At 42.2% G+C, this 288,358-nt stretch overlaps 9 protein-coding genes across 37 annotated transcripts in view; 4 read left to right on the top strand and 5 right to left on the bottom strand.

Moving 5' to 3' along the window:
* Positions 1-23,107, bottom strand: part of acbd4 (acyl-CoA binding domain containing 4) — a 26,134-nt gene extending 3,027 nt beyond the window's left edge. The window contains exons 1-10 of one of the 3 annotated variants that reach the window (XM_031894179.1): positions 22,977-23,107; positions 16,515-16,744; positions 13,760-13,880; positions 11,769-11,853; positions 9,348-9,468; positions 6,881-7,045; positions 4,706-4,839; positions 4,440-4,572; positions 3,326-3,504; positions 1,827-1,868 (exon numbers count right to left, since the gene is read on the bottom strand). In XM_031894179.1, the coding sequence (XP_031750039.1) occupies positions 1,827-1,868; positions 3,326-3,504; positions 4,440-4,572; positions 4,706-4,839; positions 6,881-7,045; positions 9,348-9,468; positions 11,769-11,853; positions 13,760-13,880; positions 16,515-16,596 (1,062 nt within the window). In that variant the 5' untranslated portion in view covers positions 16,597-16,744; positions 22,977-23,107. 3 annotated transcript variants of the gene reach the window in all.
* A 4,097-nt stretch (positions 23,108-27,204) lies between these two features.
* Positions 27,205-75,590, top strand: plcd3 (phospholipase C delta 3). 2 transcript variants are annotated; one of them, XM_031894636.1, is made up of 16 exons: positions 27,205-27,280; positions 32,274-32,338; positions 62,506-62,664; positions 63,057-63,285; positions 64,520-64,649; positions 66,497-66,722; positions 68,392-68,593; positions 69,666-69,810; positions 70,831-70,983; positions 71,619-71,702; positions 72,059-72,188; positions 72,485-72,601; positions 72,794-72,960; positions 73,186-73,318; positions 73,472-73,621; positions 74,900-75,590. In XM_031894636.1, exons 1-16 carry the CDS (start codon positions 27,225-27,227, stop codon positions 74,986-74,988), a joined length of 2,235 nt encoding a protein of 744 aa, XP_031750496.1. In that variant the 5' UTR covers positions 27,205-27,224; the 3' UTR covers positions 74,989-75,590. The 2 variants fall into 2 exon arrangements, with proteins under 2 accessions (XP_031750496.1, XP_002935564.3); XM_002935518.5 differs by lacking the exons at positions 27,205-27,280; positions 32,274-32,338 and adding an exon at positions 42,832-43,051.
* Positions 75,591-82,401: 6,811 nt separating this feature from the next.
* On the bottom strand, positions 82,402-93,653 carry nmt1 (N-myristoyltransferase 1). The gene is made up of 12 exons (XM_002935521.5): positions 93,489-93,653; positions 90,464-90,557; positions 87,093-87,237; positions 85,679-85,797; positions 85,417-85,508; positions 85,195-85,311; positions 84,750-84,920; positions 84,394-84,502; positions 84,048-84,218; positions 83,694-83,861; positions 83,430-83,567; positions 82,402-83,108 (listed from the first exon to the last, which is right to left on the bottom strand). The coding sequence occupies exons 1-12, from the start codon at positions 93,596-93,598 to the stop codon at positions 83,088-83,090; spliced, it is 1,455 nt and encodes a 484-aa protein (XP_002935567.1). The 5' UTR covers positions 93,599-93,653; the 3' UTR covers positions 82,402-83,087.
* Positions 93,654-106,897: 13,244 nt separating this feature from the next.
* On the top strand, positions 106,898-127,068 carry cdc27 (cell division cycle 27). 2 transcript variants are annotated; one of them, XM_012952573.3, is made up of 19 exons: positions 106,898-107,149; positions 111,265-111,340; positions 111,696-111,843; positions 112,817-112,942; positions 115,678-115,775; positions 115,972-116,129; positions 117,204-117,415; positions 118,788-118,896; positions 119,103-119,218; positions 119,660-119,759; positions 120,348-120,555; positions 120,717-120,886; positions 120,993-121,145; positions 121,755-121,963; positions 123,200-123,317; positions 123,530-123,658; positions 123,815-123,889; positions 124,848-125,028; positions 125,317-127,068. In XM_012952573.3, the coding sequence occupies exons 1-19, from the start codon at positions 107,123-107,125 to the stop codon at positions 125,397-125,399; spliced, it is 2,496 nt and encodes an 831-aa protein (XP_012808027.1). In that variant the 5' UTR covers positions 106,898-107,122; the 3' UTR covers positions 125,400-127,068. The 2 variants fall into 2 exon arrangements, with proteins under 2 accessions (XP_012808027.1, NP_001072470.1); NM_001079002.1 differs by having other exon boundaries at positions 106,995-107,149; positions 120,714-120,886; positions 125,317-125,618.
* A 13,647-nt stretch (positions 127,069-140,715) lies between these two features.
* On the top strand, positions 140,716-178,374 carry kansl1 (KAT8 regulatory NSL complex subunit 1). 5 transcript variants are annotated; one of them, XM_031894227.1, is made up of 16 exons: positions 140,716-140,747; positions 141,193-141,330; positions 154,634-155,627; positions 170,175-170,316; positions 170,414-170,527; positions 170,947-171,008; positions 171,721-171,895; positions 172,697-172,856; positions 173,249-173,407; positions 173,532-173,696; positions 173,800-173,933; positions 174,165-174,283; positions 174,982-175,039; positions 175,187-175,293; positions 176,058-176,283; positions 176,666-178,374. In XM_031894227.1, exons 3-16 carry the CDS (start codon positions 154,732-154,734, stop codon positions 176,867-176,869), a joined length of 2,721 nt encoding a protein of 906 aa, XP_031750087.1. In that variant the 5' UTR covers positions 140,716-140,747; positions 141,193-141,330; positions 154,634-154,731; the 3' UTR covers positions 176,870-178,374. The 5 variants fall into 5 exon arrangements, with proteins under 5 accessions (XP_031750087.1, XP_031750085.1, XP_031750089.1 ...); XM_031894228.1 differs by lacking the exons at positions 140,716-140,747; positions 141,193-141,330 and adding exons at positions 148,603-149,028; positions 153,803-154,089; XM_031894225.1 differs by lacking the exons at positions 140,716-140,747; positions 141,193-141,330 and adding an exon at positions 145,552-145,894.
* A 901-nt stretch (positions 178,375-179,275) lies between these two features.
* On the bottom strand, positions 179,276-225,965 carry mapt (microtubule associated protein tau). Of its 14 annotated transcripts, XM_012952565.3 has the most exons (15): positions 225,843-225,965; positions 203,917-204,084; positions 200,836-200,919; positions 198,920-198,970; positions 197,512-198,189; positions 192,232-192,281; positions 190,300-190,485; positions 189,100-189,211; positions 187,679-187,732; positions 186,888-187,150; positions 186,645-186,737; positions 185,904-185,985; positions 183,774-183,883; positions 182,173-182,296; positions 179,276-180,708 (listed from the first exon to the last, which is right to left on the bottom strand). In XM_012952565.3, exons 2-15 carry the CDS (start codon positions 204,065-204,067, stop codon positions 180,704-180,706), a joined length of 2,043 nt encoding a protein of 680 aa, XP_012808019.2. In that variant the 5' UTR covers positions 204,068-204,084; positions 225,843-225,965; the 3' UTR covers positions 179,276-180,703.
* Positions 225,966-234,564: 8,599 nt separating this feature from the next.
* On the top strand, positions 234,565-274,739 carry crhr1.1 (corticotropin releasing hormone receptor 1, gene 1). 5 transcript variants are annotated; one of them, XM_012971696.3, is made up of 13 exons: positions 234,565-234,709; positions 266,360-266,547; positions 266,803-266,913; positions 267,034-267,158; positions 268,051-268,145; positions 268,691-268,862; positions 269,469-269,622; positions 270,662-270,722; positions 271,768-271,834; positions 272,429-272,523; positions 273,020-273,161; positions 273,934-273,975; positions 274,090-274,739. In XM_012971696.3, exons 2-13 carry the CDS (start codon positions 266,505-266,507, stop codon positions 274,345-274,347), a joined length of 1,365 nt encoding a protein of 454 aa, XP_012827150.1. In that variant the 5' UTR covers positions 234,565-234,709; positions 266,360-266,504; the 3' UTR covers positions 274,348-274,739.
* myl4 (myosin light chain 4) lies at positions 248,881-256,762 on the bottom strand. The gene is made up of 7 exons (NM_001102762.1): positions 256,594-256,762; positions 255,487-255,514; positions 252,877-253,026; positions 250,915-251,088; positions 250,694-250,771; positions 249,863-249,899; positions 248,881-249,081 (listed from the first exon to the last, which is right to left on the bottom strand). The coding sequence occupies exons 1-6, from the start codon at positions 256,705-256,707 to the stop codon at positions 249,871-249,873; spliced, it is 573 nt and encodes a 190-aa protein (NP_001096232.1). The 5' UTR covers positions 256,708-256,762; the 3' UTR covers positions 248,881-249,081; positions 249,863-249,870.
* A 1,080-nt stretch (positions 274,740-275,819) lies between the features above and the next one.
* ddx42 (DEAD-box helicase 42) lies at positions 275,820-288,008 on the bottom strand. Of its 4 annotated transcripts, none has more exons than XM_004918599.4 (18): positions 287,900-288,008; positions 285,597-285,818; positions 284,974-285,121; positions 284,297-284,358; positions 283,182-283,218; positions 282,405-282,557; positions 282,198-282,302; positions 281,999-282,118; positions 281,736-281,912; positions 280,989-281,117; positions 280,381-280,480; positions 279,361-279,408; positions 279,131-279,228; positions 278,613-278,889; positions 277,881-278,107; positions 277,604-277,714; positions 277,100-277,201; positions 275,820-277,013 (listed from the first exon to the last, which is right to left on the bottom strand). In XM_004918599.4, exons 2-18 carry the CDS (start codon positions 285,809-285,811, stop codon positions 276,291-276,293), a joined length of 2,832 nt encoding a protein of 943 aa, XP_004918656.1. In that variant the 5' UTR covers positions 285,812-285,818; positions 287,900-288,008; the 3' UTR covers positions 275,820-276,290. The 4 variants fall into 4 exon arrangements, with proteins under 4 accessions (XP_004918656.1, XP_004918658.1, XP_002935570.1 ...); XM_004918601.4 differs by having other exon boundaries at positions 275,822-277,013; positions 287,930-288,003; XM_002935524.5 differs by having other exon boundaries at positions 275,822-277,013; positions 287,840-287,941.
* Positions 288,009-288,358: the final 350 nt, after the last annotated feature.

Below are 288,358 nucleotides of genomic sequence, written 5' to 3'. Positions count from 1 at the left end.
ATTTAGTGAGGTTGTTTCCTGCATACCCTGGGCCGCACTATCTACCGGAAAGGATAAGTAAGGGCTCTGGCACACGGCGACAAAACTCCCTGTTCGCGGGCGACTTATCTCCCCGGATTGCCATCCCACCGGCGAAAATGTAAATCGCCGGTGGGATGGCATACGCAGCAGCGCGATTTCAGTGAAATCGCGCCACCGCGTATGCCATCCCACCGGCGATTTACATTTTCACCGGTGGGATGGCATTTCGGGGAGATTAGTTGCCCGAGACACGGGAGATTTGTCGCAGGCGACTAATTTCCCCGTGTGCCAGAGCCCTAAGTCTTTTATTTAAAATCCCCATAAAATTACTCTAAACAGCCCCAAGAATAACATACCTTTCTCCCTGCATACAAATTTATTTTGTTTCTCTATTACAAACAGCTGAAGTGCAGCTCTTTTAGGGACTTTATTGTCTAGCGTGAAGCTCTGCCCCCTTTTGCTTTCTGAGCCCTTCTCTCTCTGACTATAAAGACCTCACTGCTCCAAATAAAATCAACTAGGCGTGCCCAGTAGGCACCTTTTTGAGGTCTTCATAGTTGGAAAGAGAAGGAGGGCTCAGAAAGCAGCTATTCCTTTGCTTGTAATAGAGAAACAAAATAAATCTGCATGCAGGGAGAAAGGTATGTTACTCTGGGGGCTGTACAGATTAATTTAAGAGATTTAAAAAAAACAAAAAAACGCTACATACTATGCAGGCTATATCATATAGGGCCAACGAGCCACTTAGTAGCCCATGTGACCACCCCAGCGTAAGGGAAAAAATAAACCAGGTTAATATTGACTATGTATATAAACAGATTGGTACAGGAGTATTACAGGCAAGGAACATAGGGCCTCAGTGACAACCTTGTGGCATTGTGTAACACAAGAATATTTTTATATTGTACAAGGGCTTTGTTTCTAATTATGTGTGCAACAAACAATGCAGCAGACACAAGAACACTTTCTTTAGTCAGTGCATTGAGACAATACATCACCAGATGTTAGATACACATGTACCTTAGAGTAGCTTACACAGTTGACTATTAAGCTGGCAATACACAGGATATGCCTTACTGGCAAAGTCACACAACATGCAGAGCTTTGTCCAATGTAGCCACCCAAGTAGCCAAAGTGGGCTAAACAAATAATTTGGTCCCTGTGCCAAGATCAGGTAACATTTAGGCCAGAACCCCAATTTAGTACAATGGGATTTTTCAGCTCTACCCACTGAGTTCTGATCAAGCCCCAATAAAATTTCAGATGGACAGGCCACTGTTTTGCTCTGTACACTTGTCAATAGACTGCCAGTGTGAGGTAGTCAGTAGCCAGTTGGAGCCCTTATATAGCCAGCTTTACACTGGCGTGGGCTGATAGGTAGTTACAGCACAGTACACAGAGGGGGAGATTTATCAATCCACGAACGCTCAGAATGTGTTTTTTTCATAATGATCGGTATTTTTGTGACTTTTTTGTCACCGTCGCAACTTTTTCAGCGCGGTCGTGAAAAAAACGTATTGTTGCACCGAGTACAAAAGTTTCGGATTCATTCAAGCTTTGGTATCGTGACTTTCCTTGGGCCAGGTTGGAGCTGCAGAGTGCCATTTATTTCTATGGGAGGCTTCCAAAATCATGGAAAGTCGGAAAGGTTTTCCCGCTGTTTACGATCGCTCAATACGAAAAAGTCGCGACGGCGACAAAAAAGTTGCGATCTTCAGAAATTTCCGTTTCCAATCTGAATTTTTCCAATTTGGGATTCAAATTCGTGGTTTGGTCAATCTGCCCCAGAGGATTGGATAACTCACCTGTGGTTTGTATCGACGTGAACATTCAACCATCTGTTGTTCCTACAAAGCAAATGAAACAGATTTGTTTCATATGAATTAACAAAAATATTTGATTATTCACTTACATACATGTAATTAGATTAATTGATGTAACCCACCTAACCATCAAACACCTGAATCAGAAACGTCTAATTAGATTTAGAAGAAGCTGTTCAGGCACCCCCATTATGGTCTAATGTAAAACACAGCCCAGTCAGAAAAAGAAAACTCAGCCAACACCCTCTGAAGGAAAGAGTTAAATCTTCAGTTTACATTCCAGCTATTTACACCTCATGATACCCCTTTAGATCTAGAGACCCTTATGTGCTCAGACCCCCAGCAGTATAGATTCTAGGGATATCCTTACATGAACTCCAGTTTGTTAAACAGCAGGGAATTCATTAGAATGAAGAGGATCCCATAGGCTACTAAGTCACATGAGGATCGCAGGTTAACACGCACAGATACAGACAGGTGATTAAAATATCTACTCTGTTCTGTGTTATATAACTGAGGAAAAGTAGTGTATCTAGCAGTTAAATAGGACCACCCAGCCAAGTTGAAGATAATCTGTTTCAAACACTTGTAGTGAAAATATACACCATTCAACATCTCATATAAGCCTCTAAAATCTGAGCAGCTTCTGCCTTTGCATTACCTATTGTTAAAGGAAAACTATACCCCCAGAATAAATACTTAACTAAGGGCTGTGACAGATGGGGAGAATAGTCGCCCGCGACAAATCTCCCTTGTCACAGGCATATTATATCCCCGAAATGCCATCCCACCGGCGAGAATGTAAATCGTCGGTGGGATCACATACGCAGCTTCGAAATCGGGAAATCGCGGCGCCACATATGCCATCCCACCGGCGATTTAGATTCAAGCTGGTGTGATGGCATATTGGGGAGATTAGTCGCTAGCGACAAGGGAGATTTATTGCGACTAATCTCTCCATCTGCCACGGCCCTATGTTAAGTGACCTATAAAAGAATCTCGGCTAACTGTAACAGGAAGAAGTGAGGAAGCAAAAGGCAGATCTCTGTCCATTCATTGGCTGATGTGGCCTAGCATGTATGTGTACCTTGTCTTGTTTGTGTGCACTCTGAATCCTATGATCCCAGGAAGTGGCCCTTAATTCTTAAAATGGCAATTTTCTATTTAGGATTACCCAAAAGCACATACAACTAAAAAAAGTATATTTTTATGAAAATGGTTTATTTAGATGAAGCAGGGTTTTACATATGAGCTTGTTTATGCAATATATTTTTTATAGAGACCTGTATTGTTTGGGGGTATAGTTTTCCTTTAAACCTCCTGGCTATTGTAGTACAAAAATTTCAATCGATTGGCGAATGTGCATACTCTATTGGACATGCACTGATCATATAGCGGAGGACTACCTTCCCCACCCCCACCCCCACACACCTTCAATGCTGGATCTCACAGCAAGCCACTGGCACAGTTATTTCTGTTACCTTCAGTGCTTTCTCCATGCTTTCCAAACGATCAGATAAAACCTGGATGGAATTCTGCAGGGACTGCACCGTAGCCATAATCTGGGGGTTCAGCTGGTGTTGGGACTTCCGCCACCTGCTCTGTGATCGTTTAGCACTGTCTAAGTTGTGCTCCCTACTGGGGTTCATCTGCCAGGCATCTGTACCCAAATGGGATTATGAAACAAAAAGTGAAAAACAAAATTATTATTTGTAATTATTATTATATTATATATTGTGTATCTATTACATGAAAAAAAAAACAATACAAGAGGTAAAAGACCCTACAATCTATAGCACTCTGCTTTGTTTGTTTTTACATGTTTATACTCTTACTAATTTTTTGGACTATGGTACATGGGACATTTTGACCATAGCTGCCATCAGGAAGAAAACAGCTGCAGTCAAAATACCCTCTTCCATCTGCTCCCCACAGAGCTTTGGGAAATGGCTTGTAAAAGTATATAAAAAGGTGATTCTTGCTTTACAAATACTCGCCAAGCCCGAGCCCGAGCCTGAGCCCAATTCTACTCGCCGAGCCCAATGATTCTAGGAAGAATCAGGACAGCTTGATCCCCAACTGTGCATGTCTCTTCCTAAATCATTTGTATAGCTTTAATCATAATGGCTGGCAATATCCTTAATACTATGCAACTGAGCAAGAAAGAGGAGGCAGTATAACTTTCAGTGTTGCCCTAGCTCAGTGATCCCCAACCAGTGGTTCGTGAGAAACATGTTGCTCCCGGGTAAAAAAGGTTGGGGATCCCTGCCCTAGCTCTTCTTGAATGAAGAAGGTAGTGTGGCAGGGGCTCAACGATCTTGGGACAGGCCAGCTCCATCAGACCTGATAAAGTCTATAGAAGTGCAATGCAGATAAGAGAGACTTCACATTGTTAACAGACTACTAAGTATCAGTTTTTCTTTATATATGTAAATACTTTTTATGTTAAACAATATATAACATTCACAGCTGTTAACTATTAAATTATGGTGTCCCCTTTCCGGTTACACAGACAAATCCACTTTAACAATGCCACTGAATGTTTTACACCATAGCTATTAAATGTCCCTCACTGCACCACTCTATATAATGTACCTCTCTCACAGCCATGGTCCGAGACGTTCAGTGTGTCTTCCTTCTGCCTTCGCAAATTTGAATCTGCGGGTATTACATCACTGGATGGCCGAAATAGGTGAGGGTATATCCATGTAACTGTATCATTAAAGTCCTGCAAACAGAACTATTCTAGTGACTTGGAACCATCTCTTAGCACTAAGGCTACTCATAAAGGTTTAATGTTTAAACACCTACATTGACAATTAAGCCATTAATGGAGAAAATAAGCAGAGAATTATGGTAACCTGACTGGAGGGACTCCACATGAACCCAACCTTATCAAGATCTAACTGTTCCAGGCTGTCACTGGAGTCTTCTGTCTCTGCTCCCAAGATCTGCCCTCTTCTTTCTTCACCTTGGGCTTGGTGAGAATCCTCTCCTAGAATGGTGAATTTTGAAAAAGTAATTCTTCTTCCACAATCAACAGACTAGGGCAATAGACGTGTATAGTCAATAAACTTCTATCTATAAAACACTTTATTTTTACACATTTTTAGCCTGGAGGAGACTTAATAGTCTAGCTGGCCATACATTGAAAGAGCAGCTCACTTGGTGAAGTTATGTCCACCTTGAGATGGGCAATATTGGATTGATCCAAAACAACTAGATCACAGTGACAGGATACGGGCCGTCCAGGTGAGGACCCCATTAATGAACAGATGCGCTTCTTGCCTCATACACCAGCCAATAAGCTCATGATGCAGACCGCATGATTAAATGCTAAAGGGCCCCAGGTATATGGCTACTGAATGCTTGCCTAGGAGTAGAAAGGTCCAGGGGGCCCTTGTTTCAATGTACGGCCCATAGTCATAGCCCCTCATGGAGCTGGGGCCCAGAACTTGCTGCATTAAAAAAATAAAAAAAGATCAGATAGTAAATAAGCTACACGTATTAGATAAACATACATGTATTTTGAAATACAAATGCAGATTTTTCTGTTCTAGGTTATGGGAGTGCCTTGGTTATAGATCAGGCGAATCAAGCAGCTCCAAACAGTAATTAGCAGACTGTGAGTGTTTTTTTTAGCAGTGTAAGCTTAGTAAGTGCTAATAAAATACACGTACAGTCTGCTAATTACTGCTTGGAGCGGTTTGATTCATCGAATTGGTTACATTTCAGGGTGGCACACAGGCACCTGGAATCTACAGCTATACAAACACTGATTATTTGTATTTGAACCATGACCTTTGTTATTCTTGGTTACTGATCAGGAACAGGGCTGAACTAAGAATAGGCAACTGAGGTACCTGGCAAGCATTTAAAAAAAATGGGGGACACAATTGCAAAAAACACAAAAAACTCCTCAGCATGGCTTCAATCAAGCGGGTTCATCCTAGGCTGTTGGTTGTCTGAGGCTGCAGGTAGTTTTAGTTCCCAATCAGCTTTGTTGACAGATTTCTAAAACCTCAGTTGTAGGTATTTAAGCTTGGCATAACAAAATGTGTTAAAGGAGAAGGAAAGTCAAATTCTATGAAGCACACTATTAAATAGTACTACTATTGCTGAGTAAAAACGCTATATTTCTAGCTTGCCTAATGAAAGATTTACAGAGATACACTTACTAGAACTACATGCTTGTTTAACAGAACGGTGCCGCCATCTTTAAAATGGCCGCCGCCGGCTTCTAAGTTCACTGTGCCTCACTGTCTGGAGCTGCATCCCCCGTGCCTCTCCCCCCTGTCAGCACCACCGGCACCGCTCGTTTCCCTCCCCCTGTCAGCACCACCGGCACCGCTCGTTTCCCTCCCCGTCAGCACCACCGGCACCGCTCGTTTCCCTCCCCGTCAGCACCACCGCGCTGCTCGTTTCCCCCCCCCGTGCCTCTCCCCCCTACCAGCACCGCCGCTTGTGTCCCCTTTTGCCGGTGTGTCTCAGACGCTAGGGGGAGCTACCTGTTTCTGCGCATGCGCCGCCTCAGTTCTAAGTCCTCAAGTCTGGGGAAGAGCGTTGCATTATGGGAATCTTCTCTACCCTGCTCAGCGTTTTTGATTCCTGTTTGGCTTCAGATCTTCTGAACAGCTGAAATATGGGGAGACTTAAGGGCACTATTGAGACAACTGAAGGTATGCCTGCATTTTGAGATTAACTCTTCACTAGCCTTTCCTTCTCCTTTAAGGCTAGGGATGCACCGAATCCAGGGTTGGGTTCGGAATTTAGCCAACATTCAGGCTTTTTCAGCAGGATTCGGCTGAATACATGGTCCTGGCTGAACCGAATCCGAATCCTTAAAATCATGTGACTTTTTGTCACAAACACGGAAGTTGTTCTCTTTAACCCTTCCTTGTCCTAATTTGATTATGTAAATTAGGATTTGGTTTGGTATTCAGCCGAATCTTTCACGAAGGCCAAATCCGAAAACAGTAGATTTGGTGCATCCCTAGTACTTTAATTCAATGCTATGAATAGATTAAACTACAGACCTACAGGATCTCCTCGTCTCTCTCTGGCAGTGGAAATGCTCTGACTTTCTCCTGCTTGAGAAACATTTGTTCCGCCGCTGAATGAGTTCTGTGTCAGTGAATATGACAGCTCTTCATTCCCCTCCTCCTGCTGTTTCTCCTCTGCTTCCCTGAAAGTTGTTTCTTCTGCAACAGAAACATGCAGATGTTAAATAAGCGATCCGCCTCTTTCTGCCTCTATAGGTAGGTACACTGTGCAAGCTGCAGTTTTGGCCCCTGTGGAGATTGTATGTGATATCAGCATGGCAATTCCCACATAACTAGGCAAAGAAACACAACAACATATTGTGAACAGTGTTTACTTTGAATGGCTAATAAAACAGGGTACGATTCAACAGATAGTTCACCACAATGGCAGACAATTTAAGACAAATTGATCTTCATTTTTTAGGGCTTATTTTTTTTTTTTTTTTTCCTTTGCAGTTGTCAGGATTAATCAGAATAAGAGAGAGAGAGAGAGAGAGAGAAAGAAAGAGAGAGAGGGTCTGAATAGAAAGATAAGCAAGAAACAAGAATAACAATAAATTTGAAGCCTAACAGTCAATCTGAGTTTTTTTTTGCTGGGGTCAGTGACCCCTGAGTATTTTCAGCCGCAGGCCAGAAAGAGCCAGAATAGAAAAGCTAATGCTTTGAAATCATAAACATAAAACAATCAAGACCAACTGCAGATATGCTTAAAATAGGTCCAAATATAACATACTGAAAGTTTAATTAAAGATAGAACTAAAGTCAGGCAGCAGGCCTGCAACCATTTTGGGAAAAGGGGTGGTAGGTGCAGAAAATGTTAATTCAATAAACTACAACAACAACAACAACAAACATTTGTAAAGCGCTTTTCTCCCGTAATATAGCCTATACTACAAGTATAGGCTATATTATCCACAATGCCTGGGAGTTTCCAGATAAGGGATCGTTCCATAATTTGGATCATAATACCTTAAGTCTGCTAAACATTTAAACATTAAATATACCAGGATATAACAGGATTGTTTTGCCACCAATATGGATTCCTGCAGCATAGTTGAGATCAAGTACAAGCTACTGTTTATTATTACTGAGAAAAAGGAAATCATTAAAAAAAATAGAATTATTTGGAAAGTCAATAGGGGTAGTCATTCCCTAATTCAGAGCTTTTCATTAGTGTCATGGGGCACACTAATTACCACCCATCCTTGTCAAGGCACCTTGGCCTGGCGCTAAACAGAAGAATAACAACCCTGAAAATGGTAATATACATAAGGAGTATGTCTTGGCTCTGAAGAGCTAACATTTTCAGGTAGTATGTATAGTGGCATTTTTGCCGTGAGTCAAGTTTAGAACCTTTAAAAGTGGCAACACTCTTAAAAAAGCAAATTAGCATCCCCGTAACTTGAAGTCGCAAAACTTGACTCTCTTAAAGCAGGGACAGGGGTGGGGATTGGGGTGTTGTATCAGGAGGCAGATTTACCCAGGGGAAATTCTTCTAGCATGTAAAGAGAGCTTTTTTTGTGCCTTGGGCCCTTATTCAGAAAGCCAGTAGTGCTTCCAGACACAGGGTATTAAACCATCTCCAAGGAGAAGAATGTACATTGCATACAGCCTATTGCTGACTGTTTAGAGACCACCCCCAGCTAGAAAAAATGCTGTTACTAATTCTCCACCCTCGATATTTACATGTAAAAGGCGACAGCTAAATGTCTATTGACACAACTAAAGCAATTGTTCCTAACTCTACTAAGGGGTCAAATATCTTAGGGGCAGGCCTCCAACAAACCAACCCAGCTATTGAAAGGTCATGGCTGTTACCAGGACTCTAGTCATCCTAATAGTTCAGAGCAAAGCTAAACAAACACTGTTTCTGTCCTGGTATGCTTATATGAAATGAGGCTACGACAACATTTAATTACACCTATATGTAGCCATGTTAAAGGAGATTTTTTTTAATGATTTAGCTTTTTGTTTGGCAGCTCTTAAGTATGATGAAATGTCCTCAACTTTCTGGATGCTATGGTCCTTCTCAGACTGGCAGTCTTTTTGTATTCTGACAAATGCCGGAGGTGCTGCTGTAAAATGCCATAGACAATTACTATTTAATCCCAGCCTGGGCTTGGCCCAACTGACACTATCAACCGTGCAGTGGTTTGAAATACAGTGTTAAAAATGAAAAGAAAAGAAACTGAATATAAAGATAAGTAATACAAATTAACAGGAATTGGCTGCCAGGGTCAGTAAACCCAATTTTTCTGCCCCCCTCCAATTTTCTCCCCAATAGATCTCTCGGTGAAAATACACCTATCTAGTCGAGGACTGTATCAGCACATTGATGCGGTTCTCTCCTGAAGGCCTGCATTGGCACCAATTATGATCCAATCAGATCAGTCGAATATGTCCTAGTACATACATCACCAAACAGGCAGATCTTTAAGTGTGTGTGGCCACCATTACTTACCAAAAGACATGCTGAAAAAGGAATCCGGGGGACGTGGCATGTCAGGGATCACTTCATATAGGGGGCGGAAATGTTCAAACATCTCAGGAGAGGTATCTTCTAGTGGCACAGTGTCTATAACCTTAAAGCAAAAGAAAACATATATATATTTATATATGTATATATATATATATATATATATATATATATATATATATACACAGTGGAGGAAATAATTATTTGACCCCTCACTGATTTTGTAAGTTTGTCCAATGACAAAGAAATGAAAAGTCTCAGAACAGTATCATTTCAATGGTAGGTTTATTTTAACAGTGGCAGATAGCACATCAAAAGGAAAATCGAAAAAATAACTTTAAATAAAAGATAGCAACTGATTTGCATTTCATTGAGTGAAATAAGTTTTTGAACCCCTACCAACCATTAAGAGTTCTGGCTCCCACAGAGTGGTTAGACACTTCTACTGAATTAGTCAACCTCATTAAGGACACCTGTCTTAACTAGTCACCTGTATAAAAGACACCTGTCCACAGAATCAATCAATCAAGCAGACTCCAAACTCTCCAACATGGGAAAGACCAAAGAGCTGTCCAAGGATGTCAGAGACAAAATTGTAGACCTGCACAAGGCTGGAATGGGCTACAAAACCATTAGCAAGAAGCTGGGAGAGAAGGTGACAACTGTTGGTGCGATTGTTCGAAAATGGAAGGAGCACAAAATGACCATCAATCGACCTCGCTCTGGGGCTCCACGCAAGATCTCACCTCGTGGGGTGTCAATGATTCTGAGAAAGGTGAAAAAGCATCCTAGAACTACACGGGAGGAGTTAGTTAATGACCTCAAATTAGCAGGGACCACAGTCACCAAGAAAACCATTGGAAACACATTACACTGCAATGGATTAAAATCCTGCAGGGCTCGCAAGGTCCCCCTGCTCAAGAAGGCACATGTGCAGGCCCGTCTGAAGTTTGCCAATGAACACCTGAATGATTCTGTGAGTGACTGGGAGAAGGTGCTGTGGTCTGATGAGACCAAAATAGAGCTCTTTGGCATTAACTCAACTCGCTGTGTTTGGAGGAAGAAAAATGCTGCCTATGACCCCCAAAACACCGTCCCCACCGTCAAGCATGGGGGTGGAAACATTTTGCTTTGGGGGTGTTTTTCTGCTAAGGGCACAGGACAACTTATTCGCATTAACGGGAAAATGGACGGAGCCATGTATCGTGAAATCCTGAAGGACAACCTCCTTCCCTCTGCCAGGAAACTGAAAATGGGTCGTGGATGGGTGTTCCAGCACGACAATGACCCAAAACATACAGCAAAGGCAACAAAGGAGTGGCTCAAGAAGAAGCACATTAAGGTCATGGAGTGGCCTAGTCAGTCTCCGGACCTTAATCCAATAGAAAACCTATGGAGGGAGCTCAAGCTCAGAGTTGCACAGAGACAGCCTCGAAACCTTAGGGATTTAGAGATGATCTGCAAAGAGGAGTGGACCAACATTCCTCCTAAAATGTGCGCAAACTTGGTCATCAATTACAAGAAACGTTTGACCTCTGTGCTTGCAAACAAGGGTTTTTCCACTAAGTATTAAGTCTTTTCTTGTTAGAGGGTTCAAAAACTTATTTCACTCAATGAAATGCAAATCAGTAGCTATCTTTTATTTAAAGTTGTTTTTTCGATTTTCCTTTTGATGTGCTATCTGCCACTGTTAAAATAAACCTACCATTGAAATGATACTGTTCTGAGACTTTTCATTTCTTTGTCATTGGACAAACTTACAAAATCAGTGAGGGGTCAAATAATTATTTCCTCCACTGTATATATATATATATATATATATATATATATATATATATATATATATTGGGATGAGTGTTTTGTCCCTGTCAGAGAAGAGGCAAATGTAAAACGCTACTGTACTTGTCTGACCATGAAAAGAGAAAATCCAGCACAAAGCAGGCTCTGTGCACTATGAGCAGCCAGTGCTGAGGAAGGCAGAACTTGCCTGGACATGTCAAGCTGGGCACTTGGTGCCAGGTATAAGGGGTGTGAATTATTCAGTCCAGGCAACTTAGCCTGGAGGAGCAGGGGCAAAAGAACAAACCATCATGTTCATGTTAGTGACTCAATGTTACTGTCTGTGGGGGACAGTTTTTATATTGGACATAATGTACCCCCTATTGTAAAATATAAGGATAAAAGTTTCCATGAGTCATGTGACACAAATTACATAACTAAACACCTATTATAAGGATATAACTGAGGATATTCATGGCTCTTGTGTATTATAAACTCTTTCTGCCATTACATAACAAGGACTGTTAGGATGTTCCTATGGTCACCTCCAATCTTCCCATACATTGATCACTGGCAATTGATATGGCTTGTTCCTTAGTACATTCCCATATAAGATGACAGGTGTACCTTTTGTGCTACCAGCTTCATCTCTTGGATGTATGAGCACATGGCATCCTCTTGACTCATTCTGCCCAGTCTGTTCCAAGCATCCCTGAAATAAGCACATTTGTACTAATGTATAATTTGCTTTCAGCTGTTCTTTCAGTGTGTGGCATGGTGCTAAAATGAATGATAAGCTCTCTACTGGCCACAAAAAAGAAATGTGGCTGCAAAGCAACCTTTTCATATGACCTCCATTCCACCGGTTAGTTGATGAAGCCCTGGTCAATAAAGGAAGAATGGGATCCAACCTAAGGGATAATCTGTGTAAATCAGGGATGATCTGTTCATCATCTTCCATTGCCAATGCAGAGTCTTTCTCAGAGACATGTAGTATCTTGCCTGCACATCTAGTACTTAAAGGGAACTAAGGTTTCTGAACCAACATTTGTTAAAGAGCCCCACACAACACAGAGACCCCTATCATTCATATGGTCCTTTAAAAAGTATGAATATATATCATTTTTATATGCTGAAATCCAGCTGCAAAACAGTTCTTTTGTTGCATCATTTGAAATCCTAGCAGGGGAGGAGGGACTAAAACACTCATGTTACAAATTGTAACAACTTCTCACAGCTTACATACAGCATGCAAGAACAACATAACCCACAATGCATTGCATTCTGATATTCCTTTCCTTATTGACATCATGTGTGCTGTGAATTGTGGGATTTGGAGGATGCAGGCTGAAGGCAGGCTGAGGACAGGCGACTACTGTTACATGTTTTGAGTCTCAAAGTAATCAGCCAGATCAGCAGGAGAACAATGGGCTAGGCTTGGGTAACTGTTCTAAACCATATTATTGCATATGCATATTTTTTATTTATGTATATTGCAAAATTGCTTATAATTATGTTACGTTTCATAAAAACTTTAGATGTGTTGAGGTGGAGTTCTTCTTAAAGCAAAGATAACTTTATGTGCTACATAGCTTCTAAGGGCTCTGGCACAGGGGGAGATTAGTCGCCCGCGACAAATCTCCCTGTTCGCGGGCGACTAATCACCCCGAGTTGCCATCAGTTGCCATCCCACCGGCGAAAATGTAAGTCACAAGGCAACTTCGGCGATTTGCCGAAATCGCCTGCGCAGTGTGTACCATCCCACCGGCGACTTACATGTTCGCTGGTGGGATGGTAGTTCGGGGAGATTAGTCGCCTGTGACAAGGGAGATTTGTCGCGGGCGACTAATCTCCCCGTGTGCCAGAGCCCTGAGGTACTAGTAGCAGCTACTTTTTTTACAGCTAATAACCTCCAGAAAATACCCTGCCATAGACAATACTGAGAATTGCCTCTGCTAAAACACACATAGAGACAATTATCAGTAAATGATCAGCATTGTCTATTTTAGTAGCCATGACAAGTAGCTGCTACTAGTAGCTCTGTGTGTCTTCTCCCTTATTCTGTTTTAGCTGGATCACCCAGTAGTGGCAGGGCCCTAGCACTAATAAGGCCGTAGAAAGGAAACAAAATACCTTGGTGCATAATCCAGCTCTCCATTAACCTAACCTAAAGCAATCTGTATATAACAATACCATTTACTACATGCACATAAAGATTTGTCTCATGTTACATGGGAGAATGACTGTTACAATAAATCTCCTCTTCTGTGGGCCATGAAGAGCCTGATAATACCTGCCCCTTCTCATTCCCTTATATAGCCACATGTAAAACATATTGCCGTGATCCCTAGTAATAGCCGGAAAATGCAGAAGGATGACCATGTGACATTGCACTAGCACAAAGTCACATGGGGTGCTAAGTTGGCGCAACTTTTTAAAAACCTTGGTCGTGGCGATTTAGCTGCCATAGGTTAATTTACGAGTCGCTGCCGTGACTAATAGGCCATTGTGTCTTTACCCCTAAAAAAGCATAATCCCAAGGGGCATAATGAAAATGTACCAAGCAAAATGGAGCCCAATTTCCTGCTAAAATAACAAAAGGTTTAAGTAAAAAGTACCATTTGTATTTGCCAATAGGATCCCAGAAACCAGGACGTGCGATATTACAGGGTCCCACCGTGGCCTGTTTGTAATAGCTGTAGAACCGCAGCATCTCTTCGTAAGATGGACGATATGAGCCTGGAACCAATCAGTTGATAGAAGACAAATGGTGACATTACATGCAAAATAATTATGGCTCCAAACCTTGTTTTGCAGAGATATGATGAAACCGCTCATCTATTAAGTGCCCACTTTGCTCTCTACCCTCCCCAAAGTGTATGTTTCCCTATCTGTTACACCCCTTGGGTATTGCTTATTTAGTGACCAGAATAGTGTCCTTCTCCCCTCTATAAAGACTTCACCAAAACAATAAAACCATAAGCCATTATTTTCTGTAAAGTCTATATGGCGGTTTTGATCAACAGCCCCTTTGCGCTTAATTGTGCCCATTTTTGATTGCTGCCTACACAGATGTTATGGAGTACTCAGAAATGTTTATAGATATAGAAATATAAGCCTATACAGGGGCAGAATAATTTAAAATCATAATCCACCTAGTTTTAGTTTTTCAAGTGCCACAATATCTTGCAGTTTTCCGCATCTCTGCTGTGAGGAATTCAATATGGCAGCTTCCACTCATGTAAAGAAAATGCTTGAAATCACTCCATGTGCTGTTGCCTTAAAATATTGGCTAGCAGTTTATGTCACAGGGGGACTGACCTTTAGAAACCAGGCAGCAGCGGCTGATACTGATGGTAGATATTAGCTGTTATCTTATCAGTCGGGGGTATCAAAGGTAACAAGTGTATATTTTTACAGTTCCACTGCTATTTATCACATATGTTCCTCTGTATAGAACAATTTAGTGAGCACAACCTTTATGCATGCACACACATAGCCAATATCAACATTTGTGAACTCTTTCAGCACCAACTTGTATTTTATTCCATACACGGCATTGTAGTAGCAGCGGGATTGCTTCCCAAAACTTAGTGCTGCTACAATATGAATTTATAGCCATTTCTTTTTGTATTCTTTTTTGATTAAAGGGCATATGGACTAGACAAGTATTTTGTCACTGTATGAAATAAAATAAGCCCATTGCACCCTATGGAAAAAGCCACAAACAAAAGCTGAGATACTTGTTCAACACTGCAGTGAGTTTCCATGCTACACTGTCTAACACTGACATGAGCCATGCCATTGTTTACAAGCAACCTAATTACACAGACTCTAGAGCAGTGGTTCTCAACCTTCCTAATGCCGCGCCTCTTTAATGCAGTTCCTCATGTTGTGGTGACCCCCAACCATAAAATTATTCCTAAGACCATGGGAAATATGCCAAAACATGCCATATTGTGTCCAAAATTGCATTGTGGTTGTAAATGAGCCCTAAAAGTCGCAGGTGCCAACACCCCCCCGAAATCTCCTTGTATGTCATTGCTGTAATATTGTGCTTTCTATAATTCAGAAGTAACATCTTGGATGGGCTTACCAGCCAACATACACACAAACACTGCCTGTGTCAGTCTAGGAATAGGCCAGCTTGGGGTAGGATGGGGCTGCACGTTAGGGATGCATCAAATCCAGTTTTTTGGATTTGGCCTAACCCCTGAATCTACCGTCAGATATTCAGCCAAATACCGAACCTAACCCTAATTAGCATATGCTAATAAGGATTTGGAAGGATTAAATGTAAAGCGTGCAGCGAAAATTTTTCCACTTCCGTGTTAAAGGAACAGTAACACCAAAAAATTAACGTGTTTTAAAGTAATTGAAATATAATGTATTGTGGCCCCGCACTGGTAAAACTGGGGTGTTTGCTTCAGGAACACTACTATAGTTTATATAAATAAGCTGCTGTGTAGCCATGGGGGCAGCCATTCAAGCTGGAAAAAACTCTAGTAATGTTTCTGAAGCAAACACAAAACTTTTACCAGTGCAGGGCAGCAGTACATCATAGTTTAATTTCTTTGTTCTCTGTTTCTCTGTTCCTTTAATGTGACAAAAAGTCACATGATTTTTATGATTCGGTTCGACCAGGCCTGTGGATTCGGGTGAATTCGAACCCTGCCAAAAAGGTGGAATCCTGCCCGAATACCAAACTGAATCCTGGATTTGGTGCATCCATACTGCTCGTGTACAGTAATCAACAATTTATACATCCATGTGTGGTCCAGTTGCAACAGATGATCATTCATTTACCCAGCCAGAATTTGGCTATTTATGGATAGCTTAATATCCCTACAAATCTCAGCAGGGGGAACAATATTTTAGTGTATGTGTACACTTGTGATGTTATTATTTATAATCCCCACAATACACTATGTATTACTAGGGATGTATAAAATCCACTATTTACGGATTCGGCCGAACCCTGAACCCTTCATAAAAGATTCAGGTGAATACTGAACCGAATCTGAATTTGCATTTGTAAATTGTGATAAGGAAGGATCAAAGAACGTTGCTTGCTAAAATGTTCAGCTTCTGTGATTTGGATTCTGTTCGGCCAGGAGAGTAGATTCGGCCAAATCCGAATCCTGATGAAAAAGGCCAAATCTTGGCCGAATCGAATCCTAGATTCGGTGCATCCCAATATATTACTTGTAACAATTAATTATACCATATTACTCACTAGTCAGCCGTTACAGTACTAGATCTTGTTTATGGTTGCAGAAAGACCTGTAGGAGTTATTCCCTGGCTAAATGTTTCCATTGAAACAACAGATTATTACTGACATGTCTGAATGTGAAGCAGACATACATACATACCATTTTTAGGCAGATTCTGTATGACTGACACTGCTGCATTAAACTGTTTCTGGTACCCTGTTTCCTCCTGGTCTGTGCCCATCTCTCTGGTGTATGGTCTGGGACACCTGCACACAGTAAACTGTATGAAATTCTGGCTGAACAGCTCTGGTGCACCGGCTGTCACCGCTGTATCTGAGTTATCTTGATAAAACTTGAACTCTGCTCTATCCTTGAATTGGAGAATATTCCTGCGAAGATAAAAAGGCAAAGGGGAAATTCCACTTTAAAGGACAATATGTAGAACAGTTTCATATTTCTGTTATTTCTGTATCATTGCAGCCATATTGGGCCATTTATGTACCTCCAACTCCTAAGTCTCCTAATGTATGTATGTATATCTTTATTTATAAAGTGCTACTTATGTACGCAGCGCTGTTGTAAAAAATATGCATGTGACCACCCTGAAGGTATATGTTCCATATGTACCGGTATATGTTATATATATATATATATATATATATATATATATATATATAAAGGTTCTAGAGCCAGGATACTTGTGAGATATGTGCAGTGTCGAAAGCTTGGCAAGTGAATATGACTCATTGTAACTGGAGTACAATAGAGTAAAGGTGGCCATGCACATTACAATAATGACCACTGGTCGCAGGAAAGATCATTCATCCACTCCACTAATGATAAGAGCTGAATTGTCAGATATGCAGGCAGAAACAATAGAATTCTATCCCTATCTGACAATTCAGCATTAGGGCTCTGGCACACGGGGGAGATTAGTCGCCCGCGACAAAACTCCCTGTTCGCAGGCGACTAATCTCCCCGAGTTGCCATGACCCGCCATCCCGCCGGCTAACATGTAAGTCGCCGGCGGGATGGCACACGCGGCGGGGCGATTTCAGGAAGTCGCGAGTCTTTTTCGGCGATTTGCGGGAAATCGCACCGCCGCGTCTGCCATCCCGCCGGCGACTTACATGTTCGCCGGTGGGATGGCAGGGGTAGGCAACTCGGGGAGATTAGTCGCCCGCGAACAGGGAGTTTTGTCGCGGGCGACTAATCTCCCCCGTGTGCCAGAGCCCTTAACCTACAGCCGATGTTCCTGCCCGATTAATGAGACAACCGATATCCAAGGCTTTTGGTGATATCAGTCGCCTTTTCAACCCACTATATATGCACCGAATATCGTACAAAACATAATATCGGTGCGTGTATACTTTAACAGACTTTTTTTCCTGCCTTATTAAAACTACACAAACTGCACTCAATCACATACCTATGTATATTTTCTATGAATAAATATTTATTCTGTAGTACCCAAGCCTTCTAGGACAGCCTAGATAAAACATGGAGGTTGGGAATGGGTTAAGGTGCAGATGCTAAAGTTGTCACTAGAGTTGACCATGACATTTCATTAGAAAAGGACTGGCAGGTCGTAGGTCAGTCTGATCCGAAAACAGGCCAGGTTTGTACCAATCCAAAGTCCACTTAAAACTCAACAAGCAGTCAGTTGTTTGCTCAGACTGCAGCAGATTGGTAAATGCTAACTGCTTGCTGGTTGCTATTGGTTACTGAATTTCAAAAACTAGGGCAGAGTTTGTTCTATTACCACTTTTTATGCAGTAACTCCTATCATCCACTAAGCAAACAGCCCTAACCAAACAAGTGACGTTTACAAGTAGCAACTCTATTACCAGGCCTGAACTGGCAGTCGCCAGAGGGGCTGCTGTAAGATGTCAAAGACCAGTGCTGTCCAACTTCTGAGGTACAGAGGGCCGATAATGGAAGCCAGTTTTGACCACTCCCCTTTTTAAACCTTGTCCACTTCAAACCACACCCATGTTATCACATAAGCTGTTAAGACCATACCCACCATTAATAGTGGTAGCACAGCAAAAACCAAAATGGTTGGTACTCACTGTAGGGATATCACCCTTCATTCATATGTGAAAGAATTATATTGTGTTATATTAAGCCACACCCTTAAATCCATATGCCACCTCCCCCTTCCCTGTGGGTAGCACAGCAATCCCCCCCCCCCCCCGCATATAATTACATACCTTAGGGACCTTGTAATGACTATCTCCAAATGATAACAAACTTCCAGAACAAACCCCTGCCAGGTTCAGCTTCTACAGGCAGCATAGGGCAGGCAGAGTATGACACACACAGGCAGGGTAGGACAGGCAGAGTATGGCCCACACAGGCAGCATAGGGCAGGCAAAATATGACACAAACATGCAGGGTAGGACAGGCAGAGTATGACACACACACAGGCAGGGTAGGACAGACAGAGTATGGCCCACACAGTCAGCATAGGGCAGGCAGAGTATGGCACACACAGGCAGGGTAGGACAGGCAGAGTATGACACAAACATGCAGGGTAGGACAGGCAGAGTATGACACACACAGGCAGAGTAGGACAGGCAGAGTATGGCCCACACAGGCAGCATAGGGCAGGCAGAGTATGGCACACACAGGCAGGGTAGGGCAGGCAGAGTATGGCACATACAGACAGGCTAGGGCAATCGGAGTATGGCACACATAGGCAGTATAGGACAGGCAGAGCATGGCACAGAAAGGCAGGGTAGGGCAGGCAGAGTATGGCACACACAGGCAGCATAGGGCAGGCAGAGTATGCCACACACAGACAGGGTAGGGCAGGCAGAGTATGGCACACACAGGCAGCATAGTGCAGGCAGAGTATGCCACACCCAGACAGGGTAGGGCAGACAGAGTATGGCACACACAGGCAGCATAGGCAGGCAGAGTATGCCACACCCAGACAGGGTAGGGCAGGCAGAGTATGGCACACACAGGCAGCATAGGGCAGGCAGAGTATGCCACACACAGACAGGGTAGGGCAGGCAGAGTATGGCACACACAGGCAGCATAGTGCAGGCAGAGTATGCCACACCCAGACAGGGTAGGGCAGACAGAGTATGGCACACACAGGCAGCATAGCGCAGGCAGAGTATGCCAAACACAGACAGGGTAGGGCAGGCAGAGTATGGCACACACAGGCAGCATAGGCAGGCAGAGTATGCCACACACAGGCAGCATAGGGCAGGCAGAGTATGGCACACACAGACAGGGAATTGCATGCAGAGTATGGCACACAAAGGCAGCATAGGGCAGGCAGAGTATGCCACACACAGACAGGGAAGTGCAGGCAGAGTATGGCACACACAGGCAGCATAGGCAGGCAGAGTATGGAACATACAGGCAGCATACAGTGACACAATGCTGGCACTACTCCTGCAGTCTGAGGTATGAACAGGTGTAAAATTTGGGGGCTTTCAGTCTGAGCCTGAGGGTTGAACAATGCAGGGACTAAAAAGTGTGAACAGTACATGGGTTTGCAGCCTGAATCTAAGATGTAAACAATGCAAGGAGCCAGTTAAATAGGTTGTCCACCTTTTCTCCCTGCTACCCAAAACAATGATAGATTATGCTCCTCTGATTATGATAATATGTGTCATGCCTGTGTATATCTATGTGTCTGAATAAGCTGTTCAAAACTTACTATAATAGCTGCAGTTCACACAGATCCAGCTGAGTAAGTTTTCAGGGGGAGGAGCGTTTCTTCCATCTACCGTGTGAGTCACAAGGGAGCGTTCTGACATCATCAGCTAGACTTTTCCTTTCCTATTCACTTATTGGCTGGCAGGAGAAACCTTTTCATTGGATGTGTACCTTTTGCTTCAGATTTTTTTTTTCAGTAAACTTTATTGCAACTGCAACTTGTTAATCTTAGCATTTCCGTGCTGGATTTGATGAGCATTTCTAATCTTTTTGGTGATTTAGGTAATCTGCTTTGGTTTTTCTAAAATAGCCTACTAAAAAAAACTATAAAGAAAATATGATAGAAAATGACTGTTTACATTAATTTTTTACATAGATACACTTTTTTTTCTTTTTCTTTGTATATATACTTTATGTGTCTCATGTAATTTAAAGGTATTTTTATATTACAAAAAATATATTTATAAATCTTATTTCAGTATAACAGCACTGTACTCTTATTATCCCAATGTTAACTTGAGTGCACCGATGACTTGAGATATCCACTGAGGTTTTCCGGATAAGAGATCTTGCTGTAATTTGGATCTCCATACCATAAGTCTGGTACAAGGTACTGTTTTATTACTACGAGAAAAAGGAAATAATTTTAAATAATTAGAATGATTTGCTTACAATGGAGTCTATGGGAGATGGCCTTTCCGTAATTCGGAACGTTCTGGATAATGGTTTTCCGGATAACGGATCCCATACCTGTATATATGTTTAATTTGCAATTGGTCTTTTTTCTGTTGTTAGAGAAATATTTTGCTTTTGTCTGTCCACTCTCCAGTAATCTGGTTGTTTGGTCTCATTTTACCTACCAACCAGCCAGTTTTTTAAAACAATCATTTTTATTTATAATAATATTATTACTATTACTATGATGGCACCAATGACCACTATTTTATATTAGAAAGAAGGAGAAGAAGTAAATAATTTAAAAACTGTAAAATAAAGACAAACTAAAAATTTTTAATAGGTCATCCTATATGATACAAATATTTAAATTAAAGGTGAAATGCCCTCTTAAAAAGTCAATACATTTTTGTTTACTCAAACATCTATATACAAACACAGCCTGCAGCCTCATGCTGTTATATGGTCACAGAACCCCTTAGTGACTTCTAATATCCTTATCATTTACAGTAGGGGGTACATTATCCATTATAATACATGAGTGATATTTAGAGTTCCCTGTATAACTCAGCCTGCAGCCTCATGCTGTTATATGGTCACAGAACCCCTTAGTGACTTCTAATATCCTTATCATTTACAGTAGGGGGTACATTATCCCTTATAATACATGAGTGATAGTCAGAGTTCCCTGTATAACTCAGCCTGCAGCCTTGTGCCTTTATATGGTCACAGAACCCCTCAGTGATTTCTGTTATCCTTATAATGTACAGTAGGGGGTACATTATCCATTATAATACATGAGTGATATTTAGAGTTCCCTGTATAACTCAGCCTGCAGCCTCATGCTGTTATATGGTCACAGAACCCCTTAGTGACTTCTAATATCCTTATCATTTACAGTAGGGGGTACATTATCCCTTATAATACATGAGTGATAGTCAGAGTTCCCTGTATAACTCAGCCTGCAGCCTTGTGCCTTTATATGGTCACAGAACCCCTCAGTGATTTCTGTTATCCTTATAATGTACAGTAGGGGGTACATTATCCATTATAATACATGCGTGATACTCAGAGTTCCCTGTATAACTCAGCCTGCAGCCTTGTGCCTTTATATGGTCACAGAACCCCTCAGTGACTTCTAATATTGTTATCATTTACAGGAGGGGGTACATTATCCCTAATACAATTTACATTGTATTAGGGATAATGTACCCCCTAATGTAAATGATAAGAATATTAGAAGATAATGTACATAGAGTAGGAGAAAGGACAATGGATCTTTACAGGAATTTATTTTCAGAGTATGTTTTAGGTATCAATTATTGTTTATCAAATTGCTAGAAAATGTGCAAAGCACCGGTGAATAATTAAATATTTTATTGTGTCTATCATTACCTTGCTTCTTAAACAGGAATATAATAAGGAATAGGCATTTTTAAAGGACAGCAACATCATAAACTTCACTCCGTGTGTACATTATTGATCATAATATAGAAACTTTAAAAAATAAAAAAAATATGATTTTAACCCATTCACAAACTTCATCTTTTTAAAATAAACTAAACTGTTTCTGAATTACACTAATCCTCTTAGTCTGTCTTGCAAACTGCTGTGTAGTGGCTAGGGTAAATTGCACCCTAGCAACCAGCAAACCCAGCTGCTGAAAATAAAGCAATAATTCAAAAATGAAAACCAAATTTGGGCACTTTCACTTTCAGAATCATACTAAACATTAAACGTGAACTACACTTTAAATGTAAACTAAAACTAAAATGTTGGTTATGATAACAGGTACTGCTTTTTATAACTGAAGATATGCAACAAAAGCTGGCTCTATATTAAAAAACCCGCAAAGATTTACTTTTGGTGAGATAATTCTACACATTGATCATTCATTCTGGGTTTCTATAGATAATGATTATGAACTACACAAACATCAAAATATACTGCAGCTTTGATATTGCTCCCAAACATGCAAAGCAATGGTTATCTAGTGTTTATAGCTTTTGCTGGTCTGAGAAGCCCACCCCATCGAGTATGACACAATACATTACTCTGCCTAGTGCAGAGATGGTTGTTTAAGAGTTAATTGCCTGTTTGTATGATCTGCCCACCCCCACTCCCCTGTCCCATATAACGTAAGACATTGCTATGCCTAGTGCAGGAAAGCTGCTGTATTTGTAGCAGGAGACATAGTAGCAGCCTCTTGCTCCCCCCTGCTCCCGCCTCCCTTACTGAACATTCATGGCAGGAGACAATTTCACTTACGGAAGCTGAAATGATTTTCACGAGCACAGCAGCAGCACCAGTTCATGCTCCATAGCCAGGCTGGGATCTCTGAAGGGGGAAAAGCCTGGTAACTTTAGCAACCATTCAGAGGAGAGGCAGGAGAAAGGAAGCAGACATGTGCAGTAGCTTTAGAGGCTACTACTGCCAGTAGTTGGCGTTATGCTGAGATTCAACGTGCTGACGCAGGCTTGTGCAGAAAGGGGTCGGCGACCCCCTCCTCTGGTGCCTCCACTGACTCCTTCTCTATAGAGAAATGCTGTCTTCAGAGGTCATTTTCTCTAAAACAGTAGACATTTTTTTAAAGAGATACGTATTTTATTAAAATGACGTAATCTGCTAAAATAACTGTACTTCTGTGAAGGTGAGCCACCCTTTAAGGTGGCCATACACAGGCAGATTTAAGCTGGGTCCTTCAGACCCAGGGCCGCCATCAGAAATCATGGGGCCCCTCACAACAAAATTTTCTGGGCCCTTTCCCAAAGGCCCCTCCCATCAGTACAAAGGACACACAGACATAAAAAGTATCGCTATGCTGGCCATGGCCCTCCATACACAGTGCCCCCAATTGCCCCCCAAAGACAGTGCCCCCATACACAGTGCCCCCATAACGATATGCTGGCCATGGCCCCCCAAAGACAGTGCCCCTATACACAGTGCTCCCAATTGCCCCCAAAATGTTAGGCACCCCAAGTGACTTGAATCGCATACCTTTTACCCCGGGCTGGTGCCCCTGTACGGAGAGAACAGCACCAGCCCGGGGTACCTGCAGCGCTTCCTCCTTCCTGCTTTGCGAGCGCGCGCATGGGCAGTAGAGTGAGAAAGCTGAACTTTAACAGAGAAGTCGGCTTTTCACTCTACTGCGCATGCGCCTATTGTGTTAGTCTTAGCGAAACGCAGGCGGAAGGAGGAAGCGCATCGCTCCAGGAACCCCGAGCTGTCTTCTAACAGGGGCACCAGCCCGGGGTACAAGGTAAGCGATTAAAGTCACTTGGGGGTGCTTAACATTTTAGCACCCCCAAGTGACTTAGCCTTTCCTTCTCCTTTAAGCAGACTATTTCCCTTTACAGTGTAAGGAGGTGGGTAGGTAATGTTACCATTAAATCTATACCTTATCCAAGAGTTCCACACTATCTGAAACATTTTGAGTCTATCTGTAGCAATGCTGGTTAACTTCTCATTGATAAAGATCCAATCAATCTTATTTTTAAACATGATGTAATTTATTATCGGGAACTTTGCTATCGTCTGTCTGGCTGCTAGAAAAATATGGTTCAGGAGTTTTTGTTTATTTATAATCCCATATCCTCTCACCCAGAATCTAATTACTTTTGGGAAGTGCCACCAGATATGGCCCATAGTATCTGGAGTTGTGCAACCTCTAAAGCAACTGTTGCATGGGCCTCGATATATTTTTGCTAGCGGGGTTAAGTACCAACGAAAGAGGGCCTTGTAACCGGCTTCATATAGAATCATATTAGCCGAGCTGTGTTTTAAGTTCTCCCACAATTGGGACCATTCATCCTCTGTCAGGTTTGTGCCTTGGTCTTTGTTCCACATTGTTTAATGTAAGAAATTTCTATAGGTGATATCATGTTACGATAAATGAGAGATATTGCTTTGGGTGGTGTTGCCTTGTTTGAACACCATCTCTCAAAGTAAGTGGATGAGGTAATTTCTGGGTTTCTCTGTCCCCAACATTTCTTAGCCCAGTGGAGTACTTGGAGGTTATACTTTTCTGCCAAATAGGCCAATGTGTATGGCCCCCTAACTGAAAGTTATTTATCCTTATTGATTTATTAGCAGTCCACCATTTAAAAGCATAAGCGTGTAGCCCAGGGAGAAACAAGGGGTTACCTGTTATGGGGGCTATCGTTATATGAGGGAAAATCAAGGTAAATCAAGGCTAATTTTAGGGTTCCCACAGCAGGTTCTGTCAATAGGTGCTGTAGATTTAAACCCAGTAAATCAGATTCTAATGCAGCTTTTTCTGCATTCTGATGATGAAAGTGCTAGTCACAACCAGGCCTGGAAGTAGGGGTAGGCAGAAGAGACACCTGCCTTGGGCGAAACAGTGAAGAGGTGCAAGGCAGGTACCACTGTTGCCATCCCTAGTCCTAGGGATCTCTTCATTTTCCGGCTCTCCCGCCTTGCACAGCACTCCCTCAACTACATTGGGGGGAGCGGTGGGGGCGACGTGGCCGGTCGGGTCGCCTAGGGCGCCCGGCCGACTTGGCCGCCACTGGTCACAACTTGACTGGTTCACAAAAACGCACTTTTTTAGCTCTCGTTTTGACACATTGCATACATGGGGTGGCTGCAATTCTCCTTGTGGCCATATTGAAGCTGAAAATGCTGCATTGTTGAAAAAATCCATGGCAAAGGTAAGTAAATGTGCTTTTTGGTTTTAGTTGCTTGAGTTGCATTTTTTCTGCTTGCTGCAGATCTCTATTTGAACACTAGATGGTGCAACTAATACTTCTTATCTGTCAGTTCTCCTTGTAAACAAGTATGGGGAAGCAAGATTATATAAAATCAGTGACTGATTTGGGCCACTAAAGGTAGCCATACATGGGCAGATTTATCTTCCCGTGTTTGGGGACCCCCAACAGATATCTGACCAAAAATTGGCTGGGAGTCGATCAGATGGGTTTGATTTTTCTGTCAGATTGGGGACAGCATCGGCTCATTAACAGCTTCTGTACCCCTCACTGTAATTCCATCCTTTAGCCCAAGTGCCAAATGATCGAAGTATACCAATATCACCTACCATAGATGGGAATATCAGAAGAAAGATCCACTCATTTTGCACCAAATTAGTGGATCTTAATGTGTATGGCCTACAGGAATATTGTCATGAGAAATCATGTTTTTTTTTAAAGCGCATCCGTTAAAAGAGCTTCTCCAGCAGAATCCTGCATTGCAAAAGTTGGAGTGATATCCTCCCCCTCCCAGCAGCCGATCAGCAGAACAATGGGAAGGGAGCAAGATAGCAGCTCCTAGTAGATATCAGAATAGCACTCAATAGTAAGAAATCCAAGTCCGACTTGGGACTCCTCCATGGGAGTAGTAGAAATAATAGGTTACATGAAAGCAGTACTAATGTGTAGCACAGGCTCTTTCTGAAAGCTCAGACACAATGCACTGAGATGGCACCTATGCACCAATATTGCTAAAATAATTAATTTGTTGGTTTAAGAATAAAATTTTAAATGGTAGAGTGAATTATTTTCTGTATAATGACATAAATGATATAATGTCATTTAGAAATAAAAAGTACACCATAAAAATCGTGGCAGTATCCCTTTAAGGTTATAAGTGGGGCCACATTTTGCACTAGTTGTGGTAGTAAATCATTAGTTAGTCTGTATTGGAGTGATGTTAAAGGATAAGGAAAGGTAAAAATCACTGGGGGTGCCAAATGTTAGGCACCTCCCGTAATTGTAACAGCTTACTGGGCTGGTGCTCCTGTTAGGAGATAACTGCACCAGCCTGGGGTAGCTGCAAAAGTGATCCTCTTCTTTTTTCTGTCTTCATTCTTCAGAATCCTGAAGTGCAAGTGGTGCGAAGACAGAAAAAGGAAGAGGATCACTCCATCGCAGCTAGCATGGGCTAGGGCGGTTTTCTTCTAACAGGAGCACCAACCCAGGGTAAAAGGTAAGCAATTACAACCATACCTTTCCTTCTTCTTTAAAAAGCAAACATTTGATTGGTTGCTGTGGGTTTTTAGACCATGTGTAGAAGAAGCCTTTTTTTACTATATTGCCTAATCCTAGGAATGAATTCAGTGTCACTGACCCTTTATAATCCTTACATTGTGTCTGTGGCAGCTAATCCATTTGTCCCCAACAACCACCACCCCAAATGCTGAATTCCAAGAGCTCACATTACACTATGGAGATACGTTTATGACTTTCACTCCATAGTTAATAGCTAAGTTGGATTTTAAAAAAACCAAAGTCCATCAAGTTTACTTCCTTCACTCCAAACAGAAGTCAGTGGTATAGCTTTTATTTATTATGAACTTTATAGGTGTTCCCTTTGCTTTTGTCCAATCTCGCTGACCCCTGTGTAAACGCTGCCCAGCATGTCTCAGTCACTGCTGTTGGACAATGGCGTACCCTACAGATCTGCCTTGTCAGCACATTCCTTGTAACCGAGACATTGGCACTTAGTTCACTTTAGCGTCCCTGTCCCAACACAAGTCAGGACTTTTCCGTCAGTGAATAAATGGACAAGCAGAAAAGAACTAAGCCCTCGTGGATGAGAGGGGGCAAATCTACCAGGTAAGTAGATGAAAACTGGGGGTTTAATGTATATGATTGCTGTATTGCTCCAACTGTGGCACTGCCCACCCAAAGAATTGAGAGCTGGGCAGTTCCTTGTGCTGTTACCTTCATTCCCTCAAAATCTGTCAGCCATTCCTAAATGTGTAATATGTAAATGTGTATATATGTAATGCCCCCATACTGCAACACTGTCGATCATCTAGGAGTTGTAGTTTGTCAGCAGCACAAGCATCACTGATGGGACGGTCATGTTTGAATGTGCACTTACCTGATAGAATGCCGCTTAGTTCTGTTAATCTTTCTAGGTGCTGGTTTTATTGTATGTCGCTTGCCCATGGCTTGCTTATTCAGATATCGGCAAGCTATTGCTTTTCAGATACTGTTAAGCTATGACACCCTACATCCCCTCTAACAATTATCCCCCTAAAGTACTGTGAATGTTAATATTTTCTTTGCTTGCATTTTTGTGCCACTTCCGCCTGTGACCTATGGTGCCTAATGCCACTGAATTCGAAGGCATCCACCTGTCAGAACAGAGAGGGAATGCTCTGTGTTTCAGCTGGCATTTTTACAATGAAAGAGAAAATGACACTTTTAGGGCTACAGGAGTAAATGTCTGCAGTGGGATTCAAGGGCTTATTTACAACAGGGAAGGAGTTACATCTGGAGCAGAGACCTTAGATCAGTGATCCCCAACCAGTAGCTCGTGAGCAACGTGTTGCTCACCAACCCTTTGGATGTTGCTCCCAGTGGCCTCAAAGCAGGTGCTTATTTTTAAACTTCTGGTTAGGAGGCAAGTTTTGGTTGCATAAAAACCCAGGGTAAAGCCAAACAGAACCTTTTGTGGGCTGCCACTCCATATAGGGGCTATTCAATAGCCAATTATGGCTGTCATTGGCTGATGCTTGTGTTGCTCCCCAACACTTTTTCCATTTAAATGTGGCTCACGGGTATAAAAGGTTGGGGATCCCTGCCTTAGATGGTAAGTAGGTACATGCTTTTGCTGTTCCTTGGGGGCTAGCATTCAAGAGGATTCCCTCATTTTTGCATTCAGAATGAAGTGCATCTCTGCGCCCCATTCTAGGAGTGCAAAGAGCTGCTCCCAAGAGCAATGACAGACAGGATGAGAATAATAACATTTATATATTCTGACTGGCTCTGAGCTTCTGAGCAAGGCCCATCTTGTATCCACAGATGCTGCTGTTTCTGCTTTGTGAATGAAATGCAAGTAAGGGGCATTCAAGGAGACCCAGTTGTTTTTGTTTTTTTCAAAACATGTTTTTTTAGCTATTCATATCAGTTCCTGTCACAGTAATGTTTACTCTCAGTGTCATAAGTATCGGGAGTGTGACTGCACAAGGGCACAGTGGCAGGATTGAGATTTGAGGACAGATTAGGGCCAAGCAGATGTGACAAAGCTGGCTATGATGGGAGTGGGAACAGGGGTGTAACAGGGGCCTGACTGGGCAGTATTGAGTGGGCCAGAGGTGAAACAATGGGGGAGTCTGGCAAGTGTATTGTTCGGTAAATTTGTAACTTAGGCCCTGGCCTTAAGGTGGCCATACATGTTGTGATCTGCACATTTGGCAAAGTCACCAAACGAGCGGGTCTTCTGATATGCTCACCAGAACTTGCCTCCAAGCAAGAAATGTAAACATGGGCACCTGCTTTGAGGCCACTGGGAGCAACATCAAAGGGGGTGGTGAGCAACATGTTGCTTGTGAGCCACTGATTGGGGCTCACTGTAGTAAACTGATCAAAACTAACTGCTAATAGGTTTCTCGTGGGTAACTGCACTCCTGCAATGCAATGTCTAGCAACCACCCTAGTTATTTTGAGACAATGCATACAATGGTAAAGACTGGGGTTTCTCAATGGGGTTATTTTGTGCTAGAACAATTGAAATGACACAGAAAAGAAGGTAACGGAAGGAGGAAGTTATGGCAGGAAGACTAGAGGTCCACATCTGTGGAGGATCACCCACACCACCCAAAGTAACAACCACTGTAAATCTATATTACTCTACAGGTATAAGCAAGAGGAAACACTTCGTTAAAACATAACCTTTATTGCCACCACTAAAATCATACTGTCATTCTAAAATATAATGTCTATAAATTAGAAGTCAATAACACAGGAACTGATACCTCCACATACATGACAATTTGTCAACTAAGTGCAAACACCCTACCACCCCCTGCCTTTGCCTGGATTTGCACCTCCAGACTAAGCCTTGCTCATATATTCAATGCTATATACTTGCTCAACTGTTGATGGATGTATACGACTATGATCGGGGTAATTTTGCCAAGAGTAGCAGGTTAATTTTAATGACCTGTAAAACTGAGCCTGAGTATGTGGGCAAGGCCAAAAGCAGTCTTAAAAATTACATTTTTAAATATATTGACAGTAGAGATGGATTATTGGAATAGCTAACCCTGAACAGGAGTCAGAGAAACTAAAAAAAGAAACACACTGATTCAAAAACATTTTTGTGTGACCCCAAGATAGCACCCTGGCCATTAAATGTAGGGCATAGAAATGACGTTATTATCTAAAGAAGGTGGATGGACTTAAAACCCGCGGTGAAAACCTTAATTGTAGATGTATTAGAGTTATTTTTAAAACTCATTTTCGTAATTTAAAATTGCAATTCTGTTGTTTTCTCAACCTCGAAAATTAAAAAATTGCCCTTCCCTAATCCATAACGTCTTAGTGATGGTTTTTTAGTGCAGAATAACTAAGGCATGAAGTAAACCTATGGCCTTATATTATGTTATGATCAAGGTAGAAAGATATGGTCTTTGCTTATGATTTTGGTTATGTTTTATTTTTGATATTGAGTATATACAGGTATATACAGGTATTCATCTATGTTAATTATTGTGTTAACATTGACATTTTTCACATCTGGTATTATGTTATGACTGCTATGGTTGTTTTGCTAGTGTTAATGGCTTATATGGGTATTATAGCCGTTAGTTTAGTTACCTGATCTGGACTGGGGTTGGGAATGTCCATATATTGATGGGTGATGACATAATTAATGCTTATTACATATTTATAAGTTTGGGTTGAAAAAAGACCAAGGTTTATTAATTTCAACCCTGGGCCCACTGGGTATCCAAGTTAAGGGCCCACAAAACATCATCTGCCGCATTACCCCCCCCCCCTTCCACCTGCACACTATCAGTCTCCTTTTCATCCCACCACTCCAACATGCTGCTACTTACTTCCCAACATGAATTAGGCTTCACCTCTGGGAAAGAATTAAAGATGGTCATGCATTCCACTGTGGAACTTATGTCCATCCTTAATGTTGTTTAAACTTGCCAAAATTGGCTGGTTTGACAGGATTGGGACCCACCAGGATTTTTCCCAATATCATGGTTGTCCAGTTCGACTCTGAGTCCAAAGCTCAACCCTTCTAAATGGCCCCCAATGCACATACTGTATATATATATACACACATACCTATATACGTTCACATATATAAATTGTGTATATTGATATCTGTAGTAAACTTGAGCCATTAAAAGCTGCTGTTTAGCTTTTGTTTTGGACATTTATACACCAGTAACTGAGATATTGACTGTTTCAGAAGATGGGGATGCCCTGCACATACTATCAACCCATGACCCTATGCCACTGACATATAGTTTACGGATATAATATTTTATAGTAGAAGTATGGTTTTAATGGTGGCAATAAAGGTTACATTTTAATGGAGTTTTTCACCTATACCTGCAGAATAATATGAATTTTTACTGGTTATTACTCTGGGCGGTGTAGCTCTATAAGCAATTTTCTTTCTCTGCACAATTTTATTGAGGTTAGTTTGTATTTGGCATAGTAATGGCTGTAATCCTGCGATGAACCCTTAGGGAAGTGGCAGACGGGGAGATTAGTCGCCCTCTCAAGGCAACTTCCCGCGGCTTCAGGAAATCGTAGCAACACTTATGCCATCCCACCAGTGATTTACATTCTTGTCGGTTTGATGGCATTTCGGGGAGATTAGTCACCCACGGTAGCTAAGATTTATCGCAGCGACTAATCTCCACGTGTGCCACTGCCTTTAGGGCTAAGACACATGCAGCTACTAGTAGCAGCTACTTGTTGTGGCTACTAAAGTAGACAATAGTGATCATTTACTGATAATTGTCTCTACGTGTGTTTTAGCAGAGGCAATTTTCAGTATTGTCTATGGCAGGGTATTTTCTGGTGTTAAGTAGCAGTGAAAAAAGTAGCTGCTACTAGTAGCTCCATGTATCTTTTTTAGGGCAGGGGTACAAGGGGAGATTAGTCGCCCCACAACAAATCTTCGTTGTCGCGGGTGACTAATCTCCCCGCAATGCCATCCCACTTGCTATAATGTAAATCGCTGGTGGGATGGCACACATGTCACTGCGATGTCCCGCAGTCGCCCAAAGTTGTCTTTAGAGGAAACTTCAGGTGACTGCGGGACATCGCAGCGACGCGTATGCCATCCCACCAGCGATTTATATTCTAGACGGTCGGATGGCATTGCAGGGAGATTAGTCGCCCGCGATAGCGAAGATTTGTTGTGGGGCCACTGTGCCACTGCCCTTACCCTCAAAGGCTGAGTTGCTCAAGGTTATTGCTGAGCACTCACTAACAACATCATATTGGCACGTGAAACACAGTTACGGATAGTTTTATTAGGAGAGTGGCAAATGGGGCAAACTTGATGTTTGGTCCCCACAATGATTTTTAGCTCCATGGACAGGGGACAAAATGCTCAAAATTGGCTCCAATTCAGTTACATGCCAACTAAGCAAAGCAAAACTTAAACTCAGTTGCTAAAAAAGTGAATAAGGGGTGTTTTGAGCATTTTGTTCCCTGCCCTTTGAGCTACTAATGTTTGGGCAGTTAAATGGAGGAATATCTGAATGGGACAGTTATATTTGTGGTAATGATTCCTACTACAAGTTTGGAGAAAATGAACCTTTTTTTTTCTTTTCTTCTGCAGTCTCCAGTATGAATTAGTGCCCTCTTTCACACTTTGTCCTGTTTGGATGCATCTTCCTGATGAAGGTACAGTAGATACTTGCCATTTATATATTGTACCTATATAATATACAGTTCCTCCCAATTGCCCATATTAGGTAGGCATCTTCAGCACCCAAAAAGTGATGCTATTACCTAAATAAAGTGAATAAATGTATAAATTGAGGTGAAAACCCTTGATTGTGGAGTTATTACATGGGGTCATCAGCCCTGTTCTAGGTAATGCAGTAATGGGGGAAAGTACTCACCTATGTAGAATTTCCTATCTGGCCGTGCTAAAGTTTCACCTCAGCTCCTCCTAGGAGCCAAGTTCTCAGAGTCATATTTAGTTTTTTTCTGTCCTAGATACTCCCGAACACCCATCTTGAAGGTCAGTTATAGCATCATTTTGTCCCAACACTTATTTGGTGTATATAGTCTAAAACTATGCGTAAGGGATGATACAACAATGTCTTCTAATATTTGTAACCTTGGTCTGGCCCTCGTCAAATGAGGACTTTAACCACAAAGTCACATGGATTTTTCTGTGCTGGCAAAAAATGCAGGTGGAGAAAATGCACATATAATGGCAGACAAAACATTATCTGTGCAATTAGCCTTGTTTACTAATACCATCTTTAGTGAGCTACTAAAATGCCCTCCCCTTTAAACAAAACAGGGATTGTTTATCTATATATTGCAATATATTAATACTAGCCAACTATTGCAAAGTCTAACCAGTCCTACACTCACTTTTTTCTGATTCATTAAGAATTCTACTGCAGATATGGAACCTTTATCCAGAATGCCCAGGACCTGGGGTTTTCCAGATAAGGAATATTTTCATAATTTGGATCTTCATACCTTAAGTCAACTAAAAAATACTTTTAACATTAATTTACCTCCAGTAAGAATTCATTCAGTCTAAGTCAGGTTAAAGTACAAGGTAATGTTTTATTATTACAGAGAAAAAGGAAATCATTAAAAAAAATTGAATTATTTGCTTAAAATTGAGTCTATGGGAGTGGCCTTCCTGTACCCCGTACCTGTACTTTGTTATATATTTTTCACAGGTACCTACAACTTGCTTTCCAAGGTTAAAACTCCAAATAATGGCCTTTTATTGGCCACCACTAGGATCGCCTGACTGTAGCTGGGAAGGGCAGGAGCTACAACATGGAGCTGGCCACTGCTTCTGTATAAACTATAGCAAAAAAAGGAAAGTTGTGCTCACCACTACATTTTAAACCTTTAGGTGGGGATGCAATGAGGCTGTGACCACAAAACTCATATAGACAGCAACAAGAGGTCCTCTGGACCAGTATATATAGGACAGTAAGACATTCTGTGCACTAAGCTACTAGAATTGTCCTTCCCTATAAGCAAAACAGGGATTGTTTGTCCATCTATTGCAATGTATTGAAGCTGGCCAACATATTAATTTTACATTTTTCACAGGGACTATCTTTCATCTGCAATTTGTTTGCTTTCCAAAGCTAACACTCCCAAATTATTCTATACAGAAAAAGTCAAGAAAATCTGGAAAAAAAACTAAAAGATAAAAGACCCATTGGAAAATAACACTGTATCTAGGCCAAGGTGTAATGTCCCAATATAAAATACAGAACAACATCAGTGTACTTTCCACATTACAAATTGCTCTGTTAGTTTCCTATTTGCTTTTTTATTAGCAGTATACTGTTCACACCCAGTCCCATATGAACTGTATAACCCTTGCCTTTGATAACAGTCCATTTGGAAGACTCTAATTTCTATGAATTTCTCTGTATTTTAAACTCAGTGTGATCATCATATCAAAAGCTTTTCAAAAGAATCAGAAGCAAGTTCATTCGTGAATCCACCTATTCCAATGCTGGTTTTGTGCAAATAATTCCCAACCCATCCCAATAATTTACCATAAGGCCTTCTTTTGTGCATCTCCTTCCAAATACAAATGTGAAAAAGAAAGAATTTATATATTTGCGATTAATTAAACAAATTTATTTAAAGAATCCAAGCCATTTCTATTAAAACTTGTTGTTATTAAAAACTCTCCTGACATTATCATGTGCACAAGAAGAGCAAATAATCAGGTTTACATTGACAGCAGGGAACTGACTAGGTTCCGTGAGATAAAACAATTGTGATTGCTTTTGGCTATCATATGAGTGCGTTCCTATACAGCCTCCAGCCACTTTACAAAACACATGCTCTTCATAATATCCAGCGCATGTACCCGGCTGATGCACTGTTGTGCTTCTATGTGTCTGTCCATGTAGGTATGGATTAAGATTCATAATAAGACTTAGTATTATAAGTACAGAAGAACAGGAACAGCACATCTTGTCTTTGTAGATTAAAATGCCTTTATTGCAAAGTTTTTTGGGGCAAACAACAACAGCAGCAACGTTTCAGGTCACATAAGACCTTTTATCATCTTGATAAAAGGTCTTATGTGACCTGAAACGTTGCTGCTGCTGTTGTTGTTTGCCCCAAAAAACTTTGCAATAAAGACATTTTAATCTACAAAGACAAGAGGTGCTGTTCCTGTTCTTCTGTACCAGGATATGCCGATGGAAAGTGGCCATTGGGGAACCTGCACTACTTTTAACTAATCACAAGGCTTGGTGCTGACTACTACTACTATTTGGTGCTGACTACTCCAAATTAGTATTTTAAGTAGACAGAGGCCCAAACAGCCCTCACAGGCCCAATAAACATTGACTGTCTATGGCATCTTACAGGAGCCCCTTTGGCATTTGCCATTAATCTACAGATTGCCAGTCCACTTCATAATCATAATCTCCAACGCATGTACCCAAATGATACTCTTTTGTGCTTCTATGTGTCTGTCCATGTAGGTCCGGATTGAGACTCATAATAAGCCCCACCACAGGCCTAATAAATAGTGACTGTCTATGGCATCTTACAGCAGCCCCACAGATCTGGGCCTCTATCCATGTTACCACTGCTTTTCTCTTTTTCTGTGTTATGGATCAGTGTTATGCCCCTGTTTGCAGGGATAAATTAGGCTTTAGGGCTGTGACACATGGGGAGATTAGTCGTGCCGCAACAAATCTCGCTTGTCGCGGGTGACTAATCTCCCTGCAATGCCATCCCAATGGCTAGAATGTAAATCGCTGTGGGATCGCATACGCGCAACATGATTTGCCCGCGCGTATGCCATCCCACCGCCGATTTACACTCAAGCTGGTGGGATAAGGGCCGGATTTGTAAGCCGGGCACCCCAAGGCCACCCCCTGTCCATCGCCCCGCGCCCCCCCTCCACCTGCGCATATGCACATGCGCAAACTTGCAATTGGGTGGGATGGCATTGCAGGGAGATTAGTCACCCACGACAAGGGAGTTTTGTTGCGGCGCGAATAATCTCCCCGTGTGTTACAGCCCTTTTGTTTCTAAACCCACCAAGTTATCTGTTTTCTGTCCGGCTTGTCAGCCACCTGCCAAAAGACAGCTTATCATATCAAACATTGAGCAGAATTGGCCAGGATGATGACAGGACATTTGCTTGTGGGTTCCAGTATAAACACTTTTCACTAGTTCCCACATTCAGGGCCTAGAGAACAAATGAGATAAACAAGATTCTTAACAGTGGTTCAAGAGTTTAGAAGATAGGCCACATGCTGTGTGATCTTGGCGCTCCCCTTGGAATCTCCATCATGCAAGGTAATAATAAACTGAAAATAAAAAGCCACATGCCTTTCTGTTATTCCCTGCCTCCGCCAATTTTGTTCCTAAGCTAGAATCCAGATGTTTTATAAAATGATACCCGCCATCTAACCACTAGGAAACATAAAAGTTAACGAGTATACACTGTATAAACCACAGTTTTATTAACAGAAATTAATCTCATTAAAGAAGAAGGAAAGGGTTTTACTCATCTTCTAGTATGTAATAGAGGGCCCCTGCATGTACCTGGACACTGAAATAATTTCTTAAAAAATGCTCCTTTGTCCAGTATGGTCCTCCCGACGTAAACAGTATTTCTCTGTGTCTGCGCCGCCATGTTTTTAACACTGACATCTGCAAGATGGTGCCTGCAAACTAAAAGCGCATGCGCTTAATTCAGATCTTTATGGGTGAGCGCTCCTTGGATGTGGGAGCATGCTCACGAATAGTTGTGCTGCCTTCTGGACTCAAGAACTGTCTTAGGGGCAGATTTACTAGTCCACAAATCCGAATCCCGAATGGGAAAAAATCGGATTGGAAACGAACATTTTGCGACTTTTTTGTATTTTTTTTCGTTGCCGTCGTGACTTTTTCGTGAATTGGCGTGACTTTTTCATAGCCGTTACGACTTGCGCAAATTGTCGCGACTTCTTCGTAGCCGTTATGACTTGTGCAAATTGTTGTGACTTTTTCGTAGCTGTTACGACATGCGCAAATTGTCGCAACTTTTTTGTACTGAGCGCTAGTAAACGGCGGGTAAACCTTTCCGATTTTTTCGCAACGGCTACGAAAAAGTTGCGACAATTCGCGCAAGTCGTAACGGCTACGAAAAAGTCGCAACAATTTACGAAAAAGTCGCGACAATTTCCAAAAAGTCGTGAAGGCGACGAAAAAAAATTGCAAAATACCGATCATTACAAAAAAAACGCATTTGGGCGCTTTCGATCCGTTCGTGGATTAGTAGATAGGCCTCTTAGTCTTGGTGTGGGAGCATGGAATTGTAGCAATTTTTTTTTTACTACAAGGCGACTGATCACAGAAACTGTTTTAAAATTAGGGGACTTGTAGGGGACAAATGCATTATAACCGCAGAGGTATGTCTCTCGGGAGACAAATTCTTTAAAGCACTTTCCTTTTTCTTTAAAGGATAAACTTTTAAAATAAGGGATTATAAAATTATTGAGAGTGCTATTCTTAGAACTTTTGTAATTTACAATGACATTTATTATTTTTTTAAGGTTCCAAGACAATAAGGGAAATACATACTGTCAATATAAATGAATTTTGTTACAATAACGCCACCTCCTGGTCTGTTTCTGACTGTGATCCAGTGGAGGAATTTGTCAGAAGAAAGAATAAGGGCTGGTCTGATGTTCTTTTGTTAAGGAAAGACACAAGAAAAGTTATCTGAGGTTTCTGATGTTTTTACTAAACAGAAAAACTTCAGACCAGCCCACTTTCTTTCTACTGACAAGTTCCTCGACTGGATCACTGCCTGAAACTGGCCAGTAGGTGGTGCTGTTGTAACAAAATTTATTCATATTAACAGTACATATTTCCCTTAATACCTGAAAAAATGTACATTGGAAAAGGGCTTAGAATAGCACTCTCATCAATTTTACAAACAAAAGGAATTCTGGGAGTGAATTCCAAACTCTTAAAAAAATCCCATTTACATGGGTTTATCCTATAGGCTAAAGCTCACCCACTGGGTTTGAAGCTGAAGCCAGGACAATAGCTGATCAGATTCCCAACTACAGACCAGTTTCGCCATTATTAGGGGCTCATCAGTTTAGTGTAGGGTTTTCTGATCAGCTTAGGTAGAGTCACCATGTGGTTCTACAAACAAATAAATTAGGTTGAGGAGACTGCCTCATACAGACAAAAGCAAACAAAAGGAATTCTGGGAGTGAATTCCAAACTCTTAAAAAAATCCCATTTACATGGGTCTGTAGTTGGGAATCTGATCAGCTATTGTCCTGGCTTCAGCTTCAAACCCAGTGGGTGAGCTGTAGCCTATAGGATAAACCCATGTAAATGATATTTTTTTAAGAGTTTGGAATTCACTCCCAGAATTCCTTTTGTTTGCTTTTGTCTGTATGAGGCAGTCTCCTCAACCTAATTTATTTGTTTGTAGAACCATCAATTTTACATTCACTTATCCTTTAATACAACCAAGAAAATTATCCAGAATGAAGCAGAATGTTAGTCCAGATCCAACCTTTGTAACCCCCCCCCACAAACTGATCTAGATTAAGGTAAAAAAAAAAAAAACCATCAGCTGGCAGTCTGTTAATTCCTTCTGACCTCTATATTGCAGTTGGTAAGCAACCCTTATCAGTCACTAGGATATTTATTAATAATAATACTAAAATACTATTTCTGCTTTAAAGATGTATCTTTATCCTCATCTGTCACCACCTCCATCTGTTTTAAATTATATAGCTTGATGTCCTACAGCTGGTTATACACTAAAGTCTTCTGAAAGACATGTTAACTACCTGTAGTCTGAATTAACCCGCATTAACCTCTGTGATAAAAATGCAATGGTTTGATTTCTTTCACAATATTCAGTCTGCTGTGCCTCAGGCAGTAGGATTCCATACATGGGCAGATTTCAGCTGCTGATTTGGGTCCTTCAGACTGATTTGGCAGCTTATCTGGCCGTGTATGGGAAACTCCTACATCTCAGTCGGCATGTTTGATTGCATCAGTGATGTGGTCCTTGCTCCGATGACATGTATTTCCGCCATTTTAATTTTTTAATGTTTTAATGTTTGGCCCTTAGCTATCCCGAAATGCCTCTCCACCAGCAATAAAGTGAGAGGCAGTAGAACAGTGGAAAGGCATTTCAATGCAATACAGCATAATATATGTCCAGTGCCAGAACTAGGGGTAGGCAGAAGAGGCAGCTGCCTAGGGCGCAACGATTTGGGGGCGCCAGGCAGGAGCCTCTCCTGCCTACCCTTAGTCCTCCTCCTTTGTCATTGCCCTTGCAGCTTGTCATTAACAGTGGGGGCAATGACCCATCGCATTGCGCACCCCCCCCCAAACTGCGCAGGCCAAAGCACAAGGTGGGGGAGGCTAGGTGGCCGACCAGGTTGCCTAGGGCGCCCGGTTGGCTTGGCCCGCCCCTGTATATGTCAATCTCTAAAGAGCCTTTTCAGTGTGCAATAAATATGTCCATTGTTACTGGACCATGGATATATTTATTGCACCTTCTTAAAAGCTGCTCAGATAGGCACTGAAATGTACATTGTAGATTCTGTTTCAGGTTGGAGGTGCAAACATCATTGATATACTGCCCTCAGCTTCTGGATAGTATATAATTATAATTTCATTATTAAACATTGAAATGTGTTATGGAAATATATATATAAATATAATGTAAAATATATAAATACAGAGTGATGATTTTATGAGTTTATATGGTAACCAGGTTTAGTAACAGCTGGATAGTTTAATGGTTTAATTGGATCTATATATAAGGAGCTTGTTTGGCCTGCAGATTGCAGACACAGGCATATATCCTTCCCTGCTCCATCTCAGTTGCTGACTGTGCAGTTCTCCATGCAGTCTGGTTACACAGGAGTGTTAAATACTACATTGCATCTGTATATTCCGTAGTTTCTCGGGCATAGACAGTTTATTTGTGAGACTGGATAAAATTCTAGTATTATTTATGAAAGCACATACTGGCATGGCCTTATGGGCAATGTTGGGCTGAGGGCACAGAAAACACATGCAAAGACTGGTCTATTAACATGGATGTGGAGATTTTTGAGCTATAAGTGGATCTTTCGCTTTCCACAGTTCAGTGATAATAACTGAATAATATTAATAATCATAAGCACCACTGTTCCCAGCACTCTCTGCCTACTGTGCACCTTTCTGACCTGTAGGGCACGCTAACTGCTGCTGCTCTAATTTTTCTGGCTTGTGCTCTCTCTGCAATATATATATATATGTTATAGTACAACCTTCTATACAGAACTGTGGAATATGTTGGTACTTTTTAAATGCATGTTAATAATGATAATAAAGGGCTCATTTATCAAGTGCAGCACTGGGTGCAAAGTGCAAAAAAATGGCACAATCCACTATCCCCTCTGGCATTTACCAGAAACCACATATTGCCAGTCTGGGCCTGCTCCTTACCCCTATATGTCATTCAAAGGTGCAAAGTAGCAGTGCAGGACACATGCGACAACACAGCTGCCTTGTACCCGCAGGCACAAGCAGTGTTCGACTGGCCCACCAGGCTACCAGAAACAATTTTTGTGGGCCCAGGTGTCAGTGGGCCCTCCTGCTCACCCAACTGTTTGCCTTGTATGCCTATACCATGGCCATAACTCAATTCTATATGAGAAGAAACAGAAGAAATGGAGCAAAGGATAGATAATAGTATGTATAAAGAAGTAATTAAGAGACTAAAGAAAGTGAGTGAACAGAGAAGGGGAGAGTGGGCCTAAAGTCTAAGGTTTTCTGGTGGGCCCTTGGCACCCCAGTCTGACACTGGGCACAAGGGTTTTTGGATGAGAACTAATGGGCGCATTATGCACCCCTTACTGCTCTTGCACTTGTGTCTGGGGTCTCTTATGTGATGCTAATGGCATCAAACTACACCTTGAATAGTTGGGGTTCAGTGCGTGTTTATTTCCCCTGTGATTTACAAATATAAGGGCAAAGACAGGCGGGGCGATTACTTACCGAGGCTTTTCAAACCTGCAATCGTGGCGGCTAAAAATCCAGCTGACCAATCAGTGCAATGATACCTCCATTCAAATATATACAAGCTGCCATGTGCGGAAGGAACCATGCAGCACAAGGCACTGCAACTTTTTAGCGTGGCGATTAGTCACCACAAATGGATTTTAAAAATCGTGCAGATTAATTGCCTCGCCTGTCTTCGCCCTAAGGCAACTCTCAAAAACAAACTGCCAAAATGTATATAAATTCAAATATTCCCATACAGTATTTCTAAGCAAAGCATTCCATTTCAAGAACAACCCTATTAGGCATCATATATTTCCATACTTTATTACTACAAAGAGCTTTTACTAATGTATGCAATGTACCCCAATTTCTCACAATATCTTGCTACTAAACCATTTGCATTCTTAGCAGCTTATCAGTGTACTTTGGTTTAGTACAAGCTGATCGCAAGAACCAGATACAATCCTGTTTGGCAGCTTTCATGCCTATGAATAAGCTTTTTTTCTGTTGCAGGAGGTATCTATATATACATATTTATTTATATATGTAAGGGGCGGAGGCCGAAAGCTTGTTTGGATTCAGTGTGTGGAGTGGGTTGATCACGGAAGGGAGCACTGGAGTGGGTTTGACATTGCTAACATTCTCGTACCCCTCCACACACAAATATAGTGCTGCTGTATACACTGTGCTGTACGTTTTTTACATGAATGGTACAAATTCAGTGACAAATACTGTTATGAATAAAAATAAATATACACAGTGTGTGGCACATATATAAAGAAGAGGAAGGAGGTCCATACCCAGTAGAACCTACAGTCTAAGTGATTTCAACTTCCTAAGCAAATACAGGAAGGCTTCAATGTACAGGAATAATTGTTAAGTATTGTGATATGAGATATCATTGAGGATTTCCATGATATTAAGGGCTCTGGCACATGGGGCGATTAGTCGCCCGCGACAAAACTCCCTGTTCGCGGGCGACTAATATCCCCAGATTGCCATCCCACCGGCGATTTACATTTTCGCCGGTGGGATGGCAATCCGGGGACTAATCTCCCTGTGTGCCAGAGCCCTAATGCATAAGGAAGCAGGCATAAGCATGTTCTTATGTATGTCATGTAACTTTGAAGTGACTATTGCATAAAGGGGGTACATTATATCTTGAGTCCAATTCCACCTAGGGCAGTTTCTGCAGTGTATGTTCACTGTAATGGGTCTCCTCTAGGTACCTGGCACGCCTCCCTCTCCCTCCCAGGGCACAGAATCTATGACCCAAACCCTCCTTCCTTACTGAACTGAACAAGAACCTGCCGCTAATATCATGCTGGTGGAGGGGTCTGCCATTGATGTCACCAACAGGGAGGGTTCACTGGAAGGTAAAATGACATGAGCAGAAGCAGTGGCATAACTAGATGTTACTGGGCCCCACAGCAAATTTAATTTAGGGCCCCTAAACACTAGGAAGTTGAGCTTTTATGGGTCCTTCTGCAACTGCAAGGTCTGCTACCTCTTTAATTACACCCCTGGGCTCAAGGTGGCTGGTCTGGCAATGTGAAAAAACACCTCCCAAACCCGCACCAGCAACCCCAACTTGCAGATTTCAGATACACCTGACATCCACACCTCCCACACTTTAAAAACATACAGGCAGGTTAATTGGCTCCTGACAATATTGGCCCTAGTAAGTCTGAATGTGATTAGATTGTAAGCTCCACTGGGGCAGGGACCAGTGTATAATGTCTGTATGGTGCTGGTGATATGTAGGTTTTATATAAATAAAGGAGGATAATTTCATAATATACAAGTTTCAGTGCGTCATGTGACACAAGTGACATCACTAAGCACGTGTTTATGAGGATACAGTATAGTTTAATATATATTCCTGACTTTTGTGTAAAACAAATGTATATATACATATAGCTTGTTCATTTGTTGATGGAACTAAACCAATAATAATAATGTGCCCTTTATTAAAACGCACTGAAACCACCCAATCTACAACCAGCAGGATTTTCTAGTTTCTACAACTTTAAAATAGTGAGTGCAGTGGTGAAATGCGATTCCAGGTCAAGCAACTGCTGCCAAAGAGTGGAAAAAAAATCAGTGCTCAAGGAGGAGCGAGGGAGGGAGGGAGGCAGGACTGGGGCTGTACTCACACAAAGACACCAGAGTTACCAGCAAGAGCCAGGAGAGTGAGAGCAAAGGAAAGGAACTGGGAGCAAGAGATGCCTGGCGTATTTGGCACCGTGTGTGGGGGCAGAAAGAAGAAGAAGAAGTACAAGCCAGAATCTGAAGTGTTGGAACAAGAAGTACAGCCCGTCAGTAGTCAGGGACTCAAAACCTTCAAGAAAATGGGTAGGTCTGCAAGTGGGTTAGAGGCTGCCAGATTTGGGAGTGGGCATCGTTTTTCAGTGGGTGTGGGTGGGTGTCACTGGTGTGGAGGGGGGCTTAGGTTCTGTTAGAAAACACACAAAACAGTTACGGGAGCTGATAATGAATACAGTACAGCAGTGATGTGATTGGCTGGTTAAAGGGGTATAACAACATAAACATAGCAATGTAGAGAGGTTTCCCAAAGACCAAATGCCACACGACATAAGCCTACAATACAGCATAGTCACTTAGATTGAAAGCTCTGTAGGGCATGGAACGCCTTGCCTTTTAACACTTAGGGCCTAATCTTGAATGCAACTATATTTTTTATTGTTATTTATATACATTTTATTATTGCCTTGATACATTAATGTATTGCTTTAATGCTTAAATTATACATAAATAATCAGGAGAGCATTATAATGCCATTTGCTCTGCAGGGTGTACGGACACTATATAAACAATTAATCTAAATTTGTTAGGTGAAAAAATTGCATTAACATTGTTCTCCCATAATAAACCTCATTATTGTGTCTATTTAGTTGCAGGGATCAAATCCCAAGTAACTGCCCTAAATACAAATGAGTGGAGGTGGCTAGTATTAATGTTGTCTGTAAACAAGCAGGAGAACCAGCCATGTGCGGAACCATAGATTAGCTCTTTATAGTGACACAGCAAATCAGCTGGAACTGTACATTGCAGGGGTGTACACTGCTGTGCTGAGTGATGGAGGAGCCACTGGACACATGGAAATAATGAACAGCATAATAAGCTGCACATTAGTCCTCTGCCCAGGGTTTCTATTAACACTTGAAATCAAAAACAGTCATGTTAATCAATAAAAGTCAATTGTTTCTCTCAGAAGCATTTCATTTGTTTGCAAATCAGAGGGAATCCTGAATAGCAAAGCTCCTTAGGCTAATGTCATAGGGTGCTGATTCTTTTCTGCAGAAAAATTTGGCCGAGAATCAGCCCCTACGATGGCATCAGCCTTCTTCCTTGCTTGCACTTGGAAACATTACTTCAGCATGGGTGCAGATTTCGGTATGGAAACACGTGGATTATGCATTTCTGCCCCAAAATCTGTGTGTACGACTTAAACCCTTTTTCATGCAGTACCCTGTAGTTTAAAGTTTACTTGCTGAATTCAAAGAGTGCTTATTGGCTAATATGGATACTCCTGTTGCTATATAGCAGGGTAGATGTTATGGCCATTGCTTAATAGCTCTGGTTATGAGCAAAGGGGAACTAACCCACACATTGCTCCATAAAGAGAAAGGCCAATATCTGGGACTCCAGCTGCTGTGCACGCAAAGTAGTCAGACCTCTGTGAGATACTGTTACATGCTTTAGTGTTGGAGGATTATTATATAAATCAGTATAAACTGTAGAAGACATTATTGCATTGTATACATTACTGCTGTATATCACCATGTTGCTTAAACTGTGGCTCCTCAGCTGACACTGAGCCATAACTGTCAGCATGCACCACATGTCAGTGGCTAATAGCCATTGTTTGGCTATGCCACATGTCAGCCGTAACTGTGAGTCACATGGAGGTAATGCACAGATGTCACATGGACCGGTGCAATAATAACAGTGTTGTTAAAGATGCAGTGACAGATGGGCATGTAAATGGTACCATTATATAATAATGGTGGCCTATTGCATACAATATAAAAATGATATGTTTATTAATAATTTTTGGTATTCACATTACCCCAACCAGAAGAAATCCAAATTTAGTTAATAACATTCTTCACAGGGTCATTTTTTGTTTCTTATGAAGTCACTTATTTGTGGGCAAATTAGATTGTAAGTACTTTGGGACATGGATTTACTGAAGCAAACATCACACAGTAAATATGCAGGAGAGCAGATAAAGATGAATGAGCTGGCTCATGAGATGCTAATTGCCATTGATCATTGATTGTGTTAGATAAAAGTAGGGTTAAACCAATCCGCCCTGTTTATTTATGTATATAGATATATATTTCCACAGTTCGGATTGGTACATGCCTGCGCTTGAGGATATTGCCTATCCCAAAACATTGCACTTTATAATATCTCTGCAGAAATAAATAGGGTAATGCACTCTTGAGTTTGGCGGAGTGCCCTATTTAATCAGGGCCCATCCTATTGGCCACCACTGTAAATTGTATTGACTGCATTGTTTTATAAAACATTGCACCTTTATTCATGCATTCATAATAATCCTTTTGTCTTCTTGAACCTATCCTACTGGTTTTAAGATGGCCACATACAGGGCAACCAGTTTGATCATAGTTTCTGACCATTGACCGCTGTTTGGGGCTTTTGCATTCTGACCAATCAAAATTTGGTGCAGTAACGGAACACACATATAGGACATAAACTTTGTTTAGTAAATGCACTAGGCTCAATTGATCAAAGGGTATTTTTGAGGTTAGTGTACCCTTGAAGCAGAATGTTATAGGTAGACCTATTGAAAGCAGCTTTTCAACTGGTCGTCGCCATGTATTTTGTATGTTTTTTTTCTTTTACCATATAGTCTTCCTATCCTGCATTTTTTCAACAAAAACAGATCAGCTGTGAGTTTTTTTTGTTGTTGTTATTCAGATTCTAAAGTTCTGCCTTGTTAAGGTTGGCCATTTACGTGCCAATTTCAGCTGCCAATATTGGTCCTTTAGACTGATTCAGCAGCTTATCTGCCAGTGTGTGGCCACCAACGATGGGCCTCCCCAACCGGCATCTGGCCTGAAATCAGGCACATATCGATAAGGGCAGGTTTGACTTTTACATCGGATCAGGGGCCGCATTGGCTCATTGATGTGGTCCCCGAAACAACGGCGACTGTGTCTACCGTTTCAATTCGATTGTTTGGCCCTAGGACCAAACGATTGAATTAGCCTAATATCGCCCATAGATAGGCATATCGGGAGAAGATCCGCTCACTTGGTGACCTCACCAAATGAGCGGATCTTACAGTGTATGGCCACCTTTAGGGTAACGAATTCCTAGCAACCAGATAGCTGAATTTTCCAAACTTTAGAGCTGGAAAACAAACCAAGATGAATTGCAAATGGCCTTTTAATACTGGTGCACACATCGTACTAAAAGTACATTTTGAGGTGAACTACCCCTTTAAACCTTACAGTCTACGTGGAGCAAGCATTCCAGACCCGCTGTCTGTGGTTTTTACTGGTCCCGGGCTTGCATCCAGCGAAACCACAATCAGGGAGATCATGCCAGCCAATGGTTTGGTTTCATCCGATGCCTTATCTATGCTCAAGCAGCCCTATGGTTAAGAAAAAAGTGGAAGTTTGTTGTAGGTTCACATCCTCTTGGCTGGTCGATTATTATTATTATTACCCATTATTTATATAGCGCAAAGATTAACAGAATGAGGTCCCTATCATGCATGAAGGTCAGATTTATTAGGAGCTGATGAACCTGCCTGTATGTATTTGGAGTGTGGGAGGTAACTAGTTAGCCAGGGGAAACCCACACAGACAGGGGGAGAACATACGAACGCCTTGCAGATGGACTCAAACCCAAATATAGGAATGCTAGCCACTGTCTGAGCCTTTAAGGGGCTTGTTCACCTTTGTGTATAATGTAGAGAGTAATATTCTCAGACAATTTGCAATTGGTCTTCATTTTTTATGAATAGGAGCGGACTTGCATGGAAAAATAAGTTATGAAAAATAACAATAACAATGAAACTGTAGCCTCAGAGGAGAAGAGATTTTTTTTATTTTTTTTTGTGCTGGAGTCAAGACCCCCCCCATTTGAAAGCTGTAAACAGTAAGAAGAAGAAGGCAATTGATTTGAAAAGTATAAAAAATAAATAGTGAAAAGTTGCTTAGAATTGCCCATTTTACAACATACTAAAAGTTAATTTAAAGTGATACTGACACTAGAAATTAAACCATTTTTTACATCTATCATAACATTGGTTTTTTTTTCATGCTATCTATAATTCTGCTTTAAAAGTATTTACCCGGTGCTTTTACATTACCTAGCCGATCCCCCGTGTTTCCCTATGAGGGGGCTGCCATATTTGTGCACCAGGAATCCATTAGCATTAGAAGCTGTAACTGACAGGTTGAGGAACTTCAAGCAACAATTTCTTACAAAAGCAGCCCTATCTGATAAACGATCAGCATAACCTATATGTAACTTTTAATGCACATTAATAATAGCTATGTGACTATGTATCCTCTAAAGTCTAGTCTAATTTCCCTGCATTACTAACCAATGTCACCCCTTCTTTATACCTCAGGCTTTTTTTTTTTTTTTCTTTTTGAAGAATCAGCTTTTTTGCAATATGGCATCTCACACTTGTGCCATAGGGAGTAAAAGAACTGGCCTAATATAAATTAAGCTCACATACAGACTGTTTGTTTGGAAGATAATGTTGCAGAACTCCTGATCTCAACATCCCTCAGCCAGCTCTAATGATGCCGGTGATGTGGGATTTGTAGTTCTACAGCACCTGTAATGGCTATAGGAGCTTATTTCTCTTTTGGATCACAGTAATATATAAACAATGTTAATTAATGAGAATAGCAGTTATGCAATACGTCATGGGTAAAGAGGGAAGTGGATTGAGATAATCTGGGCAATAAAAAGGATGGTTTAGTGTTTAACATGTGTATTTTGGATGCTAAAGCTTTTTTAATGTAATAATTTGTAAGGGAGCCCAGAGAAATATTTTTAGATTTTGTTGCTTAGGCCACCATGCAAGAAAGTGCCCCTTAGCTTTTTTCTCTTAATGTCCCTAATTTCCATGGACAGTCCGGCATGTCCCTGGAGAGTATTGTCCTTAGAACTGTCCCTGATATTTTAAAACTAACCAGAGATGTATTTCAGTGATCTTTTAAATTATCTTTTCTATAGCAACAACATATTCCACAGCTCCTTGCATAGATTACACATCAGTCCCTGACCCTCAATGGAGTGAAATTGTCAGATAAAGCCCTTAAATTTGATTATAAAATAGTTGGCAGACAACAATCATACAACAGTGACGTCCCAGATATGCATTGTTCTCCCAGTTATATCATCAGATACACAATACATGCGCAGATTTTATTGATATCCAACCAAACTTTTCCAACCTGTCCAACTGACTAAGCGACCAATCGCCATGGTACGAAAATTATCGGGACAATAATTTGGAGCCCACACACGTGTGAAAATTGTACGAAATGTATTGATGAGTGTATGGCCAGCTTTAAAGAGGTGCTCAAGCTGTAGGGGTATATGCTCTTGATAGACCTAACTCCACTTAGTTATGCCCAGACATCCCAGATCCACCAAACCCCCAACCTTTAAGATTTTCTCTTCCTACCCATTTTGGGACCTACAAATATTGGCACTACTCTTTTCATGCCCAGTGATGATTAGAATCCTTTTAGTATGCCCATCACCTATATTAACATAATTTTGATATGGAGCAGTAATGGAGGAAACTGTGTTTTTATGGCAGCCCAAGTGCTGCTCTGCAGACGCATACAAAAGAACCCTCTGGCAAAGCAAACAATATGGCGGTCCCCACTTATCTGTACAAATGCAAACAAGCCAAGTAGAAATGTCCTTTTCTCACAATGATCTCTGTCCTTGTACTGTTTCTTTAGGGCAATTCAATAGAAGATAAGTGCTTATATGGAGGGGGCATTGTTCTGTCTACCTATAACCCACTAATTACCTAACTAATGAACGTGAACTCTTAGGGCCGTGGCAGACGGGGAGATTAGTCACCCGCGGCAAATCTCCCTTGTCGTGGGCGACTAATCTCCCTGATATGCCATCCCACCGGCTTGAATGTAAATCGCCGGTTGGATGGCATATGCGGCGCCGCGATTTCCCGAAATAGTGGAGGTTTCCTCTCAAGGCGACTTCTGCGATTTCCCGAAATCCCTGCACCGCATATGCCATCCAACCGACGATTTACATTCAAGCCAGTGGGATGGCATATCGGGGAGATTAGTCAACCGCGATAAGGGAGATTTGTCGCGGGTGACTAATCTCCCCGTCTGCCACAGCCCTTAAGGACCTGGGCACCAAAGAGCTATGTTGTAATTGTAACAGTAATTGTAACGATAAAATAAGGTTTTACAAAGTATTTGCAAACTTTTTATTAAGCCTTATTCAGTCTAATCCCCTGTATTTATCTGAAGTCTCTCTAATAAGCTCTTCTTCCCTGGTCCCCAGTCTATTGCAGGTCCATCTCCTGCTGTAAGTAATTTGCCCCTAAACCTAACATACCAGGACCATTAATAGGCGTAGAATAAAATGTATAGAATCACCCTCAATCCTCAGATATTGTCTAAAGCAGGGGAGCAGGGAATACAACAGGAGGAGCAGGACAGAGTGAGAGTTGCGGCCAATATTCTGCCAGATTATTTTGGACCTGGTTTGGTATCTTTGATTATTTATGATTGCAAGAACAAAACGCTGAAATAGGTGCAAAAATGAATGTGCACTGACACCACTCACAAAGTTGCAACCATATATGCCCCTAAGTACTTGCTGCAGCACCTGTGAACCCCTTTGGCCTGTTCTGATAAATGAGCGTAAGTGTGCTTATTAAATGAACCAGCTTGGGCATGGTTATATTCCAGGTTTTCCTTATTGTGTTAGGAGTCACAATTGACATGTGGCAAATCAGGAAAATGATGAAAATGAGTAAAAATGCGAATCTTTACTCAAGTGCCAAAGGCAACGTTTCGGGCTTCAATCCAGCCCTTTATCAAGCCTCAGGAGTCCCTGATTCACTGACTGTGCAGGTTGCCTGCGGGTACCCCGCCTGGGTACCTGGGTAGAGTGCAGGCTCTAGTTCCCACACCACAGGACATTTTCCTTCGATCACCACTTGGGGCACCTGTGTGGGACTTTCAGAATGGTTTTGATAATATCAAAGAGAAAAACATTCATCTGAAGTCTAAACAAGTACTACAAAGCCACATTATTCAAGTTAATATCAGTCATGTGGCAGTTACAATTAAGAATAAGAACCTGTTTATTTATACTTCCAACTGAGCTCTTTATTTAGCGGCCTGAGTCTTTGTAATTTGCTACCACAACATAGTGCCAGTCTGTCGCAAGTTTCAGGGCAGGGCTGCCATGTGTGTTTTGTGTTTTCTGGTAATAGCTGTCCTTTAATCAACTTAATCACCTAATAATGTAATCTTTTTTTCTAATGCAAAACAGGAGATCCTGTGAGGTCTGTGGATCATTATGTAGCACAAGTATGGGACCTGTTATCTGGGGTTTTTCCAGATAAGGGGTCTTTCCATAACTTGGATCTTCATACCTTAAATTCAGCCAAATACAGCTACATAAACAGCAAGTAAGCTCTGCCAGCAATCTGTAACCCAGATATTATCCTTTTACCATGGAACATAGTTTGTTATTCTGTGCACTAGCTGTCATCTTGGTTTTCCTAGTTGCCTGCAGAGCCTTTCATCTTAATAAAGTCCAGGATTTAAAGGTGTGCCTTTACAAGAAATTTGAATCAGTTTTAATGGTGCATTTACGATACCGGGCTTCCTGGCAGCAATTTGAAGGGAGGTGACAGCAGCAGGGAAAAAAAGAGGTGTTGTTGAGGACTACAACACCCTGACCAGTCAGAATGCTTGCAATAGAAACTGCATCCAGGTGCATTATAACTGCAGAAATGTAAACCTGAGGCTTTAGTTGCCCTTTAAATATGGGTTTGGGACTCATTTGACATTACCACTTGCTAAACTTATCCTATGCAATCAGGTCCTGAAAATAGAACCAAGTTTCACAAAATGTCCTTTTTTCATGGAATACTTTATAGGCCAAAGCTCAGCCAGTGGGTTACAACTATAAACCAGTTTGTCCTTACTGGAACTCAGTTTAGGGCACAACTTTGAAATCAACATAAGCAGGGATCGGTTCTGTATTCAGAGTGAGGAGACCATCTGCTTATTTGTATGCAGAATGGCAGGATTCCTTGGAGGAAAATCAAGTTTTGCTCCTATAATTTGCATTTTAAAGGCATCCTTCCTACAGAAACTTGTTTTGTGCAATAAAAGAAAATGTGATTCTTAGCAACTTCCCATACGCATTCATTTAACATTTTAAATGGATTTTAAGTCATTTGTAAATGTAATTGCCATTGTAAGCAGTAATTGTTTATGCATTTCTGGTTCCGACCCTTGAAACAATGTAACAAGTCAGTTCTCCTTAAGGCAAAAAGCCACCTCTGGTAACTTTAACAGGGAAATTTACATCTTTTAAAATGAAAAATTCAGCTCTACTAGTGCAAAGAGCGTAATAGTGTTCTTTACTCCTCTGGACCTCGCTGCAATACTAAAATCGTTAGCATGAAGCCACAGGGATACAATCAGGGTCGGACTGGGGGCTGCAGGGCCCACCGGGGCTCCCACCCCAGGGGCCCTGCAGGTGCCCCAGCCAGCCGTGTCCCCTACCCCCCCAAGGGCCCCCCTAACCCCCCTGCAGGGCCCCCACCCAACGTCCTCCCCGAGCGCGTATAAATTGAACGTGTCAGGGGAGGAACAGTCAGTAGGGGGAGCGCCGGCAAAGGTCAGACTGGGCCGCCGGGGCCCACCGGGATTTTTCCCGGCAGCCCAGTCCGACCCTGGATACAATAGGGTTGATTTACTAAAGGTTGATATTTCGAGCGCTATTTATAGCATACGTTAAAAATGTTATCGCTTCTTATTTTTTGCGACTTAACGCACGATTCACTATAGGATACTTGGGTTAATTAAGACACGATGTTGTTTGCGTTATTTAAGTCGTGATGAGCGTTTTTCTTGCGTTATTTCCCGCGCGTGTGCTAATTCCCGCTGCACGTGATATATTTCGCTGCTTGCTAAATTAGCGCACGATTTAATGCATGTAACCATTACGTTCATAAAACTACTTTTCTGCAAATGCCCATTTCCCTGAAAACTAGGGCCAACACATACTTGAAAAAATCCCACTGTAAAGTCCATGTTGTGTTGCCAAAAGCTCACGAACCACAATTTTCTATAAGTACTGCCTGCCCCAAGTTTGTGTTAATTTTCGCACAGACTAATGCTCTGTGGAGTCACTATTGGGTCTGTGGGGGGGGGGAGGCTGTTTGGAATTTGGAATTTGGTATTTGGAATATCTGGGCCTAAAGTACTGGCATGGTCCCTGTCCAGTAGGGAATACTGAGTGGTATGCACATATAAATTGTATGTAATAAATCCCCTATGTATTTGCATTACCTCAGCAGTGCTGTCTTTATAGTAGTGGAAGTATGAGACTAGTTTACAAATCTGTGTATATACATGCTATACATGCACACATAGAGCTAAATAGATATGATATGCAGAGGTTATGTCTAATATCCAACAAAAATGTGTTTTATTTAAACTGAAGTAAGACAAGGGCTGCAGGGCTCTTCCTTCTAGGGATCACCCCAATGCAGCTAATTGTTACGCCCATTTTTCTTCACACCTGCCTAGGTCTCCCTTGCAGCCTACCTTCTTACCTAACCTTCCCTCAAAGGATCTGCTCCCTTTCCTTCAGTGGCCTGACAAAATGCAGTGAATTGTGGGATAGATATGAATACATGATATCAGAGCGTGAGGAAAACATTGAGAAAGGGACATCCCTATGTAATAACATTTCCGTTTAATATGAAGCACCGTTTCTGGTACCTGAGTTTATATCTTCCCAGTAAATGCATGCACCATTGTTAACAGGCAGTTAAGGAATATTATTTTACTATTTACTATATACTGTTTCTGGTTTAATAAATCCAAGCTAAGGGACAAATTGACTTATACTGACAGACTGGCCATATCTTATTAATGTGGCTCCATCATTCATTCTTACAGGCATGAAAGGGTTATGCAGGGCTGGTTTAGCTACTGATTCACGGCATATAAATAGTGATGTGGGTATTTTTAGAATATTATCACACCTCGGGTCAGTTATAGAATGGAAAAGATGGTGTATAAGCTGAACCAGTGCTTTAAAGGAACATTACCTAATTATTGATGTAGAACGCTAAGGAGCTGTATGCCATTTTCCCCTTATGTTTATAGTACTTGGATAATGTTACCTGTGCAAGCAGTCCTTCTCAGCTCACAGGCCATAGCCTGGATGTATGGGGGTGTGGTTAGGGCAGACCAGGGGCACGGTTGGGGGCAAATCGGGCAGGGCCAGATACACCTAAATCATATTATAAATGGGTTGGCCTTTCTACTACTGAAAACTGCTGTAGTGTTTACTCTGCTGAGGCAAAATAAAATATCTGCTGTGTGATGGAAAGATTTTTCCCAGAATGATAATGTAAAATGGCTGATCATTGTATGAGGCAGGGTCCTCTTAGCACCCAGATTTCACCCTTTCTGTGCTTGGCAGGGTACCGCAGGATATTTGAAATGTGCCAGCTGTGGTACTGATGAGCTTCTAACCCTCTGTATGTCAGAAGGGACATTTTCTGAAATGGCAAAGAATCCTCTGTAGAATGTGGGACGGTACGGTGCAACCACAGTGGTACTGTACAATCTAAAGGTGCAGACAAAGTAGTTACAAATATATATAGAGGGCTTTGCTTATAACCTTGCAAGGAAAATATAGTACCCCCTGTATGCTGCCTACAAACACACAGAGCAGATAAAAATTTCTAAAAAAAAAAAAAACTGAAAATCACCCGAAGATATATGGTTATGGCATGCAAGCTGTTTCCTTTGTATAAGTAATGGGAACATTGATGACAGTTGTGGGGTTGGCTCCAAGAGCCTAACCAGAGCCTAACCACAAGAATCACACTGCTTAGAGTTCCATGTGATCTGAACACCTGGTTCCATAGCCTGTGGTTTAAATGCTTTTTAATTGGATGGGGAAGTTGTCCATTGACTGTTTACCGCATACAGCAATAATAATTCCTCTCCTACTCATAAAGCTTGCATTGCGTTCATATTAACAAACAAAACTAAAATCCTTGAGAGTGTTTAATTGGGCCAACCCTTCCCTCATGCATCTCCGGCCCTACCCCGAGTTTTTTTCTCATTAGTCAGCCTGTGTTTAATTATAAACTGTGAGGAGAAAGAGCCAAAGCCACCTGTCCTGTAAATTCTGCCCTGAACTGTTGAATGCGGTACAACCCTTTCTATCTCCAACAAACACATTGAAGGTGAGTGTAGCTGTGTGTTGTGCAAGCAGCAGGGGTGAAAGGGTTTGTGGGATAAAGGGCTGAATGAACTTAACAATAACATTGTATTGTGATCTGTCACCCATTTTGTCTCTGCAGCTTCTCCCAGAGAAAGGCTGCAGAGAAAATACACTGAGAAACATCTCTGAACGTGCACTTCAACTTCCACAGTTAAATCACAAACTTTTCCTTCAAAACATTTTCTTAGTAAAGTCCAAGTCTAAGTTGTTGGACTTTCAGTTTTCCAACAACCCCTTAGATATGGTTGCTACCTTTGATAGACATGGTCTGGATAGGGGGCAGCGCAGGTGAATTAGGGATTGGAGCAATGATATTTAGGAGTGGGCTGGTGACATCAGGGGGTCGGGCCAGGGATGTCGGGATGGGGTTATGATGTGACGGTAGTCAATTAGGACCTGTCCAGTTTTTAGGCTAAAATCCAGCCAGTTTTGACCGCTTGTCCAGAGTCGGGCTTTGGCACTCAGGGCCCACCAAATACCCAACTCAAGGGCCCACCACCCAGCCTCGGGGCTGATTGTCAGCCTGCGTTTATCTGCAGGCCGAGAATTAAGGTGCATGGCATTATCTTAAAAGTGTCAGCTAGAACTCAGATAAGTCGGGGATATATGACTGAAGTGGTGACTTTATGTTTGGATAGGTATTTACATTTTAGAACCACTAAAGCCTGTGCTCTGTTATTGGGTTAAACAGTAGCATAGTAGCTCTTGTGTGTGTTCTTCAGGGTGTCATGGGGCAGCACTTTGCCATGTGTGCTTTTTTTGGACAATGGTAATGTCTGACGGAATACATGGCTTTGTTCCACTGGCAGTTCCATTTATCTCACACCATCTGATTGTGTAGTAGAAAAAGCTCCTTTGACACTGGGTGGAACACAGCGTTGGACTGGGGTGTGTGGGGCCCACTGGGGATGCCACCCCAGGGGCATGTGCCTTATATACCATTATCTTTGCCACGCTCAGTGAATGGAGGTCAGCAGGACAGCAGCAATGCTTCTAATCTGGTCTGGGGCAGCATGGCCCACCTGGTGTTTTCCTGGTGTCCCACCAGCCCAGGCAGACCCTGGTAGAACACAAAACATTTTTATGGGGTATAGAAAAGCGGTTTGTACAGTCATTGTGCAAGTTAGTGTTAGATAAATATTTAAGCATGGCAAGCAGAGAGATTTTCCTGCTCAGACAAGTGCCAGGTTTTAGAAATCACAGGAGGTGTTAATAACCAGAAAATTGATACTTTTTTAAATGTCACTAGTGTGGTGCAGACGTAGGAGACATGGCATATTCTAATTATAGCCTCTAAGCAAGTCTATAATGGCATACTATGGGGTACGTATATCAAAGGGTGAAAAAGAGTTGACCACAGTTTACCAGAGGTAAAGTCACCAGTTCTCTATTTACTTTTATAGAATTTTTAATGGACTATTTATTAAAAGACTCCTGTATTTGACCTGTTTAATAAATCTACCCCAATGATTCTCATTCCTTTTAGTACCGCATTGCATTTCTGTTCAGCTTGTGCTATTTCTTCATACCAAGATTTTCTGAAAACTGTCTTCACCTACTGTACCACTATCCACATTATGGAATCTGGCTCTTCTAGTGCACTCAGTTTTGCATATATGATGTGGCCCCCTTTGATCCACCCCAATATAAAAGAGGTGAAGGGTTGTTTGGCATCAGCCCCCCCTCAGCCAGTTATTGGCAGTGTAATTGCTATTGAAAGCAGTCTCTTTATGTTCTTTGTGCTGCCAATTCTGACGATTGAAACAATGTAGCAGAAACTTGTAAAATATTGTGGACACCGGAGTCAGCTGGAACGCAAACTGCCTTCTGTTTCATTGTTTTTAAGAGTTAGAACCAACAGTGCAGAAGGGCCAAACAGGTACTGCTTTTGATTGAAATTATTTGCAAAAACCAGCTGTAAGGATTTCAGGTAGCTGGACCATGGTCTCACTGGGGAAAAGACTTTTGGGTGCACTTTCAGACACTTCAAAGCAGAGGCACAGAGAGTTCAGTTCAATGTAAATGGTCTTTGGTCAGTTTATTTAAGGCTTTTCCAAGGAGAGAAATAAAACAAAATAAGAAATACAAAAAACAACAAATCCTAAGCCTGACCAGCTCTAATAATACTCAGATCTTTTCCCTCTCTAACCCACAAAAGGGCTTTGGGCCCCAATCTCTTACAAAGCCACTTGCGCAAATAAGTTTTCAGACTTACAGGGACGTAGGATCATTTAAAACAGCATCTCCTGCTTTCACCAAGGTTCTCTTAAGGTGGCCATACACGTAGCAATAACAATATTTCCTGCGACCATTGGTTGCAAGAAAGATCGTTCCCACCCTCCACTGACGTTCAGAGCTGAATCACTGAATAATGATAATATCGGTGCGTGTATGGCCAACTTTACACTGAAAATCCTAGCTCCTTTTCTTAGGCTAATGCCACACCATGCTTACGGTGTATATTTACGGCAAGCCGAATATACGTGCCATACACTACCTATGCCTGCACCCAAATGAATTGAATATGCCATGTGCAGGCACATGTAGCCGATATTCGCCTAAAAACGCGAGAGAATGTAAAGTCTCGCGATTTTAGGCAGATTTTGGCTACATGTGTCTGCAACCGAGTGTATTCCATTCATCTGCATGGTGTGGCTTCATCCCTAGGGAGCCAACCCTCTCCCCTGCCAGCTGCAGCCTAATCACCATGCAGCTACTTGTCTGGGAACCCAATTCACCTGGAGCTGCCTACTAGAATGGAGGACTTAGCCACTTTTGTCCATTGACCCCAGTGATTCTGTAAACCAGCTTTTACTCAAGCTGAACACAAGTAAAATAAACACTATTTTTCCCATTGCAAAACGGACACTTGTTGAAGTTACAACATGTATTGTACTTAAACTGCAGCAAACTGTTTCCCTCTCTCTACACAACTTAAATTCATTTGAACTGTTTTTTTTTTACTATTGCACATTGGAAGTTGCTTAGAATTACATGTTTTTTCATTATGCAAAAAATTGGGGGTGGAGATTCCCTTAAGGCTGAAAATAAAACTATGACCATCAACTCCCACGCACAGTACTCTGTACTCTGTACTCTGTAGCACTGATCTTTTTTCCATATATTTTCTGTTTTTTGCTTTATCTGTCCATTAGCATTTTTACAACCCCTCTTTCCTTTAGCCAATACCCCAACTCTGCTGGTTTCCACTACACGCACTGTGGAATTCTCCCCCTTTGTATCCCAGATGTATCATGTGTTTGTGTTACCATTCTGTAAACTGTTTGTGGAGTCCGAGCTGATTTGTGGTCTTGTAGAGAGAGTCAAAATACACAAAGCTGAGTCACTGCACAGGATACAGGAGCTTGTGTAAGCCGGCCATCATGCCTGTTTGTACAACACAAGGACTGTGTCTTTAACTCTTGAATTGGCCACCATTATAGACTTGTACACTAATCCTGTGCCCCCAGCATGCCCAGTGGCAACACTGGCTTCTTTGTATGACATAATTTTATTTTAAGCTCTGGCCCATCATTGTACAGCACTGATCTATACAGTGGATGGGAGATTGCACAGCTTGATTAAAGGTGCAGAATCTCAATCCAAATTTTGAACCTGCTGAGTTACCTACTTGTGCCCCAAACCTGCGCCCAACTCACAGCCCTTTTGACATAGACTTGGGCACTTACACCAATCCAGCAGAATTATGATATTGGAGAAGAGTTGGCTAAACTGTGGTGTTGGTGCTGTGTAATTAGTAATGCAAAACAAAATTCATCCCTAGATCCTATCCTCCAGTAGCCACAATAAGGGTTGCCACCTCACCCCTTTAAATCCAGCCACATATTAAATGTAGGTAGGAGCAGAGGTTGGCAGCACTGGGGTTTGGGCGTCAAGGTAATGATCTGTGTTGGTCGGAGTTAAATATTACATTTCTGGTGGGCCTATGAGTTGACTGGTAAGTGCTAGGGCTGATTTTAGCTGGCCATACACGTGGCGATCTCACGATGTTTCGTACGACCGTCGGTCGCACGAAACATCGTCAGATCCGCCACACACCATTCAGGGCTGAATCGGCAGGTAAGGAGGTAGAAACAATAGGATTTCTACCTCCTTCTGCCGATTCAGCTCTGAAGGGAGAATTTTGGTCAGGCGCCTTCTATGGCGCCCGATCAAAATTTTCTAACTTGGCCGATCGGCGAGCCGACCGATTTCAGCAGCTTCCTGCGATATCGGTCGGCTCGCTGACATGCCATACACGCACCGATTATCGTACGAAACGAGGTTTCGTACGATAATATCGGTGCGTGTATGGCCACCTTTAAGCTGCCATAGATCTGGCAATTTATATTACTTACCAAGGTATATTTTGAATTTTTTAGAAGTTGCAATTTGAAAGCAATGTGTCTTGGTTGCCCTAACCTCCTCTGTATCCTTATCACCTATTAATCAGAGCAGTAGCTGCATTACAGTCATTCTGATGTCCTATGGGAGAGTAAAAAGTGAATCTGAACCTTAGCCACAGCCTATTGTGAAAATGGAGTGTGAGCAGGACAATGTTGGATACAGAATATTTAACATCTTTGCTAATATTTAACAAAATTGCTAGTATTACAGGATCGCTGGCAGTTCTGATGAGTATAAAATGCTGTTTATGGGATAGACTGGCTTCACTTAGGGATATTGGGCAAGGGGATGTCTTGTTTCACTTACGTGTTGCTCTATAAAACAATTTCCTCTACCCTTGGGGGGTCTACATTTTTGACTGGGTAACGCACATTGCTGAGTTGCATCTTATTTAAAGGGACGTTATACTTGGTACAGTCTAATTGACAAGGGGTTCCTCCTGCTTTGTTATGTGTTGTGGCTGAAGGAACAGAGAAGTGCAATCTGTATATTTGTGTGTGTGTGGCCAAATTGTATAACATTCAGAAAGCTGATCAGTCTGAAATTGTGACTGCCTTTATGCAGAATACCGTATGCTGCATCATAAGGCAAATTTTCCAAACAAGTGTCCACTATGGTATAATTGCCAGTCAGTCGCAGTGCACATTTTCATGTTGAATGTGTGTGCAAATGGGGTGATTTTCAATGCATGGTGTCAATAATGTTAATGGTGTCCTTCATTCACTGTTGTGTATATTACAGCATAGAGGGGAACCCTGGAAGTACTTTAGGTTTGCACACAATTAAATGCAATTCATCAGAGTGGGCTGGATGGGCAGAAACCTATTATTCAGAAAGCTCCAAATTATGGGAATGCCATCACACATAGACTCCATTTTAAGCAAATAATATACATTTTTAAAAATGGTTTTCTTTTTCTCTGTAATAATAAAACAGTACATTTTACTTGATCTAATATCTATATCTAAGATATAATTAATCCTCATTGGAGGCAAAACAATTGCATTGAGTTCATTTAATGTTTAAATGGATTTTTAGCAGACTTAAGGTACTGTGACTCAAATTACAGAAAGATCCTTTATCCAGAATGCCCTAGATCCCGAGCATTCTGGAGAACAGGCCTGCTACTTGTATGTGCAAGTTGTAAGGAGCATTTGTAGGAGCAAAAATGCCTGTGAATAGCATTCAAGCATGCACAGTTTTTCATTTATAAAGGAACTTCTGTGTGTAAAGGTAGATAGGATATAACTTGGGGTGACTGGTCCCAGTTGCTGGACCTCAGCCTGTAGAAGCCTCGAACAGCCATCTGGGTGTTGGGAGTCAATAACAGATTTAAAGCCAAAGCATAAGCCGTTGCCTTCTATAAAGCTTATTAAACAGGACTGAAAAGAAATATCCAAAGACAATGCAGCCTTTCTCTAACTCTGCTTTGTTCTTTGCTATGCCAACTGTTTACCCTCAGCAAGCAGCCGTTTAGATTTCTCTTGTTATCTCAGCTGAGTTTGAAAAAAAATAAATATATTTCTAAGGATAAAAGGTTTTTATATTATTTTGGATGTATACACAATTCTTCTCTGTTTATCTAACCCTACTGTAAATAAACCATCCCTCCTTTGATATATTCTTATATGATATTTAGATAGATAGACAGACATAATCTCTTCTTTGTTTCCTTTGATAGATAGAAATATGATACAAAGGTAAATGCTATGTTGATTGGTTGCTATGGGTTACTAGAACTGGTGGAAGCTTTGTGACTCTGCATTGCTCCTTAATACCCCCCATGCATGGTTCTTGTATTGCTGTGACTAAATAAAACCAGATAAGCAAGTGTCGGTTAAGACACAAATCTAATCAAATGAACTTTATTGGCTGGAACAAATACATTTAGCATTGCCAAAGCAGGTAGAGGGTGGGGTTATGGGGTCCGTATATGGGGATAGGGGCAGTCTATTATGTATTGTGCTGCCATTGTTATTGTCAGTGCCTCTTCTCCCAGTAGGATTTTTTTCTCTTCTTCTATAGAGGTGTCCAACCTCAGGACACCACCTCCTTGGCCTTGAAACTCTTTTCCTGGCTTGCATCCAGATGAAGTGACCACCTTTGCCACTTGCGAAGTCTCCGTCACTTCTTTTGCCATCTGTTGCAAGTTGTCCTGTATCCTGTAGCACCCTGCTATGCTCACTTTTTGCCTGTGGGGAACAGTGATGAGACCCCCCAACCTTTTGCCTTCAGCCAATCAGTCACTCACTGGCACAATTTTGTCTCAGTCTCTTAGGGCAATTCTCACTAGCCCTTTAAACGTGTATGTCTCTTTAAAAGCTCCTTAATGCCCGCGTCAAAACACCATTTGTGACCTGCCTGTACATGCAATTTTTGGGGAATTAGCTATGGTAGGCAGGTGTGCAGAGGATCAGGAGCTTAAGAGGCAGGGACACCACATGTGACATCTTGTTTTTCTCTCAAAAACATATTTGGGGCAACCTCCTCCCAATATAAACATAACAGTTCATAAGCATACATGTTCATCAACAGTTATGTTTTGTCCCTTCTTCAGGGTTCTCACCTTCCAGGGTAACTCACACACTGGAAACTTTTTCCCTGGGCTTCTCACCATCCCCAAAGACTTTCACACATCCACGGTGACTCTCACACTCGTGAACACTCGGCTACTCTCTCAGCCTACTTACTCAGCCTTGCTGTCTCTCCCCTCCTGTGATACCAGTTCGCCAGCCTTTGGCACAGTTTGGTTTCTCACTAAGCTATGCTGATAATTATAAGCTCTCATACACTTGGTCACGACTCCCTCTGCTCCTTGCAGTGCCACGCAGCACCCCCAGCTCCTCCAGGAGTTCCTAACACAGGCCGGCAGCCTTCCTGCCCTGTGCCCTGCTCTGAAAGTGGACACCCATCTAAATGACCCCTCACTCGCAGTGATTCCTTCACACTGAGCAGCCCCCAAGTGTGTGAAAACGCACCTTTTTAGGCTAATGCCGCACCATGCGTTTGGCGTATAATTCCGGCAAGCCAAAGTCTATGGGAATGCTGTAGGTATATACTGACCCATAATTACTGTCTTCAGTAATTATAGGTAATTAAAGGTGCTTCACCTTTTAGTTAAATTTTAGTGTGCTAATGAATGTTCTAGTCCTAGAAACATTGCATCTGGTCTTCATTATTTATAGTTTTTTAATTATTCACTTTCTTTTCTACATCTTTACAGCTTTCAAATGGGGGTCACTGACTTTGAAAGCTAAAAAACTATTGCTCCGTGAGGCTACAATTTTATTATTATTGTTACTTTTAATTCTTAATCTTTCTCTTCAGCCCCTCTCCTATTTGTATTCCAGTCTTAGATTTTAAACTCTGCTTGGTTACTAAGGTAAATAGGACATTAGCAACCAGGTAACTGCTGAAATTCCTGCTGGAGAGCTGCTAAACAAAAAAACGAAAAACTGGAATATGAGGGGCCAATTAACCAGACTTGACCTCTGAAGAAGTGGCTAACATAAGTCAATCTAGTTGACCATCTTATATGACAAACTTGAGAAGGAGCTCATAAGGTCTGCTTTAATAACCTGCCTGAGGCAATAGAAATGCGAAGTGTTAAGCCGGAAGGGGCAGTTCACCACACAGTGTAAAGTAAAGAAATTAAAACTTATATTTTAGAAAATGTTTCAAAAAATGCAATTTAAATTATCATAATTTGCCCTAAACTACTGGGAAATTTTAAATTTTTAAAGGCAACATTCCCCTCTAATATGTGTACTGCTGTTAACTGCTGTTACTGTACATGGAATGACATAATTATCCACTGACAATCTTGTCTTTTTTCCTAGGCCTGTCAGGTGACGATGATGTGAACGCCATGCTTTGTGGTTCCAACCTCTGGAAGATTAGGCCTGGATGGCATGCAGCCAGATTATACCGCCTGGAATCTGATGGAATGACCGTCTGGTACGAGAGCCAAGCTAAGAAGGCACGCTCCAAACAGATCTGTGAGTACTTGTAAACATCACCCACATGAGCGTTGCCAAGTGGAATAGGATAGACAGTCAGGGACAGACTGGTTTAGGGTTTTAGAACACTGGGAGATTAGTTGCTGCTTGTAGCTGGTCATTAGGAAGTATGATTATTTCCTATGGGACATAAAACCCTAGATATGGTGCTACTTGCTACTATATTTACTAGTTCTGTATACATTACCAAATTTATAAATTTGCCCAGTCATTTTCAACTTCAGTTTTGTATCTCATAAGTTCTGAGACATTTTCATATCCTGCTTTCCTTGCTTTGCCTTCAAACCATGCCCTATCACCAACGTCTTGTCTCTATTCTTTTAAACTTTGGCCTTTCTTTTCTAATTCCTATGACCTTCCTGTTTCCTCAGTCTCCGTCCTGCACATTGAATCCGTACGGGAAGGCCATCAGTCCGAAGGGCTACAAAAATATGGCCGCCGCTTTCCTGAGACATGCTGCTTTACCATTGCCTTCAAGGGGAGGAGAAAAAACTTGGATCTTGCAGCATCTTCTGAAAAGGAGGCTCTGAACTGGGTGCAGGGGTTACAGAAGCTCATGAAACGGGCCGAGGCAATGAGCCAGAGGGAGAAATTAGTTCAATATCCTGTTAATGTGAACTGAACATAGCGATGCAGGGAGATCTCAGCAGCTGTACTATAAGAGTATGAGACATTCTTGCACAAATACTGGCTTCGATAAGAGACCAATTATTAGGGAATGGGGGTACACAAACAAAAGTGAATCCCTCTAGCAGTTGAAGAAGATGTCTCTATCTGATCAAATGAGTTATTGGTTATTGCTGAAAGTTTGCCTTTCAGTTCTTCCACTTTTCAGCTTCAAATTTAAAATGCTATCTGGATGTCAGGGGTTACTGACCCCTGAACCCAAAATACTTTTGCCCTGCAATGCTGCAGAACATACGTTCTATCACTTTTCAACTATTCAGGCCATCATCTATTTAATGTCCAGTCTGTCATTCAAACCACTTGATTGCTCGGGTAAATGGGGCTCTAGTACAGGTACGGGATCTGTTGACAGCAAACCCATTATCCAGAAAGCTCCATCTCCTATAGACTCCATTTTAATTAATTTTTCAATGATTTTCCTTTTTATCTGTAGTAATAAAACAGTACATTGTACATGGTCCCAACTAGAGTATAATTAATCCTTAAATGTCAATGATTTTTAAGAAGACTTATAGCTTGGTGATCCAAATTACAGAAAGACCCCTTATCATGAAAACCTGAATCCAAGTAATGGTTGAACTTACAACTGGAGAACTGCTAAAAAAAATAATTAAAAAAATAAAGACCAAATACAATTCATCCCTCTTTACATTATACTAAAGGTATAAAGGTAAACTGTCTTAGCACTATAAGAAGACATGATTGTTTTATTGATACAGATACAGGAACAAGGGGATAGCAGGTGGCGCAAAGCCATGAGTACATACAGTAGCTAATCCTTCATTCACAAATAGTCATTTAAGATAAGACTTGAGTGTTTGGCATGTATGGAATGCAATGGATAATGCCAAGGGAAGGGAAAACTACCAGCTAAAAAGATCTGTTCCCAAACCAAAAGGTCTGTGCCAAAATCATTGATTAATAACTCATAATATTAACTGAACAATCACCTCTCCATGTTTGGGGCTTAAGGCATAATCATACGGAGTAAACAACAATTATCCAACTTTAGCCAGTTGCTCAGAATTTGTCACTGACCAACTGGAAAGTGGCAGGCTGAATGCTTTCTGTTGCCCAAATCATGTGCAGTAGTTTGGCCACCCATGTATGTATCCATGTCTCTGCCAATTCCTTAACTCCATTGCAACTGGATATGGGATTATCTCCGCCAAGCTGACAGAGATGGAGATGAAAAGATGACATTCCAAGAAGTGAAGGATATGCTGAAGATGATAAACATTGACTTGAATGATATCTATGCTTACAACCTTTTCAAGGTAAAGCCAGAGTTATTATATATGGTGTTTTTGGTGTTAGTGTGTGCATGTATGTATGTAATATAGAGTCATCAGGTCATCATGATACCCTGCATTGTAACTGAGTGAAGCACAGGTAGTGGTGACAAATCTCTGCTCACTTCCTATGTCCCATGTGACTTTAGCTGAAAACTGGCCTTACCTGGATATTTTTGTGATTTGGACATTCTAATGGTGGGCCATATGGGCCAGGGTGATGTCAAGATTTGGCCTTTGGATCACAGAGGGGACCCATACAGAATGGATAGCTGTAACCTTGATCCAGTTTAATGAGGTCCTCAGCCACCCAATCAGTACTTCAGTTTGCCCTGATTAGTAAGCAATCACTTCAGACCCAAATTTCAAAGTGTAGGGCAAACTATGTTAGTAATGACTGGATAAAATCTAAGTGGCAAAAGTGAAAAATATATATTTTATTTTCCAGATTAATGGAGAATACAAAAAAAGGGCCTACATCACATATTTACCGATTGGGAAGTGACCAATTGCAAGTAGACTACAGTTTGGTCTCCTTCCCTCAGAATCTGCCAAAGAAACGAATAAACTCCCACTTCCCTGCTTCAAGCCACTCAGCCTGGTAGATCTGAAAACAGGCCCATGCTTGGCATGGTAGGGATGTGAGAAACTGCATAAGAGCAATTCTGCATTGGTAGGAATATAGCAAGAGCGCATTCTGCATGCAGATACCTAATAGCCAATAGCAGCAAAGGAAAGGAAAAGGATTGACAGAACGGTTTAAAAGACGCAAGGGCACATATACATCCGGAAGTGCAGTTAGCAAAGTGCAAATTTCAAATTTTCACCATATTTTTTCCCCCACAATGCAGCCTTTTTTTTTTTTTCAAGAATTCCAGTGTCGTGGTCACAAGAGGGATGCACTTGACTCGCTGTGCAATTTCTTCTGATTTGCCAAAAAAAAAATTCTGGTGTTTGGTGTGCGAGTTATGTGTGCTCCCTATTATTATGGTGCAACTGAACTGCAGCAGTTGACGCAGGGTGATGAGGGTTCCCCTGTGCCTGAGAGGTGCCTAACGCAACTATACATAAGTGCAAGGAGTTTTGATGCAAGTACCTTTAACCTGCTGCTGGGAAATTCCAGGGAGTGCAACTGCACTTGCGAATGTAGATGAGCCCTTTTGTTTCTAAAACTATTTATACCGGTACATTTAAAGGGTAACTAATCCAATAGTTGCTTTATTTGTATTGTGGCTTCAGTACTACATTCCAAGCATTCAATTTCTTTCTTGGCATGTCTCTGTGGATGCACTGGGGCAAAACAAGTATACATGGTATGTTACTGTGGGGACAAGGAGTGCTGCCCACAGGTAAATACCAGGTGGGTAGGGCAGATAGCCAACGGATAGGGCTGCTAGTTTGCCCATACAGTACAATACATTGGCCCTGCCACCTCCTATTTTTTGCCACTAAAAAACACAGTGAACTAAATGTCTGACATCCACCCCCTATGCAATAGGCCTATTTTTTTTTTTTTATCTCTGCAGTTGGTATTTGTCCCTGATTATATTTTTGTTTAGTATTCATATTGTACAGTTTGCACAGAATTATGCATTATCACATCTCTTTTTTACCCAGCAACCAACCAGATCTTTGTTATCACTTTCTATCTTGTATGAGACTGATAAAAAACATATACTACTGATTGGCTGCTATTAGTAACTGTACTAGGTCAGTTAGCACCCTGGTTAGTAAATCTGCTTCATCATGATCATCCCAATCTGCTGCACTGATCCATTTCATGCATTTCTGATCTATGCAAAGCATTCTATCCTTGCCCTTTCTATTGCCAGGCCTGTGACCGCTCCAATACAAACACACTGGAGGACCATGAGATAGAGGAGTTCTGCACTAAGCTCATGCACCGCCCTGAGGTGGAGGAAATATTCCATCATTACTCAGGAGAGGATCGGGTACTGTCTGCTGAGGAACTGCAGGAATTCCTGCAAGCGCAGGGGGAAGATGCCACGCTGGAGAGGGCAAAGGAGCTTATTCAAAAATATGAGCTCAATGAGACAGGTACATTCAGGGCCCACATAATTGCCACGAAACTCAGGAACTCACAAAGAGAGAGATTTTCTGTGCATGTCACATAATCAGTCACACACACACAGGAGACAGAGACTTCCTCAGTTTGCTAGTGTAGGATGGGAGAAAAGGGTCCTGGAGACAGACACACATACAAGAGAGCCTTGCCAATTTTCCAGTTTCACAAACACAGGAAAGTGATGCCTACACTGTGCCAGTCACCTGTAAATGTGTGTGCAAGGACAGGATTTAGAAATAATTGGCTGATGCCCTGTAAGGGTGAGGCACTGGAATGCCTGGCTTTGCTAGATACATGCTGTGTGCTGCACGTGCCACCAGGTTTCCCATGGATCAGAAACCCAGAAGTTAAACTGAAACCAGAAAATATTAGTTGGCCTTTACTCAAGCTGTTTAGGTTGGGATGGGGGGGGGGGGGGCTGCATGGGAAAAAGCATTGGGAAACAGAGAAAAGGAAGGGAGGGTGCCACCATAACATTCAGAGTAGTGTTATTGTCTCTCTACTTGGCATCCCTCCTAAATATACCCTCAGTTGTTTATCCAGACATTGTGCTTAGGGAAAGTGTGGGAAATATGCAGGTATTTTTGTCTTAGTGGGTGTTAGATCTTCATTTCTGTTACTCTGGGCTTTAACATGGAGAAAGGTTTACAGTATATTCATATTCCTAGCACAAAGTTCTGGGCAACAGTTAACTGCTTGCAGTGTATCCCATTGTGACTCTCAAGGATTTCCATCAATGTAATTGATGCTTCTCCAAACAGTACTTGTGCCCTAGCATAGAGACACCTAGACTTGCCTGGACAAAAAAGTGCTACTACATGTGGATGCAGAGTCACCTGTTTTGTCCAACCTGTTGTCCTCTCCAAAAATTGGCCCATACAACCCAAGAGAGATTTGTAAGGCTGCAATAGACCAGGCCTTTTCATTGCAGGTCTAGAGTGGGAATTCAAAAGAGGTCCTGGCATTTCAAGTGCACACAGAGCCCCCCACAAGCCTAATAAATAGTGACTAGGCATCTTTGGTTTGTTAGAATCCACAGATTGTCAGTCCAGGCCTGATATCATATAACATACTGCTGATATTCAGACCCTACTTGGCCCCAGTTACATTGCTATGTTTTCTAAGGCTTCATTATTATATCAGTGGCCAAGTGGCATCAAGGGCATATCAATCAAGACCAAGGAGTATAGGTGACACACTTATTTCTATTTAAACCACTATATTGGCTTGCTGTTGTTCTTTTTGGCACAGTTTGCAAACAGTGCATCAAGTTCATCTTAGACATAGTATATGTTTCAAAATCCACTGTGATCCACTTTCAGTTTGTGAAAATGCATGTAGATAATATTTCATTAGGTAGTTATTAACATTTATGTTGATGGCTGGGCTGTGGATTGGCTTTATTGCAATGTTTAAAGATCACTTTGTTTGGTTTGGCCCAAGACACAATTTGCTAGCCTTCCCCTGTTTGGCTTCCACTGTAATTATTCAAAGCACTCGTGGCTCTTCCCCTACCCATACTCATATCAAGTAGAACAGATAATGCGGTGTTCAGTCCTCCCATTTACAATGTTCTACTCGGATCTATGCCCACAGCCTGCCATCTCACCTACTCTCTTCTCTACCCACTTTCCTCATCAGCCAAGCAGCATGATCTGATGATGATGGAAGGGTTCATGATGTACCTGTTGTCAGATGATGGAGATATCTTCAATCAGAAGCATAGGATGGCGTACCAGGACATGACCCAGCCACTGTGCCACTACTTCATCTCCAGCTCCCACAATACGTACCTGACCAACCACCAACTGGTGGGAGAAAGCAGCACAGAGTCGTACATCAGGTGAGAGAGGGTCAGCCACAAGTTGCCTATATTACTCTTCTTTGCAGAATGGGCCTATCAGTGCCTGTGTGTAAAATAGTTTACTGGGGTGTCTGTTCCTTTAAAACCCAGCCCAGCTGGTAAAGTAGCAGGCACCCCTTGCAGGGAAGCTTCTGATTGGTGGACCTGCTGCATATTAAATAATTCCCTGTGTTTTTGGGCCCTGCATTGATCCTTGAGCTGTCAGACTAAAATAGGCTTTTATAGAGGGTACACATATTCAGTTTTGCAGAGGGTTTACACACCTTTAATAAACAATGTGCTGTAGGTCTTAGCAAGGAGGGGGCAGTGCCTGCTTGATATATGCATTATTGTATCCATAATGTATTCAATTGAAAGTTGCTGGCTAACATTGATTTAAAATTAAATCATATTCATTTAACCTGCACATGTTAAGATCATGTTAAAGGAAAACCATACCCTCAGAATGAATACTTAACCAACAAATAGTTTATATTATGTTAAATGGCCTGTTAAAGAATCTCACCAAACTGGAATATATATATCAATAACGATTGCCCTTTTACATCCTTTCCCTTGAGCCGCCATTTAGTGATGGGCTGTGTGCTCCCTCAGATCACATGACCAGAAATAATACAGCTCTAACTGTAACAGGAAGTAGTGTAGGCACAAAAGACAGAACTCTGTCCATTAATTGGCTGATGGGGCCTAGCATGTATGTGTGCCTTGGCTTGTTTGTGTGCACTGTGTTTCCTGTGATCCCAGGAGGTGGCCCTTAATTCTTAAAATGGCGATTTTCTATTTAGGAGTACCAAATAGCACATACTACTGAAAAATTATATTTTTATGAAAATGGTTTATTTAGATGAAGCAGGGTTTCACAAATGAGCTTGTTTATGGAATATATTTTTTATAGAGACCTACATTGTATGGGGGTATAGTTTTCCTTAAAATACCATAAATTAGATATAAACATTAATATGGGGAAAAAATACTTCTTCACGCAACAAATCCCCGTAAATGATTGTGCAAAGGGAGTCCTGCTAACAACTTGCTTTTGCTCCTTCTATAGAGTATTCATGGAAGGCTGCCGTTGTGTGGAACTGGACTGCTGGGAGGGGCCGTCGGGAGAACCAGTCATTTACCACGGACACACGCTGACCTCAAAAATCCTCTTTAAAGATGTGGTGACCACCATAAGAGACTATGCTTTCAAAGTGAGTACAGCACAAGCTGGAAGTCTAAACAATTTTATTGTTATTGTGTATTTTATTACTTTTCTTCCTATACACGCCCTCTCCTATTCATATGGCCATTTCTCATTTAAACCACTGCCAGGTTGCTTGGGTAAATAAGACCCTAGCAACCAGATAGCTGTGGGAATACCAAACTTAAGAGCTGCTAAACAAATAGCTAAATAATTGAAAAATCAAAAAAATCACTACCAATTGCAAATTGTCTCAGAACAGCAAAGACTACATCATACTAAAATTTAATTTAGAGGTGAACTACCCCCTTAAATATAAATATTTTCCTCCCTGCTCACTATTTTGAAATATATTAACCGAAGAAGAGAAATCATCATACAGGTATCGGACCTATTTTCCAGAATGTTTGGGACTAGGTGTTTTCTGGATAAGGAATTTGGATCTCCATACCTTAAGTCAGGGATCCCCAACCTTTTATACCCATGAGCCACAATTAAATGGAAAAAGTGTTGGGGAGCAACACAAGCATGGAAAAGGTTCCTGGGGGTGCAAATAAGAGCTATAATTGGCTACTTAATAGCCCCTATATGAACTGGCAGCCTACAGAAGGCTCTGTTTGGCATTATGCTTGGTTTTTATGCAACCAAAACTTGCCTCCTTACCAGAAATTTTAAAATAAGCACCTGCTTTAAGGCCACTGGGAGCAACATCCAAGGGGTTGGGGAGCAACATGTTGCTCATGAGCCACTGGTTGGGGAACACTGCCTTAAGTCTACAAAAAATCACTATGGGAGATGGGAGATGGGAGATGGTCTTTCTGTAATTCGGAGCTTTCTGGATAACAGGTTTCCAAATAACAGATCCCATTCCTATATCAGAAAGTTGAATGAAGATGGCAATATCAGGCTATAGTGAGGCTACAGGGATATCTGGAAACAGTTTGCTTGTCAGTTTTTGAAAGAAGGTGGTTGACATCTATGAAAAGCATCAACTACTTAGTTGGCTAAATCTCTAAAGTATTTCTCCTAGAATTCCCCCTATCCTGTAATCCTGTCCCTGGAGAATCACTGTGGCTTGGAGCAGCAAGTGAAAATGGCGAACCATCTACGTGAGATCCTGGGAGACATGCTTGTGACTAAGCCTCTGCCTGGTGCAGACACCGCTCGGCTTCCTTCTCCAGAGGTAAACTATATGGGTGTTTGTCAAGGTAAAAAAGCACCAGATGTACAACTAAATGATATCAACTGTAGATGGAGAGCTCAACCCATTGTAAAATCACCCAGGGTGTCACGTGCTATCACTGGAAGAACGCTTCCTTGTATAGGGCTCAAAGAACATATGCAAAAAGTTGTATTCAGCCCATACAAATACAGGTAAAACTTTACTGAGCCATGTCATTGACTTATAGCAGGCCCAGGCTGGCAATTTGTGGATTCTGGCAAATGCCAGAGGGGCTGCTGTAAGATGCCATAGACAGTCACTATTTATTGGGCTGGTGGGAGCTGTTTGGGCCTCTGTGTACTTAAAATGCCACAGCTTATTTTAAATCCCAGTCCAGGCTAGTAATACCATAGTGCATGTGTATATATAGAGCAGGCCTTATTTGTGATTCTCAAAAGGTCTCAAAGGTGTATCTGCAGATACAGTACAACAACTTGAATATTTCTGTTTAATATCAAGAGGAACATGATCAGATACAGTATATACAGGGATTCAATATATAGGCAATTTTGGTTCATTTAGGGATGCAAACTGGGGTGCAACTTTTGTCCCAGACTTTGTTAATCATCTCTTGCACCAATTTTTCTGTTTGGTAGGCATTAAAGGGCAAGTTTTTACTCAAGGGGAAGAAATTAAATAATCGCAAGTCTGTAGAGGAAGAGGAAGGAAAACCCCGAATGGTAAGTGAAAGGAGAACTTTCTGGATTATTTGGATGGGAGAAATAGCAATAACAAGAGTTTCCTTTAAGGGGTCTTGCATTTAGTGAGGCTCCATAGAGGAGAGTTTGAAGGTAGGAAGAGTGGAGAGGAAGTGGAAAGTGGAATTGTCGGACAAGAATGGAGTTATTGGGGGGGTAGTTTGGCAGAGTTTGAGCCATTTGTTTGTTAAGTGGGGATACTTTGCATTGGAGTTGTGTTTGGCAGACAGAATGTATGTGGGTTAAAGGGGTATTTGTGATAGGATAATAGAGTGAGATTTATATAGCTATATAAAGTGCATGGTTCAGAGATGTGCCTTTGTTCCTCCCACACCCAGGATACAGCCAAAGAGCTCTCAGACCTGGTGGTATACTGTCAGACTGTGGAGTATCGGGGACAGCCAGGAAACGTGTGTGAGATGAGTTCCTTCAGTGAAGACAAAGTGCGCAGATTGATAAAAGACTCAGGTATCAACTGACCCCTTTCAGCCTTCCACTGATAGAGGGAGACTCTCCTATGAGATTTCCAAAGATCCTGCACAGGATAATTGTGGAATTAAAATGGCCCCCTTTTTCTTTAAATAAGGAGGCCAAACTATGACAAAATGATGATGTCATACAAGGAAGTTAATGGCCTTTTAAGGGTGTTTTTGACTCATGGGTCTCAAGGCAGATATGCCCTAGCATACCCTAGCAGAAGGTACTGTGTAAACTTCTAATTGTTAGCAGATAAATGAACACAGTCCTCTTTTCTACCTTTGCAGGAATCAATCTAGTGCGCTATAATGCCCGGCAACTGAGTCGCATCTACCCAGATGGTCTGCGGGCAAACTCTTCTAATTACTGCCCCCAGGAGATGTGGAACGCAGGCTGCCAGCTTGGTAAGTAGAGCCCAAAAGCTTAAATGGCATGTGAAAGACAGCTTTCCCCAAGCCTTAAGTAATGAGGTTACCTAATTAAAGCTATCATGGCTGCTCCCATTATTAAGAATAACTATACATACTATATGTGAATCAATAATGCTTCCTGTTCCAGGTCAGATGTCATATAATAATCTTCCACCTTCTCCTCAGTGGCTCTGAATTTCCAAACACCGGGCTACACGATGGATTTAAATCGAGGTCGATTCCAGGACAATGGACTCTGCGGATATGTCCTAAAGCCTGAATTCCTGAGAAAAGAGGATAGTTACTTTAACCCAGATTCTCCAAGCAAAGAGCCAAAGCTCCTTTTTGTCAAGGTGAGGCCTTCAGGGTAACCTGTGTGTGCAAGTTCCTCTAAGCACTCTTGGAACAAACCAATGTGATGTGATTTACCCAGGACCACTAATTATGGGGCCACATAGCACTGGGGTTACTATACAAGTTTTGACTCTTTTACTCATCAATGTATTATTTATGACACTTTGGTCCATGTTTGGATTGAGGTACTATATAGAATTCATTTTTATTTACTATATCAATAGGTCATTTCAGCTCAGCAGCTGCCAAAACTCAACAAGGAGAAGCCCAACTCTATTGTAGATCCATTTGTACGTGTGGAAATTCATGGAGTGGGGAAAAAGAAAGAAAAGGAAACTAAATACATCCTCAATAATGGTGAGATTGGTTGGTCCTTGCGGAAAAGGAAACATTTTTGGAAACCAGTAGCCAATCAGAAATAAAACTTCAGGGAATGCGTGCACCTTGGCATTGTGGGATATCTAATTCACAATGTACACAGCACAAGATGACACTTCTTTTTGTTCACAGGTTTTAACCCTTACTGGAATGAGATACTTCAACTAGAAGTTCAAGTCCCAGAGTTGGCTCTTGTTAGGTTTGTAGTGGAAGACTATGACAAAACGTCGAGTAATGATTTTGTTGGACAATACACATTACCTTTCCTCAGCCTAAAGCAAGGTAAGAAAGCAGTCATTGTGATATATAAGCCAGTAAGGTGGCAGGGTAGCAGAATAAAATAATGTATTATTGCATAGTGCATTGAAGTTATATATTAACCCGACAATATACCCAAACAACACAAGGGAAATGAAAGATGAGAGGGTGGCACTGGAGACTATTAGAATAATGGTGTAGGAAGGCATGGAAGCATGGGTGCATTAATGGATAGGCTAACCTAGGCTATAGCCCATGGGGTTTTTTTTATTATTTTTTTATTTTCTTTATAAAAAATATTTTACTGGCTGGTTGGCAGAAGATTTAGGTAGGGCAGCAGGCCGCATTCATGTCATGTCTCAATTTCTCTAAAGCCGCATGGGCTTTCTGGCGGAATTGGCACTTGCTAGTGACATCACTGGCACATGCCGAAGCCAACAAGGCTTTATAGAGATTGCCCCCACACACAGTACAGACACCCTTGCTGCCTTGCCTCAATTGCTGAAATCTTCTTCCAGCCAGCAAGCAGGTAGCGGCTGTACACTGAGGGGCAGCCCCAGGCCCAAGCTGCAGGCCTGCAGCACAGTAATATCTTTTTTTTTAAAGAAATTTTAGGAAAAAATTAAAAATCCAGTCAGCTGTAGGCCTGCAACACAGTAAAAAAAACGTTGCCGCCTGTAATAATTTTTTTAAAGAAAATAAAAATAATAATTAAAAAAGCATGTGCACACAACAAGCCATACAGACACATGCCTTGCTGGTTGCTGCCTTGTTTAATAGTGACTAATAGTTAATAATTTGGAAGATAATTGTTGTGCATTTCTAAACTTTTTCTAAAGTGTAGTCTAGGGGCCAACTCAATAATCAGTCACTGCATGGGCGAGTAAGAAAATGGAAGAGTGGCACTGGAGAGTATTAGAAAAATGGTGTAGGAAGGCATGGGAGAGTATTAAAATGGTGGAGAGTATTACAATAATGGTGTTAAAAAGCATGGTAGAGTATAAAAAGTAAAGGGTGGCACTAGATTGTATTAGAATAATGGTGTAGAAAGGCATAGGGGGGTATTAAAATGAAAGGGTGGCATTGCAGAGTATAGAATGAGGGTGTAGGAAGGTATGAGAATATGAAACGAATAGTACAGGTAGGCACAGGGGAGTACTAAAATAAATGGATGGAATAGGAAAATGTGAGTTTGGGAGGGCGCAGAGATACACTGAAGGGGTTAGAGTAGAGAAATGCTGAGAATATTGGGTAAAAGCACAGAGACTGGGTTATAACACGTTACTGCATGTTTCCCTGCAGGATACCGCCATGTTCACCTGTTGTCCAAGGATGGAGCCTCACTGTCCCCTGCTACATTGTTTGTGCAAATCCGTATCGAGGACTTGTAAAGCCAATAGTAATAAAGGTGGGGTGACCTCTGGTCTCTTCTAGATTTCTCTGTACCACCACCAATAATGGTTGTGCCAGCCTCTCTCAGCCTTTTCAGCCAGCTGCCCCCAGTGCCTTATTGTTTGTGGCCATACCAATCCTAAAGGAAAGATGGAGGATGAGAGGAAGGAGCAGCAGCACTTAAATTTTTTTATTGAAAGGAAACGGCTATTGCAGTATTCGCAGGAGGATCATGGACTATGTTCTGTGCCATTCAGTGCCCACCTTCTGTACAGTGTGCCACAGGCTTATGTGCCATGTATTCCCTGTTACACATATCCTGGCACTTTATACAAAAGCATTCTCGCTCCCTGTTTGAATGAAGCCTGGATTTAAAGGCAACATTTCCCCAGATCAGATAAACATATCAAATACATATCAACAGGCCACCATGTTTTTTACGTGCAGCTCCAGTTCATTTTTAGAAATGTAAGTATGCACCATGCAGCTAATAAACCCAATAAAGAGCGTGCATTTTCCTATAGTTTTGCAGTGTAAATAGTTGTACCATGAAGATCAGCTGTATGTGGATTTAATGTTTAATTTTGAAACCCCAACATAGTTCAAGACTCTATGGGGCACATTTACTAATCCGCGAACGTCCGAAAAGCATCCAAATGCGTTTTTTTTGTATTGATCGGTATTTTGCGTTTTTTTGTAAATTGTCGCAACTTTTTCGTAGCCGTTACGACTTTTTCGCAAATTTTGCTACTTTTTCGTAGCGTTACGACTTGCGCGAATTGTCACAACTTTTTCGTAGCCGTCGCGCCGAGTATGAAAGTTTGGCAGAGTGCCATTGAGCCCTATGGGAGGCTTTCCTTGGGCCAGGTTGGAGCTGCAGAGTGCCATTGAGCCCTATGGGAGACTTTCCTTGGGCCAGGTTGGAGCTGCAGAGTGCCATTGAGCCCTATGGGAGACTTTCCTTGGGCCAGGTTGGAGCTGCAGGGTGGCATTGAGTCCTATGGGAGACTTTCCTTGGGTCGGGTTGGAGCTGCAGAGTGCCATTGAGCCCTATGGGAGGCTTTCCTTGGGCCGGGTTGGAGCTGCAGAGTGCCATTGAGCCCTATGGGAGACTTTCCTTGGGCCAGATTGGAGCTGCAGGGTGCCATTGAGCCCTATGGGAGGCTTTCCTTGGGCCGGGTTGGAGCTGCAGAGTGCCATTGAGCCCTATGGGAGACTTTCCTTGGGCCGGGTTGGAGCTGCAGAGTGCCATTGAGCCCTATGGGAGACTTTCCTTGGGTCGGGTTGGAGCTGCAGAGTGCCATTGAGCCCTATGGGAGACTTTCCTTGGGCCGGGTTGGAGCTGCAGAGTGCCATTGAGTCCTATGGGAGCTTCAAAAATCATGCAAAGTCTGAAAGGTTTGCCCGCCGTTTACAAGCGCTCAATACGAAAAAGTCGCAACAATTCGCGCAAGTCTTAACGGCTACGAAAAAGTCGTAACAGCAATGAAAAAATCGCAAAAAATACGAAAAAGTCGCAAAATGTTCGTTTACAATCCGAATTTTTCCCATTCGGATTCGTGGATTAGTAAATGTGCCTCTATGACTTTTTTTTAATTTAAAGGCTGCATTTTATATAATATATTATAACCAATGTTTTTTTCATCAGAGAGAGAGAGAAGCCATATTCCTTGCACTTTTTACTCTACAAAAAAGAGCTGATTTTTTTGACCAGGCAGTAAGGATAGCAAAAAATAAAAAAATGGCTTCCCCTAAGAACAACCCCCTTCCTCTCCTACCAAATAGATTCAGTAATTCAATTAGAACAGTCACCTACAAGTTAGAAAGCAAAACAAATATCTGATTGGTTGCTATGGGCGACATCACAATTGATATTTCTCTCCAGTGTTAATAAATACTTCCCTATGGCTGCTTTCTAGTTGGGGTGGGAACCTTTCCATAGACAGTCACTATTTATTGGGCTGGTGGGGGGGCTGACCGTGATGTTTCCTGACAGGGATGGGGTCTGGGTCGGAGGAGCGCAGGTTTTTTCCCAGTGTTCCGCCAGCCCGCTCCAATCCTGATGCTTCTCCTCGGTGATAAATATTGGGGAGCTTGCATGTCAGATGTGATGCACTCAGATAGGGATCCCCAACTCTGCTTTCACCAAGTACAGGGCAAAGGGGGTGGTAGGAGAGGGGGCAGAGAGCCATTTGCAAAGGAGGAGCCTCACTTTTAAATGAATTATATTTTGAATGAATGCAAATGTCACTAGTATTTGATATTTTATGAAAATATCTATGAGAAACCAGAGCGGCAGTGTTGCACTATGCTAATATGTATATTTATTAAGCACTTTTTTAGGAAATAATTCATTATGTACATTTTATGTCCCTTCTTTCCTGAGAGGTGTAGTGTCTACAGTTTCTATGTATGAGCAAAAATAAAGCCCTGCAGTAAAAAATGCATTGTGGGTAGGAAATGTGTAAAATAATCTTTTTTACTCCATTTTGGGCAGCGCAAGACCTTCCAGCATCCATATATGTTGTATTTAGTTTGTATCAATGTTGTACCTATGCTGTGAACTGGATATAAATGAGTTATTTGTACAGTTAGAATAAAGACACAGTATATGATGCATATAATAACCTGGGTATATATTGTCTAATAATGGTATTGAAATCAGTGCTGCTGTCATTGGCATCTGGCGCAGCTAATAATCCTCAGTTTCCTTTTTGCTTTTGGTTCTGTGGCTAAATAAACACATGTGCATAAAAAAAGAATGACAAATTCTGTTACAGGAGCCAAATTTGCAAATTTACAGGCATGTATGTTAGAAAATTGGTAATACCAGGCTTAACTGGTGATTTACCGGCTACTCTGGTGATTTCCTGCCCTATTTTGTGTCTCTCTTAAATGCAGTAACAAATGTGCTCCTTCCTTTAATCTGTGATGTTAGCAACCCATCACATTCCTTCCAGTGACTAGCACATAAAAGTTTCTATGAAACATATTTTGTCACCAAGGCTCTTTTTTAAAAGGGGAAGGGATTCAGCCCACAAGCTGATTGGTTCATAAGCCTCTTATTCACTGGGATTTATTATTCCTTTATCAGATTTAAAAGAGAACTAAAGCTTGAGAAAGAACTGGCCTAGTCTCATTGCACCCTATGTTTGGTGGTTCTGTACCAGCACTGTTACATGGTGTATATGGGGGACAGCAGGGTGTTCTGGAGAACCTTTATATGCCTTGAAACTATCTGAATGCTTCTTATATCAGCCCTACTTACTGTCTGCTGATGAGACCAGTGGCACAACTTCAATCATCTGGGGCCCAGTGCATTCTTGACCCTCCGGCCATGCCGCCGCTACCCCGCTGTCTGCAACAAATAAGTAAGCGGACACAAAGGTTGAGGTTCTGGGGAGGGGGAACTACCATACAACAGACCCTGCGATCCGGGTGGGCCCCCATCTGTAGCGTCTCCTGTATGGTAGTTACACCACTGGATTAAGATATAACTTCAGGTGGCCATACACGTTAAGATCCACTTGTTTGGTGAGGTCGCCAAACAAGACGATTTTATCCCAGTATGCCCTCCTAAGTTGGGTGATGCCAGTGGGATGGCATTTCGGGGAGATTAGTCGCCCGAGACACAGGAGCCAGAGCCCTTAGGGTTCTTCGCCAAGCCCATCAATAAAACTAAGAAAGGTAACATTAGGCTGGCAGAAATACTTATTTCTTATATAACAGCAGTAAAATCAATCCAGGAATGCTGGATTGCTACACAACCCCCAACAAAACAATTACAAGAATGTAAGCTACTATATACTATCATGGGCGTCCACAGAAGGGGGCAAGAGGGGGCACTTGCCCCCCCCCCCTGGAAAAGTAGCAAAAAAAAAAAAAACCCCTTACTCCGTTTCTGCACTGTCCTGGAATGTGCTTGCAAGCCCGTTTTGCTGTGCTCCGATTGGATCTTTCTTCTTGTGGATTCTCCAATCAGAGCACAGCTTCCTTGACAGACAGTAAAATTGACCAATCAGAGCACAGATGCACACAGGGAGCGGGAGATTTTGCAAACTGGAAACAGAAATGAAGACTGAAATGAAGAATCTGCAGCTGAAACTTTACCTGAGAACCAACTCTCAACTTTTGCTGCAGTTTTCATCCCACAGGTACTATACACAGGTACTATACACAGGCACTATACACAGGTACTATACAGTTCTAAAGAATCACTAGCTGACATTAAATTGTTTTTTGCCTGACCTGACATCTATAATAATTTATAATCTATCCCCTACCCTAACAGATGGAGGGTAAGTTAACTCTTTCCCTCTGAAAAAGCTCATTGTGTGTTTCTCTTTCTCTTCTGCCTCTATACAGATTTCAAATGGGGGCCAAAAAATATTGCTCTGTGAGGCTACAATTTTATTATTATTATAATTTTGTATTACTTATTTTTCCAAGTAGGCCCCTTAACTATTCATATTCCCATCTCTTGTTTAAACCACTACCTGGTTGCTAGGGTAAATAAGACCCTAGCAACCAGATAGCTGCTGAAATTCCAAATGGAGAGCTGCTGAACAAAAAGCTAAATAACTGAAAAACCATTAAAAATAAAAGTGAATTCGAATGCGAACTACCCCTTTAAGCTAACTGATCACAAACACAAATGTTTGCAGATCCCCTAACAGAAGTGCGCGTATGAATACTTTTACATCCTAAACATTTTAGGGTAAAAAAAAAAAGCACCCCCCGCACTTTTGTACAGTATCTCTGGGAGTCAGTGGGAACGGCAAGAGGTAGTTGGGAGGTTAACTTTTTACTCCAGCAGCGAATCCACTAAGTGTCACATTAGCTATAGGTCGGACTGTGTACGGCCCATCTTTAGCCTCCCCTAGTATCATCCTGCAAAAAAATATATATATATATATTTATATATATATATATTTGTCTGTTGCAGGATGATGCTAGCTTACTTGCCCCCCCTTGGAAAATTTTCTGCGGACGACCACTTGAAGTTCCTAAACCTGACTGTTTAGCCAACCTGACAGTCCCTTCTCAGCCTGTCAGTTATAGCTTTTAATGCTAACGAGCTCCCTCATAGAGGAACATGGGTGGTCAGATAGGTAATGTACAAACATTGGTCAAATACTTTTAAGGCAAAATTATAAATAACACGCAAGGACAATGTTATGATACTGGTGTCAGTGTCTCTTAACCAATTGACCGAACAAATCCTGTCTTATATCTTGAAGCACCCAATTGAAGAAAAGCACCTCAAATCTCTTCTTCTACTTTCTTTCTTCCTTTTTTTATGAATTAGTTCAATGTATTAAGCACTGTATATTTGAATGGGTGTCATATTCAATTATATACAGAATGTGTCCCTGTTGAGAAAGGGTGAAGACACACGGAGCTACTTAGTAGCAGCTACTTGTCACATCTACTAAACACCAGAAAATTCCCTGCCATAGACAATACTGAGAAATGCCTCTGTTAAAACACACAGAGACAATTATTAGTAAACGATCAGCGCTGTCTATTTTTATAGCCGTGACAAGTAGCTGCTACTAGTATCTCCGTGTGTCTTCACCCTAACAAACCAGAAAAACACACTGATATTTAAATACACCAGGAAAACAAGACACAAAGACATCCTAAATTATTTTTATTTATGTTATATGAAAATAAATTAAACAGCTTGATAAAAAGAATAACTTTTGATGTAGTGACAGTGTGGAGGGAATGTATACTTTGTTTGGGTGTGTGAGCTTGGTAAGGCAATAACAATACCATGTGAGTTGGGACACGTTCTATCTGGCAAGCACCTGTTTTATTGCTGTTGCTTTCCTGTTTATCTGTAGATAAAATCTATAGCAGGGGTTGAGCAGCAGATGAAAGGTATTTTTCCCACAAGGGTGCAATAACCCCCTTTATCCTATATTAAAGGGGAACTCCACCCAAACACAACTTGAGCTTTTTGAAAAGTAGACATAATTGTAAGCAATATTGAAATATAAAACAATTAAAAAATATGCAGCCTTTTCATGATTTTTTAATGTAACAATATGGTTTGGAACAGTTCCCTAAGCCTGGCCCCCTGTTCTGCTAATTTGGTTGACTATTTTGAGACTCAAATAATATGTAACAATTGGAAAGCCCAGCTTGTCTTAAAAAAAATGATGTATAGTTTTCCTAGGCAAACTAATATCACTCCTCGGGAAATGCCTCTAAAGTGAAATGACTGGCAAATGAAGATTTAAACTGCCCGTTCAAGTCTGTCAGACCGATTCGGCAGCTTATCTGCCCATGCATGGGAACCCATTGAGCCTCCCTGACCAATATGTGGCCAAAAAATTGGTCAAGTGTCAGATCGGAAAGAGTCCTTTCTCCGACTTCTTGTGTCCCCTTATTGTAATGCAATCCGTTGGCTCTAGGGCCGAATGATTGAAATAGCCCAATATCACCCACTTTAGGTGGCCATATTGGGAGATCATCCCGTTTGACGACCCCACCAAAAAAGCGGATCTTAACGAGTATGGCCACCTGAAGTTTTGTCTTAATTGTCCCATTCAGTGGTGTAACTACCATACAGAAGATCATGCAGGGGACCATACAAGTTTGTTGATGTGGTCCTTGCTCCAATGGTTGCTATACCCCTTGTTGTGATTCAATTGTTTGGCCTTAGGTGCCTAGGGCCAAATGCTTGAATTAGCTCGATATCGCCCACCTTAGGTGGGAATATTAGGAGGGAAAAAAAAAAAATGTTCATTTGTTGACCTCACCAAACAAGCAGATCTTAATGCGTATGGCTACCTTTAGTCTGCCGCGGGGACAGGAGTCAGCAGACTTTCTCCCCATTTTGAAGAGCCTGATGGCAATAATATATATCTGATTCAGAATTTTGTATTGTACAAGTTTGCCCTTAGTGGAGATTAGGAAGTTATAATAATTCTCTGTTTAGAAGGGTCTGATATTTTTCTCAACAGTTACTCATGCTGGGAACGGAACCCAGAGTCCAATGTAAGATCTCCAAGATTTTTGACAACAGTTTGTTTAAGTCACCTTATTGTGATGATTATTCTCAGATATAGGGGGAAAAAAACATCACAATCTCAAAGGAGATCATTGGGACCCACTCTAAGCACAAGGGTCCAGTTTTGGATCTGAACCAATAGGTTAATTATCAGTATTTACTGCAATATTGGAACCAGAGCTCCTCCTACAGACATGCTAAATGCCCAGGGACATTAGAGTGTAAGTTTTACAGGGGCAGGGACTTATGTTTCACGTGCCTATATAGATATTATACATCATTCACATATCAATGCCAACATTCCACTGATATCATTATGTACTGGAGCCAATATTTACCAAACCACCATCGGCTCCAGGTGGGAGTAATGCAAACAGGCACCAGTCCATTGTGAGGTTTTCTGTTCCTTTAATACAGACTGGGTAAGTACCGTATACAGAATTAATGGTGTAGAATTAGATTTACTCTGTGTCTAATCACCAAAGGGCTTTGCAATGCAAATCTTTATTTTATTTAGTAACAAGCATTTAACTTAATTGATAAAATAAAAAAAAAAAAAACATTTTAAAATAATATGGTTTATTTTAAGCAACCCCCACTCCAGGAAACGGCCACACCCCCTTTAATATGGCTGCAACAAGTTCAATTTGGTATTAGGACATGGTGACCTTTTAGAAACATTAGCACTTGTATGTCACACCAAGTCAAGAGATCAAGCACAGGCACCAATGTACATATATATATATATAATATATACTTTAATATTCAGCCATAGCGCCACCATTCAGCCGGCGCCAGGGGAGGAAAAATGGGAGCAGTCATATTCACAGCAGGGTTTGGTGGGGTGATAGAAATTCCAGAAAAAAAAAAAACAAATCTATATCCAAGCCAAGTAGGAGGGACCAACCCTATCCCCACAGTCTCCCCACCCTGAATACAGTAGGATGTGCTCCGGAGTCAAACTCTTCTCAGTTCCTAGATCTGACTCTCCTGTGACCGATCTCTGGTAAGGGGAGCAGCTGGCAGCCCAAATAATTCCTTATCCACTTCAGACAAAGGGCAAAAAGGATATGTGGATTACTGTAGAACCAGACCCACCTGAAAAGAGAAGAATTTAGAGATCATCTTGGGCTTTTACATCATAAGATGTTCAGCTCCCAATTGCAGGGCTTGAATCAGCAAGTTAAAGTTATCCTCAAACAGGGCTTTCAGTATGCAGCAACCAATTAAATGTTGGCATTTACTGGTCTAATGAAGGCAGAGTAAGAAAAGCCATAATCTGTAGAAAATCTAATAACAGAGAAAGCACATACATAGGGCAATATTGTATTATAATCATCTGAGGGTGGTATGGACTGGGCTAGGGTTAGGTTACCTATAAAAGCCAAACTCTATGCCCATCTTTGGCATGCTACTTACCTTCTCAGCCCCCATGCTGGGACATTTCCAATTATACAGGTAATACTGCAGATTTCCATCCCCAATACCAAACTTTAGTTTCTCCAAAAAAGTTTTATTCTCCATGAGGTCAAGAGCATTAAACACATCAAACCCTTTCTGTAAATAACAGAAAAAAACACAGAGGTCAGAGTTTAGATGCCATCTACAGAACGTTTCTCCTTTCTATTCCCCTCTACCAAGTATAATCTGAGCCCCATTTCCATACCACAGTGCAACACTCACAGATTTAGCCAGTATCAGTGCATCGTTCATGAGATCAACCAGAGGCGCCTTGGTGTGAACGTTGTAGAAAGAGTAGGCAGCTTTCAGGCTCTTGTGCGTCGGGTGGTTCATGATGGTGGAGGGAAGAGTGTAGAAGCTCAGAAGGTCTGTTATATTGCCCTCTGGTGTCTGGAAGAGAGTAACGCATCAATGCATTTATGTGCAATGAATCACACACTTGCTACTCACATTTCACTCCAGGGGTTGAGTGTAACTGTGTTGATCAGAGCATTCACATCCAATGTCTGAATGAATTTTTCCAAACTGAGCATAAAGCACCTGCTTCTCAACAATTTGGGCAAGATAGAACTTTACCTCCACTACATAGGTGTCGATGATGTTCTCCTGCGGGAGCAGCCAATGCCGGACCTCCTCCTCATCCATGCAGGGGGCCAGGTTAAATTGGGAGAGGTATTGGGACAGAAGCTTGTGCACAGCAGGGATGTGCCGGATTTCCATGGGCTTTAGGCCAGAAGTTTTAGGAGTCTAGAAGACAAAGGGGAAACTTCATTCATTAGTTTTGGGGCTCATACAAAACTTCATACAGACTATTCCTACTTACCCATTTTTCTATTTGAATGTCTAATACTGCAGCAGATAAATGAGACATTATAGTTCAAGTGTTTGCTATTTAGTGTATGCAGGGTCTAGAGGCACCCACCTCAGGCAGTCGGTATAGCTTCATGGTTCTTTGCATGGTCATGTTACGACTTAGATGGGAGAATTTCACCTCAATCAGCTTGCGTGGGTTAAGCGATCTGTGCCAGTACCTGCAATATGGCCAGCAGAAGTAAAGAGAATGAGCAAGAGGGGCAATGATCAAGTAAATATGGGGCTAACGGGGAACAGCAACAATACTTTAGAGAGATCTAAGCGATCAGCCAGTACCAGCATGACAATTTAAACTAATCTTGGACCACACATAGGAATGCATTTATGGTGGGTTGCCATCATTTCACTAAGGCTGAGGGGACACAGGGTGCATAGACCTATCCTGACTGGCAAGAAAAGCAGTACCTGCAGGTAGCCACAGGTTTAGGCAGTACCACTCCAGCTGTGTAGACGGCCTGGAAGATACCCTCAAGGTTGACACGACGTGTTATCTCACGGATAAGAACTGGTGCCACCCTCTTGGAGCGCAGTTTCTTGTGAACACAGAGGAAGTTGATCTCTACCATTTTTTTGGTTCTAGTTGGGATGCAAACAACACATTACTATAACCTGCCAATGCCACTTCTACACCAAGCAAGAGATTTCCCCAGTTATTTCAACTGGCCAGTAAGACTTAAATGACACACTAAGAAAGGTATTTATGTGTGCGACTGTCAAGATAGTGTGACTTTTTATGGATCTAAAATGTTTAAAAACAACCTGCAGTTATTGCATGAAAATTGTCATTGCAGTCAAAAAAAACACTAAAAAAAACAAACTTTATTTAATGTATATTAGGAGAGGTACTTACATGTCATAGATATGCATTGAAGCTGGGACAGCACTAATAAATCCCACTAGCTTCTTACTAGTGATCACCCTTACACCACAGTGCCACTGGGGAAGCCAGCCAGGAGGTCTCAGTGCCCTAGTGAGAAGAAAGGAATACTTGGATCAGTCCTACAAACTGGTAAGTTAGGGCTGGTCACAAGTAGGAAAACGTTACTTGAAGAAAAGCTTCTCGGGTCCTTACCAGAGCAGGAATTCAGGGGAGTAATCAAAGCGGAACATGTTGTCATCATCTTCCACGTAGTTCTCATTAAGTAGAGTGTAAAGCTCCTTCAGCTAAGTGGGAGAAAGAGAAAAAGAATTAAGGCGGTGAATAAATAAAATCTTGTGTCTGGCTCAAATATGGCATGTAAGGCTAAATGCGAGCTAAATGGGGAGGAGGATATAGGAAGGAAACTTGGATGCCCTCTAGGAACGTGTGGTCAATTATGGAAAAGCTAACTTACCACCACCCTGTCCCCCAAGTCCAGAGCATCCCAGATGAAGCCCTGTGGAAGGGTATAAGGCTCCTGGCGAATATTATCCTTATCTGGCTCAATGGGGCCATGTGTGTTCACCACTTCTCCTGTAAAGCAAAAGGAAAGTATAGTAGCTGCACATAGTCACATACATTACATGATTACACATATATACAAAGTCACATACAGTTCATGAATATAGATTGTGACAGTGTGGTTAGGAAAGACAGCATTCTTTCCTAAAAATGTAAGAGAGAGGGTACATTGGAGATGTTTGATGTGGACTGCGGGGGATTCTTAGTGCAGGAGAGGATAAAAAAAAAAAAAGTGTGCTCACACTTGGGGGCTGCTCAGTGTGAAGGAGTCACAGGGCAGGAAGGCTGCCGGCCTGTGTTAGGAACTACCGGAGGAACTAGGGGGCTGCCTGCCACTACAAGGAGCAGAGGGAGTCGTGACCAGGTGTTTGAGAGCTGAGAGGAGTCCGCAAGGCTTGGTGAGAAGCCAAAGTGTGCTAGAAGCTGGTATCCCAGGCGGGAAGAGACAGCAGGGCTAAGTGAGTAGACTGAGTGTTCACGAGTGTGAGAATTACCTTAGAAGGTAAGAGTCCCAAAGAAGGGACACGTTTTGAACATGTTTGGTTGAACTGTTGATGAAATGTTTGGCATGACCTTTATGTTGCGAAGAGCTTGCCCAAAATAAACCTGTGGTTTTTGCCTGAAAAAGTGGTGTCCCTGTCTCTATGCGCCTGATCATCTGCTTACCTGCCTACCATAGCTAATTTGCCCCAAAAATTATGTGTACAGGCAGTCAGCATGCACAACATGTATACAAAGTTCACATACGGTACATAAATATGATAATTCACAATACTTCTATAGATGCATGGCCTAATATTTGACATGAAACTATATATAAGGCCAGGGTTCTGTCATTGAGTTTGGCCCTATCAGATGTACTTTGGTGAAGAATAAGGCTAAAATAGTTGCTCCAACACTGTTTGCACCAGCGGTTCCCAAGTGGCAATGTATTGTTGAACAGCCTACCACTGTGTTGCCCATGTTTGCATTAGTCACTTGGGTGCAACTGGTGATTTGCAATTCTCCTACTGCATAAAAGCAATAAGTATAGTAATAGACATTAAAATACCAGTCTGAGCACAAGATGTTTCATACTGTATGAAAAACATGAGAAGAATAAGACTACAGTTAAGGCTAGAGTAAGGCTAGTGAAAGAAAAACACCATTGCTATGGTTACTATTTTGGAGTAGAATATACCCAGTTTTACATTCCCTGTTTTATAAGCCACCTACCCCTCTTAAACAAGCCACCTCAAAAGTTTCCACTCTATATAGAACACTGGGTTAGTACCGGTGCCCAAAAGATGCCTGTATATAGCACCTACCAAGCTTAGGAACAGGCTGGGTATCCCAGAACTGGTAACTTCTCTTGCTGGCTTCTTCCATTGTCTTAGCAGGTCCTTGGCCAACAGAAAACAGCTCAATGGCTTTCTGGATTTCTTGGATTCTCTCAGCAGGCAGCGTGTTCACCTGGAGATTAAGGACATACAATAATTGAGAAACTGATTACTAGAGTCAGAATTTAACCGCCAAAAAGTTCACAAGGAGGTTGTTTTGCTGGGGACATGGCCAGCAACCCAGAATATGTGGCATAGTAACTATAAGTACGTTTATCATAGCCTGTACGGGCAGATAAGGTTTTCCCCCTTATTAAGTACCAGTCCATTGGAGAAGTAAGTAGCCTTAAAAATGAAAGATGCAGCAAAACCAGGATTTGGTTTGGGATTCCGCCTATTTCAGCAGGATTCAACCTTCACATGTCTCTCCCACACTCCAGATAAAGAACAAATCTTGACCGCCAGTCGTAGAAAATAGAGAGTGTGATCTTGGTGCACTGTTCCCAAAATTCAGAGGTGGAGGGGCAGCTTTCTGTCATATAACCTGGGCTTGTCTACGTACTAGAGCAGTGATCCCCAACCAGTGGCTCGGGGGCAACATGTTGCTCACCAACTCCTTGGGTGTTGCTCCCAGTGGCCTCAAAGTAGGTGCCCATTTTTTAATTTCTGGCTTGGGGGCAAGTTTTGGTTGCATAAAACCCAGTGTAAAGCCAAACAGAGCCTTCTATAGGCTGCCAGTCCACATAGGGGCTACTAAATAAGCAATTATAGCCCTTATTTGCACCCCCAGGAACTTTGTCCATGCTTGTGTTGCTCCCCAACACTTTTTCCATTTGAATGTGGCTCACGGGTATAAAAGGTTGGGGATCCCTGTACTAGAGGGACATGTTGAAATATAATGAGTTGCCTTCCCATGCCCCTGCTCACTAGATATTTGCCTGCTAGGACTAGTGGATGCCATTTTATCCAAAATAAAACTAGATTGCGGATACATTCATGTTCTATGTCAAAAAGCTATTGATGATTTAGTGGATGCTGGCACAGCCACCTACAGCGACCACCCGAATAGCACTGGTTAAAGGATAAGTAAGCACTTTTGCAATTCACATTCATTATTATTTTTTAAGTTTCCAAGATATTAAGGGAAATATGTACTGTTAAGGTGAATGAATTTTGTAACCACTGTTAGAAGTGCATGTTACTGCTTACAGAGACACTTGTGTGTCTAGGGGTATGATGATAATCTTCAGATTCGTTACAGTTTATACATAAAGAATATTTATTGCTTTGTACAGTATAGATCAGGGGTGTCAAACTCAATCACATAAGGGGGCCGAAATCTAAAACCCAGGCTAAGTCGCAGGCCAAATTTTTTATTAATAAGACATTACCGGTGATGTTGCTCATAGCAGCCAATAGATGCTTTGCTACTGTTGAAATCTGATTACTGATTGGATGCCTTGGGCAACATTACTGGTAATGCTTCACTCCACTTTTTACACAGCATGATAAATATACCCCTGAGTCTTAGTTACTATGTGAGGAAAATGGAAATTGATCAGGCTGGATGGTCAGACACACTCACCAAGGGCCACATAAAACAGCCCCCCGGGCCTTGTGTTTGACATATATGGTATAGATGGTCAATACAGTTTTAAATGCATAAAATATTAGCACAGGGAGCAAGCACAGGAAGATGTTAAACACACTTTCCATAAAAGCCTACTACTACTGCCACTACTAAGTCCAGACATCCACTGGATCCTCACTTGGTTTGGTGGCTTTGATGTTTTACGGCCCCAATTACCCATAAACAATTACTGTATATACTCGAGTATAAGCCTAGTTTTTCAGCACCCAAAATATGCCTGATAAGTCACCCTCGGCTTATACTCAAGTCGGGTGCCATGAATCCCTCCAGACTAACACCCTCTGATCTTTTATGCCTCAACTGTCCCCTTCTCTCTATGCTCTACCCACAGGCATCCTTCTATAGACTCTGGCTGCAACATTTTCACCTCCAGTTGCTTCATCTACCATCCTCACCTCTCCCATTCTGCACTAGACATTGCACTTTATATTCTATATAAACTATATATAGTTTTAAAGGATTTTAACTCTTTGTGTTTTAGCTTGGTTGCTGATTGAGCTAAGGGGGTAGTACTCTTAAAGTATCATTGTTGATACCATATTGTTTTTGTTGACCCTCTTCTTCACTTACAGAACTAGTTTACTGTTTTTCTTTGAAATAAATATTATAATATAATAATATCCCACTGATGCCTCAATTAATGTAATTTTATTGGTATTTATTTTGATTATTGAAACTTAGCAGTAGCAGCTGCATTTCCCACCCTAGGCTTATACTCGAGTCAATAAGTTTTTCCAATCTTAGGTTAAATTAGGTACCTCGGCTTATATTCAAGTATATAGAGTAACAAGCAACCCCCATTACACTATAATAGCACAATTTTTTGTACAGTTTTGTAACGTACGTAATATGCATCAAGGATCCTTTCTATTGTTCTACTTGTGTGTGTCATTTAACAAGTAACCATTTCCTATATTACATACCAATGTATTGCCAATAAAAGTAAACACAGATCTTACCCCATACACTAACTAAAATAAGTGCCACCTGCTGGTCAGTTTCTGACCATGAAGTAGTCAAGGAAATTGTCAGAGAGAGCTGGTCTGATGTTCCTCTGATAAAGTAAGACATTTAGAAACATTATCTGAGGTTTCTAATGTATTTCCTAACCTTTCCAAGGTTCTCCACTGGATCATTACATGAAACTGACCAGAAGGTGGCAAAGCTGTAACTAAAGTCATTTGTGTTATTAAATGTTTTTTTTATTATTTTGTAGTGCTCAGAGTAGCACTCTTATCAATTCTACATTTACTTTATTTTATTTATTTGTCCTATAAATAAATAAAATCTTTAAAAAAGAAAAAATCATGTCTTCAGAGATACATTAGCAAAAAGTAGTTTACTAGATATTGCAACTCTAAACAACCTGCTCTTGTATATGGATGACGTTATGGATTTTGGCTAGTCAGACAGCAGGACCATGTGTGTCTGTATGTGTAGAGCCTATTCATCTCTATGGGGTGACAAATAAACAGCACACACAAAAAATCAAGGCAGTTTAGGGACTTTCCTGCTTTAGAAAAAATATATACCGGTAGTTCAGAAGAGAGAAAAAAAAAAATGGGGTGTGGCTTAAGCACAAAAGATCTGATTGTAGGTTGGTATGGGTTAATAGGGTTGTCTTAAAGTGCCAGTGTTACCAGAGAGAGCACAGCAGCGCCATACCGGCAGTCAGCAAAGTATAACCATCTAATAAATGGATATTTACCGGGGCTTCAGCAGCTTCTAGTTTGTCCCCTCCACTCTTTTCCTTCCTCCGCTTTTGCTTCTTTTTCTTCTTTCCTCCACTCTCATCGCCCAAGCTGAAACAGAGAACAGCGTTGCACATTACTGGGTGTCAGGAAAAAGAACCTGGGCACCTCCACACTATATACTAGATTATGCCAGCTGCAAGAAACATGGGGTAACATGAGCAACGAGCGAGGCTCAGTAACCCATTGCTTCCAATTAGCTTGTTTAAATAATGAAAGCAGGCATCTTACTGGTTGCTAAGGGTATTTTCAATTAAATTGTCCTTAATACAATGGATACCCTGCATGTCATGGACATATGCTAAGAAGCTGTTGGTGTGAAGTTGTCCTTTGTTTAGGATGATTGTCAGATGGAGTATCTGGTATTCTGGGGTGGCTCTATACAGTGTTAGCCTTAAGAGGGTTTAAATAGGTGCAATGGCTAAAGTACCACAAAGTGGCATTGAGCAGAACATAACATAGTAGGACACAACTGTAACCCCCTTTCGATAACAAAGTACAACTCCTGGAACCTTCCCACGGCAGATATCTGGCATTTGGCCTTTTTCTAATCAAACTGTATAAAGGTTGCTCTGTAATTGGACTTCCTAATAACCTGACCAATCAAATTCTGGCACAATCCCAAGCAGACACTCTTAAACTGGCCATACACGCACCAATATAATTGTATGAAACATTTCAAATGCTTTGCGGACAAGTGTGTGGGCTCCGAATTATCACCTTATCATTTTCATACCATGGAGATCAGTCATTTAGTCGATCGGTTGGATAATGATAAAATCTGTGCATATATTGATATCCTTGGGGGACCTACAATGCATTTCTGGGACATCCCTTTAGCACGATTGGTGTCTGCCAATTATTTTATGTTTAGAACCTCCGATTTGTTATTTTTAGTACCTTATCCTACAATTTCACATGCCTGCAAGAGGAAAATGTGTAACTTCAGAAAAAAAACAGTGATGCGTAGGCCTTTCGACTGGAGATTGCCTTTGTTGCCGGTCGCCCACGGTAGCAGAGATCTATTGCGGGCGGCTAACCTCTGCGTGGGACATCAGCCTTAGACGTAAAATCAATATCCAAACGTTTGGCAGAAGAAGACTGAAACCTGAACGTGCATGGCCAGCTTTAGTTCTGAGCCTCTGGCACAGGGAGAGAACTTGCCCTAGGTTACCATTAACACAAACTGAGCTAGACCATAGGACAAAGGCTAAATCTGCCCATAAGTACACAATTACAAACAATTGAGTCCATCCATATAAAAACAAATATGTGAAACAGTTCACAGAATGAATAAGCCTCGAAAGAGTACAGAACCAGCAACAGAAGGGGAGGTATAGGGATTGGTGATGGGAGCAGGAGAAATCCCTCGCACAGAGAAAAACCTACCTGCTAATCCTATTAGCTCCTCTGTGCCTGCAGGCTAAAACAGGGACCTATTTAAAGTCTATTTCCACGTGAGAGCGATGGTGCCAGAGAAAGGCAGGCTTTTATCAGCTGTTTGGATAATGGGCATGTGTTGAAAAATACAGCTTTCCATAGGCAGAGAGGTTGCACTTGTTGCCACTACAAATTCCAGCATCCACCAAGAGTTGATTGCATTTATAATACAGTTATAGGACCTGTTATCCAGATTCAGTTCTTTGTTCTGACACCAGATTCTTTGCCCTTTAATCCGCCCCCCCCCATAAAAATATTACCCATATGTAACAAAGGCTGCTACGTCTGCCCAGCTGTAATAAAGCATAGCAACCAATAAGATGTTTGTATTACAGGTTACGAGTAAATGCAACCTGCTGATTTTTTGCTAGGCCTGGGTAAATGCGGTGAATTTCATTACATACCCCCATAAACGTAACGTACCTCCCCACATTGTGATTGTAACAAGGGTGAGAATAGGCTGGTACCCTAGCCCACACTGGGGCAACCGTGACCAAGGATCCATAGCTGGTAAGGCAGGTTTGTTTATCTTTCTGCTGCCAGGCCACTGTGTATATTCATCATTCAGCAGTAGAGACTTTTAGATGCTGGATGTGATAAGAACAAAGAAAGGGAAAGAGTCTGTGGCACCCTCCATGCGTCCACTGGATTTATTGTACTGAGAGAAGCTTCTCAGACACCCACATCAGCAGCCTGATGGCCTGACCTCTGAACATTGATGTGAAAACCTCAGCTGCCCGGCACCTGCTCTGGCCTGGATGGTACTGGATATGTAGCTCAGCTAGTCTGCATTAAATAGATACAGAGAGCCGAATGATATGTCACACAGCACGACCCACAGCATGTCACACAGCACGACCCACAGCATGTCACACAGCACGACCCACAGCATGTCACACAGCACGACCCACAGCATGTCACACAGCACGACCCACAGCACGACCCACAGCACGACCCACAGCACGACCCACAGCACGACCCACAGCACGACCCACAGCACGACCCACAGCACGACCCACAGCACGACCCACAGCACGACCCACAGCACGACCCACAGCACGACCCACACAGCACAACCCTACAGGGCTTTTCACACTGAGAGCTGGAAGGGTTTGGTAAAACAGGCAGGTGTCTACCCATTCACAGTAAAGCAAAGGCCTGGGTTTGTTTCTAGCTTAGTATGGCCTTTATTTCTACAGATATTAAAGGCATAATTTGTGGCCACTATCTAAAATAAGGTGAAAGAAAACATTGCTTAATATCCCATTTCTATAGGTCAGTAGGCTTCTGACCCAGGCTGTGGCCCCAGTGTAATAGCCCCAATAATCACAGATCTTCTTCTGCTTTTGATTATGCATAGAACGATTAATCGGTTTGTGTGCCCAGATACCCGAATGACAGCGGCCACGACCAATCCCATAAGGGGATCTCCCTGTCCTCAACCAATGGCTGACGCGCAGCTTTTCGCTACATGTATCACGGGGGATACATTAAATGCTAACAAAAACATTAGCTAGATGTGGCGGGGAAGAGAGTACTCACCCTTGGTTATAGCTGTGCTTCTCCTCATTTTCGCAGTCGCTACAGTGGCCATGTCCATTTTCATCCTCCTCAAGCCGATCACCCGCTGCTGTCTCACTCTGGTCCGCCATCTTTAATCCGAAGCCGGGTAAGTGGGAGGGCAGTCATCGTCTATTGGCTGACTGCAGCAATGCATGGTGGGTATTGTAGTCTTGCTTGCTTTCTTTCCATATTGTTTAGCGCTGAGAGCAGCAACAATTCCCGTCATCCCAATGGGTGGCGGAAGTAATTTGCAGTTGCATTCTGGGACATGTAGTTTGCTGTCTAGCAAATTCTAAGGAAGCTATATTTATTTGTAGGGTTTTTAGCGCTTTTTTGACTATAACTCCCAGTGTTCCATTTAGATTCTAGGCGCTGTTTTTAAACAACAGCCAGGGAGCTTCCAGTTGAGGTGGTTCAAGTCTAAAGGTTAAAGGGCATCTCCTCCCATATACTGTTTCCACCGTAATGAAAAGAAATATCATTATAAACAATGGCCCAACTAATATGTTACATGTGTGCAATGATTTTAAGGTTATATGTAAAGGCAAATTGATTTATATCTTCCTGTTCTGTGGCCCAACCCTTTGAAAAAAATGAAGCAGAATTACATTTTCTGACATTATATCCCTTTCAATATCATATGGAAGTCATACCTCAACAGATATGTTAGCTATAGGGATGCCACCTGCTGGACCTCAATGTTATTAATAGGGAAAAGAATATAAATATATAGGAAGGCGGGTATTTTTTTCCACAAAAGGTGGCAACCTTAGTCAGCTACCCCATCTTGTCAGGTATGAACCTTATGATTTAGTCTTTAGAAGCATCATTTTCAGGCCCGGATTTGTTTAGAGGCCACAAAGGCCCAGGCCTAGGGCGGCAGAAACCTGGGGGCGGCATACCGCCCTGCCGCACCAAAATTGTAAAAGTTTTGTCCCCATACGGAGCAATGGGGACTTCTCCCCACTGCTCTGTATGCATGTTTGGCCTACAGCGCATACGTATGCGTGCGAACCCCCGCCCCGCACTGTTCGCGCATGCACGCGTAAACCCCGCCTCCCCTTGTACGCATGTGCACTGCGGGGGGGGGGGCGTGCGAGCGGGGGCGGCCTCTGGGCGGCCAATTGGTAAATCCGGCCCTGATCATTTTTACCTGCCGGACTGCTTAAATACAGGCCAGATGGCAACCTTTTCACTTGAAAAGTAACATGTAATAAAGTCTGAAAAATACTTGGAGTGGATCAATATTACTTTCATTAAATGGGGTTAGCAGCACCACATTTATCATACCTCCCAACATTTAAAAAATGAAAAGAGGGACAAAAAGATTTGGTGCGCACAGCGTGGCAATTTTTGACCACGCCCACTTTTGTGGCCACGTCCCAATTACCACACCCTTTTTTTTTCAAAAAATATTCCTTTAATATAATTAAAATAGTGCCCCCAATGGCCCATATACAGTACCCCCAATATACAGTACCCCCATAGACAGTACCCCCCATAGAAAGTGCCCCCAATTGACCCCATAGACAGTGCCCCAATTGACACCATAGACAGTGCCCCCCATAGAAAGTGCCCCCCATAGACGCTCCTTCTTCTTCTGCGGCTCTGCTTCTTATTCGGCTCCTTGTGCGGCAGCGACAGGCCCTTTTATAAGGTTGCGCCCTGTTCGTACATGTGACGTCACACGTACACAAGGGCATAACCTTATAAAAGGACCTGTTCGGCTCGGCTCCAGTCAGCCCATCCCACTGTCCCGGATAGTCCAATGAATGTCCCACATTTCCGTAATGCGGGACATTCATTGAACTATCCGGGACAGCAGGATGCGCTGTAAAAACCGGGACAGTCCCGCAAAAAACGGGACAGTTGGGGGGTATGCATTTATAGATGTCGCTGCCCTAGGCAAGCCCACCCCTGCTTACCCCCTTTCCTATCTGAATGGCACATGGCCAAGTAAAGCAGGCCATACACATTCAGATTTAATCTTCATCTGTTGAATATTCAGATATTGATCATACTTTTAAAACATTCAGACTGAAATTGTGGGATAAAGCCCTAAAAATAAATCGGTGGATTTATGGGATCACTTTTCCGGAAACCCATTATCCAGAAAGTTCTGAATTACAGAAAGACTGTCTCCCATAGACTGCATTATAAGCAAATAATTCTAATTTTTAAAAATTATTTCCTTTTTCTCTGTAATAATAAAACAGTACCTGTACTTGATCCCAACTAAGATGTAAATAATCCTTATTGGATGCAAAACAATCCTATTGGGTTTATTTAATGTTATAATGATTTTTTAGTAGACTTAAGGTATGGAGATCCAAATTATGGAAAGACCCCTTATCCGGAATACCCTTGGTCCCGAGCATTCTGGATAACGGGTCCTATACCTGTATATATATATATATATATAGACATTTTACTAACACTAGGCATTGCCCCAGGGCAGTATCCCTTAACAACCCATAAATAAATAGCTTTTATCACTTTGCTGCCTGTAGAGTAATGGATGCAGCTGTGAACAATTTTTAAGGCCTGGATCATTACTGTTATAGGGCTGCTGAATTCCTCTGCTCAGTATATAAATTACAGCATTTTTAACCATATTAATTTTTTTAAAGCTTAGTTCCACTTTAAAAATTGTGGCTATAGACTATTTCAAAGGATTTTGGAAACCTGTTTGCATTTACCCAGATATTTAAGTCTGCCAAAATATTCTATATGTATTGTACAAGCTTTCACAGAGAAAATAGTGACTCTAGGGGGGAGATTGACTAAGGCACGAACGCTTCGAATGCGTCCGAATGTGTTTTTTTCGTAATGATCGGTATTTTTGCGACTTTTTTGTCGCCGTTGCGACTTTTTCGTATACGCCGCAACTTTTTTATTACAGCCGTGACTTTTTCGTATATTTTTTGCGACTTTTTCGGCGCCGTCGCAAAAAAAATCGTATTGTTGCACCGAGTACGAAAGTTTCGGATTCATTCAAGCTTCAGTATCGTGACTTTCCTTGGGCCAGGTTGGAGCTGCAGAGTGCCATTGAGCCCTATGGGAGACTTTCCTTGGGCCGGGTTGGAGCTGCAGAGTGCCATTGAGCCCTATGGGAGACTTTCCTTGGGCCGGGTTGGAGCTGCAGAGTGCCATTGAGCCCTATGGGAGACTTTCCTTGGGCCGGGTTGGAGCTGCAGAGTGCCATTGAGCCCTATGGGAGACTTTCCTTGGGCCGGGTTGGAGCTGCAGAGTGCCATTGAGCCCTATGGGAGGCTTTCCTTGGGCCGGGTTGGAGCTGCAGAGTGCCATTGAGTCCTATGGGAGACTTTCCTTGGGCCAGGTTGGAGCTGCAGAGTGCCATTGAGCCCTATGGGAGACTTTCCTTGGGCCAGGTTGGAGCTGCAGAGTGCCATTGAGCCCTATGGGAGACTTTCCTTGGGCCGGGTTGGAGCTGCAGAGTGCCATTGAGCCCTATGGGAGACTTTCCTTGGGCCGGGTTGGAGCTGCAGAGTGCCATTGAGCCCTATGGGAGACTTTCCTTGGGCCGGGTTGAAGCTGCAGAGTGCCATTGAGCCCTATGGGAGACTTTCCTTGGGCCGGGTTGGAGCTGCAGAGTGCCATTGAGCCCTATGGGAGACTTTCCTTGGGCCGGGTTGGAGCTGCAGAGTGCCATTGAGCCCTATGGGAGACTTTCCTTGGGCCAGGTTGGAGCTGCAGAGTGCCATTGAGCCCTATGGGAGACTTTCCTTGGGCCGGGTTGGAGCTGCAGAGTGCCATTGAGCCCTATGGGAGACTTTCCTTGGGCCAGGTTGGAGCTGCAGAGTGCCATTGAGCCCTATGGGAGACTTTCCTTGGCCGGGTTGGAGCTGCAGAGTGCCATTGAGCCCTATGGGAGACTTTCCTTGGGCCAGGTTGGAGCTGCAGAGTGCCATTGAGCCCTATGGGAGACTTTCCTTGGAGACCCCTTATCCGGAAACCCATTATCCAGAAAGTTCCAAATTACGGAAAGCCCATCTCCCATAGACTCCATTTTAATCAAATAATTCAAATTTTTAAAAATGTTTTTCTTTTTCTCTGTAATAATAAAAGAGTACCTTGTACTTAATCCCAAATAAGATATAATTAATCCTTATTAGAGCCAAAACAACACCATTGTGTTTAAATACTATTTAAAGGAATGTAAACAATTCAATACACTCCAAGCCGAGTTTCAACTCCCAGTGAACATGATATTCCAATACCTACAACTAAAACATGCATACCAGTCACAATTCCCCATAAGGCCGGTAGCCATCACTGAAACCACGCTGGAGCGATATCTCCACCGACCTGACTTGGCAAAAGTACTAATGTATAACTACATTGTACTAATGCAAACAAATACCACCCAACATGTAGATAATGCCCTCCCACTCATTAAACTCACATACGAAACCAGGGGAGCAGTGGACAAGTTAGAAAAAGTGTGGAGTGTCTGGTGCAACCCAGTCCCCGAGGACCCATAGTTCTACCATAGTCTAACACCAACCATATCAGTACACCGACTCGCCACCAGCAGTAGATAACCTTAACATGAAGTGAAATAATGCACACACTGTAATATATTGTATTGATTTATTATAACAAAATGTATGGCAATACTCATGTCTTATCTTATTGTTTTGTTTGATTTTTTGTAAAACAAATAAAAATTTACCTTTAAAAAAAAATACCACCCAACAGCTCAAGGTTAAACAACAATGGTGTGAAGACATACCAGATTTAGAGGAAGAGATGTGGAAAGACGCCCTTAATCAGGTACCCCAAATTACCATCTATAGTAGAGATAGATATGTACAGAATAAATACCTTAAAAGAGTGTATCTCACCCCACAATGAGTGGCCAGAATATACCCTTGTAGATTGTAAGCTCTTTTGGGCAGGGCTCTCTTCACCTCTTGTATCGGTTATTGATTGCTTTATATGTTACTCTGTATGTCCAATGTATGTAACCCACTTATTGTACAGCGCTGCGGAATATGTTGGCGCTTTATAAATAAATGTTAATGTAATGTAATGTAATACCCTGGGGCCTCTGACCAGTGCCCTAAATGTCTTAACGAGGTGGGATCCTTTTACCATGTCTTGTGGGAATGCCCAGGAGTAAAGGGATTCTGGCGGGAGGTGCTTGGCTATGCTGAGTCAGCTTTAGCACTCCCCAATATTTTGTCACCCAGTCTGTGCCTACTGGGCATAATGGAAACCCTACAGCTGAGGCCTCCAGCTAAATTATGCTACCTGCAACTGCTATATTATGCCAAAAAAGGCATTACTACTACACTGGACCACCCCCGCTGAACTTTTGGAAAAAGCTTATAAACGACTCTCTACCAAAGTAGAAACTGGTATACCAAGCTCATGGATGCCCAGGCAAATTTGAGGCCATATAGGGATAACGGCTTATGGCAAACACACCACCTTAACAGATTCTGAACAGTCAGCGTAGTGGTATTGCATTGTTAAGAGAATAGTACAAATTGAATCCCTTGACTTATATTCCCCCCCCCAGCTCACTCTCTTTCTTTCTTTTCCCTCTCTTTTTCTTCTTCTCCTCTCTCTACTCCCCTCGACTCTCTCTTCTTGTTTGTCTATAAGGGACTGTTCCCTTAATGTTGCTAAAATTTAAAAAAGCAAAATAAATCAGCATTGTGCCTGAGTCTGAGCTTTCAGAAAGAGCGAGCGCTACACATTAGAACTGGTTTCATGCAACCTATTGTTTCTCCAACTCCCATGGAGGAGTCCCAAGTCAGACTTTGGTTTCTTACTATTGAGTGCTATTCTATGCTGATATCTACTGGAAGCTGCTATCTTGCTGAATTCCCATTGTTTGCCTGCTAGGAAGGGGGTGATATCACTCCAACTTGCAGCTCAGCAGTAAAGTGTGACTGATGTTTATCAGAGCACAAGGCCATGGGCACCTGGCAAAGTAATAACATGCCTAGCCCCATGTCAAATTTAAAACAATTGGATATAAAAAATCTGTATGCTCTATTGGAGAAGCTCTAGTAACTGATGCATTTAGAAAAAAACATGTTTTACAGGAAAATATTCCTTAAAGTGTGAATGTTATTTCTGATTTTTGTAGCCCTCAGGCACGAACTTGCAATCTGTAGATCCTGGCAAATGCCACAGCAGCATCCCCAGGGCAGCACCAGGAGCCAAGACACCTCTGCATAGACAGTCACTATTGGAGGGTTGTCTATGAAGATTTTCATTCATCCAGGTCATGGTATATCTAGTATAAATAAATGTAAAGCAACTGAAGCAAATGTAAAGAACTGAAGAAGCTACATTACATTTACATTTATTTATACTAGATATTGGAGGGTTATTTGTGCCTCTGTGTACTTGCAATACCAGGGCCTATTTTGAATTCCTATCCAGACCCTGGTACCCCTGAAATTAATGCAGTTTTCAAAATAGTGTAAACCCATTACATTACATTTAACACACTTAATTTATCAGATATATTCAAGTTGGAACAAGCTGACCTCACATAATATACAGGCAGACAATTCAGCTTTGAACTTCTTGCAACCTGTGCTAATGAAAGGGTAGATCATTCCTGCTGATTGCCAGAAGAGATGAGTACAATAAACAGTTCAGGAACAAAAACAGGCTACAGGCATCAGGATGTACAGGCTGTTGTAACAGTAGAAATGAGAGCTCAAGTAAAGAATCTTCATGGGCAAAGCAGAAGGGATGTACTGGACTGCAGGACAATGCAGGAGCGCTGAACTAGAGTGCACTGCAATACATGAGTGCTGGACTAGAGTGCAGGCCAAGACCAAATTTCTTTACTGAATTGTAAGACTCTTCAGGAGAGCTGAACTAGAGTCCAGGGCAATGCATGAGTTTTGGACTAGAGTGCAGGGCAATGCAGAAGTACTGAACAAACAATGAATACTGCTTCCAGGCTCATACACCTCTCCAACCGCTCCTCCTCTGCCGTGCCACTCTGCCAATCCCTGCACTGGCTTCCCCTACCATCCAGGATAAAATTCATGACTCTCACATTTACAGCAGTCCATAACTCTGCCCCACCCCACATCTCTGAACTTATCTCTAGGTACCATCCAAGCCGCTTGTTATGCTCCTCTACTGACCTGACCTGCTCCTCAACTCCTCTCTCATTCCCTCCTCACACACTTGCATTCAAGACTTTGCAAGGGCTGCCCCCCTTCTCTGGAATTCGCTCCCACAGTCTGTCAGACTTTCTCCAATCACTCTGCCTTCAAAAGATCTCTAAAAACACATTTATTTAGAGAAGCTTACCATAATTTAGTTTAACATGACCTCAGTGTGCTGCTAAAAGCAATAACCTGCGCCACACCTCTCACAACTTTGGTCTTGCCCGCTCCCACACCTTGTGTCTTAACCCTTTCTCCTTGTAGATTGTAAGCTCTTTTGGGAAGGGCTTTCTATGTTAATAATAATAATAACTAAAGTGCAAGGCAGTGGCCAAGTGTTGGATAAGTGTGAAGGCCAAGACAGAAGTGCTTTACTGAACCGTAGGACAATTCAGGAATGTTGAACTAGAGTGTAGGGCAATGTGAAAGTGTGGGGCTACAGTGCAGACCAATGTAGTAGTGCCAAAGAAATGTAAGAGTGCTGGACAAGAGTGCAGGTCAATATAGGAATGTTAAACTAGAGTGCCACACAATTTGTAAGTGCTAGACTACAGTTTAGAATGAAACAGAAGTGCAGGGCAATGTATAAATGCTAAGGTATGGTGCAGAGCACTGCATGTTGGACTAGAGCTCAGGATATTACAGAGTTACTGGACTAGAGTGCAGGGCAATGTTGTAGTGCTGAAGGATAAATGTAGTGCCAGTTTCATATATAGCACATAACATGTCACATGACATGCCAGTTCCATATATAATGCCCCCAGGGCATGCCCCATAAAACATGGCAGGACTTAATGTAAGAAACTCATTGGTTTTGGTTTTGGAAGACTTTGCTTTCCCAATTCTTCAAGGGGTAGTTCACTTTCAAATTAACTTAACATGAGACAATGATATTCTATGACAGTTTGCAATTATTTTTTATTATTTGTAGTTTTTCATTTATTTAGCTTTTTGTTTAGCAGCTCTCCCAACTGGAACTTTAACATCTGTCTGGTTGGTTGGATCTTGTTTATTTTAGCAACCTTGCAATGGTTTGAATGAGAAGCTGGAATATGAATAGGAGGAGCTTAAATAGAAAGATAATAAATAAAATGTAAAAATAATAGAATTGTAACCTTGCGGAACAATGGTTTTTTTAGCTGCTGGGGTCAGCAACCCTTATTTGTAAGAAATTAAAAACTATAAAAAAAAAATAATGGTACTAGCGTTGGAGCAGAAATATGATGTGATTGGTTGGGCAGTTAATATTGGGGGTTACACATTGTTTCGGAGGGACAGGGGCAATAGAAAAGGTGGAGGTGTGTCTGTTTGCTAAGCAGGAATTAAAAGCAAATATTAAGGAGGAAGTGATGGGGGTAACAGAGGGAGCTGAATCCTTATGGGTTGAGCTTCTCACAGATAGTAAAGAATCTACCAAATTAATTGTAGGGGTATGCTATAGACCCCCTAATGTAAGCGAAGAGGAGGAGGCTTAGCTCCTGTTGCAAATAGAAAAGGCTGCTAGTTTGGGGCAAGTGATAATAATGGGGGATTTTAATTACCCTGGAGCCATAGTACTGCCAGGACAGTAAATGGGAACAAGTTTATAAACTTGCTGCATGACAACTTTATGTCACAGGTTGTTGAGGAGCCAACCAGGAACCATGCTATACTAGATCTAGTGATCTCTAATGACCCAGAACGTATAGCAAACGTGCAAGTGGTTGAACCCCTGGGTAATAGTGACCATAATGTTATTTCATTTGATGTTTGGTGCGGGAAACAAATTTACACGGGGGCAACAAAGACACTGAATTTTAGGAAGGCAAATTTTAGCTCCATAAGGGCAGCGCTTCAGGGCATAGATTGGGGCATTATGTTTTCTGATAAAAACACAGAGCAGAAATGGTTGTCATTTAAAATTATATTAAATCATTACTGTTCTCAATTTATTCCATATAATAAGAAAAAGTAGAAGTGTTAAGAATCAACCTATGTGGTAAAAAAAGTTAATAGGGAAAAAAGGAAAGCTCTTAAGAAATATAAGTCAGAGGGGACAGTAGCTGCGTTTAATGAATATAAACACTATAACAAGTGTTGTAAAACAGCAATCCGGAAGGAGCGCATCGTGGCAGAGGCCAAGACTAACCCCAAAAACATTTTTAAGTATATTAATAGTAAAAAGATGCAGGATGAGGGTGTGGCCCCATTGAGTTATAGTAACAATATGGTTACAGCGGATACAGAAAAGGCAGATGTGCTTAAAGGACAATGAAAGGTTAATATAAATTAAAAGTAAGTCTAAAGGCATTCTTTTTAAGTACTTACTGCATATCTAAATTCCCAGATCCCTGCTTGCTTCTCTGACATATGGTGCTGGCAGCCTACAGCAGTGTGAAGCCTACAGTGACATCACTGAAATCTCTCTCCCCTTCCTGTAGGTGCCAGCGGCAGCCTTCCTATTCTCTGAGCATGTGTGTAACTTGATCCTGTCTCCTGTTCTGAGCTACACATGCCCACCAGCCAATCAGAAGCGGATCTGGCAGAGGGGAGGGGATGAAACACATGTGCAGTGTGAAGCAAGGAGGGAAAGGAAGGGAGAATACCTTTTTAGAGATGGCTGCCTGTTCTAGACAATGTGAAGTAAGTGTAACTGAGTAAATATTTGATTAGGTGAGCCAAAAGTGTGGCGTTTTTACTAAACAATAGGAGGACTATGGGGCAGTATGCTTTTTAAATTTTGACTTGCATTCTCCTTTAACCAGTTCTTTTCTTCTGTGTATACAGTAGAGGAGCCAGAGGGCGAAGTCCCACCCAATAGCTGCACTGTTGCCTCAGCTCCAGCTACACAGTGGTTGGCACAGGATATGGTGCTTAAAGGGTTACACAAAATAAATGTGAAAAATGCACCTGGGCCAGATGGAATACACCCTCGGATACTGAGAGAGCTTGGGGCAGAATTGCAGTGGCCCTTGTTTCTCATATTTTAAGGATTGTTAAGGGATCACGTACAAAATTACATACTGGAGATTGGCATTATGAGCAGTAATCAGCATGGCTTTTTATGATGAGGTTAGAATAAAGCTGGACAGTGGGGATGCAGTAGATATAATCTATTTGGATTTTGCCAAAGCATTTGATACCTTTCCCCACAAACGACTGCTTTCTAAGCTAAGGTCTATTGGTCTTAGTGAAGTCGTTTGCACATGGATAGAAAACTGGCTACAGGATCGGGTACAGAGGGTGGTTGTTAATGGTACATTCTCTACTTGGAATAAGGTTCTCAGTGGGGTCCCTCAGGGTTCTGTACTGGGTCCACTTTTGTTCATAAATGAGGGGAGGGTATTATGAGTAATGTATCAGTGTTTGCAGATGACACAAAACTCTGCAGCCCAGTCAATTCTATCCAGGATGTGGCATCCTTGCAGCAGGATCTTGACCAACTGGCAATCTGGGTGACTAAATGGCAGATGAGATTTAATGTGGATAAATGTAAGGTCATGCACCTGGGATGTAAAAATATGCAGCCACTTATACCCTTAATGGGACTGCACTAGGCAAATCCATAATGGAGAAGGACCTTGGAGTCCTTGTAGATAATAAACTTGGCTGTAGCAAGCAATGCCAGGCAGCAGCTGCAAGGGCAAACAAGGTTTTGAGCTGTATTAAAAGGGGTATAGATTCACATGAGGAGGGGGTTATTCTTCCCCTTTACAGAGCGCTGGTAAGGCCCCATCTAGAATATGCTGTTCAGTTTTGGTCTCCAGTGCTCAAACGGGACATTATTGAATTAGAGAGGGTCCAGAGAAGGGCAACTAAACTGGTAAAGGGTATGGAAAGTCTCAGTTATGAAGAAAGACTGGCCAAGTTGGGTTTGTTTACACTGGAGAAGAGGCGCTTAAGAGGTGACATGATAACTATGTATAAATATATAAGGGGATCATATAATAACCTTTCTAATGCTTTATTTACCAGTAGGTCCTTCCAACGGACACGAGGGCACCCACTCCGTTTAGAAGAAGGGAGGAAAAGGTTGAATGATGAACAATATTTGTATTAACAAAAAGACACTGCAAAGTTATTATGGTTAAGTTGTTAATGTATTTTATTTACTTTCTGTACAACAAGCAAAAGATAATGGAAACAATATACTGCATACTATGCACATTAAAAGTCAATAAAAGAATTGTTAATAAAAAAAAAAAAGAAGAAGGGAGGATCCGTTTAAATATTCGGAAAGTTGTGGAATTCTCTCACGGAATCAGTCGTGCTGGCTGATACATTATATAGCTTTAAGAAGGGGCTGGATGGATTCTTAGCAAGTGAGGGAATACAGGGGTAGGGGAGATAGCTCTTAGTACTAGTCAGGGAATACAGGGGTAGGGGAGATAGCTCTCAGTACAAGTGAGGGAATACAGGGGTAGGGGAGATAGCTCTTAGTACAAGTGAGGGAATACAGGGTTATGGGGGATAGCTCTCAGTACAAGTGAGGGAATACAGGGGTATGGGGGATAGCTCTCAGTACAAGTGAGGGAATACAGGGGTAGGGGAGATAGCTCTCAGTACAAGTGAGGGAATACAGGGGTAGGGGAGATGGCTCTTAGTACAAGTGAGGGAATACAGGGTTATGGGGGATAGCTCTCAGTACAAGTGAGGGAATACAGGGGTAGGGGGGATAGCTCTCAGTACAAGTGAGGGAATACAGGGTTATGGGAGATAGCTCTCAGTACAAGTGAGGGAATACAAGGGTAGGGGAGATAGCTCTCAGTACAAGTGAGGGAATACAGGGGTATGGGGGATAGCTCTCAGTACAAGTGAGGGAATACAGGGGTAGGGGGGATAGCTCTCAGTACAAGTGAGGGAATACAGGGGTATGGGGGGGATAGCTCTCAGTACAAGTGAGGGAATACAGGGGTAGGGGGGATAGCTCTCAGTACAAGTGAGGGAAAACAGGGGTAGGGGGGATAGCTCTCAGTACAAGTGAGGGAATACAGGGGTAGGGGAGATAGCTCTCAGTACAAGCGAGGGAATACAGGGGTAGGGGGGATAGCTCTCAGTACAAGTGAGGGAATACAGGGGTAGGGGAGATAGCTCTCAGTACAAGTGAGGGAATACAGGGGTAGGGGAGATAGCTCTCAGTACAAGTGAGGGAATACAGGGGTAGGGGAGATAGCTCTCAGTACAAGTGAGGGAATACAGGGGTAGGGGGATAGCTCTCAGTACAAGTGAGGGAATACAGGGGTAGGGGAGATAGCTCTCAGTACAAGTGAGGGAATACAGGGGTAGGGGAGATAGCTCTCAGTACAAGTGAGGGAATACAGGGGTAGGGGAGATAGCTCTCAGTACAAGTGAGGGAATACAGGGTTATGGGAGATAGCTCTCAGTACAAGTTGATCCAGGGACTGGTCCGATTGCCATCTTGGAGTCAGTAAGGAATTTTTTCACCTCTGCGGCAAATTAGAGAGGCTTCAGATGTTTTTTTTTGCCTTCCTCTGGATCAACTAGAAGTTAGGCAGGTTATATATAGGCATTATGGTTGAACGTGATGGACGTATGTCTTTTTTCAACCTAACTTACTATGTTACTATGTAATGAAGACCAACTGCAAAGTTGCTATGAACAGGACATTCTATAACATATTAAAATGTAACTTAATGGTGAACCAGCCCATTCACTAGGGCTCTTGCACACAAGGGGTTTGTCATGCGTTCCACTGTGGTGGCTCTTTCGTGGTGTTCGACCACAAGGGAATGCATGAGTCTATGTTTTACTGTATGCTTGTTTTGCGCTGCTTGGAACCACCAAACGCAGGTGGAACTCATACAGAAATGCTTGTAAAAGCCCTTAAAACCCACCCATGCTTGGCAGTATTAGACAGAAGTGTTATGATTAGGTGTTTCAGCTAATACTTGTTCCTACTGCTTGCCGGGCAGGCACCATACCAAGAATAAAAAACAGCTATAATGACTGCCTCGGTATGAGAACATTGCCCACTGTACTCCTACCCATGCTGTGTTACTCCCTGCAAGCTTAACACTGTACAGACAAACGCTACAAAGCAAATGCAAAAGTGATTTTCTAACATAACTAGAGATTTATCACAAACAATAAAATTTTTATTCATTTAACCCCCGGGAAAAACAATCAGCAGGATGAGCTCTCCTTTCTTACCGCCAGATGGCGCCTGCTCCGACTCAATGAATTGAGAGTTTTGAATTCGTCTTTCTTCGGAAAGGTTCGGCTGGTTCCTTCGATTCTACTGTGGATTCGTAGGGGCTCGGCATTCTCCGCAAACGTTCGGCGGTTTACGCTTCTATTCGGCAATCTCCGGCGGCCTCCCCGGTAACGGTCGCTGTGAGTTTAAATGAGCCGGAGCCGCCTGTCTGACGTCTTGAGAGTAGCTGGGGAGAGCGGTCCCGACAGCGGGAGAGAGACCTAGACGGGAGGCCGCAGTAAGGCCGGAGGATGACAGTACTGCAGGAACCCGTCCAGGTATGCGCGCACCCGGCACGTCTGACTGCTCAACACTGAGGCCTAAGGCCTAGAAGGGGGAGGGAATGGAATTCTAGACAGATGAAGGGATAGCCGGGCATTTAGGTGGCATGGGCAGGGGTAATAGAGGTAGGCAAGGGCCCCGGGATGAGGGTTGTAGATATAATGGGCGGTGCAGAAAAACTGCATTGAGGAAATCTGACTGGCAGAATGTTGTGGCACATAATAAGGGGCAAATGCATAAAGAAACAGTAGGCATAGAGGGAGACATGACTAGGTTGCCATAAATAGACCAATAGTATGACATGGGCAAACACTGGCACACATGGGGACAAACACTGGCACAGCCTAAAATGGTGACATGTAAAAAGGGAACACTGGCCTAAATGGGTTCGAAAAGGAGACATTGGGAAGAGGCACATTGCCATAAATGGGGAGACACAGGAGACCTGGGCAAGGTATATTATGATGAGAGGAAAAAGGGCATACTAGTATAAGCTACGCAGTGGCATGAATGGGAAGAGGCACACTGGCATAAATGGGGAGACCTGGGCAAGGTATATTATGATGAGAGGAAAAAGGGCATACTAGTATAAGCTATACAGTGGCATGAATGGGAAGAGGCACACTGGCATAAATGGGGAGACCTGGGCAAGGTATATTATGATGAGAGGAAAAAGGGCATACTAGTATAAGCTATACAGTGGCATGAATGGGAATAGGCACACTGGCATAAATGGGGAGACCTGGGCAAGGTATATTATGATGAGAGGAAAAAGGGCATACTAGTATATGCTACGTAGTGGCATGAATGGGAATAGGCACACTGGCATAAATGGGGAGACCTGGGCAAGGTATATTATGATGAGAGGAAAAAGGGCATACTAGTATATGCTACGTAGTAGCGTGAATGGGAATAGGCTCACTGGCATAAATGGGGAGACCTGGGCAAGGTATATTATGATGAGAGGAAAAAGGGCATACTAGTATAAGCTATGCAGTGGCATGAATGGGAAGAGGCACCCTGGCATAAATGCAAAGTATATAGAAGAGATAGGCAAGGCTTGTTATAACAAGAGAGAACACTGGCATTAAGCATACATTGGGAGATAAGTAGGCCTGGGCACTGCATGTTATAGTAAGAGGGAAAAAAAGAGGCAGACACACAGTGCCATAAATGGGGCAAGAGGAGAGGAGGGGAGAGAATGGTTGCATGGCCAAAGTATGATATGACCAGAGAGAACTCTGTCATGATGCGACACCTCAATGAGGGAAAATTGAAACATTGACAAGCGTCGATAGTTGTATATAGAGCAGGGGTCTCAAACTCGCGGCCCGCGGGCCATTTGCGGCCCTCGGTACAATATTTTGTGGCCCACACCAATGCCTTCGCAAAAGCAATGAATGGATCATGATTTTTATTGCGATTCAAGGGATAATGCAAGGCACGGCGGGCGGGAGCTGCTGATTGCGGAAATGACGTTATGCCATCATAACAGTTATTATGGGAAGACGTTCTGTGTGCACAATTAGCTCCTTAGTTAGCAGCTAATTGTGCACACAGAACGTCTTCCCATAATAACTGTTATGATGGCATAACGTCATTTCCGCAATCAGCAGCTCCCGCCCGCCGTGCCTTGCATTATCCGATAAAAAAGTCCATGAAGGCTTGCATTTTGTGAAATCCCTTATGCGGCCCAGCCTCATCCTGACTTTGCCTCCTGCGGCCCCCAGGTAAATTGAGTTTGAGCCCCCTGATATAGAGAGAGGAATTTTTAGGCAAGGTATAAAATTGTCAGATGGAGAAAGGGGACACGACGAGTGATATGAGGCATGGATTGGCATTAATTGGAGAGAGTGGACACGTGAATAAAAGGCATAGACTGGTTTGGGTGAGGGAAAAGAGACTTTGCACACTAGCATTGAGACATAATTAAGTGGGATACAATGGCATAAATGGGCAGAATGAAGTTATGGAACTTGGCATGCACTAGCCTTTGTAGGAGTAGAAAGCAGGTGTGGGCAAGATACATTCCCTGACAACTTTGGGCAGGCATAAATGTAGGCAAAGCGTAGAATGATACCAAGCAAAAGGAAACCGGCATACATGGTATAGCAAGCAGTAGGAACTGCAAGGGTAGGGATCATGATTGTTTGGGAACTGTAGGGATGGGAGGCAAGAGTTTATGGAAACTACGTCTCTTCTTACATGGGATGAAGGCTTGTGCAAGAGGGTTAGTAGAAAAGCTGGTGTAGTTAGATTTGAGTGATAGAATGACTTTGAGAACATGCCAGCGACTCTTCCTTCTGCCTATGGAATAAAGGACTGGCCAGATCTAGAAGGAGAACCACCAACTGGACCACATGTTACTCTGTTTGCTCATGTTGTTCTGTATGTTGCACTGACTGTGGGACCTGCTAAGGAATTGTAGTTGCCAGAAGGTTTTGATCTTTATGTTGCTGAATAAATGGGTCTAGCTGTCCTAGAGGGGTCTGGTTATTGGCAAAAAGTTGGCAGTGTACAGTATTTCCTGGACCAAGGATTGAGCGAATTATATTTTGGTAGTGAACTATAAGAGGGCATTACTACTTGTGATATCTTTTTCAGATTATACAGAATATATTGACCTTGTACCTCCAGTATAGCTTCATTTAATTCCCTTTATAAGCTTTTAGATGTCTTTGCTTTTTTTTTTTAACATGGGACACCATCAGTTTGGCTAAAAGCATGATTTACTGCATTTTGATGCCATATAGGACCATGAAGCTTCTATTATTAAAGTGGTGAATGGAGTCCAATATAATAAACTCTTAATTGGATATGTTTTCGATCTTGACTACCAAGAGTTTGTTTCTAAACTGTGGGCCTGCCCCTGTATTGGCAGAGGATGTCAGTGTGAATTTAAGTTATGGTCAGATTTGGGGTAAAAGTCTATTTGCTCTTCTAAGTACACCTGAAAGCCAAACTGGAATGTCAGTTGGGTTGAGTTTTGGGTTGAACATCTATTCGCTGTGCTGAAAATTCTTGTAATTGTTGCTGAATGATTACCAATACACCGGTATTTTTCTTATATTGTGTTGCAAACTAATGGAGGCCTTAACCAAAAATTTGACCTCCAAGGGGGAAGATTGAACTGACAACCACTGGCCTGTGTGATTAAAATGATGGCCTCCATGATCAATATCTAGTCAATTTGTGCCGATAGATAATCTGAGTTGAACGTATCGGGCCTTAGATGTGTTCATGGCCAATTGGTCTTCACAAGCCTTCCATTTGATTAGAACATTGGCCTAGGAGGTAAAGCAATGGAAATCTGTAGGTTCTGGCATATGCCAGAGGGGCTGCTATAAAGTGCCATAGTCAGTTAATATTTATTGGGTCTGTGGGGGGGCTATTTGGACTCCTGTGTACTAAAAATACCAGGGCCTAGTTTAATTCTCTGTCGGGGTGTGCTTTGGTTTAGGAAAACCATCCCCAGTGCTCCCATAGAACTACTCATTCCTTTAAGGCTTCTCAGGCTTTTAGGTAATCTATCTATCTATTATCTATATCATCCATCTATCTGTCTATCACAGGTCTACTGTATTATTTAGCTGCATATTTACTGGAGCCATAGAGATTTATAGAAATATCTTCGGTGTTGAGCACTGTCTAGGCAACAGGTCACTTGGCTGAAACATAATAAAACTGGCATTTGTTGCATTCTGGTATTGCTCCAAATGGTGTAAAGGCTTCAAGAAATCTTGCATTTTGAATTAGAGGTGCCCTACACTGATTAACCCTGAAATGTGTTATTTTTATTTTGTGTAGTCTGCTCTTTTTACAGCATTATGCCATGTGTATGCCAGATAACACCCATGCGTATCACCTGACCATCTTCTGTACCGGGTGCCTTATTGCCTTTTGGTCATACATAGGAAGGGTATCCCCTGGGTCAACAATAAGATAACAAGGGGGCCCGTACACACCCCCTGGGGGAGGAGATCATTCATGGCATGACATAATCCTGATCGATATCTGACTGAGCCTCATATACAGGCCAAGGACTAGCTGTGTTTATAATTCCAGTGGTGCCTTCTGTTGTTTCAGCAGTGTCTGTTTCTCTTCACTCCAGGCTGCTATATGGCAAGCACTGAATCACTACGCATACAGAGATGCAGTATTCTTGGCAGAGAGGCTCTATGCAGAAGGTACGTGGGTTGGTACCCCTCCGGTCAAGTAGACAAATATATCTGAGAGTGCTGTAACATAGTAACAAAGTAAGTTAGGTTGAAATAAAAACTTGTGTCCATCAAGTTCAACCATAATGCCTATATATAACCTGCCTAACTGCTAGTTGATCCAGAGGAAAAAAAAAAAAAAAAAAACCCATCTGAAGCCTCTCTAATTTGCCTCAGAAGGGGGGCTGTGTGGTTGAAGAAACCGGTATGTGTGTAATTATGGATTGGCTTAATAGGTCAGTTATCATTTCCTTATATTTAAAAGTAAATATTTCCAATGGTTGTAGTGCTGGGAATAATGTCTGACCAAGAGTTTTTCTTACAGTGCATTCTGAGGAGGCATTATTTTTGCTGGCCACCTGCTATTACCGCTCAGGAAAAGCTTACAAGGCATACCGTCTCCTGAAAGCCCACAGTTGTGCCACTCCACAATGTAAATATCTTCTTGCAAAGTGCTGTGTTGACCTCAGCAAGTGAGTATCAACAATTCCCTACTGCCTTTTAGTCTGCAGTTCTGTCTCTTTGTATTGATTTTCTTTGGCTCTGAATTTTAAACTATAAAACATTTTCACCTTTTGCTTCTGCCATCCTGCTGCATTTTTTTACCATTTCAAAAGCCGTCAGTGATTTTATCGAGTTGTGTCTCGTTCTCTTCCTTGCCCTTCACCTGTATGTGTTAAGGTGGCCATACACGTAGCAATTAAGATCTTTCATGCAACCATTGGTCGCAAGAAAGATCGTTTGTTTCCCCCATTGACGTTCAGGGCTGAATCGTCAGATATGGAGGTAAAAACCGCCATACACACACCGAATATCATAAAAACTGTTTCGTACGATAATGTCGGTGCGTGTATGGCCAGCTTTACCTGGATGTTCCTTTTTTGATTCGTTCCCCATATTGTTTGTTTCCTCTGATACTCTCTTTGTATTCTAAGCCCCATGCAGTTCTGTTTAGCCGGTGGCCAACTGGAATATTTAAGTGACTAAACAGAGAAGCATCTCCTGACGCTTATCTGCTCCGTTCTATAGCTCTCTGTAAACTGAGTGTCAGAATTGAGCAGATAAGCAGCAGTGGATGCTTCTCTGGTCAGTCATGTAATATTTCGTTCTGTTGCTCATTGCCATTTGAGCAATAGAACTGAGCAGAGCGCATCAGGATACACTTCTAAGTTCAGTATTTTAATTGCAGGTGACTGGCTAGCCAGTTGGTCAAACTATACCGTAGACGGTATTAGTGCAATGACTACTGATATCTTAAAAACTACAGAAATAAATTAAAAAAGTGCAATTTTACATTCATTTGTTTCAGGGTGTTTAGTTTCCCTTTACATGTCTCCTTTCTTACTAGTTTTTATTGCTTTTCTCTGTCCTATTTTGAAGCATTTTCTTGGTTTATGCTATCTGCCTAAAGTAGCCTTTTGCCTCAAAATGTCCCTTTGTCACCAGGCTAGCTGAGGGAGAGCAGATCTTGTCGGGTGGTGTGCTTAATAAACAGAAGAGTCAAGAGGAGATTGTTACAGAGTTTGGAGACTCTGCCTGCTTTACATTATCATTGCTTGGCCATGTATATTGGTAGGTGCAATCAAAGCCATTTACTTGTATCCCAAAATATACAGGTATGGGATCCCTTATCCGGAAACCCGATATGCAGAAAGCTCCGAATTACGGAAAGCCTGTCTCCCATAGACTCCATTATAAGCAAATACAGTGGAGGAAATAATTATTTGACCCCTCACTGATTTTGTAAGTTTGTCCAATGACAAAGAAATGAAAAGTCTCCGAACAGTATCATTTCAATGGTAGGTTTATTTTAACAGTGGCAGATAGCACATCAAAAGGAAAATCGAAAAAATAACTTTAAATAAAAGATAGCAACTGATTTGCATTTCATTGAGTGAAATAAGTTTTTGAACCCCTACCAACCATTAAGAGTTCTGGCTCCCACAGAGTGGTTAGACACTTCTACTCAATTAGTCAACCTCATTAAGGACACCTGACTTAACTAGTCACCTGTATAAAAGACACCTGTCCACAGAATCAATCAATCAAGCAGACTCCAAACTCTCCAACATGGGAAAGACCAAAGAGCTGTCCAAGGATGTCAGAGACAAAATTGTAGACCTGCACAAGGCTGGAATGGGCTACAAAACCATTAGCAAGAAGCTGGGAGAGAAGGTGACAACTGTTGGTGCGATTGTTCGAAAATGGAAGGAGCACAAAATGACCATCAATCGACCTCGCTCTGGGGCTCCACGCAAGATCTCACCTCGTGGGGTGTCAATGATTCTGAGAAAGGTGAAAAAGCATCCTAGAACTACACGGGAAGAGTTAGTTAATGACCTCAAATTAGCAGGGACCACAGTCACCAAGAAAACCATTGGAAACACATTACACCGCAATGGATTAAAATCCTGCAGGGCTCGCAAGGTCCCCCTGCTCAAGAAGGCACATGTGCAGGCCCGTCTGAAGTTTGCCAATGAACACCTGAATGATTCTGTGAGTGACTGGGAGAAGGTGCTGTGGTCTGATGAGACCAAAATAGAGCTCTTTGGCATTAACTCAACTCGCTGTGTTTGGAGGAAGAAAAATGCTGCCTATCACCCCCAAAACACCGTCCCCACCGTCAAGCATGGGGGTGGAAACATTTTGCTTTGGGGTAGTTTTTCTGCTAAGGGCACAGGACAACTTATTCGCATTAACGGGAAAATGGACGGAGCCATGTATCGTGAAATCCTGAACGACAACCTCCTTCCCTCTGCAGGAAACTGAAAATGGGTCGTGGATGGGTGTTCCAGCACGACAATGACCCAAAACATACAGCAAAGGCATCAAAGGAGTGGCTCAAGAAGAAGCACATTAAGGTCATGGAGTGGCCTAGTCAGTCTCCGGACCTTAATCCAATAGAAAACCTATGGAGGGAGCTCAAGCTCAGAGTTGCACAGATACAGCATCGAAACCTTAGGGATTTAGAGATGATCTGCAAAGAGGAGTGGACCAACATTCCTCCTAAAATGTGCGCAAACTTGGTCATCAATTACAAGAAACGTTTGACCTCTGTGCTTGCAAACAAGGGTTTTTCCACTAAGTATTAAGTCTTTTTTTGTTAGAGGGTTCAAAAACTTATTTCACTCAATGAAATGCAAATCAGTTGCTATCTTTTATTTAAAGTTATTTTTTCGATTTTCCTTTTGATGTGCTATCTGCCACTGTTAAAATAAACCTACCATTGAAATGATACTGTTCTGAGACTTTTCATTTCTTTGTCATTGGACAAACTTACAAAATCAGTGAGGGGTCAAATAATTATTTCCTCCACTGTAATTCAGATTTAAAATTGATTTCCTTTTTCTCTGTAAAAATTAAACAGTGCTTTGTATTTGATCCCAACTAAAATATAATGAATCCGTATTGGATGCAAAATAATCCTATTGGGTTTAATTTATGTTTAAATGATTTTTTAGTAGACTTAAGGTATGAAGATCCAAATTACGGAAAGACTCCTTATCCGGAATACCCTTGGTCCTGAGCATTCTGGATAATGTGTCCTATACCTGTATTACTGTATATGGAGTGTATCCTAGTCATTTATTGTTATTGAAAATTATTAATCAGCAAGGTAACACCCAGTTACATGTCAATTTTTTTATGCAAGGTTCCCTTTATTTCTCTTAAAGGGTTAGTTTACCGTTTAGAATGTTATAGAATGTCCCATTCTTAGAAACTTTTCAATTGGTCTTCATTACTTAAAAGTATTTGATTTCTTTGCTTGCCTGTCAGGCTGTAAATGTATTATAGTTACACTTCTCTGTCAATTTAGGCCATCTCCGATTCATCTTACTGTCATTCAAACCATTGCCTAGTTTCTAGGATATTGGACCTTAGCAACCAGTTTACTGAAATTCCACGCTTGAGAGCTACTGAACAAAACCTAAATAATTAAAAAACAAAAAAGCATCACTATTTACATAATACTAAATGTTAGTTTAAAGGTAGACTACTCCTTTAGTCTTTTGAATCCTGCAGTATATGGCCATAGTCATAGTCCCAGCGCTCTGCTACAGTGAACAGTACATGACTTTTTGTTTGCATCAGGGAGTTTCCATAGGCATGGAACATGAAGGGCAAATAAGTAGGCAAATATCTCTGCTAAACAAACAGCATTTCTAAAGGTTTATTTTTCCTTTCTCTGTCTTTCAAAATATGCACTCCTGGATTGATTTTTCTCACACAGAGCACGCCTCTTTCTTGATGGACTTCATGATGGACTGATAAAATAATTCTGTTCTTTTCCCTCCGTCCCTTTTCAGCAAAACAGATCGATTGGCTAAAGGAGCAGAATGTTACCAAAAGAGCCTTAGTTTAAATCCTTTCCTGTGGTCCCCATTTGAGTCTCTGTGTGAAATAGGTATGTTTGAATGGACTTGCACATCTTCATGAAACATCTTTTATGTGTCCGTTGTATTCAATTCATATTTTTTTTTCTCCATGCACTGATGTGTCAAATCTCATTCAAGGGCTCTGTATTTATGTGTCTTCTAATTTTGCTTTGACCAGTTCATATTTTGTACCCACGCTTAGTAAATATATGATTGCATTTTAAGGTGAAAAGCCAGACCCTGAGCAGACATTCAAACTGACCTCACTCCAGAACTTCAGTAACTGCCTGCCCAACACTTGCACAATGACCGTGAACACACACAGTGTTGTACAACATAGGCAACCTGATACAGTGTTAATGGAGACTCCTCAAGACACTATCGTAAGTCTGGATTTTTGGCTGTGGTATTTGAGATTAAAGTTCTGCCTTTGATCTCAAATAATCATCGGTCTTTTGATTGTTTTGTGTTAAATTATGTTTATGCCATAAAGAAGCAGTAACACAAATGCACAAATAAAAAAGCCCCCCAGGCTTACTAAATAGGGACTGTTTTTGGCAACTTACAGCAGCACCTCTGACATTTGCCAGAATCCACGGATTGCCTGACTGAAGTAGATTAAAGGCTGGGACACACAAAACAGGTCCTTCGCTTTCATCTGCCTCCATTTTATATGCAGGCTGGGAAAAGCGAATCTGCTGTTTTCCGCTCCCTGTCTTGCACATTGTCAGCCTGTGTGGAGCTACACTAAGCACATGTTAACGTGGAAATGTGAAAGTTTGTACACTTTCACATTTGTACACATTTTACACAAGTGTAAACTTAATAAAAGGTATTGACCCGAAACATGTTATGCAACCACTTCCCTGAATAAATGGTTTGTAGTTTAACTGCTGGCGTTCTTGTTTCTACCCTTTTGGATTCTGCTGTTTACAAAAACATTATCATCTTTATATGAGATTTCAGCTGATGGGGTAGAAATATGGACACTGAAGTCAGTCAGACAAACCTTGAATCCTGAGTTTCAGCTCTAATGGGTGATCGATCTCTCAAAACGGCTATTCAAGCTTCCCACTCACAATGATGGTCTGGTACCTGTGGCACAAAAATATTTTTATTAAAAAAAAAAAACTAAACTTTTGTATGGCCTAGGTATAGCCTTCTTAAAGTGTTGTGTTTTTTTGTTTTGCAAGTAAAGAGTTAAGCCTTTTTTTATGGTGTTTTGTTTATACGGGCACAAAACCTTTCCCTGATCTTACACAGTGAGTGTATCCACCCTGAAATGGCTATTCACCTAAAGCCATTATGTTGAAGAGATAACAGGCAAATTGTAGTGGTTAATACAGTGACCCCTAATGACACTGATATAGAAAGGGATGGGGGATGTCCTGAGATGTGAAAAATGTGAAGCTTTTATTTCACATAAGAACTGATATTTGATTTTTTTTTAATTGCAGGAACTTAACAGACTGAACCTGGAGTCATCTAACATGAAATATCCCTTGAACAGTGATTCCTCAATATCCTACATAGATCCTGGTGTTATTTCTCCCGATTCCCTGCCCCTTGGTACTGGAACCTCCATTCTATCCAAACAGGCCCAAAACAAACCAAAGACTGGCCGCAGCCTATTGGGAGGACCAGCAGCACTAAGCCCACTCACTCCAAGGTAAGGAGTTGTTTCAGGTTACTAATATCCTATAAGAGTAACACCTCATTTAAAAAGCAATGACTTAGATCATACACATGAGTTGGAAATATATTGAATATGTTTTCTGTTGTTAATTGGTAATTGCAGGCAGTATATATTCACAGAAATGATTCAAGGGATATTATGATGTAATAATATTCATGCCAGAAAGAGTTATGTTTAGTAGGGTGCTGTTGAAAAATGATATTTACATGCTGTACTTGATTATTGGATGGAAAACTGCAGTAGTCAAAATGCTCTATATCCCCATGTCATCACTTGACACTGGGAAACACTTTGACTGTATGTCAAATGCTTGTTTTCATATTCACGAGAGGCACGCCTGTCATCTCACCTCTTTTTTTCTTTTCTGTGCAAGGTGATGAAGGACATTTTGACTGCTGGGTTACTTTCTTACTACACCATATCAGTCAGCAATTGGCACACCATAATCCTATTAGTTGTGGCTTCCTTTTCTCATTTCGAGGAAACAGGCTGAAGTAGTGGTCCTGTCTGTCTGTTAAAGGGGTGGGTTAACTTTAAGTATGTTATAGAATGCCCTATTCCTCGCAACTTTACTACTAGTCTTTATTATTTATTTTCTATAGTTTTTGAATTATTTGCATTTCTCTTGTACATCTTTCCAGTTTTCAAATGGCGGTCACTGACCCAGGCAGCCAAAACCTATTGCTCTGTGAGCTTACAGTTTTATTATTGTTACTTTTTATTCCTTATCTTTCTGTTTAGCCCCTCTGCTATTTATCTTCTAGTCTCTTTCAAAACACTGCCTGCTTGCTGTGGTAAACAAGACCCTAGCAACCAGATAGCTGCTGAAATTCCAAACTGGGGATCTACTGAACAGAGCGCTAAATAATGGGAAAACCACAAAAAATTAAAAAATGAAGACCAATTGCAAATTGTCTCAGAATATCAATTATGTGTTAATTCTATGACTGGAGAGCTGCTAACAAAAAAGAGAGAGGATTAAAAAAAAAAAAATTATACAAATAATAAAAAATGAAAACCAATTGCAGATTGTCTCAGAATAGCACTCTCTACTACATCATACTAAAAGTTAACTCAAAGGTGATCAACCCCCTTTAACGCTAAGCATGGAGATCTGTAATAAGGGATTGCCTATCAATTTTTGTAAATCATTAGTCAATTGATCCTTGCTGTTCCAGTGGTGAAAATTAATTCCATTAGCCTTGGGTTTACAGCCCATATAGCCAATTAGTACTGCCCACAGATATGTTGCTGGATCATGTTGCTGTGTATAAATGTTGCTCAGTACTGTTAGTATAAAATGATTTAGAATAGTGCTCACCCCTGTGCTCTGGTTTCCTTCTAGTTTTGGAATTCTGCCTCTAGAAACCCCCAGCCCTGGAGATGGGTCATATTTACAAACCTACTCCTCTTGTGTCCTTGATGTGCCATCATCTGGTGCCCCAACAAAAAAGGTATGTTTGGCACATGCTCCTGAGTCTTCTCTTGCCCTACAATTTATTATTTCACTCACTTCTGTCTTTAGAGCTGCACCTTTCTGAAATTCATTTGCTATTGCACAGTGGTGTCTCCAGTGTAAAATGTCCCTGTTTTCTCTCTCACTGTCCTGTTGTCGCTGTGGTGTCTGCCAGTATAACATTTCCTCTCCTTTTTATTTCAGTCTGTTGCTAGAATCAGCCAAGCAGGAACAAAGTCTGTCTTTTCTCAGAGCGGTAACAGCCGGGATGTCACCCCAGTTCTCCTTGTACAGACTCAGGGCTCTGGTCCTCAAACAAGGTTTGATATGTTTGGTTTTAGAACTCTGTATGTGGAAATCACTGTACACTACCTTTGGGTTGGCAATCTACCAATCTACTCTAACACTAGCCCTTTTTTATGGTATCAAGCACTTGGTTATTGAAAGGTTTTTTAAAGGGAGGGGGTCAACAGCTGCTCTCAGATTTCTTGGCAGCAGAAGTGAATTGAAGCACTCCCTTCAGCTCATGGAGGTAATATAATAATTATATATGACTAACATTGTAATAATTGTTTATAATATTCCAGTCTTAGTTGTGAAGTCACTCAGAACCATGTATTTTTAAGAATAACATACTTGCAGTATGTTTAGGAATGACGTCAAGATGCTTTTATACTGCGCCTATAAAAAAGTCTTGGGCTGGAGTTAGTACTCAGTCTTTGCTTTCTGCCCTCTTCTTACATTGTGTGTCTCTCCTTTAGCACCACACCTCAGGTACTGAGCCCAACAATAGCCGCTCCACCTAATGCATTACCACGTCGTAGTTCTCGGCTTTTTACCAGCGATAGCTCTACCACCAAGGTAAGGATGCATGACCTATGCCATCCTAGTCTTTTTTTTTTTTTTAAAAAAGGTATAATTTAAACCTGTTAACCCTTTTTACAAACCAACATTTTTAACACACCCGTTGCAGGGTCAGCCTTTTCTTTGGACACAAGCGAAAGTTATAGTCCTTACAAGTTAGTTTTATAATCCCAGCAGCCCTGTGCACTGAGCCATCTTTTTAAAAAGAGACAGTAATGAGGGTGTAGTAATTCATATTTGGCCCAAATAACGCCCATGTGCTTAGTAACACTCCAGTGTTACTAACAGTGTGACCTCATTCCTATCAGTTACTATGGGGCTCAGAAAATGACTGAAAAGTGGTTTGGGTGTTTTTTTTTTTTTTGTTTTTTTTTTTTATAGGCACACAAGTGCTGTATAGTATAATTGGCCATTGCAGAAGGCCTATGCCAGACTGCCATTAATAGTTAATATGGCATGTATCTGTATCTGCCTTTCAAGCTTTTTTTCCTAAGAGAAATTTTAGTCTAAATGGACATATAAGGCATGTTTGTTGGGTTAATGTGCACTTGTTAACTGGTCAAATTTCTTGCTTTCCTACTGCAGGAAAACAGCAAAAAGTTAAAAATGAAGTTTCCACCTAAAATGCCAAATCGAAAGACCAAAAGTAAAACAAGTAAAGGTGGTGTGACACAGGCCAACATGAACGACAGCTTGGAGATTAGTAAATTGGATTCCTCGATTATCTCTGAGGGCAAAATCTCCAGCGTTGCCCCCCAAATTCAGGCACTTACTATTCAGAAGGCAGCAGCAGGTAAGATGAGGAACTATTTTTAGTAGAGCTATTGGTGTTAGAACCCATGTTTGCAATGTTTCCTTGGATGGAAAGATATTGGTGTGAGATGATAGTAAGGGAGGGCATGGTTTATATTTAGTTGTGCTTTCTCTCATGGTTTTCTTTCTTTCTCCCAGAAGGTTTGATGAGTCTCTTAAGGGATATGGGGAAGGGTTATGTGGCTTTGTGCTCTTACAACTGCAAGGAGGCTATAAATATACTGAGTCATCTCCCATCTCATCACTACAACACTGGCTGGGTCTTGTGCCAGATTGGCCGTGCCTATTTTGAGCTTGCAGAGTATCTTCAGGTAGGATCTGGATTAAATGTAACCTAGCAGTAATGTGCTGTCCTGTTCCTAGCTTTGTTTGGAAATGCAATTTTTGTTTCATACCTTATGATATCTGTTTCTGCAGGCTGAACGAGTGTTCTCCGAGGTGCGGAGAATTGAGAGCTATCGAGTAGAAGGCATGGAGATCTACTCAACTACTTTGTGGCATTTGCAGAAGGATGTGACCTTGTCTGTACTTTCCAAGGACCTGACAGATATGGACAAGAACTCTCCAGAGGTATGATGGCCTTACTACTTTAAGTGTTAGACTTCAGAGACTGACTATTTTTTTTTAACAATTTTTATTTATCATTTTAACTGGGAAGGGGTACAGAAAAGAGAGGGTATTTGTTGGTACATCATCATTAATAGCCTCTAATATATTGGGCCTTTGCAGCCAACCTACAAATACAAAGTTACATGAACGATACCATCATGGTCAATTATATGTTTCACCCTGTAGGCACACAAAAAATCTGTTTCGGAAGTGGTTATCCATTCTTCCAGATTTTATCATATTTATCCAGGCAACCTCAGGCCATGTAAATTAATTGTATAAGTGACCGATTCTTACAGATGTTTTCCCGTCAGTATTTTAGGAAGGGGGGGGTCATACATCTAGCCATTTAATAAGAATTCCCTTTTTCACATAAAACAGGGACCGCCATAAAAATTTTGGGGAAGATTGTTTTATCTTGTATATAGGACATTATTTTATCCTAGTATTTGTTAACTTTGGGACATGTCCACATCATTTGGAAGTATTTCACATCTTGTTTTTGAGAGACTGAGAATATTGCTATGTAATGCTATAGAATCTTACCTCCTGAGGCTTCAATTCTTTTAGGCTTGGTGTGCAGCTGGAAACTGCTTCAGTTTACAAAGGGAACATGACATTGCAATAAAGTTCTTCCAGAGGGCCATTCAAGTGGATCCAGGTTATGCCTACGCGTTTACTCTACTTGGGCACGAGTTCGTACTGACCGAGGAGCTGGACAAAGCATTGGCATGTTTCAGAAATGCCATCCGAGTCAACCCCAGACACTACAATGCCTGGTGAGACGCTCTGCAAACCCTCTTAATCCCTTACGTTTTGATGATGAGAGTTTGTACCAGTATGTGTAATCCTGTGTGGTAGTTTGTCTGACCAATTGTAACCTGCCCATATGCAAGTCAGCCTGTATTCTTCATGTATTCTACATCTTTTCTACATCATTTATCGCCACTGTTTCATTTACTCCTGCCTAGAGTGTGCATTTACATTGCAATACTTCTTAATATTAGCTTTCGCTTATTTCCCCTCAAACCCCTCAAAAAATATAAGCTGTGGTCTGATTTATCAGTCTTACTGATGCATCAAGCCCACCTTATCTGCTGGATATCCTTAGCCCTCCCCTCCTATTTCAAAATTGGCCTTGTGTGCTATCTTTTAGACTGCTTTCCCCATTAGTTTAGTCTCTTCTTTAACATTTTCAGCTCTCTACATTTAGTGACATGATTTCCCTAATTTTTACAAATATAAATAAGTGCAATTTTCAGTGTATGCTCCTCACTTCAGATACCTCGTGTCCCAGGCCAAATACAGTTCAATAAAATATTCCAAAGTGCCCTCTTCTGCTTTAGATAAGGTCTTATGAGGAAAAAAAAGTAAGAAGAAAAAAAGGAAAGAGAAAAAATAAAAAAAAATAAATATATATATATATATATATATATATATATAGTGTAATACTTTTATTGCTTCACGATGTGCACTCTCATGTGCTTTTTAATAACACCAGTGATGACTTTTACTTATATCACCCTTTCTGCCCAGTTGTGATATCCCTTTCCGATTGCCAATCTACTTACAGACCCCCTTGGGTTTATATGACATCCAATTGGTTCACTTGTAGCTCACGACTCTCTGCTTTCCCACCTCCTAATTTCAGGCAGTGTTAGGAACCACTTCACATAGGTAAATTTCCAACTTTAGCAAATTTAGGTTAATTCCACGACTTTTCAGTTTCCCTTCCCCTTCTGTGCACTTACTGTGGGATAAATGCATACGCCAAATACAAATAAAACAAATAAAACTTCCCAATACACTCACAAACAGTGAGTCTCTTCTTTAACACTCTCAGCTCTCTACATTTAGTGACATGATTTCCCTAATGCAAAATCTTTTTTTCTTGTATTGGGCAAACAGGTGCCGTAGGGATTAAGCCCACAGTTTCCCTCTCTCTGGGTTTCTTAAATGATTTTTTTTTTTCTCTATGTAAGGCTGGTAACCTGAAATCAGCACTTCTGTTACAGGTATGGACTTGGAATGATTTACTACAAGCAAGAGAAGTTTAGCTTGGCAGAAATGCATTTTCAGAAAGCTCTAGATATTAACCCTCAGAGTTCTGTATTGCTGTGTCATATTGGAGTAGTGAGTATCCATTTTCTTACTCTGGGAATTTTTAATGTCTCAGTATTTTCACTGTCTCGTCTAAAAGAGTGATCTGCTTGCATCTAGTAACGCAGTACACAGTTAACTGTTTGTGCTGTAGGATATTTAAGGTTCTGGCTGAAAGAATGTCTTTGTGTTAATAAAGCCATGATTACTTAACTGTATATTTTACTTTTCTTTGGTGATTTTAGGTGCAGCATGCACTCAAGAAGTCTGACAAGGCTTTGGACACACTAAACAAAGCCATTTCCATAGACCCCAAAAACCCACTATGCAAGTTCCATCGAGCCTCTATTCTCTTTGCCAATGAAAAGTACAAGGTATGAGATGCAGCCAAGGAGTTGTTACTTTTTCTGGAAATATGCATAAGAAGGATTATTACAGAACCCATAATCTGTTCCTGTATACTGCTAATGAAGGGGTCATGGGCAAATGTACATATGCAAAACATTAGTTTCTGTATTTCTCATTTTTAGTTGGCGCTGCAAGAATTGGAGGAGCTGAAACAGATTGTACCTAAGGAGTCCTTGGTGTACTTCTTAATAGGAAAGGTAAAGAACTATGCTTTGTTCTTTGTTTTAATCATTCTGATATGTCTCCAGGATGCACCAGACCCTAGTAGAATGGGCAATTGCCAATGTAGCTGCTTTTAATCCATACATAAAACTACAGTGGCTAATGCTTTACTAGATACATTATTCTTCCTTAGTATCCTTGTTTTTAAGTCTAACACATGAAAAAGCTACAGTTACTTTCTCTATCCTTTATTAATATTGATCAATGAGCAGGATTCATGCCACTTGCATCAAATTGTACTGAGGTGGAGAGGTACAGATTCTACAATTCTAATTTAGCAAACGCAGTAAGTTTGTTGCTGCTATTAAAGGGGAACTCATGCTTCCCAATCACAATTTGTTAAAAAGCCCCACACAACACAGAAACCTGAAATATACTTATCACTCTAATCTGTTTTTTCAAAAAGTATGAATAAATATAATTTTGTAAGCTGAAATCCAGCTGCAAAACAGTTCTCTTTCTACATCATTAGAAATCCTAGCAGGGAAGAAGGGACTAAAACACTGTTACAAATTGTAACAACTTCTCCACAGCTTACAGACAGCATGCAGGAACTACATAACCCACAATGCATTGCACTTTGACGTTCATTTCCTTATTGACATCACGTGTGCAGGGAATTGTATATATTATTATATATTAATTGTATTATATTAAACATGATAGAAAGGCGTCATATTGTTTAATTGATGTATATTGCAAGGTTGCTTGAAATTATGTTTACTTTTCAAAAAGCTTAAATTGTGTTTGGGTGGAGTTCCCCTTTAATATAAACAGACACAAGCTATAAGTGCAAATGCTAAGTAACAATTTCCCTTTTCATGCATTCAGAATATTTTTTCTGCCAATATGTTCATTTTTTTTCATTGCCATCATCTCTTTCTTGCAACTCTGCTTTAATTGGCCCTTACAAAGTGTCATTCTGAATCCAAGGTATACAAGAAGTTGGGACAGACGCATTTGGCGCTGATGAATTTTTCCTGGGCCATGGACTTGGACCCCAAAGGTGCTAACAATCAGATCAAAGAGGCTATAGACAAACGGTACCTGCCAGATGATGAGGAGGCAGTGACCCAAGAGGAACAGATCAGCGAGTGTTACCCCTATGAATCAGGTCAGGAGATATCTGCTAGTGGTTTGGATTGCATGCTGGATAATTGTTTTGTTATCACGTGTTTTGAGAGCTCATGACCATGTAGAACGTCTGAAGCATATAGCATTTGCCCAAGGAGCTACAAAATGTCGCCCCCCCCCCCTCCCCCCCATTGTGGCATCACCCTTAATTTGTTGTTAGCAATGACTGCTTAATGACATGCAAGTGCGCTATGATCCAAACCTTTAATTGTCTACGGTCATTAATCTGTTAAATTCCAGTTATAACATATCCTTTGTTTCCTTGTAGTGGCCACTGATGAATCGCAGGAGAGCAGTATGACAGATGCAGATGACACACAGTTGCATGCTGCTGAGAGTGATGAATTTTAACCCCTCTCCCTGCAGAACTTAAGGCATGGGGGTGTTTGACTGTTATTTTAATTCACACCACCCTGGCCTCTCACCCTTGCCTTCTCAGACACCTCTCACAGGCCATTTTGTTTCATCATCATTGCCTCTTCTACCATCATTATTGAACTTTTTTTCCCCCACTATTCCCATACTTCTGATTTTAATGCCCTGCAGAGAATTAAAGACTGTGCAATATGGGGTCGTGTTCAGCTTCCTGGCTTTTTCTCAGCCTTCAAGTCGCAAGTTGTTTGGGTTGGTTCTTGAGTTATAGGAAACAATACTCTTAAGCTGAAAAGGTGTTTTTGCTAGCCTAAAAGGAAGGTACGCAGTAACGCGGACACTATAGCTACTGGATTCTGTACAGGACTTGACTGAAGACTTTGCAGATTCAACGCCCCCACCTCCCCCCTGGATGGAAAACAACCTGACCTATACTGCTGGTTAATGTCTAAGTGACCGTCTTGGGATGGATATGTATCTTCTCAATTGTGCCTGCCACTATGGGGTAGCAGCTCTTCTTTTTAGCCTTTGTGCCTCTTTTAAAAGGCACAATGCTCCCTTCTAGTCACTATGGGAGTAGTATAATATCTGTCTGAGCACCACAGTTCTAAGCTTGCTCTGCAAGTCTTTCTAAATGAATCCCCACTTGGATGTTCATTTCTATACTGGCTTCCCCATGCATCCTAGTTGGGTGGACATTGTAGGTAGTGTAGTCTGTGCCTGGATAACATTTATTCAGCACTTAATATGGGTATGTGACGACTACCTGGGCCAACGTGACTGAGCTGCTATCTTTCCACAACATGCTGCAGTGCTGATGAGGACAAGCCATAACCTGCCATTTGCCCCTCTCCCCTAATAATTCCCCTCCTTTGCTACCAGAGCAGCAGGTTTTGCAGTGCTCTGCATGCTATGAAGTCAAGTGCTGCTAGCTGTTCAGTCAAAGAGTAAGTATATATATATATATATATGGACTGTAATCTTTTCTCTGCAAGTGAGGGCAATGGAATTATGTAACTGACCCTGTGGCTGGGGGGGGGGGGGGGTGATGGTTGAGAAGATTTACTGTGAGTGTATAATTTCCCCTCTCCTAGTATCTTCTGAACCCACTTTCTCTTCCTTAACTTATCCTCCCTATTTTCTGCCACCCTCTGTTATTCATCTTTTCTCATTGAGGCATACCACAGTAAGGGAACAAAAGTAACAGATGCAACCCGCACTCCCAAATGGTTTACGTTTTCAGGCAGTTTGCGAGGATACTGTGTTATCACTCGATCTCTGCCCAGGTTCCCTACCCAAGCTCTTTGGGCATTTCCAGGTATTAATCAGCTTATGTCTGGTCCCGTGATAAAAAACCGCGGAGAATACCCTAACATTGCAGGCATGATGTGAATTGACTTCCTTTTCCTTCTCTCCATCTCTCCATCATAGCCAAATGAAGGACTCTGCTGTATGGCTCTGGCCCCTCTCTGCCAAGAAGGGCTTCCCGTATGTGTGGCTGTGATTTTTGTCTTTTTATTATTTTTTTTTTTTTAATTTAGGGAAGTGTACAGTGTTCCATTATATTGGATGGGAGGCTCCTGTTTAATATATTTTGCGAATCATTTAAGGATGTAAAAAATCCAAATAAAAACTTGTTTTAAAAATGTCACAGTAGAGGTTACTGGATCCACATGCAAGAAATGCCAAGATTTGCAAAAGGTTGTGCTGGACATGGAGGAGTAATGTGCAGTGACAACACATGGTCATGAGCTATAGTCTAATCACTCTCAGCCATAATAAGAATAAGTAAAACTGTTTAATTGTTTTTAAATCTCTAAAACTACACTGTACAGCCCCCATAATACCATGCCTTTATTCCTGCATGCAGATTTATTTTGTTTCTCTGAACTGCAGCACTTGTACTGACTTCCTTGACTAGCACGAAGTCCCCACCCCCTTTTGTTTTCTGAGCACTCTGCTCTCCAACTATGAAGACCCCAAAGTGGTGCCTATTGCGCATGCCTGATTGATTTTAAATGGAGCAGTGGCAGTGAGCATGTCCAGTAGGCATCTCTTTAAAGTCCTCATAGTCAGAGAGAGGAGGGCTCAGAAAGCAAAAGGGGGTAGAGCTTCAAGCTAGACATGGAAGTAAGTAAAAGAGCTGCAGTTCAGCTGTCGGTAATAGAGAAAAAAATAAATCCATGCAGGGAGACCTCCCTAAAACCAGTTCCCCCTCGGCAGGATTAAAATAATTCAGATTCACCTCTGATATTAACCAGATGGCTTTATTTAATGTGTGCATTAATGGAGAGTATTACAATACTGAATCTTAAATAATAGCTCAGGCATCATGGAAAGCTTGTAATGATGCTAGGGGTCACTATTGCAACACTGTAACATGTTGTAACATGTTACCATTAAGGCTGATGCTACACGGGGTGTTTTTACGCTGCGTATTTTCTAATTCTCTCGGCGGCTGAAAAACACACAATATCATCATCCATAGAAATAACTTGAAAAGACTCGAAGCAAACCACACAATGCGTAAATACGCTAGAAAATGCCTTACCACGGATTTTTCAAGCATTTGCCGAAATACGCCAGTATTTGCACAGTATTTGCAAGCTATTCCTATGTATACACAAAGGCAGATGCCAGACCTAGCTGAAATACTATTTCGCACTATTCACACCATGGAAACGGGATTTGCTACGTCACCAGTACTAGGCTGAAAAACGCCATAGTCAGGGGCTGTGTGGCTTGTGCGGCATTTTTAGGCTGAGAAAATACGCAGCGTAAAAATGCTACGTGTAGCATCAGCCTTACCCATTTCTTTCTTCATGGGGTTAGTAACATGGTTTCCAATTATCATCTTTGTTTTAGCATGATAGCGTCTCTCTTCTTAAATGGAAAATTGACTCCCTCTTTTTGACATGAGCTTGTTCCTTTAGGTTTATAGAGAAATGTGCATAAACAGTATCTAAATATTATAAATGTATTTCTCTGTTTTGTCTGTGGGACACAGGGACCATGGGGTATAGCATCCACCACTAGGAGGCAGGACACTGTAATGAAAAACTCCTCCCTCCTATGCTATACCCCTCTGCCTGGCTGTCAGTTTTTTCAGTGTCCTCAAGGAGACAGGATCACCTCTCACATCAGTGACATGATTACTTCGGCCAGTCATTTACTGGCACCAGGGGTTGACCCAGAGCGCTCACATAAGGAGCAACTCTTTTGTGGCTTCCCCCTACGTGGGATTTGCGGTGCAGGGGCTCATGAGGCTCTTGGAGCAAGCCACACAGCTAATCCCCATTCCTCCCTAAGGAACAGGCTGCTGTCCTGCACACGCGCGCTGTCTGCTTGATATAGCAGATATACCCAGCGCCTTGGAACGGTGAGTTACGCCAAGAGCCCTCACTCCCTAACAGTCCTGCCTCACTCCGACTGCAATTGCTAACAACCGCGCCTAAGCGCACACACATGGGGGGCGGTACATTCACTCGGCACTTCTGCGTCATAGCGCTTCCGCCTCTCACTTCGCGCCAAGCTGCGCACATAGTCAGAAACGGCGCGCACCCTCCTCTTCACACGGAGCCGGAAACGCCATTCCTACACGCGCCTTAGGTCGCAGCACACACAGGCAGCACTACGCAGCAGAGCAGAATCCTCTGGGAGGCAGGACCTGGTAATCGCAGCTATTGCTGCACGGGATAGGGAAGTGTTGAGAAGTCTTGATAATATCATTGTGCCTACTGTGGGTTGTGTTTACACATTACTTCCACTCATTTGCCTACTTATACAATATGGAGGAGGACAATTCAGAAGGTCCCTTTTCAAGGGCTTCCCATTCTAAGGTTAAATATTTAGCCTGCGCCAAATGCCGCAAACGCCTACCATCAGGCCGCAAAGAACCCCTATGTTCCTCTTGCACCAGCCAACCTACTGAGGCACCTTCCCAGGCACCGGAACCTGCCATCACTACCGTAGCCGCACAGGAAGGGGGCCCCCCTCCTATGGCTATTTCTGATGCTTCTGCCATAACACCCATGCCCAATCAGGATCCTCCTGCATGGGCCTTACAACTGTCCACCGGCATTCCCAAATTGGCGGCATGCCTGGACAAATTACTAGATAAATTAGACCAGGGTTCAGGGGACTCCCGCTCAAAAAACACTAAAAGACCTGCCCCCCTCCCGGTGGAGGAGGATAGCGAAGGTGAGTCACCAACAACCTCTCAAGCCTGGGAAGAGCGATCCCTCAGTGAAGGGGAAATTTCCTCGGACCAGGCGGAAGGTGGGGATGACCTCAACAAATCATCCTCAGAGGCTCTTGATAACCTCATTTCTGCCGTATTTCGTTGCCTTGATCTCAAGGAACAGGAATCTTCCTCCGATTCCTCACTCTCCCTTTTCACAGGAAACACTCGACAAGTGGTCTTCTCCACCATCTGTCGATGCCCCAGTCTCTCGCCTGTCTAAACACACAGCGCTACCAGTTCCTGACGCCTCGTCCTTTAAGGACTCAATGGACAAGAAAATGGAAGGCTTCCTAAGAGCCATTTTTGCGGCATCCGGAGAGTCCTTACGGCCAGTCCTAGCATCGGCCTGGGTTAGCAGGGCCGTTCAATCCTGGTCATCTTCTCTTATAGAAGGGATCAATTCCGGCATGCACAGACAAGATCTCCTCAACATAGCCTTACAAATCAAGGAAGCCAACGACTACATATGCGAGGCCTCCCTTGATTCGACGCAGGTAATTAGCCGTACATCGGCTCTTTCCGTGGCAGCTCGCCGCACTCTGTGGCTTAAACTATGGTCGGCAGACTTATCCTCAAAAAAGTCTCTTACCACTCTTCCCTTCAAGGGAAAACTTCTCTTTGGTCCTGAACTAGACAAAATCATTAGTCAGGCCACGGGCGGGAAAAGTACACTTCTCCCTCAACCTAGGGCCCGCACATCCTTCCGCCGCGGCCGTTTTTTTCGTCCCTCCAAGACATCCAAGGCCTCCACTTCCGGCAGAGACTTCTCGCCGCAAAATTCAGGCCCCAAATACCGCTACCAGAATCGCTTCAAAACCAATTGGCAGAACCGACGCACCCAATCCAAGCCATCCGACAAACCCACATCCACATGACTATCTCCCGCAGCCAAGCCACACGCATCCTGTGGGCGGTCGACTGCACCTTTTCAGAGAGGCTTGGTTTCAACTATCCACAGATCCTTGGATACGCGAAATCGTGTCCTCAGGCTACCACCTAGAGTTCCAAACCATCCCTCCTCACCGATTCTTTATGTCTCGAGTTCCTCAAGGGACCTCCAAACAAAACGCCTTTCTCGCTCTGGTGAAACACATGCTCTCCGAACAAGTCATTGCACTGGTCCCTCCGGGGGAAAGGTTCCGGGGGTTTTACTCCAACCTCTTTATTGTTCCCAAGAAGGACGGGTCCTTCCGCCCAGTGCTGGATCTGAAGCACCTCAATACCTTCATTCGCTTCACTCGGTTCAAGATGGAATCACTGCGATCAGTCATAGCGGCTATGAACCCTCAAGAGTACATGACAGCAATAGACATCAAAGACGCCTACTTACACATTCCCATCTTCCCACCGCATTGGAAATTCTTGAGGTTTGCCTTCAAAGGACAGCATTACCAGTTCCAGGCCCTCCCGTTCGGCCTGACCACAGCCCCACGCATTTTCACCAAGGTGATGGCGGTGGTCACAAAACAAGCCCTATCAGTAACACCTTACCTGGATGACATCCTTATCAAGGCGCCCTCGTATGCAAAGGCACAGCTCAGTCGAGACATTGTGCTGCGCACCCTCTCGGATCTCGGTTGGACCATAAACATATAAAGTCCACCCTTACTCCCAGTCAGAGAATCACATTCCTGAGACTAACCTTCGACACAAGGATCCAACGAGTGTTTCTCCCACCAGACAAGATCTACAAGATCCAATCGCTGGTAAGAAATCTTCTGACCACACCCCAACCGTCTGTCAGATTTGCCATGAGGACCTTGGGGTCAATGGTCGCCTCCATAGAGGCAGTTCCGTTCTCACTGTTCCACCTCAGGGAACTCCAGTGGAATATTCTGGATCAGTGGACACGCAAGTCCCTAACACAGCCAATTCTCTTACACACCAGAACCAGGTCATCTCTCCGCTGGTGGCTTCACCAGACGCACCTTTCGGTGGGCAAGTCCCTGAGGGACCCCCACTGGATAGTACTAACTACAGATGCCAGCCTCCAGGGGTGGGGCGCAGTTCTCCAAACACAGACCGCACAGGCACATCTCCCTTGGGATCAATTCTCCCCGGTATACTAGCTCGAATTTCTTCAAGCTGGTCTGGCTAAGGGCCTATCACTAGCATCACTCAAGTCTCAAGTCTCTGCACTCTCTGTGCTTTTTCAGACCAAGATATCAGAACTCTGCGACGTACGCACATTCCTTCAGGGAGTAGCACACTTGGTGCCTCCTCACAGAGCTCCTATTCCTTCCTGGGACCTCAACCTGGTCCTTCGCGCATTACAAGAGGCACCGTTTGAACCAATGGCTACGATTCCTCTGTTGTGGCTGACATGGCAAGACGGGTATCTGAACTCAGCGCTCTATCCTGCCAAAGTCCATACCTGATGTTCCACAATGACAGGGCGGTCCTTCGTACCGTACCTTCCTTCCTCCCCAAAGTGGTGACCGAGTTTCACCTGAACCAGGAGATCTCCCTCCCTACGTTCTGCCCACGCCCTAGAAACCCTAAGGAGACAGCCCTACACTCCTTAGATCCAGTCAGATCCCTAAAATTTTACCTTGCGCGCACAAAGGACTTCCGTACCTCGCACTCACTGTTCATTCTTCCAACAGGCCCACACAAGGGCTCCCCTGCATCCAAGGTCACAATTTCCAGATGGATCAAAGAGGCCATTCGCAGAGCATACATAGTCAAAGGAAGATCCTCCCCACTCCACGTGCGGGCACATTCTACCAGGGCAGTTAGCACATCCTGGGCCTTCAGGAACCGTGCCTCCGCAGAGCAGCTGTGCAAGGCCGCCACCTGGTCGTCAATCCACTCATTCACCAAATTTTACAAATTTGAGGTCTTTGCGACAGACAGCACACAATTTGGAAGGAGGGTTCTGCAGGCTGCAGTTGATCATATCTAAGCCTCGCTTCCTCCCTCCCTATTACTATGGGGGACAGCTTTTGTATGTCCCCATGGTCCCTGTGTCCCACAGACAAAACAGAGAAAAAGGGATTTTGTAAAACTTACCGTAAAATCCTTTTCTCTCTGAAGTCTGTGGGACACAGGGCCTCCCTCCCTGGAAGCGAACTTCTGAGTTTCCTTATTCCATTACTTGTATATAGTTATTCGTTGAGTTGTTCACAGTTACCTTTCGTTGCTATACAAAACTGAGCCTTAGACAGCCAGGCAGAGGGGTATAGCATAGGAGGGAGGAGTTTTTCATTACAGTGTCCTGCCTCCTAGTGGTGGATGCTATACCCCATGGTCCCTGTGTCCCACAGACTTCAGAGAGAAAAGGATTTTACGGTAAGTTTTACAAAATCCCTTTTTTTCTTCACAAACATACCTGATTCCAAAGACAAAGGAAACCATGATCATGTAGCTCAAGTCTCCAGCCTTTTTTTTTTTTTTTTTTTTTTACCCTGAGAGCAATATTTAAATATAAAATAGTTGGGAAGCAACACAAGTAAAAAAAAAATTTCCTAGGGGGTGCCCAATAAGGGCTATGATTGGTCATTTGGTAGCCAATTGCATACTGGCAGCCTACAGAAGGCTCTGTTTGGAGAATATTTATCATGCTGTGTAAAAAGTGGAGTAAAGCGTTGCCCATGGAAACCAAACCGCAATTAGATTGCAACAGTTAGCAGCCAATCAGATGCTTTGCTTTGGTTTTCTATGAGCAACATCATCAGTAATGTTTTACTCCATTTTTTTACACAGCATGATAAATATACTCCATAGTCTTTATGCCTCCAAAAACCACACCAGCCTGGGGTAGCTGAGAGTCAGCAATCCTCTTCCTTCTCCTGTCTTTGTGCTGCTTGCAGTAGAGTGATAAAACGACCTTTCTCAGCATTTTCACCCTAATACAAATGTGCCGGCTCCCGAAGAGGATCGCTACCTTGCAGCTACCCTGGTCTGGTGCAATTTTCTCCAGCCTGGGGTAAAAGTTAAGTGATTACAATCATTGGGGGAGTTCCTAACATTTGGCACCCCTCAGTGATTTTTACCTTTTTACTCCTTTAAGATCAGTGGTATTCAGATTCCAAGTTATCTCTCCTCCAACCCTGAGCTGACCTGTCCAAATGGGTACTCAAATTTCTGTATGATGTGCTTGGTATTTTGCAAATTCTTTCTTTATTGCTGACAGCGGTTTAGGGGTTAAGGCAGAAAATTCTACCAAAAATTCTGCTGGAACAGGAGGCAAGTTGATTTTGTTATACCTGGCCTGTCCAGATCATCAGGAACAGCTTCCCCAGTGCCACTTTGATCCTCCACCTTTTGCACTTTTTGGTGCCAGAAACTTACAGAGTTCCATGAGCTGGATAATTCTGATCATATGATAATAACAATACTGAAAGGCCTAAGGGTTTCTAATTAAACTGCTCTTTAAAAAAATCAAACTGGTGTAGACCCCCCAAACATCATAGATCAATAAGCAAACGGTTTTATGAATATAATCCTATAATTATGGCACAGCATGAAAGTCTGTTTTGTTTTTTACCTGGAATGTTCTTTTTTTACATCTGTTTGTTGGATCTATCAGTGCCTGCTTTTTCTGGGTTTGGACAACCTCTGCAATCTGTAGGCCTGGGGCACCTGCACCCGGACCCCACATTTCTACTGGAAAGCTTTTACTTCTAGGGCTTTACTCTATACTATATTTCATAAATTTGCAAAGCCATTAGAGTAAGTGATCAGCAGGGGTTCCCAACCTTCTGTACTCATGAATCTTATTCAAAAGATTTGGGGAGCAACACAAGCATGAAAAATGTACCTGGGTGTGCCAAAAGGGTTGTGATTGGTTATTTGGTAGCCTCTATGTGGACTGACATCCTACAGGAGACTTTGTCAGTACACCTGTTTTTTTGCAACAGAAACTTGCTTCTTAGCCAGAAATTCAAAAATAAGTACCTTCTTTGAGGCCACTGGGAGCGACATTCAATGGGTTGGTGAGCAACAAGTTGCTTCCAAGTCAATGGTTGGGGACCACTGATGTACTACATGAGGATTTTTGGCATGAAAAAAAAAAAAATCTGCATAACCAAAACTTATCCAAAACCTGAAGTATTTTTTTTTTGTTGTGGCCCAGGATCATTACCAGTTTCCTTTTGGCCTGACAGTAGTAATCCTGGTCATTGCCATGCCAGTCATAAGAATTGTTGCAATTTCCTTTCCAGGATGTCATCCTGATAAATGCACAGTTGTAGACAGCTATAGACATTCTGTACCAGTTCACATGGCTTAATAATGAGGACTTTGACATATCTACTCTTAGTAGATATTTCTACAACAGGGCAATGTTGTGAAAATGAGTGCCAGTGCAGGGGAGGTAATACTGTCCTCTTGTCCTCCACCTACAGTTACTCTAGGTAACATCCTGTGTTTCCTGATGAGGAGCCTTAAAAATCTTTTTTTAGTCTTGAAAACCCTGGCCAAGTGGTCCGCTTTATAAACCCTCCTAATATGGATTTCATTTCACCACAGGACAACATCCCACAGATGTCTGCAAGGACAAATTTTGTTTCAGGAGGAAAAATTAGTCCTTTTTCTCTTCTTAAATACAGAACAACACTGAGTAATGCCTACTTTTCCTGCACCCCTCTCTTTCTTAAAGGAGAACTAAAGCTTAACTATAAAAGTATGGCAGAAATGTTGTACATTTTGTTTTGGGCTTCTGTACCACATGCTATGTGCTGCTGTCACTACCTGGCAGGAACCACTGCACAGCATAAGGTATATGCAGAATATAAATGTCAATATAAGGCTGATTAGTAAATAATACAGATATTAGTACATGGAGGTACTGAAACCAGTGCAATTAGCCTGAGAAATGAACAATCGGCCATGTAGCATCATACTCTTTTCACAACCCCTAAGCTTAGCGTCTCAACAGCTGCCTAGAGCAGGGGTCCCCAACCACCGGGCCGCGGACCGGTACCGGGCCCTTGACTGCATGGGATTGGGCCGCCGGCGTTCCCCCGAGCGGCAAGCGACGACCAATACAGGATGTGAATGAGCGCGCCGCGCATGGAGACGCAATTGAACATGCCGTACACACATCAGCGCCTGCAATTTGTGCTGCGCCTGCACTACCGCCCCCCCGTCCAGTCCGTGGAAAAATTTTCCTGTTAATAACTGGTCCGTGGTGCAAAAAAGGTTGGGGACCCCTGGCCTAGAGCACACTGATGATGTAACAAACTTCTAACTGATTCCAGTATGGTGACCCCCTGTGACAACTTTGAAATCCTGGATTATTGCTACTATAGAGATGCTGAACCTGGCTGGTTCAATAAGTTCAGTATATGAAATATGGCATTTCTAGCCTTATTCCTGTTTAGGGTTTAGTTCTCCTAAGTTAAGTTGTTGGCCACTTATAGCCTATTTTGGCCTGCTTTTTGGAGTTTGTTCTTACCTGCTTTTTGTGTCTACTGTTACTATTGCTTTTTTTCCTTTTACATCTCTACATTCTTCACCTTCTCATCCAGACTGTCATTGCTGCACAAAACTTTCCTCGGGAAGAGAAAATAAGTGGGACATACCGAAAGGAAGGAGCTACAACTTCTTCAGTCGAGGTGTCCAGGCATGTCCTTTTTTTCCTCCCTATAGCAGTGAGCAACATGTTTGGCACCCCATCAATTTTTTTTAATGTTTTTCGTGTTGCTCTCCAGATCTTTTTACAATTGAATGTTGCTCATGAGTATAAAAGGTTGGGGATCCCTGCCCTATGGTATTAAAACTAAAAAAGAACAATGTTTACATCTGGAGAGGTTTACAAGAAACTGCAGGAAATTGTGGGGTGAGGGACAGGAAACTCACACCTTATATCTGGCTGAGGTTTTTGCAAATTGTATATTAAATTACTGGCATTATAAATAGTTCATTTTTGCTTGTGCAGAAACATCTGCAAGCTCCATACATGTAATCCAGTGATCCCCAACCAGTGGTTCGCGAGCAACATGTTGCTCCCCATCCTCTTGGATGTTGCTCTCAGTGGCCTCAAAGTAGGTGCTTATTTTTGAATTCCTGGATTGGAGGCAAGTTTAGGTTGCATAAAAACCAAACTGCCAAACAGAGCCTCATTAGGTTGCCAGACAAAATAGGAGCTACCATATAGGCAATCACAATCCTTATTTGGCACCCTCATGAACATTTTTCATGCGTGTGTTGCTCCCCAAGTCTTTTTATCTTTGAGTGTGGCTCACGGGCAAAAAAGGTTGGGGATCCCTGATGTAATCATACCCTGTGGGATATGCAGCCATTAAAGCTACTATGTGCCTGTTGCAAAAAAGAAGCATGCTTCTATTACACTGACAATTATCAAAAATGTGACAAGCCAAAAATAAGTCTTTATTAATCCATCAACTAAAATATAACAGCCCAACGCTTCTTGGTCTTACGTGTTTTGTACCCCTTTGGCACTTAATAATTGCCTATGATTAGTAAAATTAGTTACTAGATTTTCAAACACTGGGAGGAGGAATAAGCAGGGCTGTGGAGTCGGTAGATAAATTCTCCGACTCCCGACTCTTCAGTTTCTGATACTTCCGATTCCGACTCCACGACTCCGACTCCTCTGTTTTTAATATGCTAATGTATTTTATACATTCATTGAAGGAAAGGAAGGAGACATACATGTCATTTAACCACAGAACTACTGGCTAGGAAGCCAACACTCTACTGTATTGCCCAATTAAAGCAAAAGACGAACACAATGAAAACAACAAGGTTTTGTTTATTTTTATTTAAACAAGTGGCTGGATAGTAATAGCTGGCATAAAAATCAGGAACAGCAACTTTACCAGTTCAAAACAAACCACATTCTTTGGTAGTTTTAAGTTTTTAACTAAATGAATTAGTTATCAGTGAGAGTTAGGCTAGGTTCACAGTGGGCATTGTGTTCCCTGTAACAGAGGAACACGACGCAGTGAAGCTGCCGCACCTTAACTGTGCGTTACGTCCCATTTAGTGAAGCATACAGTCAATGAAAAGTATGCTTCATGGTCACTCAACGTGTTCGTTTATGCACTGCGTGAATTGGGCTTTATTCTTATAGCAGAGAAGTAATTAATTATGACTGTTTGTGAATTGGGACATTTAAACTTGCTTTTTTTTTTTTATTCCCATTTAAATTTAGCAGGAGTCGGTTTATTTTTTGCCGACTCCGACTCCAGGTACCCAAAATTGCCTCAGACTCCTCGACTCCGACTCCACAGCCCTGGGAATAAGACTGTGTAAAACCACTTTTAAAAAAAAAAATTTGCATGGCATAAAAATGTTGCTGTGAAACCATATTTGTCCCAACATGTTAACAACACCAGGGCAACACTACATTGCTACATTTATTCTGAAGGTTTTTAAAAAACATCCCAGTAACTGGCCACAGAATTAAATCACAAGTCTAATTACACTGCCTGTTATGGGTCACTGTGTGTCTTCAGAAGGTCACATGAATAACAGTGTACTCAGCATCTGAAAAAGAAGATCATGTGTACCCTGTGCAGTCTATCAAATTAGCACTCAGCAGAGCCCATGGAGTAGCTGAAGTCCATAAAGATGAAGAAATACAGTCATCACATGGTTAACCCCTTTTATTTAATAACAGTCTATTCCTTTACAGCAGAGGTTGGAAACTTATTTTTTCAGTTCGAGCCCCACTTGAAGGTCCAATGTTTGGCCAATGCCGACTTGAAGGTCCATTCTTTGGTCAGTGTCCCCCCTTAGCTTATGAAATGGTTGCAAATATATGAATATATTAGTGTCAGTCATTAACCCATAGCTTCAAGAATATCTAGGGCAGCAAATGCATATTCGGCCCAAATCTCTCAGGTTGCCACCTGGCTGGTATTTTACTGGTCTGGCCGGTAAAAATGGTGCCTGATGTCAATGTTATTAATATGAAAGAAAGAAAAAAAAAATATAGTAAGGCCAGTATTTTAGGTGCAAATATGGTACACAACCCATAACAGTACTTTTCTCCTCTCTTAATTTTGAACTTAATTTTATGTCAACTTTAGCCAGTTGGCTGAAATGACCATGAAGTCTCTAAAAAACTAGGAAATAAAAATGAATATAAACTGCAAAAGTGCTTAGGAGACAAGTTCAAGCTCCTGGGTTAAATTCCAACCAGGGAACTAACTGCAAGGAGCTTGTATACCCTGCCTGTGTCTGCATGGATTTCCACACTCCAGACAATATACATACAGGTGGGTTAATTGGCACCTGATAATATTGATCCTAGTATCTAAATCTGGGCACACACTCAGCGGCATTACAACACATTGCCGGGCGTATCTTGGAGGGGCTTGTGTGTACCAAAGCCTACACGCCGCCCCCTTTAACACACACATGTTCATTTGCATGTGTGCGTCTGCTTGCTGCACATCTATACCGAGTGCAGTGGTGTATTTATAATAAGGCATCTGAGGGCATCTGGGTTCTGCAAAAGTGATGTCACGCACACACTGCCGCCACATTGGTGCAGTTGACGTCACATGCACAATGAAGGGTACTATTTAGGTCCAGTGCCTAGGACAACACTGGACCTAAATACACCCCTGAGCGAGCACACACATTTTCAGACCCCACAATCCGGGCCCGGACCCTGTTCCCTGGGCTCCCCCGCAACTGCGGGTTCTGCTTCCTCTATAGTTACGCCACTGCAACCACTGCTAAATCTGCTAGTTTGGTGAAGTCAGCAAATGATGGGATCTAGACCCAATTTGACCATGTTGGGCCAAATAGTGCTGATCTGATTTTTGCCCTAGAGGGGCCCACCGGAAAACCTTGGGCTCACTCTCCAAACTATTTTTCCTCCTTTCCTCACTCAACCACTTTATTCTCCAAGTTTCTTTTATTTACATGCTAGCATCTATCCTTCCATCTATTTTTCCTCTTTGTTCCTATTCAGAAATTGGGAATGACCATGAAGTAGGCCAAATGGTCAGGAGCAGGAGGGCCCACTGACGCCTGGGCCCACCGGGAGTTTTCCTGGTATCCTGGTGGGCCAGTCCAACACTGGTCAGGGATGCCACATACATGGGCCAGTAAGCTGCCTTAAGGCCAGCTCAGAAATGCTTAGCTGATGTTCAGTTTAAATATATATTGGAGAAAAGTACCTCAAGTTATGGGGGGGGGGGGGGTAACCTAGTGACATTTAGTTATACTTATGCCCTTTCTGCAAGCCTAACACTGAGACAGACTGAACCATGGAAGTGAGGTGAAGTCAGCACAGGACAGACAGGCTCTGGCACCTAAGGCAGCCAAATAGTGGGGTATATTATATAAGGACATATTTATAAGGGGAAAATATTTCAAATATGCTACTAAAAGGTAAAATTTAATAAATATGCACTTGTGTCACTGCTGTGCTTTGGTACAAGAAATTCTGCTTTTATCTGTGGCATAGATATCAGGAAGTGATTTCCACATGTTATTTCATGGGCAACAAATTGTCTTCAGATTTTAGGCTAGGGATAGCCAATATGTGTCCCAAAAGCTTTTGTTGAGCTATATAAGCCTTCAGGCCAGTGTGAGATTTACTAGTAATGGGGTGTGGGGGTAACCAAGTTACTCCTGGTAACTGCCATACATTGAGCTTATGGTGGCATTACACTTGTGCTCTTCAATTCCTCTCAGAGGATGCTGGGAGCTGTAGTTTAGGAATAACTGGGACGCTGTGTGACAGACCCCACATTCTTGCGCATTGAAGTCTCTTTGTGGATGGAAATTTTTACATAAAGATATGGTTCATGGCCCCCCCAAAACCATAACCCACTTTCCAGCTTTGGATATAGAGTATCCCTCCCTCGTCACTTCTCTGCAGATTTATAAACAATTAATTCAGCGCTCATGGTGCAAAGTGTCCCTATTTTAGCGGTCTCCCCATGTCCCATTAAAGCCCCCCTCCCCCTTATTCATATCCTGCAACCAGACACACAGTAGGGACACAGTAATCGCACAGGGCCTCGCCCCTTACAGCTTGACGGACAACTCATTAACCAATCGCGCGAAGCTCCTCCGGACCTTCACCAATCCGGAGCTTGCAAGGGAGGGTAAAGGGTGGCACCGGAGCCAGCAGTACTGGTTGAGCTGTGCAGGTAGGTGCAAACTGAGGGGTGCTTGGGGTGTGGGGTTCATGCACCAGGTGGCAGTGGGAGTGGGGGTAGAGCACCCCTGGGCATCCAGAGGAGGCTGGGCAGAGATGGAACAGCCCATTGCAAGAGTTGGGGATGAAGGGGGCTGTGAGGAATTCTCCAGTATTCTCTAGCAGTCAGCAGGCCAGATACACTAGATACTGGAACTTTATAGGATCAGCTGTGGGGGGAGCACAGCCCCAGTGCACACTACCACACTGTGCCACACATGCAGGGCAGACACTACTTATACTATATATGTTCACTCATACTAAATACATACAGGGGAGAACATACAAATACCACTGTCTACCAGAGTCCACCCTATTAAAAATTTCCACAAAATAAAAAAAAAAAAAAACTAAATCAGATAGCGTGAGTGAAAAAATATGACTATTTGTGATCCTAGATATCAATGGATGATGCAGAGGAACCCCCCAAACTGGCCTTTGGCAGACAATGCTACAAGGATGCCTCCGAGGAACAGCCGGGATGAGGCAACAAGGATCCATGGATCAAATGAAAATCGGTACAGTCTGATAATATGGTGAGTAAGCGCCATGCTTTTATAATGTGAGTCTTTAATAGCACTGAAAGGACAGGACAGGTCCTACAGAAATTCCTTTATCTCCATTTATTCTGGGGTTACAGTAAAAGAGTGGTAACCATAAAAATGAAATGAAACACATATAAATCTTATATAATTAGTGATAATTTTAATGCAAACTGCAATGACTTCTAAGCAGCATACAGTGTGCCTCTAAATGATGATAGCGGATGTCCGGTATTAAAATGTGCAAGCAAATGTGAGGCCATGGACCTCTGACGGAGGTAGGCGAGATGGCAGGCATTTTGTTACCCTCTGTCACTTTTCCACTGGAAGGCAGTGGCACACAGAATCCTTGTCCTGTGCCATTAGCCTAAATATCTGTAGTGGGAAAAGAAATGGGTAGCAATCCAGTGCACATTGCTAAGGCTGCACATCCAGACTGGGTGCCCATGGCTGAAGGGAACAGTAACTTTCTTGAAGTAAACACGACCCACAGCTTTGCCTTACTAATGCTGCTCCTTGCCTTACAGCTCACCAGCATTGCTCTTTTCTTTCTTGGGGTCTGGATGAACTTATTTATCTCGACTTCTCATAAGGAGGTCTGGAATGGGATATAAAATAGGCCATGGCATATCATGTACAGAGAGGCCAAAAAATCCCAATAAATAGTGACTGTCTATGGCAGGGGTGTCAAACTCAATCACATAAGGGGGCCAAAATCTAAAACACAGGCTAAGCTGCGGGCTGAATTTTTTATTAAGATACTTAATCTTACTAAAGGATAGATCCTTCCTCACCCTGAAACACCATATCACACGCCATCTTCGTGCATTAATTATGTTTTGAAAATAACAGCAGTTCAGGCCGCATGCCTTGTGTTTGACACGTGGTCTATGGCATCTTATACCAGCCCCTCTGGCATTTGCCAGAATCTGTAGACTGCGAGTCCGGGCCTGCTCATAGGACATGGGTCACATCAGACAAGTGGATTAGTTAGGGGATGGTGAGATAGCAGTCAGGGTTAGTGGTTCATGTCTTGGAAAATCCATGGTAGGGATGGTCTATGGGTAAAGCCAGATGGTTGAATATTACAAGAAACATCCCTTAGACCCTGTTCCTCACTGTTACCATTTGTGAGTGTGGGAGTCCTCATTGCTGACCATAGTCGATAGGGATCATTGACAACACAGCCTATCACTGGAAATGGTAATGCCCTGGGGCCTTTTACTAGATGCTTCTCCCAGCTGCTTTAACATTAGAGCTTGGTCTGCCTCTGCAGCCTGCTTAATTTGTGAGGAGCATGTAATTTTAAAAACGTAGTCCATATACTATTAAAAAAATATGGGGCAGCACCTGGCCATTCTACCTTTAATTATCCTATTTCCTCTGCAATTATGCTTTTCTTTGTTCCCTTTTTATTTTTTTAATTCAGTTGCCAGCTTCTTTCATGATATCCCACAGCCAATTCCATGTGTAATACCCCAGAACACATAGCAACAAAAATGCTGTGGAAATTTAATTTAAAATACATCTTAGATTACCTTGCAGGATTACCTGTAATGTCTGTTTCACATAAAATATCACAGAAACATAGTAGGATAAATGCATTGCCAATTCCATTTATAATGCCCTCAGAACTTATGCCTGTTCCATATATAATGCCCCCAAAACACATGCCAGATCCATATATTTAGCCCCCAGAACACATGCCAAATCCATATATATAATGCCTCCAGAAAAAATGTAATATAATACAGTCTCAGTTTCATGCATAATAATCCCACAACACATGTGAGGACAAGAGGATTGGTTATCAGGGAATATGAAGTGGGTCATTACCTAGGGAATCTAAAAATTATGGAGGATGAGGAGGATGATTTATGAATTAGGAGAGGAATTTTATTATGGGCAAGAATTTGTAAGTGTCAGTGATCCAGCTATTCTGTAATTGCAGATCTCAAAATGTAACAATTAGCTGAGCTTGCAATGCATGTTGAGAGTTGTAGTCGTGTCACAGTGGCAGAAGCACTCTACCCCTAATGTAGGACAGTGGTCAGGATTAGAAGGAGAGGTGTGACAGTAGGAAGCAAACAATAATAAAATTTAGATGTAAGAAAGACAACCCTCTCAAGGTCTATTTAATTTACTTGAGACTCCTTGAGATAACTTCAATTTATTACAAACAATTTATTATAAACAGAAGTACAATTTGTTATATTAATGAACTAGTGTTTATTATTGCAGCCCCCTGGTCTTATTCATAGCACTTACTATAGCACTTGTCACTTGAATAAGACTAGGGGCTGCAATAATAAATACTAGTGCATTAATATAACAAACTGTTCTAGTATTCTGTATGGAGAAGAAAATTGAAGTGATCTCAAAAGGTGTCTTTTTTTTTTTTCCTCTAAAAAAATAAATTGATTAGACCTTTGAGAGGGTTGTCTTTTTTCCTTAATTTCATTATAGTTTAACTTCACTCTCACAAGATATTCTGGTTCTTAGGATCTAAAGTGATAATTCTAAGTAGGTAAAAACTTTTTCCTTTTTTAGTAGAAAGAAAGCTGACCTAGCTGTCCCTGCTGTACATAGAGAGGGCTAGTCACCCATACTTGGTACCACACTATAGAGCTGGCTAAAGAATGCAGGAAATGAGCTGTGGGTTTGCCACTGAGTGGGCTGGATGTTTCTGTTGCTGAGTATATGATGCAATGCAGTGTAAGCTGCTGTCCTTCCTGGCAGTCGCCCGTTTCCCCATGGTTTGTATCTCTGCAAAACCCCCCCTTGTCCATGTGTGGTGAGATCTGGTGAGCCTAGACATGGTAGGTTTTCCTTGAGGGAGTGATGAGACAGGAAGTCACAGGAGGAAAGCTATTACTTGATAAGCCATTTTGTGTGCCCTTAATGTTACATAAATGTGCTGCCAGCCCTGTTCCACCATGCGCCTCTAGATGGCCCTGCATCACCTGTTTGTGTCTTTCAGAGCTCCCGCAAATAGTCTCTCTGTTATTCTATTTGCCCTGTTGTGAGGCAAATACATAAGTGCAATATGTTATTATTATTATTATTATTATTATTATTATTAACATCTATTTATAAAGTGCCAACATATTCCGCAGCGCTGTACAAAAAGTGGGTTTCATACATTGGACATACAGAGTAACAGATAATGCAATCAATAACCGACACAAGAGGTGAAGAGAGCCCTGCTCAAAAAAACTTACAATCTACAAGGATAAAGGGTTGATATTTTATATATTCATATATTTATAGATGATTAAGACAGAAACGGTAGGTACCATTACATCTCTACAAGAGCCAGTTCTCTAGATGTCTCTGTTGTTAAATGGAACATTCTTTTGGTTCTCAGGGAGTTCTGGGAACTGTAGTTAAGGGACAGCTGTAAGCTAGACATCCATGTGCTGCGATTTTGCATAGATAATTATATTTTTGATACTAAAGCCTTATTGGCATTTGCCCGGTGCCAGAATGAAACTTCTCCCATCTAGCTCTTAATCTTGCCAAAGGGCTGCTGTAAATGACTGGAGGAACAGCAGCCTGCGACACTGTATAAAATATACCCAAAGCAGGGCATTGTTTGGGGTAACATGCTGACTTCCCCAATGCTTAGTGCATGTTGGCGTAGGGGTAATGCACAAACCGAAAGAGAGTGCTCAGAAGGAACTAAATCCTATGTGGAGCAGGTATGAAGGTTGTCATCTGGATAATGTACTTAAAGTCATATACACCAGTCCTGTGACAAAAGAAAAGGTACAGCTTATGCTGACAGAAGTCTTGTAAAAGGCTTTACAGTTATTATTGGAAAAAAAATGCACCAAAACAAATTACTTGTTAAACTGGCTGAGGATTCTGGGAGTTGTAGTTCATGTATGGTTATGTGTTGCTTGCAGTATTATTTTATTACCAGCCTGGTATAAGATCGGGCACTGATTTCTTATTTATGAATGTCCTTTTTTCCTATAGCATAGCTCTGCCTGTGTGTGCCACTTTGAGAGGTGCCCCTGGAGGGCTGCCAAGTGTAAAACTCAGCCAGTAATAATGCACTCAGCGCCTGTTGCATAATGGACCTGGCATGTGACACGTTGTGGTGACTGGGGCGCCCTCGTGTGGCCGATACTGTGTAATAGCAAGCGCATTTATCCGAACAAGCAGCAGGGGGAGATACCATTTGAGGGACTGAATACAGGGGGGGCGGGGTGCCTCTTTCACAGGTAGCGGTAGCTTTCTGTCTGCCCCTTTTGCGTGTCCCTTGCAGTGAGCATTGGCACTGAACTGTTAAAGGCGTGGGAGTCGTGCAGTTCGTAGGAGAAAAGCGCGGGGCTTAGGTTGGAGGTGTATGAGGACCAGCTGCCCTCCCGCGGGTGGGTGCTACATGATCCAGCCTGGGAGCGGGGTGTTGCTGAAGCTCCCAGTCGGGCAGGCAGTGTGTGCCTTGTACAGAGCAGGGTGAGACATGCTGGAGCTATGAACTGCACCCCTCTTCTTTTTGGAACAGCACTTTCTTCTTTCCTGGCCCCCTGGAGCCCCGCATTGTGTGCCTGTGAGTACCAGGGCTGTGGGTAAGGGGGTGGGTGCCTGACTGATTTCCTCTCTGTGTGGCTGGGTTCCATGCCATGCCTCTCTGCCCTCTTTTGTTTTGGAAATTCCCTCCATGTCACTATGGCACTTAGCTTTCCCACCCTGCACTAGAGTGTCAGCTCTGCAGCCTACATCTCCCCTTCTGCTGTCCCCTTGGCTCATGATTGGTGGGGAAATTGTACTCATAAATTGTATTTTTATGGGAAGGCGTTTAGCTTCATTATGTGTGCTTTGGCAGGATTTATTTTATTTATGCAACTTTGGTCTCGTTGCATTATGGGAACTGTAGTCCTCGATTTTGCTGAAGGTTTTTTTTTCTTAATCTGTTGCAAGAGGGCAGCATTCCTTGCTGGTGATCAGCCCTGGCACAAACCTTGGCGCATTTTCAGCCACATTGCTGCAGAGTGGAATTTGCTGGCTGTGATTATTAACCCCTTTGTGACCTGGAAGGAAAAGGTTGGCATTTAGTATTGCTAGACTGGCACAGGCTTCTGAGTTGGCACTGGCATCCTTAGGCAAGAGATGAGTATTTGCTATGTGTGTGTTTGTATATAAAACCTACCCTTGTGCTGTACAGCGCTGCAAAATATGTTGGTGCTATAATGATAATAAGAATAATTTCTTGCACTGAATATTTCTGTTCAGAGGGGGTGTTTAATGTGCACATCCCCAGGGGTACCGGCTCATTGCGTAATTGGATTCAGTAAGCATACCTTATTATAAGGATTTTTGCAGCATGTAAGGTCGTGTCCTGACTGCACAGCAGCAGCAGGTCACAGGGTATAGGCAGGCTGGGCTGGCATGAGTAACATAGGGTGAGCTCTTGCATGCAGATAATCACAGGGATGTGCTCCCATATTAATCTGCCAGGGGGCTGATCCCATAACTGCAGAGCCTGAACAGGCAGCGCTGACTGAGCCCTGGGGTGAGAGACTGGTGATATCACAGTGGGTGATAGGCTGAGTGCAAATGATCAGGGCATTTCTTGGGTGGCTGCATCGTACAGAGGGCATAGCTGTAGAGGGCAACCTCCTTGGGTAACTGCATGGTTGGTGACTTGGATGGAGGTGCCTAGGTCCTGCCCCCTAACTTGTATGCTGTAATTGCTGATTACTACCCGCCCCCCTTTAGGTGCTGCCATCTTCCTTTTAAAGGAGACGGAAAGGTAAAAAATAAATAAGCTTTATCAGAAAGGTCTATGTAAATACAGCCATAAGCACTGCACTCTAGTCCTCTATCAAAAGAAATAGGATTTCTTGTCTCCTTTTTTGTAAACATGTTCTTTGGTATCAGACATCCTCTCAGAAAAATCCTTCATTCCCCAGGCTGGAGTCTGCACAGCTCTCTCTTCTCTCCCTTCTGCTACTCTGGAATTCATAAAACTCTCACCCCTCCCTTTAGAATGTGTGATCTGATCTACCAACTCTAGAGCTGCAGCAGCAAGCTATGAAGGCCAAACTAAAATGGCAGCTGCTATCTTAAACAAATTGACGGAGCTTCTAGGGCTCTTTACTCAAGTAAAGCATTCTGCAGAATAAATATAGCGTTCTACGTGGCACTAATGTGGTGATCTATTGGCAGTACTGGTACTCTAGCTTGGCTACCCAGATGTTGTTTTAATCTTGATTATATGTCAGAGGATTCTGGGAGTTGTAGTCCAGCAAAATGCAAGGTTAAAAAAGAGTGGACTCAAATTCACTTCATATGATGAATGCTTTATGTACTGACTGGAGGGCAGCGAGGCATTACATCGCAGGGGTCTCTAGATGTTGCAGCTGACAGTTGCTTCTTTATAGCCTGCCGCTATATGTTGGAGGATGCTGGGAGTTCTAATCTGTCAGCATCTGCGGCCCTTGACTGAGGCAGTGGTACACACTGTTAATTGCTGAAGAATAGATAGTGACCATCTCTGGACAGGTTCAAACACTTGCTATTGCAGATTATTTGGGATAGGCTTATCCATAGGGTGAGCTGAGTGCAGATAAATGCAGGCATGCCATGACAGTGCTGCTGGCTTCATTTCTCTGGGGGCAGTGACCTCCTGACTGCAGATGTTCAGGGACATGCCCCTCGGTATTTATGCAGCAGCAACAGCATGGCTTGTTTTGCATTGTGCCGTGGTTTGCCCCCGGACTACATTTCCCACAATGCCATTCTCCCCGCTCCCATGTGACGTCATGCCCCTCCCTTTGTTGTTTGTTGTGCGCGGGAGGCTCAGTTCTGGGAACCTGTGCGCCCCCTAGTGGCTCTAGCGAGAACGTCGCTGTCTGTCATTTTGCGGCTCACGCTGAGAGAACTTATTGGGAGCGTGGGGTTTCTCAGGGCACTCGGAATGGGGACTTCACCCTAAATTGGATTGGTACCAGCTATGCCCATTATGTAAATAACAGTTTGCGCAACTCTGGCATTCCTTTTGTTCTATAACTTTGTCTCCTGAGCTGATTGTTGGTACTTCCAGCTCCAGTGTATTTGTGAGCCGATTACTGGAGGCGCTGTTCTAGTAGCGTGTTTGAGTTGTATAGGATGTGCATGGAGGCGGCCAGACGAGCGATACCTGCTATGTAATGCCCGGGACACGTGTGTTTCCCCGCAAAACACACACAGTGCAGTTCCCGCAGTCCCCAGCAGGTGGAGCTTGGGAGCAGCCTTCAGGCGTGTGAGTCTCCTCCTTCCCCCCCCATCTTACTATCGCAACCGCCTGCTCCCTCCCTCCCTCGCAGTCTTCCTCTCCGTCCGTCTGTGTGACGGCGCCATTTTGCCCCCTTTCCTACCCGGGCGCCTGCCATAGGATTACAGAGGAGGCAGCGCAGTGCCGACCCCGTTGCTTTGCCCCAGACACGTGGGCCGGCGGGGGCGACTAGCTGGCTATTTCCCGCGTACGGAGAGAATCTTTTTGTCACCCTTTAACCCTTCCCTCGCACCTTCCACGTTTTATTCCGATTCGCCAGAGCGGGTATTGCCCCCCGGCAGGGGGGAGAGATCTCTTTCTGTGCAATAGCGCCCCTCCATGGAGCAGAAGTGAAGAGACAGAGCTTGCCTGGGCTAGTATCCCCCGCACTGGAGCTCTAGCCCACCCCCACAACTGGAACACTCACTGTAAGTCTGCTCTTTATTTGTCCCTGGGAGGGGGGACTCTCCATCTGGTAGCAAACTACTGCTCCCAGCATTCTCTGCGAGCCTTGCACAAGTTATACAACAGGTGGGGGTCCCAGGTGTGACATACCTTTTGTAACTCTGATAGGAGAAGTTTTCTTCCCTGCTGAGATCTTTAATTGTCCCCAGAGCCCCCCTATTCTAGTGACCCTGTTGTTCTGTCTAGCGTAGGGGTGAGTGTCGGCTGAGGATAGTGATCCATACGGATGCCGTTTGGATAGAAGGAGTGAGTGTGGTTTAGTTGTCATGTGATTAATAGGTGTACATTGTGCATGTTTATGCCCCCCACTCCTATTACATATGGTGTTTTGTAATGGGGGTAACAGAATATGTATTTTTATCCCCCTAATAGCAAGATCTAACTGTAGAACCTCCTGTTCTTTAGGACTGTATGTCCCAGCATGCTTAGCTAGCCAGGTCTCCTTTCATAGCCAGCCAATGAACTGTCCTCTTGAAATGCTGCAGCCACCCATGATCTCTGCTATTACTTGTCCCTATAACCATCCCTATGTTATCTCCTCACCCCTAGAGAGCTTATGCCCCCACCCTACACATGTAGCTTGCTATCTCTCCCCTCAGCCTCCCGTCTGTCAGCCTGTCTCAGCCTTCCTTTTCCCAGTGTTTCTCAGCCTCTTCTGTACTTGTCGTCTTTCCCTCCCCTCTCAGCTTCCATTTCAGCCTCCCCTCTTCTGTACTCATTGCCCTTCCCTTCCCTCTAGCTTCTCCTTCTGTATTCATCCCTTTTCCCTTCATCCTCTTCATTTGTACTTGGCCTCTTTTCTTCTTTTAGCCTCTTTGTACTCATTGTTTTTCCCTCCCCCTCAGCTTGTCTTCTTCTGCACTCCTGTATCTTCTCAGCTTCTCTTCTTTTGTACTTGGCCTCTTTTCCCTTTTCTCTCAGCTCCTGTCTTTTTTTTAACTCACCCTCTTTTCCTTCCCTTTCAGCTTCTGTCTTTTTTTCAACTCACCCTCTTTTCCTTCCCTTTCAGCTTCTGTCTTTTTTTTCAACTCACCCTCTTTTCCTTCCCTTTCAGCTTCTAGTCTTCTGCACTCATCCTGTGTCTATCTTCTTATCCTTTCTTCTTTTGTACTCTTTATATTCCCTTCATTCTCTTTACCTTTCCTCTCAGCCAGCTTATGTCTGCACTCATAAGGTGGCCATACACGTTGTGATCCGCTTGTTTGGCAAGGTCGCCAACCACACATATGATCTTCCGATATGCCCACCTAAGGGCTAAATGATCTAATTAAATTACACAAATTGAGATCTGGCCAGCTTTAGACCAGATGTCGGTCAGGTAGGCCCATCGGGGGTGCCCATACATGGGCAGGTAAGCTATTGAATTAGTCTAAAAGTCTCAAATCGTCAGCTGAAATATGCCGTGTATGGCCACCTATACTCTTCTCTCTTAGCTTCTCTTCTGCATTTATCTCTTCCCTATTAGCTTTTTTTCTGCCTTTGTCCTTGCCATTACTTTTTTTTGTAATCATTCATGTCCTCTCTTCCTCTGCACTCCCTCTCAGTCCCTTCTCTCTTAGCCTCTCTTCCTCAGGACTCCCTCTCGCTTCCTTCTCTCTTAGCCTCTCTTCCTCTGGACTCCCTCTCAGTCCCTTCTCTCTTAGCCTCTCTTCCTCTGGACTCCCTCTCGCTTCCTTCTCTCTTAGCCTCTCTTCCTCCGGACTCCCTCTCGCTTCCTTCTCTCTTAGCCTCTCTTCCTCTGGACTCCCTCTCGCTTCCTTCTTTCTTAGCCTCTCTTCCTCTGGACTCCCTCTCTCTCCCTTCTCTCTTAGCCTCTCTTCCTCTGGATTCTCTTTTCTTCAGTATTTGTCCTCTTTCCTTTCCCTCTAAACCTTTCTTATTCTGTACTTGGCCTTTTTCTTTTCACGTGAGCTTCTTCCACTAAAGACCCTTGCACTTTCCTGCATTCAACCTCAACCTTTATTCTCCCTTACATCCCACATTTATGTTCTCCCTCTCTCTATTCATTTCCTTGTGTCCCATTATTTCAGCTTCTCTCCCACACCCCTGCCTGCACAATTATTGCCTCCCACATAGCGATTTATCCCTCTTCACCTCCTTTATAACCAGCCAAATTTCAACCACTTTCTTGCCTTTTTTGTTCCCAGTCCCATCTTTCCAAATTATCATCTTTTATCCTTCTCTAGACTTTAGAACCCTGCATTTTGTTAAGGTGGCCATACACTGGCAGATTTAAGCTGCTGATTTGAGTCCTTTACTCTGATTTTGCTTATCTGCCCCTGCATGGGGACCCCTGAAAGCCCTCTCCAACCAATATCTTTGCGAAAATAGGCCAGGTGTCGATTGGGCAGGTTTGACTCCTTAGTCTTTATATAAGATTTTAGCCTGTCTCTCTGCCTTCCTCAGTCAGTCCTCTCTTCACCCCATGTTTCTCTTATCCTATTTCTCCTATTTGTCAGCTGCTCTTATTCCCCCCCAACTATTTCTCCCCCTTCTGTCATTGTATTTCTCAGCTCCTCTTCTTCCCCAGCCCCCATTCTTTTTTAGCTTCTCTATCCATCCTTCATCTGCCATTGATTTTAGATAAGCTTTATCCTTGGCGCTAAATACAGAGTCCGGGTGTCTGTTTACAGTTGTATAGATGATGTGCAGCTAATATTATGCTCATACTTGTGCTATCCCTTTCTCCTAGAGGGGGCGTTATATCCTTCCAGCCCCCCCCCCACACACACATACACACAAACCTCATTCCTTCCTTATTTGGCTGTGTGAGGAAACCTATTAAGGATAAGGGGCATTTAGGTTTGGGGGTTCCAGTAAGTCTTGATAGGCACCAATGGAGCTTGTTTTATCTTTTCTGGAAGGGCAAGTATTTTCAGTTAATGTCTTACATCTCTGTCTGTGCCTGTCAGCCTTTCATTTTCGCTGTGCCTACTCATCTTCTCTATGCCCTTACCGCTCTTTCTTCTACCTGCCATCTAATCTTGCTCTGTCTTCCCCATGCCAGCCTCTATGGGTCTCTCTGACTCTGTCCTTCCCAATGCTTTACCTTCTTCATGTCATCCTTTTGTCTTCCCTGTGCCAGCCTCTCTGCCTTACTCTGGCAACCCCCTGCCAGCCTCTCTGGCAGCGCCACTTGGCCTTGCTCTGGCCACCAACCCCACCTCCCCCCACCAGTCTCTCTGCCTTGCTTTGTTGATGTTGGCCAACCTCTAGCTGTGCCCTCCTCCTGCCACCATCTCTTTCATCTATCTGTCCTCCATGGCTTTGGGCTGTTCTACTAGCCATTCCCTTGTTTGACCTTCTTTGTACCACCCCATCTTAACTTTTTGGAGGCTTAATTTTTCCGGGGTCTTTTTTTTTTTTTTTTTTTTTTTTTCGTGCTCAATCGTTCCAAATATTGGTCTTCTGTTTATTCACACTTACAGGATTCTCTTGTGTTATATGAAATCAGCACCAGCATTTTTAATTAGTAGGAAGGGGCCACAATCTGGCTAAATCTGTGGTTTCTGTCTGTGTGGCATGTGATGTGTCTGTGCAGCTCCTTGGACATATTATGCATTTTGGGCAATTACTTCAAACTGAATGCAAATCTTTAGTCCTGTACCTTTAAAACCTTAATTAACCAAATATGATTTTTTAAGCATATTATACAATTATTTTTGAATCTTGATGCAAATTTGGGTTAAGGTTTGGCCAAATCTTTTGCTAGGAATTTGGCACTTGGCCACATTCAGATAGAAAGGATGGAGTCGGTTTGTGTTGCACTAAGGCCTCCTATCTTCTGCGCTAGCTCTTAGTGCCCCATTTGTTTCCTGGGAGCATTTGATGAGTGGAGCATTTATCAGTTTTATGAAACAAGGCTAGACACACACAGTGACCCCATTATTTTGTATTAATAGGTCTTTGTTTAAGCACAAGATTACTTTTTTAATTACATAAATTGTTACTTGCAAGCTTTTTTTTTTTAAATTTATTTTGTTAGGATCAGTTCCCTTTATACAATAGTATCGCTAGAGATAATGGACTGTATGTGACTCATGCAGCCGCCCATTGACTAGAATGGGAAACTCCTGGGCCATTTCAGCCAAAAACACTCACTAGCCCCCCAGTTTCTTGGTTAGAAAAATTTGGTCAGCTAACAAAAAAATCTGTGCATGTATTGCATGTTGGACGATATCCTTGGGGGACCTAAGTCACTTTCTTACGATTGGTGTCTGCCAACTATTTCATGTATATAACATCCTCCGATTTGTGTTTTACCTACAATTTCATTCTGAATGTAAGTTTCAGATCGTTGCATCAGAAGAAGACTAAAATCTGAACGTGTATGGTAACCTTACGGCAATATAATGTACTGTTGCCCTACAGTGGTAAAACTGGCATGTTTGCTTCAGGAACAATACTATTGGTGATATAAACAATATGCCATTGGGGCAGCCATTCAAGCACAGGATACACAGTAGATAACATAAGCTGTGCAGAATCCTATTGTATACTATAGAGTTTATCAGTTATCTGCTATGTAACCTGTGCCTTTTCTCCCTTTTCAGGCTTTCAGTGGCTGCCCCCATAACTACACAGAAGCTTGTTTATATAAATTATAGTAATGATTCTAAAGCAAAGTCACCAGTTGTACTAGTGCAAGGCAACAGTTCATTTTATTTTGGATACTTCAAAACACTTTCATTTGTTGGTGTTACTGTTTGAAGTGATATAAACATGTCTTTCTGATAGGAATGAGTCAGTATTACTAGGAGGGAATGGCTACAAGGTTGCCCTAAGGCACTGCCAGTCCAGTGATACCTACCTCCCATACTCCAACATTACTGGTGCCAGAGAGCAGAAAAGCAGTTTGGCCTGGAGACTGCTTGCTTCTTCCCTAGGCTGGACTGCTGTTTACTTTTGGGATTGTAGCAACCTTACATTTCCCTATTGGATCTGCCAATCTGATCACTGCATTACCCAGAAGAGGCAGGATCCCATCCTCTCAACTGCTTCCTCAAGCAAGGAAATGTAACATGGTGGGGATGATTTATATTCATTTGGAATTTTTTTTAGGCACTTTCCCTGTTTGCATTGATAGATGCTTTTCCTGGTGCTGGCGGTGACTTCCTTCCCTTCCTTCCTTTTCCAAACACAGCGGTGATCTGGTAATGCTTTGACTGCTGCTCCAGCCTTATAACAAAGCCATAGTCACACCAGGCTGAAAACAGAATTCAGTGGTTTCCATTGTTTGTTACACCTGTAGACTATAATAACAAAGACCAAAAGGGGGACTTCCTATAGTTGCACTTTTAAAAAATGCAGCAAGAGGGCCCACTCCAATGGCCCTTCTTTCAGATGCCGACCAGGCAACCCTCTTACATAACTAAATTCTGTTAAAATCATGCAGTGATGTAAACAGTGAACTTTGCATAGGATTACTGACCGATATGATCTCAAAGCTCTGTTAAATGTTATTATTGGTAATTAACATCTATAGAGAATCTTTTCCTGATCAATTTTGACAGTTTTTGTAACATTCTCATTTTCTTCCCCTAATCTCTCCTCTCTTTCTTTCTGCAGATTCTCCTTGGAACTGAGCAAGGGCAACGTGGCCTGCCCCAGCATCCCCCACTGGGGAGTCATTCCCCTCCCTTTCCCCTTCTTCTCCCCAGTGCTGAATGGCTGCGATGGCTCCTGCTCTCACTGACCCTGCCCCTGACGCCCACAACCTGCACTTCAAGCTGGCGCCCCCATCGTCCTCTCTCCCCCTTGGTGAGGTTAACGGTGGCTCTTTGCCTCCACCTGCCGCCCCCGACCTGGTCGCCAGCTATTGCGGAACTATAAGCAAGGATCAGTTGAAACTGGCTGGAGTCCTTGGTCCCGGCTCCATCTTGTCTCAGTCATTGTGCCGGGGACGGCCCTCAATCTTGGAAATCAACCTGGAGGAGCTAAGAGGCATCACTAATTCTGGGAGAGGAGGTCAAGGGGGACCTCTGAATGGGCTTGCAAAGAAACTCAATAAGCCAGCTGTGGATAGGCCCCCTGGCCATGCTGTCCCAAACCTGGAGACTTGGGTCAAGACTCAAGCTGTTTCCCCAGAATCACCTACTGCAGCACAAGAGGAGAAGGGAATCCCTGTGGAACCGGGTTCAGGGGCCCGACTACAAGCACTTTTGCGACGTCATGGGGAAATGGAAGAACGTGCTCGGCGCCTGCAGAAACGTTTGCGTCTGGTACAAGCAAAACAGGTGGAACGACACCTTCATCAACAACTCGGAGGCCTTGTCGGAGCTTCTATTAACCGGACTGTCGAGTCTCCTCGTTCTCGGCTTACTGTGCTAACTCGGAAAGCAGAGGCACAACGCCGGGTGGAGGAGGAAGGTGCCGGCTCAGATGCCTTCTTGAAGGAAGCAGCCCCGGAGCTTGCGAAGTTGAGTTTATCAGGTGGTGCTGCGCTGAGGGCATGTGAGCTTGGATTTGACTCTGATGCTACTGAGAGCAGTTCAGGTGGAGATTCAGATATTGAGGAGGAGGAACTGAATCGGGCGGATACACGGAGGAACCACATGCCACTGTGAGTATTGTTGACTTGGTGAACCCTCCCTCTGTACAGTTGTTGATGGATGGTAGTGCCATTATGTAATTAAACATGATCTTACCTGTTATCTCTATTGGGGGGAACATTCAGGACTTCATAATACAAAGACTATATTAACTGGTTTTGCCCTAATCTGTGGAGGCTAGGGACAAATGTCACTGGTTTGTTTGTGTGAATGACCGAGGGAGTGCAGAATGTCTTGCTCTCTGTGCTTGCAGACCTTATTGCAGGGATCCCCAACCTTTTTTATTTGTGAACCACACTCAGATGTAAAAAGGGTTGATGAGCCACGCAAGAATGAAAAAAAAATATTTAGGGAAGCCAAATAAGGGCTGTGATTGGCTATTTGGTAGCCCAGTGTGGACTGCTAGCCCGAAGAAGGCTCTACTTGGAGTAAAAATGTGTCTCCATTGCTCACGAACCCCTGGTTGGGGATCACTGCCTTATTGCCACACTAAGAGATTAAAGGCTAATAGCCTTTTTAATTTCATTGTAGCCTTACAACCAGGGTCCAGAAGTAACTTTTTTTTTTTCTTGAGGATAGGCAGTGAATAGAACAATATGGTGTTTGCTTCTGTAAGGGCAGGGAGTCCCGTATTGTTCTAAAGTCAGAGGTCCTTTGCTGACTCACACCAAGTAGCGTGGTTTGTCGTCTCACCTTTTGTGTGTCAGCTGACTAGATTGCACAGTTCATGACGTGCCAGTGGTACCAAGTTGTTGGAAAGAATAGCAATTCATATGTTCTGCAGTACTGATGGATGATGGTGCTTGCTCTGTGTACACAGATACGCACTTTAGGGCTTATTTATGATTGTTAGGTTGTACTAAGGGTGCAGGATTGTGTTAAATAGGTTTTCATACACAAAAAGGCTGCTCTATATTGGCAGTGTTTGACAGGTACATCTTTCCTGAAGTGCAAGGAGCAGCACCCTGTACATAATGCCTGTTTTGTGCAGGCCCTAACTACTGGGTGTGTGTGTCTATGGGTGCTTACTGTTGCACTATTAGAATTGCATGCAATTGTAGGGTGTGTAAATTTACACGGGTACAGCTTGTGCCCGTTTGCACACATTAGTTTTTGTGGCTCTTGTATGGGGCAAGGAATGTTAGAACAGCAGTGTAATTGACCCTACACAATCACGCCACTAAGACTGAACGTTGCATTGTTGGCCCTTTGCACTCTCTTGTAAATGAGCCTTCCTTTTAAAACACATAATTGTACCCTGTGTGTGTCTTCTTACAGTTCTACAAAAAGAGCCACCTTAGTTTGCTCATAGCCTGTATAGAGCAGTACCTCAAAACCTATAAGAGCATAGGTATTCCCCTGTACTAAGCACAATTCAGCAGGAACAGCCGCCCAAGTTTGCTCATAGCCTGTACAGAGAGATACCATAAAATTATGGTAGCATAGGTGTTCCCCTGTACTAAGCACAATTCAGCAGGAACAGCCCCCTAAGTTTGCTCATAGCCTGTACAGAGAGATACCATAAAATGATGTTGAGTTGCCTGTGCAAATAATGCAGTTGATGAATATAAGAGATGTTATTGAGATGGAGGCAGTTAATGTACTAAAGAAGCTTGGGGAACATGTCCCAACTGTGTTTTTTCCCTTGGCTTTCCATGTCACCATGTTTGCTGGCTGCATGCAGCTGCAGCCTCGCTGTCGCTCTCCCATGCAGAGTCACGAATACACAGGGCTGTAGGGGAAGCAGGGAGGGGCCTGCATGTCTTTTTAGGCTAAATTTAGTTGCTTGCAATAACTGCTTGCTGCCATTCAGCCGCCACTCATTAGGCTCAGCCCATAGAGAACGCTCTAACAATGCAGCATAGTTCTACACAAGCAAAACTCTCTCATCGGCGGGGGGGGTCAGTTCTGCGCATCTTGGTGCTTGTGAATTTGACAATACAACAGCAGGGTTTGTTCATGTACATTAAAAGGGCTGTGTAATCTTCTTCTTAGATTAAAGGCCAAGGAAAGTCAGATTCACCTTTGTGGGGGGTGGGTTAAAATCTAGCCTTGTCTGTTTGGGCTTCTGCCATATATCTCAATTTTCCTAGGGATACCCTAAACATATGCACAGTACAGTATTTTCCAATGACCCCTTGCTGTGGTCTGGAACAGGTGCCTGGACAGTATAGCACAATTTCAGAATCTACTGCACAAAGGGACCCCCTGGGAAAATGTACAAACATGTTGGTGATCAGAAAGTACCCTAGGTCAATGCATAGAAAAGAGCTCTGGCCTCCTAGGTTAACTTTCCCCAAAAGGTGGCGGCCTAACACATCGGCACTCCAAGGGAACTTTACTTTCCTTGTCCTTTTAATATGTGTTATTTGGAAAGCTGCCTGTATATTGATATGGTCTGCTAATCTATCTGGCTACTCCGCACCAAGTGACCAGCATATTAAAGGAACAGTAACACCAAAAAATGAAAGTGTATAAAAGTAACTAAAATATAATGTGCTGCTGCCCTGCACTGGTAAAAGTTTTGTGTTTACTTCAGAAAGTCTACTATAATTTATATAAATAAGCTGCTATGTAGCCATGGGGGCAGCCATTCAAAGAAGAAAAGGCACAGGCACATAGCAGATAACAGATAAAACACTATTGTATTCTACAGAACTTATCTGTTATCTGCTATGTAAGGGCTCTGGTACACGGGGAGATTAGTCGCCCGCGGCAAAACTCCCTGCTCGCGGGCGACTAATCTCCCCGAGTTGCCTTCCCTCTGCCATCCCACCGGCGAACATGTAAGTCGCCGGCGGGATGGCAGACGCGGCGAGGCGATTTCGGGAAATCGCCGAAAAAGCCTCGCGAGTCTTTTTCGGCGATTTGCGCGAAATCGCGCCGCCGCGTCTGCCATCCCGCCGGCGACTTACATGTTCGCCGGTGGGATGGCAGAGGGAAGGCAACTCGGGGAGATTAGTCGCCCGCGAGCAGGGAGTTTTGCCGCGGGCGACTAATCTCCCCGTGTACCAGAGCCCTAACCTGTGCCTTTTCTCCAACTTGAATGGCTGCCCCCGTGGCTACACAGCAGCTTATTATATAAATTATAGTAGTGTTACTGTAGCAAACACACCAATTTTACCAGTGCAGGGCAACAGTGCATTATATTTTTATTACTTTAAAGCTCTTTTATTTTTTGGTGTTACTGTTCCTTTAACTGATGGCCTGCACAGCTGGTACATGGTTCAGGGTTAGCCAGATAGCTGTCAACCTGGTAGCCCAAAGCAGAAAAAGGTCATGATTTAAGTGCTGTTAATTTCTGGCGAACCAAGTAAATCCCAATGTCTGTATTTCTTTGGTTTTTTTTATACAAAAGCATTATGATCCTTGTATTTGGATCAATGTTGGAAACCAGGAAGGGAATTTGAGAAGCTGCCGCTGTTTCCTGGATCATATGAATATTGCCCTGCCCTGCCCCTCTCAGAGTAGTTCCACGTTTGAACCAACATAACACATAAGCGTATCATTTGGTGTATGTCATGTTTACTGTAGGCAGGTCCTGCCCAGCTTTCAGTTTTAAAGGGAAAGTATCATAGGGAAGTAGAATTTCCTCATAGTGCCTGCATTGAAAACCGAGCCGGAAGAGAACTAGTCACAATGCACTGTGACATGGATGCTGCTGGGTATTTACAGGCATATACTGTTGTATGTGTGCTTTATTGTCTGGGGAGGGCACCTTATGTAGCAGACTGCAGCAGTGATTTAGGACATCTAGAGAATCGATTCTTGTGATTAAAGGCCATAACGCATGGGCTACTGTGTTCACTCTCTCTTTTGTGTCCATACATATAAGCTGGACCTGCCATATTGTTTCTTGAGCCAGACATATTCCCTTTTGACAGCGGCAGAACAGCACTGTCTGTTTAGAAACCAAAGAAATACTGCTGCTCTAATGGAAAATGCCCAATTTAAGATGTCAGCCTTGCTACGTGGGGAAGAAATGTTCTTTGAACTCATTGTGTAATTAGGTAGGGATTTGTGTTAGACCAGTTGTGTTTTCAGGCTGTTCCGAATCAAGTCCCCCCCATAACCCCCCTGTTGTGTTATATTATACTATACAAGAAACAACAACCCCTTTTGTGATCAGCGTGACTTTCCATAGGCGTAGCATAAGCTAGAACAACCTCCTGCATATTCTCAGGGACAGGGTGCAACATTAAAAGTTTGTTTGCTTGGGTGACAGAGAATTGATGTTATGGGGCCTTTTTAATTCAGTGGTAATGTAAAAGATATAGAGCTGATGCCTGTGGCAGAAGATTGGCCTCTGCATGGAGCCAAAAATGGTTGGTGATCAGACAGATCTCTATGGGGCAGATTTAAATATTGCATTTGGCCTGGGACGAGACCCTCTCTTGACAGGCCTGAAGGTACCCCTATATTATCTCTGGCATGGGGGGCAAATGTTTGGGTCTGCTCATAACTTAACTTGCGTGCCCTCTTGCTGCCCTATATTTTACACATAGAAGTGTGAACACCAGTGCGCATCTCTTATTTCTCAGTATAAGGGTGTCTTCAGAGCAAGTGTATAGAGAAAAGGCGACTGCACGGCTCATGTTAAATACCAAACATTCCCACAGTAATTTAATCTTTGTGTTTACATTGCATTTACAACCTGCTGACCCTCTCTTTAACCCTCCTTTTTTTTTTCTTAAGCTGGCTATACACATTCAGATTTTAGTCTTTTTCTGATGAACATTCGGATATCAATCGTACCTTAAAGGACATGTAAAGCCTACATTTGCCTACAGTGTATATCAGTTGGGCACGACTCCCCCACCCAAATGGCATAATTTGTACTGCATATATCCCCTCCGTTTGCCAGCACCATCACATTTTCCTAAAGCAAATAGCAGCTTTCACCCAGTGGCCATTTTTCCTCTGATACATAATCAGTTACATTTAAATCTGCAAACAGCATACACACACACAGACCCTTACCTTTCATCAAGAATACAGGTTCACACAGGCAGGACTGTCTCTGATAAAAGTTCTGTTTTGTTTGAGCACTGTAATTTTAAAGCTGAGCTCTGGAGAAAAAAAATTGAAGCAGACAGCTAGAACTGAGTTTCTATGGGAACCAGCAATGCCATCTCTTTACTGGCTGCTAGACTGGGGGGCATGTTTAGTAATCTGAGCTTAGAACAACTGAGCATGCCCACAAGCCAACAGCCAAAGCAAATTCCTGAGGGAGGGGGTCGAGTGGGTTACAGGAGGAGAAGCAAATCTAAGTGATAAAGGGGATGTTTCAGCCTTACTATTAACCTCTGGACAACCAGTGTGGCAGGTATTGAATTATTTCAAAGAGGCTGTTCACTGATTACATTTTTGTATGGGGGGTTTACATGTCCTTTAAAATGCAATTATTTAAAACTAACATTCAGATTGAAGTTGTAGGATAAGGTACTAAAAATAACAAACCAGAGGATGTTCTGACATAAAATAATTGGCAGAAAACAATTGTACAAAACTGAAGGATATTGCCAGATACACAATACATTGTGCAGATTTTATCGTTATCCAACCAACATTTTCTAACCTGTCTGATTGACTAAATGCCTGATCACCATGGTAAGAAAATGATTGCAGCAATAATTTGGAGCCCACACATGGTCTGAGATTCGTAACAAAATGTAGTTTTTACGTGGTATATTGGTGCGTGTATGGGCAGCTTTAGGGCAAGACCCCACGGAAGGAACTTACTGGCCCACGATAATCGCTGCTATCTCAGAGGAGTAACCGCTCTGAAAATTTGGGTTACCACCGGCAGCAATAGAAGTTATTGGGGTAAACCCTTTGCATCGCTTTGCTTTCCTCCTGCGGGCAATGTTGTGCGACTTTGGAAACCGAAGCGGCTACTCCCCTGCGATACCAGTAATCTATCGCGGGCGAGTAAGTCGCTCCATGTGTGCTTGCCCTTAGAGTGTAGATCTGCAGTGTGTGGGTGATATAGGGGTGCTAGATCTGTGGGGCAAATTAGCACTGGCTGGGGATTCTAAGACTTAAAAGATGCATACCCACCATGTCTAATGCATGACACATTCTAACAGGGAAGCTTTGCATTTGCTGTAAGGGCCCTGGTACACGGGGTAGATTAGTCGCCCGCGACAAAACTCCCTGTTCGCGGGCGACTAATCTCCCCAACATGTAAGTCGCCAGCGGGATGGCACACGCGGCAGCGCGATTTCCCGAAATCGTCGAAAAAGACTTGCGAGTCTTTCGGGAAATCGCGCTGCCGCGTGTGCCATGTAAGTCGCCGGCGGGATGGCGGGTCATGGCAACTCGGGGAGATTAGTCGCCCGCGAACAGGGAGTTTTGTCGCGGGCGACTAATCTCCTCCGTGTGCCAGAGCCCTAAGAGGGAGCAGCCATGATTGTTCAGACAAGGTTGTGCTACTATACCCTCTATGCACAGCACTGCCCCCAGGTTTCATGTAGCAGGTATACAACTATAACCTTCACCCGTGCAAGTTTGGATTCCAATAATTACTTTCTGATTATTATAAAAAAGACCTCCATTTAAAGGAAAAGTAACACTAAAAATTTTTAAGTAAAAAATCTATTCTACCCTGCCCCAATAATTGCCCTATCCTGCACACCATTTATTATTTTGAATGCTTTATTAGAAAATACCTGCTAAAACTTGGCTTCCGGTCATTTGAAATAGAATGATACAGCGATGCAGGGAAGAATCCACTATGTGACGATCGATTGATTGATCGATCCTAGCCTGACTCTTTCCTATACAGAAGGAAGGCTAGGATCGATCAATCAATCGTCGCATAGTGGATTCTTCCCTTCATTGCTGTATTGCCCTATTTCAAATGACCGGAAGCCAAGTTTTAACAGGTATTTTCTAATAAAGCATTCAAAATTATAAATGGTGTGCAGGATAGGGCAATTATTGGGGCAGCGTAGAATAGATTTTTTACTTAAAAATTTTTAGTGGTACTTTTCCTTTAACTCCTTGGGGCTTCTTAGTGGTGAATAGCACTGTTGTTTAGGGACCTGTGCTGTGTTGCAGAGATTTTCTTACTTGTTTAATCAACACCCAGGCCACACCCACATGAAGTGTCACTCAAAATGACAATTCAGTCTCGGATATCAGTAAATCTTACTGTTATGTACTCAGAACTGAATGTGAAATAAAAATCTTAATTAAAAAAAATCTGTTGCTTTTAGACTATTATTGTGCATAGTAATTTAAGTAGGAATAAACAGTCACACTGTTAGTGTATCCTGTACACACTGGCTTTTATACGCACATTAAACCACTGATGTTAAATGAGAAAAAAACTGACCCTCATGGTTACTGGAGACTACTTTCACGTAATAGTTCAGTGTGAAAATGAAACTGGGTAAAATACACTGCACTAAATAAAAAAAATGTTTCCAATATAGTTAGGCAGAAATGTAATCTGTAAAGGCTGGAATGAGCAGATGTTTAACATAATGGCCAGTACACTACTTCCTCCTTTACAGCTCTCTAAGCTGTTAGCAGTCAGTAACCAATCAGTGACTTGAGGGGCGGGCCATATGGGCCATAACTGTTCAGTTAGTTTGCTTTTGAATCTGACCTGTGTGCTCACAAACTAACTGAACAGTTATGTCCCATGTGGTGCTCCCTAAAGTCACTAACTAACTAGAAGCTTAGAGAGCTGAAAGCAGGAAGTAGTGTTTTGGCTATTCTGCTAGACATCTGCTTACTCCAGCTTTTATAGATTACGTTTTTGCCTAACTATATTACAAATACTTTTACGCAGTCTATCTATTTTACCCAGTTTAATTTTTACACCGAACTGTTCCTTTAAGAAGGAATGCGTTCTTGTCAGCGAGAACCTTCTGGCCCTGTGCTAATACCAGAGTAAAGGCCGTTTATTAGCCTAATTAGCTATGAGATGTGGCCGTTATGTACAGCAGTGATTAGGGAGGAAATTGCACCTCTGAGGTGTCAGTATCCCATTCTAATTATCTGCATTATCTCTGTATTTAGTATCTGTAGCCTCTGCAGGGATTTCTGCAATATATCGCTGGCACTTTGCCTTTACAATGTTAGTAAATAGCCCCTGTGGGCATAATGCAATGCTTACGGTTAGTATTGATAGTGAGGCGCTGTAGTTTTGGGGGGGTGGGGGCATTATGTTTCTGTTATATTGTATATTAAAGTGGATGTGTGTGCATCGTATGTACAGTGCAGGGACTGCGTACTTAATAGTCTGGCTAAATGTATTATGGAAGTAACACTGGCCATACATGGGCCAATAACTGGCGACTAAGCCTGCAGCTAATTAGGCCATGCATGGGTCCAAAATCAGTCAGCTGCTCTGACAGATATTTGGTTGACGCTGATCCAGCTATTGATCAGGCTGGCAGGATAACCCTAAGGTAAGAACCACATTAGTTGTTGAGCTGCCAAGGCTTCCTGTATCAGGAGCTCCCCATGTGGATATAACGAGGGAGTGATTTCCAAGTGCCCTTTGGTTTAGAGTTTTAAGTGACTCTAAATGTTGCTTAGTTCCTCCATGTTGGTATTATTAACTGACTTTGAATTTGGACCTTTATTGATTGTTAGTTCTGTGGCCCATATAGCCCTTCTTTTGTGTGTTTGGCCTTTGCTGCCTCCCTCTTTTGTTTTTAAATTTCTGATTGAGGGTGGCACCATCACCTTTTAACTGCAATTAATGGCAAATTTGTCATGGGGCAAAAGAAAGGGTATTGATTTTATCTTTCTCAAACCCATGGAATTTTAGAAGCTGACAAATCATTTGACTAACATCTGATCTCGGCAATTGGCCATGGGCACCAATGTGCTTACAAAGGCAAATCTTTGGAGCTGCCATGTTTCTTATCAGAGGCACCGCCTGTGTCATTGCCTTTAAAGGCAAATCAAAAGGAAGACATACCATTCATCTTTTAAAGGGTACATTTTTGTTCAGGTTGCCCTTCCTATTTACTACTGCTTTTTTTTGTGGCCACAATAGCACAGTTGTGCATAGCGGCGGGCATCTCAAAGGTGTGACTGAGAAGAAGCAGCGTATTTGGTGCTCAAGGAGTGGTTATTGATGTGCAGATAACCACAAAAATGTTTGGGGAAGCAGAATGCATGGAGTGCAGGATGCCTTGAGAGAGCAAGGCAGCAACCAGAGACAGCGGCAGCAGTCAGGAGAGGTGGAGCCTTGCAAGGGGAGGGCCAGTGCAGCTGAGAAGGACTAGAGAAGGCGTGAGGGAGCAGATGAAATTCCCAGTGTGGCGCGGATCCGTGTGTTGGTGTGCCCGTGTAGATTCATTGCAGTGTTGGTGCACCATGGAGACGGTGCAATCCGCGTGTGAATGAAGTAGAAAAGATCATCGACTGTGCTCCTGTAAGGCGGGTTTAGCTGCCATGGTAACATTGGTCTCTGCTGACCAATCATCTCTTTTCTTCTCACATTCCAAGAATTCCTGGGTGTGTGGGGGTGCGGTTAACTCTTTCACTCCAGTGCTGAGCAGGGACAACAGCCCAGCTGGTGAAGGTCTGGGGGCAAGATAAAAACCCTTTACTCTTCCTGTAAAAGGAAATATTTATAGTTCTATGTGATTTTATTCTGTATTCAGACGGAATTTGAATGATTTTCTATTATTTTTAATGGACTGTTTTTGGCAGCACAACAAACTGGCGCTGATGTTTGCTTTGTTTTTCTGTGATGTGGGATCATATATTCTGAATTTGCATAGGGGGCCAAGCGGCCAATTGAAGTCTCTTGTTTATTTCCCAGGGAACATTCCAGGCACTGTTTATACAGATTTCCTTGTTGTATTTGTCATCTGCGTGCCAAAAAATACAATGACGATTGCAGACAAGTAAGGGGCAGATACCGGGAGACACAAGCAGGCGGGTGCAGGGTAAATACAGGGAAATGGACAGAGGAAGGGTGAGAGGCAAATACTGGGGGGGGACAGCAAAGGGTTGCAGGGCAAAAAAGGGAAACAGGAGGAAGGGTTCAAGGTAGATACCGGGAAACACAAGGAGTAAATACAGGGGAGACAGGCAGAGGGATGTGTGGCAGATGTGGGTAGACACTGGTAAAGTGGTAGGGAGGAAGATAAAGGGGTACAGGGAAGTTATAGGCAGACCCTGAGGCAGTTGTTAGGTCTCAGATTCAGGCATACACGGGTAGAGGAGTAGGGGGCTGATATAGGGTGATTTGCACAGTGGGTAAGTTAGGGGCAGAAAACAGGAGACATAATGGTTTATCTGTTGGGCAATGTGCAAACTCTGCTCTGCAACTTGTTTCCATGTGGGTTGTGCCCTGAGCTGCAACACTTTGGGCTGGCATGCAAAGAGCTGCACCTTGCTGCATTCTGAGTAGCCGGTTGATTGGTTTGGGCATTTGGGATTCCACATGAATAACCAACTGGCTTATGTTTCATTCTCATTCCGGCTTGGGAATGCTTGGGGTCACAAAATACTGGAGAATTCTGTACTTAACTCCTGCCTTATGTTATTACACTATTTCCCCACCTGCAAATGCTCCATGTCTGAGGGTGAGGAGAAGATACAGGGGTGTGTGGGTGTCAGATTTATGGATAGAAATGGAGAGACAGGGGCAGACACAATGAGACCTGCCTGGAGTTGTAAGGGGCCGATACAGGGAGAACTAGGGCACCTAAAGGGAGAGCAGTTGGGGACAGATACAGGTTACTGAGGCAAAGCTTTGTGGGAAAGAAACATAGAGACTTCGGCGGATATGTGAGCCCCATCCATGGGATGGCCTTGATCTTTTTAGACAAAGTTGGTGGCTTGTTTGTCTATGTATGGGGCATACAGACAGACTGATACATGTCAGCAGGTTTAAAAAAATGCCACTTTTTTATGAGGCCTTCTGATGGGTTTAGGGCCCCAGGGCTAAATGTGGCCATACATGTTGAGATCCACTTTTTGGTGAGGTTACCAAAGGACTATCTCCCAGTATGCCCTTCTTAGGTGGGTTATATTGGTCCCTAGGGCCAAACAATCGTAATAAAATAGCAGGCATAGGCGCCATCGGACTGAGGGCTGCATCAACAAGCCTGATCCAATGGAAAATCAAACCTGCCCACCCGATCGAAATCTGGCCAGCTTTAGGCCACAAGCCTGATTGGCATCTAAAACCTGCCTGTGTATGGCCACCTTAACTGTTGGATCAGCCTTTTTGGGCCAGCACATGGGTGGACAAATAGGGGAGAGTTCTTCATGTTTTTGGGCAGCTAAACACAGGAGGAAGGGTGATTGGGCATGGAATCTGTTGTCTCTTTATAAAACAAAAAAAAGTGTTAATAATAATAATGGACAGATCCAGGCGGATGTTGGTAAGCGGGCAGATGCTGGCACAGATTTGTCTCCCAGTTGTACTTTCCCATGGCACACTGCCCATATTTAACCCTTCCTGGGGGCTGATTAAAACATGGCTTACTTCATTTTCTTCCAGGCCCCTATGTTTTGGGACTTTTTGTTTGTTTTTTAAAGTTTTTATTTTGCATTTTAACTTTTACAACAGTCCCTTTAAGACAGACGAAGAGAGAGAAAGTCAAGGGAGGTAGGGGAAAGAGAGAAAAGGTAAAGAAGCGAGAGGGGGTGAGCTGGGGGGGAATGCAAAGTCGGAGGGTTACATGTGCACTTTTCCTTTATCTGCACGATATCCTTACACTGACCAGATTCTTTTAAGGTGGTGTGTTTGCCATAAGCCATGATCCCCATATGGCCTTGAATTTGTCTGGACATCCGCGAGCTTGGTATACTAGTTTCTGCATTGGTAGGGAGTCGTTTATAAGTCTTTCCAAAATTCAGTGAGGGTGGCCCTGTAGCTCTCCAGTGTAGTAGTAGTGCCTTTTTGGCATAATATAGCAGTTGCAGGTAGCATAGCTTGGCTGGGGGTCCCAGCTGTAGTGTTTCCAATATACCCAACAGACACAAACTGGCTGGCAGGATATTGGGGAGTGCTAACACCGACTCAACATAGCCAAGCACCTCCCGCCAGAATCCTTTTACTACTGGGCATTACCAAAAGACATGGTAAAAGGATCCCACCTCATTGAGACATTTAGGGCACTGGTCGGAGGCCCCAGGGTATATTCTGGCCACTCTTTGCAGGGTGAGATACACTCTGTTAAGGTATTTAATCTATATATCTATCCCTACTAGATATGGTGATTTGGGGTACCTAATTTAGAGCGTCTTTCCACATTTCTTCTCTAGTTCTGGTATATCCTCACACCATTGTTGTTTAACCTTTAACTGTTGGGTGGTATTCGTTTGCATTAGTATTATGTACATATATGTTTAACACTTTCCCTAAGGGCTCTGGCACACGGGGACATTAGTCGCTTAGTCGGTTTATTTTTGGGTCGGCTGTTGGCATTATTATTTTATTGATGTATTTGCACACTCCCCCCATGCCCCCCCTCTTACTTTGGCATATGTTAATATAGAAATGATGTCATATGATGAAAGCTATGGAGTTAGTGCTTTAGCCCTGTCCTAGATTATGTCAGCGCTGATCAGTATGGAGACGCCCCCCCCCTTGAGGCTACAATCCTCCCGATTGTCCTGTCTGAGCTGCTATTAAATCCCCAGACAGACTGTCGAACCCCCAGCCATGCAGCACAAGGGTCACATGATTCCATGGATATCCACAGCAGGGGAACATAAAGGCAGGTGGGGGGATGATACAAGATCCTGGGGCCCTAAGATTGTTGCACAATTACAGCTTTCATCCCACCCAACCCAAGCCCGCACTAGGAAAATATAAATGCATTCATCACCTCTTAAAAACCATCCCATGCTGTGTGCACCATTAGGAGTATGGCATTATTGGTTGTGCCCTACTAAGCTGCCTGACTATATGTATATTTCAATCCCAACCTGGATTTTGTTGTGGAATGGCCACTGCTGTGTGTGGAAAGTTCCGTAGTAGTGCGGACTGATGTGGATGATTAAATACTCTGTAACGGGCAGGGTCATGTGTTAAATGAGTAATAATACTTTTTCATGGTTATATTTAAAGGGCAAGTAAAGCCATCCTACAATAAGGCGTGTTCTGGGATGTGCTGGCAAAATTTTACCAGGTCCCAGCACAGAGGAGCTGTATATGTTTCAGGGCTCCTATTCCGCCTTTCTTACAAACATTACCTGATCCCCATCCAGTCAGTGTTACTGGGCAGGACATTTTACTCCTGCATTTAGTTAAGGTCTCAAAGGTTTATTATAGGGGCAGTTAGCTTTGCAATTTATTTATTATTTTAATTTGGCCATACACAGGCCAATAAAAGATGCTGACCTGTCCATTCTGACCAAGATGGCAGCCTATAGGCCCATGAAAAATAGGCCTCTGCTTTTGGTGCGTAGCCCCCACCGACAGGACAAGTGGATAAACAGCTGCTTCCATGCACTCAGATGTTTTGCTGCATTGAACTTCCCTCCCACATACAGACTGCTTTTACCAAGGGATCTGGGTGACTGCAGGTTCATTGTGGAGGATTGGTTACTACATAGTGACTCGCCAAACGCCTTCCTTCTGCTTAATATATAGCAATTCCAAAGCCATTCTGCCCACCCTCCCTTTCAATTTCTTATAAAAGAGTCAAACCCATTTAGGGAAGTGGTGCATGAGGCTATTTGCACTGGTTTTCTGCTTGGTGGGTAGGTGGCAGAATACTAGGAATTGCCTCTCCATTGATGGTTATAGTACCCTGCTGGTGCGCTTGCAGATCAGGTGATTACCATACATAAGCCAGCATTTTGCCACTGAGTGAGTGTGCAAGAAGCAAAATATTAGGAATAGCCCAAAACAATTAGAAAGTGATTAATTTTTGCGGGGCAAACAACCTTGGCCTTCTGTCCTTTTGTTTGCATTATGTTACATTAACTGGGCACATACCAATCCATGTATAGTTACTCAGAATACTTTTCTGGGCAATTTTGTGTTATTGTATTAGCAGTTTTTCACTGTTGATATCATGAGCCCCCTGCCCTTGTGTTCTGGTGGATGCAAGACAGAAAGGCAAAAAGCTTTAATTTACTTGTGCAAGATGCATCTCCTGACACTTCTCTGCTAGTTTCTGTTGCTCCTGTCACATTGAGTGTAGAGCGCCTGTTGGCATTACTTGCTCCTTTATATTATAACCAAAACACCACTAGAAAGGGAAGAGCCAGTTAAGTCACAATAGACCCACCCCTAGTACCTTTCTGAATGGTTTGGCCTGGGGGCTGAATTGTGTATGTGCCGTGTTGGCTGGGTGTGACCAACTAGGTCTTGTCATAGCCTGTAACCCAGAGAGATGCCATAGAGCTGTGCCACCCTTGGTACCTCCTGCACAGAGCACAATACTGCGGATAAGCGCTCTGTTGGTGACCCTAATATAGCAGTAAATACCAGCTGCCAACTCAACTGGCCAGCATTTTACTGGAACAGTCATAACTTTTATTCCTTGTTAATTAGGATAATGGTTAAGGGAGTCATGGGACAATTAAATACGATCTCCCATCATTTTATTTGTGTGCAGGAAGCGCCGGTGTGAATGGAGCTGGGCCCAGGAGCGTGCGGATGTGGTGAGTCGATGGAACTGGCTGCAAGCTCATGTCTCCGACCTGGAGTACAGGATTCGCCAGCATACAGATTTCTACCGACAGCTCCGTTCAGGGAAGGTAAGGAACCAGGGAGGTGATATAGGGCTGGTTTCTTCTAAATGCCCCATGCACAGTGAATCTGCTATTAACATATGGCCTGTCTGTTTGTCCCTAGGGGCAAGTGGTCCTGGGGGAGGCATGTCCTTCCGAAACAGCTGGGGAGCCTCTGCGCTCTTCCCTTCTGGACTCAAGAACGTCCTCTTCTCCTTCACCAGATGCAGAGAGGCGGGTGAGTTGTGGTTCTGTGAGGAGCAGCATATTTGAGGAGTGGATTTGGGGGTGGGTATAAAAATGAAGCTACTATCGTTTTGTGCACATGGTGGCTATTTGCTTGTATTTTGCTGCAGGAAAGGGCAGACTTCCCTCCTGTAAATAAGCGTGCAGATGTCTTAACCACAGTCAGTTGGGGGTTAATGTCATAGCTAATGTCATGTGATTGTCTCTTTTGTGTGGATTTAATTCCCTGCGTCTGTTTCTTGTTCTCTAGCGCCCCCTGCTGTTGACACGTGTATGCAGCCATGCACCACGTGAATAAAAATAAGCATGTTAGTCCTGCACACTTGGCTCATTTCAGGGCACCAAACAATAAACATGGCTTAATTTTTTTTCTTGTTAACAAGGACGTCAACTTTTTGTGCTTCTTCATAGGCTGATTCCAGCACCACAGAAGCCAAGTCCTTGCAAAGACCGATTAATGGGATTGTTAACATGTAAGTAGTAGTATCTTTTTTGTATTTTCTTATTGTATGGATTTTATATAAATTAATATAATACATACACACATACATGTTTCAATAAGGAAAAAGGAAGAAATCTAAAAGCATGAAGGACCGATCTATGTTTCTTAACTCACAAGTAAGAAGGTTAATAGTGAAGCATTTAAAAATTGCAAATCAGAGGGGCAGACATTTCTTTTAGGACCGATAAATACTACAAGTGTTGTAAAACACCAATGAAGAAGGGAAAAATAGAAAATGAGGAAGAGATTGCTTCACGTCCATGGACTAGTTCCAAAAATGTATAAATTATGTGAGTTGAGATTGTTGCAGATTATGCATGGTTTGCAGAACATTTTGGAGGGCTCCTGTCTCCCCTTAGTCTTAGCCTTAGTTATTTCATTGGCGTGTGTTTATCGGCACAGTCAGCTGAATGAGCAGCCCCAGGTGGTAAACTGCTTTGATAGCAAGGAAGCCTGCCTAAACCATAGCAGGGTGGGGGATATTAGTTTCACATGCCCCTGTTGGAGAGGTGAATCCGGCAAAGGCTACCAAATTCTTCATATGCAGGTTTTAATGCTGTTACTATAAGGTTTTATTTGTATATGGAAGCATTTCAGGCTCCTGGCAGTATCTGTATTGAAATGTGATGTTTGGCATTCTTTTATTTCACCCTGCGTATTTCTCTTTTTTTCTCCACTCACAGGCTTCCTCCTGTATTGCCCACTCGGTCTGGCTCAGACACCCAAGAGCTGGCACTCAGTAAGCCTTTGTCACCACAACCAGATTCCACCTGTGTCTGTGCTAGGACAAGGCCTCTTGTCACTTGCAAGCGGAGGAGGATTGTGAGGCCTGATCGACTACTGCCGCTCAACAAAAAGGTGAGGAGGGGTGAGCTGGACGTGGGCAAGCTGAAGAGGGGACTGGGCAAGTGTGGGTTTAGAAGGAAGAAGGGCAAAGAAAGGTCTGTAGTGGGAGATTTAGTTCAATACATTACTTTAAGTGTAGAGTGAATCGGAGGTCTGTAATCTGATTTTTAAGGAGCCATTGTGCATTCACGGACATTTTAAAGGCAGGACTTTGGTTCTATTTAGTCAAACATTTCCCCTGTACAGAGCAAAAGAAGAAAAGTTTCACCAAGTACAGGTATGGGATCCCTTATCCAGAAAACTTATCCAGAATGCTCAGAATTTGGGAAGGTCATCTCCTGTGGAACATTTTAATCTAATAATTCTCATTTTTATCTTGTACTTGATCCAGCGTAAACTATGATTAATCATTATTGTAGGTAAAGCAATCCTATTGGGTTTATTTGATTTTTAAGTAGACTTAAGGTAGAAAGATCTAAATTTCAGAAAGATTGTGTATCTGGAAATTCCCTGGTCCCGAGCATTCTGGATAACGGGTCCCATACCTTTTTGCACCCTTCTTGGCCTCTGCTTGGCATGTTCACACAGGAAATAAACTTTGACATTTGGTACAGAGCCAATGATGTGTGTGTAATTGTCTGTTGTTGCAAGCAACTAGATAGCCAGGCTATAGATTTGCTAAAGGGGTCCAACCAAGAAATCAGCATGGGGATTGATGTTGCTTGCTGTAGCAGTGGCAGAAGGATAGATAACTCTCTGGGTGGGTCTGCTGGGCATGTATTGAAAGTCTTATCTCTAACTCATGTCCTTCAGGTTCAGAGGGGCACCCCACATGTCTGTGAGGTTTCTTCATCCTGTGTTATGTGTGCCAGTCTCCCTGGGCCCTCTGCCGAAATCCAATACAGTGACCCCCTGGCTGAGCGTCTGGCACTGCTGGATCCATCGATTCACCCAGTCTTATCCTTCCCTGATGGTAAGCTGTTCTTAATGGTGGCTCATTCTCACAGAGTCTCATTGTAGCAATGTGGGCTTCTTACAGTGTTCTTACGGTATTTATCACATTGCTATGTATGTAGTGTTGGCACAGACTAAGCTGGTCAGAAAGAGGCCCGGCAAATGTCCAGTATATGCTAGGAGAGATGGGTACTTAGGGTTTCATTGCCCTGTGGGGTATAAGAGCAAATGCGATCTAATTTACTTAACCATGGTTGTGGCTGTTATATAAAGCTTTATGATGTTGGCGTGTCGGTATTGAGCTATGCATGGGGGCGCTCATGCCGGGAGACTCTCAACACTGAAATCGTATTGGATAATATTAAAGATAAATACTTTTCCATCATTCTCTAAATCTCTTTCCACTCCTAGATATCCCCACCAGCCTACGTCTCCTCTCTCTTCTCCGCTCTCACAAACAAGACAGGAGCAAGTCCATAAAGAAGCTAAAACTGCGGCCTCTTAACCAGCTCCCATCTACTCCTGAGCTCCCACGTGGGGACCGCTTACAGGGGGCTCCTAATGTGCACAGTAAGTGTCTGAGCCTGACCGCATGTGTTTGCCTTAGCCCAGGCATGTTCCCTATCCTCCTACACTTAGCCATAATCCTGTATTTTTTTCCGCCTGACATAAACTTTTTTCTTTCCCCCACCAGGGGTTTCCCACCATCGACCTGCTGATCTCACTCCCAAACAGCCCTTGGAACCGCCCCTGCGCACGCTGAAGATTGACAGATCCCTCATCTCCAGGTCGGATCCGTTAGTCACATCCTCTGCTCCTCATGTCAAGAGACGGCAGCTTGGGGTCCCAGACAGAAATGGTAAGAGGAGGGAGTGCACACATGCATAATCATACAGCACCCACATATATAGAAGACACCCAATCTGCTTTCTTTTTTTATTTTAATCTGTATTTCTGCCCAGCAGGAGCACAACAAGTGGATCCGTCAATTAGCAGCCCTGCACCAGTCAGTGCCTCTCCTGTGTCTCAGCCCCCACTCATCCGCCAGCTTTCTGCATCATCTGAAGGGCAGATCTCTTCGTATTCTGCCTCTGTGGTGAGTATGTTCTGTTAAGATGGCAAATAGGGGCTGCAGCCTTAGGCTTGAGAAGAACATTTAGGGGACCTGCTTAGTGGCTCCACAGTCCGTATGGGGATAGCATGGCCTTAGCCTTCCACCTCATAGGGCTGCACTGAGCTCCACAACTGCAAGTCGGGCACTTTCTTTTTTCCCCACTTATATTGCTGTTGTCCCCCACTTATATTGCTATATTATGTCTTCAAACAGGCTGCCCGGCGCCGCAGGACAGAAAGCTCCTACGACATAAACAACATTGTCATCCCCATGTCTGTGGCGGCAACCACAAGGGTGGAGAGACTGCAGTACAAAGAAATCCTCACACCCAGGTACAGACTGGCAGCCAAATACACTGACTGACTGACCAACCTGCTTGCACTGACAGACTGTGTGTATATACAGGCAGAGTCCCCCACCCGTCACTGACTGACCTGCTGCACTCACAGACTGTGTGTAAATACAGGCAGACCCCCCCGCTGCCTCTGAACTGACCTGTTGCACTCACAGACTGTATATACAGGCAGAGTTCCCACCTGCCACTGACTGACCTGCTGCACTCACAGACTTTGTGTATATACAGGCAGAGTTCCCCGCTGCCACTGACTGACCGGTTGCACTCACAGACTGTGTGTATATACAGGCAGAGTCCCCCACTGACCTGTTGCACTCACAGACTTTGTGTATATACAGGCAGAGTCCCCCACTGCCACTGACTGACCTGCTGCCCTCACAGACTGTGTGTATATACAGGCAGAGTCCCCCACTGCCACTGACTGACCTGCTGAACTCAGACTGTGTGAATATACAGGCAGAGTCCCCCACCTGACTGACCTGTTGCCCTCACAGACTGTGTGTATATACAGGCAGAGTCCCCCGACTCCCAGCCAATCTCTAGACACAATAAGCCTTCCATACTCCATGGGATACTGACAATGCAATGTCTATGTGCCGACCCTTCACCAAGCACACGTTGATATCTCTGCATATTATATTTCTGTATAGTAACCCTTTCCTTGCTTTTTTGCAGCTGGCGTGTGGTACACATCACTCCTGTTACTCCAAATAATGAGGAGGATTCAGAGGAGGTGAGTTAAACTGAGTGGATAGCAGGTGCTGAGAGGGGGGGGGGGGGGGGGGGAGAGGCTTAATGGCTGAGACCTTAGCACTGAGGCTAAAGCACAACTCACCTCATATAGAATTATTTATTCCCTATTTTGCCCCCTGTCACTCAGCTGGAAGATCTCTCGGATGCTGCCTTTTCTGAATTGCATGCAAAGTGCGAAGAACAGGAGCGGGCAAGATGGCTGAGCAGTGTCCCTCCCCAACGCCGCGGAAGCCGGTAAGAGGGATCTTGGCACTGCCTTATAATAAACAGTGTTTCCCTAAAACCAGTTATAACATGAGGCTCGTGAGTTAATCACATGGGTATATAGTTGAGTATCCATGTAGTATGACTGCCGTATGTGCCTGATGCCACGCCTGTACCAACAAATATCTCTCGTGCATGTGCCACATTCCATGGTTGTGTTTTGTGCTGGTTTGGTTGCCATAGTTACTTGCATGACATGAGTGTCGCTCTCCATGCTTGGAGCGAGCAATAAAGCTCTAAAAAGGTCACAGGCAAGTGAGCAAGCGTTCCCTTACTGCATTTCTGCACTCCCACAGGCAGCTGTCTGCAACAGGCAGTGTTCCGCGGGATGTTCCCTGCAGTAGATAGAATGTGGAACACTGCAATCTGCCTGACTCTTCCTATTTCCCAAGGATCCGAGTCCATGTACAGCTGCACCATCTGCTGGTGGCAGGAGGAATTGCAGGAATTTATTTGGCCTTTAGAGAGGGAAGGATCTGGTAACATCTAAAGCTTCATAGTGAGGATGATTTTGTTCAGGGCTCCCTGTGCTACTCCCCAGAGCTGCAACCTCCTTCAATTCAGTCTTTTATTCTATTGCCATATTGCTAAGTTGCCTCTTTCCTTTTATTGCTGTAGCAGCATATTGTGCCCTGGCCTGTGATTCCAAATATATAACTTTTACATTTTTCTTTCCCTTTAATTGAAACTAAACATTCCTTGTACTCACCATTGTATTCTTCTTCCCCTCTCAGGACTCACAGAACATCCGAAAGCTCGGTCACCCCTTCCGCTGGTACTCGTCCCCTTACACCCCAACCCTCCTCCCCTGACACAGGCAGTTGGCAAGCCATCCCCGATTTCTCCCCCCTCAGCCCAGATGTTCTCTCTGCTCCTCCCACCCCGACCTCCCGAGAGACCTCACGTCTGCTCTCTGAAGAGACCCAGAGCTCCATTTCTGACTCCGGACGCGAGGAGCTGGTGAGTCACGTGGTTCTTACACCTGACTGGGGGGGTTTAATGGAAAAGTTTAGAGGATTTATTTTGTTGGCGTTGTTCCTTCTGTCTTTCTGTTGGTTATTTCCTAAGCATTTTCCAGCCGGTCCTTTAATGGGGTGGCCCACCTTTAATTTAACTTTTAGTATGTTATAGAATGGCAAAAAAATACAAATAATAAAAAATGAAGACAAATTGCAAATTGTCTCAAAAGATGAACAACCCCTTTAAACCACAGGGTTAGTGGCCCTAGCAACCTGATAGCCGTTGCATACTGGAGAAATGCACAAAGGCCAAGTAGCACCAAACAGTGGTATATTAGTATTTCTAGCTGATATATCTGTACTGATTTACATCTCTTTTGCAGGCCGTTCAGCCCTGGGAACGGAGAAACTTCCCCCTTTCATACAGTCCCAAACGGGAACTCACAGGACCTTGTGAGCCCACAGACTGGGGAGGAGCTCGCCCGCCGCGCCGCCCTTCCTGCAGCTCTAAAACTGCCAAAGACCCAGAGGATCCCCCGTCCTCTCCCCCCTGCCCTGTCTCAAGGCCACGACCGCTCCACAGATAGGGAGGTGAGGAGAGCGATGCCCCTGATCAGAGACGATTTGGCTCCAAAAGAAAAAAATAAATAAAAAATCCAACTGTTTGATATTCAAACTTGATCCCCAGAAGTGTGCGCCATTTTCACAATTTTTAGTGAATTGAAGGACTTTAGGGGAGAATTTTCTTTTCTTTATTTTTGTTGTTTTGTTGCGGGAGGGGGACATGGTAACTGCTCTTTCCTTCTCTGGGTGCGGCTTCTGCAAAAGGCAGGCAGTCTGCAAAGCTGATCATATTGACACTTTTTCTGTTCCTATTGGCTGAGAGACCACCCATTAGCGCATTACTGCATTCCCACAAGCTTGTGTGCCGAAATGTTCGTTTAGGCCCCAGCGACCCCCTCCATCCCTGCAGTATAAAGCACTTAGTGTTCAGTGGGGAAACAGGACTTGTTTACAGATCTCCCCAATCAGAAACCTTAAGCTGGCCATGCACAGGCCAATAAAAGCTGACAATTTGATCCAGCAGATCAAGTCAGCAGATTATTGGCCCATGTATGAGGTCTCCTGACTGCCTGCCAGCAGTTAATCCATCTAATGGGAAAGTGGCTGAAAGGATTCTCTCAATGAGATCCTTTCCAGATAGGTCTATTGGGATTTGACCTGGTGAGTGGATGACCAAATTGGGCAAAGACCCACTTGACTTCTCTAACTACACAGATTTGGCCAACATAAGATTGCTGCCTATTAACCAGAATCTGGTTTCTGATTGGCTGGAAATCCTTTTTTTACAGTTGGTTCCCCAATCTGCTGATGTTATGCCCCATAATGTGTGGGAATAATGAAACCGTAAGGGCAGCAGGCTGGTGTTCTGGCCCTTTATTCGAAGCAGAGCTGTTGCAACCCCAAACCTAACTTCTTGCACTGTGTTTAAATGTGAGTGAGTGAGCAGTTACTGAGGATAAACGAACCCCTTCCTACTTGTCCTTGTTATACCCCCTGCCCCAGGTTTAAACTTGTTGTTCTTCAGTTCCAAGTTCTACTCATTTTAAGTCTTTAACCTGCTTTTCCCGTAATTCCTTTATTTTTCTTTTACTCTCTGTGCCAGTCAAAGGCTCTGTGGCACTTAATGGGTTAACACATTTTAAATCTCCCCCCCCCCCCCCCCCCCCCCACCCAATCTTTAAGCATTAATAAATGGCTTTAGTTCTCCGATGAGAATATACATTGAAACCAAGGGGAGAACTTTTAGCTTTGTATAAAGGAGATCATTAAAGAATTGTATTTTGTAAATAACTTTTTATTAGCTTTTCTGCCTATTTTGTTTGGGTTTTTTTTTTTTTCTTGACAGCATAAAGATGGCGGAATGGGCGCCATCCACTGGGTTGTATCTGCGGAAGAGGAGAAAAAAAAGTTAATGCATTTTGTTGTTGTTTTCAGGGTAATCTTTTCTTTGTTTAATGTCTATCCTGTTGCAAAAAAATAAGCACTGGGCAAAGTGCTGGAGAAAAAGACAAAAAAGGGAGAAAAAAAACAAAAAAAAAACAAAAAAAAAAAAACTGAAATAATAAACCAGTTAAACACTGTCCCTTGTCTGGCCTGTCATTGCTTACTTTCTATTGGTTAACTGCTCCTAGTGTGTTCCATAAGGGATTGGAAGTGTATCACTCATATATTATAAGGGATAATGTACCCCCTACTGTAAATGATAAGGATATTAGAAGTCACTGAGGGGTTCTGTGCCCATATAAAGGCACAAGGCTGCAGGCTGAGTTATACAGGGAACTCGGAGTATCACTCATGTATTATAGGGGATAATGTACCCCCTACTGTAAATGATAAGGATATTAGAAGTCACTGAGGGGTTCTGTGACCATATAAAGGCACAAGGCTGCAGGCTGAGTTATACAGGGAACTCTGAGTATCACTCCTGTATTATAAGGGATAATGTGCCCCCTACTGTAAATGATAAGGATATTAGAAGTCACTGAGGGGTTCTGTGACCATATAAAGGCACAAGGCTGCAGGCTGAGTTATACAGGGAACTCTGAGTATCACTCCTGTATTATAAGGGATAATGTGCCCCCTACTGTAAATGATAAGGATATTAGAAGTCACTGAGGGGTTCTGTGACCATATAAAGGCACAAGGCTGCAGGGAATCTGCCTGGGTCAGAATATAACTGTGTCAGAAGGCTGCAGTACTAACCATACCTACCTTGCATGTGCTGTGGAGAAGACAAAATCCCTGCGGCCCCTGGATCTGACATGGTTCTTGGCACAGCCATGCCCACATACCCGAGCACCAGTCCCATAACTGTATAGTTTTAACATGCGGTGTATCAGTGGGCAGGTGCAGTGCAAATAATGTTGGGTAACTGCCTTCCTGCCCCTGTATACCCCGTGTTTGACACCAAAAAAGACTCTGCACTGTCCTCGTTTGTATTAATTACTTTATTTCCAAATCCACTTGTACAGCAACAGACCGTGTGAACCAGCTGGTCAGACACGACACAGAATATGGACAGCCACAGACACAACGCAGAGGCGGGGGGAGCTTATATCCTAAGGGAGGGGGGGGTCAGTAAGGAATGACATCAACAGAAGGGTGGGGGGCAGATAATACTGAAATAAAAAGATAACGGGATGGGGTTGCGGGGGAAAAGGATTGGCAAAATAAAAGAAGCAGCCACGGTGATTTCCTGGGTTTGTGTTGAAATTCACACACTTAAGTTCAGAGAGAGTGATAGGGACGTTTGGGTGGGTTCTCGGCTTGTATTTTGTTATTGGGGGGGGAGGGGGAGAGGGGAGAGAGAGAGAAGACGTGCAAAGGGGTTTATTTATACCATGCTCCTAGATGCGCAACCCCAGGACTGGCACAGGGGTAATAGCCCAGTATTCTGCTGTGGGCACCTGTACCAGCGTAAATGTACCCATGAAATCCCCTCTCTGCCCTGCGCACTTCTTTATTGGCTTGGCTGCCAGGGCAGAGAGGGGATTTCATGGGTACATTTACGCTGGTACAGGTGCCCACAGCAGAATACTGGGGCTCAGCTTTCCATTATGTTCTCCTGAGGGGGGGGGGGTACCCGCAAGGTGAGCTCAAGCCTCCACAAGTGGGAGGGGCATAGGAAGGTCATTGGTAGAATGTGGTCTTTTTACTGAGTGCCCTCATTGTATCATCATTATATATATATATATATAATCTGCCATAGTAATTGGCTATAGGCCCAGTAGGAGCAGGTGTTCCTGTGAGAGCCCAGCGCTACCCAGTCAGGCTTAGTGACCCCCCCCCAGGAATCCATAGCTGCTCTATGAGAAGGATACAAGGGTCAGGGGGCTGCACTCACTCTGAACATATGCCCATCCTGTGTCATGTTATGGAACAAAATATACATACACATAGTTTCCCTCTCTAGCACTGGGGTTCGCTATGCAGCATTAATCTCTGCCCATGTGCTAGTCGGAGAAGCCCATCCATAGATGGGGGTGGGGGGGTTAATAAATAAGCAAGCAAAAGGAAAATTTCATTATCAAAATTGTTGCGGGCATTTCTATTGGGTAACTTTTCTCTTTTTTTCCCTTTTATCTCATTAATGCGTCTTTCAACCCCCCACCTGCAGCTCTCCTCCCTCCCCGGTGGGGGTAGCGCATCACAAACCCTGTTTGGCAAGGGAGGCAGAGACTTGGTCGGCCAGAGTGGAGAGCTGCGGGGAGTCGGTCATGTTAATGCTGCCGGAAGAGGAGACATTGCTGAGGCGGCGTGGGGAGGTTTCCCCGGATTGGCCGGGGGACTTGTAGACAATTTCGGCTCCGTGGTCCGTCTTGGCTTTGGCGTTCTCCCGGAACATCAGCTTGTGACTCTCAATCTGTTGGGAAGGGAGACAGTGGGAAAGAATGGTGAGTGCCACCTGGCATCTGTATCACTAGGGGGCAGATTGACTAATATACATGCACCCAATGTAATGCAACCTGGGTCCCAGTTCTGACCCAATGCTGCAGCTGTTCTGAGATGCACCGTGGGCAGCACAAATCTTATTGCTTGCCTTGGGTATCTCTTAGCACTGTCAGTTTGAGCCCAGCCTTAGGGCAACGACACACAGAGCTACTTAGCAGCAGATACTTGTCACTGCTACCAAACCCCAGAAAATTCCCTGTCATAGACAATACTGAGAATTGCCTCTACTAAAACACATGTAGACACAGTTATAAGTAAATAATCATTGTCTATTTTAGTAGCTGTGACCAATAGCTGCTACTAGTAGCTCTGTGTCTTCACCCTAAGGGCTCTAGCACACGGGAAGACTAGTGGCCCGCAACAAATCTCCCTTGTCGCGGGCGACTAATCTACCCGAAATGCCAGAGTAGAATGTAACTAGCGTGTTGGTGTATCAGTGACCCTGAATGGAATGGACTATCAGTACTAGAAGAACTTATGGTGGACCCAGGCCCTAGTAGGCCTCAGCCTAAGAGAATTCCCATCAGCCCATCTTTATTTCCAACATGGGTCATTTGGCATTATTTATACCTGTTAGGGAACAGGTATAAATAGTGCCAAATGACCCATGTTGGAAATAAAGATGGGCTGATGGGAATTTTCTTAGGCTGGGGCCTACTAAGGCCTGGGTCCACCATGAGTTCTAGTACTGATAGTCCATTCCATTAAGGCTCACTGATACACCAACATGCTAGTAACATTCTGCATTGAACTGATACTTTATATTAAAATGTATTAGTTTCCCTTTAAAATTAGATTTCGAGGGCTGGGATGCTGACAGGGACTATTGGGTTATATAACATAGGCAATCTGTGGTGTTGGACTACAAGAACTGTCCAGCTATCAACATGACTTAAGGTAATGGCTTATTAGCAGCCACTTTTTCGGTAAACTTTGTATAAAATACTTGTGAAGAAAAGCTTTAGCTCCTAGTTGTTGCTCTGTGCTGAAACCAAATACAATTGTAGAAATCCAAAAAAAAACTAAGAGAAAAAAGCTTCAGAAGGTTTCCTGCCAAATATTTATTGTGGGTAGTGGTAACACGACATGTTTCGGGTCAATACCCAGTACCAGTACGCTTGATAAAGGGTATTGACCCGAAACATGTCGTGTTACCACTACCCACAATAAATGTTTTGCAGTAAACTTGCTGAAGCTTTTTTTTCTTTGTTTTTTGATTTATTACTGGAAAATGGGTTCCTGTAAAATAGATACCATACTGGTGCAAGTATAATATGGCCAATATGGCAATATAAAGCTGCTTCAGTCCTAGGCTTGACACGAGTCAGAGTACCCCAGGAAGAAATGAGAGGAGCCTGGGCAACTGGGTACTTACCATTCTCCTGTTCTACCAAGTCTGGCACCTCTGTTTCTTCAGTCAAGGGGGCAAGAGGGCCTTGTAACAGCCCATTAGGAGGGGAAGGGGTATCCCCTGTCTGCTCTTCATTCTCTTTCTCTCTCTGGAGGTGACAAGATGGAGTGGGTAGGGAAGGGTGGGGGGAATCAATTAAAAGCATGCGGGTTGGGGAAAAATGGCAGGAAAAATGAAAGCACAGATGGGAAGGAGTTAAGGGGACCCTGATGCCACCAGCAGACCCACCCTATGCGAGCACCATACGAATATTGCTCCAATAAGCCATAGAACAGTACACACTCTGCCATAATGGCCTTTGCTAATATTCTCAATCCTATACCTGCTAGAGAACTGTGTAAAGGGCAAGCTATTACTGTATAACATGTCTGTTAGTCTCTGTCCAGCAGAGGGCACTATTGCTCCATTATCCATAACAATTTTGCCCTCACTGCTATTATTACAAGGTGCTGTTGCTAAGGCACAAACGTGCAAGAGCAGTGATGTCGTACTGTCTCCCAATTAAATAGGCCAGTTATTTCCTGCTTAATCAGGGGGGTGGGAAGCATTTTATAATATAATGATGGTGATGATGATGACAAAAGAGGTCAACAGAGCACTTGCAAATTAACATAAGAACTTGGTCTCTTGGAGGGAGTCTCACTGGCCGCACAACAGTTACAATTCTCTATATACCCCCCTCTGACTGCCTGTTTGCTCTAGTTGGTGGCATTTAGTCATAAGGGGGAATTCTAGGAAAAGAAGGAACCTTTGACATTGCAATGGAAGGAGGAGGGATATACCAAATCCACAATTGAGCAGCACACAAAGCTGGCAGAATCCATAGTGGTCAATTCAAGCCCTAAAGTCTCGTGATTTTAAAGTGCCAGACAACTGAAAGCTAAACATTTTTTACAATCCAATTTTTGGTGACTTTAATCTGATTTTGCAAATTAGAGTTGGGACTTAATTCCGTATTTGGACAAATCTCTTGTAGGATTTCAAATCTGGCTGAATGTAAATATGATGGATTTGATGCATCCCTAGGTAGGAGCCATTTTGCACTGGGTTCCATTAAGATGAATGGGGAGGGGGATGGTGGACACAGATAAAGGCAGATTACAGTGAAGCAGTGGGGAGTGAATTGGAAGGAAAATGTTTTTGGTGAGAGAGAAAGAGAGGCACGTGTGAGAGGCCAGAGCATAGCCTTAAGGAAACACCTATGGAGGGAATGAGCCCAGAGCGTGGCGCCCATGCCCATAGCTGCACTTACGCCCGCAGAGCCACTTCTGTCGGCTTTTTTTAACACTGCACAAAGTGCTTAGAAATTGTTAGCAAAAGCAGCAGAGAAAGGTTGGGCAAGGGTTAGTTGCAGGGGGCAGGAAGCCAACACAGCATGGATGCCCAAGTGGGTACTTCTCTAGGATAATCTGATATTTCAATCCTGCAATTATGTCCTATGCAAGAAAATATCCTTTGCTAAAGTCATAATCTGCCCACTATGCCAGGACGCCATGGCAGTGACCCAGGGATTGCTCCATTCTGTCTTGGCTTCCTGTTCCGTGCCCGTCTCTAAGCCATTGTACCTTTTTTGCGCCCCCTCCTGGTGTATGGGTTATATTGTCCAGGGATCCAATCTTTGACTGAATCTTGTCAAATTCCAGTTTCTCGGATTTTACTTCCACGTTGCCTCCCCCTGTGTGAGAGAGAAAAGGAAGTAGGTGACCGCCATGTTGCGTACGCTGGCCGGGCTGTTAGGAAATGTTGCAGTATACAGGCATGCTATATAGGCATCACACTTTTAGATATAATGTGGATGAATAATGTGATTGGGTGGATTCTGATTACTGAGTACACAAGGACAGCCAGGTGGAACGGAACCCCAACAGGACAAGAAATAATGGGAGTGTTCTCTAGACCCAGTGGCCATGGACCTTATACAGAGCGCAGCTGGCTTCTAAGCCAAGGTGATCCCTTGTCAGGCCCAGAAGATACATGAACAAGTCACAATCAGACATCAGTTAAGAAGGACATTATTTTGAGCATACAATATGCTGTTAAACTTTTTAAAAAAAATTGATGTAACATCGGTGATAGTGCTTTTCTGAACACTTTTGCAATTTATATTTACTTTTTTTTTTTTTTTTTTAAAAATCCAAGATATTAAGGGTTTAAAGTACTGTTAATATGAATGCATTTTGTTACAGCAGCACCACCTGCTGGTCAGTTTCCAAACACAAAGTAGTCACGGACGTTGTCAGGAGAAATTAAAAGGGCTGATTTGATGTTCCTCTCTTTATGAAAGATGTGGAAAAAGTTATCTGAAGTTTCTAATGTTTTTCCAAACCAAAAGAACATCAGAAAAGACCTTTTTCATTCTCCTGATAAGTTCCTCAACAACGTCCTCAACTACTGCATGTATGTATGTATGTATAACTTTATTTATAAAGTGCTACAAGGGTACGCAGCGCTGTACAATCTTACAATGTTATAATAAATACAATAAATATATATAAATAGACAGGAAATAAGTGCCATGTGGTATGAGACACAGTAGGAAGGAGGTCCCTGCCCCGTAGAGCTTACAATCTAAGTGGTTGGGTAACATACAGGCACAAATAGGAAGGTAAGAGTGCACCAGGTACAGGCATTTGCCCTTGAGCCCAGGACTGGGCAAAATAATGTTTTAGGGCTCCAGAAGGTAACAGCTGAGCTTTTTCTTAAAGAGAGTGGGTGAGTGTTCCCTACGGAGCGATTCAGGGATAGAGTTCCAGAGGTAAGGAGCAGCGAGATAGAAAGGTTTAAGACGAGAGAGCGCAGTGGGTGTGGATGGTGTAAAAAGACTGAGGCTCCGAGAGGAGCGGAGGAGATGACCAGGAACATGCAGGGAGACCAGTGAAGAAATGTAGTGAGGAGCAGAGGAGTGAAGGGCTTTGAATGTTAGCAGAAGGATTTTGTAAGCTATCCTTTGCTTAACAGGCAGCCATGCTAGAGAGATTGAGGTTGAGGCTAAACAGGTTTCCTCTTAGGAGAGAGCAGGAGGATCCTGGCAGCAGAGTTTAAGATGGATTGTATGGGAGAGAGGTGGGAGTCCGGGAGGCCGGTTAGTAGGAGATTGCAGTAATCTAAGCGGGAAAGGATAAGGCCATGGATTAGTGTTTTAGTAGTAACTTGTGAAAGAAAGGGGCGTATCTTGGCAATATTCCCCTCAGGTTTTGGCAGTGTTAATTAATAACACTGTCAATCCATATTAGAGAAGGAAAGTGACTGGTCAAAGATAACCCCAAGGCAGCGTGCTGATTTAACAGGGTTAATGGTCATGTCATCAATAGTAATGGTTAAAGGAGGAGAAGGGCTAGGTTTGGGCGGGAAGACCATGAGCTCTGTTTTAGCTAGGTTAAGTTTGAGGTGGCATTGGTTCATCCAGGAGGAGATAGCCAGGAGGCAGTTAGCAATCTGGGTTTGTACATCAGTGGTTAGTGAAGGTTAGTGTTCAGAAAGGAACCAGCAGGTGGTAATGTGTGCATTCATATTAACAGTTCTTTAACTCTTAATATCATGGAATTTAAAAATAATAATAGTAATGAATATCAATTGCAAATGTGCCTAGAATAACACTTTCATCAATTTCACATCATCTTGTTTTTTAAGGTTTACTTATCTTTAAAACTGGGCACAAGTTGGGCGAGGCTATGAATAAGTGTGGCCAGCGGTACCTGGTCTGTGGTGGATGTTGCCAAAAGATCCACACTTAGAAGTGATGTGTGTCAAGTCGATCGGCTTGTGAGTTATCTGTATCTGAAAGTGGACAGAAGAGAGAGAGAACAGAGTTAGAAACGAGCAAACGAGAGAGAGAGCAAAATCTAATAGGTCACCTGATTGCTAAAGTTTAGCAGCTCTCTAGGCCAGTGGCCCACTTCATACAAGAGCTCCCTCAATAAGAACCCTGCTGCCTCTGTACAATATGGCTACACAGCACATTAAACTCCCTGCGTTAGTCAGCAGTAAGGTTTATTGCCCTTAAATACAAGTACAGCTGTGTTTACTTGGAAGGGTTGAACTTGAGGCAGCAAATTTGGGCCATAGCAACCATATAGCTGCTAAATAAAAATCTAAATAATTAAAAAACCGCAAGTAATGAAAAATAAAGGCCAGTTGAAAATTTTCAGAGCACTCTCTACAACATATTTAATTTAAAAGTGAACAGCCCCTTTGAGCGAAGCCCCGTCTGCAACTGCAAGAGCACTAAAGCTTGCAAAATTGTAACCCTTAGTGCTTATTACAGAGCCTGTACTTAATGCCTGACATAGGAAAGGTGGTAAGTACAAGGCTTCTCTGCGTCTTGGGTGACCGGCAAGTTAGCGGGCAAGTAAGGATGTGTCGCTCCCTGCTCATCATGTGCCCTGTTGCTTTATCTTCATTGTCTGCATAGCTGTGTATAAAGAGGGGCCACTTACTGTGCCTCCCCCTGGCATATGTTTCAGATTGTCCTTTGACCCACACTTGGACTGCACACTACTCAAATCGATCTTCTTGTGAACTATCTGCACCTGTATAAAAAAGAACAGAGGTAAGTACATTATACAAGGAAAGGAATATGGGTGAGGGCAGTGAGCTCTATCGTGGTTTATGGAATTATATATCCTCTGATCTACTGCACCATAAATCTCTGGCCTTTGCCAAATCTGCTTCCCTGGTACCTTGCCGCCACCTGGCTGATGCCGAATGTTGTCTATTGAGCCGATCTTTGAGCGCACATTCTTCAGGTCAGGCATGGCTGCTGGGCTAGTGACTGGCTGCAGACGGCTCTTGGCAGATGCTGGGGATTTGGGAGGGGTGCGAATGACAGCAATCTTTTTGGGCTCCCGGGTTGGGGGTGTTTGTGAAGAAGAACGTCCAGTTGGTGTGCCAGGTGATCCAGGACTGCTGTACCCGCTCCTTTCACCAGATTTGGGCGATTCTGCTGCAACAAGGGTAAAACTGCATTAGAACTGAACGAGAGGAGAACTACATGACAATTTAGACAAATGGGGTCTGATCATGAAACTAGGAAACCTGAAACAAGCCTGGTACTGCAACACTTGTGGCTTCTCAGCCAGCTGTAATATTCAGCCCGTGGCAGCTGTGTGCATTTGGTTGTTCTAGACCAGTGATCCCCAACCAGTGGTTCGTGAGCAACATGTTGCTCCTCAACCCCTTGGATGTTGCTCCCAGTGGTCTCAAAGTAGGTGCTTATTTCTTAATTCCTGGCTTAGGGGCAAGTTTTGGAGGCATAAAACCTGAAGTACTGCCAAACAGAGCTTTCTGTAGGCTGCCAGTCCATATAGGGGCTACCAAGATCAGCTCAGAGCACCCACACATTGAATGTAATAATCATTATGCAATCGCACTATTGCCTATTAAACATAGCAACGGTATAGTCTGACAGTAGCAACTTAGTAATATTAATTACATGGGTTAATCTGCTCCCCACAGTATATGTGCCACTCACCTCTGTCTGGCTTGGCACCGCTGGGTGGCGGCTTTCTCTGATCCCTTCTGACAGCTGTTAGAAAAGAAGGTATTTATTACAGAAAGCCTTGCACTGTCCTACAGAACCAAGCCCACTCTCCTACAGAACCAAGCATGCTGTCCTATAGAACCAAGCCCACTCTCCTACAGAACCAAGCATGCTGTCCTACAGAACCAAGCCCACTCTCCTACAGAACCAAGCATGCTGTCCTACAGAACCAAGCCCACTCTCCTACAGAACCAAGCATGCTGTCCTACAGAACCAAGCCCACTCTCCTACAGAACCAAGCCCACTCTCCTACAGAACCAGCCCGCTGTCCTACAGAACCAGCCTGCTGTCCTACAGAACCAAGCCCACTCTCCTACAGAACCAAGCATGCTGTCCTACAGAACCAAGCCCACTCTCCTACAGAACCAAGCCCACTCTCCTACAGAACCAGCCCGCTGTCCTACAGAACCAGCCCGCTGTCCTACAGAACCAAGCCCACTCTCCTACAGAACCAAGCATGCTGTCCTACAGAACCAAGCCCACTCTCCTACAGAACCAAGCCCACTCTCCTACAGAACCAAGCATGCTGTCCTACAGAACCAAGCCCACTCTCCTACAGAACCAAGCATGCTGTCCTATAGAACCAAGCACGCTCTCCTACAGAACCAAGCACGCTCTCCTATAGAACCAAGCCCACTCTCCTACTGAACTAAGCCCGCTGTCCTACAGAACCAGCCCGCTGTCCTACAGAACCAAGCCCACTCTCTTACAGAACCAAGCCCACTGTCCTACAGAACCAAGCCCACTGTCCTACAGAACCAAGCCCACTGTCCTACAAAACCAAGCCCACTGTCCTACAGAACCAAGCCTCCTGCTGCACCATAGATCAGTCCCAGGTATCACTGTATCAGAAACCTTCCCATATCATATGTTACGCCCTTAGTAGCTTGGCTGCTTACACCTATCTCCTGTGCCACAAATCCTCACCCCCCTTCCTTTAAATGGCTTTCTACCTCAGTTTCCTATTTCCTCTCACATTACTTCTGTATCCCATTCCTTATGCCACTAAATACTTTACATTCCCCTGGATTCCCTTTCCTATATCACTTTCTCTTTTTCCACTATCTGCTCCATTTCCCTTTCTCTGTAGTTGCCTCTATCACATAATGCAAGCTTTTCTCTTCTTTGTATTCCCATCAGCTGTACTGGCATTTACCTGAATGTCAATACACTTGGAAAGCTGCTGGTTGGATCTAAGTGGTCTAAATTATTCTTCCACTGACTCATATCTTTTATATGCCAACCATATCACCCTAGCCCATGTGCCAATGAGGATTTTAGTAGTGAATTTATATTCTGCTCCCACTATGGTGACATCTTGCCCAAAGGCTTTTGCATCCCTACAAACTTACCACTAGGGGGGGTCTTGGGGATGGACGAAGTCTTTGCTGGGATTCTGGAGGCGCTGGTTGCATTTCTTGAAGCACTGAGCTGGCTTTTAGCACTTTCCGGACCTCCAGCCTCCTGGCAACCAAATATGTGTTATTTTGTGCATAAGTCCATTCAGTGGCAGCAGTGTTTGCTTGGGGTTTATCACAGGACTTGTGTCAGGTCCACTCACACACCCAAGCTCAAATATTCTCATAATACAAAATGGTTATCAGGGAATAGCTAGTAAGCAAATATAGCAATATTTTTTATCTTTGTCATCTTCTAATTCGCCTTTGTGAATAATGATAGGCACAGGGCACTCAGCTCCCACCCACACGCTCCACTAGGTATGACAGTCTCTTGCATCCATGTGACATATACGTATCTAGAAATCGCAATACTCTTCCGTCCTATATGAGCCTTATCTACCCTGCACTAGTCTTGTCTTTATAGTAAATCTATAGCATGCATTTACTGAATACCAAATTAACGTAAAAGTACCCACTTATGTTTCTCCACTGCAGTAACATGGGGGGGCAGGTGTCAAGAAAAGAATGGTACATGACAGGCACATAAATACACACTTTGAGACTGGGCACAATGAATAAAACCATAAAAGCAAACTAAAAGCAGCAGTGTGTTGGCTAGGGTGCTGCTAAGGAAGCCTTGGGCCAGGACAGATATAATACTATTGTGACAGGAGTGTTAAAAGAAAGACAAAATGCTGTGAATGATTATTTGGGGTTTTTCAGGCTACAGCCAGAGAACATTGAGGCCACAGGCAACATGGCCAGCATATAAAGCAGGGCACATATAATTCCTTTACAGCAGGCCAGGCCTGGACTGGAAGTCAAAATAGGCCCTGGCATTTCAAGTACACAGAGACCCAAACAGCCCCCCACAGGCCCAATAAATAGTGACTGTCTATGGCATCTTACAGCAGCCCCTCTGGTATTTCCCAGAATCCACAAATTGCCAGTCTGGGCCTGCAGCAGACCCAAAAGGCTTGGAGGCCATGGAGGTGAACTAAGGATCTTAAACATATGGGATATCACCAGTCTATCATTTCCTGTGTGAGACGGACGTATTGAACTGAGAGCAGTTGCAGAGAGAATAACACTGCAGATTTAGCATGGAGCCCACTCTGCATTAACCCTTGCATGTTGCTCTGCTTTCCTTACCTTGGCTCTGTGCAGCCTTGCAGTAACGCCTGGCTGGCCAACTGCACCAAGTGATGTTCTCTGAATGCTCCGTACTGATGAGGCAGCTGGACTGGAGGGGCTTTTTGAGGTAATAGAGGGTGACTTTTGGGGAACAGTGTAAAGCCTGCTCTTGGCATTTTTGGCAGGGGGGTGTTTGGTGGATATCTTCAGAATGCAAAACAAAAGATTAAAGAAGCATCCAAATAAAAAGGCAAACAAAATCAAACATAAATGAAGATGGTAAAGGTAAGATCAGAGCTTTGAGGTGCAATCCCATAATCAGGTGGCCATACACAGACCAACTCTATGGATATACTATCACCAGACGTATTCTTCATTTGCCCCCGAATGGTCTGCTAGTGCTAGGATTAGTAACCTGTTACCATCAAATCAAATTTACCATCAAATTGGTCCCAATTTAAGTGTGGGTGTCTAATCTCCACCAGTATTGTGAAATTTGAAGATTAAATACTGGTGGGGTGTAATCAATATTGGTGTTGACCCTTGCAGTCAGCCATAGTAAGAAATTTGCATTTAGCTCTGTTTTGTCCAGTTATGTCCATTTCTTTCAATGAAAGCAATCGTCTGACTGGCTGCTATGGGGCGCTGTAGTCCGATGACATAATTGACAAATGGATTTGTAAATAACCTGGAAAAACACATGGATGCCAGACAGATCTGGACTGGGATTCTGAATAGGCCCTGGCATTCCAAGTACACAGAAGCCCAAACAGCCCCCCACCAGCCCAATAAATAGTGACTGTCTATGGTGTCTTGCAGAGGTCCATCTGGCATTTTCCAGAATCCCCAGATTGCCAGTCCGGGCCTGGTGCCAGACTGCAGAAATCCAAAGGGCTACGTGGCACAGCTGACTACACTCACATGCTAAAGAAGCTTGTTGATCCAAAAATAAATTAGCCAGGGCCACTCCATCTGTTTTGGACCCAACCATGTTAGGAAATAGCAAATGTACTAAGCTAAGTGCCCAATCATTAAAATAAAAAACACCAGATAGTCTTGATTTCATCTCTTGTGTTTTTATCATCTGACAAATTTGATGCTCATGCACCTTGGATTTTGCACCCTAAAGCAAAGATCTTGGATAAATCAAAATTAAGAAGATAAGTGAATTGAACAAAAGTATAAAAAATAATGGTCTTAATTGGAGAGAGTCAGAAAGTGCCTGTTTGTACCCAGACAAGATAGGGGGTACGAGATCCAGTGTGGGGAGGATGAGAAGAATCTCAGATTGAGCAAGAACCTGTGTTTCCCTAAAGGTAGTATAAGCATGTTTGTCTCTTGAGTAGAATAATCAAGTGGCTGTATTATGTGCCCACCTACAAAGCAAACAGGATCCTGTGCCCCCCTACAGGCAGAATGAGCAGTATTATGTGCCCACCTACAGAACAAACAAGATCCTGTGCCCCCCTACAGGCAGAATGAGCAGTATCATGTGCCCACCTACAGAACTAACAGGATCCTGTGCCCCCTACAGGCAGAATGAGCAGTATCATGTGCCCACCTACAGAACAAACAGGATCCTGTGCCCCCTACAGGCAGAATGAGCAGTATTATGTGCCCACCTACAGAACAAACAAGATCCTGTGCCCCCCTACAGGCAGAATGAGCAGTATCATGTGCCCACCTACAGAACTAACAGGATCCTGTGCCCCCTACAGGCAGAATGAGCAGTATCATGTGCCCACCTACAGAACAAACAGGATCCTGTGCCCCCTACAGGCAGAATGAGCAGTATCATGTGCTCACCTACAGAAAAAACATGATCCTATCTATCTCTACAGGTTAAATAAAAGTTTCTAATCCCATGATGAAGATTGTAAAGGGTTGGGTATGTTTTTGTACCAGAAGGATCCAGTTTGTAGTATAACCAGGGGGGTTTCGCATACTCACCTGTGCTCCTTTTTCCTGCGAATCAGTCTCGTGTTTCTCCTGCTCATGAGCTGCAAAAACAGAGACACTCTGTCAACCCAGCAATAACAGGCCATTTAGGAGACAATGTGCGGGTTAGTTAGCAGGTTAGATACAACCAATCATGCAAGAAAATCTAGGGTCAGGCTGATCACTTCTGTTTCATAAACGTAGTCTGGTAACTTTATTCAATAATAACTGAAGCAACTATGAACTGGAATATCCAAAGCATTACTTGTTCAATTATAGCTACCAAACATAAAATCCCAGTACAGCAGGTACATGACTAAAGGCTAGTTAGGCACTGGGATTACCCTCAATTAAGCATGGATTACTGAGATATTGCCCTAACAAGATCAGTACAAAGTCTCATGTGTCTCTTGAAGCTTGACGGTGAGCACTGCTTCCAATTATGGATCATCCCTAACAAGACCTTGGTTTATCCACTATAGAAAGGATCATGCCCAAGTATACCCAACTATCACCCACTTTCCAGTAAGTATTAGTGTCATCTTTTTCACTCAAGAGAAGAAAATAACCAAAATCATTAAAACACAGTGTAAGATCTTTAGTAAGTACCCCCCCAAAGAGTCCCTGCCTCCCCGCAAAGAGTGCCCTTTAAATTAAATTCCACCACAGCAGTTAATTACAGTTAATTACTTTACGTTGGCTTGCATTTTTTGCTGCGTTTGTTTTGACCGTTTACCCCATAGTTCAATGACTTTAAAAAAACGTGGAAAATAACTTAAAAACAGGAAACATCTTTAAAATGCCATAGTTATTGCAGACATGTAATCTGTGCATTCCTACAGCACCATTTATTTATATATTGCTGCATCGCGATGCCAAAACAGCAGGAGGGACGCAGCGCAGCCCACTCAGTGCCAATGTTGGGTAAGAATAAATGAAAAAAAAGTCCTCCAAATTTCAGTATATAGAGCCCTAGCAACTTACCTTAAATTGGCTGACAAATGAGTTAATCAGCCAATCAGAACACCAGCCAAATGTAGGGATATTGCCCAATTAAAACAAGCATATCTGAACAGAAGCAGAGAAGAGACTCCCGTTTTGCAGATGCCACATTGATGTGGTGACAGATTTTTAGATTGTAAGCTCTTTTGGACAGGGACCTTTTTACCTCTTGTATCACCTGTTGGTTTTTGTATGCAATCTGTATGTTTGATGTGTACAACCATTTATTATACAGCTCTGCAAAATATGTTGGTGCTTTAGAAATACACTATTATTATAAACAGCACACCAATTAGATTGTAAGTGGCTCATACATTTACTAATTGAGGGGGCCAGCAATACTGCCTTGACTATATTGCCACTCCATAGCAGGCATGTCCAGTCTGTGTTCCTCTAGAACAGTTCTGTCCAACTTCTGTGCTGCCAAGGGCCGGAATTTCTCTAGCATACATAGTGGAGGGCTGCTAATGGAAGCCAGATTTGACCACTCCCCCTTTTTAAACTGCACCCACTTCAAACTACACCCATGTTATAACAAGACCATACCCACATTAATGGTGATAGCGCAGCAAAAACTCAAATGCTTGGTGCTCACTGCGGGGATATCAACCATCATTCATACGTGAAAGAATTATATTATGTCATATTTAAGATACCCTTAAATCCATGTGCCTCCTCCTGCCCTGTGGATAGTACAGCAACCCAGCACATAATTACACACCTTAAGGACCATTTAATGGCTATTTACAACTGCTAACTAACTCCCAGAGCAAACCCCTGCCAGGTTCACCTCCCACAGGCAGCATAGGGCAGGCAGAGTATGGCACACACAGGCGGTACTCTGCCTGCCCTATGTTGCCCATGTGTACCATACTCTGCCTGCCCTATGCTGCCTGTGTGTGCCATAATCTACCTGCCCTACTCTGCTGTGTATGTCATACTCTGCCTGCCCTATGCTGCCTATGTGTGCCATACTCAGCCTGCCCTATGCTGCCTGTGTGTGACATACTCTGCCTGCCCTATGCTGCCTATGTGTGCCATACTCTGCCTGCCCTATGCTGCCTATGTGTGCCATACTCTGCCTGCCCTATGCTGCCTGTGTGTGCCATACTCTGCCTGCCCTATGCTGCCTATGTGTGCCATACTCTTCCTACCCTATGCTGCCTGTGTGTGACATACTCTGCCTGCCCTACCCCACATGTGTATGCCATACTCTGCCTGCCCTACGCTGCCTGTATGTGCCATACTCTGCCTGCCCTACCCCACATGTGTATGCCATACTCTGCCTGCCCTATGCTGCCTGTGAGTGCCATACCCTGCCTGCCCTATACTGCCTGTGTGTGTCTAAAGTGTGAACAGGTGTAAACAATGCAGTGGGTGAACAATGCAGAGATTAAAAGGTATGAACAGTACAGGGGATAACATGTTTAAACAATACAGGGGAATTACAGCCTAAATCTCATGTGTAAACCATGATGGGGGCCAGTTAATCTCAATACTGATACAATTTAAAGCTTACACAGAGGTAAGCTATCAAAGCAGCCAGACAAGTGGGACCCACATGCGGTGCGCGGGCCGCCAGTTGGACAGCACTGCTCTAGACGCTGAACCCCATGAATCCCACTTACAGTGATGTTAAGAGATGTAAATCAATGGCAGCCTGAGCACCATAAGCTGCCCAGCCATGCCAAATATCACATGTTGGACCTAGATGCTTTGTTTTTGGATTGTTATCCTGAACTGGGCATTTATGAAAAGAAAAGATCCATTATTTTGGCCAAGGTGAAGGGCCAAACTGGGTTGATGCAATTGTTTGGCCCCTGGCCAAGAGCTGGATCTAGGGTTGCCACATGTTCGGTTTTGACTCAAATAGTTCAGTTTTTCTTAGGCCTGTTCCGGTCTAAACTGAACAGCCTTGTAAAACCCAAACACTAATCTGGCCAATGAATAAAAAAACTTTTAGATATTATGATACTCACCGTGATTTTTTTCTATCAACATGGTTTAATCAAGTACAGTTCATTTTTTATAATTACAAAAAGAAAAAGCAAATCAGTCAAAAATGAGGAATTGGCATTGCTGTATTTTAGAGCTTTTGGATAACTGGTTTCTGTATAACAGATCCAATACTTTTAATGAAAGCAATGGGCTTACTCATCAAGCAGAGTATAGACAGAGCTTGTCACCTGTCTGGTTCTGAACAGGACATCTTTGGTTTTCAAAGGGCTGTCCAGTTGGACAGAGATCCAGCCAATTGTCTGTAAGTGATGCAATAACCTTTCCCCGACGTCATAACACCACCAAACATCATCACGCCCACCCCTGATGTCGTCTTGCCCATCCCCAGCATCACAGCCCCACCCCCAATGCCATCAGTCCCATCCCCTGTCTTTGGGTTCAGCCTCCAGCAAATGTGGCAACAGGTCTGGACTAGGATTTAAAATAGGCCCTGGAATTTCAAGTACACAGAGGCCCAAACAGCCCCCAACAGCCCCATAAATAGTGACTTTGCCAGAAACCACAGATTTCCAGTCCAGGCCTGAGTGGCAACCCTAGTTAGATCATAACAGGGGCCTAAGCAAAAGAGCACCAATGGGGTCCTCACCAAGAAGGATTTTTAAAGCTACCCAAACAAGCTATCCCAACCAAGCCAAGCAGGCTTTCCATACATGGGCCCATAAGTTTATGGTTGGGTGGGGGGGGGCATGTTGGACGTTAATATCAAACCATTATGGCAAGCATAACTCATATTAAGCTAATGCTGTTTCTCAGCATAGGCCTGTGTGCAGGGCTGATTCTGCTGTGAAAACACATTTTGTAGAATCTCCTCACTGTTTCTGCCCAGAGGCCAATTCCGTGTCTGTAGATGTGGAGGTGATGCCTGCAGCTGAGGTAGGGGATCAACTGTTTATATAGAGGCCTAGCATTACTATTAGGTGGTGACTCTTTGTTGCAATGATTCGCATCAAAAACTCCTGAGCAAGTCTGACTTCTCTTTTCAAGCCCTTTCCCCCACAAGTAAGAATATGGCCCAAATTATTGTCCCAGTAGAGTTTCCCAACTGGAAGTGATCAAATCCCTCCCTAACAAAAACCAGTTATTCTGCAGCAACATGCGAATCGGGGCTATAATTCCTGTAATGAGACCCTTATTTATTTGTAGACTGTAGTGATGTAAGCTCTCCCGTACCCAGTCATCTGTTATTTACCCTCCTGACTCATACCCAAAGATATGTCTGGCTCTGGATTCCATGAATATTCACCAGGAGCCAAGTCTATTTAGCTTGTGGCATCACAGCTCCTTTATTTGCTGTCAGGGAAGAAACAGCTTAACTGTTTGCTTATTAAAAAACCCAGCACCCTTGTTATAACCCTAAGGGCTCTTGTGATGAAGTTCTCCTGTGTTCCACCACAGGAAAGCTAGGGTTGCCATCTGGCCAGTATTTCACTGGCCTTGCTGGTAAAATATAAGCCAGGGCCAGGGCTGTTATAACAAATTTACCTTGTCCTTTGCCCACAGCCCACCTCCAATCTGCCTATGGCGTGCCTTCGAACTCATTAACCTTCCTGCATATATTTGTCTTTAAGAGGAGTTGGATGCCAATGGGTACTACACAGAGACCTAGGAGACATATCTACCTGTCTATACAGATAGCAGCTTCAACCTGGAAATTAGTATTGTATTCTTGGCCTTATCCATCCCTGCTCTTTATGATTGCTCATTCATTTCTGCTTCTTAAATACAATGTAAAAGTTATATACATCCTAAACCATTTCACTACAATCCCCCCCCCCCACCCCCAAAGTGTTTCTGTAACAGAGAAAGGCCTGATAGGATATGGAACTTGCCTACTTGCTATATAAGTTAATGGTAAGTTCTTATTATGGGCTGAGTTAAAGGGCTTATTTACTAAAGCCTTGAGATCTCTTTGGATAATGTATTTTGCTGGTTATTTATCAATGGGCAGACAAATTCATGGAACTGTATGATGAATTCCACTGTTAAGATCATTAGTAAATATGCCCGTGATGAAGGAGGATGAAGCATGCAAACAGATCATGCAATGGAAGCAAAAATAAAAATGACGAAAAAAAACCACAAACCAAGTCATGAAGAAATCAAACGGAGAATGGGTGAGGAAAGAAGGAGCAGATTGACTAACTGCTCATGTGAAGAGAAGAAGTCTGATGGGATTCTTTCAAGCAGGTTTGGGAAAGCAAAAGGCAGCCCAGGGTGGCCAGAGGAGGCTGTGGTAGGCTGGGCATTACTAGAGGAGAACCGGCAACACACCTTTAGGAACTGGGACCCGACTGACTGGTATTCCTGATCCATGCGCTGGCATTCGCTTCCGAGGGGACTTCAGAGTTTCCTCAGTAGCACGCTCTGTATCGACTTTAGTACCACCTGGAATGCCTACATCTTCACATGGTGCCTCTTTGCTATCTATAGGTATGTTGGCATCTATCTCCACTTGGTAGACTGACACTGAAGCTCGTGGGCGTATCTGTCCCACAGGGAAAGAATTTGCCGGTATGGCCATAAAGGGCTCCTCTGTATCCTTCTTGTGTTGATTATCTTCCAGAAAAATATGTTCAGCCCCCGTACCGTTAGTCTGAGGTTGTTCTACTGAAGACAACTCCTGTTCACCCCCCTTTGGGGGTGCAACACTGTCCTGCATGATGATGCCTTCATCGATTTGCTCTTCCCACCCTTCTGTGTCATCTTCACAGATTTCTAGGTTAACCTCTTTGCCGTTTGTTTCTTTATAATAATCTTCCTCTACAGCAGATTCAACCATACCACTGCTTAGAGCTGTCTCGTCATTTTGAGATTCCCCATCGACGTCTCCTGTAATCCCATAATTCTCAGCATGTGTCTGATCTTTTGCTGTTATTTTCAAAGTTTCCTCCATTGTGTCCATCTCATACTCCTCTTCCTGTCCTGCGGCTGCTAGAAGTGCAATCTCCTCTGGGGTTGGAGGTAAGAATGGCAAGTTTGATGTAGAACATACATATGATGTCATGAATATGGGTTATTTCAATGCTATGCAGGAGGCCTGCACAATATTACTCATTCATACAGTTATATAACACTATAGCAGAGAGGAGGGCCCCAAAGGATTTACTATAAACTCATTAATAACCTGCTCTAAGTGCAGTTGACAACATGAAAAAAATCCACAGCTGAAAACAGGGATGGCAGAATAGATGTAGAAAATAATATCATAATACAAGATCTTAACATGATCTATGTCCCTGTCCTATTTAGCAGGAACCATTACTATGTTTGCCTTTCCTGGATTGTTTGCTACTCCAGCAGAACTGGAAAGACAGGGCAATAAACTCTGGCAGTTTACCTGAGGGTATTTAGAACTCTGTCTATAGTTCTGTCTATTAACAAAGGGTGCAGTAATGGGTAATAAGGTAAGGATAATTGCACACCTCAGACATCTGGATCTGTACTAACAGGTGTATCCTCCAGACCTACTATAAGAAGACACCTTCTGGGAAACCTGCATTGTTGTGTCATATCAATTATAGTGTATTTGTGTCTCTGAGTGTCTGTACTTGTACAAAGACTAAGCCTAATGAACCTGCTTTTTGCCATATTATCACCTTGCAACATCACGAGGATTGGAGAAGATATAGTAGGAAAGAGTTTTCATGGCTTACATAGTTCTAACTAGCACCTGCATTACCTGCGGCACGGTCCTGTTGACTGGGGGTATGCCCAACGCCAGCTTCCTCTGCTGTAGGACAGACATATAAAGGGACATTTATATGTGCGCATTATGTTTTCATCTGTGCTGTAAATACAATGGCAACTAACGGTTGCCATGTTTATTGTGCACCACAGGGATCACCTGACAGAAGTTGGGAATGATGGGTGTTACAACAACAGCTACAACTTCTGTAAAGTGATTCCTTTGGCATGCAATAAGGGCAACAGGTGGCGGTTTTTAGACTTGGTTGTACAATAAACAGTAAAAGTGGGTGTAGAACAGGCATCTCACCTATTTCCATATGCCCATAGTCCCCAGTGACATACTTCAGTCTCCATCCAGAAACTTAAAGCATGACAGTTATCCAGACTGTTTCTCAAGGAACCTACAATCCATTTGGGATCTGAAATACGTGGGAATCTATTCTGCACTTTTCTGCCAAAAATTTACTTTTTAAAAACAATTGCTGTTTGATAAACTGGGAGCACTTCTACTAATTGCAGAGTATCCACCCACTATTAAATCCAGACTCTGTGAGCTCTATCAATGGCTGACATTGAAACACTTGCTGTGCCAAAATGAATGCCAATTTCTATTGCCACCTGGTGAGTGGTGTTATGTGCAATGACCCAACAAAGTTGTCTAGTGGGTGAGTTTTATCATGAATAGTGACCATTAGAGACTGTAATTGGGGAAGAATGATACATATGCTTTTATTAGTATCAAATCAATCCATTTGTTGATAATAATATAGAATAAAAAGTATTGGTAACTTATTAATTGTTCATAATAATTCTTATAATACATTGATTATCACTGGTTGATTACTATTCTATATTAATAAGAATGCACATCATTTTTGGATCGCCTGTATACTGCTCAAGCCATGATTTGCATTTTCAAATTTGAGAAAAAAAAATTAGAAAAATAAGTTGTTCAGAGCTTTAAAGTAAAATTACTTTAAGGGTTCAGGTTCAGTTCGGCTGAACATTTAGACTGTTATAAGATAGCTGACCGACATGTTTAAAAACCTGACAAAGAAGTATGGACAGTAAGGAAAAAGCGTATACTATACATACTATAGCGCTCATCACTAACTGGCCTTTCCCACAAGCAGTATCCCATTGGCAGCCTAGCTTTATACTTTAGCTTAGAAAAGCCCAGATAATACAGATACTGGTTGTTTGAGGCTGTTGCTTTCTATCTTTAATGCAAGTACTATATTAAGTCCCCTTATTAAATGCACAAGTTGCTATGATCTTTAACACTGTCCAACCTGACTCTGTAACGTTGCAGCTTGTACTCTTGTAGTTCTGCTGCGTACAATCAAATCTCCTTAAGAACCTCTATGTTCATGTTGCTTTAGAAACCCTTATATCTACATATCTACTCCCATAGCAATATACATTCATAATTCGAAACACATATGTTGATCTGATCATGTTTTACAGAGGCTCAAAGAAGAAAGAAACATTGGGGCCAAAATGTGAGGCAGCTCAGTGACTCTAACTGCTAACCTCCTTAATTTCTTGCAATTTCTTGCCCTAGGCTCCCAGGTACGCTCTGCATGAGTTCAGGTTTGGCACATCTTTGAAATCTTTAAAAAAGTTAGAATCACTGGGGGATGCCTTAAAAAGTGTAGGTTTCTTCAGGAAATGTATCACTTTTTGCAGGATTCAGATGAAGTTCAGCCCAGCCCAAATCCAAATTCATGTGACTTTAAAGCTCTGGACAGCTGAAAGAGAAGTTTCTTCTCCCATGATGCATTTTTATGGGATTTTTCTCAAATCTGAATATATATATATTTGATTCAGTCAAAGCTTTTGTAGTGTATTTGATATTCAGCCAATTTTAAAATTTAAAAATATGAAAGTCCAGCTTTGTTGCCTTACCAGTTGTTCCCTCAGGGATCCCTGCATGGCCCTGGCTTCTCACTGCTTCCCCATTCGCTAGATCCTCTTGCACCGAGGCCGCATCTAAGAGAGGGTAATAAAGGAGACCACTTATAAATGATTTGTGCTAAAACAGACTCTCTTGTTCTCTCTCTCTCTCAACACAGAAACATGGGGTTCTAGAACAATATCACACATACAAGGTGACTTGCCATGGACTTGGTATGTGCAACTACTCACTAACAATATTTATCCATTTGCTGAATTTTAGCCATTTAGTGAAGTGTTATACCCACATTTCTTGTTATTTGCTGTAAGTCTTACCTTATATACCTTACCATATCTAAAAACCAATATAACCACAATTTCATTTTACAGAAGTTGTTGCCAGAGCCTTTCTTTACCTTATGGAGCAGAAGCTTGAGGGCTATAATAGGGGAGAGGTTTCTGCTTATACTTACCAACACACAATTTATTAAAACATTAATATAAAGCTTTTCCCAACATTCTGGGTTTAAGCTCCCCTTTGTAGGCACCCCTCAGCTTATATGAAGGTTAGAGACACACACTATATTGAAACCACATAGTAGACATATCATATAAAAATTAAGAAAATACCAGTGAATTATACTCCTCTAAGTATAGAAGGATTGTGCTTAAAAAGTTGTGTTTATGACTGAGAAATTCCACCAAAACCCCACTAGTCCCACCCATCTGTTCCACTTCCTGCTGGCTGAATTGTCTAGATGTGTAGGGGAGCCGGCGTCCCTCAGTACCCTGCACTGTAGCATAGGAACCAATCAGTAGCTAGGCTGACCTGATAGGGAAATGAAGCCTGTCTTTGCTTGTGTGACTGCAGGGCTGTGATTGGCTATCCCCCTCCCGCTGTGCTTTTGGCAGGGACTGTTAGGACACGCCCACTCTACATTTGAAACAGGGACAGACAGGATAGGATCTATAGGGAGCTCCAATAAAGGGGCCATTATTACAGATCGGATTCATTTTTAGCCCAAAGTGAAACCAGCACCATATATTATTCATAATTACCTGCAAATTAATGTTGTTAATCTCTGCACCCTATACTAGTACATTATGGGCAAAAAAACATTGGTTTTTGTGCCTGGTTGTTGCACTTTGCCCCCCTAATCATAAATGGCATCCATTATGTAATAGCTCTGTCTTACTGGTTAAAAAACACCTTGCCCCAATATGTAATAAAAGGCACTAAGTTTGCCCAGTTGCAGTAACCCATAGCAACCAATAAGATACGTGATTTTAAACAGGTGACCAGTTAATTCTACCTGCTGATTGGTTGCTATGGGTTACTGCTCCTGGGCAAAGTTAGTGTCTTTTATTATATAACCCCCTTAATCTTTAAATATTTGCAAGTGAGTATTGTCTGGGCAGTTCCATTCTGATACTGCCCACGCTGTTGAATAATTGAGTTAAAGAGTTCAATTTGGAAATGTCATTAAAAAAAAACAGAGGAAGCTCAGTTGATTTATAGGGTAAAACAGCAGTAGCTCATTCCAAACTTTCCATTCTGTGGAGCAGCAGCCCAGGTATTTATGCTTACACCAAAGTTTGTGTATCTGCAGCCAGGAACTGCGCATTTAATCCATTCCTGTCATATTATCGTAGAGGAGTCGTCTCCGGAAATGTTAGCTCACAAGAATATACAAAATACCAAGGTGGATAAATAGGAGCAGCTCACATGATTCTGGCATTCCAACCTTCTTCTATCTGATCACTCCTTTTTTGCAAAATACGTTGCTTTTAATCCTGTGTGTATTTCCAAAAATGAACAAAAGTACAAGCAGAAACTAATGAACATGTTCTAGACGAAAACTACTCAACATTCTAGCACACACTAGGGCTCATTTACTAACCCTATGTGCCAGAACAGACCCAGCCTGTTTTCTACCCACAGGCCAGGACTATTTCCGACTGCTCCAGGGCTACTTCATGTCTGTGTGCCCCATGTTGCATCTTATACAGCAACCAGTGTTTTCATTTAAAGCCCAAAGGATTGGGTATAAATAAATATAAGCACCTTTGCAAATAGTGCCTTAATGAACAAAGTTGCACATTTAATTTTCATTAGCAAATGAGCCCCACTGGGTTTTCTTCTAGCACAACTATAACTAGTGTGTGCACTTTACCTGCACGCTGCGTTACTCTACAGAAAAATGGCTCTACCTCTGCTATCACAAGAGGCTCATACAGTTCTTCAATACCTGCGAGAGGAGCCATTTGAATGTGGGTACATGACAACACCTTTGAGAAGGGAATCTGTGGGCCATAGGGCAGCCATGCTAGGACAACAAAAGGTTTAACCAGCAAAAAATTAACACGGTGTTCTTGAGACTTTTGGCTGAAAATGGAAGAAAAGCCAAATATAAAAAAAAAAAAACAATCATTGTGTGGAGTCAACAGAACTAGCCTGCTGGAAACAATGCCAGTCTAGGCTATACAATTTAACCTACAGAAGCAACTGCCGTCATCTACGCTCAATAAGCTTCTGTCAAACCTATGTTTAATAGACTCTATTACAGCTATAAATAGCTATTACTGCTTTTACCCCCACATACAGGTATAATATCCCTTATCCGGAAACCTGTTATCCAGAAAGCTCCAAATTACGGAAAACCTGTCTCCCATAGACTCCACTTTAATCAAATAATTCAGAATTTTAAAACTGATTTCCTTTTTCTCTGTAGAAATAAAACAGTACCTTGTAATTGATTCAAACTAAGATATAAATAATCCTTATTGGATATAAAACAATCCCATTGGGTTTAATTAATGTTTTATTGATTTTTTAGTAGACTTAAGGTATGGAGATCCAAATTACAGAAAGACCCCTCATCCGGAATACCCTTGGTCCCGAGCATTCTGGATAATGGGTCCTATACCTGTATAGGCTTACAACAAAAGCCTAGACATCTATTAAGTATTTACATTAAGGTTCACTGCAGTTTAGGTTAGTTTTGGGCTATTGCCTCAGAATAACAGAAACTATGTTACAATAGTACAGGCAGCTTTCACCCAAAAAAAGCTGGTAAAAAAAATTGACCTTACCATCTCCATGTGCCGCAGTAGGAAGTCGTATAACGCTCTCTTGACTGCTCTCCAGGATGTGATCACCAGAGCCTCCCGTGTAGATCTGCTGAGCTGACCCGTCTCTGGTGTGGTCTCCCACCGAATCATAGTCCTGGTAATGATCAGCCATCCTGCCACGAGATGAACCTAGGGAAAAGCAGGCAGGAGAAAGGTTCAGAGCAAATACTGCTTGCCTCATACACACCAAGCTCTCTGTAAAGGAACCATACAATCCTCTGTTTGTTCTTGTACCGTTAGTCTAAAAAGCCATTACAGCTTTAATTTTCCCTTTGTAGTTATTTAATTGACATATTAAGATCTTATGAAAGTTGGATGCACCTATGTCAAATGTAATAACTACATGTGCCATTCCTCCCCCATACCGTCATAATAGCAGTGATAAATTGTGCATTGATAAAAGTGCATGGCAATTAACATGTATATATAAATGACCCCCAGGGTGCCTTCAGAACTGTTCTTTTTATTAAGGAGAGTCCCACGCTGTTGTTTTTCTTTTTAGGAGTTATCATCTGACTGCAGAATGGGAGCCTGCTTTATCTCACTGATGTCTTACACTGTCCAGCAGGATATGCTACAAAGCTAGAGCTGACATTTAGTATGCTTTTACTATAATTATCTTAAGATATATTTGAGTTTCCTGTATAAAAATTGGTTTAAGGAGAGTTTATTCATTCTAAATATACTAAATCTCCTAATCATTACAACATTTATTATTAAAAGCCACATAAAGAATATAATTCTGTTGTGAACATGTGAGATACCGCAGTCGGATAATAGCCTCTAGGAAGGGACTGGGGCTGTGGGATAGCAGGTATAGTAGGGAGAGATGGTGCCTATAGTAGCAGTGGGGGGATAATAGCCTCTGGGAAGGGACTGGGGCTGTGGGATAGCAGGTATAGTAGGGAGAGATGGTGCCTATAGTAGCAGTGGGGGATAATAGCCTCTGGGAAGGGACTGTGGCTGTGGGATAGCAGGTATAGTAGGGAGAGATGGTGCCTATAGTAGCTGTGGGATAATAGCCTCTGGGAAGGGACTGTGGCTGTGGGATAGCAGGTATAGTAGGGAGAGATGGTGCCTATAGTAGCAGTGGGGGGATAATAGCCTCTGGGAAGGGACTGTGGCTGTGGGATACCATAATCACCTTTCAACTAAAATTCCCTGCCATCAGGGCTGTCTGTGGATGTGGTTTAAGAATAATTACAGGGCTGCTTATTAAATTCCAGCTGAACTCTATAATGATCTGTATTCTACACAGTACAGAATTTTATTTGTAAATATTATTAAACAATGGTGCAAGCAAAGTGCAAGCTCTTTTAGCCTGTGTGGTTGGGTTTAAACACTATTCCCATGCTATATTAAAGCCAAAAGTAAATGAATAATAACACAGTAATTAACTGTAATGAAGAAATGAAGAAAATAGCCAAATTTGGCAGAAGAATTAGATAGAAGTAGATGATTATTTGGGCCCGGTTAGCATTCCTACACACACAGACAAGTCGGAAGCATGGGCATGTCTCTTGGTGAGACTCCCAAGTGCTATATGTGAGCGCAGAGGCTCCGGCTGATCTCCCAGCAGTATTTATAGATCCCAGAGGAAGAAATCCATGAGTCATGCCCTTCCTGTATTTACTGCTTCTATTTACTGGCCAGTAAGTCATAGGGCCGATCCACTTCTGGCTCTTTGTGCTACTCTGCATAACCCGGACTGGGGATATATTTCCAATTATACTTATAACCCTACTCAAACAGTGCCACATACATTAAACACTTATATAAGAAGATATGGACACAGGATCTCCATTGGCTCCCAAGGAGCAGATAAATCCAACAGCGAAAGAGAAAGTGCCATCAATCACAGGGACACAACAAGAAGCGCAGGCAGTCCTTGTGTATTTATGAGGGTTCCAGCCGGGATTATATTCCCATTGTACTCCATAAAATCATCAGAATGGCAAAGTGGGTTGTTACGGCTGAATTTCAGTGTAAATTCCTCCCCCCCGGCAGAGCTACAGACACAGGTTATGTAACTGCACAGCTGTTAGACTGATTATTTTTTAGCGAGAGACCAAGGACAGAAAGCACAGGGCACAGTTGCCTTTAGTTCTTGTTCCACTAACAACTACAGTGTAAGGAGAGGTGGGCCCCTCGGTAACATTTGTATAGCCCCCCCACCAAACCAATGGTAAGATGATTTCTTTCCCATACATATGTTGAAACTGCCATTTGACCCCACTCCCAATGGGCTCTACATACTTATGGGCTAATGAATGTCGGCTCTGATGTTACACACCTGAATGCAGACAAGGAATTCAGCAGGAAACTGCTTCCACGGGCAGAAGAAAAAAACATATCATGTAAACAGAAGGGAACTAGTTTAGCCATTCGCTCTGTGCAGAGGTTCGATCAAATCAGACTGACCTATCAAATCAATAGGCCAATTTTTTCAACTGGGTTAAAATCATTATTTTTTTTATTGCCCATAGCTGTCAGACCCCCAAAAAAGAATGACTGGTCTAAGTTACTGAATACCATAGTAGACCATGGACAATAGTTACATTTTAAAAATGTTTCTTATTACTATGCACAAATTATAACTGATGATCTCACTAAGCACTGATTATAAGTATTATAAGTATAAAAAGCTATAGAATAGTATAAATATAAGGAGACCAACAGATACAACCAACAAGGTGCAGATAAAATAGTTTAAGTTTGGATGATAAAGACTGTGGGGACAGTTTAATAATAAAGTGGGGAGCATTGCCGGGCCAAGGCCCTGGCAACCCAGCTGGCCAACTCCTCCCATGCGCACACTGGTAATGAATTTACTGTCACAGCCCAATTAAATTCGATGTTGTGCTTACTTCTAAGCCAAAGCAAGACTGACACCCCTTATTGACATGCCCTGGGCCTATTATATTATAGGGCACTTTCTGGGCCCCTCTCCAAGGTCCTGTAATGGATACAGAGAAGCTTCCAGCTCTCACATTTAGTGTAACCCAAGAGCAAAGCTTAGTGAGTGTAAAGCTAAAACAGGGCTTCCGCTTCTTACATTTTCCCCTATCAGCATAACCCCCAAACCAACATTTACGGATAAACCATTCAAACTAGTATTTGTTACTTTGTCTGCATTTTTCTCCTGGGGCCGCCTGCTTAGTTTTGCATTAAACTCCAATATATTATAAATCAACATAAATCACACATTCATGCACCAACCCAAAACCTCTTTTATTACCTTTCATTATCTTTCTATAAACAGTTTATAGATGTAATACTTCTCTGCCTCGACTATCCACACAATGCCGTCCACTGAATTTCACTAGATTCTTTTCATTTGTAGGCAGTCATCAGGCCCAGACTGGGATTTAAATTAGGTTTAAATTAGATTTTGAAATAGGCCCTGGCATTTCAAGTACACAGAGGCCCAAACAGCCCCCCACAGGCCCAATTAATAGTGACTGTCTATGGCATCTTGCAGCACAGATTGCCAGTCCAGCCAGGCACTCATTCCAAACTGTTTATCTTACAAATAATACAAAATGTATGTGAAATTTCCATGACCTGTATAAAAGCACACTGCCATACAATCCTTGGTGACTTATAGACTTTCCTATTTATTATTCCTTAAATGTGTAATTTATAAGGGTAAGCTGTGAGCCTATCCACTTCCACACGTTATTTCAATTGCTGTTGCCGTACGTCTCTCCTCCTGAGATGCATTACTCATCAGCTGCAATGAAGTCTATATACCACTACTATAAGAGTAATGCGGCAGCAATTTGGCAGCCCCCCACCTACATTTATAAATACATTTATACGCAGAAGGAATATTCCTGCACACAAGTTATACCCTAAAGCAAACAACACAAGTGCTTCTATATATATATATATATATATATATATATATATATATATATATAATGTTATGTAGATACAGTTAGCGATATCCCTATTTTAGAGGGGTGGTTCACCCTTAAGTAAACTTTTAGTACTATATAAAATGGTCTATTGTAAGCAACTTTTCAACTGGTCTTCATTATTTATTTTTTATAGGTTTTAAACTATTTGCTTTCTTCTTTTGCCTTTTTCCAGTTTTCGTATGGGGTCTGTGAAGATACAGCTTTATTATTATTGTTACTTTTTAGTATTTCTTTTTCTATTCAGGCCCTCTCCTATTCATATACCAGCCTCTCATTTAAAAAGGAATCCCTGGTTGCTAAGGTAATTTGGATCCTAGCAACCAGATGCCTGCTGAAACTCCAAACTGAAGAGCTGCTGAACAAAAAGTGAAATAACTAAAAAATACAAATAATAAAAAATGAAGACCAATCTCTACATTATACTAAAAGTTAACTCAAAGCTGAACAACCCCTATATTAAAACCAGCAACCAACTGGACTGAATAAAGAGGGGCCCTGACAACGAAGGAAAGCTGCCGGGCCCCATCTACAGAGAAAACATTTACATAAAAGGGGAATTTTCAACAAGCAGCCCTCCATCTTAACTATAACTTCCAGAATCTTCCAACTAAAAACTATTACACAGTATATTATGTCCTTTGTATTTTAATCTATACGTCCCAACTCTTGTTCCCCCACCCTACCCTACAACTAGCCCTGTTAACCCTATAGATGGAAGATGGTAGTAGAAGGAAGATTCCACACAATGAAATATATGTATTTAGGTAATTGAAGTTCAGTAACTAAAGCACCACTAAGTAATATGGACAATAAAGACATTTACACTCCAGTGCTGCTTCTTATAAAGCCCATTCCCCATTAAAATGACACAAAACAAGCCTACCTTGAACACCAGTTCTTACATAAGGCAATATGTGGCAAGTATATTACATGTAGTGGGACAGTTTAGGGCCCCTTCTTCCTCGTTCAGATAAGTGAGAGTGTGGTTTATCTAGCCCTGAGGTGCTCCTCCTGCTAGGGTGAGTGCTTTATCTAGAACGTACAGGCCACCAATAACACATGGAGGTGTCAGCACAGTTTATCCGGAAAAGCTGGGAGTCCTAGCACAGTAACTTAGCAGAAGGAGGAGGGAAAAGGGGCTGCTGTGTCTCAAAAAATTCACACAACAAGTTGCATAACTAGGAAATATACAGCATGAAACCTACCAGTGTAAAACACACAAGTACAAGTAAATGCTAACGACTAACAGTATTGTTTACACAAACACCACTACAAACCTGTAGAATTTATCCTTATAAACACTTAAGCACACAAATTCTGTCAAAATTGTAATAAATCAATTATATAGCAAATTTTGTACCTTGACTTTGAAAACACAAGATATTAGGAGGTACCTCAGAGGTCTATGACCTACACAAATAAAACTGGTTCATGACTTTGTCCCTTTATATGGTCACAGAACTACCCAGTGACTTCTAATATCCTTGTAATTTAGAGTAGGGAGTACATTATCCCTTATAATGCATTAGTAATAGTTCCCAGACTCAGAGTTCTCTGTATAAATCAGCCTGCAGCCTTGTGCCTTTATATGGTCACAGAATGTCTTAGTGACTTCTAATATCCTTATCATTTACAGTAGGGGGTACATTATCCTTATATAATAATTGAGTGATACTCAGAGTTCCCTGTATAACTCAGCCTGCGGCCTTGTGCCTTTATATGGTCACAGAACCCCACAATGACTTCTAATATCCTTATAATTTAGAGTAGGGGGTACACTATCCCCTATAATACATGAGTGATACTCAGAGTTCCCTGTATAAATCAGCCTGCAGTCTTATGCCTTTATATGGTCACAGAACCCCTTAGTGACTTCTAATATCCTTATAATTTACAGTAGGGGGTACATTATCCTTATATAATAATTGAGTGATACTCAGAGTTCCCTGTATAACTCAGCCTGCAGCCTTGTGCCTTTATATGGTCACAGAACCCCACAGTGACTTCTAATATCCTTATAATTTAGAGTAGGGGGTACACTATTCCCTATAATACATGAGTGATACTCAGAGTTCCCTGTATAAATCAGCCTGCAGTCTTATGCCTTTATATGGTCACAGAACCCCTTAGTGACTTCTAATATCCTTATAATTTACAGTAGGGGGTACATTATCCTTATATAATAATTGAGTGATACTCAGAGTTCCCTGTATAACTCAGCCTGCAGCCTTGTGCCTTTATATGGTCACAGAACCCCTCAGTGACTTCTCATATCCTTATCATATACAGTAGGGGTACATTAGCCCTTATAATACATGAGTGATACTCAGAGTTCCCTGTATAACTCAGCCTGCAGCCTTGTGCCTTTATATGGGCACAGAACCCCTCAGTGACTGCTAATATCCTTATCATTTACAGTAGGGGGTACCTTATCCCTTATAATACATGAGTGATACTCAGAGTTCCCTGTATAACTCACCCTGCAGCCTTGTGCCTTTATATGGTCACAGAACCCCACAGTGACTTCTAATATCCTTATAATTTAGAGTAGGGGGTACATTATCCCCTATAATACATGAGTGGTCACAGAACCTCTCAGTGACTTCTAATACTCTTAACATTTTCCCAGCATCTTCTGTTTGTCCAAGAAATGGTAGAAGTTGAAGTTCAGTTGGGGTATAGCATTACATTCATATTAACATTTCAAGGGAATAATATAGCTAAAATATATTAATATTAAATATTAGTGGCAATTACAAATAAAAAAAGATTATAATTGAAATAATATGAAAAGCCTAATGAGGGACACAAAGTCATTATTTTGAGGATCAGGAAGTTAGCAGAAAAAAGGAAGCTTTTGTTTGCCCTTAGCCAGTCCATCAGTGGGTACATGTGTAACACATACTGTATATAGGGCCCATGGCACACACTGCACTGTTGGGAGATTAGCCTACCACATTTTTCCCTCTAACAAAACAACTAAATCACACCCTAATGGCTGTAACACAAATTGTCACCAATTATATCTTATCATGATTATTTTAGAATATTTCTCTAAAAAATGTCAAATATGTAAACAATTATAAGTTTAGTCTTTATTCTGAATTAATTCAGTGAAAAACTTATCAGCAATGTAGTTTATTTATATGTTTATAGATATAAATGTTTATATTGAGGGGCAAAAGGGTAAAAGTGACACACAGAGTCAAATATTCACTGCCATATTATATTTAATTCATGGGTGTGTAGCAATAGAGAAGGCATACTCTCAGCAGCAGCTGGGGTGGGGGCAGAATGATAAACAATTGCAATATATGTGTAAAAAGCATATCTTTCATGTATAGAGGATGGAGTGAGCCCTAAAAAAAGAATTGTGCTGCAGGGCCCATTAACATGTAGTAAAAGGGGATGTAAACCTTTACTATAAAGCCCCCCTCATCCACAGCAAGTGTTGATTTAGGAATACAGCCAGGATTATGGGCATAGCTCCAAGAAAGCTTTAGTCCTTTAGAGTGCATTGAAGTATACTGGGAGCTGTGGTCCAGCAACATTTAGGAGGAGCAACACTGCTATGAAAGGTTAATGTACCCTTTAACACACCAAAAAGAAAGAGGCTATCATGCTTTTACACCTGAGAGAAACAATGAATCCTTTTTTATAGAATAGCAGGATAATCACCAGACTTTTCTCACATGCTTTTCCATAAAAGCAAAAAAGTCACTTAGCAATGCAAGGAAATAGAGCGCAAATATCTATAACTAAAATGGTAGACAAGCAAGTATTGTCTGGTCATGGCTGGCCATGGGTAATAGTAGTCTGGCACCACAGGGGTCATTTTTGAATACCCCGGATGCAAGTGCTAGAACGAATCTCGCTCTATTTTGAGCAATTTTCCAAGTGGTCTCCCTTTTTTAACCAAGTTGCCCCAATGACCTCATCAGCCAAAAAAACTATTATTTTGTGAGACTGCAACTTTGTTTTTGTTTTGATCAATCACTTTCTGTTCAGTCCCTCTTCTATTTATACCCCATTCACACCACAGCTTGGTTGGTAGAGAAAATTGGCCCCTAGCAATTATGATGCTCTTTCAAACTGGAGATGCTGAACAAAAAGGCAAATAATTCAAAATTCACAAAAGATAAAAAAAACAATTAATAGAAAGGTAAACTACAGGGTCCACAGTGTCATGCCAGTGTTGTCACCCCCAGCCCGCACCTCATGTATACAGTGCTGCTGAACTAGGAAGCACTGTATTTAAGGCAGTAACACAGGTCTTTGCACTCCATTCTGGCTTTAGCACTCCACAAAGAAAAATAGGGCACCAAAGGTCCCCTATTGCTTTGTGTTATTGCCTGATAAGTCACTAAGGGTGAAGACACACAGAGCTACTAGTAGCAGCTACTTTTTCATGGCTACTAAACACCAGAAAATACACTGCCCATAGACAATACTGAGAATTTCCTCTGCTAAAACACACGTAGAGACAGTTGATGATCAGCAATTGTCTATTTCAGTAGCTGTGACGAGTAGCTGCTACTAGTAGCTCTGTGTGCCTTCACCTTACAGGAATGGGGCATCTTTATCATTATTTCACAAAAGCAGTAGGGCCTTTGCAAGGGTAGCCTTATTTTAACCAGCCAAAGCCACTCTCCAATTGGCCAGCACTTCATACCAAATGGAACTGCTCTCACCATTCTGTTTTCACCAGAACATACAGCATTTTAAATTCAGAATGAATCTTTAATGCTGTTTCTTTCCATACTGTCTTTCAGTGAAATCTCCTATAATAAGGTCACAGTGCCTGGTGCCAATCGATCTAATGCTCGCTGATTGGAATGCTAGTGAGCGCTGCTGGTGTGATCATTACTGCACACATGGCTTCACTTCTATCAAATCTCTTTTTTCCCCTTTAGCTGAACAATGAGAATGTCACAGTAACAACCTCTCCGATTTTTAATTAGTGCGTTGGAAAGAGACGTGCCATTGTCCATTCTGATAAACGAGGTCTGATCACACTTTCTGCCTCATTTAGTTTAGAATATTTACCATTTGGGTCCGTAATTACTTGTAATTCATATAATAGAATTGTAGCTATATATCATATTTATAGGGGGAGCCTAACCATAATTTTCCTTTTGCCTTATGAAATAACAGTTAATGTTAAGCAGCTTTCCAATACTGCTAAATGCTTAGTAGTTTTAAATAAATGTTATTGCCAGGGTTGGACTGGGGGGTGTAGGGCCCACCGGGGCTGCTGTCCGGGGGGCCCCGCACCCCCAAAGGTGCCCCCCCACTGGCCATGCCCCCGCACCCCTCACAGGAGCCCCTGCAGCGTCCCCATAACCCCTACAGGGACCCAAGTCACCCACCCAACATCCTCCCCTGAACACACATAAATGAAATGCGGGGAGGACACCGTCGGCTGGGGGAGCGGTACCAGGGATTGGGTCTGGGCTGCCGGCGGTGTCCCGGCGGCCCAGTCCAACCCTGGTCATTGCTATTGAAGGGAGCTTCTATCTGTTCCTTTCTTTTCTCAGCACTGGTGGTTCTGACTTTTGAAACAATGCAGTAGAAGCCAGTTGAGTAACAGGCCTGTGAAGAAGGCTGTCTTCTGCTACACTGTTTCAACAGTCATTACCAGCAGTGCATTACATTTTAATAGTGATTACACTTACAAAAAAATTCAATGACAATATGTACTGCAACATTGCTTTTAATTACATTTTAATTTTGGACTCCTACAAACATATACAAGGTTTATAAAACTGAATTCTAAATGTAGCAAGAAAGAATGCATGTAAAGGAGAGCTATAACTGAATGAATGCTCTACAAGCAAGGCAGATGTCATGTTTGGGAAACTCTCTAATCCACCCAATATGCTTTGGATATGCACATATATATGTTATCTGTATATATATATATATATATATATATATATATATATATAGAACATTTAGTATACAGTGGTACCTCATGAAAAACTGAGCCTTAACAGGTCTGTGCCAGTTTAGAGATATTATTAACTTCCCAACAACCTACACATTCCCGTAGGACATCAGAAGCCTAGGATTCACCTACATTCTCATTTGAGGCTAATCCTGATGGCAGACATAGGAAGAGATCTTGGAGTTTGGACTAGTCTGGGTAGTAAAACATTCTACAGGTTGAGATTTCTTTTGCTGATCTCCATGTAATTACAACCTACAACGGCACTCAGGCCAGAAACAGACTCCTTAGATGACAGCCAGGTATTCTCTTACCTCTCCGCTGCCTCTCTCTTTCTTTTATAACCCCTTCCTTGCCAGACGAAGGTAATACCAAATAACTTTCCCCGGGCAGTGAAAGCAACATACAGTGAGCTGTGTTAGGTGTGTGTCATGTGTAGGGGATACATGAGCCGGCAGAACAGCGGCTAGGGTTACATCAATCCTTCCTGTGTCTCCTCTATTAATAGCTCTGGAGCTGGGGGATCGAGCTTTCCAAGCAGATCAACCAAACTGTCACTTCAATATGAGCAAAACACTGCTGCAAACACAGATGCTGCTTGGTGCTAGGCAACACCACTGGCAGCTCTCTGGTGGGGGGGGGGGAAATGATGCACCACTGTCGCTGCTGTTCTCTCGCTGCAATTTGGGGCTTTTGTGCATAGCTCTTCCTTTCATTTCTGATTACTCAAACTGTTGGCATGGGGGCTGCTTGTTTGAGTCTCCATGTTGCAGCCCAATCCTCACTTCCCCTGGCAGTTGTCGGTTCCCATTGAGCACTGACGCGTTTCGCCTCCAGGTGCACAGGACAGAGACTTTGGAGTCAGGCAACAAAGTAAAGGAGGGAGGATTCTGCTCTATACGCGAGGGAATAAGAAGAGCATGAAAGTTGCAGCATCAGGAGAACACTTAGGAAGTAGCATCCAAAAAAAGAAGCCTTTGTGGAAATCTGAGACATCAAAACGCATTCCAGGAACCAAGGTGCATTGTTACTTTGTGCCTGACACTGCATTTTTTTTCTCTGCTGTCAGTAAGGTGAGAATTGCAGTCATGCCTCTCAGAAGTACAGGGTAAACCATCTGTCATCACATGGTATCATTTGCACCGGTTCCCATAAAAATGCCACACGTTTAGTCTGCTGGTGCCAGCATCAAGGGGACAACGCCAGCCTGCTTGAAATATCACAACACTATGGTATAGCCTGCATCATTTAATGAAAGGAGATATAAACCCAAAAATAACATTTTTGACTTGCAGAATGTAGCAGATGTCAGACTTGCCAGCATGGTTTTTCCCAGGTCTGTTAATCAGCTGGCTTCTGCAACATTGGTGGAATTAGGGTCAAATATGAGGATAAATGCTCATTTCCTGCCTTGGCTATAGGGTTGCCATTCTGCTGAAATGTTACTAGTCTAGATGGTCAATCACAAGCTATGGCTGGTATTACAAATTTACCAGAAATGTATTTACTAATAAATTTGTAATTCCCTGTATTTTCACCACCGTTTAACCCACCCATCCCTGCCACCATAGACAGCCCCCAGAGCCTCTAGGGTCCTGCTCCTACGACATCACTGCCCACACCCCCAGTAGTGGCTGATACCTTAAAGGTTGCGACCCTATTTCGACACCACTGGAACCATAGGAAAGTGACATATATGTCAACATTTTGATATATATGTAAACTCTTTATGAGCTATAGGGGTTCAAACCAAATGCTGGACTGCAGTGCGGTCTTAAACCTAAGGCAGAAAAACAGGCTAAGGATGCTGGCATGGCTTCTTATAAAGCCCTAAGCATTGCTCCTCTGTATTATTTGTATTTATGAATGTAGCAATCACCATATTACTTGCCTTGACAAACACATTCACTTGAGGTGGTACCCAAGGATAGAACACTCTGTCTAACCTTTGTGTCTTATGTATCAGACACAAGGCATGTCTTTAGCCTGGAGGCAGTCATCTTAAGTAGGCCATACCCAGGCCAGTCCTAAACTATATCAGACCACTCTGTCTATAAAATAATGTAGTGCCAACTGTACCCATTACAGGTTTTGGTTGACCAAGTTATGACTACTGTTCTTTCTTGATTTTTTTTTCAAGGGAAGCTAGATAAACTGATAATCTGTCAGATGACATCTTTGTGGGATCTGTTCATCAGTTTACCTCGGGGTGCAGGGTATTATTATTTTGGGGTGACATTAAAACTGTGGTCAAAAACATTAAAATATGTGAATTTATAACAAGCCTGGTGAAAGCGAATGAACAGAATAGAAACATGGATACTCTAGGTGAAAGACTCATGAAGCACCTCATACATACGTAATATGTATCCATACATTTGCTATCAGTATCAGAGATGCACCGCAGGCATGGTCTGATTGACTAATACATCAGAATCCTCAGAAGTATAATAATCAACTTTCAATTATTCAGCATTACCCTGTGTAAATGGATTTATACATCACTTTAGATGCAAAAGCATAAACCACAGCTCTGGTTGCACCATTAGGTCATCCTCAACTGACAATGAAGTTCAGCAACGTGATGCAATGTTGGAACATTATTTATAACAACCTTGTCTCCGACATATATTTTTAAACCTTCCACACAGGCCTCTCTGGAAACTGATAATTCCAACCTCCAAATAAGCAGCTTTTTCTATTTTTCTATTATGTGACCCATACTTGGACAAAATCTATATAGTCTAGGTTCTCTCATATATGTGCTACTTGCTAAAAGCTTGATTTTCTCTCTCCTGCTCTCCCAGGGTAAGAAGCAGAAGCAGTGTAATGCCTTAAGGGCCACAGCAACTCTCTGTATATGTATCAACTAGAACTATGCTCAGACTCCAGATCCTAGAGGAAAGAACCCAGGGAAAGTATATTTTGACATCTGTCTGATGTCGCATGCCAAGTCTTCTGTTAAATAGCTAACAAAAGCAAAATTATTTGGGATTTTTAATCCCCTCTAATTCCTCCACAGTCTATAGATGCAACTCCAGGCCCTTACATTGGCCATGAAATACTGATACTTGTCAATTGATAAGTACTACTAATAAATGTCCTGCCTTTTTCTACTAGAATAAGATTGGCATTAAACATAGATAGTTGAGTACCTAAAGACCACTGCTATACATTAAACAATCTGCGGCAGGTAAGCGGTTATAACGTTGCCTTAAGAAAGAAGTTTAAGCCTACTTTCCTACAATATACACATACTTTTAAACAGGGCCACCATCAGATACATTTTCTTTCAGGGCCTGGTAAAAGTATAATGTTTGGGGACATAAAAAAAATGTATAATATTGATTTGCAAGACCATTGCAATGATACAGCCATACCATTCATACCTCCCTGATGACTGTCCTATTTTAGCTTAAAGGATAAGTAAACCCTTTTTTATTGTCTAGCATGAAGCTCTGCCCCCTTTTGCTTTCTGAGCACTTCTCTTTCTGACTAGGATGACCTCAAATAGGTGTCTACTGTGCATGCCTGATTGATTTTAAATGGAGCAAAGGCAGGGAGCATGCCCAGCAGGCTGCTCTTTGAGGATTGCTTGCAACAGAGAATCAAAATAAATCTGCATGCAGGGAGAAGGCATGTTATTATATTTAAAATAAAAGGCTTACTAGTTATCTAGTCAATAAAAGGTGCCAACTTATTCTTTATAGACGTTTTCAACAAACTTATTTGCCCAATCAATATTTGACTGACAATCAAAGATAGTTGATTACCTACACATAACTCTACTCTACAAGGCCTTTTGCTCTTTTTATAAAATCATCTCCTATCCAATATCCAAGGGACTTGCTCCAAAAGCAACACTTGTCCTATTAACAAAAGAAAGTTGTATATGTCATATATCTCTGATACAGTTTGAGCTAATTGCCTTTAAATATTTATGCCCTTCCTGAGCTTGCTGTGGTTATCATTACTTAAACAGGGAATTCTACAGAGTAAGCTCATCACTTTCCAAAGGTATGTTAATATTCAATCCCCCTGGCCAAGTATCTTCATTAATAAGTAATGTGTCAGAGCCAGGAAAAGAAAATGAATTGCCAGAGTTATACCAGCCATACCTATGCAAACCAATGCCAGAAATCTTGGCTGTATAAAGTTTAGTGTCCAGGAAGACTCTTGAGCAGCAACATGAAACATAGGTAGATTGGTGGATACCCCTTTAAAGTTTAAGCAGAACAAATTATAAAGGAAATGTGGTAGATGGCTTCATTAGATTTAAGTATATATGTTCTGACTGATGTCCTTGTATAACTCAGCAAAAAAAGCTTAGCGTTGATTTGACAGGTATAATATGATTTTAGCTGCAAAATCACCTTATTGTATTTACTAAGTACTCTCCATTCAATTATATATATTGATTAACTTTAATCAAGGTTCCTTAATGTTCTTCAAAGGGGACCAATATTAAGCTTGGGAACCTGGTTCAGGACCCAAGAATTGGTAAATGAAACTCATTTTAATGAATGTTGCCTTTAGCAGGAAGATATGTTTGTAAAGTTAATACAAGTAAATACTACTTATAAATAAGATATATTTCCCTTGAAAAAGCAAAAACATAAATATCTATGAAAATGGGAAAATGCCATGTTACTGATGTAACGGGTGGCAGTTATGTCTTAATAGGCACTACAGCACTAGGTCACTGCTATCTAGAAAATAAGTGACATTTTACAAGGCCAAGCACAGAGAATCTTGTGTACAGAAGTGTTATAAGGTGGTAGAGACAGAAGGTATGGAGTGTGCAGAAAATGAATGTGGGCTAACATGTCTGGCACACAACTTCTGTGAAAGCACCCAAAAGCTTATAGCTACATTACACATCTGTAAATTTTAAAATGTGCTATTCCATACAGCATGGGGGGTGAAACATTTATCTATTTAAACCACCTCTATATAGACTTTATCATGCCCTTCAATTAAACAATTTTATTTTGCATAGTTCACTATAAAAAGCCATTTTTAAACGACTGGGTGTGTTTTCAAGATCTGTTCTAATCCAGTGTCCCATACACTGTGTTATCATTACCTATAAACATAGCATTTTAGGTTTGAATTCAGGGACTCCAACCGTTTTTACTCATGAGCCACACTAAGATGTAGAAATAACATAAGCAAAATAAGCACTGTGATTGGCTATTTGGTAGCTCCATGTGTACTGCTGGCCTACAGGAGGCTCTGCTTGGAGTAAAACTGTGTCTCTGTGCTTCAAAAACTTGCCTCCAAGCCAGAAATGTAAAAATGGCACCTACTTTGGGCCACTGGGATCAACATCAAGGGAGGTGGTGAGCAACATATTGCTCACAAGCTACTGATTGGGGATCACTGTCTTAATTACTTAAAAGGGGGCCACTCTATTGAACCAACACTGGGTACACTATTTCAATTCCTTTCTTAAATACAATTCCTTTGCTGAATAATATGAAGGTGTACTGAATATTTCATCTTTCCTCCTTCTCCTCTCTTCTGTGTTCCTTCTACACTGAGTCTATGTATAACCTAAAACAGGCCTGGACTAGCAATCTGTGGATTCTGGCAAAGGCCAGAGAGGCTGCTGTAAGATGTAGAGAGTCACTATTTATTGGTCTGATGGGGGCTGTCCAAGTATGGACCTGACGTAAAGCTAACGGCCCAAGGTGTGTCCTGTATTATTCCTGCAAGCAGAGAAAAGCCAATGCCACACCTGTCAGTGTGGCCAGGGCAGATGACAGCCCTTCGAGAAAAGCCTCAATGGCTAAGAGGCACATTAGAGCAGCGTTCTTCATTCTATCTGACCCTACACTACACCCTTCCAGACAGATTTAAGAAAATCTAAACATCACTGACCAATAATTTTTCCTGTGACCTTACATCCCCCTGCTACGTGGAGCCCTGACCAAAGGTTGGTCCTCTGGGGGGGCACTTAAACTGAAGAATTCCAATAACCACTTGTCAACCTACTACACCTGTCTGCTTTCATAGAAGAAAAAAAATAAGATTGCCAAGGCATATAGGTCCTCACAAAGACTAAGCATCCTGGCTTATAAATCATGTGTTCCCTGTAACACTGGGAGACTGGTCCCTTGCAGCTCTCAAGATCGCTGAAAGCTAATGGATTAGGCATGCTCTCATGCAAAAGGTAATGTGTCACTGGGGAGTATTTCTAGCATCTATCATTAATGGCTGTATTGGTGAACACTGCATGTAACAGTCAGTTACGTTCTAGGAAAAGAGTCTTTTTAGGAGACTCAGAACTGTCAGTGATGGTGTCTTATAAAAGAGTATTGACAAGACTCTCAGATCTGTCAGTGAAGCTATAAAAACAAACATTAACTATATGTCACTCCTACATCTCACCAGAACGCACAGATCTTTAAAAATCCATAAACGTAGATCTGTCAGTAATGCTAAACTAGTGAATTTATTTATTACTTGTAAATTTTCTTTATCACTGCTTCAATGTATAAATGAATGCCCACACCAGAGACATGAAGGGGAAGAAAAAGCCTCTTAAACTTATACTTGCCAAGGTGTTCCTTGCACTTACCTATAGTTCCATTAAGCAACAATGTGCCCATCCGACCTCCAGATATAAATCACATGCAGGTACATCTATTGATGCTGGGACCCTGGAGCTGCTTCCCTACCTTCAAACTGGCAGCAATTTTTTGGAAATTTTGAGTGGCGGAAATAACGACTTCAAATTGCTCCAATTCTTTAAAAACATGCAGACGGTGTTTTGGTGAGAAAGACTGCATTCTGGGTAAATACATGGCAACTTGCATTTGATATTGCAATTGTGATTTTACCACACACCAGGATAGTCAAATTACACTGACCCATGTAGGTCTCTGGAGGAAAAAGCTTATAGGTCTTTATTGTTTACTGTTAGATCAATTAGGAGGGGTTTCAATAAACATGTTTCAAGTGTTATTTGTACACATAAAGTACATTTTTCAGTTACTACACATCTAACAATTAATTTATTTCCAGTATTCTATAAAACAAGGGAAAATACAGAAAGTATAAGAGACAGTAGATGGATTTCTTTAGTATGCAAGGTGATATCAAACAGGAATATGTTCCCATAGAGTCAAGGTCATCACCAGCATCAGACTGTAACCAATTGAAAAGTTGCTTACAAATGGCCATTCTATAACATACTAAAAGTTAACTCAGAGGTGAAAAGCCCCTTTAAAGGAGAATGCAAGACAAAATTTAAAAAGGATACTGCCCAATAGTCCTCCTATTGTTTAGTAAAAATGCCACACTTTTGGCTCACCTAATCAAATATTTACTCAGTCACACTTACTTCACATTTTCTAGAACAGGCAGCCATCTCTAAAAAGGTATTCTCCCTTCCTTTCCCTCCTTGCTTCATACTGCACATGTGTTTCATTCCCTCCCCCCTCCCCTCTGCCAGATCTGCTTCTGATTGGCTGGTGGGCATGTGTAGTTGAGAACAGGAGACAGGATCAAGTTACACACATGCTCAGAGAATAGGAAGGGTGCCGCTGGCAGCCTACAGGAAGGGGAGATAGATTTCAGTGATGTCACTGTAGTCTTCACACTGCTGTAGGCTGCCAGCACCATATCCCAGAGAAGCAAGCAGGGATCTGGGAATTTAGATATGCAGTAAGTACTTAAAAAGAATGCCTTTAGACTTACTTTTAATTTATATTAACCTTTCATTGTCCTTTAAGCTCCGTATATAAAATATGGCATTTCTAGCCATATTATTTTTGGGGGGGTTAGTTCTCCTTTAAGAGACTTTAAATGGATATAACAGTGGATAAAGACTATAATGGCAAAGGTCAGTTTTCAGGAATAAGATTCCACTGAGACAAGGTTAAATAATTTATTTTTGAAAATACAAAAATTGCCAAAGCCCCAATCAGACTAAGTAGCAGCACAACCTTATCTCAAAGGCTAATTCTGAGTGGACAGAATGAACAGATTAAATCTGGGGGTCCCATTTATGAGCACAAATGCAAAACTGTGTGTTATTTTGCATGTGCTTAAACCTCATTCACAAAGGTACTCTGCGCACCTAGCACCAAAATGTTATTTTTCAAGAATAAGGTGGAAAGTTGGGGACACAAGGATACTAAGAAACTCTCAAATTACCACCTAGCTTGAAGAGCTGTTACTTACAGGGCACTGTCTGCATGTTGCACCTAGAGATGACTTTCACTCAATGAATTACATGCTAATACTATTCCCATCACCACAGGCATTTGAGAAATGATTCAGTTTGCACGCTGACACCAGAAAACAAGAAAACCACTTGCTTCCGATTTACCAACATTGCCAGCCTTTGTAAAATTTTGTAAATTATTCCTTATGTCTCATCTATCTATAACTGCTGTCCCATTATATTCAATTAAAGCAAATAAAGCTTAACAAAAACATAGGCTAGTATATTATGCTTTAGGGTTCTCCTCCAAAACCATGCTTACAGAACTGGCCCTAATATCCAAGGGTATCTTCGTTCACTCTAATTATTGATAATGGGTGCTTTAAACACAACTGCAGGGCTATGATCACAAATAATGAGCACACCACACATGACAGGCATGCCAAATTATGCTCCATCTTAGCTCAAAGGTCCAGTGACAAAATGTCCTTTCAAAATTATATTCAAATGTTGGCAACTACTGCTATAGTGGCATACCCCCTACAAACTGCTAGGTAGGAAACATTAAAATAAAGAAGAGAAATTAAACATTGCCTACTGAAAATTACACAGCAAATTAGAATTAGAAATATTTTCAACAAAAAGGCAAATCAGAAATTGTCTTAAAAAAAGCAGCTACAGGCAAAATGTCTAATTTGGAAGCATGATGACAAAGAACAAAGCTAGGACGGTAATGAATGTTAGAATGTACTGTTAATACTGATGCATTATACTATTTACAAAAGCAATGAATGGATGGAATCTAAAACAAAGGGGTTTTATTAATAATATTAGCATTAAATCTGTAGAAGTTTAAACTATTCATTCCATCGTAGGTTTAATTTTTAGAATCTGCCGCCTTGAATGAGATCCTGTGGCCCTGTAGTAAGACAAAGACAACAAATACACACCAATGGCAATAACAGGAGCAAGTGAAAGGAGACACAGTCTCGCCCCTTGTGTATTGCAGCGGGGGAGGGAAGGAACAAAACCACTAAATGATTTGGGAGAATAAACTACCAACAGATGTGACGAAGGGGCTCTGTACACCACGACTCTGGCTCTGGGAACCAAACAAAAGCCGAGATTGATACACAGAGACATTGGAAAGGGGCTGTTGTGTGTGAGTGTGATGCAGAACATCTGCAAAGTGGGGAGCGACTGCGCTGTAAGGGGTGTGTCTCTGGCTTCATGTAACACACAAAACACACAAACACACAATACAAATCATGAGAACTTTATCTGTAAGTGCGGCCAAGGCTGCGGCGATGCATGAAAGCGGATTCCAATACACATCCAGTAGGCACGCCCTGGCACTAAATGGGTTTGCCTTAAAAGGTTTTCACTGACACAGAAAAGGGTTAAACCAGCGTATATTTCTCATGGATACTTATAAATGAGACCGCAGGGAGGACAGAAGCCACAATTGGCTTTGTTAAGCACAGGAATGCATTCCATATGGGGACAATGTACTTGCTATATTCAGTCTCTGCTACCTACTGCAATCAGGGCACCCATCCGTGCCAGCGCCCCAGAGGAGTCGCTATCCTAAATGCCAAAGATCAGGAAAGCAGATGGTGGGATTTGCAAAGAACAACAGCCCTTGCAGTTCCCAGACCATCACTGTCTACTCTCCCTCTATCCGATTATGTCACCATGCTGTGCTCTCACAGGCAGCAGTCTCCTCCGTGCATATCTCTACACCTCATCAGAGCTTCCTATGTGCAACATTTAAGGACATCATTTTGGTGGGGCATATAATACAGTTTGCCCCCAAAGCAAATGCTATTTCTTTTCGCACATGAAAGAGAAATGGATCCTGCCTGCAGGTGATGGCAGCATGGAAGCTCCAATTGAGCACCCCTCCCTTCCAGATCCGCCCAGCCCTAATACATAATGGAAGGCTAGCACACTTAAGGCACACATAGAAATAAACCTATATACACACTCAGGGATTGCAGCACCTAACCCTTAATGGGCATCACAGACAATAAATGACAGAACTGTGAATAAGTCAATAATCAGACAGATTGCCAGGATTCTGCACTGAGATTTTAGCATTTGTGTATCAGCCCAATGAGAGCAAATAATGGGCAACCTCCCTCGGCATAAAAAGTGTTAAAGCTTAAGAATAACCCACTCTTTTACCAACTGTTCCACAGAAAAAAATGCTCTAGGGATCTCAGCCTTTGTTCTCTCTTCTACAGTGGCCGCCCATTTTTCACCTGCCAGACCACTAACGAGGAACTCGTTAGGTGCAAATTAAACACTAATACTTGGGTATACAAATATATTTTATATATAGTATTATATAGTATTTAACAGCACCCAGGCTATCCATATTAAATTGGCTTATTTATACACTATATATATATATATCTATATATAAATACTGGTGGCATGGCTGTAATTTTATATTATGTGCAAACATTTCAACACCTGATGGTAGATGAAGCCTGCAATTAGGGCTCTATGTACAGAGATTCAGAGCAGTGACAGGAAGGTATAGCTATGGTAGATAGCAGCAGGTAAACAGATAAAATAGACAGAGACAATTAGATATAAGAAGCACGAAGTTAGGTATATCAGTAAAAGCATGGATATATAGATGATAAAAACAGAAAGCTTAATAGATATTTAGCTGCTACAGGCACAAAGAAAGGCAAATAGATAGACAGAAGAGATAGACATAAAGACAAATGAATGTACATCAAGATAATACACATAGACAGCTAAATAGATATACAGAGGTGGGTGGACACATAGATAACAGCTATAGATGGATATGGAAATAATACAGACAGAATGACAGACAAATTAATCAACATAATGATAATTAATATATATATGGATAATATACACATCCATACATGAATATGACATAGAAAGGCAGCAATTTCGATATACGGATGACCTAGAATGAATGGATATGCAGGGAGTATGAACACTGAATATAACAGATACAGCCATAGAAAAATATACAGATGGTATAGACAGAATGAGAAACAAAGGCATTGGTCTAGAGATAACTAAATTGATATACAGCGGACATACACAGATGGATATCAGAAAGCTAAAGAGGAATATGCACATGTTCCAGACAGAAACACAATAGGCAGAGAAATATTAAAACAGGTAGGTAATGACCAGGGGCAAATCTGTACCAGCAGAATCAGACATTTAAAGGGGATCCCCACCCAAATTCTCTCCATCTTTATATGTGTGTGTGTGGATATAAATATATATATATATATGCTGGTATATACGCTGGTGTGCTGGTCCTGTTTATAGGTGTATATATATATATATAATTTGTATTTATCTTTATATGTGTATATACATATTTAATATCTGTCAACTTATTTGTACTAGTCATTGCAATTGAAAGCAGTGTTTCTAACAATATAGCAGATCTCCATGTCTATTAGCTGGCTTTTGTTACATTGTTTCAGGAGTCAGAAAGCAGAGAATATCAAGGAATAAATAAGCACTGCTTTCAACTGCCATTACATGTGCAAGTGTGCAAATTGGATGAATGTAGAGTGGAAAGTCATTATATTTTCTTGATGTATTTGGCTGGAGATCCCCTTTAAACTGATGAATGTGTGGGGGCAGACAGAGCTCCATCCATCCCAGTCAGTGAATGCCCCTCTCCCCACCTACAATGGGCACCCTGCGTGCCTACACTAAGCACATTATGTCCCAGTGGCACCGCAGATGCTGAGAGACTGGCAATGCACACACGCTGCTTGCCAGCCCCCCATGCCACAAACGCACACCCCGCTATGCATAATATTGCCGGTACCTGGCCGTGCAGTCCTAACGGTGCTGCCCGGTGTTCGGTGTCCGCAGAACGAAAGGGAGGAGGAGAAGGAGGCAGGCGGGAACGCGCGTAGGGAGCGCGCAGGGGAGCTGTCAGGAGAAGAAGATCACGTGACTGTGGGAAGGAGGGAAAGGGGGGGACTGGCACAGAGTGACCGGCTGAGAGGAGGCGGGTTTGGCGCCACAGGAGGGGCTGCCTAGAGAAACGCGGGGTGTACTATAAAGAGCGTGACCTGCCGCAGTCTAGTCACTCAGACTGGCTAATAAATCAGCTGTCACATCGTCTTTCTGAGAACAAAAGCGGGGCGGGTAACTTTCTGAAGTAAAATAGTAGCCAACAAATCGCGCAAGAAAAAAAGAAAAAAAAATCTACCGCCCACCTTGAAAATGAACATTACATACATAGAGTTAAAGGCACGCCCCCTTAGCGCACACTCGCTGGGTGCAGGTGGGCGTGGCTAGTGCGCGGGAGTTATGCCCCGGTGTGCGCGCCGCTCTGGTACTGCTTTTGCGGCTGGTTGCCATGGTTACAGGATCAGCAGCATCTCTTATCCAGGGGCCTTTCTCCTCCCATCCCCCTCCGTGGCTCCTTTGTGTGAGGCATTCAGGGGAAAAATCTGCTGGTTACCCCCTGAGGACGCCAAACCATATCGCCTCAGGAAAGAGGGATTGTTGTGCTTCCAAATCAATGCTGATACTGGTATTACATTCTCATGGCTTTCTTTATTTTCCAACCAAGAGCCACTTACAGAGCCGGTTTTAGTGCAGGGCTTGAGTAATAACTTTCCAAGATAGGGGGCCTTAATAGTGTTTATGCATTGTAGGGACCCACTCTTCTCTAAGGCTTGTTCTACACAAGGACATTTTTAAAGCAAGATTATACTGAGTTTCTGTTTGTTTTGTATGTATGCGAATGATTGAATAGAATATAAATGCTGAATGTAGCTATCAGAATATTAGGGCAAAAAAAGTCTACAATCTGGTTCCTAAACTTTCTGGTAAAAAGTGTTTTCAGTCCTACAGAACAAACCAGGCCTGGACTGGGATTTAAAATAGGCCCTGGCATTCCAAGTACACAGAGGCCCAACAGCCCCCCCACCAGCCCAATAAATAGTGACTGTCTATGGCATCTTACAGCAGTTCCTCTCAGGGCTGTTTTAGTAAATGGGCAAAAGGGGCATATGCCCCAGGGCCCGCCAGAATAGGGGGCCTATTAGCACATCTTTCATCTGGGTTAACATTTGGCAGAAGCATCCTGCAGACATGGCAGACCCACCATTTTATTCAACTGGATGAGCTGTACAGATCATTTTAATTGCATTCCTTTTTTCTTGTGGCACTACCATTTTGTAATTTTTCTGCTCCCAGGTCTGTTGATCCAGAGCGTCACACTTGGAGCTCATGTCTGCCTTACTATTTTGAATTTCACATGCTTGAGTATTATTCTATCACAGATTTCTTGAGGATTGGGGGCCCACCAATACTTTAAAGCATCTTTGGCCTCTCTGGCATTTGCCAGAATCCACAGATTACCAGTCCAGACCTGGAACAAACTATAGGATGCCGCCTGAAGATTGGGTGTTTCCATAGGTAAGGACATGATGTAATGGATGATTACTTTGCATTGGTGTTCCAGCAACCCTAAGGGAGAAGACATATGGTGCTACTTATTAGTAAATGATCAGCATTGTTTGTTTTAATAGCCATAACAAGTAGCTGCTACCAGGCCAGACTAGGGGGTACAGGGCTTATTGGAGCTCCCACCCCAGGGGCCCTGCAGGGGCCCCCCCAACCCGCCCCCTCGCAGGGGCCCCCCCAACCCGCCCCCTCGCAGGGGCCCCCCCACCCGCCCCCTCGCAGGGGCCCCCCCCACCCGCCCCCTCGCAGGGGCCCCCCCCAACCCGCCCCCTCGCAGGGGCCCCCCCCCTCGCAGGGGCCCCCCCCAACCCGCCCCCTCGCAGGGGCCCCCCCCAACCCGCCCCCTCGCAGGGGCCCCCCCAACCCCCCACAGGGTCCCCCACCCTACTTCCTCCCCTGAATTTGCATAAATTTAACACGTCAGGGGAGGAACGGTAGGGCAGGGGGAGCGCCGGCAAGGATCAGGTCTAGGACGCTGGGGCCCACCGGGATTTTTCCCAGTCCCAGTCTGACCCTGGCTGCTACTGGTAGCTCCATGTAGCTTGACCCAGAACAGCTTCTCCAGGAATGCAATCTGAAGCTGTTTCATGACTTTGGTCCGGACATTTGGTCACACTACCTGACATTGGTAGTGTGAAATGTGCAACAGCTTCGAAAAGGACACAGTAAGAAAGGAAGTAATGGGGGTTAAATTTGATATCACATTGTTAATGCTGGGCCACTTGAATCATTACACCTCCTGAGAAGGCAGAGCCCTACTGCCCCATTACCCTGTCTTCCTGCTAGCGTCAGTAGGTTCCTTTTGGCCATTTCACAGAAAATCATGTATAATTGTCTTTGTGCACCACAAATTGTTGTGCGCTATGGACTCAAAATGTGTGCGCACTCAGCATAGAAAGAATATTGAAAAATGTACGTATTGGCATTTGAGGTGCTTGAAGTATATAACAAAAACTAGCGTATAGACAGCACACCATCTGCAGCTATACTAAAGCGCAGATAACCACTGCAGTTTTAAAATTGCACCATTGCACTCTCTACAGTGAAGTGTAATCAATCTCTATCCATGAGAAAAAGAACATCTCCTGGTTTATCTGTTAAGAAATCTGGAATAGCAATTATAAATACATTGATATCAAACTAAACCTGATTTTCATGAAGGGTTCTTACCCACAGGCGTTGTATGTTGGTGCATGTATTTGTACATTCACACAGGAGTTAACTGCCTGCGTCTCCTTTATGGGGTCTGTTCCCATGGGAGAGCATGTAAATGCTGAAGCAGATAAAATTGTGCATGTTCAAGTGCAGCACTCATATGTACTTCTGTGAGTACAATCCCCATAGAGGAGACTTAGATCAGTTAACTCCTGCCTTCCCATGCAATAAAACACATTTATAAATCCACTGCAAAGGAACACCTGTGTGTAATAGCCCTCAAAGCTGGAAGAGTAATGGAACTGACAAAATATATGGCCCTTTTACTAGTTAACCTTTAATATTTAATCAAGGATGTAAACTTTTCATGATAGAGGGTTTTTTTACAGTGACATTCTAATCTAAAGCACCTATCACCCATGATGAACCACATACACCATGTTTACAGTGAATCCCCCCTTCAGAAGGCTGGCACAATAAAATATGGGTGCTTTTTATTTGTGCTGAAAATCTCAGCTTGGAACACTTACAGCTGTGAAAATCTGTTTATACAATACCTGTGCCTATCAAGGTAACTTGCATGGATTGCCTTATCAGACCTAACTTGTGGGGAGCCCTGTCAGAAAATAGTGAAAGTCACTCACGTGATGCTGGTGCAAACCTGCCTCCACAGCAGTTTATTGGAGCAGTCAGTGGAAATACATAGTACAAAGGTTTCGGGGGCCTCCCCCCGTTGTGGGGAGCCCAAGACAAGGGGGACCTCTAGTGTCAGAGGTCCTGAAGTCAGAGAAATGCTCTTCCTATGAAGTCTGTAGTTTAAATCCTTCATGCTAGGCCATGCTAGGTGAGGGAGATAGACTAGGGTAGTTAGTATTGGACTTCTCTAGGAAAGATAGCTGAGTGTAACTAATTTACATATCATTTATCTTGCCTGTGTCATCTGATACTGAGATACTGACTGTTCTCTATCTAGTAAATTTTGAACCAGATTTTAGATCCTGGAAATAAAGAAACTTTTTGTGCATTTAAGAACCACTAGCTTTCATATTTATTTCAAGTAGTGTGTGTGGCAAACCAGAAGCAAATCCTTCTTTCAACTTGTAAGCAAGGGGTCACTCATGTCTAGTGAATAATCTTGCACACCCCTCAAATATCTTAATATTGCAAAGAATCCCTATGAGAAGTATATAGTAGAATTATGGATATAGTCCATGTTCTGCTCAAAAGGTGTCCCTATACTGGCAGACAATGTTTGGCAAGTCACCTCTCTTTTCAATGGGTTCTTCACCCTCCAGACAGCATCAGGCAGCAGAAAACCCTGAAGTACCCCCAAACTGGGGGATTGGCCCCCAACAGAGGCTCAGAGAAAGATATTGATGAGAAGCATGTCTTTCTGGAACTATATCAGGGTGTTACACAAAAGTCTCTATATATCTATAACCTTGTTATGGCCCAGCCCGAAGGCCATTTAGGGTGAGATTTGGGGTGAGTGCTTATTTGTGCCCTGGGTACCCCTGGAACTATAGCAGGGTGACTGTTACACCAATGTTTCTATATATCTGTAACCTTGTTATGATCTAAGGGGGTCCAGCCTGAATGCCAGTTAGGGGGAAATTTGGGGTGAGTGCTTATTTGTGCCCCGGGTACCCATATAGCAGGGTGACTGTTACCCCAATGTTTCTATGTATCTATAACCTTGGTGTGAGCTAATGGGAACTACTTTCATGGCTAATTGGGGAGAGATTTGGGGTAAGCGCTTATTTGCAGCCCAGGGTACCCCTGGAACTATAACAGTGGGTATTAAATTGTATATTTTATGCTGCTAACCTTGTTAAGAGGGTCTATCCAAAGGTTGTACATTGAAAGGGGTGTGTTTTGCAACAAGTGTAAAAACTTCTTTTGCAGTTCTGTAATAGGAGAAGGGTAAATAAAACAAATAAAACGACTTACACAAGAGGTAAAGAGGGCCCTACTCACTAAAGTTGCAATCTAATAGGAAATGCTCATTAGTATATTTTAATTACTGCCTCACTTGGCTCTTTAGTTCCGAAATATGATCGTAGTATGTGTAAACCATATTAAAGTATCCTTAAAATAACCTACAGGCACTGTTCCTACCTATCCATCTGTTTCTTTTCCCAGGGGCCTGTGTTGTTATGCTTTGTATTTATGCCTATTGCTATTTCGGAGAGATTAGCAACACTCTAGCAATGTTAAAAGCTTTTTTCCACATGTACATGTATTTTAGACCTTTGTTACAAAGATACCATGCAGCAACTGCATCAAATTATATTTTATTCTGGAAAGGGTATTTTTTTAATCACTCACATCCTGTTCTCCTTCTATGTGCTGAAAAACTTCTGTACTACTTTGACCCACATCCTTTGTTTACATTGAACATTTTGTCTAATGTTTAACCCCCAGCAATAGATACACTTTACTAACGTGTTTTATACCACAGGCTCTTCTTAAGCCTTTCATTTTTCAGGTACAGAATTTTTACTTCCCTCAGAAAATAGTTTCCACCTTTATGTTGACCAGGTGTTAGGTTTTAAACACAAAAAGGCTCAATAAATAGAGCAAAATGCAACATAATTGGCACAAATTATCCAAAGGTGTCCCTCCCCCCACATTGCTTGTCATTCAGGCATGCAAGTTAGTGAGTGACAGAGAGTGCAATGTGCAGCTGAGCGCATTAGGAGGATAAGTCAACTCAGATTCACTGGTTGGCGCTCTTATTTGCTGAAAGGAGAAGGAAAAGTAAAAACTAAGAAAGCTTTATGAGAAAGGTCGATTTAAATACAGCCATAAGCACTCACAGAAAAGCTGAGTCCTCTATCAAAAGAAACAGAGGATTTTTGTCTTCCTTTTTGTAAACATCCGGTATCAGACTTCCTCTCTCAGAAAAATTCTTCTTTCCCTGGACTGCATTCTGCACAGCTCTGTCCACTCTCCCTTCTCCTGCTCCCCTCTCCCATAAGAATTCATAAAACGTACTCCTCCTCCCATAAAAATGTGTGATCTGAGCTACCATTGCTAGAGCTACAACATGTAAGCTACTGAGACCAGGCTAAAATGGCAGCTGCTATCTTAAACAAACAGATGGAGCTTCTAGGGCTGTGTACTCAGGTATGGTAAAGCTTTCTGCGAATAAATACATGTGGGACTGATGTGGCTAATCTATTGGCAGTAAAATGCCAAAATGCCTTTCCTTCTCCTTGAAGTGCACCAACCAGGGTGCAGTCCCTTGAATATTAAGCCACTGTCTCTGTCAGTGTCACTGTGATCATGTTTACTGTCTGGGACAGCCCACATGTGCAGTAGAGTAAAAGTCCAAACTAAAAGTTAAAATTCAGATTCTTACTCTACTGTACTGGTATTCAGGGCACAAATAAATGAGCACTAATTTAATTTTATCTTCCTACAGTCGGACTATATGAGCAATGAATGACTGCGTGAAATAAAGAGACAGACAGATGTTTATTGTCTTCAGGACATAAGCATTTTCACTGGCTGCATGGGTACTAGCTTACAAGGTAATTCATTGTCAGAAAGAGTTTCTAGATCCAGTGCATTTTTTTGTCTTTGGAGGATGCCAAATGATTATCTTATATAAGTGGTTTATAGATCCATAACCACTTCCGCTCGGAGGATACAAGAAATGGAAAGAACTTTGCAACACAGGTGTTTAAATCCTGTCAACTTTCTGCTGTACTGTGCTACACTCTGCGGCTACATAGTGCACAACTGGCACAGGGGGTAGTAGTATGACTGCAAACAGAGGTTTGGCAGAACGGCATGCAGGGACACAGTTATAGGAGGGCTTAGTGTCCCAAAGAATTAGATCTTCTGTACAACAACAAATATATAAGGATCTGAGTGCTTGCAGAGCAACAGGGATATATGGTTGAGGTAAAAACTGGTGGTGTCTGGGGGCAATGTGGAGTTCTTTACACTTTGGTCCATGAGCTTCTAATTATTACACTGGTTGAACATGGTACCTGCTCTTGATGGAAAATTATGCTGCTTGACTGATTTTCTTTTTTTGACACGGGTGCCTTGTTCACTTTTTGCCACTATTCTACCAACCACTCATTTCCAAAAAAAATGTTACCTACCCACTGACTAACTATCAACAATATTGCACATTATGTCTTATAGAGTAAATTGTTAAGGGACAGGGGGCACATTAAAATTATTGAAATCATATACAGTTTTCTGTAACAAGTACTATTTATTGGAAGCAGAAATCTTGTTTCCTTTCATTCTGTTGTGTTTGGTGGAGCATTATGTATTATACATTACACAGGTATTTTGAAGCAAAAATACTGTACTTTCCAGAAAGTACAGACTAAGTAATCATAATTTGTAAATGATTATTCATTAATTTTCTAGTATTACGGCCCCTGTGTAGAGAGGGCTTGTAAAGTTACTATTTGCGCTAAGGTATTGTTATTTTGTCCCATTGGGCAAACCTTATTCTAAGAAAAAAAGAGACGTTGACATCAAGTGTAACTTAAAGCAGGTATGAGTCTGTGTCTTATTTTTTAGCAGTTTTTTTCAAAAGACAGGGCACTTTTCAATTTTACACAACATGTTGAAAATGACAAATTAAAGTTCCTTCTTCTGAAAGCAGCCTAAATACCTTTCAGGAACATTCCTGAAGCAGTCCGCTTCTCCTGGCGGCGACAATGTTCGAATATCAATCGTATGCTTAAATGCAACAATCTGAAACTAACATTCAGACTGAAATTGTAGGATAAAGTCCTTAAAATACAAATCGGAGGATTTTCTAAACATGAAATAGTTGGCAGACACCAATCGCAAGAAAGTGACTTCCATATCGTCTGATACACAATGCATGCACTCATTTTATCATTAGCCAACCAAAATTTTCTAACCTGACTAATTGACTAAATGACCGATCTCCATGGCACAAAAATTATTGGGATGATAATTCGGAGCACGCACACAGTCCAAAAATCTTACAAAACTAGGTTTCGTGTTTTGCTAATTGTTGCTTGTCAGTACTCCGCTTCCTCCTTGGTTCCAACTTTGCACTCTTATCTAGAAATATTTAATTCACAGGGGTTGATTCACTAAAGGTCGATAACACTTTTCGCATGGTTTTTGCGTTAAAATTGACGCAATAAATAAGTACTGATTCATCAAAGTCTTTTTGCATGCATTAAGACGCATATCGCATGCGCTAAATAACGCATCATCGCAAGGCGTTAATTTTTACGCATTGCGTTAATTCTTGCATAGAAATTGTACTAACGCATGATTCACAAACACATAAGAAGCATTAAATGCGCTAAATATCGCAGTAGCATTAAAACCTACTTGGGGCAGGCGGTACTTAAAGAAAATTGTGGTTTGTGAGCTTTTGGCAACACAACATGGACATTGCAGTGGGATTTTTTCAAGTATTTGTTGGCCCTAGAGTGATGCATCCTCCAGTTTTCAATGGTCATTTTCAGAAAAGTAGTTTTATGAATGTAATGGTTACGTGCGTTAAATCCTGTGCTGATATAGCAAGCGGCGAAATATATCGCGCACAGCGGGAATTAACACACGCACGGAAAATACGATCATCGCAAACAACAACGCGTCTAAATTAACGCAAGTATCCTTTTAGTGAATCTTGCGTTAAGTCTCAAAAAATAAGAAGTGATAAAATTTTTAGCGCATGCTATAAATAGCGCTCGTTTTATCGACCTTTAGTGAATCAACCCCACAGTGTCTTGGCATTTTTCCTGAGCTCTCTAATCTGAATAAACTCATCTATCATTTCCTGGTCAAGTACTCAAAACAAGCCCCAGCAACTACAGGTTGTGACTAAACAGACCCAATGCCTGTACTGACTTCCCCTCACTTGCATTATATCCAAAAGTTCCTGTTTAAAATCAGAATTTCTGCTCTTCTAGTGCAGAGAACACAGTTGTGGTGAAGACCCCTCAGTTTGTCCCAAAGTTTAAAAGTATGTGCAGAGGGCAACCAGCAGCACTGAATATATTTTCCTATGGAATCTTGACGGCCTCCAGGGCCAGCTAGGTAAGCAAACTACTGGCCAGGTGGTGAACCTAGCTATTATATTTGATTATATGTACAGCATATATCCTCTGCCATCTATTATAACAATGTTAATTTTGTTTCTGGGAATTAAGGAAAGCTGGTATTTACATGTTATATTGTATAAGAGATTTATTGCTCTCCAGCTGCTTCTGTGTTTTGAGAATACATAGTATTACATTGAATAAGTGGTTTATAGATTCTGAGCTGCTTCTGTGTTCGGAGGCTATAGCAGAATGATGCGGAATAAGGGGTTTATAGATCCTGAGCTGCCTCTCTGGCTGTATGATACAGAAGTATTATAGGGTATTCAGAATTAATGCAGTAGATCCAGTGAGGCTTCTGTGGTTTGAGTGCCCCATAATGCCTGCACTTCCTGTCTTGCCTTCAACTATTTGATGTTTAATGATCTTTAATTGCCAAATCTCCCTTAGGCTTCAAGAGAGCTAATTGTCTGAAATTGAGGAAGTCTTGTTATTAGAGAATTGGTTACACAATCTCCCCTTGGAGCTTGAAAATAGGAGGCAGCCAATAATTACATATCACAGCACTTATAATTTCATGGGAGATGGCCTCACTGCAGCCAGCAAATCAGTTGATCTGAACTTTTGCTGATAGAAGAACTGTTCATGCCAATGTTAGCTGTGGCTCTTAGGCATATTAATGCTAAAAATATTATATTTGGCACTTAAATGGGCATTATCATAAAAAAAAGAAAACCTGCATTTGTGCCTAAAAGCAGTGAGTAATATTTTGTTTAATAGGCATTTTTTATCTGGTGTGAGGGGAGAAGTGGGGAGAAAAAGTTCTACCTGATAAGCACTAGGGGGGCTTTCCCCCAGTCGTGATAAATGACCCCTATAATAATTTCATAATTTGTGGCTTCCATATGGAAAAGTAATCTAATGGTTTCCTTTGTTTCCAAAAATAAGTTCTCTGATGTTTTATGTCAAAAACTGTTTTTACAATATATAGGGACTTGGTTTTATTTATGGCTGTTCAACCGTTTTTAATACATGATTGATCTTTTTTTTAATAAAACTCAGTGTTGCTGGTCTTTTTTGGATATTTAAGTCATTTACCCTGCACCCGAAGTAAGAGTAGAAGCAGAGTGGCACCCAGGGTTCGATATATATATATATATATATTGCATCAGAATTTAATAATTGGACCTTTAGCATCAAATTGCACTCAATGTGTGCACTCAAACAGATGTGGGTTACCTAGGGAATCTTATGCTTGATAAAAATTCCAAAGCTTAGCATCTCAATAGCAGCCCAGAGGACTCTAAGCATGTGCAGTGTCACTGACACTTACAGTGGCTTGCAAAAGTATTGAACTTTTCCACATTTTGTCACATTACAGCCACAAACATGAATCAATTTTATTGGAATTCCACGTGAAAGACCAATACAAAGTGGTGTACACGTGAGAAGTGGAACAAAAATCATACATGATTCCAAACATTTTTTACAAATAAATAACTGCAAAGTGGGGTGTGCGTAATTATTCAGCCCCCTGAGTCAATACTTTGTAGAACCACCTTTTGCTGCAATTACAGCTGCCAGTCTTTTAGGGTATGTCTCTACCAGCTTTGCACATCTAGAGACTGAAATCCTTGCCCATTCTTCTTTGCAAAACAGCTCCAGCTCAGTCAGATTAGATGGACAGCGTTTGTGAACAGCAGTTTTCAGATCTTGCCACAGATTCTCGATTGGATTTAGATCTGGACTTTGACTGGGCCATTCTAACACATGGATATGTTTTGTTTTAAACCATTCCATTGTTGCCCTGGCTTTATGTTTAGGGTTGTTGTCCTGCTGGAAGGTGAACCTCCGCCCCAGTTTCAAGTCTTTTGCAGACTCCAAGAGGTTTTCTTCCAAGATTTCCCTGTATTTGGCTCCATCCATCTTCCCATCAACTCTGACCAGCTTCCCTGTCCCTGCTGAAGAGAAGCCCCCCCAGAGCATGATGCTGCCACCACCATATTTGACAGTGGGGATGGTGTGTTCAGAGTGATGTGCAGTGTTAGTTTTCCGCCACACATAGCGTTTTGCATTTTGGCCAAAAAGTTCCATTTTGGTCTCATCTGACCAGAGCACCTTCTTCCACATGTTTGCTGTGTCCCCCACAACTGCAAACGGGACTTCTTATGGCTTTCTGTTAACAATGGCTTTCTTCTTGCCACTCTTCTGTAAAGGCCAACTTTGTGCAGTGCACGACTAATAGTTGTCCTATGGACAGATTCCCCCACCTGAGCTGTAGATCTCTGCAGCTCCCCCAGAGTCACCATGGGCCTCTTGGCTGCATTTCTGATCAGCGCTCTCCTTGTTTGGCCTGTGAGTTTAGGTGGACGGCCATGTCTTGGTAGGTTTAACAGTGCTCCGTGGGATGTTCAAGGCTTTGGAAATCTTTTTGTAGCCTAAGCCTGCTTTAAATTTCTCAATAACTTTATCCCTGACCTGTCTGGTGTGTTCTTTGGACTTCATGGTGTTGTTGCTCCCAATATTCTCTTAGACAACCTCTGAGGCCGTCACAGAGCAGCTGTATTTGTACTGACATTAGATTACACACAGGTGCACTCATCAGGCAATGTCTATGGGCAACTGACTGCACTCAGACCAAAGGGGGCTGAATAATTACGCACACCCCACTTTGCAGTTATTTATTTGTAAAAAATGTTTGGAATCATGTATGATTTTCGTTCCACTTCTCACGTGTACACCACTTTGTATTGGTCTTGGATGTGGAATTCCAATAAAATTGATTCATGTTTGTGGCTGTAATGTGACAAAATGTGGTATCTAGCCCTTTTCCGTCTTTCAATGAACATTACACTCTGTATTCCTAAAAAAGTTAAAAAAAATATTAAAAAAGAAAAACATTTTCTCAGGTGCAATGTAGGTTCTATATAAATTAGGATTATATCCATTAAATCAAATTTGGGATGTTTGGCAACAGTAAAGCCCTTGGTGAAATGGAATTGTTAGGGGCCTATCCCAAGGTTTAAGCCTTAAGAGCAGCATGTGTTTCTATTAGATAAAGTTATCTGACTGTAGTTCTCTTTCCTTAACTGTAAATTCTGACATTCAAAGAACAGTGCCTGCATTATAGGAAACAATGGGACTACCTCTAACTGATGCTGTTATAACTGTTTATGTTGGAATAAAAAAAAACTCAATAAAAACAATTATGGCATTAGCCATAGGCTTGCCATCTTCTGCTTATCCAGACAAAACAGACAAATGCACCATATTTTGTAGAAAGCATATTTTCCCTAAAATATACAATGAAGCTTGGTTTGTGAACCCTTTCTATAGTTTTATATGAATTTGACCTAAAATATTATCTGATTTTCAAAAATGTCCTAAAAGTATATGAAGAAAACCTAGTAAAACAAAAAAAAAATTATTATATTTGGTCATGTATTTATTGAAAAAAATGATCCAATAACATATCTGCGTGTGGCAAAAGTAAGTGAATTGTGCTCGCAGTATTTGGTGCAGGGCTGGAACTAGGGGTAGGCAGAAGAGGCACCTGTTAAGGGCGCAACAATTGGGGGGCGCCAGGCCCCCCTAGCCCACGCTCCCTTCTCTTGCCCCCGCCGCTTGTCATTACGCGGTGGGGGCAATGATTCCCTCCTACCCCCCCTGCTCCCCACTCGACGGAACTCCTCTCCACACCCGCGTGATCCTGGTTGGTTTGGCCCATCCCTGATTTGGTGTAACCCATTTGTGCAGCAATATCTGCATTTAAACATTTACGATAACTGTTGATCAGTCCTGCACATCAATTTTAGCCCATTCCTCAGAACAGCTTCAGCTCTTTGATATTGGTGGGTTTCCTCATATGAATCACTCGCTTTAGGTCTTTCCACAACATTTCAATAGGATTAAGGTCAGGCCTTTACTTGGCCATTTCAGAACATTCACTTTATTTAACCACTCTTTGGTAGAACAACTTGTGTGTTTAGGGTCGTTATCTTGCTGCATGACCCACTGTCTCTTGAGAATCAGTTCAAGGACAGATGTCTTGACATTTTCCTTTACAATTCTTTGGTATAGTTCAGAATGCATTGTTCCATCAATGATGGCAAGCTATCCAGGCCCAGATGCAGAAAAACAGGCCCAAGCCAGAACACTCCCTCCACCATGTTTCACAGATGGGATAAGGTTCTTATGCTGAAATGCAGAGTTTTTCTTTCTCCAAATGTAACGCTCCTCATTTAAGCCAGAAAGTTCTATTTTGGCTTAATCCATTCACAAAACTTTCTTCCAGTATCCTTCTGGTTTGCCCACATGACAACAGACAGTAATATTTTTGGGGGAGAGTAGTGGTTTTCTCCTTGCTATCCTCTACACACATTGCTGTTTAGTGTTCTGATGATGGGCTCATGAACATCAACATTCACCAATGTGAGACAGGTCTTTAGCTGCTTAGAAGTTACCCTGGGTTCCTTTGTAACGTCTTGGACTATTAGACACCTTGCAGTTGGAATTATCTTTGATGGTCGACCACTTCTGGGTAGTGTAACAATGGTCTTGAATTTCCTCCATTTGTACACAGTCTGTCTGACTGTTGATTGGAGTCCAAACTCTTTAGAGATAGTCTTGTAAACATGTCCAGCCTTAGGGCTATGACAGACGGGGAGGTTAGTCGCCACGTGACAAATCTCCCTTGTCGTCGGCAACTAATCTCCCCGAAATCCCATCCCACCGGTGAGAATGTAAATCGCCAGTGGGATGGCACACGCGGCGCAGCGATTTGCCGAAGTCGCGGATGTTGCCTTGAGAGAAAACTTCCGCGACTTTGGCAAATCGAATATGGCGTGTTCATATTTTTTTGTACACATCCTGTACACACACTGTTACTGTTTAGACAGTAAAATCAGACTGTCTTTCCACTACTAGACATCACATGCCAAAACTGGACTGTCCTGTCCAAAACCAGACATGTGTCCACCCTAATTACCTAGCAGATTTCAGTTCACATAAAGCCTTCTGTAGCATTGCCATCTGGAAACCTGTTAGCCAGAAAGCTTTAAAATATTTTTTTAATATTGTAATGAGTGTTATTTAACAAACAATTCTTAATTTATTATAATTCCTTTTATTTGATGCAGATCTTACATCAGGGGCGGGCCGTGCCGACCGGGCGGCCTAGGCAACAACCCAGTCGGCCATCTCGCCCCTGCACCTGCATCGCGCATGGGGGCCCCGTGTTGTTTGACGCGTATATGCGCAGTGAGAGCGGGGGGGGGGTGATGTGCGATGCACAGCGACGCAACGCAAAACTTATTGCAGACTAGGGGTAGGCAAGAGAGGGTCCTGTCTGGCGCCCCCCAATTGTTGCGCCCTAGGCAGCTGCCTCTTCTGCCTACCCCTAGTTCCGGCCCTGCCTTGAGTTACTTAAAGTCATACTAATGACAAAACAATTCTAATGGGTTTTTAAATAATTATACATTTTTATTATAGGTCTTATGGCACAGTGCTTCAAAAAAACAAAAACCCCATGTCTGTAAAAAACCCAAGCATTTCGCAAACATAGATCCCAGACCTGTATCACACTGCATTCTGTTTGTTCATGGCTGTCACATAATTTACACATATATAGCAGACCTTGTTTAACATTGACAAATTTATAGAAAGGTACTATTGCAACTTTAATGATTGTAGATCAAGCATTAGTATAAATATTATGCCTATGTAGCCCACTTTAGAGAATGTGCTGCTACCTGCTGAGATCTAGTGGCGCTAACAGGATCCTGAGCCCCGCTTACTATGGGGAACAGATGTTGCTGTACTATTTGGTGTGCCTCCACCCAGTATAGGGACAGACTGAACTGTAACTCCCTTCCTGAGAACTCCCTGGGGACTCCCAGCCCTCCTGGCACCTTGCCCCCTCCCTGGGGTAGATTCTTACCAGGCAGAGTGGATCCTCCTGATAGCAAAACACTGCACTCAGATGTTATGATGAACCAAGTGATGTCTTTATTTGCAGAATGAATGACAGATAGGTTTTGCAGGAGTTACAGAACACGTCAGGGAACACACTTTTCCTTAGGAGACCCTCTCTCCTGGGATACCGTCAATACTCCAGCCAGATGACCCTCTCTTGGGTTCCCTCCGGTACTACACGCCAGAAGCCCCTCTCTAGGGCACTTCCCGGTACTCCCGCCAAGCGGACACCCCCTTGAGACCTCACCCCGGAATATCACCCGGCTATCCCCCGGATTAGGCAAATCACCTATTACTACCTCTTAGTTCCCTGACTCCAGCAATGAGTGCTGGGAGATCTTAATCTCATTAACACTCCTGTAGGGGCCAAGCTGCCCAACTAAATAGCCTATCTACCACTCCTAGAGTGGTCTATAACCTTTAACTCACTCGCTATGCCCTGACCTGTTATTAACCTCTATACCAAGAGGGGTCCCAGGCAGGAAGACCTCTCAGCACATGGCTGCACAGCCTTATATACTAATTGTACCACCCTGTGGCTATAACCCTGAACTGCAGGGATACTATCTCCCTGTTAACTATTTAATTGCCAACCACCCAAGGTGTTGCACTATTAAAGTACTACCCACCCTTGGGGTCTATCCTGGGGGTAACTATTCTAGGGGCCCAATTTTGGAAATCCCTACACCTACAAACAATGTGCAACTCCCTCTGGTTTTTGAACAGTTTTGCAGCTCTGCCCTCCGCATTATAGCCCCACCCCCTCCACATCGTAGCCCTGCCCATTTTTTGGTTCCGCCCCCTGCCTTACATTATCAGCCAGTAAGGGTAACCCTAGAGAGGGGAGGGAGGTTTCTTCAGGGGTTCTAACATATATAAATGCCTTTCAGGAACAATAAAAGTACCATAAATCGAGTATTCCTCTCCTGCTTTGCAAAGAGTCAGAATCTGGGAAATTTTTATGCTTTGTTTACATAGCTGTGACAAATTCTGTAGTACTTTACAAAGATGATACATCATTCACATGTATTTAGCTTCTTGCTCAACTTTCTAGTTTGGAATTTCAGCATCTATTTAGTTGTTAGGGTCTAAATTACCATAGCTACAAGGCAGTGTTTTGAATGAAAGACTGGAATATGAATAGAAATTTGGATGTTGGGGTCAGTGACCTCGATTTAATAAAAGGAAAAGTGTCAGTAGGTAACAAAAGTAAAAAACTATACATACAAAACATTAAGACTGGTTGAAAAGTTGCTAAGAATTACCCATTGTATAATATGCTCAAAGTTAATTTAAAGGTGAACTACCCCTTTAATGAATCTGGTTTTGGAGAGCGGGTGGAACCAGGAACATATAAACTTCTTGCAAATATCCGTTTTCTAAACTGCTTGTACAAATGGAACAACTTGTAACCTCACAATTCCCATCTATGCCCTATTACTAGTATTTTCTTCCCCTTTTGTCTGTTCTATTTAAATGATATAATAATGCCATTCTTCTGCCAAACCAGGCTTGTGAACATGGTGCCCTATTCTATGATGAATACGTCTTTTCTATTCCGTATGAATAGACTTGCTGCTTAGACTCATACAACACAGCCAACCCTGATCTCACATTTTCCTCTCAATAGATTTCAAAGTGTTTGTCTGATATTCTGATGCATTCTGATCATCCACCAAACCTTCAATGCCACTCACCCTGATCAACAATGGAAATTTCCAACATCTTCATTTGGCCTCTTTAAATGTCTGTGTTTGTAGTTGAATACTTTCAGTCAGTAGAAGGGTTGATAAACCCTTCCCTTAAATATATATTTGGATGAAGTATGGACATGACAGAATGCATGCACACATTGCTCCTGTGCGTATTTGTATTTATGCACAAGTGTGGGCTGCCATACTGCTTTTGTTGGTTGAGGCATTTCTTAAAGAAAGCAATGACATAAGTACCATAAAGCTATGGATGCTTTTATGTTATCTTTAAAGGATAACTGTCATGGGAAAACATGTTTTTTTCAAAATGCATGATTTAATAGTGCTTCTCTAGCAGAATCCTGCATTGAAAAAAGATTTGATTTTGAAATTTCCCATGGGGCCATATTCTTCATTTCCCAGGGTGCCACAGCCATGTGACCTGTGCTCTGATAAACTTTAGTCACACTTTACTGCTGCGCTGCAAGTTGGAGTGATATCACCACCCTTCTAGCAGCTGATCAGCAGAACAATGGGAAGGGAGCAAGATAGCAGCTCCCAGTAGGTATCAGAATAGCACTCAATAGCAAAAAATCCAAATCCGGCTTGGGACTCCTCCAGTTACATGGGAGAAGGAGAAACAATAGGTTACCTGAAAGCAATTCTAATGTGTAGCAGTGGCTTCTTCTGAAAGCTCAGACAATGCAATGAGATGGAGAATATACACTAATGTGTAATGTAGAAATAAAAAGTATACCGTAAAAACCTTGACAGTTTCCCTTTAACATTATTCAGTTATCTCTATTTCATAGTTTGTTTTTTTTAGATTTTTTACAGGAGTGCAGGTTACAGATATGTGGACGAAAATTACAGTTACGCTGCAAATTTGTTGTGGAATTATCCATGAGAGCAAATAAACAAGTGTGTGGACAATATAGGCCAAGAGAAATAATAGCCATGGAGCACTATATAGCATGACATAGCATCTACAGCTATCACATACTGACATCTCATTTTGACAGTGATGGGGCTGTTTCTTATAGCCATAGGTTAATTGCTAGGGCTGCATTAGAACAGTTAATTAGCAAGAAATAAAACAGCAGGCACTCTCTACACTTGCAGTGCTGCAAACCCCCTGCCGCCACTTCTCCACAGTCTGGAGGTAAACACCTTGAGGGGGGGTGCAGGACTGGGTCTGCTTAGCTGGCAAACTGACAATATAGCTAGGAACACCACTAATTGTTATGGTTTTCTTATAACATAGGAATATGTCAGAGTGGAAAAGGTGTTTTTCTTACATCTGGAGACTAGAGATACTTTTGACCCCAGATGGAAGCAAAAGGGTTCAGAACCTTACCTCTTACAAATAGCACTTCTGTCCTGGTCTGGGTAATAGATACAAATATCACTACCTTTGCAAGGTGCAAAGTGCACCATCGGCAGATACAAGGCAGCCCTGTCCTTATTGCCTGTCATTGGCAGTATGTAACGAGCCAAGCAATAGAAGGACCAGGAGAATAGAATATAATGTATATATAATGAATATAATGTATAATACAATGCACATAATAATACAACCATAATACGGCCTGCCAGTTAGCAACTGGCACAGCCGAACTGCATTTTGCAAGATGTATAGTATCAACAATTAAGATGGAACATAAGAGGAATAAGAGGTGGTGTTGTGGTTAGTATTGTCCTGTACTGCTGGGGTCTTGAGACTGTTTCCCACTGGGGAACCTTTTCATTTTCTATGTTGTGCTTACGTATTTGTGTTTCCTCCCACAGTATAAAATACTGTTTGGTTAGTTGGATTGTAATGGAATTCTCGTGTGTGTGTGTGTGTGTGTTAGCGCTCCCACAGCCCTTGGTATGCACACAAATAAAAGGGGTGGTTCTCCTTTAAGTTCACTTTTAGTATGTTATAGAAAGGCTAATTTTAAGCAACTTTTTAACTGATCTTCAATATTTATTTGTTATAGTTTTTATTTATTTGCCCTCTACTTCTAACTCTTTGCAGCTTTCAATTTTGGTCACTGACCCCATAGCCAAATAACTATTGCTCTGTAAGCTGCAGCTTTATTGTTATTGTTACTTTTTAGAACTTATTTTTCTATTCCGTCCCTCTCCTATTCATATACCAGTCTCTCATTCAAACCACTCCCTGACCCTAGCAACCAGATAGCTGACCCTAGCAACCAGATGGCAACCAGATAGCTGCTGAAACACCAAACTGGAAGCCTGCTGAACAAAAGGCTGGATGCTACAATTGATAAAAACACTTGCTAAGATTAAAGCTGGCCATAATCGTCAGATGTGCCACACAAGCATTCAGGGCTGAATCGGCAGGTAAGGAGGTAGAAACAATAGGATTTCTACCTCCTTCTGCCGATTCAGCGCTGAAGGGAGATTTTGATCAGGCGCCTTCTATGGCGCCCGATCAGAATTTTCCAACTGGTCCGATCGGCGAGTCGGCCGATATCAGCAGCTTCCTGCGAACTCGCCGACATACCATACACACACCGAATATCGTACGAAACGAGGTTTCGTACGATATTATCGGTGCGTGTATGGCCAGCTTTAGTGCCAGTAGACCACTGGATAGAAATTTACCCCCTCACACACACACTATGGGGCAGATTTACTAATCCACGAATTCGAATCCCAAACAGGAAAAATTCGGATTGGAAATGAAAATTTCTTAAGATCACAAATATCCCGAAAATGCTTATGAAAAAATCGTATTAGTCACGATAATATCCTATTGGCGATCCAAAAGTCACAAAATTTTCATACCGAACCATTGTAAACAGGGGTAAAACCTTTCCGATTTTTTTCGCGTGTACGAAAAAGTTGTGCGATGTACGAAAAAGTTGTGCAGACGCCCGAAAAATTAGGCAGAAATACGCTCTGAGCATTCGTGCTTTTGTAAATGTGCCCCTTAATATTATATTTATTAATGAACAAAAACTGAATTCACCAGAGTTCACCGGAATAGAGCTCCCCAACTCTATCCACTTGCATAGGATTTATTAGGGTGAAAATAGAGTTCTCTCTGTTTTTATCAACAGATACATCCTTTACAAGCGAACAAAAACATTTCCCGCTGGCAACTGTGTCAAATTTAATTTTTACTCTTTGATAAATACTCCTTTATTATGTTTCATTGTATAGCTCAGGTTTACATATTGGCTAATTACCAGTAGGGGTCTCTGGTATACCTCTTTTCCTATGCCTATTATACTACATAGTACAAAGCCTAAAATTAAAAAAAAAAAAATTACATTTTTTTTTTTAAATTATGTTAACGTGGGAGTGGCTTTTTAAAATTAGGCATGGTTTCTAAAAATGTTCTGTGGCACACATATATTTACCCTCCTCACCTTTCTATTCCCTTTTTTTTTTTTGAAATAATAAAATGTTTTGGCGTATTTTGATACCATGTTTGTAGGAAAGGGAAACAAGTAGCAGACAATTGGTGTGAACAAGATCAGCTGTAATGATTATAAAGAAACAGCAGGTGGCAGTGTTATATTACCTTCTCTTATATTATGTACCTCTCCCTGAAACCATCCCTCATAACTGGATATACTAGTCATCTACAACTTTTCAGTATAAAGCCTAAATTCCTAGTGCCCATGGATAGCCTACATCTGCTGAACTACAATTCCCAGCGCTCCTGATAGCCTCTTTTTAATTTGAAGTTGGTGTTCGGATGCTGAGAGTTTTAGTTCCTTACTATTTGCAGCAGTACAGGTTGCTTACTTAAGCCTATGTCAATTTTTTGAGTGGTGTGTGCTAAGGGCTTAATGTGTATATAATACACAAAAGCCATGATTAACCTGTAAAATATTTCCATATAATGGGTGCTTAATGGGTGTAATAAGTTATGCTTATTTGCAGTGTCCTTTGTGAGCATTTTGTGTATTATAAGAAATGACATACTTCCTACAATTTTGGCAGTGGGCAGTTTTACACTGCTAATATGCATTTTTCCCAGCAGCTTTGAGCTGCTATGCTGGCTGCCAAAGGATTATACTGTATGTGACAGATGGCATCTCTGCCGAGCAGCCAACCAGTGCCTTTATGGTGTTTTTTCAGTATTTTGTCAGAGAATTGTCATTGCAAGCCAAAAATCTGTTAAAGGGATGCTTCACCCTAAAATAAACTTTTAGTGTAATGTAGAGAGTGATATTCTAAGTTTTTTTTAAATATTTAGCAGCTCTCCAGTTTGGAATTTTAGCAGCAATCTGGTTTCTAGGGTCCAGATTACCCTAGCAACCAGGCACTGATTTCAATAAAAGACTGGAATATGAAAAAAAAACTAGCAGTAACAATAAAATTATAGCCACACAGCGAAAACATTTTTTGGCTGTTGGGATCAGTGGCACCTATCTAAATGCTGAACAGAGGCAGAAGAAGAAGGCAGATAATTCAGAAACTATAAAAAAATGAAGACCAATTGAAAGGTTGCTTAGAATTGTCTATTCTATAACATACTTAAAGTTAACTTAAAGGTGAACAACCCCTTTAATGTATCAAATTTAATATTTGAAATTTGACTGTGTTTAGATGAATCATGGGGACCCACTCTATATGGTATTTTTGGGTCCCAACAAATAGATTAAAAATCCCTGCTTTTATATGGTTAAGCGATGGTGACTTTTTATATTCTTGTATTTTACAATATTCCCTATGTATTCATGGTATTTGTAGGACATATACACATTTCTTTCCTTATAATCTAGCCTGTCCCTGTACATAGGGTGTTCTGTATTTGGGACAGGGACCGGCACTGATATTTGCCAGACACTGATAAGCAGATAGTATATATTTTTGGAGCCATTGGCATACACGCATGTCGTACTCCTTTAGAGGTGTGATCTGTGGCTGCATTTTGTGAGGGCTTGGGGGGGGGAGTGGTTATCAGAAGTGTCTCTGGGGGCAGTGCAGACCCCCAAGCCTTCTTTGGTAGGAAGCCTTTCCCTTATCTCCCTGAGATGAGATTTTATTCTATATTTACTGGGATTGAGAGGATATTTTTACCAGAATGATGGGGGAGAGCGACAAGGTTGTGAACTAAAATACCAGAATTTATATGTAGAAGTAAACACATCACTTTATTAGTGTGATGGAACAACGTACCCTACTGGAGTGATAGATATATTTTAACACTACTGCTTTTAAGCTTTAAAACTACATCTCCCAGCATCAGAAGCAGAACACAACTATGGATCCCCCCTCTCTCCTAAACAGCATCATCATTAATAAACACAAAGGGAGCTTTGTTGCCCCTCAGGACCTTAGCTGCAATCTGGATATTTCTGCCCCTGCTCATCATCCATTGCTATCTAAGCATAGCTATCCATGAATGACAGTGAATATGTGTCACCTGGTCAAACACAGATATAAAGAATAACGAATATATATCAATATTTTGTAAATAAAGTAGAGCCCCAGATTTGTATATCAGCGCTGCGGAATATGTTGGCGCTTTATAAAAAAATGTTAATAATAATATGGCTCTAGATAGCCAAAGTGATTTTTTGACCACAACATTATCAGAAATAGGCAGCCAGCCTTTCTGAGTGAGGCCCATCTGCTTCACACTTTCTTATGAATAAACTGCTTCAATTGTGTGCGGCATTCTGGAATTGTGTTACTGATGGCTCAAGAATAAAACTGCTCATACATAGGAAGATAAAGTCATTTGGCCAGGCTGGCAAACAAGCTGCTCTTGGCTGATTTGTGAAACCTGGTTATGGGCCAAATAGAAATACATGTAGAAACCAGTAGATTGTAAGCTCTTGCGAGCAGGGCCCTCTGATCATATTGTTACTCTGTATATCCTTATTTGTTTTGTAACTATTTAAGATCCCTGTCTGTTTAAATTTATTGTGAAGTGCTGTGTAATTTGCTGGCACTATATAAATAAATGATGATGATGATGCAGAGCTCTTGGCTGCATACTGAGCCACAGCTTGATGCAGTCCTCAGCCAGTGGAAAGTTAGAATTAGGTGTTACAAAACTGAAAGGGGTAGAGACGAAAAGGATTAATTAAACCCCCAAAATCCCTGGGCTTACTGGTAGAATCTCTGGTTCTCTGCCATCAGTTCCAAAAAACTCTCTATACCTATATGGTTTGAGAAACACTGTTTACTGAAACTCCTCTTGATGTGATTTTTCCATAAAACATTTCATTGCAATTTTCATTGGGAAACAATGGAAATATTTGCAGCCCTGCATAAGGCTTTCCATTAAAAGAAAAAATTATTTCAGTAAGTATAAAAAGCTATTTTTTTTAAATTTGCATGCCAAAACCCATATAAACGGAAATCACTAAGCCCCCCCCCCCCCCAAACTGCTCTCAATAGGTAACACATGACAGTATAGTCTGCTCAGCTTCTTTTGACTAAATCAGTAAGGCTGATGGTAATTTCCTTCTTGCACTACTCGTCTTTTTATATGAATTTAACTTCAAAGTTAGAACACAAGAAATGTAACTTTAGTTTGGTAAAATTTATTTGGTGAAAAGTCAGTGGGAAAAAAAATATCCCAAATAATTTACAACTGAGCAGGACATTTCTGAAGAGCACAGCTTCATCTTCTTTTAGGTTTCTTCCTTTCAGGGACACCTAGGGGCACTTCAGAAAAGGGTCAGACTCTGAAGGACAGACGATGGGAGGATCAAGCAGTTGTCACATTCTGTTAAAAAATAACCATAATAACTGTTAGTGGTATAGAGATACATTTTGTTACATTGAAATTCATAATAGTTTGCAGCTAAAAGGAACCATAAATTTGCTGACATATAGTAGGGATATAACAAATCCTTTCAGTGGGACCCAGAAACGGACCCAGCTAATTAGGCCCAGACTGGGGTTCTAAATAGGAGCTAGCATTTAAAGAACACAGAAGCCCAAACAGACCCCCATCGGCCCACTAAATAGTGACTGTCTATGGCATCTTACAGCAGCCCCTCTGGCATTTGCCAAATCTACAGATTGCCAGTCCAGCCTGCATGTAATCCATAGTGTTATATTTAAATATATGAAATAGAAAGCAGCCTACTTCTTCAGCCTGGAGCTTTCAACCTATAGAAAATAAAGGTGGTTCTTGGACATTCATGAACCTCAAAGCCAAAACCCTCACCTCAATACCATATACAGTATAATCTCTCACAAGTATGGAAAGGGATCAAGTATGACAAGTGGGTCTTTCCAGCTGATCAACCCACTTACTGATCCAACAGTGCTTCTAGGAGGACATCCTAAAAAGCATTTTGTGATGATGGTCCAATGACAATTTTTCCAGCTATGGACACATGCACTTCACAGATGTAGGTTTAGGGGACTACTAGCAGACAGTAACCGGTTCTGTCTTGAAAGACTGTCAACGCCATATATTTAATGTTTCTAGGTTCCAGATCTATTGTCTTACAACACATGAAACGGCAATGGGGCTAAAGAAAATACCAAAGACTTACCACAGGTTTTATCCGGACATTATATGCTTGATGAATGCTGCAAAGAATATAAAAACAGATTTTTAGTTCAGTAACTGGAAACAAAAATCCTTTCTAACCCTTCTACAGGTGTAGTATCCATTATCCAGAATGCTTCAGAGGAAGACCATCAGGAAGGCCATCTCCCATATAGTCCATTTTAAGCAAATAATTCTATTTTTTTTAAATGACTTCCTTTAGTTCTGTAATAGAAAAGCACCACCTTGTACTTGGTGGGAAATAAGTTGCACACATCCATATTAGTGGCAAAACATGCCTACTGGATTTATGTACTGTTTAAATGATTTTTAGAAGACTTAACATTTGGTGATCCAAATTAAGGAGATATTTCTTATCAGGAAAACCAGGTCCTGAGCATTCTGAATAATAGATCCTTTACCTGTACATTGTTGCACATAAGTGCTTCTATAAAAACTCTCAAGGGGCACATGCTAGAGACCTATATGGCTCTCTGTAACTTGAATGGGTGTAGTTATTTGTAGTTTAATCTCTGTACAATGATTGAGTTGTAAGTAGTACTCCCAGAAAAGGCCATGCTGATGGATACAGTAGATCGTTTTTAGAATAGTTTGGATATATAAGAATATGTTGTCATTATTCAGAGCCTGATTATGTACGCGGCTACTTCAAATAGCGAGTTCTTGAAAAGCCTGTGGAGAATATATTGAGACCTGTCATTTGCCTTCATTATGAAAAGAAAACTATTGGGTGGGAATCTAAAGTGTCAGCAAAAGACAGGGTCAGAGATATACTTAGTAAGTATGAAGAAAAGATGGGATCTACTGATTGTACCTTCATAGTTGATGCATCCATTGGCATCTTCCTGTCCAGCCAGCAGCTGTTCTACCTCGTTCTCTTGCAGTTTCTCGCCTGCATGGGAGATGAAACTGTTACTGCCTTTGTCAGAAATGGGTAAAAAGCTGCACCAAATGAGGGGAAAATTAAATAATAATAAAGTGACCTGCCATTAACAGGTTCAATTCTGAATTAGCCTTTTTCTGGCTAAACCTTACCCAGGGTGGCAAGCACGTGGCGAAGTTCAGCACCCATTACTGTGCCGTTACTCTCTTTATCGAAGACACGTAGCCCTTCTACAAAGTCTTCAAAAGAACCCTGATCCTTGTTTTTGGAGATATGCTGGAGCATCGGAAGGAAAGTTTCAAAGTCCAAGAGTTTGGTGTTCATTTCTGGCAGGAAATAAATTCAGATTAGAATAGAATCTCATCCTGGGGACATGAGAGGCTTTAGCACATTGAAAACAAACTTTATTGTTTCACCCAGTCCATTTTAAGACTTTTTAAATTCTCGTTTTTCAGAGTGCCAGAAACAGGTACAAATAGCAAAGGTTTTCTCAAAGTTTTTCCCAGCAGTCACTGGTAATTGTGGCTGGGACAAATAATAGGAACCCATTTAGGAGTGTGGGAGACCACCAGAGAACCCAGAGGAAACCCACGCAGGTAGAAAGAGAACCTACCAATTTTTGAAGAATGCTGTGGCTGGAATTGAACCTTAGTCCTCAGCACTGCATGTCTAGCAATTCTACTGCCTAAATGCAATAATGCAAATAGGAGCTGCTATTTTTCCAGAAAGGAAACTGAACATTGTCAGACTGGGGTGTGTGGGGCCCACTGGAACTGCCACCCCAGGGGCCCCCCTGCTTTGTGACCTCCCAATCCCCCTAAGCGTGCGTACCTTATACTTTGTGGTGATCAGAGGGGAAGGTCAGAGGGGGAGCGAAAATTCTTTGGATCGGGTCTGGGTCAGTGGGGCCCAGAAGAACTTTGTTTTTTCCCCGTATCCCACCACCCCAGTCCGACCCTGCAGCTGAAATTATTGCAAGATGTGCAAGTATCCAAAATTATATAGACCTTGTGGGTTTTATTTTGGACAACTGACAAAACTTTTATGTTCCACAAGTGGTGACTTTGAAACTGAATCTGCAGCAGAGATGTTCTGGGGTTGTAAAGGATTTGCACACTTCACATCGTAGACTGCTGTAATATTGTTCTACTAATAATTTGCCTGGATACCCATGCCATAGGAATTCTAGTAGCCAGTCCAAAGGGGACCTTTATGATCATTAATCATAGAAGAATCCAGGCCTCCACTGGTGATCTCATACGATCCAAAGCCCTCTAGGCTTTTCTGTGCCCTGTCATGGACACCATTCATGGATAACAACGGCATAGCCCAGCTTAGTGGAAATGTCAGCCCTCCCCAGCTCAGCTTCAAGAATGAAAAGCCTTCCCTTCTATATCTGAACTTACACCGGCATAGCCAGAGATTCCACTAATGGATGCTCTGTCTCTCTTGTTCTTATCTCCCAGAGAAGAGTAATCCAGGCCTCGCCTGTCCCTAATACCGAGAAGTCCATCCCTCCCCCCACTTCTGAATATAGGTTGACTGTTCCCCATAAATAGAAGTGGTAAGATATTACAATAATTCTTACTTGGCCGCAGCTATAAGCTCTCCCTCTGTGCTCCCCCTTTTACATTGCATAGAGTTAAAGAAGGGGCTTAAATCCACTCTCTGGAATTGTGCTGTGACACCAGGTGTGGAGGGCTGTACATTTGTACCACATGGAAGGTATGCTGGTATAAGCCAGAATTCTCATGGTATGCTGGTATAAGCCAAAAAATTCTCAGGCTCAGATCACTTTCTTAAAGGAGTCTATTTATACCTAGGATTGTCTTGTGGGTCTCCTTACTCTGTCTGTTTGCCTTTAACAGTAATTCTTTCTAGTTCTGTGTCATTGGTAGGCCTTGCAGAGGATGCTAGGAAAGATATATATAGTAGGAAGAAGAAGCCTCCACTGTGGATTTGGCAAAGTGTGTTAGGATTCAATATGGAACCAAATCCTGGATTCAGTGCATGTCTACCCTATACCTTAATGTGTGACCCCCTCAATAATGTTATTGTATTTTCCCCAAATATTTATATAATGTTTCCCCCAGAACCAGCCCCCTCTCTCATACCTTCTGGCTTGGGTCTCCCCAGAACCTTCATCACCTCTGCATTGGTCGGATTTTGTCCTAGAGCTCTCAGCACATCCCCACACTGACCATATGTGATTTTCAACTCCCCTTTTGGGGTGCGGTCAAACAGCTGGAAGGCCTCTTTAAATTCTGTGGACACAAATATTCTTGCTGACATTCTTTTTTTTTATATTTTGGCAAAATATCAACTTATCACAGAGCACTTTAAACACAAGATCAAAGCATATGTATAGAAAAGACCAATGGGAACAATATGGATGGGGGCCCTTATGAACAGAGCATTGAGCTCTCCATTTTCCTAGTGTATGGCACCAATTATTGCCCAGCTTGCCAGTAACTCTACTAGGCATGCTGTGGCACTATTCCTGTACCAGTCATGTAGCACTTGTGACACTCAAGTGAACCTAGTAAGGGAAAGCTATATAGAAATCACACCTTTACAATACCTAAATTAAATGTAAGATACTATCATTAAAAATTGGCAAGTAGACTGGCTAATATAGTAAGTACCAAATAAGCAAATGTTAACCTGATTTGCCCCCCACCAAACCAATAAGGACATTACATGGGGGCAAAGTTTGTGAAACCCCGATCCAGTTCTCCTTTCTTATTAATATCTGACTGAGCCCACACCAGATATTTATTGGTCTCCATACACTGAACAATAATCAACAGATTAGAATGGCTGACTCAGCAGTCTATATCAGCCCATGTATGACCATAGACAGCATTTTTGCAACCATGATTAACATTAGTAGAGTATAGGATCTATTATCCAGAATGCTCGGGACCAAGGATTTCCCGGATAAGGGGTCTTTCTGTAATTTGGATCTCTATACCTTAAGTGTACTAAAAAAAAATTGATAAAACATGAAATAAACCCAATAGGATTGTTTTTCCTCCAATAAAGATTAATTATATCTTAGTTGGGATCAAGTACAAGGTACTGTTTTATTATTACAGAGAAAAAGGAAATCATTTTAAAAATCTAAATTATTAGATTAAAATGGAGTCTATGGGAGACAGATTTTACGTAATTCAGAGGTTTCTGGATAACGGATCCCATACCTGTATATGCTGTTGGGCCAGAGACATAAGCAATAAGCTCAGCAATCTGACTATTATTTGTTAATAGGCCATCATGCCTACATGAAAACATTTGAATTATTATGGCTTCTTTCATGCATTCCATTATAAAGCAATAGAGTAATATAGAGACAATATAGAGACATATATAGAAATACAATATAGATATAGAAATAGAGTATATTTTAATTCTAGATAGAGAAAATAGAAAGACAGAAATAGAACAGTAGACTCACATAACAATGGCTGCTAATTACTAAGACTGGAATGAAGAATATCTGTGTCTGGAATGATCTTGGACAAAGTTATAATCCCTTTACATCTCTGATGGGATGTACAGTAATCTAACACCTAGAGTGCCTCATTGCTCTGACAGGGGATACCTCCCAGCTGTTAAGTCATATTCCATTTGTCACTGTTGATTAAAAAGTGATTGTCAATGTGTTTATTTCCACCCCTTGTGTTTTTTTTTCATACACTGTATGTGCTCATGTACAAAAAAGTCCAATACCTAGAATTTGTGAGTTTACAAACATGAAAAACTTGAAAATCTTGAATTGAAAAAATGGTTTGATTTTGCTTAGGATAACTCCCATTGACTTCTATATAAACTCTCAAGCTTTTAGATGCGGAAGTTTTACATTCGAGTTTTGAATGTTTTTGCACGTAGTAACTATCCAACATTCAAGTGTTTGAACCATAACTCAAATATTGGGAGTTTTAGTGCAAAAAAATTTGAATCAAGAAAAAAATTGAATATGAATGTTGATAAATTACTCCTTCAGTGTAGAAAGCACAGTTGGTCCCTGCACTAGTAATCATGCCTTGCCTTGCCCCAGTTTAGGCACTGATCCCCATTTCTCTTTTTATTGTTACCTTGTTGACTTTAAAGCATCACATTTTTGGTTTTAAGGCAATACAAATAGCATAAGATATGTTATGTGTTATAAGAAGTCTTTCACTATATATGCATAACCCAGGCAACACAGAGTGGGCAGTAGCCTATGGTTTGCCACAAGGCTAGACTAGGCAGTCTGCTTCCTGATATCATTTCTATGAAACTATTACAAGAGAGCCCACAGGGAAGCCATTATGGCTTCTATTGCAGCACTTGCTATTCTACCATCTCTTTCCTAAGTGATTGCTGTAGGACAGTGATCCCCAACATCACTCTAACCATTTGGACGTTGCTCTCAGTGGCCTTAAAGTAGGTGCTTATTTTTGAATTTGTAACTTGGAGGCAAGTTTTGGAGGCATAAATACTATGTATACAGAGCCTCCTATAGTCTGCCAGTCCACATTGAGCTACCACATTAACAGAGCCCTTACTGGTCAACCCTCAAGAACTTATATTGCTTATATTACTTATATTTAAAAGTTACTCATGGGTAAAAAAGGCTGGGGACCCTTGCTGTAATGGCTCTATGGGTGCACCCATGTACAGATTAAAGGCTTGCCCATCTCCAAAAAGAATTTAAAAATTAGTTCAAAAATCAAATTTACCTTCAATTTGGTCAGCACTGAACTCAACCTGAGGGAATAAGAAATATTAATTATTTAATACATTTCATATTGATGCAAATCCAGGCAAATAGATTTTAAACATCTGATATATGCCCCTAACATGCTCTCCTACATTTGCCCTTTTTCAAATATTAAAGATATATATATATATATATATATATACATATATGCCATTGTGAATTATTAAAAGGTAAGGTGTTTGCATAGGCACAGGGCATACTTTTCTGTGTCTAATAACCGTTACCTCTGAGCATGTTCTGTAACCCTGCGTAAATCTGCAGCCCTAATTGTTTATGCTTATGAATTGAGCAGTTAGTGTGAATGGCTCTAATTTAATTGGAGTCGGGTGATGACAAGGCTGGCCTACCCACGGGAAGCATTCACTTGTATATGTGATGATGTGCTACACAGCTGATGGGAATGAGGATGCTAGGGGCAATAAAATATCCCAGGCTTCCAGCTAGACAGCCCTTTTGTAGATAAAGGGTGATGGTATATATAGTAATACGGTATAGCTGAGGATAAATGTCTACTAAAATAAAGTGTTACTGTCTGAGGTTTATTTTTCTGTATGTGTTAAAGCACAGCATCAGCATCTTGTGCCACAGAGCTCCAACCCACATAACTGTCCAAGGCCTTGGGCATTAGGTTTAGATCTATCTCAGACAGAAACTCACTGGGGTCATTTATAAACCTTGCTCTGTGTGAATAGACCAGAAGTCACTTTAGGTTTGTTATTCAGACAGAGTTTGCTACATTGATTCAAGAGTCAGAACCAGCAGTGCAGAGAATATAAACAAAGAGACAACACTGCTTTCATTGCATTTGCATATAACTTTAAACAGTTGGTGGCGATCCCATTTATTAAAACTTTTAAGAGTTTATAGGTGAAGATCCAATTTATTAAGATGTATTAGCGAAGTGAATGAAATAGTATAGGGGAGTGTTAGGGTTAAAGTATTTGGTTGTAATGCACAACAGTACATCGGGATATATAGTAATGAATCTGTTCAATAATAAAAAGAGAGCAAATAGATCTGAGTTAAAAAGATTACAAGGCCAGGATAATGTGTAAATAATACTCACTGTGACGCTCTTTGGGTCAAATGGGACTTCCTTTGGGGGCTCTGGTGCTGCAGGTGGAGGGGCTGCGGCAGGTTTTGGTGCCTCCTTTTTGGGTTCTGGCTTTTTGGGTGGCATGGTGCACGGGAATGAAGTTGCTGCTGATTTCTGGAGAGAGAGATGCCAGGTGAAGATGCAGAATGAATGACAGAGCCAGTGTGGTCTCTCAGCCTCTTATATTCAGGGAGTGGGAGCTTCAGTACCATAAAAGGAGAAAGGACAACCAGGTCTGCCCCACCAGGGACTAATCCATTGTTATCAGGACCCTGACTCTACTAAGGAGGGATAAGAGGGGACACAAAAAGGGAAATGGAGAGTGACTTGCATTCTTAATTCATACAGGCAAGCGTTTAACAGTTTCCTTATAATGGTATTACTTATAATTCCCATTACATTTGCTGGTTTTCAGCATGTTCAGACAGACATTTTCCCTTGTTTTTGTAAGTTCAGCAATCTGTGCTTAGATATGAAAGACATTAATTCTTTAGTGAAAAACACCATGGGAGAAGTATTACAGTAGATACCCTATTATCAATGAGAAAACCTTTTTCAGCACATACTAACATGCCGGCAGGGGATGCTGGGAGTTGCAGTATAGCGGATGGTCCGTAGTTTTGAAATCTATGATTTACTGTACATTACCAGGTGCCCCTCCGCCCAGATTTGCCACCGCTAAAAGGTTTAAGTGACAGACTGAGCAATGCCAGTCTTGGCCAATGCAGTAAATAGTCACCTCTAATGCTATTAATTAACCCAAGACAGGCTTCACTCAGCCTTGCATCCATCATTTCAATCAGTTTCACATTTGCCAGATCTTTCAGCAGAAGGGTTAAATCCATATAACTAGTCCAGTGCATCTAATTGCCTTGCCCATAGATATGACTTCAGTCTCAGATAAGCACATTCTTCAGATATAGGCTTCTAAACCCTTCTGGGATGTAGGGACAGGGGGAGACAGCTGGCAGCTCAGGGGTGGCATTGTCCAAATCCCAAGGTCGTATCTGCAGAACAGCTGCACCCACCAACCAGCATTGCGATATAAAAATAATAATGTGGCAGCATAAAAGAAACATGTGCGCTGGCAGCACCGGGGAGGGGGGGGCACAAGGAGGGGACTCCGTGCCTTGGGAAGAGAAGGGGTTATTTGGGTGAAGGAGATATGTCTATTATTAGAAGTGGGATATAATGCTTTGTTCCCATTAGTGCAACAATGTACAGTGATAAGTTCTAGTGCTGAGACCTGCAGAGCGTCTTATGCCTGTGCCTCTACTGACGAGAGACAGCACAGCACTCATCAGCCTTTACTTGTGTTAATTAAAGTATTGTTTATTAAGTATGGTTTATATGCCTCTTTCCAAAGTAAAGTGAAAAAATGCATCACTGTGGGCTAAGCACACCGAAAACTGACTGTGCAGCTAGATTTTACTCTGTAGACATGCGCAGTATAGTAAAAACTGTACAGCCATAAAGGACCACGGGCACCTTTCAGAGCAGGGACAGTAGCCCAGGGTTTAATGTCAGCAATTGTATTCACTGGCAGGGTATCTAACATATTGGCACCTATGTGATTTACACTGTGTCCTTTTAAGGAAAAATACAGTTTAATTCACTGGGGTGTGCAAAATTGTTAGGCACCCCCAGTGATAAAATTATGTACCTGATACTCTGGGCAGGTACTCCTATTTGCTAAAAACTATGGGCGAAAAAAAGAGAGAAAAGGGAAATATTAAAGGTTGGGGATCCCTGCCTTAGAGTAAGCCAGGGAGGGTGGGAGCACAGGGTTTTATGCAGGAATGAGAACTGCAGCAGATTAAACATTTAAATCCTGTAGTCACACAAAAATGCCTTATTAGACATTTTTACATCATTTTGAGATTTAATTGTTTTACCTGCAGCAATTTTCACTACCACCAATGTGAAGGACATTTGGGGCATTTTATTTCCTTTAGACTGTATTTTATTGTTTATGGGTTTAAAGGAACCAATAGAGGACTCTTGGATATAAAATGTATGCCTACACACAGACATGGCAGATAAGGGAATGCAGGAAGATGGTGTTTGGGTGGGGGTAATTAAAGAAGTATGTGACCCTCAAGGAGCTATGTCTCAGTTAGTCTGACCTTTCCTTGAAGGACATAATTCAAGTAGATGCTTCTGTCCTCTCTTTTCAGCAGTCACATCACACACTGTTTCATTTTCTGAGCGTGTTAATGGAATGCCTTCCTTTCTAATCTCTTCAACTTTCTTAACTCATCACAGTCGGCAGAATCTCTGGGGAAGACTGTGAAATAGCGTCTATAGTAAGGTCTGATGATATAAGTAACTGTTTATATCCAACCTGTAGTTTCTAGCTGAACTGCCCCTCCCAGAATCCCAAAGTTGTCAGGCTGTAAAATCAATTATTGGGTCTCACTTATAAGGAAGTGGTTCTTCCTTAGATCATTGTGTTAGACAGTATGAGCAGCCTAATCTCTAGCATGGGATAAAAGCCTTACACCTCCTCCTGCCTGACCTTGCTGGAATTCACACCCGCACTGTCAGAAGGTCCCAAAAGAAGATCTCATTGCGCTCAACCGCCTTCAACAAACTGTCACATGATGGGCAAGAGATCACTTAATCTGCAAATGCAACCCCCCCTTCCCATGTCACCCCGTTCATATTGCATCCATTTAGAATGAAGGACACAGCATTTCAGAACTGGTCCTGGAGGCTTCAAGATCACTTATTTGCAGAGACTTTGAGCATTACAGGTCTCAAAAGGATCTGTGAGGACTCCATTTCTTCTCAAAAGGGTTTCTGTGTGGTAGGGTTGCCACCTGACCAGTAAGAATTAACCTTGATGCCAATGTAATTAATAGAAAATAAAGATAAAAACATAGGAAGACCAGCATTTTTTCCCTGAAAAGGTGTCAACCCTACTGTGTGGGTATATGTCCCATTTAGGCCAGAAGATGTCGAGGTCTAGGGCAGCAGACCCAAGTGCAAAACAGGAAGTATTGTATATGTATTTAAAAAAATATGCGTTGCAGAGTGTGCTTATTGGAACAAATACTGTATCAGTTCATAAGCCATACAAGGGCCAATAAAAGCCGATGACTCAGTCTCTCTAGATCAAGTTGTCAACTTACTGAGCCATATACGGGACCTCAGGAGGGCCTGCCAATTGACATCTGGCAAAATATCAGCCAGACATATTATGGACCAGGTTACCTGGAACTAAAAGAGCAGATAGAAGGATCCTTTGATAGGACGTTATATATACCTGTGACTCAGGAACCCAGTGGGGAGAGAAAAGTAGTTTGCTGCACATAGACAGAAGTGGCAGTTTTGCTCAAGACCTAATGGTTTATTGTGCCACAGCAAAACAATGTCCCTAAAATGGAAACCTAGATGTGTTCATGCTAAGACAGTAGGCTTCCTAGGACTTACCTGGACCTCTCTTATCTTTTTAGATAACCTGCTAGTGTCTGTGGCCTCCTGTGTAACTTTTGACCTCTTTCCTCTAGGGACGCTAAAGGGCTGTCAGGTACAGAGAGGAATTTCTGATTAGAAGAGAGGTCCTTGAGGCTAAAGCTGAGATGGGAGGCCATGGAGACTAGCTAAATATTCTGCTAAACCAGTATCAGATTTTGTACATGACAGCCCACTATAGCCATGAACAGAATGATTTATGGTGGTGGGAGCTGGAAAATCTCCTCTGACACATCATGATTAATACATTTCTATACTTTCTAGTCTTGTACTTATGCTTTTCTTGTCTACTGGAAACATTAGGAGAGGAACGGATGCTTGTATTTCTTCTGAGAAGCAGTTACTGGCTCACTGTGCAGTCAATTTTTATCCCATTCCAGTTTGAGATTGGGAAGAGAAAGCAAATTGGAGGGGATAGAGATGGGGGGAGTTTATTAAATGAACAGAGAGAGCGTTGGCTGGTTACACCAGCCATAAAGTAGGATTTATCCTAGGTTGCTATTATCTTCCAAAAATTGCTCCTAGCTCCCCCGTGATAAATTGCCAGTCACCAAAGGGGGTGTAATAGGAGGCAGATAGGAGTGTGTTTATAAGACTGCATAAAGTAGGTAATTATTTTACAATACCTGTAGTGCTGCCAGTGTTGAACTAAGTCTTTTAGTGCACATTACGCCCCTTCTAACAGCCCTAAGTGCCAGATGGTATAGGTTTTTATATAGGCTGATAGTAGAAAAAATGATGCGCTTATGGGAATTCTCATAGGCTTGGACCCTCCAGGAGATAATCCCTTACTATGGTTTGGCAGGCCCCTAGGCACTAAATAAACAACCCCAGTACAACGCTATGAATTGGTGATTTCAGGAGAAATCTCAAATATTAATGGGAATCTTTCTTTAAAAATTCAGGTAACATTTTTGATATTTTAACAGTAAGTTTCCTACTTATATTTTGTAGCTGTTTCAGTTACATGCCATATAGCAGTCTACCACAGTGGTGCCCAATACCTAGATTGTGGTCTACCAGTAGATTTACTTTAAAGTTTCTGGTAGACTGTGTGGCGGGATGCCATCTCACCACTTCTTTTTTTCCCCCAACATACTGGAGCTTTAGAGTGTGGCTATACTGCTATGTTGGCACTTAGCCAATGAGAGACGTTACTGTTCAAGAAGGAGCACCTAAGGATGCGAGGCAGTTGGGAAGGCCTGTACTGCTCCAGGCAGGCATTAAAGGTTCTCTTGCACCGTGCACTGCATCTGGCACTTGATGTTGTGACAAATATGCACTTAGGTAGGTGCTTCATGGGTTTTGCATGCTTTAACATGCCAGCATTAGCACTGACCCAATTCTAAATTAGCTCTTATAACTGGAGCTTCACAGTGAAACATTGGATGCCAAGCTCTTTAATTAAAATCACTTCCATTTTAAGAGAGGCAGGGCAGTTTGTAGGGTAGGGTAATGTGAGTGGGAGAACTAGGTTTTTGGGAGATAACCAAGCAGAAGGAGCTCCAGGCTTTCTATCCATTAACCTTACAATCTATTATACCAAAACTACACCACACCCTATGTATATTGCAGTTCAAGGTATGGAATGTGAGCACCAGATTCGCATTGCAGTCTGCAGAGAATACAGGCACATCCAGGCTGGTATCGCTGGAACTAAATGTATATCGCTGTAACCCCAAATCTCTCAAATGCTTTTGTACTGATGTAATGGGGTCACCTTATGACAAGTTTTCTTCTTTATGTAAGTTGTTACATAACTAGTCTTGTGACTTGCAGTTGCATCTATATTATGTTTGTGACTGTACTAAAAACTCAAAGTCCAATAAAAAGGTAATAAAAAAAAAAGGAATGGTGATGTCCATGGCAAGGCAAATCTAAATCGCTGGTGGGATGGCATACGTGGCGGCACGATCGCCGAAGTTGCCTCATTTCGCCGCCGTGTATGCTAGCCCACTGGCGATTTACATTTTCGATGGTGGGATGTCATATCGGGGAGATTAGTCGCCCGCAACAAGGGAGATTTGTCGCGGGCGGAGCCTGTACCAGAGCCCTTAAAGAATAAGAGTTTGTTTGTGGTTTAAAAACCTCTCAACCATGAAAATTAGAATGTTGATAAATGGACCTCCACGTGTGATGCAGCAGGGCAGTCTCCTGTTCCTGCACCCTAGAATCGCAGCCTGTCAACCTTTATATAAATCCATCGCCCATTACTTTTTCCATATCTTCTTTACATTTTAATGTGGGGCTTGATTCTATTTGTCTCCTATGCTGGAAGGCTGGATTTTGCTTGAATACGCCTTCAGAAGAAATGTTCTGTCACTTCCCCTAAGGTTTAAGCTTCAGGGCACAATTCTTGTTCTAACATAGGTGTGAGTGTAAGTGTTTGCACCATCTTGCCGTCAGCCATCTCACAGTCACCAGGAGTGGAAGGGAGGTGTTAGATTGACTTGGTGTAGACAAGGAGGGTTTGGCTCAGTGAGATGCTGTCCGCTTGTGATACTGGAAGCCTGGATCTGTCTGGTCGCTGACTTAGGTGTCCTGCGATATCACAGAGATGACGGAGGAAGCCTGGAGACTCCTGATATATGTTACTATGTTGGTTACATGTCCTATAAAGGCTGCGGTGAGTACCATGGCACTGGGCATCATAAATGGAGTTAGACAGAGCAGCAGTACTTTAACTACAAAAAAGCTTAAGATTTTAAAGGGGGGCATTTACAGTTATATAATAATTCACAATAATAAGCAAATTATAAACTGTAAAATAAAATCTTAAAAGTGGTACTTTGTGACCATATAAAGTGACATAATTTGTACTGTTTGTGCCACATGACATATATATATACCTGATCTTTATATATATATGCATTATCCTTTATAATTAATGAGTTTCCTGTATAACTCAGTCTGCAGCCTTGTGCCTTTCTATGGTCACATATATATAACATTTAATATCCTTATTATTTACATTAGGGGGTACATTATCCCTTATAATATATGAGTAATGCTCAGAGTTCCCTGTATAACTCAGCCTGCAGCCTTGTGCCTTATATGGGCACAGAACTGACTTCTTATACCCTTATAATTTACAGCTGGGGTACAATATCCCTTGTAATATTGAGTCTAATGATATTTTCTAGACTATTTTCTAGACTATTTTCTAGACTTATTTTCTCATAAGCAAAATTAAGGCAAAAATTATTGTGCTATTATTGTTACTGGCATCAGCCATATTGCTGCTCTAAGGCCCTCCTCCATATTTGAGGCAATCACCCCTCCTTAGACACCCAAAAAGTACCTAGTTTCTCCCTTTCATGTAACTATTTATGTAACTATATCCACATACTTGCAGACAGTCTCTACTACCTGTCTGTCTTAATCACCCAAAGATCCCTGCTCATCTTCACATATGCCATTCATGCACACAGTCTGTACTTTAGCTATCTCTGACATTTAACCCTACCTGGGGAGTCTGATAACTTGACATTTGTATGTGTATAGGGTTCTGCTGCAGGCCCAGACTGGCAATCTATGGATTTTGGCAAATGTCAGAGGGGCTGCTGTAAGATGCCATAGACTGTCACTATTTATTGGACCGGTGGGGGGCCGTTTGGGCCTCTGTGTACTTGAGATGCCAGGGCCTATTTTGAATCCCAGTCTGGGCCTGTTCTTGTGTAATTCTATGAGATCTATTCATGCTGGGAAAGTGTATTGGTGGCACAAAGGTGTGAAATGTAACACTCTTATGTGGAACACAGATTGTCTGCGACCTGGAGCTGGTCTTTCTGAGACATCCCAAGGAACACACAGTTCTCTGAGCAATAGGAGCTAAGGACATGCTACACATACACATGAGAAATAGCTGCAATCAGAACAAGGGCCTACAGTGTTACTCAGCGAGGCTAGGTCCAGGATAGGAACGCGGCCATGCAAAAATAAAGCTTATTTCTCCTCCCAAGGCAGAGTAGTTAGTATGATGGTGTGTTTATTTGCCTTCCCCCAGATGAACTTATTGAGACTTTGTTGAATTTGTCATTTTTTAACTTTATTATGTAATTCTATGTACAACCTATGAGTGGAACAACAGCAATAGATTTGACTCTGGATTAGTAAACCATGAAATGTATTATTTATAGCTAGAATGAGACTCAATGGGGGTTCTGTCAATGGGCAGACTTTTTTGTTTCTCTGCTGACTGATATAAGGTAACCTGATTTCCGAAGTGAGATCTAGGGACAGGAAGTGGGACAAAATTTGCCCGTGCCCATTTTTTGGCTACTACACCATTGCCATACACCCGCTCTGCATCATTCACAGCCACATATTTAATCTTAATATGTCTGATACAATAACAAATGCAAAGTACAGTTACTTTAAAGATTACGTGCTAAAGTGTACAGGGCCGGATTTCTATCCTGGGCGCCCCGAGGCCGCCCCTGTGGGTGTCCCCCCGTGCACATGCGCGAATGCGCCCCCAGTGCGCATGCGCAACGCGCCACCTCCCCATTGCGCATGCGCGAACGCTCCTTTAAACTCCCATACGGAGCAGTGGGGAGAGGTCCTGACTGCTCCGTATGGGAGCCAAATTTAAAAATTTTCCTTGCGGCAGGGCGGCATGCCGCCCCTAAACTTCTGCCGCCCGGGTCTTTGTGGCCTCTCCACAAATCCGGGCTTGAAAGTGTAGAGACAATAGGAAGGAGGTGCCAGCCAGTAGAGCTTAGTTATACCAATATTGATACAAATATGCAGAAATGAACAATAAAAAATGATTACTAAAATATGATTTTGATGAATCACATAAACCTGGTGTTTGTGAGTATTTTTTAAAGTGGTATCTTGCATTGTTTGGCAGGTAATTTGTAAGAGGTTCCAGTGGGTTAAGCCATGGCATACTAGGAAGTTTGTCTATATTTTTCTATTGTGGTAAAAATTGGCATGCAGCAATATTGGTGCTGCAACAGTGATGAATAATATATAGATGTCAGCTTTCACTCTGGGCTAAAAATCATTATTTTAAATCAGCCTAACACACATATGTCTCCTTTAACAGAATCAGATAGAAAATGAGGAGAATGTTAGTGAGCAAAGAAAACAACTTTGGATATTCACAGCAAGAGATTTAAGCCTATGGGGATAAAGAAGAGTAGTTTGGCCTACTCATACAGATATTTGTGAGTTCTAGAACATGGTTGTCTAGTTGGAGACCTGGGGCCCTTTGCTGGATTTCTATGGCCCCCTAACCTCTCCAAGGGACCCACCTGCTTCTACTTTGCATAACATTGCTATAGTGCTATATATATATTATTAGGGATGCACTGACTCCTCTATTTTGAGATTCAACCGAACCCCGAATCCTTCATGAAAAAGTGGGCTGAACACTGAACCGAATCTGAATTTGCAAATAAAGTGTTAAAGAGAGCCGCGTGTGGTGAAAATGTTTTGACTTTGGGGCACATTTACTATGGGTCGAATCCGAGTCCGAATGGAAAAAATTCGGATTGGAAACGAACGTTTTGCGACTTTTTCGTATTTTTTGCGATTTTTTCGGCGCCTTTACGACTTTTCGGAAATTATCACGACTTTTTCGTTACCAATACGATTTGCGCGAAAAAACGCGAGTTTTTCGTAGCCATTCCGAAAGTTGCGATTTTTTCGTAGCGTTAAAACTTGCGCGAAAAGTTGCGCTTTTTTCGTAGCGTTAAAACTTAAAAGGCGCGACGTTTTGCGCAAGTTTTAACACTACGAAAAAATCGCAACTTTTTGCGCAAGTTTTAACGCTATGAAAAAATCGCAACTTTCGGAATGGCTACGAAAAACTCGCGTTTTTCCGCAAAAATCGTATTGGTAACGAAAAAGTTGCGATAATTTAACGAAAAAATCGCAAAATACCGATCATTACGAAAAAAACGCAATCGGACGCATTCGGCCCGTTCGTGAGTAAGTAAATGGGCCCCTTTGACTGTGTTTATGTGACAAAAAGTCACATGATGTTAAGGATCTGGATTCGATTTGGCAAGGCACATGGATTCGGCCAAATCTGAATCCTGCTGAAAAATGCCAAATCTTGGACGAATCTCCCAAACCGAATCCTGGATTTGTTGCATCCCTAATATATATATATATATTAATTAAAATATTGCCTTTGCTAGTACACAGAAACAGTTGGATAGCACTGATCTAATGTACTCATAGTGGTCTCTTATGACGTCATCACTAGGGCTGAACAGATTAACAGCTCTCTGCTTGAATGTCACAGGTGGACTCTGGTGATGTCATCGCTAGGGATGAGCAGATTTTACCAGCTCCTTCTTTGAATACCATAGGTGGACGCTGATGATGTCATCACCAGGGAGGAACAGATATATCTTCTGTCTCGGGCAAAACGTCTCTGCCAGACAAGTATGACAACGCAGGCCACTGGAGCAATACGTAACACATCTAAGGGTCAGTACCTTGGTACTACTGATCCAAATGTTGATCTCAGCGACTCCAGCATTGTAATAGAAATTAATCATGGAGCAGTGAAGCACAATTATTTATTAACGAGTGCTCTTTTTACAGGGTAGATATTGATGGTGCCCTTGGTTACTCTTTTGTAAATGACATTATGAGTAATTAAGGCCCTAATCATCACATCAATGAAAATGCCACTAAGTACAGGTACTTGCATATTGCTCCCAATTTGTTCCTTTGTCACAGGGCTGAGTTGTCCTCCTGAGTGGGACGGTATAATATGCTGGCCCCGTGGATCCCCCAACGAGCTTGTTTCCGTTTCTTGCCCTGAACATATCTATGATTTCAACCATCAAGGTATTATCCAGTTTGTGCTCTACATATATTACAACCACTTTACAACCAGAGCATGCATTTTTTTCTTAACAAAAAATGTATATTAGTTATAACATATGATCTTTTCTGTTTTCCACCCAGGATTTGCCTACCGGAAATGCGGGCAGTCTGGGACTTGGATTCAGGTGCCAGGGCTTAACAGAACCTGGGCAAACTACAGCGAGTGCCTTACATGGGTCGGCTCAGGACACAGAGCAAAAGAGAAGGTAAAGAAAACCTGACATTTATAATAGTGGCAAATGATTTAACCATTTATATGTCAGGCAATGTAGAGTCTATGGTAGGGTCCATTATACTTGTATCTTTTACTCAGCCTTGGAATGCTCCCACAACCTCCCCTTTTTGTGTATTTCTCTACATTATCAGCGTTATACTCATCCCTTTAATGGTGGGGCTGGGGCATACCAATGCCCAGGTCAGGAGACACTTTTGCCAAGAAATGCAACCATGCAGGGAGGGGCCAGCCTATGAAAACTGTGACCAGAGGTAGATAGATAGATAGATAGATAGATAGATAGATAGATAGATAGATAGATAGATAGATAGGATCACCATATGGAGTTTACCTTGATGTGGTACGGTGGCTTGCCAATTTTATGATCATAATTTTGTAACTAAAACCCTAGTTTGTTTACAATACATGAACTTGCACAGATACTAAATTACTAGTGAAACAGGGGACCAGAGAATGAGCATATTTTACTTAGCCTTGGAGTTCTCCTATAAACTGTATATTTGACTTACCCTTGGAGTGTACCCATAAACCCCTTTTTGTTTACATTCTTGTACAAATAATACTTATAATAATGGAATATTGGTAAGCCCTTAATTAAAATACAGTTTTCTTAAGGTGGCCATACATTCTACAATAACAGTCCTTCCCACGACCATTGGTCTACTAACCGATGTCCAAGCCTTTTACCAATATCCTTACTTGGCCTGGTGGCTAAACGGCATTGTCTATTTTGGTTCAGCCTTAATATAGATTAGAATTGCAAACATTTTTAATGTGGGGTTAATTAAGGCAGATATGTAAATGTATGAACAAGATGTACACCAGTAATCTAATAAGAAAATCTTTCTCTCTTAACCCTGTAGGAGCTGTTTGAGCGACTGCGGTTGATTTACACCATAGGTTACTCCATCTCTCTGGCTGCTTTGTTATTGGCCCTTTGCATTCTCTGCTATTTTAAGTAAGACCTTTGAGCTTTGGTGAAAAAATAACTTCTATTTATGTTTGTAAAAGTTGTCCAGCTTTAAACAAATCTGGCCCTCAATGTGCAAAGAATGTGATATAAATGACTACATAAAGTTATGTTTTTATACATTGCCTGGGTTGTTTGTTGCTCTGACCTTCTGTTTAGCTCCTTTACACTCCCTACACCCCCTGTTGTTCATCTCCTAGCTGTACTCCTTCGTCTGCATCTCTTTTATTCAGCTCTTATTGCTTTCCCATTCTGTCAGTCCTTGCCATGTTCTTGTTATTTAAATCTCCTTCTCTTGTGCTGTTTTTTGTTCTGATCTTTGTTATTTTGTAGCTTTTGCCCCTTTTACCTTAGCTGTCTCATTCTGTTTTCTACTTCAGTGTTGGGATAATTGTATTGCGTAGACATGAACATTTAGGGGAGAACTTAGGTTGAGGCTGGCCTTACTGAGATCCAATCATATCTCAAGACTGTCCCCCACCTAATATTTCTGTATTTGGTCTCTCCAAATCTCTTACCTTTCTCACCTGTAGGCGCCTCCATTGCACCCGGAATTACATTCACATCCACCTTTTTGCATCATTCATATGCCGAGCAGGGAGCATATTTCTGAAAGATGCCATTTTGTATTCAGGGGAGAATGAAGGGGCAGCCTTGGATGAGAAGATAGAGTTTGGCCTGTCAAAGAGAACAGGGCTCCAGTGGGTGAGTGTGTTTCTCTTGGGGCTCACTGACTTCAAGGAAGGGACCCACTAAGAGGGGCTTTTGTAGATGAAAGATGAGCAACCTTTGTCCCTCCATTGTTTGCATCCATCATTTCCACCCCACTGGACCAATTATGCCAGTTGGTTGCTATGGGTTCCAGGACCTAGACTAATTGTACTACATAATCTCCACAAAAGCATCTTTGTAGTCACACAGTAAAGGTTTAGTTGCGTTGGAATGGTGGGGCATTTACATGAAGCAGATTTTTACCCTGATAGGGTGGTATTGTGACACCTTGGGCCTCTCTACCCCTGTCTGAAAATACAATGTAAACTCTTATGGGTGGAAATTTCCACTCCTATGCCTTCACATTGCACCCATATACCTATTATATCTGTTATGGACACCACAGTGATGTCATATCATGGTTATTACATCATCATTTTACTGTGTATGTGCTGGACAGTTGCGTAGCAGAACAAGGAAATTATTATTTTGGGGGTAAGTTACTTAAGATGTGCACTAAACCCTGTTAGAATGTGGGACCTTGGAGTAAGGTGACCTTGTCCAGCCATTACTAATTGAGGACACTGTCTTTTCTCACAGGCAGGCTGCAAAGTGACTGTTACACTATTCCTTTATTTCCTGGCCACTAATCACTACTGGATCCTGGTGGAAGGACTTTATTTGCACAGTCTGATCTTCATGGCGTTCCTGTCTGACCGTAACTACTTCTGGGCGCTGATTATCATTGGGTGGGGTAAGGCTTTGGGAGGGTGTTGGGTGTGTGCTTTGTCTCTGTGTTGCCCCTGATGGATCATGTGTACATCTAGAAATGTATATGTGCTTCTGGGTAAGATTCTTGATAAAACAACAGATTAATACTGTAATCACATTTTATTGAATATTAATTTAGAAAGATAGAATTGAAGTATAGTATTGTTAATACTGCCAGAAGTATTTTAATATGTTCTTATAAGTTTGACATGATGAAGATATGCCATCCTTCTGGAGCTGGATTCTGTAGGATATTTGAAAATAGCCCTAATTACACCCATGTTGCACTTTTCCAGGGCCTACCCATGCCCCCTGTGGGTTTACATACCCCTACAGTAAATTATATAGTATTTTAGTAGTCACTGAGGGGTTCTGTGACCATATAAAGGCACAAGGCTGCAGGCTGAGTTATACAGGGAACTCTGAGTATCACTCATGTATTATAAGGGATAATGTACCCCCTACTGTAAATGATAAGGATATTAGAAGTCACTGAGGGGTTCTGTGACCATATAAAGGCACAAGGCTGCAGGCTGAGTTATACAGGGAACTCTGAGTATCACTCATGTATTATAAGGGATAATGTACCCCCTACTGTAAATGATAAGGATATTAGAAGTCACTAAGGGGTTTTGTGACCATATAAAGGCACAAGGCTGCAGGCTGAGTTATACAGGGAACTCTGAGTATCACTCATGTATTATAAGGGATAATGTACCCCCTACTGTAAATTATAAGTTCAATAGAATATATAAGGATATATTTTACCTGTTATTCATAGCTTGTGTACTATAATACCCTCTACCAAATATTGTAAGGAATATTACTGAGAATAGTTGGACTGGCAAATATTTTTTATGTTTTGACAAATATTTAGATCATTGTTTATAGGTGCATATAGGTGACAGAAATTATTAAACCATTATAGTAAAATGTGTTTCAGTGCCCAGTGGGTGTATTTACCTGTGCTTGTGCCTGCCCATGCAGTGACTATTAATCAGCTGTACTGTCTTTATCCACAGGCTTGCCGGCTGTGTTTGTATCAGTGTGGGCGAGTGTCCGGGTGTCTCTCGCAGATACACAGTATGTACAACATCTCGTAGGTAGACTCTACATCCTCCTACAATATAGTCAATAACTAGGTTAAATGAAAAGACAAATTAAAAACCCCATGTGCTAAAAAAGCACCCTGAGCAATTTTACAATAATATTTTTTGGGTTCACATATACTTTTAACAATATAAAGCCATTTGTTTTATACAGTAAAAGTATTTTACTGTATATTTTTTTTCTTACCTTTTCTGGCTAAAACAGTAACTAGCATCTCCAGCCAGCAGTATTGTAGTTTAGTCTTTTCAGATCGTGAATCCCTGCCATCAAGCAAGACAGGACTGCTGGTTTTCTTTGCCCCAATAAAGAAGATAAAGTTATACGAGTACTAGCAAATAGGCTTAGGGCTCTGGCACACGGGGAGATTAGTCGCCCCGCGACAAATCTCCCTGTTCGCGGGCGACTAATCTCCCCGAGTTGCCATCAGATAGCCGTCTGTTGCCATCCCACCGGCGAACATGTAAGTCGCCGGTGGGATGGCACACGCGGCGGCGCGACCGGCAAATCGCCGAAAATGCCTCACAAGGCAACTTCGCAGATTTGCTGAAATCGCCTGCACAGCGTGTACCATCCCACCGGCGACTTACATGTTTGCCGGTGGGATGGTAGTTCGGAGAGATTAGTTGCCCCTGACAAGGGAGATTTGTCACGGGCGACTAATCTCCCCGTGTGCCAGAGCCCTTATAGAACAAAAAGGGTTTGTAATGTTTGCAATGGGTCCATCCTTGTTTCCGCCATGGGCCTATATAAAAACCTATTGACTATATCTGTAGGAGTGGCCCAGGTTGTCAGTTTCTCTGTTGGGGCCTAGGAGAACAGTTGGGGCCCATTTCACACACAGGCCAATACTCAATATTACTGGCTATACTCAAAGAATGGACATGTTTCCCCTTTATTTATTGTTTCTAACATCTCAGAGCAAAAGCCCAAATGATTTAACATATGCCTAATGTCATGGCACTGACTGTCTGACCAATTGGAGCACTTGAGACATTGTGTATTTGCCTCCATGTTGCAGGTGCTGGGATCTGAGTGCTGGACACATGAAGTGGATTTATCAGACTCCCATTTTGGCAGCAACTCTGGTTAGTTTATGAGGTTTTTCTTTAGCCTTTAAATGGTCACTGACAATCATGTAGGGGGGACTAAAGACCCCAAAACAATTAAAGTAAATATGGTAAAAGTGCTCCCCCATTACTTACCGAGGGTGCCACATCCTGAGCCTCAAAAATAGCTCATTAGCTCAAATATTTCCATTTCCATTTCCATTAATGAAAAGTTAATTTCGCCAGGTCCAGGATTGCCTGCTGCCATTATAAAGATACAACAGTCACTTTTGCCTCTCATTATTTACATTATATCCGCCATGCTATTCTATCTGCTGATTGGTTGCTATGGGTTACTGCTCCTTGGCAAACTTAGTGCCTTTTATTACATACCCCCAATCAGTGCAATGGTGTAAAAATGATTTTTAGTAAATTTGCTGTTGCTACTATACAACTGACATATTGATGTGAACTTTGCTGGACTTAGATGAGGAAACAACACACACTTCAATAAATATGCCCCTATATGTGAAATATCTCCTGTGAATTACCCTGTATGTGATATATATATATATATATATATATTAGAAATACTGTTTATAAAAAACTATTACTGTCTTTGTTTCCTCCCAGGTAAACTTCATCCTGTTTCTCAACATAGTCAGAGTTCTGGCCTCCAAGTTGTGGGAAACCAATAACAGAAAGCAAGACCCATGTCAGCAGTATGGGTGAGTAACAGGGTGACTTGCATGAACACTTGTCTTTTTTTAAAACTTGGGCCCACAAGTAGCCACAGGCCAATAATCTCACAATTCCCTCTACAACTGATGTCAATAATGAAAGGAACATCACAGTGCAATGCATTGTGGGTTATGTAGTTCCTACATGCTTTTTTGTAAGCTGTGGAGAAGTAGATACAATTTGTAACATCACTGCTTTAGTCCCTCCTTCCTTGTCAGGATTTCAAATGATGCAGAAATAAAAGACCTGTTTTGCAGCTGGATTTTAGCAAATAAAAATGTTATTTATTTATACTTTTTGAAGGAACAGATTACAGTAATAGGTATTTTAGGGGTTTCTGTGTTTTGTGGGGCTCTTTAGAAAATTTGTGTTCCGAAGCCTGAGTTCCCCTTTAAGATGCATATTTGAGTTTAAGGAAACCTTGTAAATTGTTGTAAATCTTGACCTGGTTTAGGTAACTTAGTACTGTGCTGTCACACATAGGAAGCTCTTAAAGTCTACGTTGGTTCTCATGCCTCTCTTCGGAGTACATTATGTGCTGTTCATGGCGATTCCTTACACAGAGGTGACTGGGCTGCTGTGGCAAATACAAATGCACTATGAGATGTTCTTCAATTCTTCCCAGGTACTCAAACAAATCACGTTGCATATAGTCATTTATAAGTATCAAAAACTGTCAAAGACTTCCATTATCTAATATAACATATAGAAACATATAGGAACCAATCATACTTCTTCCCCAAATTGGTGAGCTTTTCTCAACCCCAGGGTCTGGCCATCAAGTAGATCAACCAGTGGGCCCTAGTCTGGAATAGTTACCATAAACCTATATAATCTCTATTCGAGAGGTCCCCAATCTGGCACACCCTTATGTAAAATGTTCCTGGGTGTTGCCAAATAAGAACTGTGATTGGATGTTTGGTAGCCCCATGTAGACTGCCAGCCTGCAGGACACTCTAGTAAACTAGTGTCTTTATGCCTCCAAAACTTTCCCCCAATCCTGGAATTTTAAAGTTAGCCCCTACTTTGAGATCATGAAAAGCAACCAGTTGCTCGGGAGTAACTGGTTGGGGATCATTGCTTCACCATTTGGCACTGTCTTCATTTAATTGCTGTACAAATTGTCCCTAAATGCAATGTTTTCTGCTGGACCCTGGCACTTTTTAATCCAACCCAAGCCCATTAAACAGAGACAGCTGGAAATGAATATGTAGTGATGGAAATATGAAAATAATCAGTTGACTGTTTAATAAAACTGTATTTGTATGCATGAAATTGATTTAGGGGTATTTCCCTGATAATGCTTTGCATATCTCATGCAGTGGTACATGCAGTTCATTGGTGTAAGTAATGTGTTTAAAAAGCCATTGACTTCTCCCTAATCTGTTATCATCTAGGGATTTTTTGTTGCTATTATCTACTGCTTCTGCAATGGAGAGGTGAGTTATAAAACCTACGTCTAGCTGTGTTTATGTTTTTATCATGGACTATTCAGTAGAAAGAAATTGTATATAACGGGCCTTATGATAATGGAAGCCTCCATATACTGACAGGTGCAAGCTGAGGCCCGTAAATTTTGGTTCCGCAGAAATCTAGCAGTCGATCTCAAGCAGAAGTCTCGTATGACCAGCACCGGAGGCAGTTGCCATTATGGAGGAGTCTTGACCCATACAACCAACAGTGTGTGTCTGAGTATGGTGGCCAGGGGCAAACAGATGGCATCACTCCAGTCCTCAGCTCACCTCCCTGGGTACATTTCCAGCACAGTCACTTCTAACAGCACCACACAGCAACTGGGCAATGTCATCTAGGGACAAGGGTGCTAATTTGTCATTTTATAGGACATATTCATTTCTCCAACCATAAATAATGTACACAGGTCACTTTATTATAAGTAATATGAACTTTTAAAATGATCATAAACCAGAACATGATATGACTGATAGGCCCATGATCTACGTGCATCAATATCATATTATTAAAAAAAAAACCAAACCATACGGATGCTTGTAGGAGGCAAGCTTTGCTTATTGAACAAACCAGCTGCTTGCATTTGTCTTCAATAAAATAAAGATTAAAGTAGAGACAGCATTTAATCAAGTCATCTATTATTAATACTTCCTTTTGGGATTCTGCAATTTGCACAGCAAAGCAAGGAAAAGAATTGTGATACAGCATTAAAGAGATTGCCGTTTCATCCCAGTAGGAGTGTTTGAATTCCTGTGTTTGCTTCTATTGCACAGCACCCTTTCATTTTAAATTACAGGATACAAAACGGACAGTTCAGAGTTCTGGCCCCTGGAGAGTTTGAGCAGTAAGAAAAAATCAATGTCCCTTTCTTACAGAGGCCTAGGTAAATGTATTGCTCTATGAAATTAAGCCCAATTATTTGACACCAAACCTAGGAAGACATTCTGCTGATGAGACATGCAGGAGGGACACAGGGTTATGAAGTGCAGGGAAAGAGTTGGGAAGAGGAGAGTGTGGCATTAGAAGTAACAGTGGATGGGACAGCAAGGTTGTGATAATTATAGTGAGATAGTGAGATAAACGGACAGAATGGGCAATATGGGCAGTGGGAAATTATAAATAAAAAAAGAACCACAATTGAAAGGGCAGAGGAGATTTGCAACATGGAAAGTGAAGCAGACATGTAGGGGTGGTAGATGACAATCACCAGACTGATACATACAAGAGCACTAATGCAGGATGCTGCCACTTTGCAGAGCGATTTTACAAAATTGGAAGACAGGGCAGCAAACTGGAAAATGAGGTTTAAAGTTGACAAGTGCAAAATTATGAACTTTGGTAGAAATAATATAAACTTGAGTTATACAATAAATGGTAGTGTTGGGGGGGATTTTTGTAGATAGGTTATCAAATTCCAGGCAGTGTCATTCTGTGGCAAATAAAGTGCTGTCTTGTATAAAAAAGGGCATTGACTCAAGGGATGAAAACATAATTTTGCCCCTTTATAGGTCCCTGGTAAGGCCTCACCTTGAGTATGCAGTGCAGTTTTGGGCTCCAGTGCACCAGCCTCCATGAATATTGAAATAATAACCTGCAGCTCATGCAGCAGTCACAAGTATTAGTAAGGAAACACTAAAGTAAATAAGTCCTATTAAAATCAGCAATCACGAATAATGACAATAACAATTTGTTGTTTTTTGTTGCGCTTTTCATGACATCCTTGCCTGATGCAAAGCAACCATTTTTATCCTATAGGCAAACAGCTTGTCTAAACAGAAATTGTGAAGGAACAGTCAAAAAACACAAGGGACCATGTAAAAACAAAAATGTTCTTTAATATCCGGCTTGGTCTGTGAAATGAGCACAATGAAAGAAAAAAAAAAAAATACATAAAAACTGGTATTTTGCTATGTACAGAAAACACGTTATCTAAACACACAATCAAAAGAGTGTCCAAAAACCGGCAGGGGATAAGCACTTATGCAGGTCTATTCTCAAATCTTGTGTTTTAATGGACAGCAATTCAGTTTAGTGTATTTTATGTACAGAGACAGAGACGTTGGATGCTCTCAATGAATCTCTCTAAGTAACAGAAGCAAATACAGAGGGGAAACCCCCTTTTGCCTGCAGGGTGATCACCAAGATGGAAACTTGAAGATAAAAATCAGAAGCCGATAACTGGCAGAGCTCTCGCACAACGTGGCTCCCCCCGGCAGCAAGCAAAACAAAAGGAAACAAATACATAAACTTCTGGCAAATTTATCCTGCGATGCCGTTGACTAGCTTAACTGTCCCATCGACTCTTCTTACGCTTAGGAGGTTCCGGTATGGCAAAGTTGTCATTTTTTGCCTCCCTGGTGCCCTCTTTCCTGCTGTCGCCATCATCCCGTGTTGCCTCCCTTCTCCCTTCTCCTGAGCTCTCTCTCCTTCCATCTCCATCTCGAGAACTTTCTCTGCGCCCCTCTCCATCTCTAGAGCTCTCGCGCCTACCCTCTCCCCCATCTCGTGAGCTATCTCTACGGCTTTCTCCTTCCCTCCGCCCATCTCGGGAGCTTTCCCTCCTTCCCTCTCCTCCATTTCTCTCTCCATGACGACTACTGCTTGAATGTCGATGTCCATCACCATGCCGGTGACCCTCCCGATCACCATGACGATGGCTGTCCCCATGGCGCCCTCTGCTGTCACTGTGTCGCTCTTTACTGCCACTTTCACTACCTGCACTTGCACCATCTCGAGCACCAAACAATGTAGCTGCTGGGTAGCTGGCATTGCTAATGTTTGGATACCCAGTGGGAATGCTGCTAAGAGTTCCGCTGCTGGTAAAGCCTAGCATGGTTGTGTGAACTGGTGGTGGGGCAGCTTCTGCAGGGAGCTTCACACTAGGAGGGTGTGCACTGGGAACAGAACTTAAACTCCCAGCACTGGTCCAAGCGCCAGAGTTAATTGAAGAGGTACCAGTTTTCTGGGTGCTTGCACTGGCAGCAACAAAATGATTCTTGTACTGAGACTGTGAAATGAGGAGAAATAGGTTAATTTTTTATTCTTGCTCTGTAAAACCATGACATTTATAGTTTAATGTGGGAAAATGCTCACCTGAAATGCAGCCTTCATGGCAGATAACCTGTCTCCCATGGCACCTCCTGTTGGTTTAAATGCTTCATAATTGCTCATCACATTTCCACCAACGCCACGGTCCTGGGGGGGGATAAAGGAAAACACAACTTAAAACATGAAAAAAAATGTAGTAGAAGATTTAAAATAAATAAAGTAATGCAGAGATCTCTAAACAAATGGCAGCACTGGATTTCTGGCATCAAAAAAATAAACTAAAAAAAACCTAGGTTGTGTAGAGAATTGGTGACATGATTTCCTTGGTGCTCTGACTGGCAGGAGTCCTGTGTTTAGTTGACCAAGTGGGTTTTGATCAGCTCTGACAGACACATTTGATCATGGCATACAGGCAGAACCATCCTATCCCCTGACACGCCAGCAGAAAGACAACTGCAGGCAGAAGTTTAAGAATTCTCAAATATCTCTCTCTGCAATTTTCAAGTATATAGGGGCTTTGCTGCCCCTGAAACCAATGTAAATGCTCACCGAGGTTTCGGCTCCCAGTCCAGGTCTCTCACGGTATCCAAGGCCTCCTCCCCCGATGTTTAACTTCTTGCCCTTTCCAGCCTTAAATCGAGACTTGCGAAACCAGGAATTCTTGAAACAGTAAAGAGAAACGTAAGAAAGTCAAAGCTAAAACTTGCAAATCAAACAAAATGAACACAGATTTGTCATTCTGTCAGCACTGGGGATCAGATATTTTGAGGGAGTATTACACTATTGCACAGTTTAAAGCAGCTCTGCTGGATTTGTTTTGTTTTACCTGCATAGCCAGATCCAGCAGCTCCTTTGACACGTACTGATTGGCACCCTCCAGGTTTCTCACCAAGTCCCCGGCAAAGTTGCTGTCTTTGGGAGTTAACAGAGTATGGGCTACTCCCTTTTCACCTGCTCTGCCTGTACGACCAATGCGGTGAGTATGTGTGTCGATATCTCGTGCCACATCATAGTTTATAACAGTTTTGATTGATGGAATGTCCAAGCCCCGAGCTGCAGAAGAAATGCCAGGTGTTACTCTGACCAAGAATTAAGGGATGTAGAAACAAGGACAGCCAGCAGGATCTGCACTTTGGTTAAGTAAGGAAGAACATTGGCCACCATATTTATTTGCTTGCAACTACTGTTGCAGCAACAGGCCTGTAATATTTTGTCCACTTAAGTTTGTTAAAATTTTTTTGCATTTGTCATTCCACAGCTTTTAGCAGCCTTTCGATAAAATCATACCTATGGACTTATACAATTATGCGCTCAAGCACAATACAACAAACTTCATATGGGTCCAATAGGTCTGGAGACATAGGAATCAAGCCTCATGTCAGCTTGATAAATAACATGCTGCCAGTGCACTTTGCCATCAGTAGTACAAAATATAACAAACACATTAAAACTCAAACAGATTCAAAAGTAATCTCCAGCTCCCATGTTTCTGCTGCTAGATGACCATACTAAGCTTAAGGTCAAAGAGTTTTCTCTTCCCGATTCCTGACTTTCCTACCTGCCACATCTGTAGCAACCAGGACAGGGATTGATTTCTTCTTGAAATCAGAGATGACCTTGTTTCTCTCACTCTGGTCCATATCACCATGGAGCAGACCCAGGGGATGGTCATCCTGCCGTAAATTGTTCGCCAACTCCTCTGCATTGGCCTTTTTGGTAACAAAGATCAGGACACTTCCCGTTGATGTGAACTCCACCAATCTGCGTGTTAGCCAGGTCCACTTCTCTGGGCCAGAGGGCAAAATCTCTACAACCTGAGTGATGTCTTCATTTGCCTAAGAAGTATGTGGACACAAATGGTCTCCAATTAAGAGGCAATATGGTGAATACAGACAAATGTGTACAATCTGTAGGGGTGTGGATAGTATCAAACAGACAAAATAAGCAGGCCACAAAACATAAGCCTTGATATATGAACAAGCTAAATACACTGGGAATTTGGGAACAAGGAAATGATGCAATAGATGAAATGACATGGAAGCCACATGGATAAGAGAATGTTTTCATCGATCTCACCTCTCCAATATCGCCCTGAACAACACGGATAGGATCAACTAGAATGTCTCTGGCCAACTTTTCAATCTTCTTTCGAAAAGTAGCGCTGAATAATAGAGCTGGTAGGTTGGGAAAGAGAGAGAGCACCATTACCCTGAGCTGCCCACACACAATTCTGAACAGACTGCCCATATCTTTTAGTTACTTGTATTCATTTGCATCTGTAAACAAAAAACTCTGATACAACTTACTTTGTCTATCTGGTCGCACATGATTTGCAATTGACCGAACCTGGTATTCTGCAAATAAATAAATAAAAAGACACCATATTTAGAACTTGGACAAAATTTCAATTTGAAGGAGGACTTATCCCCAGCCCCCCTCAACTGGCCTCCCTTCCTGTTACCTCTCCTTTAAGACGTGTTCCTGCTTTTAAATCTGCCACATACATACAGAGATGTGCAGCTGAGTTCACAAGCAGCATCTTCTACACATATCAATCCTCTTTTTGGAGCCTCATGAAGCAAGTGCAGTTAAAGCTAGGTCCGGGAGCAACCTCAACTGCACATGCTCATGCAGGCTCCCTGTAACTGGAATGAATGAAGAGGACGCAAAACAGATGTGTGACAGATTTACACAGTACAGACTTATTGGATGGAATAAACTGTATTGAGAGGTGTCAGAGAGGGAGGCCAGTTGAGGGGGCCTGGGGTTTACAATGTAGTTCTCCTTCAGTGAGAGGAGCAAGGAAGTGGAAATAGCTCCTCACACTATACAATGCTAATGTAAGTTGCTATAACACATATGATTTGCATTTTTAAATTTAAAAGACAAATTTCAAACAGAATATAGGACTATGCCCTACACAGGTAATGAGATGAATGGTATAGAAATAGAAGCTTTGCCAAAGTTTAGCAGTCGGTGACCAGCTAAAATGTATTTGTGGCTGTTAATACTATGGTGCCAGGGCTAAAACACTATAAAAAAAAAAAAATCACAGCTAGAGCCCCTATCAGGCACTAAAGCCATTCCCAATTTAATTTTTAATCCAAAATAACGATCTTCAGTCCCCTTGATCGTCAAATACTCATATGTGCATATGACAAAGTAGTTTAACAAACTGGATTAAATACTGAGGTGGCAAAGGCCTGAGTGCCTGATAGGGGCTCTTATTTCTTTTTGCTCCTTTATCCTAAGAGTAAATAATTGTATACTGAACTCCTCTTGCTAATGCTGCTCACCATGGGCCACTTGTTAGTCCAATGACTTACCAAAACCCATGTCAAACATACGATCAGCTTCATCAAACACCAGGTAAGTCACACGCTGAAGATTGGTAGCTTTCTTCTTAACATGGTCAATAAGTCGACCCTGCAGTGGAAATACGATGTCTTAGAACATTCACTATTCTCTGTTATAGACTTTAATAAACCATTTTGTCTACATAAGTCCTGTGTGGAGGGGCCCGTTTGTCCAAATATCTATGCACTTGATTGAAGACTGCACCCAGGCATGCGACCTCTTCTTTATCGTGAGTGCCTACCTTATGGGACTTATATATATATATATATATATAGTTCAGAATGAACAGCACTCACGAAACTGATAAACAACGAATGCCTGGGTGCAGTCCTCATCGGTGTCCTAATATATATATATATATATATATATATATATATATATATATATATATATATATATAAATATAATATAAAATCACCATTCACTATATGTGTTAGACATCACACACTCAATGTCAGAGGGTTCCTCATACAGCTCTAAGCATGAGGATTATGCATAAAGGGGAACAACACATTTTCATTAGAAGATTCTATACAGATCCTAAAGCGATTCTTAATACAAGCGAGTCTATGCTCACCGGAGTGCACACAACAATTTCCGCCCCTTCCTGTAGGGCTTTTGCTTGCTCCCACATGCTGCCGCCTCCATACACTGCTACAGATCGCAGATTATAAGCCTTCCCAAACCGCTTGCATTCACTGTGGATCTGAGAAGGAGACATTGTTAACACGTATTTGCAGAGCGCCAACCTTGTACCTATGTATAATGGAAGGGTTTATGCAAAAACACAGACTGATACACGAGGTAAAGAGTGCCCTGCCCATTAGAGCTTACATTTAGGAGGTGAGGTGCCATTGTGTGTCTGTAAAATAACATCCAAGCAAAATGAACAATGCCCATAAAATATCCAGCACAGATATTATTTAAAGATGTACTATATCTTCATTTAAATATATTTTTTTATTGAATTTATCTTGTAATAACAATAACACAATCATTTAATTCTTGTTTTATCCCATAAATTCTATAAAGGTTACTCAACTTGCAATTTTATCCTTGCTTACTTGTTTGTTATTGTGGTAGAACACCCTAATAAGAAGCTTTTAAGGGGAAAGGCCTAGCTGCCTAGGGGCATGGCCAGACTTGAAATAATAATATAAATGTATAAAAACCTACTAAATATTATCAAAGCTAACAAAATACAAACTACTATTGCTATTACATACATCTTTGGTCCTATCACTGCATTCGGAACATTTCTGTGGCAGAAAGAGAAAAGGAAACCACTTGTTTATTGGTTACTTTCAATACTGTGTGTAAGTACCTGCTGACACAGCTCACGGGTGGGGCACACAATCACAGCAATGGGTCCATCCCCTGGCTGCAGTTCCTTCTGGTCCATGATGTGCACTAGGATAGGCCAAATAAATGCAGCAGTCTTACCACTACCAGTCTTGGCAATGCCAATCATGTCTCGTCCACTGAGGGCCACTGGAACTCCCTAAATATGAATGGTTTAAGATGGCACAGGTCAAAGACAATTAAGACAAAATTAAGCTCGCTTGCAATCAGTCGCGCTGCATGTACCTGACATTGGATGGGTGTAGGCTGAGTGTACTCTGACTTCCGGATCTGGTGCATTAGCTGTTCATCAAATCCAAAGTGAGCAAAACTGCTGCAAAGGCGCGGTGGAGCTGCCCCAGAGACCTTTGTGTTAGAGGAGACATTTCTGTAAGATTATGCAGAATGATGTTACTCAATAATAACATCATGCTGCCTTTTTTACCCGCAGGTTTAGCTTGTGTCTGAGCTCTGTAATCTGCTGTGGGGTCTGAGAGGTGATTTCTTCATGTTCTTCATAGAAGTTCTTCTCAAAAGGTGTATACTCAATCTGTATATGAAATTAAATAGAAGAACATCACAAATGATGTATTTTATATCATTTTTTAACAGTGCACCGGTGAGATCCTGCAACAGGGAAGGACACACTCACCTCCGTATGATCAATAGGAGGCAGAGGGTCGATAATGCGCTTTGTAGTTGGGGCAATGGGATTACCATCACTGTCATATTCCAGATTGTCTTCCTCCTCTTCTGGAACAAGGCCGGCAGTTGGATTTTCTGCCATGTATCGGAAGTAAGCTTCCTGCAGGAGCAAAGGAAAAAAGCACTAAAGGAAGGAAAGTATTGCATACTCCCAAATCAAACCATTTGATCACATCAATGGTTGCTTCCCTTTACACTCATTTAAACCTCATACATCACAACAATCTTCATTTTAGTGTCAACAAAAATCACACAGAGATCAGGCAAGTGATAGACAGCATTTAAATGAATACCATAATCACATCTCTTTAAATAGTGTGTTGTCATCTGCGTGACAACCCTAGCCTTAAGATCTAGACCCATGCTACAGTGGTGTCAGCAACTGAATTCCTAATGTGCTGCAGATGTAGCCCATATTGTTTTTTTTAATCTGCATCCTGGAGTACGTAAGGTTAAACTATTCCTGCGAAAGTGCTTCAGGCAGGTTCTTGAAATATTACCTAGCTATGTTTTTACATACTGCAAGGATATGCGCAACCTTCCTTCACATCTAAAAATATAAACAAATTATACCTCTCCATTATACAGCAGGTATCAAAGTCTGCTCTTGGGTATATCATGCATATACCCTTATTGTTCTTTGGTCAGCCCTTATTCTTCCTACTAGACACTGCACTAACCTCCCCAAATACCCAGACACAAAAATAAATATCTACAAATTTACCTGATCATCTTCTTCCTCAATGTCGTCTCGGATACCCCTGGAAAAAACAAGAAGAGAAACAAACTTCCCTGCAAGTGGTCCAAATACTCAGCTGTAACAGACAGACAGCCTGTCTGTATTAAGTATTGCTGTGTGCCCTAACTGCCAAGCACAGAATTTATCATAGGAGGTTTGATCAGTGCCAGGCCCAGGAAATATTTCCCTGATTGCTGGGGGTTATAGCCTTGCTAAACAGTGATCTTGCAGCATAAATGCATCAAAATTTGTTGTGCACATGTGCCCGATAAATAGAGTTATATTGGAAAATATGTTCTGGCTATTTTAATTTTAACAGAATCTATACCAGGGGTGGGCAAACTACGGCCCGCGGGCCACACCCGGCCCCTTGGCCTTTTTAATCCGACCTGCCGACGATGCCAAGTCTCATCACGCGAGACTTGGTGTCATTGGCGGGCCGGAATTAAAGAGACGAAGGGGGCGTAACGCTGGCCTGGTCCGGCCCGGCCCGGGGGTGAGTAAATGTGGCCCGTGAGCCAAAAAGTTTGCCCACCCCTGATCTATACTTATTGTTGTCTATTGTATTAAACAGAGGAAATTATAAACAGGTTTATTTTAAACATGTTTGTGCCTCCTGGACATTAAAGAACCACAACTGTAAGGCTTAATTAGTTAATCCCTCCTGTATAAAGAACTTATTTTGCTTAAAGGACAAGGAAAGTCTAAGTCACTTGGGGGTGCCAAAATGTCAGGCACCCCCAAGTGACTTAAATCTAACATTTTGGCACCCCCAAGTGACTTAGACTTTCCTTCTCCTTTAAGACACAGGTAGGACAAAATATGGGGAAAGAGTTTCTAATACGCCAAGGTAGTAAATACAAAGCCAAATAATAAAACTAACTTTTCAGTTAAAATTAAAAGAATAGTCAGAACACACTTTCAATGTAAAAGGCTAATTACTGGGCTCACTGAAAACACTTACGTACACAACCTTTAAGGTTGCTTACGGATATGCTAAGCCACAACATGGTATGTGCTACTGCCCTTTAAAGTTAGGGTGCACCAGCTGCTCCTACACTAATCATGATACACAGAGTTTAATACATGTGCACACCTACCTGGCATTCTTTTTCTCTTTGTCTCTCTCCTCCAGTTTTCTCATATCTTTAGCAGCTTGATCCTATATAGGATAAAAAAAATATATGCTTCAGTTCCTTGCTTCATAACACACTACCCACATAACTAGTGATAATTATACAAATTCCCTTGTAACAGACAGAATGTCGCTATCAAGGACATGCCACTTTGTCCTTGCAGAGAGGAAAGAGTACCCATGAACCGAGTTACATGCAGAGACATAAATTACTCTGAATTGTATTTCAGTACTTGGGAACTGGCAGTAAGCATTATTACAAACAAAAAATATTAGAATATTAGTCTGCTGATTGTAGAAAAGGGGAAATTCTCATAAAAAAAATATGTCAATATGATAAAATACTAGATATTTATCTTATCTCAAATATGGTTATCCAAGAGGCAGGCCTAACGAAGCAGATAATATCAACCAGCACTCATGCCAATTTTTAGATCATATAGTGGGCCCTCAAAAAGTTGTTGGCCTTGGACTGTTTACAAAGCTGAGTATGTTCTTTGGTCAACAGAGCAGGTTAGAAAATCCTATTGATTCCTGAATGAACCCTTATCAGTTATCAATAGAAGAGGGAATTTTTTGGACCAATACACTGGGCTAATAGGCTTGGTCATAAGAAGTGTGTGTTAAGATAAGAAGACTAACCTCAACTTCTGCCATGAAAGCCTCCAGAGGATCCTCTTCACTGTCGGAATCCGCCTTAGAATGGAGCTGCTGTCTGGTTGGGGAATTTTCAGCTGGAATGTAGGGCAGGTCTACATTGCTAGAGTCTTCCTCTTCATCATCAAAATACCTGAATAAAGAAGTAATCTGAATTAAAGAAAATCCAACTGAAGGTAGAGCTTCATTGGATGAGTTGGTATTTTAATTTAGAACCAACCATAATGTGTGTGGAATGTGACAGGGACCTTAGACAGTAAGGTCCACTGGGGTAAAGACTGATGGGATTGAATAACAATCTCTTAAAAGCATTGGGGAATGGGGAATGGGGAATATGTCCCCACTACACGAAGAGTAATAAGAAAGCTTTATTCCAGTGCTATACGATTGTGGGCCAGTTATTTACAATACTTATATGGTCAGGGGCAAATTTATAATGAAATTATAATGTCATACAAAGAGGTCAGTAAAGCCTTTAGCAATTTGGGGGCCACATAAATCTCCTGGAGGGTCACATTAAGCCTCTGGGCCTTTAGATGGACAGACCTGATATCATAAGGAACTACCTATTTTTGTGCTGCATCATGCATTTCCCCTCCATCACTTACGCATTCTCTTCATCGAAGTTGGCCCGCTTGGAGCCAATTTTGTAGAATGAGGGGAGTTGGTTACTAGTGGATGACCCAAACTTTGCTGCCGAAGACTGAAAGGCACTGTGTGAGGCTTGGGGCAACTTCGGCTCCTCCTTTTTCCCAGTGGAGATGGCAAATCCACCAAATCCAAATCCACGTTTGTTGCCGGGTCCTCCTTTGTTCCAGTTCATGGTTACGCTGAGAAAACAAGACGACATTAGCTAATAAGGATGTACATATAATAAAGCAGGAAATCTATGGGTAATGCCACACATGGAGACTCTTTCTTGTCCCAGGAAAAGTTTCAGCAACACAAGGCAGAGGGAAAGGATGCAGGACTCCTCCCATAATTCAGTAAGAATTGCCCAAAAACATTAGTCCTGTCAATGTTTTCATGCAGCCACACACCAATTCCTATCATTATGTTTTGCATCTAATTTTCATGTGAACCTATAAAGTAAAAACAGGATATGATTTGGGCATAACAAACAAATAGGCAGTACACCTTCACTCAGAGTCAGATCAGGATACCCACAGTGTGAGTATCATGTGAGTGTGGGAATAAGAGGGCAGCAGAATAAGAAAATGGGAGTTTCAGAATAGTCAGTGGGTTCATTAAAAATGAATATTTCAGTCCTAATATAAATGGCTTACAGGCCATTCATTCATTAAGGACACACAGTGACCCTTAATGTTTTGATCGCTGCTGCAAGTAGATATAATTAAAACACTGAGGTGATGTAGGCCTAAAACTTCTATGATCCTCATTAAAGACAGCTGTACACTGAATAAATATCTTAATTCATAAAATGTCTACTAAGCAAATCACAAGACATTTTAACCAAACAGCAACCAGCCTGAGAGCAAATATACTTGTGTTTCCATTTTAAAGATAAACTGGGAATCAGCCTTTTAAAACCTGTTAGCAAATCAGCTCTCATGCTTCTCAATAAGTAAATAAAACTAGAATTCTGACACAAGATAAACAAAATTAAATATACCACGGGTGTAGCCTGTGATGATTATTATTAACATGTATTTATAAAGCGCCAACATAATCTGCAGCGCTGTACAATAAATTGGTTTACACATTGGACACACAGAATTACATACAAACCAATAACCGATACAAGAGATGAAGATGGCCCTGCCCAAAAGTGCTTACATTCTATAACAGTGATCCCCAACCAGTGGCTCAGGGGCAACATGTTGCTCCCCAACCCCTTGGATGTTGCTCTCAGTGCCACCAAACCAGGGAGTTATTTTTGAATTCCTGACTTGGGGGCAAGTTTTGGTTGAATAAAAACAAGATTTCCTACCAAATAAAGCCCCTGTAAGCTGATAGGGTGCATAGAGGCTGCCTAATAGCCAATCTTAGCCCTTATTTGGCTCCTCCATGAACTTTTATGGTGCTTGTGTTGCTCTCCAAGTCTTTTTACAATTGACTGTGGCTCACGAGTAAGAAAGGTTGGGGAGCGCTGTTCTATAACATCCACCTGTAACTCTAAGTACCCCCTTCCTAAATATACACGGAACATTCTAGCATTCCATCTTTTGTGTTTATACAGATCATGTCCCGCTGGTAACAGACAATTCCTAGCACTAATGGCAGTCTTTATAAAGGTTTGAGGGGCATCAGCGGCCCCTGAGTTTAAGGATATCAGACAATTTGGACAATGGGTGACGTGTAATGTACACAAGTGGCTGGCTGTTTTTTTACATCATCCGGCATGGTTTCCATAGAATCACCCACTCTCGCTATGTTCAGCTGCTCACCCCCATGCAGAATGGAACTACAGCACCACTGCATGTGATCCCCAAAGAAAAAACACAAAGGTGTGTGTGTGTTAAACAGATTCACTGCCCCTGTCTCCTTATGTTGCTAATGGCACTTTTGTGTTTGCAGCATGTTGTATGGCTGATGGGCACCCCGGCTCACCTATATTAGAACTTTCATAACCAGCAGCCCTCATATACATTCAACAGGGATGTTCACTCAATGGCTTTCCACCTGCTGCTGGCCTACAACTCCTCACACCCTATAAGAGAGAATGCTGGGAGTTGTAGAGCTGCAGACTGGACTACTAGATATAATGAACAACTGCTCTCTCCTCCCCTGCCGTGTCCGTACAAATGGCCTCCTCCTCGCTAATACTGTCAGCCAAGGCAGCGAGTTGGCCCCGCACAGCGCCTCCTGTTTTCTCGGCCTTGCGACTTACAATTGTTCGAGCACACAATCCGGTTATTTCCCCCACCTCCCCTTGTCCCACACTCCGCACCTCCTCCTTTGCGCCGTCCGCCGCAGTTACCTCCGAGCTCAGCGCCGCGTAAACATGTCCGTCGCACCGAGATGACGTCAGGGATAGGCAGCCCGTCATGTGACCTGTATTGTACAGCATTGAAGTGTTCTGAGAACGCTATATAATGTGCATAAGCTAAGTCCTACCGGTGCCTTCAGTAACAGCCACCAAGTGGGTTGTCTCCATGCTTTTTTCACAGAAATGTCCAATGTTATGAGTAAGTGTGAGATGAAATGAGGGGTTGGTATGAAAGCAATCCTGAAACCAGTGGTGCTCATTTACTAGCACCTGGCAAATTTGCAAATTTGAAGTCATTTTTTTTCTTTGCTCAATTTGAAGCTGGCTGAACAAAGGTAGCCATTGGTTGCTATGGGTTACTGCCTACACATAGTACTTTATGAAACTATTATATTGTTCTAATGATGACTATTAGGGCTA

The sequence above is a fragment of the Xenopus tropicalis genome, chromosome 10 (genome assembly GCF_000004195.4).
Source record: "Xenopus tropicalis strain Nigerian chromosome 10, UCB_Xtro_10.0, whole genome shotgun sequence".
NCBI classification, from domain to species: Eukaryota; Metazoa; Chordata; class Amphibia; order Anura; family Pipidae; genus Xenopus; species Xenopus tropicalis.
Note: the sequence above shows the minus strand (reverse complement) of the source record. Positions and strands in the feature narration are given on the sequence as shown.

Coding starts and splice junctions, on each gene's coding strand:
- plcd3 (XM_002935518.5), top strand. CDS start 42,922: ATGCCTGGCGTATTTGGCACCGTGTGTGGGGGCAGAAAGAAGAAGAAG. Junction 43,052..62,505: donor CAAAACCTTCAAGAAAATGG/GTAGGTCTGCAA, acceptor CTTTTTTCCTAG/GCCTGTCAGGTGACGATGAT. Junction 73,319..73,471: donor TAAATACATCCTCAATAATG/GTGAGATTGGTT, acceptor TTTTGTTCACAG/GTTTTAACCCTTACTGGAAT.
- nmt1 (XM_002935521.5), bottom strand. CDS start 93,598: ATGGCGGACCAGAGTGAGACAGCAGCGGGTGATCGGCTTGAGGAGGAT. Junction 90,558..93,488: donor AAGCACAGCTATAACCAAGG/GTGAGTACTCTC, acceptor TCTCTGTTTCAG/CTTGGGCGATGAGAGTGGAG. Junction 85,312..85,416: donor TCCCCTGAATTCCTGCTCTG/GTAAGGACCCGA, acceptor TCTTCTCACTAG/GGCACTGAGACCTCCTGGCT.
- cdc27 (NM_001079002.1), top strand. CDS start 107,123: ATGACAGTACTGCAGGAACCCGTCCAG. Junction 115,776..115,971: donor TGAGTCTCTGTGTGAAATAG/GTATGTTTGAAT, acceptor TTGCATTTTAAG/GTGAAAAGCCAGACCCTGAG. Junction 121,146..121,754: donor TGGACAAGAACTCTCCAGAG/GTATGATGGCCT, acceptor CAATTCTTTTAG/GCTTGGTGTGCAGCTGGAAA.
- kansl1 (XM_031894227.1), top strand. CDS start 154,732: ATGGCTGCGATGGCTCCTGCTCTCACTGACCCTGCCCCTGACGCCCAC. Junction 170,528..170,946: donor CACCAGATGCAGAGAGGCGG/GTGAGTTGTGGT, acceptor GCTTCTTCATAG/GCTGATTCCAGCACCACAGA. Junction 173,408..173,531: donor GGGGGCTCCTAATGTGCACA/GTAAGTGTCTGA, acceptor TTCCCCCACCAG/GGGTTTCCCACCATCGACCT.
- mapt (XM_012952560.3), bottom strand. CDS start 204,067: ATGGCTGATCATTACCAGGACTATGATTCGGTGGGAGACCACACCAGA. Junction 189,212..190,299: donor CAAGGCTGCACAGAGCCAAG/GTAAGGAAAGCA, acceptor TTTGGTTGCCAG/GAGGCTGGAGGTCCGGAAAG. Junction 185,986..186,644: donor ATATGCCAGGGGGAGGCACA/GTAAGTGGCCCC, acceptor GTCCACTTTCAG/ATACAGATAACTCACAAGCC.
- myl4 (NM_001102762.1), bottom strand. CDS start 256,707: ATGCCACCCAAAAAGCCAGAACCCAAAAAGGAGGCACCAAAACCTGCC. Junction 250,772..250,914: donor CCACGTGCTTGCCACCCTGG/GTAAGGTTTAGC, acceptor TCTCCCATGCAG/GCGAGAAACTGCAAGAGAAC. Junction 249,900..250,693: donor TGGATGCATCAACTATGAAG/GTACAATCAGTA, acceptor TATTCTTTGCAG/CATTCATCAAGCATATAATG.
- crhr1.1 (XM_012971695.3), top strand. CDS start 262,658: ATGACGGAGGAAGCCTGGAGACTCCTGATATATGTTACTATGTTGGTT. Junction 266,914..267,033: donor CTATGATTTCAACCATCAAG/GTATTATCCAGT, acceptor TTTTCCACCCAG/GATTTGCCTACCGGAAATGC. Junction 267,159..268,050: donor GACACAGAGCAAAAGAGAAG/GTAAAGAAAACC, acceptor TTAACCCTGTAG/GAGCTGTTTGAGCGACTGCG.
- ddx42 (XM_004918599.4), bottom strand. CDS start 285,811: ATGAACTGGAACAAAGGAGGACCCGGCAACAAACGTGGATTTGGATTT. Junction 280,481..280,988: donor AAATTGTTGTGTGCACTCCG/GTGAGCATAGAC, acceptor TTTCCACTGCAG/GGTCGACTTATTGACCATGT. Junction 278,890..279,130: donor TTCAGGGCGATATTGGAGAG/GTGAGATCGATG, acceptor CATACTTCTTAG/GCAAATGAAGACATCACTCA.